This window comes from Hemibagrus wyckioides, linkage group LG09 (genome assembly GCF_019097595.1).
Source record: "Hemibagrus wyckioides isolate EC202008001 linkage group LG09, SWU_Hwy_1.0, whole genome shotgun sequence".
Lineage (NCBI taxonomy): Eukaryota > Metazoa > Chordata > Actinopteri > Siluriformes > Bagridae > Hemibagrus > Hemibagrus wyckioides.
This window is the reverse complement of record NC_080718.1, coordinates 17,181,780-17,447,828: the sequence shown is the minus strand read 5'-3', so window position 1 is coordinate 17,447,828 and position 266,049 is coordinate 17,181,780. Positions and strand designations below refer to the sequence as shown.

General features: G+C 38.9%; 14 protein-coding genes across 31 annotated transcripts; 6 read left to right on the top strand and 8 right to left on the bottom strand.

Moving 5' to 3' along the window:
* Positions 1 to 8,868: 8,868 nt before the first annotated feature.
* On the top strand, positions 8,869 to 15,431 carry dact1 (dishevelled-binding antagonist of beta-catenin 1). Its single transcript, XM_058399787.1, has 4 exons — positions 8,869 to 9,660; positions 11,313 to 11,442; positions 12,190 to 12,345; positions 12,912 to 15,431. The coding sequence occupies exons 1-4, from the start codon at positions 9,316 to 9,318 to the stop codon at positions 14,756 to 14,758; spliced, it is 2,478 nt and encodes an 825-aa protein (XP_058255770.1). The 5' UTR covers positions 8,869 to 9,315; the 3' UTR covers positions 14,759 to 15,431.
* Positions 15,432 to 47,702: 32,271 nt separating this feature from the next.
* Positions 47,703 to 50,441, top strand: lgals3b (lectin, galactoside binding soluble 3b). The gene is made up of 5 exons (XM_058400018.1): positions 47,703 to 48,054; positions 48,475 to 48,759; positions 48,905 to 48,993; positions 49,133 to 49,301; positions 49,467 to 50,441. The coding sequence occupies exons 1-5, from the start codon at positions 48,049 to 48,051 to the stop codon at positions 49,623 to 49,625; spliced, it is 708 nt and encodes a 235-aa protein (XP_058256001.1). The 5' UTR covers positions 47,703 to 48,048; the 3' UTR covers positions 49,626 to 50,441.
* A 1,873-nt stretch (positions 50,442 to 52,314) lies between these two features.
* On the top strand, positions 52,315 to 65,254 carry fbxo34 (F-box protein 34). Of its 3 annotated transcripts, none has more exons than XM_058400013.1 (3): positions 52,315 to 52,527; positions 58,908 to 59,059; positions 62,053 to 65,254. In XM_058400013.1, the coding sequence occupies exons 2-3, from the start codon at positions 58,968 to 58,970 to the stop codon at positions 64,151 to 64,153; spliced, it is 2,193 nt and encodes a 730-aa protein (XP_058255996.1). In that variant the 5' UTR covers positions 52,315 to 52,527; positions 58,908 to 58,967; the 3' UTR covers positions 64,154 to 65,254. The 3 variants fall into 3 exon arrangements, with proteins under 3 accessions (XP_058255996.1, XP_058255998.1, XP_058255997.1); XM_058400015.1 differs by having other exon boundaries at positions 52,316 to 52,478; XM_058400014.1 differs by lacking the exon at positions 52,315 to 52,527 and adding an exon at positions 52,602 to 52,862.
* Positions 65,255 to 66,020: 766 nt separating this feature from the next.
* atg14 (autophagy related 14) lies at positions 66,021 to 72,197 on the bottom strand. The gene is made up of 10 exons (XM_058400016.1): positions 71,636 to 72,197; positions 70,984 to 71,046; positions 70,830 to 70,872; positions 70,645 to 70,726; positions 70,293 to 70,530; positions 69,803 to 70,035; positions 69,242 to 69,359; positions 68,968 to 69,058; positions 68,790 to 68,875; positions 66,021 to 68,334 (listed from the first exon to the last, which is right to left on the bottom strand). Exons 1-10 carry the CDS (start codon positions 71,920 to 71,922, stop codon positions 68,034 to 68,036), a joined length of 1,542 nt encoding a protein of 513 aa, XP_058255999.1. The 5' UTR covers positions 71,923 to 72,197; the 3' UTR covers positions 66,021 to 68,033.
* Positions 72,198 to 73,954: 1,757 nt separating this feature from the next.
* Positions 73,955 to 78,373, bottom strand: tbpl2 (TATA box binding protein like 2). Its single transcript, XM_058400035.1, has 7 exons — positions 78,326 to 78,373; positions 77,850 to 78,217; positions 77,064 to 77,151; positions 76,779 to 76,870; positions 74,561 to 74,728; positions 74,384 to 74,478; positions 73,955 to 74,127 (listed from the first exon to the last, which is right to left on the bottom strand). Exons 1-7 carry the CDS (start codon positions 78,371 to 78,373, stop codon positions 74,051 to 74,053), a joined length of 936 nt encoding a protein of 311 aa, XP_058256018.1. The 3' UTR covers positions 73,955 to 74,050.
* Positions 78,374 to 79,951: 1,578 nt separating this feature from the next.
* Positions 79,952 to 84,793, top strand: jmjd7 (jumonji domain containing 7). 7 transcript variants are annotated; one of them, XM_058399030.1, is made up of 10 exons: positions 79,978 to 80,055; positions 80,169 to 80,236; positions 80,315 to 80,381; positions 80,486 to 80,639; positions 80,758 to 81,010; positions 81,261 to 81,317; positions 81,403 to 81,498; positions 81,761 to 81,837; positions 82,090 to 82,249; positions 82,508 to 84,793. In XM_058399030.1, exons 4-10 carry the CDS (start codon positions 80,619 to 80,621, stop codon positions 82,594 to 82,596), a joined length of 753 nt encoding a protein of 250 aa, XP_058255013.1. In that variant the 5' UTR covers positions 79,978 to 80,055; positions 80,169 to 80,236; positions 80,315 to 80,381; positions 80,486 to 80,618; the 3' UTR covers positions 82,597 to 84,793. The 7 variants fall into 7 exon arrangements, with proteins under 7 accessions (XP_058255012.1, XP_058255011.1, XP_058255008.1 ...); XM_058399029.1 differs by having other exon boundaries at positions 79,952 to 80,236; XM_058399026.1 differs by lacking the exon at positions 80,315 to 80,381 and having other exon boundaries at positions 79,959 to 80,055; positions 80,754 to 81,010.
* mapkbp1 (mitogen-activated protein kinase binding protein 1) lies at positions 84,654 to 116,345 on the bottom strand. Of its 6 annotated transcripts, XR_009205769.1 has the most exons (32): positions 115,199 to 116,344; positions 111,420 to 111,511; positions 102,703 to 102,765; positions 101,812 to 101,869; positions 100,248 to 100,418; positions 100,000 to 100,137; positions 99,321 to 99,503; positions 99,092 to 99,109; positions 98,005 to 98,165; positions 97,224 to 97,413; positions 96,736 to 96,873; positions 96,440 to 96,624; positions 96,005 to 96,096; positions 94,663 to 94,788; positions 94,466 to 94,536; positions 93,441 to 93,562; positions 92,149 to 92,224; positions 91,890 to 92,001; positions 91,707 to 91,770; positions 91,422 to 91,544; positions 90,603 to 90,751; positions 90,462 to 90,505; positions 89,026 to 89,241; positions 88,721 to 88,857; positions 88,177 to 88,316; positions 87,906 to 88,091; positions 87,711 to 87,786; positions 87,314 to 87,579; positions 86,248 to 87,093; positions 85,309 to 85,394; positions 84,879 to 85,221; positions 84,654 to 84,790 (listed from the first exon to the last, which is right to left on the bottom strand). XR_009205769.1 is itself a non-coding variant. In XM_058399021.1 (31 exons), the coding sequence occupies exons 1-31, from the start codon at positions 115,310 to 115,312 to the stop codon at positions 84,964 to 84,966; spliced, it is 4,701 nt and encodes a 1,566-aa protein (XP_058255004.1). In that variant the 5' UTR covers positions 115,313 to 116,344; the 3' UTR covers positions 84,801 to 84,963. The 6 variants fall into 6 exon arrangements, 4 of the variants coding, with proteins under 4 accessions (XP_058255004.1, XP_058255005.1, XP_058255007.1 ...); XM_058399021.1 differs by lacking the exon at positions 84,654 to 84,790 and having other exon boundaries at positions 84,801 to 85,221; XM_058399022.1 differs by lacking the exon at positions 84,654 to 84,790 and having other exon boundaries at positions 84,801 to 85,221; positions 87,314 to 87,576.
* Positions 116,346 to 118,134: 1,789 nt separating this feature from the next.
* Positions 118,135 to 140,165, bottom strand: mgaa (MAX dimerization protein MGA a). 3 transcript variants are annotated; one of them, XM_058399853.1, is made up of 25 exons: positions 139,569 to 140,165; positions 134,063 to 135,201; positions 131,126 to 132,713; positions 130,873 to 130,945; positions 130,675 to 130,782; positions 130,040 to 130,165; positions 129,868 to 129,963; positions 129,038 to 129,765; positions 128,646 to 128,919; positions 128,362 to 128,561; positions 127,825 to 127,935; positions 127,702 to 127,741; positions 127,181 to 127,611; positions 126,375 to 126,615; positions 125,258 to 125,488; positions 124,851 to 125,120; positions 123,783 to 124,654; positions 123,543 to 123,685; positions 123,248 to 123,293; positions 122,913 to 123,038; positions 122,671 to 122,782; positions 121,309 to 121,701; positions 120,830 to 120,934; positions 120,604 to 120,723; positions 118,135 to 119,898 (listed from the first exon to the last, which is right to left on the bottom strand). In XM_058399853.1, the coding sequence occupies exons 2-25, from the start codon at positions 135,130 to 135,132 to the stop codon at positions 119,111 to 119,113; spliced, it is 8,292 nt and encodes a 2,763-aa protein (XP_058255836.1). In that variant the 5' UTR covers positions 135,133 to 135,201; positions 139,569 to 140,165; the 3' UTR covers positions 118,135 to 119,110. The 3 variants fall into 3 exon arrangements, with proteins under 3 accessions (XP_058255836.1, XP_058255838.1, XP_058255837.1); XM_058399855.1 differs by having other exon boundaries at positions 131,126 to 132,710; XM_058399854.1 differs by lacking the exon at positions 139,569 to 140,165 and adding an exon at positions 138,744 to 139,539.
* Positions 140,166 to 141,447: 1,282 nt separating this feature from the next.
* Positions 141,448 to 160,826, bottom strand: tyro3 (TYRO3 protein tyrosine kinase). The gene is made up of 19 exons (XM_058399856.1): positions 160,464 to 160,826; positions 159,465 to 159,648; positions 156,660 to 156,760; positions 155,264 to 155,434; positions 151,933 to 152,019; positions 151,138 to 151,250; positions 150,583 to 150,763; positions 149,712 to 149,854; positions 149,450 to 149,588; positions 148,756 to 148,882; positions 148,521 to 148,615; positions 148,323 to 148,418; positions 147,954 to 148,034; positions 147,776 to 147,868; positions 147,289 to 147,410; positions 146,929 to 147,038; positions 146,618 to 146,777; positions 146,019 to 146,155; positions 141,448 to 143,325 (listed from the first exon to the last, which is right to left on the bottom strand). The coding sequence occupies exons 1-19, from the start codon at positions 160,519 to 160,521 to the stop codon at positions 142,908 to 142,910; spliced, it is 2,616 nt and encodes an 871-aa protein (XP_058255839.1). The 5' UTR covers positions 160,522 to 160,826; the 3' UTR covers positions 141,448 to 142,907.
* A 4,157-nt stretch (positions 160,827 to 164,983) lies between these two features.
* mipol1 (mirror-image polydactyly 1) lies at positions 164,984 to 210,378 on the top strand. Of its 3 annotated transcripts, none has more exons than XM_058399728.1 (14): positions 164,984 to 165,122; positions 168,472 to 168,563; positions 180,004 to 180,088; positions 181,037 to 181,113; positions 183,319 to 183,526; positions 184,156 to 184,291; positions 185,417 to 185,522; positions 186,943 to 187,072; positions 189,052 to 189,085; positions 189,587 to 189,757; positions 193,667 to 193,765; positions 197,662 to 197,762; positions 202,538 to 202,741; positions 207,231 to 210,374. In XM_058399728.1, exons 2-14 carry the CDS (start codon positions 168,509 to 168,511, stop codon positions 207,295 to 207,297), a joined length of 1,473 nt encoding a protein of 490 aa, XP_058255711.1. In that variant the 5' UTR covers positions 164,984 to 165,122; positions 168,472 to 168,508; the 3' UTR covers positions 207,298 to 210,374. The 3 variants fall into 3 exon arrangements, with proteins under 3 accessions (XP_058255711.1, XP_058255710.1, XP_058255709.1); XM_058399727.1 differs by lacking the exon at positions 164,984 to 165,122 and adding an exon at positions 165,501 to 165,681 and having other exon boundaries at positions 184,159 to 184,291; positions 207,231 to 210,378; XM_058399726.1 differs by lacking the exon at positions 164,984 to 165,122 and adding an exon at positions 165,507 to 165,681 and having other exon boundaries at positions 207,231 to 210,376.
* Positions 210,379 to 212,431: 2,053 nt separating this feature from the next.
* Positions 212,432 to 215,432, bottom strand: foxa1 (forkhead box A1). The gene is made up of 2 exons (XM_058400102.1): positions 215,221 to 215,432; positions 212,432 to 214,330 (listed from the first exon to the last, which is right to left on the bottom strand). Exons 1-2 carry the CDS (start codon positions 215,290 to 215,292, stop codon positions 213,086 to 213,088), a joined length of 1,317 nt encoding a protein of 438 aa, XP_058256085.1. The 5' UTR covers positions 215,293 to 215,432; the 3' UTR covers positions 212,432 to 213,085.
* Positions 215,433 to 225,860: 10,428 nt separating this feature from the next.
* LOC131359483 (C-type lectin domain family 14 member A-like) lies at positions 225,861 to 231,464 on the bottom strand. The gene is made up of 2 exons (XM_058399383.1): positions 230,189 to 231,464; positions 225,861 to 226,048 (listed from the first exon to the last, which is right to left on the bottom strand). Exon 1 carries the CDS (start codon positions 231,381 to 231,383, stop codon positions 230,193 to 230,195), a length of 1,191 nt encoding a protein of 396 aa, XP_058255366.1. The 5' UTR covers positions 231,384 to 231,464; the 3' UTR covers positions 225,861 to 226,048; positions 230,189 to 230,192.
* A 2,958-nt stretch (positions 231,465 to 234,422) lies between these two features.
* On the top strand, positions 234,423 to 236,967 carry sstr1a (somatostatin receptor 1a). The gene has a single exon (XM_058399385.1). It carries the CDS (start codon positions 234,679 to 234,681, stop codon positions 235,771 to 235,773), a length of 1,095 nt encoding a protein of 364 aa, XP_058255368.1. The 5' UTR covers positions 234,423 to 234,678; the 3' UTR covers positions 235,774 to 236,967.
* clec14a (C-type lectin domain containing 14A) lies at positions 235,828 to 238,391 on the bottom strand. Its single transcript, XM_058399384.1, has one exon. It carries the CDS (start codon positions 238,314 to 238,316, stop codon positions 237,126 to 237,128), a length of 1,191 nt encoding a protein of 396 aa, XP_058255367.1. The 5' UTR covers positions 238,317 to 238,391; the 3' UTR covers positions 235,828 to 237,125.
* Positions 238,392 to 266,049: the final 27,658 nt, after the last annotated feature.

Here is a 266,049-nt window from a genome sequence, read left to right as displayed (position 1 = left end):
GTCAAAAGGCAGGCATGCTGTGAGGAGAGGAAGTAAGACCGTTTTTATTCTCCACCCCATGCACACACCAACACAGACACACAGCTGTTTCAGCAGCTGGACACACAGAAAGAGAGAGAGAGAGAGAGAGAGAGAGTGCTGGATGTGGCCTCCGCTCACACAATGACCCTTTATATGATCTGAGTTGGACTTTTACTACAACCTCGAGCCTGGTGATGATGGAGGGGCTTAAACAGGAAAGAAAAGGTGTAATGCACACCACACACTTCACACTTCACACTGAAGCAGTTTTGGCCTCTGTATAATGACCCAATTATTGATATGCCGCATGAAATATAGTCATGTGAAAAGAAAAAAATAAATACACTTATAAAAGAGAAATAGCTAAAATATATTTATATTTAGGCAAATAAAACGGGTATATTTAGTGTACATTACTGACAGTTTGCATGAAGGTTGATAGTAGTGGAGATGTTCAGTATATGGAGGATTTATTACTCATTCAGACGAGCCTATATGTGCAGGTGGAGCAAGTTTACAGGGCAAAACAAAGTCATGAATAATGGGAGTGAATACACACCCACACAGAGAATGAAGAAAAACTGTTCATGTAATCCTTAAACACAAGGGAACAGAAAAGAGGAGTCGAATGGATGTTTTGCTTCCAGTGACCCGAATCAGACAATGTTGTTAAGCTTGCTGCAGGCTCTATACCTCGTCTGGACGGATCAACAAAAGCTTTAATCACCACCAAGCTCAGACTGGGAATGCTGGATGTTAATTATCTTGCATTGTTTTCTGTGCTTACAGTTTGCTAAAGCAAATTTGGTTACAATTAAGGGAAGGACAAACCATCTACAAAAAACAAAAATCTCTTTTGTGGTTTGTCACTGACGCAATAAGAAATGCTGGTCTGAACTGAAAATAGCGTTGATGTCGTCAAACAGATGCTTGTTTAATCCAAGGGACTGACAGCTTTTCAAATCTCCAGGCAAATTTTTGTTCCCAAGTCTCAGTTACTGAAATGCATTGTAAAATATATTGTGACATTTTGCTCAAAATATTCTGCAGGTGGACAATGATTGCATTAGATGCATAAATGAGCAGTAACGTGTAGTGCAGTGTGGATCCTGGACAGACTTTAAGTGCTCTTTAGGGAGTCAATACTCCTCTCTCACTCCTGCTTTCCTTTGGTTACTGTCCAACATAGAATAAATGTCTATTATTCTATATTCTCTAGGTAGAATTGAAATATTTTCTCTTTTCCTTCTTTCCTTGCCTCTTCTTGAGAACAATGCTAGAACTATTTTGGGTGATTTGATTAACGGTTGGAAAACCATTGCTGAGAGCAGTGTCTTAAAACTTCCATGGAACATGGAAGGGCTGTCATGCTCCCTAAACAACTGCAGTGTAAAACCTACAGATTTACAGACTAAAACTTGGACATTCTCGCTGCTGGTTGATAATAGCATGGTTTCAATCCCAAACTCTGTGAAATATGCATAGTGTATTGCGGTAAGCCTACTCGAAATCTCGTTAAACTTTAAATGTGTATTGACTGCTTTATATCCAGCAGAGTTATTTGTGGTGGTGGTGGTAGTGGTGGTGCTGGCTGTGTTATAAAACCTGGGGAGTTTTAACATTATTGTGCTAATACTTCTCAAGCATAATTGATGATAAAACCAAGGTACAGGGAAATTTTGTTTTTTATGAGATAAGGGGCCCCAAAACAATCTATGTGGAAATAAACAATACTTTAAAATTCACCTTCTAAATTTTGAGGTAAAGGTTGTTTGGCATTTTCTCCCCATGCCCATGTGTTTTGTGGCTTCCTCCCAAAAAATATAAAAGTTGGTGCTTTGTCTATTGTAAAGTGTGGGTGTTTGTGTGTACCCTGGGATGAAGTGGCATCTTATCCTGTAATTCCTACGTCTCACCTGGAATAAACTCATCTGAATTTGCTACAACGCAGTATTAAAGATGAATGAATGGTCCACATGTAAATTGGTGTAGTAATGAAAAGAGTAGACACCAGCATACTATCATCCAACACTGATTGCCCCTACATTACCAAGTCCATGTGTGTAATGTCAGGGCTTATATTATTTAAATATGGTAGTCTGGATGCAACAGTCAAAAGAGACTCCACAACTTTACCGAAGCCTTGTGTTAATATTACATTGGGCAAGGAGAGAAAGGCAGAGAAACCACACAGTTTTTCTAACTTACATCAAATCTTTAAACAGTTAAGCCCTAATGGAGCCCATCTTTTACTCTTGGTTGCTTTTAGAGCCTGACTTTGAGCTGACGCTGGTGCCCACCCATCAACACACACACTCTGGCTGTGCAGATGTTTGTTTGATCTGGCCCAGAGATTGGTGGAACGTTGGAATTATCTTTGGAACTGCGTTGCCATTTAATTAAAGTGATTAAGGGATTCTGGAAAAGTGAGGGAAAGTGGTCACTGGAATGATTTACGGTTTCGAGAGGGTGAGTGATGAAATGGTGAGAGAGAAACATTACACAGAATAAACCCAGCTGAGCATTACTGAGAGACTGCTGAAAGTGCAAAGCAGCCTCAGCTTAGAAAAGGGAAAGTTGTCTGCCTGTGCAAAGTAAATCACTCCAGAACCCTTTTATTATAAGGTTGTATGCATATCATTTAATTTTATTATTGTTTGATATTGTAGTGAGATGTAGTTTAATTTTTTTGTCATGATGTAAGTAGAGCTGAATGTTTTCTGTCTGCTTTCATAACTGTTATGGCGGATAACTCAGAGAGCAATGGCTTTCTCTAGCTGGATGATGCCTTGTATACAGTGTTATAAACACTCATTGTACACCTTTACACCTGCTCATTCCTGCAATTATCAGCCAATCACTTAGAATCAGGACATTGTATTAAATCATGCAGATACAGAAGTGAAAAACGTAAGAAAATTGGTGATCTCTGTGACTTTAAAAAGTGGCTAAAGGCTAAATACTTGCATGTGCACTGTATAGAGTAGGCTATAGAGGGCCTTTATTCCAAAGCCTATGTAATGAGTATGAATCCTTCGGGGTTGGGTTAATTGTTTACCATTTTCCAGGGCAGTGTTGTGACCCATCGTAGCCTTCTGTCCTGAGAGGAAGACTGAAACAGGGCTGAATCTGTGGAAGATAATGTCCTAAAGGGATTAGACTTCTGTCTCTGAGACTTAAGATGAATTAGCAGGAGATTACACTACCCTCCCTCATGTGCTCTAGTAATTGTCGTAAATACGAGTTTTTAAAATAGACGTTGCATGTAAACATCAATTCATGTTGGATTACAAATTAGCTTTCTGATAGGAGTTTACTCTAAATTCTGCCTTTCTAACTTCTAGGCCCTTGAGCAAAACCCATAACACTCAAAAGCTCAGCTTTTTTTGGTAAATGTAACTCACTCTGGATAAAGGAATCTGACAAATGCTATAAATGTAAATGTACTGAAACAGTTTTTTCCTAGTTGTAAAGGTCAACACCAGGAAAATTTGTGCATCGAATATTTTTCAGAAGAAAGTCAGGGTGGGGTTTTCTAACAGAACTGAAGCATGTAAATTGCTTACTCATCAGAATGTGTAAGGTGCCCAGAGAGATCTCCAGGCTTCCTCAGGTTGTGGAAATGTGTTTATACACAAAGGGCCTGTTTTTCTTCGAGGAACTATCAGTTGTTGTGGCAAAACAATCTTTCGGCTTACTATTTTCCAGGTATTTCTCCCATGGGAAAAAGGATGAGTAGAGACCCCACCCCCGAGGCTGCACCCTTACGCAGTGGTTGCTGGGCAACACCCTGAGTGAGAGACATGGGAATGGTCAGCGTGCAACGGGATTTGGTCTGCACTTCCTGGGTTTCACCCTATTACATGGGTGGTACAGTGAAACTGCTAATGACGTACAAAGTGAGAATGGGAGTACACGGTGAATTATACCTGAAACAGAAGATGGATACTGCCAGGCCCTTTAAAATGCTTTAAGTGATACATAATGAGTGTAAGGATTCACTATAAAGAGGCTTTATAATGAGTTCAATCTTGGCCTGACATTTGCAATTTTCTATGCTTCCTCCTGTTTACATGTACAGAAGCTGTATTGCTAGGCAGCCACTGTGTGTGTCTATGTATGTGTTTCATCTGTCTTCATGTGTCTGATGCCTACAATCTCAGTCTTGGATATCTTGCTCAAATTAGCAACACTAACAAACTGCAATGAAAGAATGTAATCTTGACCTGATAGACTTCTGATCTGATATCCCATTTGTTGTGTTGTACTTCGAGTGTAGTGCATGACACCAGTATTTGAATGGTCTAATGTTTCTTGTGTACAATCGAGGTACATATGTACATTCTGATCTCCTGGAATCAGGCCACAGGCTTTGGGAATGTATGAGAAGGCATGTGAGAGTAAGCACTGAGGCAGAAGCTAATTGGCACTGTGTGAGCCCACATCGCTCAGCCATTAAAACTCTTAATGACCGAGACTCTGACAGTAAGGAACTACTTATAAGAGCTGCCTGGCAAGCCGGACCAATGGTGTGTGTGTGTGTGTGTGTGTAAAGAAATGAAAGGACCTCAGCATTACCTCATTTCAGTTCTTTCTAAATGATGCATTGTTTATTCTTCTTCTGAAAAAAAATCTTTTTTTCTCATTTAAAGGTTTTAAAGAGACCTTTAAAGATAAACTCATGGACACAGCTTAATGCATTGCATAAAGTTTGTATTATGGATTTACATGTTTAGAGTCTGTATGTGTGCTCAAGTCTAAATCTGTTCCGCAGGGATGAAAAGATAATTGTGTGCAGTGCTGCTGTTTATGCAAGTGTATAAACTTGGGTTATGTGTTATAATGCATTGCCTTGCTTTATTACCACTGCCAATGGTTTCTTCTTGATGTAGACTTAACTTTATATTGTTGCGGGCTCGTTTATTTATTATGCTATGTAAAGACTTTTTTTTATTACAAAAACAATTAAAAGACAAGTGTGCACTTTTGCTTCTTAAGAATTAGGGTTCCATAAATGGCAAAATTCATCAGCAGCTGAACAGTAGAGCAGAAATGCAATCTCAGTGTAATCTTGCACATGCTGGATAGGAAACACCAGGCATGACCAACCAGGTAAACACCTAGTGAACAAATACGTCTAATTTTCCATTTTGTGCCATGTGAGAGCTGTTAATTAGCAACAGTGTCCAAATGTATGAGCTAGTTATCAGGCACACATTTTCTCTTGAGTGCTAACATAAAGAAAAAGAGTCGGACTCAGACTCAGACCCCTTTTAATGTTTCATACATGCATATTATATTCTTAGTAGGTTCTGTATATAATAGTGTTACATTGACAAGTGTGTTAAGTTACACTAAGGTTGTCTTTAACCCTTTTGACCAGTATACTCCAGTCAAACTTTTTAGAAACAAATGAATTATTTTGTGGCCATAAGCCTGATATAAAATTAATCAGGACACTGTTGGTTTTAATGTAAGACATTTTTGTTTTGTTTTTTACCTCTGTTGGGGGTAACCTTACACACAATTTTTCAAATAATAGATGCTTATGAACAAGCACTTGCGACATCTTACAAAGCAGAAATGGGTTTGATATCACCATTTACTTTGAAAATAGGACCCGTTTGGGGGAAGCTTTTCTATGAATATATTGCCCCTAGTAGGCTAGGTAAAAGCAGAAATACAAATTCTTAAAGTCTACTTTCATATAAGTTATTAATCACCACTGTGGAGTTTGACATGACTAAGAAATTCAATGCCGAACACTGGCACTCCAAAACATTCGCAAATTACATTTTTTGATCTTTTCATCATAACTATAACAAATCAAACAATGTTCACAGTCGAAAATTCAAGAGCATAACTGTGGCCTTGTCTACTTTTCTGTCTGCTGACTGTTGGTGAGAGCACACAGAGTTGCCTTTCTCACAGCGTAATGAAAAGAATCACCATGCCTTTCACATTATAATCACAAAGCTGAGATTGATTCAGCCTTCACACCCACTGTGCCGATCTCTGCATTGAACACACAATGTGGGGCTGAGTTCAGGTCTAGACTGTTCTCAAAGACATATACTCAATCTGTAATATAAAATTCCTCCAAGGAATAACAAAGGCAAGTTTTAAACATCAAAAATATTTCTGTTCCCCTGTAAAATAAATATAAATCAGCATTATACGCTAGAGAGATTTGGCTCATCAGTGAAGCATTTGTTCTGTTGTTACTACATGTGTAAGATTTGTAAGCTTTGAAATCGCTCTCACAGCGATGACAGAAAGGCAGAGAAGCTTTCTTAGAACGATTATAACAAATCCAGGGCTTGCATACTAGCATACCTCTTTAATGTATTAAGCTTTATTCTTTATTTTTTTGTTTTGTCAGCATTTAATAGGGCTGTTTTCTTGTTAAATGGTCCATGTAAAAATTGATCTGATAATTTCTGTAACTGGTAGGATTGGATTGTGAAACCAAACCTCCTTCTTCAGGATATTAGACATTATTTTTTTAGCAGCCATTTAGGTCAAACCTAAAAATAATATAATATAAAATAGGCTGGGATTGAAATGAGGATTTTTGTGCATTTGGCAAATGGATCACCATTTCATGACTGCTTGGTTGTAACATAGCATATCCTGCCCCATGCCAAGAAAATCATAGCTTTAATCATAATCTTTTGTTATACACTTCACAGTATCTGGTTCTGAAATTAGGCAGAAAGATTAGTATAAATGGAAAGCTAGAAATTATTTGTAAATAATAGAAAATACAAATAGTATTCATCTGAAGCTGGGAACGTGGTGATAGACGTTGTTACTTAGTCACAGTTATTTTAGATTCACTAACATGAAAACATGGCATATGTTCTTGTTGTAGGTTAGAAACTTGACACTCGCCCTCTGAAGTCAGTGAGGAAGTTCATAGTCTATAGATTGGATTTATCCTGTTTGTTTCAGAGATTTGATTAACATGCCACAAAGAGCATTTGCTTTGATCCAATTACAGAGCATGTTTACCTCGGGTCACTTCCTGTTCCGGGTGTCACAGACCCTGCCTTGGGGCACACAGCTATCATGACTGCCTCAAAATATTGCTGCTGTCAGGACGTGTGTGTGTATGTGTGTGTGTGTGTGTGTGTGAGAGAGAGAGAGACCGACCAATAGGTCCAGTCTAATGTTTCATTTAAGGATGTTTGTGAAGGGTCAGCAGCTGGTTTGCAAACATCTGTTCCTCATAGAACTGCCCATAGATCCAATTTCCTAAATCCCTGTAATGTTTAGAAAAAGAGATTAGCTTTGTGCTTGCCTCATATTGCTCTCCTCCTCTCTACAACGTCTTTCTGCTGCATGTCTCGCTGCAAATCAAACAGAGCTGCCAGTGCCACTAGCTGTAGTTGATGGACAGAGACTTGAGAGGTGCGTTTGGTTTTAATTAGCTGCTGAGCTGCAGTGCCCTGCTGCAGAATGAAGCCATCCATCAGTGATTAGAAGCACCTAAATTATTCCAATTCCAGGGACACAAAATCCTCAGAAGCCAGAGGCTGTTTCTGACATAATTTGCATTCATCTTTCTGAAAGCTCCCGTTCTCCAACCTAAATAATAACCATTATACAGTGTGAAATTACAAAATAACCATTAAATCTTTTGAGACAAATTAGATTACTGTGATTTATCAATACATTTTTTTTTTATTATTACAATGTTACAGAGGCTGACTTTTTTTGTTAAACAACATATCAAATTTAGATTTATTAAATAATATTCATAAAACAAGCATATCATGGGTAAATGAATACTTTTCAAATGGATTATTCCTTTCATCCACACAATTTATTCTTCTTCAGAAAGTGGAACTAAGCATAGTAGATTACGTAGTTTATAATACCATATACCTAGATTGCATTAAAATAGATGAATTATTATTATATATATGATTATGAGCAATATATGTGCACTTTTCTTTGGCAATGACAAAGCATCCAAAAACATTACTAGCAAATATTATTTACTTACTGAGCTGACTATAAACAAATGAAACACCCTGCAGTTAGAATCAAATGATTTGTAGATTATATTATTTAACATTTATTTCTTTTACTACTTTCTATCCAAATTAGGTTACTACATATATGCCAGAAGAATGTCATGTTCAAATACCAGGAAGTGGCACAAGCTTTTAATCCAAATGTTACATTAAATGACTTAATTGATTCCACAGATTGGCCTAAATTAGTTTCAATGACTCTGTTGTCTGTTTTGAGTTCTCGATTAGTCTAATTATCTGGTTGAGATACTATATGTGGGTGCAGGCTTTTATTGCTCCATGTGGTAGTAGTATTAGGGGCAGCTGTGTGATCACTGTACCAGAGCAGGCATGCATATGCTTTTTTTAGTACCTAGATATACAGAATTATCTGTGTGTGTGTGTGTGTGTGTGTGTGTACTGGTTCATACATATGTGTATATATATATACACACACTCTTGATCTGTCAAAGTTGCCACAGGCGTTTGGAAGCACAGCTTGGCCTTTTAAAGAACAGCAGAGGGCAGGCATTCTCCCTCTTAAATTTCACCCACCCTTTTTCTGTGTGTGTATAATACCAACATGTATTCTTTCTATATATTTTAATTTCGTAAACACTATTCATGTAACGAAGTTCTGTGTAATAAAACTCTACTATTTATTTACTATCATAGTCAACAGAAGACTATCTTTTTTAAATATCTTTAAAAATCATCAGTGGACTCATTGTTCTGATCACCATAATTTTGGAGGTATATGAACAGAACTTTAGGTCATCTTAGTGATCAGTAAATAGTGACCTGAATCTAACTTCATTTCAGGTGTTTTTATATATGCATTAAGGTAGGAGGAGGTAAGAAAACGGTGATAAGGTTGGTGTTGTAACTGGGCGGACACTAGGACCTCCCCGCGCCTGGGAGTCGGCAGGGCGCTGCACACAGAGTGAATGCGCGCAGCTTCAGAGCGCTATATTGACCCGCACACTCACATCCCGCACAGCGCGCGTGCTCTCTCTCCCCAGGACTGCACAGTTTGGATACTTTTTTGCTATTGCATTGGAAAACTATTGTTGCTTTGTTAAAGCAGCGATAAATGAAGTGAAGAGGAGCTATTTGTTCTGTGTACATTCTGTGGATACTTCAAAGTGTTTTGATGGTTTTTTGGTGGAAATTGTGTGGCCATGTAAGTACATATAATAAAAATTACAACAAGCGCGTGTAGTTTGAACCTCACCAGACTTTAGGTGCTTCATTGGTCTGACCCACGGCTGTGATGAGGCAGACCACAGCTGCGCTTGCAGAGCTGTTTATTACCCGGGACTGCGCGGGGATGCGGGACAGGAAGGATTATGAGAGCCGCTCCAGAGAGCGAGGGGACGCAGAGCTGGAGCGCCTCAGAGCTCGAGACAGAATGGAGGCCACATTGGCTGGCCTGGCAGAACTGGACTATCTGAGACAGAGACAGGAGCTGCTGGTCCATAACGCCCTGAACAATCAGGACAATATCAGTACAAGTGGAGAAGAAGATAATCAGCTGTGCTCCGCGGTAGAGGACAGCTTCCTAAACAACGAGGAGAAACTGTTGGAAGAGAACATTTTGCTATTGAGAAAGCAACTGGTATGTAGTACAAACTCAATTTATTTGCATGTATAATATTAATGTGTGTATGAGTGTGCGTCCTCTGCTTGAGCGTGTGCGCGCGCGCGTCATTGTGCTTGCGTGCGCGTGTGTCGCGCTAGAATAGGTGGTGTCCTTAGTGTTTGAATGGTCATTATTACAAAAATGATAGGGATTTGTGGTTGTCTTATGCATCTGAGCAGCAAAACCTAACGCGCTTTAACACCAACAAGGCATTCAGTCTTTGGTTGTAATAAAGCACCAAATTAGGGCAAATATTTGTTCGCTTGTGGTGAAGCTGAAATTAACTCCAGTCCAAGACCAAGACTTTCTCAGTCACTTTGCTGGCTGTGAATACCATATGATTTGCATAAATATGTTAAACTACAAGTATTAAAGTTGCTTAATGTCTTTGTCTTTATCCAGGCATGAAGGAAACTAAACTAATTTCCGCAAATGATCATTAAAATGACAGGAAAGCGATGTAAAGCTACGTAATGTTATTTAAATGGAACTTCCTGAATGCAGTGAGTGTACTGCTCAGTGCTTAGAGGGGGTTCCTCTGCTTCAATGAGGGACCCCGAGTTACAATAGACCAAGCGGCCCAAATGAAGTTTTGCAGCACAGCAGTCACTGACACCCTGCTGAGCTTAAAACAGGCCGAAGATCTGCTCCGGATTAAAGTTAACTCTCTGTTCACATACAAGCCGTTAGTATATCACTGAAAGAATCATAATTTTTGATTAACACTCCCAGTAAAAAAATAAAAAAAAAGTGCAGTGATGAACCGCAGTTAAGAATGTTGCACTTGTTTATAATGCAACAGGGGAAAAAACTCCAGAAAATAGGAAAGGTTGACACTGACATTTTCTCAAAACGATTAACATACTTTAAAAACCCTATAGACAGAACATTAACATTGTTTCTAATTCTTGTCAATAGGCTATGACCATTGCCCAAGGTTAATTTTGTACCATTTCAAAATAACTCTTGCCCTATTCTGCAAATGGCACTCTGTGTATAAATGGTCTCCACAGCCCAACATTCTGAGAGCTGCGAGCCCATAAATCACCACAAGCCTGCCTGTCAGGAGCACACGTTTTTACTGCCTCCAGTCCCTCGCAGAGCCCGTGTCATTCTGTTGCTTCATATAGCACTGGAATCTGCTGCTCCTGTCAGCAAACAGCAGTTCAAATGTGCAGTAGATAACACACCACTGATTATGAGCCATTTGAAGTATGTATGTGTGCTTTAATGGATCTTTCCCTTGGTCGGCTGTTTCACCACACTTTCAATCGGAATGCAGCACATGATCCGGGTGTTGTCAGATGCGGCCAATTCCACATAAGTGCGTGTTTAAGCCGAATGCTTCTCCCCCACCAGGCCTGACTCTAATTTAGTCCATTACACTTGTCTGATCCATACCTCCAGGCAGCCAGCACTCAGACAACTATGGGAAATAGACTCAAATTCCAAAAGGGAATGATTACCTGAAACAGCTGAGGCACAACTTACTTACTTCATCACTGGTCTGAATACCAGTGCACTAAAAACAATGTCTGACTATCTGTCTGTGTTGACTGACTCTACTGTTGATTTTCCCCCATGTAGCAGATGTAGTCTGACCTCACTAAATTGTTTTTCTCCCACAGAACTGCCTGCGGAGGCGAGATGCTGGTTTGATTACTCAGCTCCAGGAGTTGGACAGACAGATCAGTGACCTACGACTGGACACAGAGACCCTACATGAGCATCTGGAGAGTGATAGCCGGCCCAGTTCAGGTTGGTTTTAGCCTGGGAATGGTGGAGGACTTGAGGCTTTCGACAGCTTTAAAGCCTTTTAAAGGGAATTATTTGTCTAGATAATCGGATATAAGTATAAAGTACATAATGTTACACCAAACACAGTCTGATCCAATCACCGCACTGCTATTTCCTTGATTCTCAGTTCCCATTTCTTATTCCCTTGAAAGGCCATAAACAGAATTCATAATTAAGTTATATAATTTGGTATAAAACTGCTTTGTGAATACAATAATGCCAGTGGCAGCTTGTGTGCCTGCCAGGCCTAATCTCAGCTGGAGACTGCTCAGCCACACTGTTTAGGCACTAATTTGGTAATATGAACAATCTGCACCCTGTGCTTACTGCCTTCCCAGCTGAGTTGGTTTACATTCCAAATACGAGAGGTCATTTTAGTGCTGAAGCAGACTACACTTTTGTTTCGTGAAGTGTATATAAACCAGAAATTGATTGCACATGTGTAGGCTTCTTGCTGAATGTCACTATTGTTTAAAAGATTTTGTTCCTAATAGCTGGGGAGATTACTTGTGTCCTTAATTCGGTATTAGCTGATTTATATTACAAAATAATGCAACATTTATGCAAGCTAATTTTGAGAGTGAATCAACATTACAGAACAGACTGATGTGTTTGTAAGTAATACATATTGCATTCTGGTAATGGCTACTCTTTCAGTGCAATCAGTTTCTTAAAATTCTTTTGTCTTTATCTCTCCTTCTCTGCTAGGTTTTTACGAGTTAAGTGATGGTACTTCGGGCTCCCTCTCTAATTCCTCCAACTCAGTCTTCAGTGAGTGTTTGTCCAGCTGTCGTTCCACATCTTGCCTGTGTGCCCCCCTTGACACCTCGCTCTGTGCCTCTGAAGGAAGACCTAAGTCTTCAGGTGAGAGCCCACTTCAGATACAAAGTATTTATGCAGATCCTCACAGCCCATGTCATCTGGGTGTCTGTGTTTTGCTGAAACAATGTGTTCTCTGACGTTTTAAACATGCAGCACATTTTAATGAGTTTGTGCCTTAAACTGTTATCATGAAGAGGAACCCTGCATTCTAGAATCAGACACTTATCTCTATTGCTTGCCTTGTTTTGTTATCATTAGCTGAAAGTCCTCTAAAACAATTAAGTCTGGCAGAATGCAAATAGGAGAGGACAGGGTAAGAGGACAACCAAACATAAGAGATAGAAACAGTTTCACAGCTCTGCAAACGCCACACCTCTGATAAAGCAAAAAAGACAAAAGGCTCATTTGCATGTCAAAGCTAATCAACCATTGACCTAGCTTAACAATTCACCTAGGGTTGAGACTGCTCTCATAGAAACAGTTAAAGAAACAATATTTAGATGAATTTAGAAGCTAGGAATGGTTTTGGGGTGGAGTATTTGTGATCCTTTGTGTTCTTTTAGACTTTTCTTGTTCTCTATTGCTAATTGTCCTTGTTCCCTCTGCAGATGAGCTCAGTGTCTGTGCTGAGTGTGAGGAGCAGTGTGAAGAATCATGTTCTGGTACGGTCCGCAGGTCACTGTCTGCTCCATACTCTCCTTCTCCAGATGGGAACTGTGACAGTGTGTCCAAGTTCCACTGTGACCTGATAGCCAAAAATGGAAGTGATGTGTATCGCTACCCTAGCCCTCTCCATGCTGTGGCTGTTCAGAGCCCCATCTTTTTCCAGTCCATGGTCAGCCATCTGAAGGAGGACTCTGTTCTGTCCAAGTCTGGAGAAACACTTGACAATGGTCAAAAACCAGAGCAAGCCCTTTTATCTCAAGCTCAAGCTCCCCTCAACAAAAGACTGGACAGTTATATCTTTGGACTGCTTCAGAGGAGAGCACAGCCAATGAGGACCAATAAACCTCGAACAAGCATAAACACAGACCCTTCCAAGAGTGTCTTACGGCAGGGCAGCCTCTGTGTTAGGCCTTCTGCTGCTGGACAGACCCAACCAAAGACTCCTGAACTCTCATCTAACTGGCAACCCTGTTTGCAAGCAGCAACAGCTCCTTGCACTGACCCCAACACAGGGTCACCTCAAAGACAGTGGCCTATTGAGTCCAAGGGAGAACACGTAGAGAACGGAGCTGCCTGTTCTCAGAATCAATCTCCAAATGGATTCATAATCAAAAATGATGTTAACACTAATAGCCTATTAAAGAAGAAAGGCCCTGGGGCCAATAAAGGACAACAGTTAACTGCTGTTGCTAAGGAGTGCCAGGACTTGGGTAGCCCTAATGCAGTGTCTTCCCCCAAACTTAACAAGCATTCTTATAACCCTGCTGTGGATGACAGTAAATCAGCACAAATGCTGAAAGCAGGAATTCCTAAGAGAGGTCCTAATATTCAGGCTTCAATGGCCTGTGCTGCTAATTTGGAGCAGCCTCTGCCAGAGGTGCTCAGCCTCGGCTCTTCCTCTCAAAGTCAGGATGAGGGGGGTCAGTTGGTCAGTGCACAGTACATCCCTGCCCAAGAGCAGAGTGTCAAACTTCGCAAAGGTGGCAGTAAGAACGTGAAAATAGTCAAGGTGAAGAATGGCAGCAGCATGAAACATAGGACCCATTCCAACGAGCTTGTATCAGAAGCAGGCCGTGACAGGCATCGCACTGGATCCAGGCGTTCCAAAGCGTCTGAAGACGTGGCTGTTTCATATAAAGCCTCCAAGAGGGCGTCTTGTAAAGCCAAAAGGATCCCAGCCTCAATCCCTGAGGGGCGAATCCTAGAAAAACACACCACCTCCACAGGCAGGTCTACTTCCCAAAGACACCATGGCCACCAGAGGCATCATGAGGCTGTGCTGGCTAAACCCAAATACAAACGCAATGACTACCATCGTAGGCTGCGTGGCATCCCAGAGGTGCCTTATGAAGAGGCTTTCAGGAGGGTTCACCGCAGGCAAAAGAGGGAGATGCTGGGCCACATGTCAGGAATGTATCTCCCTTCCAACGCACACATCGCCAGCCCTTATGCTTATGTGGGCAGTGACTCAGAGTACTCTGCTGAATGTGCTTCTCTGTTTCATTCCACCATTGTGGATACAAGCGAAGACGAGCGCAGTAACTACACCACCAACTGTTTCGGGGACAGTGAGTCGAGTGCAAGTGAGGCAGACTTTGTAGCAGAAAGCACGACTAGCACTGACTCTGAAGGCAGCAGTGGAGTCAACTGGCCTCAGTATAGTCAAGCATCCCGGGAAATGACTTCAGCACAGGCCAAAGCTTACGTCAAAATCAAAGCCTCCCACAATTTAAAGAAGAGAATCCTACGCTTCCGATCAGGCTCTCTAAAACTCATGACCACAGTGTGAGAGACTTAAGGGACTGGGGAGTTTGAATTGAGATGTAGCCAATCAAATTAGCTGCTCTCAGTACTCACCCAATAAAGTGCCTAAGCAGAATTCAGTCACACTGCTCATAATCTGAACAAGTCATGTTGAAGAGATCTTTCACTACAAGTGGATTTATTGAGTGATTACCCCCCCCCATGCACTTTCAGCCTCCTTAAATCATCCACGTTAAAATCATTGAGAAGCATCTGACTAACCCCACTTTGTCCTTTTCTGTAGACATATTTATTATAAGCGGAGATTTTCCTGTGACGCATTTACAGGGCAAGTGCATTTGTAAATGTGATCAATAGACATTGTTGATTTTTGAAATAAAATATTTAAAACTTAATATATTTGGTTAGTCATACATAAAATAAAATAGGAAGTATGACTGACAAAAAAAATGCATTGTGTCTAAAAGAGAAGTAGTGAGATGGATGGATAGACCAAGTCTATCTGCACCAATATTTGCGTAAGTTCACCTGCTGACAAGAGGGCTTTGTTATATGCACAATAAATATGCATGAGTGTTGACATTTCTATTTACCTTGTGGTTTTTGCCTATTATCTGTAAATTGCAATTTGTGTACATATTTTTCATTTTTTGGTGTCATATCTTTTTATGCTTTATTAAATGTTGCCTTTGATAACATCTCTAAATCTCTTTGGAACTCTTACTCATATCATCATTGTATTGTCATTTCTGAATTTTTAGATTGCAGGAAAATTCCCTATCAAAATCAATTTACATATCAAAATTTGTAGTGATATGAAATTAATGACATTACAACATCTTAATTTGTGTTCAGTAGTTCTAAAATCATCATTGATGTTTACATGATCAGCTAAGCCAATAGTGAAAAACATGCTTATTTCTAGACGTTAGAAATAAAGGAAAAGATAAATAATTGTAGCTGCCTATAAAAAAAAAATCAAAATTATATAGGCTATAACTAATAACTTTCAAATTGAGTTTTGTAATTACACAGTCATTTTTTAAGGTGACTGAGGCATTAATTATAGAAGAACAAGGCATCTTTTTGTTTACTCTGGTTTGCAACAAGCCCTTTTTCTTCAGTATGTATGTACCATAAAGTACTACTGCACTAGTAGAGGAGCCCTGCATTGGGCTATATTGTTCTCCATGATCTTTTTCTACTGAGTATTTTAACGTAATCTGGTGTGGTGCAAAAGAAATAATATACTACTGTGTTGTAGACATCCTGCAGGAATAAAAGCCAAACTCTAAAACACTTTGAATACAGTTAACTATGGGCCATGCAGCAGACACTGACAAGTAGATGTGTTGTGTATGAGCATTGTCCTTACATGAGTCTCTGACCTTTTTTTCATTGGCCTGGTTCCCCAACAGAAACAGTGCAGGAAGAATTTTCCTACTTTGTTCTGACTGGAGCAGAGCTGCTCTGGAAAGCGTCTGGCTTTGTAAAGAGGAGTGGGTTTGTTTGGATTACTGCAGCTGGGTGAAGGAGCAGGCAGGACTTGTCTCCTCTCAGACACTTGGCATGTTTATGGCTTTTTTCCTGCTCAGTCACAAGCATTTCATTTAAACAGAGGCCTCATGCCCTGAACACAAAATCTCAGTTGTAGAACCTGATCGGTTATAGGGTTTATTTAAAACAATCAGTACCATGTATGTGAAAGGGCATGGGAAGGAGAACTGAAGTAAAGAAAGTGTTTCAGGTTAAAATTAGTTGGCTTAAATGGAGCATTAGTCACATACAATGACAGAAATTATATGATTATGTTTGTTGAATCTGTTTGTGAGATCAATTAGTCAATGTTCAGTGCATGAAGATGTTTAAATTAATCTGTGAGCTTTTTTTAATGAGTTCAGGAGGAGCTCAAACGTCAACAAAAATGCTGACCCAAAGTGGATTTTATTTTGTGGCTTTAACCATAATTGCTCTCTTATTACATGTTTCTAGCACAGAAATGCTGACTAGGAAAAGTTTATTCTATTATTCTGTGAGAGGTGATAGCCGATGGGACATTTACTCCAAACCTACAACCTACCATATTACTACATTAGAGATCATTTTATAATGAGTGGTGTGTAGATGGCATTTTGCCGCTTTGATATTTAAATGAGAATACAAAGTTGAAGCAATCACATTTAATTTGCGATTTTGTAGCCTGTAGCTTTAAACTTATTCTTGTTGTTTTTTTTTTATTGCAACAATTTTTTGCAGTGGAGAATTTGGATACTTAGTCACAGCACATTTTGCATGCATTATACTTTTAAAATGTATGCAAAGATGACCCAGATGAATGGTGACCTCTGAAGGGGCATGTGGTGGGAGCGGAGGCAGAAACCCCATGCCTCTGTGTACTTGTTGAGTTATGGCTTACACTTGTGTTGAGTGCAGGGTTGGTGAGCATTGTGTCCAAGGTCACTTGGGCACTCTCTGACAAGACAAGAGCGGGTAGGTGGGTTTTGGAAAGGGGGCTATGAGAGGTATGCAGTCTGGGTTGATTTAGCTATGTTTCTGAGCTATTCTCCTGGGCAAAATGTCTGTGAGGAATGAAAATAAGATATCCATATCCCCCTTTGAAGCAACTTGGACCACCATGTGACCTTGTTAAGTAAACTAATACCAGAACAACTGGTCATTAACACTCATAAACATTTTGTATATCCAGCACTATTCAGACTATACCAGTATACCATATCCCGACGCTCTCTCTCTCTCTCTCTCTCTCTCTCTCTCTATGGGAAGAGGTCTACAGAAGCGGCATAATCTGAGGTTGTGTGCAAGGGATGGGATGGGTGTCTAGGGGGCTTTTGACGTTCAATATTGTCCAGTGCATAAAAACACGCTTCAGCCATCTGGTGTAAATGTCACTTATTTTCCTCCCTCTATAGCTCTGCCTTAAACGTCTTTGCTTTTTATTGATTAGTGAAAGCAATGTGTCTTTGTGGGTGCTAGCTTAAAGACCTACCACTAGAATGGGTATCAGTAATGAAAGCAGTTTTGCTGCATTTAATTCCAGACTCTTCCCAAGACCTTTTCTATATAAAATATGAGTCATGTGCCATTTTCAAGCTATAAAAAATTCAATAAGGTTTTTAATCATTATAACTTTACCTTGTGTATCATTATTTCAGTTCTCTTCATTCTGGGAATACATAAGGCTTGGCTAAGAAAATCACATTATATACACTTTATTTATTTATACTGGGAATGTGTTTTACAGTAAACATCCTCTAACAGGAACATATAGTTTTTGTTCTTTTGAACATCTGGGAAAAGCCCATGTTAGTTATTTTTAGTGACTCATTAATGCTAATGAGTAATGGTAGTAATGCTAGTAATGGTAATAGTGAATACTAATGAGTAATGGACCATTAGAATGTTAAGTTTCCACACACCGCTGTCTTTCCTTTACCACATATATGTCAAATGATTTTCTTTTTTTTACACTTTATCATCAGTTGAGTATGTTTTAAGATAGCCTGGCCCCAGTGTGCCTCAATTTTGCTTCATCTCTGCTCTCTTCTTGTGGCTGACCTAAACATACATGCCCTTTAGAGCTCATCTGCCCTTTCTCTATAATTACAGCTCTCTGTTTGCTCAGTATCACTTAACATCCCTGTTCAGTACACCACTAGCCCTTCTTAGAGAAATGACATTTAAAAGTACATCCTGGTATATGGGTGTGTTTGTGTGCATGAGTCTGAGAGACAGAGACAGACGTCTTTGTGGGGTTTTGTCTCCCCTCTCCCTCCAGCAGTCTGTGCTCCATCATTGATCTTCAAAAAAGACACCAGGAGCCATAAACTTAATGAGAGGAAATGGAGGAAAGATATGGAGAAATGGGGTGTGTAAATCAAAAGGGGCAGGCCCAGACTGCTGTTTGTCTAGTGTCTCCACTTCCGCATTTCCAGAAACAGATCTAGATATTGATTAAAGGGGTTAAGTTGATAGTACAGGTCTCATCTGGGTTGAGGTTCACCCAGTTTATAAATACATACAAAACTCAACTTATATAATACACAAGGATGCTTACACTAACACAAAAACTGGAGCTGGCTCATGAGGCAGTACCATCATTATTCTGTGTCCTCAGGCTCATGGTTGCTCCCCTCCTCAGAGATCAATAAAATGACCTACCTATCTTGAATATTGAGAACCAGTAGAAAGCGTTGTCCAACAGCAGTACCTCAATCTGACAGGCCATAACTCTAACAAATGGATAAACACATCTATATTTAAATGAGCTCTCTGGCTGACCTCTGTTAGAGAGCAGCAGGATGGCAAGCCAAGTGTGGGGGAAGGGAAGCAGATCAGGTGATTATTGTGAAATGCATTGTCTCGTTAATAGACTTTTTTCCCCCTTAGCCTTTCCCCGGTGTGTCATCATAGCCGTTGTCCTGCTGCGGCCGGCCAGGAAGGGGTCGTCTGCACCCTGGGGTTGGGGGAGAGGGCCTCTGAGAGGTCACTGGAGCCTGTGGGTAGGGGAGGGCCGAGAAAGGCTGGTGGTCTCAACAGGACCCTTCATTTCATTTACATGTAATCAGAGCTATAGAAAACAAGCTTGAGCGAGTCAATGGATTCTCTTGTGCAGAGCTGTATTTGATGTAGGCTCTAAGTGGTGAGTGGGCAGCTGGGGGTGGTGGAGTGTTGCACTTAATTAGGCTATCATAATGAAGGCTGCAGAAGAAATCTTGTTACTTTAAGACACACAGAATAAAAAAAGGAACTAGGTTGTTAGTATTGCTGTGAGAAAACCTCTCTTAACAACAGCATAGAAATGAGTCAAAATCCATAAACAGGCAGGTAATTCTGTCTGCAGCATAACTATCTCTTTTTGTATGGCTTAACTTGCCCTAAGGAGTGCTCCTCAGAGCACCTCAGGATTTAAAGGCACTGATGACTTTTTTGATAACACTAAATAGAGTCATTAGGCTTCCAGCCTGATCTTTAAGCTGATCTCAGTGCAGGCTTTCTGAGACTCATTGATGTAAAGAAAAGTTGTAATTATGACTCACAACCACTTAGTGTATTAGGTCTGGAAATAACTAGAGTAGCTGCAATTAACATGCTAATTGTTCTTTTAAACGAGAAAACCTCATTTAAACTGTCTTCAGTGCTATGTTTTAGTCCAGTTTTATTCAATGGCCAGATTTTGTGATTTTGTTTATGAAGCATGAAATGAGCTGTGTGTATCAGGAGGAAAACAGAGCCAAAGCAACAGAATGATGCTGCAGGGGAGGAGTGAAGAGCTTTGTTGAGACCTCGCACCTCTCCTCCTGTGCACACAGAGAGCAGACTGGAGCCATGGCACCTCCACATAAATCTCCTTCTATGACAGGCTACAAGTCTGCGAGTGAACACTTATGACATAGCCAGTTAAATAATAAACTCCACTGTCAAGAGCATCTCTGATATGGCTGTCTAGCATTCGGTTTACCTAGCGGCTAACAGCAACAGCAGTTAACAGTTAACAGTTTGGCGTCTGAAAGTGTATGGGTATGTGAAGTATGTTTGCTTTAGGCGCAACACACACACATGCAAGTTCACTCTCATTCTCTTTAACTCTCTCACATACGCAGGCTGCAGGTAGGTCAGTCCTTATCTGCCCCTGTGCGGCTATGCCGCTCATTATGATAACGAGACAGTACGAGATGATGACAAATGATCCTACAGAGCAACTCATAAACAGATCCATCTTTCTCACAGTGTCCTTCTGTCATTATTCTGCATAACAAAGGCTAGAATTCAAAGGAGGTTGTTTCCAGTGCTGTATTGAGAATTAATAACGGCTGCTTTTCCCATTAGCCATGCATCTATGCACTAAGGGGATAATAATGCTGTTGAGATTGCTGTTACAAAGAAGTCACATGAATGTTACATGTGAACAGTCCCATCATTCACAGTGAACTTTACACTTGTGGTTTTTAGATGCATTAAATTATTATATTGTTTTACATTTAAAACATTTTCATATAGTGTACTTTGTAGTGCTTGTGTTATTTCTTACACAGTTTGTTTATTTTGCATATGCTGGGCATTTGGTTTGGTGATTATCACATTTCTCTGGTATTCAGTAAGCGAGTCTTAGAAAGCCAGGTACATTAATAAAAAACGCATTGCTGAAACCAGTAGTAACAGAGAAGTGCTCTTTTGAAATAGTACACTCCACTTTCGTATAGTATTAACAGGGGAATGCATCACAATGCATCAATAGTCAAGGTCTATCGCAACCTATTAGATATAATACCAAAATACAATTCCAAAAAGAGACAGACATTACTGGTGCATATGTCAAACTGGTGTTGATTAAGTACATGTGGATGCGGGAGGTGGGACTTGGCACAATCTGGGTTTTTCTGGTAGCATTCCAAACATTGCAACAAGGATCACATACACATGTTAAACATGCACATGTTAATATCATAACATATGGAATGTGTGAGAGATATTTAAATTCTTTAGGGAGATCAAATTTTCTCACTTTGAAAATAAGTAAATGAAACAAACCCCAAAGCATAACACAAGTTCTTTGTATGTTTATCTTGAGATACAATTGTTTTACAATTGAGAGGTGAGTAGTATTGTTACTCAGCATGCAGTGCCGGCTCCTCAGATCCTCCCAGGAGTCGGCTTGTCGACGCGGGCAGCACTTCAGCATGTGGCCACGCATGGAAAATTCCATCTGTCTGATTTATTTGTAGATTCTTCAATAATCTCAGTTTGAGTGTTTCAAAGAAGTATGATGGGTGTTTGCTGTGCCTGCACGTGTGTATCCTTCATTAACACCTGTACAAATTATAGCACTGTGCTTTATAGCATGCTGAAAGGGATAAATCCCTCAAGTGCTGCTGATTTATGAGCCTAATGTGAAGTTGGAGTCACATTCTATGTATTGCTCCCACCACTCTAACATGAGCAGGAAAGAACAGGGTATTTCCTAAATCGCTGCCTGCTAATTAGTATGATTATAATACCAAGCATTTCCAGAAGGTGCTCTTGCCATCAGTAGTCCTTTAAACATTTGTAGTCCCTGACATTTTAGAAAAAACAGACATATTTCTGGCTAATTCACTCACACAGTGCTAAAATTACCTGGAGGGTTGGGGAGTAAAATTGGCCAGACGGTTTAGTTCATTGTTCTGGAAGGTCCCCAAAATGCAGTCATGTGGAGGTTTTAGGGACTTGGATTTGTAGCTCATACTTCCTTCTCTCCCCAACTCTCAGGCATTCATGCAACTTAGTGTTCAACCAAGCCAGCAGTCTGCATGCTGTGAAAAAGACAAATAGCTGTGTCATCTTCAGTGTTCAGGCCTGCCCAGCTCTCTGAAAGTCTGTTTTTGTTCTCGTCCTCTGCTTTTTTTTTTTATAAAGTGACTGTCACATTAGGATCAAAAATTACAAGTGTTTTGAATCTTTTCAGATTATGTGTTGCTTATGGCTAATGCAGCCTGAAACTGAGGACAAGAAAATAATAGTCAGTGACAGTGCAAAAAACGTTTCCATTAAACAAACATCATGTGATGATATATTAGAGCTGGGAATTGTCTGGAGAATAAGCAAGCAGTTAGAATAGTATGGATTTGTCAGTAAAAGAGCCAGAGAAATTTGAAACAAGAAACATTCTTTTTATAAGGATTTGAGCTAAGAATCACGCTGAAGGCTCGTATATGAGAAAGGTGCTGTAGAAATATCTAAATATATATATATATATATATATATATATATATATATATATATATATATATATATATAAAAGCAGTGGCTAGCTGCTCTGAGAAGAAAAAGTAGAAAGATGGAAGCTAACTGAATCCCCAATTCCCACCGTGTTTTTACACACACACACACAAAGATTATTTCACCATATCCAACAAGTTATAACCTTCTCTTCTATTCACATTTCTGAAAGTTTTCTCTGAAAAACTGTTGTAATTACATTCACGCCCCAAGTCATTTATTCTGCTTCCAAACCACTTTGAAGGACCCAATCAAGCATCTATTATTGTGCCGAGTTGTGAAGGACTTGATTGCTGTCTGCGTACCTGAGCAGGAGCTCAAGGTTTTCCTCGCTCTCTAAAAAATGAAATGAATTACTTGACAAGCCCTTGTGACTGTGCAGAACACAAAGCACTAGTGTGCAGCTCAATTTATTCAACCAGTGCGACATTTCAGCAGCTTCAAGGGCAAGACCTCTGAAAGATGGCAAGCACTCAGCTTTCAGTCCTTTCAAAAATTAGTTTTTGTAACAAGGTGAAAGGAAAAATAATGTCCATGCAAAACGGAGGAACATTTAGTTTTTACAAGCTTTGATGGTGAGGATTTTTGCACAGAGACAGGAAATAACCTGTGTGACGAGTGTCTCCAGTGAGTCTACTCGCATCTATTCACTTGAAATTCATCCCTAATGTTCAATATGTTCAAAGGAACTACATATACAGACACTTGTCTAAAAAGAATGTTGTTTATCTTAACATGAAGACCAGACTTGAAAAAAGAGAAGGGAGTATACAGTTTAACTTTCAAAGCTGCTGAAGTAACATCAAATTTTGTACATGTAAACACACTGCAGTTCACATATGTTGCATCAAAATCATTCCAGTGATTCATTCTGTGTGTTTACTTGTTCCAGTAAGTTGGTTAGAGGGGGATTTCACTATGGGAGTCCTGAGTTATTGTGTGTGGAGAGGTGAGGATTAGAAAGAAGTACTGTGGGAAGGGGGATGGCAGGAAGACACTGCTGTGATGGAGGGAGGAAGCGCTCAGTTGGATTCTCCTTTGATTTGGACACCTCGCTCTGAGCAGAGAGACAAGTCCAATTCTGTAAAACTCTAAACACTACCTCATGACACTCATTTATATATTATCATCAAGTATTTCATTTAGATGAACCAAATTAGATTACTTTTGATGTTTAGATCTGCTCTGCTGGATAACATCAGTTGCTTATTAGAATCAGTGTATTGATTAAAAAATGGACTAATATTCTCGCCATTTGTGCAAAAACATTTATTTAACTGAACTGACCTCTGTTCTAATGAGGGGATGAGGGGGCGGTACTGTGGGCTGGTGTGAACATGAACAATTAGAAAGAGATATTACACTGATGTGGCCTGTAAAAGAAATAGCTGATGAAATTCAAGGGCTTCACACTTTACACTTTACAGTTTTACTACAACTGAAAACTCTAAGGAGATCTGAAGAACAGGGTCTGATGTACTATCCCACGCCTGGCTCTAGCCTCTTGTAGTATTAAAAAAGCTCCATTTTATTTTATTTTGGATGCAAATAAAGTAGTGAAACGGCAAAGTAAGGAAAAAATTAGAGTATCTGAACTCCAGAACCTTGACAATGTGTTGATGAAGTGTTTTGTCCTTGTGCTTTGTGGTTGATCTACTTGTTTGTTGATTTTGTTTTTGCTGCTTTTTGTGGTTGCATCCAGACAAAACCGTGCACTCGTCACTTTGAATGCTTGTACATATTCTTGCCAGTGCACATTTTTAAAGATCAACCACACCTCAACTTTCATTGTTATAAGTTTCAGTTAAATTGACATCGCTTTTAAGAATATTATAAAAGTTTGTATCCCTTTACATGGTGCTAGAGAGCAATTGTGGGATTAAGAGCATGATGGATGGATGGATGGATGGATTGGTAGCGCTTTCATTATAGAGTTTATTCTGTATGAAAGGCTATCCTTAAAAATTAAATGTTGCTGGAATTATAACTTCATATCCATTTTACTCGCAATCTCCTCAACCAAGTGGATTTAAAGCTTATGTCACCCTAGGGCATTGAGCTTAAGTTTGGGATTGTGATTGAGGAGAGATTTTCACATTGACAGAATTCCATTTTTCAATGCACCGTGAAACGGTCACAACAAATCCCTTTTTATGAGTGTGGGTCCTGGCTGGCTCAGTGCCTCTGGGCCTCACGGGATGAGGAGATAAAGGCTCATTAGTGTGGTCAGGAGATCTCACTGGTAGAGAACCTGCAGTTTCTCTATGCTAATCCCTGAGGTTATCAGTTCACCTGAGCCATGATCTGAACCATCTGAGACTGGCTCGCCCTATCTCTCTCGTCAGCAGGTGGTGACTCAGCTTTTCCTACTGGGTACTATCTGAGATTAAATAGCATACAATTTGTTATGTAGCATCTTGATTCTAAATAGCTGTTGACAGTGACTAGCTGATTGGCCTGCATAGATGTGTTCTACAATTGTAGGGTTACAGTAGTGGATTTACTGCATAATTTTTTGACAGATGTTGATGCATGAGATTTTCAATCAGGACAGACAAAGAGAGGAGCGCACACACACACACACACAAACACTTTTTTTCAGAGTGATCTCCTAGGGGCTGATTCAGGGGTCATCTAGAGGGCAGAAGTAACAGACACATTTGAGTGTTTCGTTCCCTTCACATATAGGAATAATCACATTGATTTAACTTTATGGTTTCACTGAGTTAGATTTATGTCGTTTTATGGATTTAGATCAGATCTACATTTTTAAAACATTTTAAATACTTATGATACATAACCAAGCGCTAGTATTTGATAACATATGGAATTTAAACTGTCAGAAGCTTGTGTTTGTGTTGGAGCTGTGCTAATATACCCAGAGGAGTATTGCTTATCTAGGTTGACTGAACAAGGATTTTAATTTGCATACAAACTAAGAAGGGTATGATTTGAAGGTATGATTATTAAGAGCAAACCTAGAGTTTCATAATAGCACACTATACAGGCACATTTAGATATATGTGCTATCTTAAATGCAGCATAGATCTTATCTTTTCTGTGTTTAATTTTTGGGGTGAATGTTAATTGCCTGTGTTATTCTCTGTGAGGGTATCAAATTGGAAGGTTGTGGTAGGTAAGGCTGAAAGACATGGTCCCTACAGACTTTTTTCACTACAGCAGACCAGATGGCAATGCAGACCTACCTGTCAGTACAAGCTCCCTCACAGGAGTAAGTGATAAAGCCAGACCCAGGCCAATTTACTCCCATCTCATTGGGACACCATGCTCTGCCCGCTCTGCCTGCTCTGCCAACACAAAGCACCCAGAAACTTTCATCTTTCCTTCCTTGTAAGTTAATTAGGGATGTGTGGTTTGCTTTGCTGCCTGGGGCAAGCTGTGGCAAGTCCCAATGCATGGTAGAGATATCAGATGCATTTGGCACCAAATAAAAATGGTAAAAGAAAATCAGTCACTGACATGGTCCTTACAAGATGTGTATAGTGTGTATAATGTAGGCTGATGAATTGATTCATTTGCTAGAAGGACTAATAATCAGTCAATAATGTGATGGTCTGCTTCCTCGGGTTGCAGAGGAAAATAATTTAAAAAATGAATAATAAAAGTTTTCAACAGGGACCCTGTTTGACAGCCTCAAGCTCAAGGTTATTTCATATTGAGCGACAGAGATTGATACACTCCATATTTCATCAGTGAGTCACTGGTGTGTATCAACGTCAATGAGCAATGGCTTCTGCCAGCTCCTTTTAAGCATGCACCAGCCATCACCAATAAGAGCAACACCCTATATGTTTTAAAGACAAAGTGACCTAGCATTTTATTACCTTGTGTAACAAGAAAAGAGAGACTACAGAAGTTATCCATGCTTTTGCTGATTTCTGGCTAGGAAACAAACCTGGAGCAGGATTACTGAAAATAAATGTTGAGACAGGATAAAAGGGTAAATAAGCGCAACCTCCTCTGGAGATATGGATACTGAAAGTTCACTTGAGTGGGTTTAGTGTTTTTGCTGCTGTGTTCTGTTGAAGTATTTTATTTTTCTTTTTGGTATTAGACGAGGGTGGAGGCCAGCTGGCAGATTTGGGGGTTGGTCGGCGGGTTGACTGGGTGGGGATCCGGCCTTTAATACTCAATTCCCAATGCAAAAAGCAAACTGCTTCCACTCTACCACGGCTCACTGCAAGTCAAGCCTGTCTTCTCCATAGCCTGAACAGACTAAACAGTCTTCAATTAAGGTTATTAGAGTAATTCAAGTGATTTACCATGCTCTCCCACACTTCTGGGATTTGGAAGGGGCTCAGGGAGTGCAGGCATGGTGTGTTATTAGCAGTTAATCCTTCAAACCTTGAACCCTGCTGTTCAACTCTAGTTTGGTGTGCCTCTTTCCCTTGGCCGATGGATTTCTGGTATTGAACAGGATCATGTATATTGTGAAGCCACAATGAAAATGAATCATAGACTCAGTGGCTACAATCAGGCTCAGTCAGCAAGTCTGTTCTCTGACTTCATCTTCTTGTCTGTGGTGGAGGGATTCAAACCAGTGGCTTATGCACATTGGAGTTCTAGTGGTAATATTAAATGTACTCAGTAGTTTTATAATATATGCCAAGATATGTGGCCTTTTAAATCATCCTAAAAGTAGCCCTTGTATTAGCCTGTCATAGAAGCCCAGACTGTGAGAACACTAGAGTGGTTTCCAGTAATGAAACAGGAAGGAGGCAGTAGATGAGAAAGGGCAGAGAGTGCAGATGTAGCGATGGTAACTGATAAAGATAGTGATTGCTGTGGGGAAGGTGAGGGAGATGGAGGAAATGCCATGTGTGTATGTTAATAGTCTCTAATGCTGACTTCTCTCTCTGCTTGATACAAATCCACTTCCTGTGCCTGACCAGAACTTCATGAGCTCAGACCTGCTATTTTGTTCCTCACTTGATTAGACAAGCTGGATGCTAATTAATGTTCTCTGGGTTTAAATTGACTGGCCGAATCTTGTAAAGCCTCCTGGGAGCCTGTAGGAAGAACATGGAAAGAATGCAGACCTGAGCTATTAATATACTGCTGGTCCAATTTTCTGACCGGTTTTGAGTAAAGATTAAATGGCCTAGATTGCTGGTAGAGGATTAAGCTACATGAGGCCATATGTCCAAATTAGTTGACATAATCTTAGCCCAGATGTGTTCATAAGCCTCTGTGAAAGTAAGCCTCTGAAAATGAAACTGTATATTTGCATAAATAACTGATAGACTTGCATTTAGTCTTAAACTAAAAATTTGAAACCATATGTATAATTTTTTTTATGGTTTTATGCTTTATATATCCATCCACATATGGTATATGGATATATGATTACTATTGTTTATATTTATAAAGCGAATTATTAATAAAGAATATAATTTCATGTATAATGAAGCTATCAATTGTATGTCCAAAGATTCATTGACGTAACTATTGGAATCATAAGTCTTCATTAAAATCTCAAAGACACTTGGGTTAATGAGACACCAAAAGAGGTGCTGTCTACTGGACAGATGGTGTCCTGTATGTTCATCACCTCAGTGCTCACTCCTCAGCTTCAGTTCAGCTTATAAAAAGGAGTCTCCTTGAGCAAATGAAGCTGCACTGCCATAATATTTATCTTGACACCCGTAGCTTCCTGAACTCTTTGTGAAAGAGGACGCTGGAGGTGCTGAAGTCAGAGAGGAGAAGGCGCATAAAAGGCCTCTGTGTGTATTTGTTGTCTGATGTCACTGTGGGGTGAGAAAAGCTGTGCCTGGCCTGCTGTTCAGCACCACACAGCCAAAGGGAAGTGGGATTTTATTGGTCATCCCCAACCCCACTTACCAGAAAGGGTGTCCACACATCAGGGATGCCCTTGTACTGATTAACAACAGAGGATGAGGACTAGATTTGAGCCAGAAGAGGTGTTAAATAGGGGTTAAAGGGGTGGAGGCATGATCATGTTACAGCTTGATTTGTGGTTTGGACCAAATGATCTTGTGTTTTGTGTAGTGAGCTGTGGATCTTTGCTGAGTGGTCATGGTATAGAGCAATAGTCAAAAGATTTTCAGTAGAGTACTTAAGCAAGAGGCATTTCATTCCAGACTGTAATGACATGTCAATCAGCACTGTTGTTTGGCAATAACCTGACTGCCTGATGTAGAGTTTAATAATAATAATAAAAAAAGTAATATTACTTATCTATGAGTAGCAGGTTCTGAAAGAAAAACGATTGAAACAAAACAAGTCTTTTTCAGAATATAGAGATTGGTTACAAGCATTGATTGTGACACAGTTTTCACTAGTCCCTATGGAGTAATTAAATTTGTAAATCAGGTGGAACTTCATATGATTTCATTAAATTCTGATTTATATCGAGGCAGCAGGCAGTCATTAACTGCTCCTACTATATTCTACTTGTAACCATGGTTTCTGAAGGTTTATAACTCTGCTGGTGCCATGGTGACAGAGGGTTTGTGGACTGAGAAAAACACAGGCTATGCACAGAGGAAGGTGTGAAGATCATCTATAGACAGCCTGTCACTCATAATGGCACAGTGCTACAGCCACTCCAACACTGCAGGCTTCTCACCTGTCATGTCTCTTTATTATTATTCATTATCACCAGCCATGAAGCACTGCCATGAGCCAGAGCCTGTCTGCCTGAGTGTTCATCATATTCACTCTGAAAGGAGATATTCTATCACCAGTAAAAATCCATAGGGAAGGAGGGGGAAGAAATTGGAAATTGTTGGTGTAAAAATTAAATGTTGTTTAATTTAAAAAGTTTATTTTTAAACTTTTTTAACTAAAGTTAATTTTAAAAAATTAAAAAGTGCTGGGGTTGGGATGATGGGTTTATGTGCATTCCTGTGTTTCTATGATTTCTACTACTGTGAAATAGTGTGTGTGTGTGTGTGTGTGTGTGTGTGTGTGTGTGTGTGCGTGTGCATGTTCTTATCCCTGATCTACTCCAAAAGTCCCCTCAAGCACCCTCACTATTAGTGACAAGACAGCTTACTGTGTTAGGCTTTGATCGTCCGGTGCACAGCTTCAGAAACAAATGCCTTAATTAGCACTTTATTGACTAATGCTTTTCTGCAAGCCTTGTCTCACTTTCTATAGTGGCCGCTGGTCTATTCTTTGTGGATTAACCTCTCTTTCTGTGCAGTTTAACCAGGCATTGTGCAATGGTAATGTGAACAGTTCTTGCAAGAGTTTCTGTCACAAAGGCCTCCTCAGTGCATGGGCAGCCCTCAAAGGACTGTTATCCCTCCAGCTCCAGCTCTTCAAAGCCTTCTTCATCATTTTGTGTCACCGCATGCACTCTCTCGCCCTAATTTAGAATCGAGACCTCGCCAAGCTTCGCCACTTCCCCCACTGGCCACACTCATCCCAGTGTCCCCTGGGATCGAGGACCCCATAAGTAAAACCTGGATAATGACTTTGCAGCTTTTGGATGAAGGAGAACAAAGTGTGTGTGTGTGTGTGTGTGTCTGACTGTATTTAATATGCTATGTTGGGTTGTTGGATGTTGGGATGGACCTCCTTCTATAGTCTAAAGCCAATTAAGATCAGCACCCTGTCTTAAAAAATGGACACCTCTTGATGTGGACTCTTGTAAACCTTTCATCTCAAAGGAGCTCTAATGATGCACTATAATGAGCAGACCTTTGCCATGCTAATGAGTGTTCAATTGTCCCTCACACATCAGTGCTTCATCAGACTTGGGGCTTCACATACTGCCCACTACATGTCCCTCATACAGCTCCATGATGGATAACTCATTCAGATCACTGATGAACACGGGTGATATCTTTGATATATATTCTTTTTTTAAAGACTGTGTGGTTTTGTGCAGATTATTTATTGATACAGTGTGTGTTAAATCAGATATACCTGACTTGCGATGGGGGCTGGTTAGCTCACTGCAAGATAGTGCAAGTCAATGTCTTATTGATTCATTTTGTAATGCTGGTGGTATAGACAACAGGCAACTCTAGATATTTATGAAGTGTAGCAACATTATTTTAATGACCTTGTTGCCTCTTCTAGTCTATTTTGGCAGCTCAGGAGCATATGTTTGTGCTGAATAGGGATTCAAAAGCACCCTTCTCCACTGTTCCATCCCCTAAAGCACATTCTTAAGTTGCTGGAATACCAGTGTATCTAAAAATGCGCTAAGTCAATAGTTCAATAGACCGTCTGTAGAGGACCTGAGGACGACAGTGAGAGATTTACACAGCTGGCCTGTGGGCGCAAACTCACCTTTTAAAAGGGTCTCATCCCTCCCTTCCTCTCTCTCTCTCTCTCTCTCTCTCTCTTTAGTGGAGCATGTGTTCTGCCTGTGATGATTTTGGATGCCCCATTCCCTACTTTCCCCAGCTCAGTGTGAATTTTATATATTGAGTGATTCATTATTTGAAAGTTATTTATTTTTCCACTTCCCCCTTTAAAATTCTGTTTATTTTGTATTGATGTGGGACAAGGATATTTTGAACAAGCCCTAATGTTACAAGTTAGATTGCATTTCTCATATCCATTTTTATTTATCATTTTTTTCATTTTAAAAGTACAGCCCTTTGATTAACTAATCTGTTGCTTTGTAGTGAAGTGGCCTGGTTTAAACAGTTGTGCATGAGGGAATCTGACTCAGTAGGAGCAGCTGTGTGTTCCCTGTTTGGCAGAGAAGGAAACACACCCAGCCCCCAGCAGCTCTGTAGTCAAACCAGGCCACAGACCAGCACCTGAGCTAATCATGTAGATTATCAAAACAGTGCTCTCTCCAGGGTCTGTTTGTTGCTCCTCGGGGTGGCCTGTCACTCCACCCTGGTCTGGCCTCTCTCTGGCACTTAGACGGGAAACCCACTGTTCCAGAGATGATGAGCAGATCAAGAGTCGAGGTTCCGTGGGTTACATGTGACTTCCAGGCAAGAAAAATCTGTTCTTGGATTACTTTATCTGAGGGTGGACCAACTTCAAAGGAATAGGTGCTTTTCAGTTAAAACAAATGAAGAGAAGAGTAGAAATTAAATTCTAATATGAGGCTACACTGCATAATGATGCAGCACCAAGAGCAAACCTTATATTTTCTACCTTCTGCTCATCACATGCATTATAGGAGCATTATAGTATAAATTATATTTGCTGTGTTATAGAACACATTAGTTTTATAAACATCTGACTCTGATTTTTATTAAGAAAGTTCAATCTGTCACATTTGAGGTGTTTTGCATTTATAAACAGTCTTGTTTCATTGCTACATTGCAATCTAAAATTAAGCGAGTCTGAATTCTAGTGAATTCTTTTAGAGCATTGCGGGAAGAATGTTTGTAAGGAAGGAATTCCCCGACATTATTAACTGGGAATATTGTGGCCTTGAAGGTCTACACATAACTGGCTTACACACAGTAGAATATTGACACATAAAATAAAATCTTTTAATAGTTCAGCTCATCATTCGTCAGAGAGACAAAACAATTAATTTTATAGTGATTTAGGGAGAAACTTTCTTCCAAGTTTTTTTTGTTTTTAAATGAACTGCTCAATTCAGTTTAGTTTTATTTGTATAGCTCTTTCACCAATGGTTATTATCACAAAACAGCGTTACAGAAATATATAAAAGATACATGAATGTTGCAATATTAGTAAAATATATGTTATTGTTATTCACATGCCACATGTCCCAGTGCACACTAAAGATTACATAAAGCAGCTGTAGATGTGTCTGGCTCCAGGCTGAAGTACAGACATCGTGGCCTACTTATCAAAGTCTGGATGCTCTTTGTCTTACGCTGCTGATTTCTAACAGAGCTTCTGGATTATCTGATAACAGGAGAAACAACCATCTTAAATGGTCTCACTCAGTATGTTTCTTTTCTTCTACATTTTGATACTGCATTTCTACCTTTCATAATGCATGCAAGCCACCACATGCATCATTGATATTTCCGCAGTGTTCGGAAATGCCTTAATGAGTCATACACAACATGAAAAACATGTTCAATTTTGTATTTTACATTTGTTTCACCCACTTCTACTGGGTGGTCTTGATTTTTAATTTCCCATAAGGACGCATAAGGAGGGTGTACGAAAAGTGATGCAATACACAGAGAGAAGTAGATGCTGTACTGCTGCAAGCTTTCCAGTTCTGTTCAGAGAAAGGAATGCTGATAGCTTCAGTGACCTGCTTGATTTGCAGGAGAGCCATCTCATAAATCAAGTCAAGGCCATTTTCATCTACCTACTGTTATAGATTTCTTCCGAAAGGCTATAAATAACGATTCTGTGTTTATCAGTTCTTTGATTAAATCTTTTAAATAACTTGTAAGAGTAGTATATCAGCTAAGGAGCTAGGTAATATATCCTTGGTGGTGTATAGCTAATGTAATTCATCTATACAGCACCAGGTGTGCATGATTATATAGGTTTTCTAGGCAGGATACTGAGAACAGGCTGTTAGTTTCTAGTTTTGGCCTTGATAGATAAAATAACACCAGTTTCTTAACTCATTCAATGTGTTACATCATATATTTTTCAGTTGTATCAATACATTTACAATAGAAATGAAGACTTCCAGTGAACTTGAAACTACAATGTAGCTTATGTTTAAGTAGAATAAATGTGTGTACTGGATCATTAATTCTTTACTAGTGTCCAGTCAGCTGCTGCTAGTCAGAGCATAAATCTAGACAGAGCTTTGGGATACGGTGCCTAGAAGACAAATAACTGCAGCCGACGGGGAGCAGACGGTATCTCACAGTGGAATATATACTACGCTCAATATCTCATCTAGAACACACACAGTCATGCGAACACAACCCACTGACCCTTTCCAGAGACTGCTGGTTCTTGTGCCTCTGTGTAAAAGCATATGCACATGTGTTCGTTTGCTTAATTCTGCAACTCTAAAGGAAGCATTTAACTTGTGTGTAGATAAATGCTTTCTAACTTATAGGCAAATTCACCTTTGACCTTGCCTAGAGTAGCAATGTGAATGATTGGTACAGTCAGCTCTAGGCATGAGACCGCTGTGGTAGTCTCGCTACTGTGGGAAAAGAGGCAAATTAATATTTAATATATATCACATGAGAGGTGCAGGTATCTCAGATTGTGCACCTTTTTGAAATTTAATAATGGTCCCAGCTTGTTTGTGAGTTCACATGGGGATTATGTTCTGCTATCTGTTTCAGACATGCTCTTGATTTAGACTCTTTATAAGAGACTCGACGCCAGGTCGAAGAGAATCGGGTGTGGCTGGAATCAAAAAGTGCCTGGTGAAGACTTGAAATACTGTATATGTCTGTAATGGAATTAACATTCTTTTTTTAGCACTGGATTTATTAGAGGTTAAATTTAGGAGGTCACTAAAACTTGCTGATGAGAGATTTTTTGTGGCTTAGAGGCTTTTGGCCGTCTTCTCATTTGGTTTTGGGGGGGGGGATCTTTCCCTCTTACATGTATTTTTTTAAAAAAATTTTATTTCCACTGTTCTTTTGCACGTGGACACACCTAAATCCAAACCTGATCTCTATCATAAAGATCATGTGCAGACTTGTGATGTACTCAAAAGTGCTTTTCCCACATTAAATTATTCATGTAGTCACACTATATTTCACACAAGGTCTCTGGCTTCTTCTTCACTCGCAACGATACTTGTAACAAGAAACAGAAACAAAAGATGAAGTGAGGAAAGAGAGGAGAACGAAGATCCACAGAATTCTGAGACATTAAAATCGTTAAAATAATTGATTATATCTGTGTAGTTTATGTCTACTTCTGCAGTGCAACTGTAGTGCATATAGACCTTTACTGTAGAAATCTAGAGCTGATTTGATTGTTTGTTATGACACTGATATGAATCAAAGAGAACACTGTTGACATAGTTTCATGCATCTGTTTTTGAGCATTTCAAAAATGCCCCTATGTCTGTCCTCTAGTTCTTGGATCACTTTCTGCACCCTGGGGGCTTCTTTTCTCTTTTTTTTCATTCCCACAATTACATTACAGCAAAATTCCTGCCATTCCTTTTCCTTAGAATTGAAAACACCTTTTACTTTGATCATGCATACCATATACTGTCACATAAATGTGATCAACAGAATATTAGCTTATCTGGCACAAGTTTAAGGCTTTGAGGATTGTTTTCGCTGTGTTGTTTGTTGTCATGGCAACTGTGCCATCTGTCGTATAAAGAAGAGCACTGGATGAAGATATTGAGTTTCTCACTAAAAGTGCACAAGCCATAATAGGGGAAAAAACCTTGGGGTTCTTTTGTTAAGAGCTTCTCTTTGCTATTAAATGGCTCTTTCAGGAACATCAACCAGCCAGTTATTAAGAACACTTTATTTTTGAATCTCACCTGTGCCTAAAGTTAGAATCATCCAGTTATATCTACAGCTTTAGAAGCAATGTGCATGCATAGATGTCCTGTTTCTCTGAATACGTTGTGAACTATGATCAATTTCTATTATGTTCACCTTGAGGAAGGTATATGTGTGGGTTCTTGTGTGTTTCTTTTTGGCTTTGACTTTTCCCTGAGAATCAGGTAATCATGGACAGCAGACTGTCTGGCACCAGACTGCTAGTTAACCTTGAAGACGTATGGAAGCAGACAAGTGCAATATGCAGCCAAATGAGGTGGAACTTTAGGTCTCTCCATTGTCCAGTGACTCCAGCCTCATTCCTCTGCTCCTTGCCATTTTTGTTCTCCAAGTTCATCATTTGTAAATATTTGACTTTGAGGTATTGTTTTCTGTGTGCAATTTACATGGCACAAAATTTTAATGAGGAGACCTGCATGTTTTGCAAAAGAAAAGCATTTAAAATCTTTTTAAACAAAGGTTGCAATTTTGCCTAATCCCTGTCCTCCATATTTTGGCTTCAGTCTGTGAAGTTTAAAGGTGACATAGCAGTGAAAGCTCACTCGTGCCAAGATTCCACTGTGCTTATGCTTTCCACCTGGACCAATAAAGCCAGATCTCAGTTCATCTGTGATGATGTTATCAGTAGAAGTGTTTATTTTAGCATCCATCGCAGCTGCAAGAATTTGCCCTAACTAGAATACGCATCAAAGCACACTGCTTTGTCAAAACAAGCTCTCAACGAGTTCTTTTGGGGGCCATAAATGACGGTACATGAAAATGATCTATTTGATTGGATCCTGTAGTACTTCATTTCACACATGGAAAAGATGCCTTTTATGCCATATCATTGTCTAAGAGTGAGGGTTGGAGGGTAATGCCAATAAGATCTGTTTCCCATAGTCAGTCTCTACTGAGACTTTGTTGTCTTTGCCTGAAATTGATTTTATTCCTCTTATACAGCATTATATTCCCGCTGTGACTTCCATAATGAGCACTGCTGCTTGTTTTGTGAGAACGGCATGGACACATTTGAAAGGAGTGACATCCACTTTGTCAGTGCAGCACTGAGTGCTTTTAGCAAAGAAAAGCAGACAGCTCCCCATTTCATCCACAAACAAGACAACAGCAGGAGGTTGCTGCTGGCATTGAACTTTAGACAAATGATTCTTTGTGTCCAGTTAAAAGCTATTGTTCATGTAGAAGGGTGGCAAATTCAATATGATTGTCAATCACTTGACTTTTCAACATCGGATCTCCTTCCCTGAGAATTTAAAGAAATGGCAGCCAGATAGTCAGCACTAAATTCAGTGAAAGACACTGGACTGAACCTGAGCCTTATTCTATGATATTTTAGAAATTTGTTATTTTATGGTTTTCATTTTATGATTCAGCAATTTGATAATGACCTTTAGGCCTTACTTAACGTTGGTTTAGAAAAGAAACGAGTACAAGGGATTTTTGAGGGTGTGTGTGTGTGTGTGTTGTGTCAGGGGTTAGTTGTGTATTCTGCAGCACTTCAAATGTGGCACAAGGAGACTGCTCCAAGAGGGTTATTTCAAGCCTGTCTGAGACTTTTATTGTACTGTTAACATTGGCTATAAAAGCTGTTGATATTTAAGGTTGACTCAAAAGGGACCTTGAAAGATACAAAGACTGGGATCATTGCTGACACAAGAATCAATGTGTAAACATACCAAAAAACAAAGAAAGACATGTCAGACTTAACATCTGACCAAACGAAAGTAACTTTAGTGGAAGTAATCTACAAACCCCATTTGGTTGAGTCATAGCTAAATGAATTAGGAGCTAAACCAATTTTCTGGGTGTGGGGCCAATTTAGCCTAATTTGCAGTAATTCACACATGCTTGATAATTACCTAAATGGCTTAGACAGGCTATCTGTTAGATCAATCTATTGATGGGACCTTGAATCAACTCTGCAATGCCCATGTTCTCTCAGATACAGACTTGTCAAAACGACACTTTTGTAGGTCATGCAACTTTTAGGGAGGGTCACTGCTGTTGTGGTTGTGTTGCTAGTAAATATGATGTGGACTGACATAGGTGTGTCATCAGCATCTGGTGCTTCATCTGAGCAGAACACTTAATATTGTACGCTCAAGATGTGAGGCAAGAGGTTACTTCAGTCACCTTCACAGCATGTAAGAACACATTAGAACACATGTGACTGGTCTTAGCCAGTGATCTTGCTGTTACTTAACTGTCAATTGGAAAAGCTTTCCATCTTCAATTAGAGGCACATGCTTCATGGGGTCTCCCATTCATTTCTCTCTCTCTCTTTTTTTTTAGCATATTAAAACATCACTATGAAGTGTTGATTTGATTGTAGTTGACAATTCTAAGAAGTATCATAAATATTGCAGGCAAAATCTGGTCTAATGAAAGTAGGAGAGGATTTTTATTGTCCAGTAACTGGCCAGTAAAAAAAACAAACCGCTTGACATCAGGGGATATGTTTTCCATATTCTTTCCTCCATGGTGAAGTGAGGATTGTTGTACCAATGTCAGTTGATTTGCTCATATGGAAAGTTATTTTCTGTGTAGATATAAACCACTGTAATGTGCTATTAAAATGAGTCTCCTTCAGTCCTAATATACTAAATTCATTTCTATCTATAAAATGCTACAGATTTCGGCTGACGTGGCCAAAAGCATCTCACCACTGTGCTCCCAGCCAGGAAAGGAATACAGCATGAAATAAAAGAGTCAGGAACAGAAATTTTCCCTTGACGTCCCTCTCTGGCTGCTTTTTGCTATGTTAAGTGTTTTTTCCCGATCAAGGGCATTTATTGGCCAGTCAGCCACTTTGGCTCTTCAGATGGTATAGTTCTCCTGCTAAACCGCAGAGGGATTCACAGTGTGTTATGGTGCTGAATTCAGAAGCTGGTGCCCTATATAAATTTACCATATGAAGTCAGACTTGTCATCATGTGCTAGAGTTAGTGGAAAGTGAACAAGACTTGTTGCGACATGAAATTGCTTTAATATTGAACATCCATTGCTTTTAACCAAAATGAATGCTTTGCTAATATTTAAAATAAAGAAACGAGAAAACACACGATTCCTAATATAGTCAGGCTTTTTACACTCTTTTTAACAGAGACTAAATAATGGAATTTGCGCATGTATTGGATTTGAAATATGAAAGTGAATCGATTTTTCTTTATTACACTCCTCAGTGGTGGTTAATGGGATATGAGAATAGACACTCAGGGCTTTAAAAATTTGAAGTTTTCCAAGTTTACTGTCTTTCAGTATTTCTGTCTTTACCTAGCCTACAAGGAGAGATATATTCTAAGCAAAGTTAAAAAAATAAAATAAAATAAAATAATATACAGATGTTTAAATGTCTCACAGTGAAAACCAACAGCATCCTGATTAACTTTATATCGGATTTGTGGCTATAATACATTTGATTGTATTGATTGTCCGGTAAGTTGATTTCCATTCCATCAGTGGAACAGGGATATACAAGAGCTATAGTAGTAATGTCACTGTGAAAAATAAATCTTTTTGTGGTTCTATTAAAATCAGAGAGCATAGGAAAAAAACTGATTATTTTTTGAGTCAAGGGACAATAAAACACGGTTTAACATAATACTTCGGAGCTGGTATGAGCCGCACTGACACTTCTAAATCTTGTAATAGTAATGCAAAATCAGCAATGTGTCAGGGGTACCAGGTCAGTAGTGGGAGGAAATTTATATGCATATGTCATGTGTCTGCTGAGATATGTCAAATATCACCACCCAGCAATCCACCCCCACTCCCCAAAGATAGACATGAAAGAAGTCCAGCTCCACAGTAACAGACAAGAGCTGGCAATCAGAGAGTAAGAGAGCAAACAAACAGGGGTGAAAAAGTGACAAATGAATCTATGAGAGAACAAGACATTCAGGTGTGATAGAGATTTAGCATTCTCATTGTAGAACATGTAAGGTATTTATTTATTTCAGTTAAGGCTAGAGAATTATTCCAAGAGGAGACAGAATATAATGTTTTATTTTCTGGACTACATGGACTTATGCAATTCAGTGTCCAGTTTTCATAGGAGTTCTTAAATCTTATAGTTCAAATATCATAGAAATATAAGATTGCATTATTAATATTAACAGTAATTATCAAGTGGACTAAAATACATAGTAACAAACTGTCAATTAATACATTTTTTCAATCACACATAAGTCACAGTTGGTTCAGTGATAATGATAATAATTATTTTTGAGCTCTTATCCCATGTCATCAGCCACATGTTGCCTTTTAATGATGTTATGAATTAGTATATATGCCCTGAAGCACAGGATTTAAAAGGAAATGTTTGTAAAATCTCAAGAGATTAATTAGATATTGTAGCTCAGCGCCCACCCAGTGCCTGTGACTTTGTTATTCAGCATTCAGAATTCCATGACGATGCGCTGGGAAGCAAATCTTTAGTGGTTAATTACACTTGAAACAAAGCCATTGAGAGAAAAACGTTCAAATACACGCTACCAATTCGGAGGTAAACATGTAAGATTTGCACATTCTCACAGAGATGCACAAAGATCACACCTTTGGATTGATACCACCTAAAGTTTCCCACTGCATTCACTTTACTGCAAACATTCAATCATAGGATGGTTGCTATGGCGATGCAGCAGCCCCTTTCTGGTGGCAGTGGATGAAGATCCATTTTATATCCTGTATATCTACTGAGAGATCTCTAAGGTCAATATGAATGGACAGATTGAGGTGGGGTGATGTCTGAGTGCTCTCTGAGTGAGCTGTGTGATGGATGAACATGCAGTGCATTCATGTGTCCAGAATGTAAAAGAACTATGACCTTGAATAGGACTTCCAATTCATGCAACATACGTAAGTGCCTAACCTGACAATGCTCACACAGACGCACACAAAATCAATTGCACAATCGTATCCCTCCTAGAAATGGCATAGGCCACACAGTCACTACATAAATCTAAATATTAAATATGCATGCATGCATGCACACATGCCCTTGGGATTTGGTCCTCAGAGATGGAAGATCAGGTGGAGGTGGGATTAATAACTATGGATGAATCATCAGTTCCAGGTTAAATGTTTTCCATGTGGCCCTTGCCTGAGGGAAAAAAGGGTTTACACTGAAGCAAAAACACACACACACACTCTCTCTCTCTCTCACACACACACACACACCTCAGAGCAGAACATTGGTTACAGCACACAGGGTCCCTGCTTCTGTCTTAATCAGAAGGATCAGGGCATTCAGGCGAACAGCATATTGGGGAGCCTTTTCAGGTTGGGCAGTAGGGTTCATTTCTAGGACAGCCTTTATTCAAACAAAATGTCATTTCCCAAGACAATAGAAAGGTGCCGCAGAGGCCATGTCCTACTCGCTGTTGCAAATAATATGAATCATGCACACTAATTCAATTGAATTGGCAAAAACAGTGAATGAAGTGTAAAGAATCAATACTAGTACTAATAAAATTAAATACAGTATGTTTACATATAACAAAAAGAAACACATCATGAACTACCAATACTTTATTTATTGTCTTTATTATTATAACTGATATCTATGTACCATAAATGCACAGTTTACCAAACACAATACTTCCAAAGCTGCATTTTAAATAGTGCTTAAACATGATTAAAAAAAACAACATTAGTAGAATGGCAAAGATTGTTTCTGTGCTAAAATGAGGTTTAGAAGGCTAGTCATAGAGACATTGTTTTGAGTGAAAACCAAATAATGACCTGTCTCAAGACTCAGCCTCGTGATTGACACTCCATTCAGCATCAGTGTCATGAGTCAGCCTGTCTGCTTTATCTATAAAGAAAATCAGCATGTTTGCCAGGCAGACGGACTGCTTTGTGTATGTGTGTGTACTTATGTGAGACTGTGAGACAGAAAAAGAGAGAGAGAGAGAGAGAGAGAGAGAGCAGCTCTTCATTGGTGAAACCTGGGCCTGATTCATTCAACTCAGCTAATGTTTCGGTTGGCTGAGAATTGCTCTGAGGCCCAGGCTACAAGAAAAGCCGGGATATGACATCTTAATTGTAGTCTTTTCGTTGTATTAAAATAGCGATAATTATAGTGTGCAGAAAGGAATGGGGGTAGACCTTTTTTTGTTGAATTCATGTCTATATTAATTTCCCTTCTCACCTACTGTGTATATAGGGCTTACTGTTTTATGCCCTTATTATGTGATATCTTGTTGGCTATGCATAGCCATTTACGTACAACAGCGGAGCTCTTATACTGGTGTTTTCCAGCCCGGTATAATTTTGTTTACAGTTCTAGCATTTTACATTTAATAGATGGAACCTATGAATTAGGAATTATACACCCACCTCAACATGCTGTGTAGACCCATGCTGTGTCACTTTCCAGACTAACTACAATGGTTGAACACCTTCTCAGACAATATTTTAGATTATACCGAAATTACAACAAAGCCACTTCAATCAGATAATCGTTCATATCATGCTGAATTATTGAAAGGTGCATACTTTCAGACACTAAGAAAAAATACATATTACACGTTTCTGCTTACGTTGCACTTAAGAGACCTAGAGCTTCAGCAGATAGATCAGCAGTTTGTCATAGAAACACCACTGCTGTCAAAACACCAGTGTCTCCCACACATACTAATGGCATACTACGTCATTCTAAAATATTCTCTCTCTCTCTCTCTCTCTCTCTCCACCCAACTAACAGATTCAACTGCATACAAAGAAGAAAGTCTAGTCCATTTTATTCTTCATTACTTTCTATTTCTTCTTCCCAATGCTAATGGTCTCACATATGAAACAATAGTTTGACTATTGTGTTTGTTCAGTTTCCTGGGAACTTATTTCAGTATCAAGTGTATAACTGGTCAATATATTCTGTTTCTTTTCATTCTTACTGCTCGGCATGGTTCTAAAACGATTGCTGACCATGCATTGGGATAAATATCAGTGTGTCAGAGTGGTTTAGGTGAATGCTCAGTAAATTAATAATATATAGTGAGTTCCAGCCCACAGAATGCCTAATTGCTGAAGATGATGAGTGTACCGTCCGACCTTGGTATTTGTTAGCCTTTGGTTTGGTTTCTCAGTTCCAGTGATCATTGGACTTTATCGTGCGGGTTTCTTGCCGCAGAAACAGAGGGTCTGCTTTTATCATTATATGTTGTTTTGCCAACAGGAACATGGACTAGCCAAGCATCAGAGTGCAGTCTGTGTTTAGTTAACCCCTTAACCAGAGCATGAAATGAGCCTTGTGAATAATGATATCACTCGATCTAAGAAAAGCAGGAGAGTTTCAGATGATTCTAAATCCCATCTGAATCCTGCTCATTTTTTGCAGATTAATGTTAGTGGAATGTCCAAAGCACAACAATGAAAAATCAAAATAATTCACAACCGAAAGTATTTCTTGTATGTTGTACAAAAAAGTCTTTTTGTAGTATTACAGACTACTTACCTAATCATACTAAACTTATAAAGAGAGAAAATAAGATTGTATATTCCATGCTATGGGCTACCCATGTCAGTGACTGCATTTTCTAATTAAAATTTAAGCTTCACAGTTGAGTGCAAGGCTCAGGATGCTCTTCCTGCTCAGGCAGTCTGCAGGGGCAAAATGGAAGAGCAGCAGAGATACACGAGTCTCTTGAATAACCTCCAAGTAAAACAGAGGAATTCCAGGCTCCAGCAGAGAGCAGAGAGAAAGCTGGAATAGTGGGGAAGTCAATGCCTGTAAGTGAATGTTGTCTTTGCAAGCGCCATCCATATGTACACAAGAAGAATGCAAGAAGCACAACTCCTCTCTGAGAGAATAGTGAAGGCAGAGCTCAGGATCTGACCCACTCTTAGCTGATCTCTGAGACAGATAATTCTGCTCCATTTTTACATTGCCTTTCATGGATTTGAGTTCAGACATGATAAAAAAAAAACCTTGCAGTTAATCAGAATTATTTCACAAATCCATTTTGGTAGAGCTGGCCATTTTGATTACTTGTTATCATCCACTATGCTAATGACGCCGCAGTATAGAACCAATGAAAGTGCTTGACTGACCCCTGCTGTCCACATTGCTTATCACAACCCCAATGTTCTCCTTAAATTCAACCTCTAAGTCATGTCTTCTTTTTGTTAGGATTTGTGTAAGAAGACTCAGGTCACATTAGGGTTGACCTTAGTGATCAGGCGGTCAGATTAAAACTCAGTGTCTCTGACCTCAGTGTCTTCTGTGTCCAGATGATAGCGTGAATTAGGTCAAAGCCTACCAGGACAAATCATCTGGGGTAATCAATCTATTGTTCTTGGTTATGGCTATTGTGAAATCAGTCTTGTCACAATAATCTATTGTTTGAGTCACTTTATTCCACAAGCAGACACTGAGGTCAAGCAATTATTGCATAAAAAGGCATAAAATCTTACATTTTATGCAAAATTAATTAACAATAAGATTTAATAAGAATTACGTTATGAAAACGACCTGATCTGACTAGGATCATGTCACATCAGGGCAGGGCAAAACCATTAGGAGCACAATTTATATAAAGGCTCAAGAAATTATATAGATAGAGCAGTAGTGCCACCTGGTGGTTGACTATAGCTGTTATTTTTGCTCTGAACACTGTTTTACTTGATCATATCTTCTTGTCAACTAGGTCAAATGAATAAATAAACAAATGAATAAATAAGAATTATTTATTTTATTTTATATTTTATTTAATGGGAACATTATGATCATGTATTTGTGGAAAATATGAGTTTAAAATCTTGCACACATGACAAGGGGGTGTCACTATGGACTAGGAAATTTTCACTGAATAGAAATGGAACACCTTTGTCCATGAGAAACAAATGGCATTTTGTTATGTACACATACACCTATCATTGTAATGGGTTGTAAAAGAATGGAGAATGGAAGTGACTCATCCACACAGTTAAATGTGCCTCAAGGTGCTTTCAGAGTAGGTGTTTTTGTAAATATGTGTGTAGCTGGTCACATACATATTTGTGACACAGTGTTTTATAATCATCTTATCTTATTTGATCAATAAGAGTAACATTAGCGTAGATCAAAATTGTAGTTTGCAGCGACATTCCCTGCTTTAAGCAAGGGTGTGGTTATTATGACATACACGTCTCTGTTGGCACGCTATGTTGCTATGATAGATAAAAACTGTCAGCATTAGTAAATGGGCTGTGTGGAAAAGGTAACTCATGACAGATTATGAACTGCTGCTTTTAGATGTATCAGAGTAGCTAGCAGAGCTGTAGTGAGCATTTTATAAAGTCCAGAACATGCTTAGTTTGTGTAATGAGTATTGATGATTAGTTTTACTAATTAATTTACTAATTAATTAATTGCTTGATTGTCTGAAATAAATTAAGTGATGTCAGTATTTGGCTCCAACCCAAAGTGTATCTTTTATGCCCTTTCCTGTGTTAAAATTTAATATTATTTTTCAAATATTCACAAAGCTAGAAAGGAAGCAGTAATGTTTATTTGGACTGATGTTTACTTGGTTCACATGCAGATGGAAATGCATTTCTATGCAAGAATGTCTCTTTTTTTTCTTTTTACAGAGGAACACAGGTTAGATTTAATAACTTGTTAATTATTTATTTCCATATTTAAAAAAAGGAAAACTGCTATAAAAGCACTATATGTTTACTGAAGGCTCTATATGACAATACATCTAAGATGCAGGCCAAGACCACAGGTTCATGCTTCTATTTTCTCCACTTAAATGGAAAATATCAATGCTATTTGTAATTTGTAAAATATTTAACACATTCATACAAAGTGATTCTCTCAATATTTTTATTTAAAAGTGTTTTTTATGTATTTTGCCTTCTGATGAGATGCACTAGAAAATGAATACCTGTTTTTACGTCTTCATAAGAGGCAAATATATGCAATGGAATATCATTTAGAAAGTTTAGGTTTTCTCAGCCAGTTCAGCATCCTAGAAAAAAAAAAAAAAAAAAATATCTATATATACCACACACTATCCAAAAAAAAAAGTGTCATTTATGGGGTAATTATTTTTAAATTAAAATGAACAAATTATTCAATATCTGAATATCATACACATTGAGCTCAGTAGTACAGAAACATGCTTTTTAACTGAATATCTTTTAAACAATTTTTTCATCTGAAGCTGAAAGAAAATGCCAAAAAGCAGGTTTGATAACCTGATTTATTTTTTTTTGAAGATACATATTAACCCCATTTAAAACCCTTTGTGCTGAAAAAGAGAAGAAGAAGAAAAGAAAAGCTGTGATGAAAGTTTATTAATATGTGCTTGTGTTTATTCAGTTTATAATTACATTGTTAGATCTTTAAACGTCTTTGTATGTTAGTAAGATAATAGCTGACTTTTGTTGTGCATGTCTGGAACAGCATGTGTTTGTATGCAGCCTGGAAGGCAGGAACAGCCATATAAAAATTTCTTGTCATGTAACAACATGTATCCAACCAAAAAACCTCCTCTAGGTCATATAAGGCATTGTATTGTTACCTGGTTTTCTATTCTAAACAACATATTTATTGTGTTGATATACAGGAGGTAACAGAAGAAAATACATAATCAGACAAACATTATATCATTATGTCCTAGCAACACAAAAGCAAACAAGTAAACACACAACCTGTGGGCTGGGGCAGGGGAATGTACAGGTAGACCTCAGATGTGTCATCAAAACCGACTTAAGCTGTAATTTCTGTGAAAAACATTAATATATTCTCTACATAAGTAATACAAAGGTGTATAAATTTACATACTTCATAACACACATTAAATACAGCTTTGGCCTTTTTTATTTCATACAAAATCTTTCATTGCTCTGCTGCCCACTATTACCCTTCTGAATTTGCTAGCTGGAGACCAATCTAATTATTAAGTCAGGTATGACAGTGACAAGTAGACACAGGAAGTTGATATAACATTAGGTCATACAGTCATTGAAATATTTTTATGTGGGATATTACAGAAAAGGGTAGGGTTTTCTATCTTTCAAAAGATCTGGCAACAAGACCAAGGAAAGGTCGATCATTGACAAGTGATTATACCAATGTTGTCAAGTATAATTCATTCATTTATCTTCAGCAATCATTGCATATTGTTCAGGGTCATCTTGTGAAATCCACCCCAGTCTATCTTTCATTAACCTTCATCATGATGTTCATCCTAATCTTATTAATTTTACTTTCTATATACGGTGATAGAGTCTCTAACTGTATAGTTTTGCCTTTCTTTACTATTGAGCAATGACATGGATGAGATTTTTAACTGTGGAATTTAGCAAATTCAGATCTGATTTTACTACTTGTGTTAAAAAGTATAAAATGATTTAGCCACTTATTGTGTGGTGTTGCTCTTAAACTATGCTATATTTCTAATTCTATAAGAATGAGTAAATTCCTGAATAAAGCTGATGGTTTTCCACTGGCAAGAATACTGTAGATCTTTAAGCGGTATTTAATCCTCTTCATACTTGGCCTCTTAGTGATCATAATTTATGATATATTAATTCCATACTAAGTAGTGATCCATTTAAATAGTTTTAAATGGATCATAATTCAACCCAATGACATTGTGACTGGGAAGGTTGGACAGAGTTAAAAAGATTGTTGTAAAACTTGTCATTGTGGCCATATCAGTTAAGAAGTTTCAGCGTCTTAGTAGTGTAACTTACATAGTGATATATCTCCCTGAAGGATCCTTGATTGTGTTAGATATTTAGAACTGCACAGATTTACATTTCTGGGTAAAAAATCTCTCCTGCATAAGATTTAGAAGCTGAAAACACTTGCCTGGGTCCTGGTGCATTTTGGATATCTCACTGGGAAAAAAATCTGAAATGTTTATTCATCATAATCAATAAGGAAAACCCAAAGGCACTGACAAAAATCACAGAGAGGTGTACTATTGAAAGTCAGTGAATGCCTTTTGTTGGTGCTTTCTGTACAGTGTTAGAGTTGGGTTGGACGAGTGCTCTCGTGGCTCTGTGACAGAACAGGGAGGGACTATAAAGACCTGTGAAAGTCTGTAAAGAACCCCACCCAACATTCCTCTTGCTTGCCACCTGTGAATCTGATCTGCAACTAGATCACACCAACAGGTAAATGTTTATATTTCATGCTCTGTTACATTTTACTCTGTCTTTCTACTGTTAATAGATTATTTGTTGAAATGAATGAAGATGCAGCTTTTCAAATATCTGTGGATATTTTAGAAACACGCCATCATGGCAGTATGAGTTTCCTGTGCGACTCATTTCCATTGCAAATAGGTGACCTCGTCACTAGCCATGTGAAGTTGGCCAACTAAATACATAGGCGCAAATCTTGATTAAACATTATTATTATTAATAATATTATTGTTATTAATCTCTTTGAGGACAACTTGTGTGTGAAGTGTTGGAAGTTTGACAGGTTTTGACTTGCAGTGCTGTACAACACTGTTGCATGGATTTATATGATTTGTTCATGTTTCAGGGAATAGCTAAAGACTGCAGCAAGGGAACGTTTAATCCTATGTGTGATAGCTTAGACAAACACATGCTAGTGTAAGTGGGTTTAAAAAATGATAACAATTTATTAGATATATTTAAAATATCTCAGTTGTAACTCTCAGGCAGTAAAAGTTATTTTTAAATACTTTAAAGAGATTATACACTAATACACTATAAAACGTTATAATATTGATTTCACTATACATTTTGTCCTCCATATTTTTAAGAGATTAAATAATATTCCTGCATTTCTTTTACTTTGTCTCCCCTGATACTGGGTGTGGTTAGGGTATATTTTCATGTGAGTCATCATGGGCTTCTACATTGTGGTTGCTAATCCCTTTTGCATTATATAGCTTAGGGAACCTGTAATGCTAGCTTGCCTATTTCATGTAGCATTTTTCATTGAAATGATTAATTAACTTGCCCTAAATTCTAGGCCTATGGTGAGAAAAAGTAAAATGCAGAGTATGGTGTATTTCTTGAAATGCATATCAACCCAACACACCTCTGAAATGCTCTTTGCATAAGCCTGATATTCAAATATCAAACTAAATGCTAAAGCCATCATTTATGTCTATAGGGATTCCAAAACTAACCTTTCTGTTTTATTATTTTCTGTTTAGATATCATGGACGTAAGTGCACCTTATTCATTATTTATTATGGACCACAAAATAACAAAAGACTGGGACAAAGACCACGCCTGAGACTCATGTGTATACTATAAGCGTAACTGACTCTACCAGTTCACCTCACTGTTCATCTGCTTTTCTGTAATACAGAGAGTGTGGAATGATCTATCACACTGGAATTTTGCTTAACAATTCTACCAAGTACCTGTAGTTCACTACCATCCACCGCACAATTTCTCTTACATAGCTGAGTTTAATGTCATTATATAATTTAATATAATAAGTAATTGAATAAAGAGGTTAAGTTTTAAATTGATAAGCTGAGGGCATTTGAAAACCAAAGACCTCCAAACATTTCTGAAATGTTTATTCATCTTTTTTTTGTTAGATAGATCATTTTGTTTAATTATTTTTCTTTCTCAGCTAGCAGATGCTCTTGATAGTGGAGCTGCACCAAGCAATCAAAGCAATCTGCAGGCTGGAGGGCCAACATGGCCTGGCCAACCCACCAACCCTTCTTGGCCTGGACAACCTCAAAATCCTACTTGGCCTGGACAACCAAACCAACCTTGGCCTGGGCAACAGCCGGGCATGCCATCCTGGCCTAATCAGCCAAACCAGCCAGCATGGCCTGGACAACCCAGCCAACCCTTTGCACCAGGGTGGCCAGGACAAGTTCCACCAACTGCCCCACAAAATATGACACTGGTAAGATTTTAGTAAACATTTATTGTAGTACGTGTTTGTGTTACTATTTAGCGTTTTTTTCCCAAAGTATCTGAAATATCCTCAGAAGACGTATGTAACAGCATCAAATAGTAAATCACATAATTTTTAAATGTATCTTTACTAGACTGTCCCATACAGCATGCCTCTGACTCAAGGAGTGTATGACAAGATGCTAATCACCATCAATGGGGAGCCCAAGCCCAATGCCCAAAAGTAAGAACAAATTTAATCCAGTGAACAGGTCTCTCGTCTATTCATATGTAATTTTGGAGCTCAGAAAAGAAAAACTAGACTTATAGAAGACTCTTATTTCATATGGTAACCTTCTATTCTTTTATTTTTCTATTCTCAGGTTTTCAATCAATCTGCTCAGAAATAAAGACTTTGCATTTCACTTCAACCCTCGCTTTGATGAAAATGGAATTAAAGTGCTAGTTAGAAACTCCATGGTAAACGATGTGTGGGGTCAAGAGGAAAGAACAACTCCCTCATTCCCTTTCGTTCAAGGAAAGCCTTTTGAGGTTAGTATAATATTTGAATATGCTGATTTATTTTGGTTTAGTCCAGCACACATAGATGCCTTTTGGGTATCTTATTGCTTTCTTTGGCATAGTTTTTTCCCCTGACATTTTATGTAACCTTTTCAGTAATTTGGACGAACTGTCTGTCTTGTTCATTTTTTCTAGGTGAAGATCTTGTGTACTCCGAATGAATATAAAGTGGCTGTGAACAAGGCACACTTGCTTGAGTACAAACATAGAGTTCGTGAGCTCAACCAGATTAACTGTCTCACTATCTTTGATGATGTCAAACTTACATCTGTAAATGTAGAGACCCTCCAATAAGAGGGAATTTTGAATATTATGATGGCCATGTAGGAATTGTAGGGTTCTTTTTTTCTTAACTGTAAATCCTAAGTGTCTTTGAACATGTTTTATATGACTGCCAGTTTGTATTTGATTTAAAAAAAAAAAAAAAAAAACACTCTTGCATGACTGTAATTCTATGATTACATAAAGAACCATGTACTTTCCCACTGGCACTGGCAGCACAGCAGTGTTGCATCTGAATATTTACCATTTCTTGCAACATCTCTGGAAATGTTTCACTTTTTATGGTCTAGCTAGCACCAAAGAGTCTGGCAGACATTGTGTAATTGATTTCTGAACTGATAATAGATATAGATCTGTAAAATTGTAGAATGACTATACTATAGTAGAACTAGTAGATTTAGAAGACCATCTTTTCAATTTGTGGCCATCGTATGATGTATGCTATCTAGCAAAGACTTTTGTTGCTGTCTACTGATATTAGGTGCCATAGGTGCGTAGTAGTTATGGGGATTTACAGAAGATGTATAGTTTTAATAATAACCTGAAACAAAATGCAGTTGTCATTCCTTTGACCAACACTACTATACGAGGTTGTGTCTAATCTAGCAGCTAGTAATGGGAAATCATCTTATCTGGATTTAAACTGTACAAACATTAACACTACTGAAAACAAACTATGTATTTGAAGGGACAGGTGAGACAAAAATGGCCCACAAGCTATCTTTATCCACCATAGCCTTGAGGCTTATTAATGACACATGTGGTGTTATCCTTGATATGTTTGAACAGCAACTACAAATTAAACAATCAGTGAGATTTTTTTTTCTATTTTTGTTGTTGTTGTTGTCAGTGTTGTTCTGGGTAAATACTTATATGCTACTTATTTTGGCATTCATAGACATTCAAGTGACCTAAACTGGAGGGATTAGATTTAGTTGAGTTGTAATAAACTGACATTCAGGAGAATTTCAGCAGTTCATGAAATTACCTTTCTATAAATTCACATCTATTCATTTTGTTCCTTGTGACAGTTTTCTTTTCTTTCCTTTTTATTTTTATTTTTATCCATGCACCACCTCTCTGTTTTCATAACTCCTATGTGTAGCAGGGGGTCTGGAAGGTCATCAACTAACACACATTAAGGACATTCCTCAAGGATCAAAATGCAGGAGATGTTCCAAAAAACATATTAGGTTTTCTAAAAATATATTTAGCTAATTTAGGAAAACACCATACACTTCTAGGTAAAAGGTTAAATCTATCACCTGAAACAGCTGTACTTCTGTAGAAACCATGAATTTTTCTATAACAGAGGGTTTTCCTTTCCCAAGGCTCCAGGGAGAAATCATTATAAAGCCAGACCAATCAAGTATTCAGAGAACACTTGAGGATATCTTTACTACAAAAGTAGTGTCTTTTCTCTTTGCTCTATTAAACCCCAGGCTGCTACCTAGTTCTTCAGTCAGGTCAGTGCTGCATTTTTAATGATGGAAACATTTGTAGCAAAAGCCAAAGTGTAATATAACACAACCTGAATTATTCACAAGTCCTTGTTTTGAGGTCTTCAAATACCTCAGAGTTGTGCATGGGAATTTATTTGTGTGCTTAGTTCATTTCAAGAGCATTTAGTTTACCTTGCTTGTGTCTCTAAAAACTTCTAATAATAATAATATCTAAACTTTCAGAAGGATTTCTGAAAGGGTTGTGTGAAAGTGTGCTTAGAACATGGTTTTAGTCTCTTGTGTGGATAATAAGATTTTACAGAAACATCACAAACATACTTTGTTTCACTTACTACTATTTTACTAGCCACTACTATCTTATAGCCAATCTTAAAGTCAGGTTAACTACAAAATGTACACTACCAGTCAAAAGTTTGGACACACCTTTTAATTCAATGTTTTTTGTTTAGGGATTTATTTTCTACATTCTAGAACAATACTGGAGAAACTATGAAATAACACACATGGACTTAAGTAATCCATATGTAATGACAAAAAACAACAGTCAGTTGTTATTTTAAGACACAGAGGTCAGGTGTTCTGGAATAGTTCTTGCAAGAACAGTATTGTCAAGTGCATTTGCAAAACCCATCAAGCACCATGATGAAACTGGCTCACATGAAGACCATCCCAGGAAAGCAAGACCAAAACTTACCTCTGCTGCAGAGGGGAAGTTCATTTAGAGTTACCAGCCTCAGAAATCACCAATTAACAGCACCTCAGATTAGAGCCGTTATGAAGGCCTTACAGAGCATCAGTAGCAGACATATCTCAGTATCAACTGTTCAAAGGACATTATTGTGTATTTCGGCCGCCTTCAGCATTGTTTTACAATGTAGAAAGAAATAAACCTCAGGAAAGACCATGGAATTAGAAGGTGTGTCCAAACTTTTGACTGGTAGTGTATATATATTAAAATATACTGAGATCTGGTACAGACTGACTGGAGTAGTACTAATGCTTAGAGGTTAGTTTAGAAAAAAATACTATATTTGTTTTAATCATGTTTTTACTGTTTTTTTAAGCGTTGAACATGGCTAGGTGTTTGCTTTGTGTTGTTTTTAAAGGGAAATAATATTTTGCTTGAGCTCTAGACTGTGCTGTGGTATCGGACGGTGACTTGGCCCCTGTGCTTGCTCTCTTCCGCGGGTTTCTACGTGCGCGTGCACGTGAGTGTGTACGTCACGTCGGCGCGCACCTATATGTGGCTCAGGCTGCTCTCTGTCTCTATGCTGTTCTGATGTCGGGACGCGGAGGCGCAGGACCTCACACAAAATTTAAAGGCTTGAAATTTACTTACAGCGATTTTTCCTGAACCCTCCTGAAGGGTGAAGACGAAGTAGCGCCGTGCGGAATCTTTCCAGCAAGTGAATTATATAAAAGTCGTCTTATTTCCGACTTTTTCTGTCCAGGTCAGCTTGACTTGCTCCTAACTCTTCCTACTAAATGATCAAACATTTCTGCACTTTTTTAAACACGGTATTTAAGACCCTTTAAAAAGTAGCATCTTCACCCGGGATTATTTTAGTCTAACCTCCTGCATGGTCCTGACTGTGGCTGAGTGTTCGTGGCTGATTTAGCTGTCGAGTAAAAGCAGCTAGCTGGCCAAGTTGTGGTTCGTCAGATAGCTAAGCTAAGCTAGGCTAACTATCCACTGCTGCCTCTGTGTATAATTAGCGTGCTAGTTTGGCTAGCCACCTAGCGGACTGTTTGTGGGATCCAGATAGTCGGGGTGGAGGATCACAAGGTATTTAAACAGCTTTTATATATGTATGTATATATATATATATATATATATATATATGTATGTGTATGTGTATGTATGTGTGTATATATATATATATATATATATATATATATATATATATGTATGTATGTGTATGTATGTATGTATGTATGTGTATATATATATATATGTATATATACATGCTTATGAACGTCTCACGATTGTTTTCTCTAGAAGTTTATATTCTAGCTAATGACGTATCTTTTGAGTTAAAGAAACTACCCTGATTGTAGCATCATAAGTGTCTGCCTTGAACCTTCTGTCAAAGCTTTATTTAATAAACGACGGATTTCACCCCCACTAATGTTGTTAATAATAATATTATTATTATTATTATTGTTTTGAAGCAACTTGCTAACTATATTATTTAGCTATCTGTATAGCTGGCTAACATATAGATACGCTAAGGAAACTTTGTGGTGTTTACTTAGTTGAGCTATTTCCGTTATAATGATTGCTTTATATTAGCTAGCTCACAGTAACAATGCCTTTTCTTGTTTTTGTCTTCTCTTGTGTAAATTAGGGTCGGTTATTTACCTTGTGAGGTTTTGTTTTGTTTGTGTGTCCTCCTTCACCCCTTTATGTTTGGACTCCTCCTAAGTGTTTATTTCACGTTAATACTCACAGCAATGTCACGTTAATATACTGGAGAGTCTCATACCTACTCACTGTACATCCCAGTTATCTGCCATATGACACTCAGGTCATTTGCTTTAACTCAAGTTTCCTCCCAAAACATAGCTCACTGTTAGTCACAGTCTTCAATTCAGGCTTCCAGCCAAACTTTGAACTCAAGCCTGGTTTGTGATTAACAGGTCTGCAGTTAACAGCAGACTCTACCAAATGACCATTTTTTGGGTAATCAGTGAAGTGGGATGAGCATTTTGGAGCCTTTTGGTTGCTTTAATTGTAGACCAGGAGAGAGAAGAGTGGGTTTTTTGTCTCTGTCTAGTCAATTTCAAAAACCCAAAACTTGGTGTCTGGAAAATTATATGCTTTTTTTTTCGCGGTCAGCTGTATGTTTTCCTGTCACTGGCATGTATTAAGCAAGTGTCCCTGTATGCAGGCCATCATGTCACACTTGCAATAGGAGCTGAAATTTCTCATAATACTTAAATTACCTATTCAATTTCTTTGTTTTTGTATAAAAGGTCATGTATTGACCCATATGCAGGTCAGTGGTGGTTCATGTTTGACTCAGATCTTTAACTTAGCTAGTGACTGATTATGACAACACTGTAATAATAAAAGATAAGATTTTGAGGCATGAGGATGTTACTAAATTATGCAGTATATTATATTTCATTTATGTATTTCACCTGTGTTCTGCAGGGGTTTTTTTCCTTTCCCAAGAAGGAGTTGTCATATTTGATTATGTGGGACTGTGTTTTTGTTTTATTGAGTGTCCTTGTGTTTAAAAAAATGTTAACAAAAAGTCTGGAGCAGTATTAGGCCTTTTCGATTGTCCTAGTCCCTTCAGCTCTTATAAGGGGTTATCCGATGACTGATGTGGTTGTTTAACTGGAGAAAACCTGTCTGCCTGCTTTGCCTGGAGTCATGTAGCAGAGGTCTGTGTACAAGTAGGTGGGTCTAAAACTGCTTGACAAGTCTCTGAGCGCTGCTTAAAAAACTGTAGTCTGGGTGAGGCAAGTTTCATACAGCAGGTTGTGACAAGCTTTTGTCTTGTAGATTAGAGACGTTCTGTGTTGGCTGTTTTGTATGCTTGTATTTTCTTTCAGTGAGACTGCTGTCTCCTTTTTTTATATATATAAAAAGGTGTCAGTAGATTGTGGGAAGCAGGATTATACTTATCAGAATGTGCCTGTGTATGACAATTCACATAATGCGAGGCCTGTAATTGAGCAGGTTGTGAAATTTGGAGCCTGCGCATTCCCAGAGCTTGTGCATTTTCCATTCATGCCCGTTTCTGTTGTGTCCAGTAGTAGCTTGCACCCAAGTGTGTGTGTTTGTGAGCAGAGAGCACACATCCTCCTGCTCTTTGTCCCTGGGTGTGTTCAGAGCTGTTACAGTGCAGAGCATTCCAGTAAGACTGATCTTTCCATTTACAGACACACCAGAAACACTAGACTCTATTGAAACTGCTCTACCAGTGCAGCCTTGATGAATTTCCTCAAAATATTCTGCTTTGGTTTAGGCACAATTTTAACAGGGCTGTATAATTGTTTAGTATAGTGCATTAGTGTTTAAATGTACACAAAGAACAGCCATTTTACAGAGAGAAATCTGGCTTTGAACAACACATGCGGAAACCATGCAGGGCAATGATCAAACCTTTACAGCTCAAGACTACAAATTACTGCTTCATGTTACTGCTTTCTTGTTTCATGCTAACTTTCTGCACTAGTCTTAAGTTGGGATATAGGCATGTTTGTGGTTTTGACATTTAGGATCTGCCAGTATGTAATACATTTGATCATGTACTATTGCTGTTCTGTATAAAAAAGAGCTTTCTTCTGTTCATTAAGTAATTAGTGTGGACATCTAACGAAAAGTACAGTTGAACTCGGGTTTTCATAGATGTTTTAAAATGTGTTTTGCTGGCAATTTGTTAGCGAACCAGTATGGGATAATGCATATTGTGTGTTGTGGAAATGCCTATCATAGGATATTTTTGTCCGGTCACCCACCCCTATTGGCTCTCTTGTGTTCTTTTAGATACAGTTATAAAGCCAGTGTGATGTTCTCTAAGGAGATGTGAAATTCAGAGCCTGGACTGCTGTACAACAAACTGTCGTTTGAGAGTTTTGTGATTTCATTGGGAACATGTTCCCCTTGGCTCATCGAACAACAGTGTTGCTAACTTTATCAGGACTATAATTGATTTATTGATCTAATACTGGGAAGGTAGGCAACGAGTAAACCAGATTTCAGGTTGTTTACTTGAAATAGCACATGGCCAAGCAGTGGTGACAGAAGAAAAGCAGAAGTATTTCTCTTTGTCATTAATCATGTTTTCATAAACTGTCTCCCCTGAACAGATTTAACATGAGATGTGAGATCGAGTTGGCATTGAATGGTTTAAAACTTTGACACTTAACTTCTTTTTCTGTATGTGAAGACGCTGAACTTTTGACCTAACCTTTTCTAACCAATATGAATGCTGCAGCATTAGAATGCCATGCCACAAAGTATTTTGCATTTGCAAATGCAAAACAACCCCGTGAGTGTGTATGCAAGACGGGAGCACAACATGGGCATCTTGTTTTACGAGGGGACAATTTGTTGCCCAATAGCTCCAAAAGTGTACAACATTTTAAAAAGTGCTTGTATGCCTTAAAAGAGAACAGGGATGAATGTGGAAAACAGGTCCACAGTGTTTGCCAAGTGTGTTGAAATAGCAAGACCACAGCATGGTGAACAAGAATTTTCAGTTTTAGTTGCAGGTCTCTTGACAACAGAACTAGTTAAAAATATCTGGAGGCCTAGAATTTTTGTAGATACTGGGAAACTGGAACGGTTGCTCACTGTGTCTCTACATCACTGCTTCACTGTGTTTTATTTATTATTTTTCTAAACAAGAGAATCAGTCATTGTTTTTGACATAGTGTAGAAGACCTTTTGTTGTCGATCCGACAGTGTTAAAGAAGACTAGCGCTGAGTCATGTTGATTTTGTGATGAGATGCAGTGATTTAAACTATTAAAAAAAAAATAAAATAAAACAGGTCCTATGTTGTACACATGCCAGGATCAGTTTCTAGCAACTGGACTGTTTTTAGAAATTGCTTTGTGTAATCTGGCTTGCTCCACCTTTTGAATGGGTGCCATTATTATTCAGAAAGTTCAGGTAGTAAAGTGTACTTTGAAAAGCTTATAAAGGAATGTGCAGTCTATAGGAATTTTCCTAGCACATAATTTTACATGTTTCTCACCAGTCTGTGTGGTATGCATTCTCATTAGTGGTAGATTTTGTGCACGAGTGTTGATCTGGGATCTGTGTCACTTGCTGTGTCTTCTAAATATATAGATTATTATTGACTTGTATAGACTTGTGCTACATGGGGAAGAGCAACAAATGCATATAAAGGCAGTCTCATATTTTACAATTGTGCACAAAATTGTGCATTTATCTCTTAGTGCATGCAAGGAGTTATAGGTGCATATATTGTGCAGAGGTGGAGAGTGCTGTAATCTGGTTTGCATGATTGAGGCAGGGAGGTGTATATTGAGTATGTGACAAGATATTGTTACCCCCATTCTGAGGCTTTGTGAGGATTATTCAATCATCTGTCTAGATGGTATTCAGTGTGCCTTTATTATATATGGTGATCTTTTAATATCTAATAGTTTTGTTTGTGATTTAAGGCACAGAGGTAGCACTGATCCTCTGCTTCTCCATTCTATCTGCAGTGAAACGTGAGATTTTCATTTAGTTCCGTTTCCTCCCCTAGTTTTCATGTTTTGTGTATGTATAAACGTATATACTTCTGCAACTGATCACACAGGAAATACAGAAACCCAGCCCAAATTAGGCCTTGCAGAGTTCACACACATACAGACAGACTGTAGTTATTTGATTCATTAAAACAAAAAGTAGATTTTGAAGTTCAATTAATAGAAGGTTATATTATTAAATACGTACAAAATGGTTAGTACATATTCTTAAGTAGTAGTAGATATTTTAGTGACTTGGAGCACCGAAAGTGGCTCTCTCTTTACAGTGTTCCCTCGACTAACCTGACAGACTAAAGTTGTACACCAGGCCAGTGACATCACATGGGTGGGGAAGGTGTGGAGACCGTTGAGCTGTGCAGACGTAACGTCAGTGAGCAGGAGTGCAAAACAGCATCCAGTTGAAATGATGTGGTTGGCTGTAGAGAACCAATTGGACATTCACTGTAGATGACACTTAAGGCAGCTCAGCCTATGCTTTGTGTATGTGTGTGCGTGCATGAATAGCACAAGAATTTATACAAATAATATAGCAGTGCTGGCTTATCTAAATGCAATATGACAATTTATAGACTCAAAATGCATGGTGTCCTGGGTCACTAGGGTTAGGGTTATGGATGCTGAACATCTCCTGTCCCTGGCTGTAACCTCTTATTCCAGAGGAAGCTTTTGTTCAGGATAAACTAGTCTTCATGGCTGACTTATCTCTATGAAATAAACTTGTCTGTTTAGATGCTCCACTGTGGGAGTGCAGAAGTACAGAAGCTTATTTGTACTGTTTTGTCCTATAGCTTGTGTCCAACATCTTCAGTGTTGGAATAAATGCATCATAGCACTAACATTTGCAGTATTGATTTGATTGTCCTTACACCGTCAGTACTATTCTCAGATAGAACGACTAGCTACTTTTCAACTAACTAAGGCCTAGTGGTTGGAACTAAATGCTGTATAAAATATGAACACAATATACAAGTATAATTTGTATGTATTTGTGTTTGTTTGATTACGTTATAATGACGAGTGGTGTTTTTATGCTGGGTGTGTATTGGAAGTTTTTTGTTTTTTAAATATTAAATAGATGGAAAGGAACGGTTTAAACACTCTTTAGACGTAGTTTACACCAAGATTGGCAAATTTGCTTTTTTTGCTTGTCAAAACAAACGGAAATTGCAGAAATGCTATAAATGGTCAGCTTACAACTATATGATGACTTTGGATACTGATTCAGTCATCCCATCTTAATTGTTGACCCAAGTTTGACCTAAGGTTTTTGCATCACAAGATTATATTACATTATATCACATATTATGTTACACTGACTCAAAAAACCTGGATTTCTGCAAGGCTAGCTATCCAGAGAACTTTCAGTGTGTCATGTGAGGACTCTCATGGGGTCACTTTCCTATTGGCCGCCTTCATGGGTTATGGATGCTAATAGAATGTTGAAGCACTTGCCCCTTCAAGCGGTGGTGATGTTCATCTGTGCAGAAAAGTTTTTTGGTCTCCTCCTCTTTTATGTAAATCAAATCTTTTGCATGTTCACTCTTGTCCAGACTTCTAATCTTGCCCATACTTTGTGTGTTGGAATGTTGCAGTGTGGCTGAAGGGCTGAGACTGGGAGAGGAAAGCTACTCTGCACTGGAGGGCAGAGCCTAATGCCTCAGAAATGTGAAACTATCAGTTACTGTTGTCCCACCCCTTACAGGGAACCAAGGAAACAAACCTGCCATCCACAGAAAGTCTGGAGGTAAGGTCTTTTTTTGTGTCATGGTATAGTTTATCAAAAGTAAAATCTGATGCACTAGAACCTTAACCTAAATAACTTGTATCAAATACTGAATTTATTGTGTCCTGAGTTACAGAAGAGCAAGCCAATTGTTTTACTGTAGCTCAGCAGCCTGAAATTAATTCTGCCACACTGTACACTTCAGAGAATTATACAATGCTTTAGCTTTAAACCAAATAAACATTTGTACTGATTCTTAAAATCCCAGATGTGCTGTTTGCCTGGGTTAAAATACTGTTACATTTTAATTGCAATAAAACAGGCTCCTCAATTGTGACTTCATCCTTGTTTTTTCCTGAGTTGGACAGTTTCCTTGGCAGGCCCCCTGAAGGGGAAGTCATGGACCTTTACAAGATGCATTGCTGAATTCAACATGAGCTCACCTAATCATTTAACATGACTCATTCCTTGGTTTTGCTCTTTTTTTTGTTGAGCTGAAGTCTGTTTTCTTATCCTATAATGCGCTTCTACTTTTTTTTCCGTTTGAAAATTATCATTAGCTAACACGTGTTTTGGCAAAGGGTGTTAAGGAAAGTTTGAGTTCTGTGGGCGGGTAAAAGGCTTGGGCTAGGGCTATGTTTTTGCCAGATTGTGTAATGGATAAAAATCAGTCTTGGAGGGCTAGATATGAACAGACTACTATACCACTGTGATATAACTCCAAACCAGCAGGCGCTCATTTGCAGGCTGGGAGGTAGTTATAAATGAAGCAATACCATGAAGTCGATTAAAGATAATGGTCACTGACTCTTCCCAATCTCTTTTGATCTACTGTTGGGGTTTCGTGTGCACAAATATATAAGATGAGAAGGTGTTGCAGTAGAATTAGCAGTATTTTGCTGTATCCACAGGGGCGGGGTGATGAAGTCTGCACATACTCTTTTTGTTTTTTGAGAAATGGCAGGTTTTTGTGGTGTAAAAAAAATGAAACCAAGTTAAACTGTCAGAACATTTTCACCCACAATGCAAAAATTTAAAACTTATACAATTTAAGTAGACATTTTAACTTTAGGGAAAAAAAAGGGGGTGGGGGTTGCAATAACATGGTTTCATAAGTTTGCGCACCTTTTATATTTCAGGCTGTCCTCAGAATGAACCAATCACATTCAATCTCATGTTCAAAACTAATTATCATACTGCTGTTAAAAATGATATTATTCTAATTAATCCCGAATAATGGTTAGCTGTTTCTGTAGGACTTTCTTCAAATCTTCTTGGTTTCATCCATCTGCTCACGCCATGATCTGCAAAGAGCTTACAATGCGTGGTATCTCACTTGTTGAAACGTATTGATCAGGTTAGGGGAATAAAAGAATTTCCAAAAGATTACCCTAGAACACCATAAAGGCCATCTGCAACAAATGGAGAACATGTTGCACTACTGTGACCTCACCAAGAACAGGACGTTCCTCCAAAGTGTATAAAAGGACGAGATAAATACTTACCAGGGAGGCTACCAAGAGACCTATGGCAAAATTAAAGGAACTCTGTGAAATATCTGTCAAATACTGACACATTCTTGACTATGGGGTCAAAGTTACCACAAACTATGTGGCAAAATGTATTTTGGTCTGATGAAACCAATCCCAAAAATAAGAAGTCCCGACTTCCAAAAGGTATGGTTAGATTAAAAAAAACAAAAAGCACATCACCAAAAGTTCACCATACCGCATCATGCTTTAGGGCTGTTTTTACTCAGCCAGAACTGGAGCTTTTATCAGGGAGGATGGAATCATGAATAGCTGCAAATACCAGTGATTTTAGTTCAAAACCTTCTGCTAGTAAGCTGAAGGAATTTTACTTTTCAGCACAATCTTTCAGTCTAGACCAGAATCCAACAGAAAATCTGTGGGGTGACCTGAAGCAGGCTGGGCACAGCAGATTCCCGTACAGTGTGATGGATCTAGAATGTTTTATGTTTTTGCAAGAAAAAGTTGGAAATCTCTCTAAGTCAGGATGTGCTTCACTGATGGGCCCTTACCCAAAAAGACTGAGTGGAGTAATAAAATCAACAAGGCTTCAACAGAGAATTAGTTTAGGGGTGTGTGAACCTCTGCAATTAGGGAATTGAGTATATTTTTCCTTGTTTCCCTAAAATGTTTCTGATCATTTTAACTTAATTGTATACATTACACAATGAGGGTGGAAAAACATAATTTATCTTGGTTATTATTATTATTATTATTATTATTATTTATTTATTTATTTTTTATCTCCATTGTAGCTCTACAACTGAAAGTGAGTGTTGTGGTAGTAAATGTCTGTATCCACGGAGAGATATGCCACTACTGACTTGCCATATGAGAGAAGATTTCTTGTGTACCCCACATAACTATCAGAGAAAAGCATTATATTTGCTTTATATATTAACTAACCCATTGTGATTCCACTATGCTCAGTAACAGCTGTCAACACCCTACAAATGTCATCCCATATAAGAATGAGAACCTGCTCCATACTTTTCATTCCCGTTAGTGTGTCCACACTGAAATGGAACGCCTTATAAGCACTTGTCTGTGATGCATTCCACTCAGCTGTTCATGGTTGCTCTCACAGGCTTTTTGGAGCAGCTGGGTGTTGGTCAGCTGACCGCTTGTGTAATACCCCAGCTGTATCTGTCTCTGAGTGGTTCTAGTCCTAGTATTAGTCCAAGTGCCAAAGAGGACAGCTAGTGTTTGTTAGGTTGACCGTGAAGCCACCAGAATCCACCGGTAGCATACTTGAGCTCTGCCTACCTGATCAGTAGAATTAACATCAAACACTTGGTGTATCATTAAAGTTTCCATTAATATCCAGTGACTGATCGGGTTTTGAACAAAGGTTTTAAAATGGGTGTCACTGTTTTAATAATTACATATTTGCTGAATCCCAAAGAGGTTCAACTGTGTAATGTCCTGCTTGACTAAATTATTGGCAGGGGCCATAAATTTTTTTTTTTCTTCTTCTGTTTTCAGGTTTTCAGCCATGCACCTCAAGCCATACCCTAAACTACAGGATAAAGAACTTCACCAGGACAGGGGACAGGATGGCACAGGAAATCTTGTGGGTCAACGGGGAGTACTCAGAACTGAGTGGGGTGATCGCCAAGCATGCAGTCTTGTAGGTTCGCCTGGCAACGGCACAGTCAACCGGTGCCCCCTCAGTGTCCTTTCCACCAATACTCTCCGTTGTACCACCAACAATAACAGTACCACACCCACAAAAGCAAGTGAGAGTTTCTACCCATCATGGGGCCACAAGAGCAAGACATCTTCCTCTGTCACTACATTCACTAGTTCTTTAGTGCTACTCTCCTCCTCCACTGGCATGGAGAATGAAGGCTCACTAGGAATATACCAAGGGGAGGATGGGGAGGGATCGTTAGACATATGGGCAGTCATTAAGCCTGGAAACACCAAAGAAAAGATTGCAATATTTACTGCCCAGAAATGTAGTCACATTGCAACAGGTGGCAGTGACAAAGCTTCCGATAAACTGGGAATTACAACAGATTTGCGAACAGTATCGATGAAAAGCAAGGGTTGTTGGGATGGTGACTGGTCTGTGGCCAAGCGACGAAAGCGGTCTGGAAATGTAGACAAGTCCACATGCATTACTCCTCCTGCACAAAAGTCTGAATTCTGTACAGCACTCTTGAACACCAACAAAAACAGTGCTTCCTCTGGTATAGCTGGGGAGATTGAGAAGACCGATGGAGAAGATGGTGGGAAAACAGTTTCTGTGGTTGAAATGGTGGCATACTTGGAGCAGAGGGCTAGCGACCAACATGTAGACCTGAAACGTCCATCATTGCGAAGCTCCAGCACGTTTACTCTGTCCAAAAGTCTGTCCCTTCTTACTCAAGCTGAACCGGTATCAAAAGGCCCACAGCAGTCCGACGTCAATGAGGAAGAAGAATCTGTGCGAGTGCTGGACATGGTTGCTAAGTTGGAATCTCAGTGCCTCAGCAGACAAGGTATGAGAGAGGGAGGAGACCTCTCGCGCAACAACAGTTTGCGAAGAAGAGTGGGGCGTGTTTTGCTAGCAGGATCTGAATCATACTCTGCAGTCTTGCCTAGCCAGGTGGCATTGCCTAGCCTTCCTCAGGATAAGAGAGCTGATGGTCACTCGGAGCAAGTTGCTAATGATGTAGATAAGCTTAAAGCCCTGCCAGAAGCCCATGTACCTGTGCTCTCGGAGCGTTTTGCTCTTAGAGGTAGGAATGTGGCCAAACGGGAGACATTTGATAAAGTAGACACCATAAACAGCCTGTGTACTCTGGCCAATCAGGCCAGCTCAGAGACCCATGAGTGCAGAGAGGAGCCTCTTCCAGGCATGCTGTTCTTTGCGCAGGCTCCTCAGGAGCAGAGATGTTGCTCTATTTCTAAGAATATCTCCATATCCCAAAATACAGAGGACCCTTCTAATGACCAAAAAAATGAACAGAGAGGGGCACCACTACACAAACAGGCACTTGAGCCGCCTTCTGCTAATGTGGCTTTCAGAGAGGAAAACTTGGATAAACTGGAGGACGAGCATGATTTGGTGGAAATGGAAGAAGAGTTTGGTGGAAATAATCGCAGTCCTGTGCCTTTGCGTCGCCTAGTGTCTCATGAATTCTTGGAGACCCGCTTTAAGATTCAGCTCCTCCTGGAGCCCCAACAGTATATGGCATTTATGCCCCACCACATCATTGTCAAAATCTTCAGTTTGCTGCCTACTGAAAGCCTGGCTGCCCTCAAGTGCACCTGTCATTATTTCAAGTTCATAATCGAGAGTTATGGTGTGCGCCCAGCTGACTCCCGTTGGGTCAGTGATCCACGCTACAAAGACGATCCCTGCAAGCAGTGCAAGAAGCGCTATGACCGTGGTGACGTGTCACTTTGTCGTTGGCACCATAAGCCCTATTGCCAGGCGTTGCCCTATGGCCCTGGCTACTGGATGTGCTGCAGGGAGGCCCATAAGGACACACCCGGTTGCAATGTGGGACTCCATGACAACCAGTGGGTTCCTGCCTTTCATAGTATCAATATGCCAATTTATAAAAAAAGCTGTGACGGTGAAGATGATGTGTAGTGTGCTGGATTGGGATGGTGTATGCATATTTTTTTTGTTTTTTTTGCAAGTCCATGTAACTGTAACTGGTATGGGTGAATACTGGTTCTTGTGCCTCTGCCATTAATAGGAGCATGTGCTTTTTTTTCTTTCTTTCTTCTTTCTTCTTTTTTTTTATTTTTTATTTTTTAAATTGTTGAATCAGCTTGCATCCACACTGCTGAAACTAACCAGATGTATGGCTGTATTTTTGCCTCTAATTCTCCCCTCTGCCCACCAACCACCACCATGTCTACAGAGCCTACTCAGGTCCTTAAAGTTGATCTGCACTTTAACCTTCAATTGCTGAATTCTTGCAAATTGTCCAGGGTACTTTCCGTTGTTTTTATGCTCAACAAGCATTAATTAGTGTCGCACTAACTTATTTGTGTCGCAGTAACTGAGAACACTTCAGAAACATTTCCCATTTCTTGTAATTTAATGTTAGACACAAAAAGCCTAACTATGTTTTAGCATATATTTCAAAACAATTAGTCCATTTTTCTTTTCCTAACAGACAAGTTGGCTTAAAGAGCTTAAGGTAGATAAAAATCTGCTCCTTCGCCCATCTTATAATTGCAATGGCTATAAATGTTCTGGGATCATGTACTTTTTAGCATTGTTTCTCGCTGGTCTGAAAGGCGATCCCAGTTGTTTACACTGTACATAGCAGAGACTTATATAATAATAGGATAAAGAGTTTCTATTACTTGCAATGGGTCCTTGGGTGGAACACCTTTTCATGGCTGTGTTGTAGTCCACATTGCTTCCTCTAGTTTTACAGTGTTTCCTTAAACTGTAAAGTGGCAGTGTGCATGCCTTTAACTTCAATATCAGCACCTCCCTAGTATGATGCAGTGTTTCTCATCGGGAAACCTTTGAATGTAGGGAAGGGATTCAGCTGCATTATCTTTTTCCACAGCCATCTGGATGGCATCTGATTTAAAAAAAACTGTCCATCGCAATGTAAAGAGAATTGTCTCCAAAGTGCATTTCAGAGTTTTAAAGAGCATTATAATACATGTGCTGTTTCTGCCTTATGAGGCATTTTACTTCAATAAAGTGTATTCAAGGAAGATTTAAGCTGCATTTGTTTTGCTGTCATATCTTTAAACCACATATAGATTGCAAACATGTAATGTGACTATTATGTAAGCTTAGAATAAAATTGGGAGAAACGAATAACATGGTTTCTACTATTTTGAGATTTATGAAGGAAGAAGAGAGATTATTTTGTGTTCAAGACTGATATCAGGCTGATTTTGGTGGTCACAGCTATATTGAGAGTGGTTTATGTTCTATAGGAAAGGACTGATCTGGAGAGTTTGGAGAGGAGTTGCAGTTAAGCAATGTGAAAATGTTTTCCATTCATCTCTGCCCTCTCAAGATAGGGTTTGATAAATCCTGCTTTGGAAGTACTATGTACATATTTCATGTAAAATATGTTTTGGCAGAAAAATATATTGAGTATTGAATTTTTGGCGTTTCCCTCTCACATCCCCTCCCTTATAATGTATATACATGGGTTTCTTTTCCCTCATAAATGATGGCCTTAAAATGCACAAGTAAAATGAGTGGATGAATTCACTGGGCAATAAAATGCATGAAAATAACTTGTTTCCCATGTTTGAGTCCAAAGAACAATTTTTTTTAGACTAAGGGATGTTTGGTTTAACCAAGGCATCAATATAATGTTGGGATTATTAATACCTCTCAGCAAGCACTCTGGTTTAAAATGATTTCTAATCATATAAGAATCCTCACAGCATTCTGGGTCCTGATGAGCACCAAGTAGTGGTTGAACAAACTCAATAATCCCAAAGTTTAACTTGACCCTGATGACCATCAATATAATCAAAAATCTTCTTTATTCATAAACTAAAACACCTTACACATTTGGAGGATACAAACAGGAGTTTTAAATGGCTGGTGAAAAGGTGCACTTTCATTTTTAAGCAAACCAAAGCCTGAACTCACTCGTCTAGAAAGCCAGTGATGAATCTGACATTATATATGCCTGTAGTGTACTGTTAAATAGGTAAACCAACTGTGGCAGTTGCTTTAAGAGCATTCCATATTAGATAACACAGCAGAAATAACTTATTTTAAAATCAATATTAGAGATAGGTGAAATCGTCACCTAATCCAGCAAGATGCTTATGCTGCTATTTTCAATAAACAGAATGTTTCTATCAAGGCAGTCAAGCCCATTAAAGTGAAACATAGTGCTGCATGCTCTTAATTCATACACTATATTGCCAAAAGTATTCGCTCACCCATCCAAATAATCAGAATCAGGTGTTCCAATCACTTCCATGGCCACAGGTGTATAAAATCAAGCACCTAGGCATGCAGACTGTTTTTCCAAACATTTGTGAAAGAATGGGTCGCTCTCAGGAGCTCAGTGAATTCCAGCGTGGAACTGTGATAGGATGCCACCTGTGCAACAAATCCAGTCGTGAAATTTCCTCGCTCCTAAATATTCCACAGTCAACTGTCAGCTGTATTATAAGAACGTGGAAGTGTTTGGGAACGACAGCAACTCAGCCACGAAGTGGTAGGCCACGTAAACTGACGGAGCGGGGTCAGCGGATGCCGAGGCGCATAGTGCGAAGAGGTCGCCAACTTTCTGCAGAGTCAATCGCTACAGACCTCCAAACTTCATGTGGCCTTCAGATTAGCTCAAGAACAGTGCGCAGAGAGCTTCATGGAATGGGTTTCCATGGCCGAGCAGCTGCATCCAAGCCATACATCACCAAGTGCAATGCAAAGCGTCGGATGCAGTGGTGTAAAGCACGCCGCCACTGGACTCTAGAGCAGTGCAGACGCGTTCTCTGGAGTGACAAATCGCGCTTCTCCATCTGGCAATCTGATGGACGAGTCTGGGTTTGACGGTTGCCAGGAGAACGGTACTTGTCTGACTGCATTGTACCAAGTGTAAAGTTTGGTGGAGGGGGGATTATGGTGTGGGGTTGTTTTTCAGGAGCTGGGCTTGGCCCCTTAGTTCCAGTGAAAGGAACTCTGAATGCTTCAGCATACCAAGACATTTTGGACAATTCCATGCTCCCAACTTTGTGGGAACAGTTTGGAGCTGGCCCCTTCCTCTTCCAACATGACTGTGCACCAGTGCACAAAGCAAGGTCCATAAAGACATGGATGACAGAGTCTGGTGTGGATGAACTTGACTGGCCTGCACAGAGTCCTGACCTCAACCCGATAGAACACCCTTGGGATGAATTAGAGCGGAGACTGAGAGCCAGGCCTTCTCGTCCAACATCAGTGTGTGACCTCACAAATGCGCTTCTGGAAGAATGGTCAAAAATTCCCATGAACACACTCCTAAACTTTGTGGACAGCCTTCCCAGAAGAGTTGAAGGTGTTATAGCTGCAAAGGGTGGACCGACGTCATATTGAACCCTATGGATTAGGAATGGGATGTCACTTAAGTTCATATGCGAGTCAAGGCAGGTGAGCGAATACTTTTGGCAATATAGTGTATATGACATTCATCATAAAGGATCATTTTTATCCCTCCTCACTATATCCAATCTGTAAAGGAAGGAAAAGGGACACGTTACTGACAGGATAATAATGGGGATCCTATAATTTGCAAGACCTACAAAAGGTCAGGTGTTTTCTTTTAAACAAAACAATTCACCAGATCCTATTTCTACTTTTAAAAGGTTAGAAATGGCATTCTTCTTTCCCTCCCTCTCTCCTTTCAATCACACACATTCATTCTTGACATGCAATCAAGTGACAAAGTCACAAAAATCACTTCTTCTAATAAGATTTGACAAAAGAGAGCGAGACAAATAGTTTGTTTGCATAGCTACAGCAGTCTAAACATTCCAGCCTGGCCTCAGCGCTGGCCAGTGTAGGCACGGAACCAGGAGGTGACCGAAGCAGCAGCAGAAGAAATCATGCCTCCTGCATTTCCCGCTGGCTGTGAGACCTGCATGGCTGTGCTCTGAGACAGATCCATGGGCTGAGAGGGGATGTCACAGAATCGGGGGCTAGGAACAGTTTCCCAATCTGTGCCCAAGTCTGTTTCTTCATCTGTTACAGCTTCATCTCCACTCTCCTCTGTAACACCTGATGCCTCGGGCTCCAAAAATTCCATAGAGTCCTCCAAGTCTGCACTTACTTCAAACGGTCCAGTCCTGTGCAAAGAGCAGGAAACACCACACTATAAAGTCTTCCTGCACTTGTCTGCTGCATTCAAAGAATATGCAACTGCATAGTGGTCATTTTCTCAGTTATTACATATAGATGTATTTTATTCTCCGCACCTTAACATAAACAGCCCCTCATAAGTATAATGCATATCAAAAGGGTACACACATTTATTGGAAAATCAATCAATTCATCACATTGACAATTTTCTTTTTCAATTTAAATAAAATATACATTCTGCATACAGAAGACAAAAATTATTAGTATATATTTTCAGAAAATATTTTCAATTATTTTAATATGAGTATAAAATGTATTTGTGGATAGGAAAGGAACACAGAAAACTTAGACCTAAGGAATCAGACACCTCCAACTGGATAATGGAGCCAAAGTTTTTAACTTTTTTACAGTGTATAAATGGAAAACTGAGGTTCATTCTTACCTTCCAAGGTTTTTGTTCTCAGGAGAGACCAGAAACATGATGTTTCTCAGTGTATGGTGGGGATGGAGTAGCTCACTGTCTACATGCTGTGAAAACATTGATTGATATAGAAAACATATATCATAAATATTTGTCTTACTAAAGGTGTGTTTCTGGAGTATAACTGCGAGTGTGTCACCTGGGAGAAGCAGAGATGTAGGATGTTGGTGTTGAGTTTGTTAACAGCACGAGTAAATCTGTAGCGGCTCAAATTATCACCACAGAACTCGCTGCAAAGAAGACAACACAGAGGCAAGTGATCAAGTCATCATTAAATGCACCAGGTACTTTCTGAAAGGAAATGACCTCAAGCAAGAAGAAACTGACTTCTCTTAAAAAAGACAAAATAATCTGTATTACAAACATTCAACACTTTCAGGTGGTGATATTGCAGAACTCTGGACATATGTTACCTGTTGCACAGCTTTTTGGGTAGATTGACATCCAAAATATGAGAAAGAATGTTGACAAGCTGAGTAGCATAGCAGAGGGCTGCGCTAATGGTGTGTGCTGGAGTGATGTGATCCAGCTCTACAGAAAAAGTAATAAAACATTTTTTAGGCACGACCATCACCGATGTACATTAATACATACAGACCACTGCATTGTGTACATTTAGTAGACCTTTATTATCTAGTTAAACTAATCTCAAGCAGAGATGGCTCAGTAGGTAAACCTCAAAAGCTTTTAGCTCAAATTTAAGGACCCCAGAGAACCACTGTTGGTCCTTTACCCCCCGACTTTACTGTACTGTGTCCTCTTTTAACTGAAATTTAAGGACCCCAGAGAACCACTCCTTTACTCCAACTTTACTGCACTGTGTCCTCTTTTAACTGCAAGTCACTTTGAATAAAAGCAGTTACCAATGGAGTAAAATATTTCGTCTTGACATCAAAAAATATTTTGTAGTCTGACACAGTAACAGTTGAGTGTCCATCAAACAGTGTGATGAGGGCAATGAGAGGAAACTGTACCTGGGCCAGGATTAGTGCTTTTCTCCTCTACCCAGTTATAGTAAGCTGAGCAGTCTCCATTACTGGGCAGTGTGACATGAGGCCCAGTGATGCTGATGCTCGTCTCTCCATTCTGATCGTCCCAGATCCAACGACCAGACATGTACGTTGTTCGCCGAGCCTCAGCTAACTCACTCACAGTGCTGGACGTGAGGGCAAAGTCATACTCTGCTACAGCAGTTTCAGCTGGATCTCTGGAAAGCAGAAACCCCAGTTACAGTCTCTTAAGCACATATTTTACAAGTTGAAGTCTGCTTATGCCATGACACTGAAAATATATGGACCCAATTTAAGCAGGACTATCAAATTTCTCTAGTTCTAGACAAACAGCTTAAGGTGGTGCTTTGTTATCTGTTTTTATACCAGTGATTTAGCTTTTATAATCTGCCAGTAGAGAAAAATGTTACAAACAGAAAACCCTTGGTCATTGACTTAATTTCATTACTCAAACCTGCTGCCCTGCTTCTCCTCCTGTGTGGGGAAGATGTAGGAGGTGAGTTCCAGGATGTGACCCCGCCGCACCTCAGCCAGAGTCTCCAGTCTGCTCTGTAGCTCTTTATTCCTCTTCTCCAAAAGCTCGCTCAGGCGACGGTTATGACGCTCTATCTTATCCCGCTTTTCCTGGTGACGACTCGCACGGCGCTGCAGTCTCTGACCATCTTCCTGAGATCGAAGTAACAGATCTTTGCCTTAAGGAAGAGAGACATGGGAAAATGAATTGATCATGACCTTTTTTTTTTAACCATAAAACACAAAATAAAAGATGGTTGGAACGAATGGTTTTGATCATTTTCTACACCCACCACTCTTCACTTCTTCATTCCCACTGCAGATTGCCTCTTTCAGTTGCTCGATCTTCATCTTACATGACATGATCTTCCACTTCTGCCATGAAATAAATAATAACAATAGAATAAATCACAACTGGCAGTCAGTGAGGGTAAAAAAAATATTATTTGTGTTCAAATCATCTTATGAAGAAACTTACAAGCTGGTCTGCCTGAACCTTCTTGTCCATGGTTTTGATTACTCTGAATGAATAAGAAGAAATGACAATGAAGTGTCTATCATGTATCAGAGACCACAACTACATGTAATGTTTAATATGTAACCGGTTAGCTCATAATGACTACTCAAATGACCTTTGCTGAAGAATCTCCTTTTCCTTCTTCATTTTCTGAAGCCTTTCTAGTTTTTCTGCGTATCTGCAAGCAAGCAGTTTAACACCATTCAGGTTTAACACCATTTCTATTAATCAACTCTATCCTTAGAGTTTGACGACACATCTATTTTACTGCAAGAACCTTTTACGTCATCTTAATTCAGGCATGATTAAAAAAAAACCCCAAACAAATCAGATTTACTATTACACTTCCTATGCATTCAGTTAAAGTAATACACGAAGGACATCAGATGTGTTCAAACATCTGGGACAACTGGATGTTCCACATAAACTACATAGCCAAGTTTATGACTCAGCTAACCTAGTTAGTTAGCGGGTCATGGTAACTTAGCTAGCTAATGCAGTCTGACAGTACTGTAAAAGTTTGTTATTACTCTTCATACACGCATTATAAATGTGTTATCGCTCTCAGAAGAAAACAGCGACGAGTGCAGCTATAAACGCCTTTGTTGTTTAGCCCAGTCGTTAGCATGAGCTAGCAAAGACCACTGTTTACATAAAGAACTCGCTAACGTTAACGCTACATTGCTAAGTAATCTGCGTACATACAGAGATGCGCTGTTTTCGCCTTCTAATATGTGAAGAAACACAGCGTTATTAACAGAACATACCTTTCGGGATTTTTACCGTCAAAGTACACGAAGTCTCCAGCTCTTATACACCGGGCACAGGTTAGCCTGCGCCTCGCAGTGTTACACAGAGGGCATCTCTCCACGGCCACATACAGCCCCTCCGCATCATCCACCGACTCCACCATTACAGACGCCGGGGACACTCTCACGGCCCCTGGACAAGGCTGATCCTGTCGGCTGGTTGCTCGGGCCTGTGCTCTCGCCCCCTCAGTACCCGACTCACAAGGCCCGACCACCCGCACGTCGCTTTCCGGGGGACACGCCATAACGCTGGCGCTTTCCCTCTGTAATGCCGTACTACCGGGATATGACAGCAGAGTTCACGTCGTGTCCGATAACATTTTCAGCTTCAAACGCTGAATCTATAAGTTACCGCTGCCTACACACAACAACAAAACATCACACCGTCACTGGAGAGGCGCTGCTGCTACTGCGCTTCTCGTGGAGCCCGACCACGTGACTCACTTTGTTTATGTACAAGCCAGCTAGCCTGCGCGTGAGTTCAGCGATGACCACCTCTCTCCAGTGCTCACCGGGGGGTCTAAGGCTCCGCCCACAAGATGTTCCTGATTGTTGTCAGGGGCACGCGCATGAAAAAGAAATGTGTTGTGGTCACGGACAGAGAGGAGAGACGATCATGTTCAGACTGGAGAGGCCCTGACGGGGGAAACGGGGAACAGAAAATCTCTACTGTCTTTCAAGATGCATGAAAAATACAAAACTGATGCTTGCTGGATGTTTGCATATCAAATGTTAGCAAATAAAATAAGATCAAATGGGCGTGTCAAATATATGTCTTGTAGATTTGATCAATATACAGACCCTACGACAGTTTTGTCTTTACTATATGCTGAAGACATTTGGATTTGAAATTGATGAATATGAGACAACAGATCAGAATGTCAGCTTTCGTTTCCTAATATCTACCTTTTCTTTGAACTCATTTTTATTTATTTTTTAGATTAGATTCAACTTTATTTATCGTTGCCTTGTACGCATGCGCAATGACAAAGTCGAATCTAATCTAATCTAAAGAAAAATGGATGAGTTCAAACAAAACGTAAATATGAGGAATGCAGTTAGCATTAGTGAAGTGTTTTGTAAGAGAACAAAAATACTATAATATGTGAATGCACATGTATCTGTATCTGCTTTTCCTGGCAAAACAGGAGTGTGCAGTTATGCCAGACATCACAACCTGGCTATACTAATCAAGTCTTATAATAATATACTATGTGGCCAAAGGTTCATGCACATCTGCCCATCCTGGCCATATGTGCATTTTAAATATCCTATTCCAGATTCAGTCGCCATGTTGCTGTATTATAACCTCCATTCTTCTGGGAAGCCTTCTACTATCATACTATTGGAGTATGACTGTGGGGATTTACTTATTCAACCACAAGGGCATAGGTGAGGTCAGGCTCTGATCCTGGGCTAGGAGGCCTGGGGAGTGGTTGGCATTCCAGTTCCTTCCAATTTACTCAAAATGTGTTAAGTTGTTCTCTGTGCTGGCTACTTGAGTTCTTCCACACCATTTCTTCATGAAGCTGGCTTTGTGCACAAAGACATTATCATGCTGGAACAGGTTTGGACCTTTTAGTTTCAGTTGAAATTTCACTTGTAATGCTAGAACATACAAAGACCTCCAATTTGGGCAAGACCCACATATGGATGTTATGGTCAGGTGTCCAGAAACCTTGGGCTATATAGTGTAGAACTCTCATTTGGTTCTCAAGTGTTTTTGAGGAACTGAATTAGATTACTTTGAATGATCATGATTAGTAAATCTGGCATAAACCATTTTATCTTGGGTTTGTTAAGGGATAAGAACGCAGGTTACTAAACGAAATAGAAAGAACAGTTTTCATTCTCCTAAATCGGAAGAAATGGTTAGAGGAATATTTTGTCAGAAGAACTGGGTGTTGGCGAGCCTGGAGAACAAGCTGTGGAAAACAAAGCAACATGAGAAATGCAAACATGACATGCGCAGAGGCTCTGAAACAGCATGGTGGATTGTGTCATTTTTCTAGTATGAAAATCAGAACCAGTTGTCAGAAAATCAGACTTTTATAGTTCAGTGTACTATGTAGCAAAATGTGTTAACAAAACATTTACCTCTCACCACTTAAATGGTAAACACAGTAAGTGAAACACATACAAACAACATGCACAACGTTTGCAAACGTTGTAATATAATATTTTATAAAATGTAACATAATTTATTTTGTTAATTTATTTATTATTTTGTAACATAATATTTTGTAAAATACAAAATGTCCTTTAACAAAAGCTTGACTCATTTGAAAGCATAAAGAATCACTTTCAATAAACAGAGACAATCACCTCATATGCTGAAATATCAGAACTCAATAAAAAGGAGAAGTGCACTTTTCACTGTTTCCTGAATCCTTTCAGAATTGGGTAGATATTCTCAAACGCTTCATATATTTCAGAGCGATCTTTAGCACCTAGATTTACAAATGGGGGAAAAAAACAATGTGAAAAATTAAAACATAACATTTAGGACATGGTTAGTTTTTGTAAGTTCTCGAAAAATATTATAAATGTTAATAGATATTTCCAGTATTCTCGTGCATTGTGTAAAATAAAAGATATACTTATTGAAAATATTTATAATTTATATTTTTATATAAGTTTAAACCAGAGGTTTCAAACGATAAATATTATGATAAAATTGATTATCAACAGATAACCCCAGCATACCTGTAAGAACAACTTTTCCAGACACAAAAATCAGGAGGACAATCCGTGGCTTCACCATACGGTAGATCAAACCAGGAAACAGCTCAGGTTCATAGCTTGAGGTATAAAATATCAAAGTTACTATACAGAAGCGAGATTTCATATTGCTTTAAAACAGAAGAAGTTATTTTGGTGGACCTGCTGAACTGCTGGTGAGTCAGTACCAGGCCCTCCAACCGTATAGGGAAACACACATCACAACTTCCAACCATGTTCTGGATTTTGAAGTCGAGAAATTTGGCTGGGAAGCCGAGCTTCTGTACGACGCGAGCATACTTTCTTGCAGCAAGGCGAGACTGCTCCTCACTGGCAGGAGATAAGATAAACTTTATTAAAATGAGATGTTAGTAAAACACCCAGGAAATCAAGAGAATGTGATATTATCAATGACAAGAAATTACTCTGAAGTACATTCAATACCAGACTGCCTTTAGACAACCAACCACACACTGCATTTGATATACCTGATTTTTTTCCCTACTACTTTTTGAATGATATTGAGCACTTAATGAACAAAGATGTTCAACACATGGAATAGAGAAAACTAAGGATCAGCAAAGCAATAATAATACTAAAAATAATAATAATTAGCACCGAGGTGCAATAAGAAAAAGTAGAATACAGTGCCGTAACAAGGAGGGAAAGACGGGGTTTCTATTATAATTATGGTCATATACACTATATTGCCAAAAGTATTCGCTCACCCATCCAAATAATCAGAATCAGGTGTTCCAATCACTTCCATGGCCACAGGTGTATAAAATCAAGCACCTAGGCATGCAGACTGTTTGTACAAACATTTGTGAAAGACTGGGTCGCTCTCAGGAGCTCAGTGAATTCCAGCGTGGAACTGTGATAGGATGCCACCTGTGCAACAAATCCAGTCGTGAAATTTCCTCGCTCCTAAATATTCCACAGTCAACTATCAGCTGTATTATAAGAACGTGGAAGTGTTTGGGAACGACAGCAACTCAGCCACGAAGTGGTAGGCCACGTAAACTGACGGAGCGGGGTCAGCGGATGCTGAGGCGCATAGTGCGAAGAGGTCGCCAACTTTCTGCATAGTCAATCACTACAGACCTCCAAACTTCATGTGGTCTTCAGATTAGCTTAAGAATAGCAGAATAGCTTAAGAACAGTGCGCAGAGAGCTTCATGGAACGGGTTTCCATGGCCGAGCAGCTGCATCCAAGCCATACATCACCAAGTGCAATGCAAAGCGTCGGATGCAGTGGTGTAAAGCACGCTGCCACTGGACTCTAGAGCGGTGGAGACGCGTTCTCTGGAGTGACGAATCGCGCTTCTCCATCTGGCAATCTGATGGACAAGTCTGGGTTTGGTGGTTGCCAGGAGAACGGTACTTGTCTGACTGCACTGTGCCAAGTGTAAAGTTTGGTGGAGGGGGGATTATGGTGTAGGGTTATTTTTCAGGAGCTGGGCTTGGCCCCTTAGTTCCAGTGAAAGGAACTCTGAATGCTTCAGCATACCAAGACATTTTGGACAATTCCATGCTCCCAACTTTGTGGGAACAGTTTGGAGCTGGCCCCTTCCTCTTCCAACATGACTGTGCACCAGTGCACAAAGCAAGGTCCATAAAGACATGGATGACAGAGTCTGGTGTGGATGAACTTGACTGGCCTGCACAGAGTCCTGACCTCAACCCGATAGAACACCTTTGGGATGAATTAGAGCGGAGACTGAGAGCCAGGCCTTCTCGTCCAACATCAGTGTGTGACCTCACAAATGCGCTTCTGGAAGAATGGTCAAAAATTCCCATAAACACACTCCTAAACCTTGTGGACAGCCTTCCCAGAAGAGTTGAAGCTGTTATAGCTGCAAAGGGTGGACCGACGTCATATTGAACCCTATGGATTAGGAATGGGATGTCACTTAAGTTCATATGCGAGTCAAGGCAGGTGAGCGAATACTTTTGGCAATATAGTGTATCCATCTGGGCTGGACAGATGATCAGAGGTTCATTAGGGGCTTTCATATTCTCAGAAAAATTCTCCACCTTGCTGTTCTAGTCACAATATTTCATACAAATGTGTTTAAACAGATCAAATGTCTGAGGTCTTTTTCCAATGAATAATATTAAATGTTTAATATTATGTAAATCCTCTTTGCAAATATAAAGCCATGCATCCTGTCCAATCCTGTATCTAAAAGCAACCATATTGTTGGTGTAATGCCCAACAGTTTTTAAACCTTGTCTGTCAAATGGTGTATTGCCCTCCAGAAATGCTTACATTTTCTTCATTCACGAAAGATGTAAATAATTGACCTTGTAGGGGGTGAGGTACATCTTGTGCATACATTTGTAATTGATATACCTGATTTGTGAGATTAAAGCTCACCTCTTTGCGCCTGTGCAGACCATTTTTCCTGAGCTGAAGATGAGGGCAGTGGTCCTGGGTTCACGGATCCGCATAATTACAGCAGCAAACCGCTGTGGAAGATCATGATCTGAGCTTGCAATACTGAAAACAGTATTTTCAATGTGATTTAATGTTGCTATTATAAATATCCATGCATACTAAATACATTTATTTTCCTCTCCTTGATCTCAGTTTCTCAGATCTCAGATCTCTGAAAGCCGAAGGCACTATGAAAGAAATCTTTATCATTCAAATTATACCCACCTTTGGATTGTACTCAGCATTTCGAGCTTGAAGGGCGATGGCTTTCAGGTCTAGTGGACATGCCAGGTTTACTGTGGACACTATATTCCTTTACACACACAAACACAGGTTCATATGTGTACATGAAAATGAAGTCAGATTGCACACAACATCCTACTGTTATCATATGTTCAAATTCCACAAAGCTAGAAGGGCATGGCAGAAACATCTCAGCAATGCAAAAATACAGGGTATATAATTGCAGAAAGCCAGGAGTTCAAAAATGCAGAAAATACATTTCTCTCCACTACTAGAACTGAGCACACCCTGTATTCTCCTATTGACTCTCACTGACCACAAGTAAACCTCTGAGCTCCTGTGATCATCCCTGTGCTTCTTTACATGCCAAATATAGAGTGTTCTTCCATATTTAAAGACTATGTGGATCTAAACAGCCTGCCATCACTCTCAAAACAACAAATACTGAACTGTACCAGTGTGGTACTCTCAAGGGTAAGTCTTCTGTACTTTTACATACGAAGGGGATTGTAGTGAAACAGTGCAGTTTAACATTTATTTACCATTAAGCTACCATCTTGCTATGTATATTAAGTAAGTTTTAAACCACACTACATTTACTTTCCCAACTAAAAGATACATAAAAGTCCATAAAGACCCACCCAAGTGACAAGCACTAGAGCATGCAATATGTTTCTGACTGTACTTTAATGCAGTGAAATAGAAACATCACACATTTTAGAAAAGTATGAGAGATCTTGATTGCTTAATAAAAGTCAATTATCTTACTGTAATTGTGGGATGATCCCTGAACTTTCTGCCACAGGGGCGACAGGGGTCATGGGTGTCATGGGGGTCATAGGGAGGTTGCAGAATGGAGAGGCTGCAGGCTGTCTCCTATTAGCATCAGTGTCTGCTTCAGTTGACAATCCAGTTGTACAGTCCAAGTAAACACCGCTGTCCTCTGTAGAACCCACTCCTCCATTCTCTCCCCCTTCATCCTGAGCACTGAGCTCATCAGGCAGAAAGCTCAGGTCCAGATCCTCAGGGAGATCTTTCTGTTGGTTAGGGATGGAGGAGGAGAGGAAAGAGGGATCCTGAAGCTGAGGTGGGCCCTGCAAACCCAAATCACCTTCAAATATGTACTCAGAGGAACCCTGGTGGAAGGGGGCATAAAGTTAAGAGCATGTATGACATGAAGAAGATAAAAATAATCTCCTTATTTTAAGCACCAGATTACATCTGAGTCCAAGATCTCAACATACAGCAATTGATTGGTCAAAGTAACTCTCAAGCGAGGCCTCTTCATCCATCTCTCTCAAGATCCATTAAGGATTGTGAATGAACCAAAAAGTAAAGCGAATATTCGCGTTGTGGAAATGAAAACTATCTAACACAAAGCTGGATTTTTCTCTCGTTCTCATTTAACATCAATTGCGCAGAATCACTTTGTCTTTTGCGCAAGACCGGAAGTGATTAACTAATATCGAAGTTATTTCTTTTCCCCACTCATATTCAGGTAAGCCCCACCTTCCGGAAAACGTTTGGCTAAAAAACTTTAAGTTATTGTTTAATAATAACAGGATTTATTCGGCAGACTGTCTGATTCCTAATGAAGGAGGCGAACCGATGTTTTTTCCACGGTGGATGGGATGAAAATAAATATAAATCCGTTCACTGTGATATAACGGCGTGGTTGAATGCTGGAATCTGATTGGTCAGAAGCTGTGTATTATTTTCGCACAGCGGCACAGGCAGTTCCTCTGAACGCGTTTACAGCCACAATAATGTTAAAGCAGCTCTAGCTAGAAAACATTGATATATTCATTCCCATTAAATGTGTTTCCAATATACTTCCTCTAGGCACTCAAATTAGTGGACCGAATCTAACTGTTCTATAAAAATATCCAAATTTACATTTATGCTCCTTATTCAATATTGACACTCATGCCATCATCTACATCCAGTCACGCTGATTAAACATACACTATATTGCCAAAAGTTTTGGGACCCCCCCCCCAAATAATTGAATTCAGGGGTTGGGCTTGGGCCCCTCAGTTCTAGTGAAAGGAACTCTTAATGCTTCAGCATACCAAGACATTTAGGACAACTTTGTGGTAACAGTTTGGGGATGGTTCCTTCCTGTTCCAACATGACTGCACACCAGTGCACAAAGCAAGGTCCATAAAGACATGGATAAGCGAGTTTGGTGTGGAAGAACATGACTGGCCTGCACAAAGTCCTGACCTCAACCCTATAGAACACCTTTGGGATGAATTAGAGCGGCGACTGTGAGCCAGGTCAAAACTGGGACGTCTGCCTTTACCCATGAATGTAATATGGAGTTGGCTCACTCTTTGCAGCTATAACAGCTTCAACTCTAATGGGAAGAAGGCTTTCCACAAGGTTTAGGAGTGTGTTTATGGGAATTTTTGACCATTCCTCTAGAAGTGCATTTGTGAGGTCGGGCACTGATGTTGGAAGGTCTGGCTCACAGTCTCCGCTCTAATTCATCCCCAAAGGTGTTCTGTCAGGTCAGGACTCTGTGCAGGTCAGTCAAGTTCCTCCACACCAAACTTGCTCATCCATGTCCATGGACCTTGCTTTGTGCCCAACTCCTGAAAAACAACATCTGAATTCAATGATTTGGAGGGGTGTCCTAAAACTTTTGGCAATATAGTGTATTTAAACAACTTGTCTTAACTTATTTGTTTCAAAATTAATTATTACATTGTCATTATAGAAATTGCTATCTGCCGGTCCTTTTTATTACAAATATCGGATGTTGACTCTGTTTAGTATGACTTGGTATTGTACAGGAAAAAATAATCACACATCCTTAAAACACAGTTGTTTCCACTAGGTGGGGATAATGACACCGACAGACTAAGTTGCAGTTCCAGACCGAAGAGGAAGAAGATCATGCTTTGGGCAGTGAAGTCGAAGAAATCGCATGTATTGTGCATGATACAGGAGCTATACATTCATAAACACAGTACAGTATCATGTGATTATTATACTGTGTATTTATTGTATTAGCCTGTGCATTAGTCTGTATAGAAGTTTTCTTGTTTATGATGATTTGTCTGATTTTTTTGCTCTGGTCAGCATGATCTGAGAAAAGGCTATGGAAGAAGTGAGAAATTGTTTAAGAGACTTCCCAAAAGAAGCTCGAGGTGAGTGAGTATGGTATAAAATTGAATGAACATAGATTTATGGGTATTCAGAATGTTTTCTGTAAGCTTTTGTCTCAGTTATCAGCTCTACAAATGACAAGATACTACAAATGACTGTACATCTGACAGCAGTCAACATTTAACTGTGAGGATGATTGGTTTAAATGGAAGAAATGAATATGCATTTATTAATGGAAGTGCTTTCTGCAATGATGGTTTAAGATAATACAGGTGTCTTATACTCCTTAGAGCTGTACCTGAATGATTCGGTACCATATCTGGATGGGCCACCTTCCCCTCTGCAGTTCTTTCGGGACTGGATCAACTCCAATAAGCCCTGTATTATCCGCAATGCCTTCAATGACTGGCCTGCTTTGACTAAATGGAACCCCACCTATCTCAGGTGAGGTAACCTTAAAAGATTACACAGATGTAACGCTACTAATCATTACAACCAGGTGTTTTTTCCTGCAGCAGATCATTTCTGAATGGCTGTTGTATGCATGTGTGTGTTCAGGCAGGTTGTTGGCTCCAAGCTCATCAGCGTTGCTGTTACACCAAACGGCTATGCAGATGCTGTTAACGGAGATCGCTTTGTGATGCCTGAAGAGCGCCAGATGACTTTCTCAGCACTGCTGGACATCATAGAGGGCAGGAACAAGAGCAGTGGTGTGTTCTATGTGCAGAAACAGTGCTCAAATCTGACTGAGGAACTTCCAGAGCTCACAGCAGACGTACAGCAGGCTCACATCCCCTGGATGAGCGAGGCGCTGGGTGTGTCATATAACTTGTGACATATACTTGTGAGCCGTAGCAGATCATACACACACCCTAAAGCAATAAGACATGACCAAATCAACCAAATTGTGATTGTAGATTATGTTTAGCATTCCTGGATTTTAGGTATTGCATTACTGCTTCATTAAATCGATGATTATTAAACATGGTTAAGATATGACACACTGTACTTATAGGTTAAATGTTGTGAATTTTTTTAACAATTGTTTTATTCTTTTGTTTTTAGGAAAGATGCCTGATGCTGTGAATTTCTGGTTGGGAGAAGAGCAGGCAGTAACATCTAGTAGGTCTTATATTTGCAATTTCCATGATAAAGCTTAAGCCTAAAATTCTGCAGCCTTGAATGAATATAACCTGTTATCTTGCAGTGCACAAAGACCACTATGAGAACCTTTACTGTGTTATCTCTGGAGAGAAGACTTTTATTCTGCTCCCTCCCACTGATCGACCCTTTATACCATATGGCAAGGCAAATTTCTTCTGAACATTTTTGCTCGTTATTATACTTTAGATTAAAGTCTCTCCAACTGTTATGGCTGTCCAGATAGTCCTTCACAGTCACCGAGTATGTAGTGTAGTGCACAGAAACCTGTTTAAATCCCTGCATGTGGTTTTTGTGTGCTCAATCCATAGTTTTGATTCTGTTTGTCACTGAAGTATTTTTTTATTGAAATGAAAATGTTTCTTAAAAGAAAACAATGAATTTGTTTGTGTGCCTTTGTGTAGAACTATACCAGCCTGCTACATACAAACAGAAGCAAGATGGCAGCTTTGAAATAGTGGATGAAGAGGATTCAAAAAAAGTATAGCATTCATTTTACACTTCCTTTCCTCAAACATGCAGGGATGTGTGTTTTTAGTGGATTAAGGAAAAACTTTAACGTTTCGCTGGTCAAAATACATTGTATTTTTGAGCAACTGGATGGCTTTTTTGCTGATGGTTAAATCTTGGCAGATGAGCTTATGAAGGAGAAACACCAGACTGGTGCTGGATTACACATGACCAGACCAGGGCTTAACCAGATCTGTCTGAGGAACTTATGGTCTCACTTTAGGTGCCTTGGATTCCACTGGATCCTCTAAATCCAGACCTGGAGCGCTTTCCCTCCTACAGACAAGCCCGGCCACTGTGCTGTACAGTGAAAGCAGGAGAGATGCTTTACCTCCCCTCACTCTGGTTCCATCATGTCCGCCAGTCTCATGGATGCATAGCAGGTACTGTATCATGGATTCTCCTGTGTTGCTCCTAGACTCTGATTCATAAACACAGTTTCACAGGGGAATATATTTCCTCCTCAATTACTAGAACTGACAACCTTCTTTAATAATGATATTCTGATATGATAGTGCAGTGCAAAGGCACAAATTTCCATAAGTGTACACTTTAAATGCAGTTAAGTTTACTGGAAATATGTTGTTCCTTGATGTTACAGATGAGAACATGTATTTAATGTGTTTTGTGTGTCTCTTCAGTGAATTTCTGGTATGATATGGATTATGATATCAAGTACAATTACTTTCAACTGGTGGAATCTCTAACTGGAGTTGTGGGGTCACTATGAAGCTTTGACCTCTTTGAACGTCAACATGTGAACAATGTGGTACAAGGCAGGAATACACTTTCAATAGGACAAGACTGCATCCCACAAACACCTAGGGCTAATTTAATGTCAACAATTCAACTGATGTTTTTGGGAGCTGTGAGGAAACTGGAGATCCACACAGATATGAGGAGAACGTGCAAACCGACCCATACACACATGACCCCACCTACAGGATCCTGGAGCTATGAGATGGCAACAATAATCACTGTACATGAACTTCACTTCAGCTCCTATTCCACTACACAAAGTGTTGAATGTCTTGAATGTTTATTATTATTATTATTATTATTATTATTATTATTATTATTATTATTAAACACACCAAGAAGAAATAGCGGCTTGATGCACGACAAAAAAACAAACAGTTTCTGTGTAATAAATAGTTTTATTAACTAGCACCTGACGTTGCTTTTCAGATGACACTTAAGATATATAAAAACAAGTAATTTAGGACTAGTGCAGAGCGAACAAACAACTTTCAAATGGTAAACATGGTCTGAAAACATTTTCATTTATGTTTAATGCTAGCTTCTGTGATTTCCTGCCTTACAGGAAAAGTGAACAGCGCAGGCAGCTATATATAGTGCTGAATAGCAAAGCATTGGATGATTGTTCTTCAAGAAAGTCAGATATACAACCATGCACTCTAGTTCAGGATCCAGTGAGCTCTGAAGTCCACTTCTCTTCATGCATACAGTTTTGTCATGCTAGCAGTAAAGTTACTTTTCTACCATGTTTAGATGCACTCAGTTCAGCTAGATGATGAATATGGTCACATTTTTAACAAATCGCTTCATAAAATATAACTGCATTCGTTTGTTCTAATTTGTCTCATGCACGCCGAAATGTTCATAGTGTTAACAGCATTCGTAGTTAAAAGTCCTGATATTTCTGGGATAGTTTTGTGGCTGGTTTAGGATAAAAGTGATCATGTATATGATTTGCTTTGGACATCCTGTAACGTGTCTATTGTACAAAATTGGTTTAGGAAATTTTTGTTAGCTGTACTGAGCACATGCACCATATTCTGTAACAGTATAAGAAAAGTCTGAACCATATACAGCAGACAGACAACAAGCACAAATACAGTATTCCTGTGGTATCACAAGTATTACTTGAGAAAACAAAGTGCTTTACTGTACATCAGTGTTAGCTTTAAGAAAAGGGATAGAAACCTGAATATGAACTAGTTAAATTACACATTTATGAAAAGCATCATTAGGTTTAATCCAAACGAAAGGAACTAGGGCAAGTCAAATGTAAATTCCTTGGTGTTCATTTTCAATTTTGCTCAGCTGATGAGTTTGTGTGCAACATTCCCTTTGCAATTCTGTCCGGTTTCTATGGCAGTAAGGGAGTCTGATCTATCGGAATGTGTTTTACACTGCATCCCATCAGCAATGACAGCAAATGTTTTGAATTATAAATATCAGATTTTTGCTGGTTAGAAAATAAGGCACCTAATCTCCTTAGACATCGAAAGTGTTTCAGTAATACAAAAATGTACAAAATTGACAAGGTTCATGCATGAGATTAGGATGCTGATGTTCCAGATCCTCTCCTCTGGAACTGTACTGATGTTAAGCGTATCCTGTATAAACACACATTCACTGTACAACACACTATCTGGAGTGTAACCCCTGTTAACCTATTAACCTATGGCGTTAGAATAAATACAGTCACACATCTGCAACGACACATACATAATAAAAAAGCACTCCTTGGTAAAAGATTTAAATGAGCAAACATCTGGATTATCTTTGAAAGATGTAGAAAGAGAGAAAGTTCTGAAAAAAAGTTCACATTTTCTTGAGGGTCAACAAAACAAGTTCATCTCCATCTCGGTGATAGCCAAACTGGAGCTGTGCGAGTCCGTTTCTCATTTATACACTGTTACAAGCCATTCAATGCTCAGATTTCATCGCCAATAAAGTCCATTTACTCAGTTATTTAGTCAGTCATTGCACTGATGCACAAATATTCAGATACAGTATACCAATTACAGGTAAAAGGGCACCTTATTTGGCAATGAGGTGAAGTGTAGACTATACAATTGCTGTAATAACACGCTAAAAAAGGGAGGTAGGCCGATGAGATTACAGTCTATAGTGCAATTTGGCCATGCCTGTCACACTGAGTCTGTTCATCTGTGCTGGTAGTGTTTAAGCAAAAGAAAGGGAAGTCAACACCAATCATTTCTGGGTTTTTTTTAAAAAAAATCTGCTTATTAAAAACCTCACCTGAAAGAATCTGCTTCTGCGCAGAGTCATGGCTTGGGATCCGGCCTCAGCCTGAATGTTGTAATTATTATGAAACTGAAGCATGTCAGACTTTGTTGTCCATTCTCTTCTCCACAGCTTTGAGAAGAAGCTGTGAATACTGCTCCAGCAATGCCAATGTTCGTTCCTCACCCACACCTCCTGCCCCACTCCCCAGCACACACACGGAGCTGCTGATGGAGCCAGAGCGGCTTTCTAGATAATGTGGCAATGAGTTCATCTCAGCCTGTACTGCATCGAACGCCTCAGTCAACACTTGAGACATCTCCTGATGCTCCTGCCTCTGGTCTGTGGAGCTGCTTAGCTGTAAGCACACAGAGTAAATGCACACTCAGAACGTACAGCTACATCCATCTTCTCATAGCAACAACTTCCTGCACTGATAACTTACCATCCTGAAGAAGTGGCATGCCTTTTTAAAACTATTTTGAAGTTCACTTGCTGCAAGCTTGCATGACTCCATACTGAGAGATGCATCTGGGGGGGAAAAGACAACATTCTGTCACACTGCTGATCTACTGGCAAGATGGTGGTGCTGGTGATGCGGTCAGCATTGTGTCAGGAAAACCAGTATAAAAATATTTTAAAACCATTCTGCATTTCTACTGGTTTAAAAACCAAAACATTCCATAATCAGATGTGGGAGTTTCCTGACACACAGGGATGGTATGGTATAACTCTTGGTTTAACAAATTATAATACATCCAAAGTCGAGGAATATGAAGGATTCATGGTTTTTGTTGCTTTTAACTCGGATTTTGAGTAGCAAGAGACACTATACTATTAGCATTTTCAACAAATATTCAATGGAAGCTGTTGATAAAGATAAGACACCACCCCCACACCTCCGACATGACTATTTCCCGCTTCCAGACCAGCAGCACTGTAAGTGCTATGGGTTGAACCAATTTTGCTGCCAAGTACTGGCTCATAATGGTTCCAGACTCCAGACTGATGATATAAAAAGGCATCACATTCACAAACATAACGGTTACATAACTTACATTAAAACACAAGATTTTATTTGCACTACATGTAATATGAATTGAGTAAAAAGAAGAAGAGTAAAGTCAGAGAAAAGGAAAGAATATTTAGGAGCAGGCTGCATGGTTAATGGAAGAGTATCAAGAGTATGAAGAGAGGAAGCATGCCTCACCCTTCAGTTGGTAATGGTTAATGGAGGGATAGGGTGAAGAGGAGAACATGGCAGATGTGATGGAAGAGACGGAAGGAGAGAGATACCAGAGCCTGCTGGTAAAGAAGTGCTTGGGCAGACCCAGGCGCAGAGGTACAGATGAGAGAACAAGAGAGGAGCGAAATCCCAGCAAACCTGAATCCTGGGCTTGATTGGCTGCCTGCAGACAAACTGTGCTGCTCTGATTCTGACTTGATTGCTTGGTCTGAGACTCCTCCAGCTCTGTATCTTTTCCCTGGACTTTCTCTGGCACTTCAGACTGATCAGTATTTAGCTCCTGTTGCTCCAGTGGCATGGTGTCAGTAGGGACAGAGCATATGACTGGCTGCAGGTTGCTGGAATCACGCTCTGGTCCTGGAAGGGGTGCTGCACTTACTGGAGTCTGGTTGCCTTCCTTAAGATCTTCCTTATGGCCAAGCTTGGTATTCTTGCTGTTAGGAGAGAAGGAGGCCATGGAAGGCTTATCTGGGAGAGGCTTGGTGATGTCCAGGTGTAGCTGTGGACGAGCACTGCTGGGTAATTTGGCTTGGATGCCTTTAGAAGAAGAGTTAGAATTGGCTGCACCACTTATGGTGGGTACAACAGCACCACGGGAGGGAGACCCAATACATGAAGAGGGCAGTGGGACTACTGGAGATGAGGGTTTACTGCGAGAAGAATTGCGAAGGTTGGAAGTGTCTGACCCTGAGATTCGGCTGGTGTCTGAGCCTGCTGGTACTTCACTGAGTTCACTCACATTCAGGCTGTCACTCATGGACACGGAGCGTGACATCTTGGCCATGGAACTAGTGGTAGGGCTCATGTACGATCGTGGCTTGGACTTAGTTGGTGTAGGGCAGTCCCTGGGCAAGGTAGACGTTGGGCTCGAGAGAGGTACACTAGGAAGTGTGCGGCGCAGTGTGGATGGTGGAGCACGCTCGCAAGGCTGGGGCTGAGGGGGAACCTCCTTTGAAAGATGTGTAGATGTCTGAGGCAAATCAGCTGAACAAGACAGGGAGGAAGGTTGAATAAGAAACACAAAAACAGAAACAGAAAAAAATGCCAAGTCATTCATAGCAAGTACAGAAACTAATCACTCCAGTGAAAAAAACGAACAATTTGCCATTTTCAATAAATAAATCTCAATTCAAACTGATAGTCTCATAAGGCCATACTTGTTTTTTAAAAAATAGCTCTGTTTATTAGGGGCTGGACATCTTACCCTCTGAAGAGATGCTGTGGATTGACTGGGCTTTTCTCATGCCGGCTGAGGCACCCAGTGAATCAGCAGAAATATCTACAGGGATGCGTTTCTTCTCAGAAGTTAAGTGCAGAACTGAAGGCCTCTCAGGGCTCTGGAGTTCTTTCAGGCTGCTCTGTTTTCTGTCCCCCATAAGAGGGCGCACTTCAGAAACCGCGAGATGCACCAATTCACTAGCAACCTTACTCTCAGTAGTTTTGCTTGAAGGGGAAACAAATGCCTGCCTGCTAAGGAAGGACAAAATACATTTTTTGAAAAAACATCTAAAACATATGATATATAAAACTGATATTTTACTTGGTTTAACCCATTATTTTATGCTGCTGAATAAAAGTTTGCTTATGCATGAATGTCTTACCAGCCAGTGGAACCAGTAAGGAACTTTGATGAGATGCTGTCAGTGATTGCTGGCTGAAGAGGAGGATTTGGATTTCCTGCATCATTGCAAAAAATAAAGAGAGAGAGAGCATGGCAAACAATTAGAAGTTTATTACTGTATCAATTAAAAGACATTACAACTCACACACACACTCTCTCTCTCACACACACACACCTGATGTGCTGACATCTGACAAGTTTGCAAAGTTTTTTTTCAGGAAGGCTTCTTGGTCTGGAGTCTGAGACACGAAGCTACAGATCTCAGTCTTCCTTAAGCTCTCCTCCTCTTCCTCTTCTAGGTCTTCCATGTCCAGCTCAGATGAGTTTCCATCCACGCTCAGTGGCTCAGTGGGTTCAGAGTCTAACACACACCACAATCAAGGTAAAACACTGTTAGCATCTACATGGTGTGTGTGTGTGTGTGTTAGTTTTCAAGTGAGTTTCACCTTCTCCAGGCTGATCTGGGCTGGACAGACAGCTGTTGGAATAATCCATTGAGCATGCACTGTCAGGGCTCTGCTTCTCAGGACAGGGGTTTCCTTTAGGTAACCTCATATCATGGGCTAACTCCTTGACCTGGTACTCACTAAAGAGCAAAGAACAACTTCTTTCATAACGGGAGCAAGACTGCTATAAAAATCATTCTACACTATAAATCCACATTTTTAAATGACAGATATTGCAGGTGTGAAAATACTAAGCATTCTCATTACTTTTACATGAAAGGAATTCGTCAGTAAAATTGCACATATTTAGGTTAGCAACTGAGGTAAACTTTAAATAAAAACAAATGCTTTATATCATTAGAAAAATAAGAAGTCAAGTAGATAATAAAGCCAGGATAAGCATTTAGAAAATACCTGAACATTATAAAGTGTAACAGCAGAAGGCATACCTATTCTTTCAACACAATGGCCAAAAATACTTAATTATCCACTCTGCCTCTACATGTAAGTGCTGTGTGTGATTGAGAAGGACATGTGGACTGACCTGCCTGCCAGGCTCACTCTGTCCTCACAGCCCTCAGGGTAAAGCACCACAGCTTCTGTGTCTGGCGTCTGAGGTGAAAGTGGGATGTACTGAGGACGCGTGTGTCCTCTTGGGACCTGCACTTCTGGGTCCTCCACCTGCATCAGAAACCAGTGTGAGGCACTGCTTCTTTAAACATGACAATCCTGGTAAAGCAAATTAATTCTTCACCATTGCACCCCTGAGTACTTCGAAGTAATTGAAGTGCTTAACACATAACTGGAATCCACCTAACAGATGTTCAGCTTGTGCACATGTCTAATTACCCATGCAGTGATGGTCTGTAGGCTGATTGTACTGCCAAGATCCAGATCTGGATGCAGCACAGACTCTCGGTTCACAACTGGAGACTTAGCGAAAGACTCCAGCTGCCTCAGGTCCAGCATGGACTTCACCATCAAATCTGCACTGCCTGTTCGCCTGGACCAGCGTCGCCTTTGCCTTGGCTCAGAGCTCTCTCCTGCTGGACTGCTGTTAGAAATCTGAAGGAGAGAAAAAAAAAAGAATTTGTACGAATATTGAAAGTTAAAAATAATGCACATAGTGTAAATGTAGTAAATACACTCATTGGGCACTTTATTAGGAACACTTTTATACCTAATTTTTCATGCAATTATCAGCCAATTGTGTGGCAGCAATGGATTCCATAAAATCATGCAGATGCAGGCCAGAAGCTTTGTGTAGTATTCACCTCAACATTTAGAATGGAGAGAATTGTGATTTTTATTGTGACATGATTGTTGGTGCCAGATGGACTGCTTTGAGTATTTCTATAACTGCTGACCTCCTGAGATTTTCAAACACTTTTTATAAACACAAGAGTTTACCCAGAATGGTGCAAAACACCCAGTGAGATGGAGTTCTGCAGTCATAAATGCCTTGTTGTAGAGAGAGATCAACAGAGAATGTCCATACAGGTTCTAGCTGACAGAAGGCCTACAGAAACTCAGATTACCACTCTGTTCAACTGTGATGAGCAGAAAACCATCACAAAAACGCACATGAGCTTAAACAGCAACATATTGGGTTCCACTTCTGTCAGCCAGGAACAGAAATGCCCTGCAGTGTGCACAGGATGAACAAAACTGGAACATAGGCTGGTCTGATGAATCTCAATATCTGCTTATGCACACAGGAGATAAGGTCAGAATTCTGCACCAACCGCATAAATTCATGAACCCAACCTGCCTTGGGTCTGGTGGAGGTGGTGTAATGGTGTAATGGGAAATGTTTTCTTGGCACATTCTGGACTCGTAAATACCAATGAACCATTGCTTAATACCAACAGCCTGTTTGAGGTTGTTGCTGGTCATGTGTGCATCCCATGGCTACAATTTTCTATCCTCTAATGGCTGCTTTCAACATGATAATGCACCATGTCACAAAACAGAAATCACCTTAAAGCGATTATATGAACATGACAATGAGTTCAGCATTCTTCAGTGGTCTTTAGCCACTGGATCTGAATCCAATAGATCATCTTTGGGATGTGGTCTAGGCAGGAATTGACGAGCAATAATATCACCATAGACCAGAATCTCAAAAGAATGTTTCCATCATCTTGTGGAATCCATGTCATGAAGAAGTGAGGGTGTTTGGAAAACATAAATAGAGGCCTTACCCAGTATTAGTAGAGTGTTCCTAATAATGTGGTCAGTGAGTGTATTATATAATTATTATTTAAAATAATAATTATTCTTACACTTCTCATCTCTCGTATTGAGTCATGCTTCTCCTCTGATGATCCTTATAAACATGAAAAGACAATATATTTTGTAAAGTTCTGAAAAACTTACAGTCAAAGGCAAAGAATTCCAACAACAGATAAAGTCAAATAAGTTACCAGTCTCTTCTCCTGTGCTGCTGCCGGAAGATAGATGAGGAAAATTGTATTCATCCTCCTCTTCGATAACCTCTTCTTCCTCTGGCTCTTTATCACTGTCTGAGGACATGGTGCCTATAGCTGGAGCACTGTGCACATCTCTCCTAGTGCTGAGCACAGACAGTGATGTAGATTTATTTGTGTGTTATAATGTGTGAAGATATAAAGACTGGAATCTGGATTTGGTTAAAAACTATTTTTGTTAGTCTGGCTCTGTTGGATTATAGTTAACATTCAGGCTGTGTGTTGTGTCAATCCACATGAGAGAAACTGCAGAAAATTCAGACGCAAGTCCTACATTATTTTGAATATTTAACGTCTTTTTTTTTGGCCAATGGTATCAGGATCTGATGACTAAAGACGTCTCATTTCTATACAGAATTTAAGTGGGGAATCCTGGTGAACTTTAAATATTGACTATTAGGTGTGGTGCACGTAAATATTTGGTCTAACTCTGATAAAGCTAATATTAGAGTTGAGATGTGAATGAGCTCAGAAGATGCATCACAACATGCAAATTGAAAAGGAACCATCAGGAACAGAAAGATCAGATTATTTTGTTAATATGTAATTGAATTATTCAAACATATTTTCTGTTGCTTTTTTGGTGTTTAATTAATTTGAAGCAGTAAGGTACCTACTGAGATTTCAAATGCTTTTTCATTAACTTTAATGCATTGCCATTCATTTATAGTTCACGCAATACAGACAGAAACACCCTTGAATAATAAATAATATCCTCATGGGCTGCATGTGGTAACTCATGTCTGCGTGTGGTACCTGACTGGATGTTGTTTAGTGGGAGGGCTTTTCTGTACAGGTTTGCTCTTCTGTTTAAGATCAGAAAGTCTTTGTTTCATACTGATGGTCAGCTCTGGGTTTAGTCTCCACACAAAGATGCAGCTGAACACAAACACATACCTTTAATTTTTAATAATTTAATCTAATAAAATAGTACAATACATTAACAGCATTATATGAATAGTATATTATAAATATTAAATTGATTTAAAATAATGATTATTATTATTATTATTATTATTGACTGCAACAGACAGGTCCTACCTGTCCCCGGACACTGATATCAGATGCTTGCAATCATTGGTAAACTTCATCCCAGTGACGATTTCTGTAAATAAAAGAACATGGTCAGTAATCCTTCAGAAGACATACACTGGGTAATGATTTGCAATACAGTGAAAATACACATGACTTTGGTTGAGACATGCAAAAGCAGAGAGTTCATACCAGAGTGCCCGAACATGGTGGCTACACACTCCCCAGTGTAGAAGTCAAAAATGTTGATGTTTTTGTCGGAGCAGCTGGTAGCCACGTACATCCCAGATGGATCCATTTGCACCTAAACACATATGCAAAGAACAGGGGAAATAAATCATTTTTTTAAACAAATGTGGACCTTAACCATGATATTTCTGTAGTAAATTAAGTGTGCAGTCTAACTACTTAGTACGTGAACCTACTCTATTTTCTGTCAGGGTGTGCTTACCTTAATGAGGGTGCCATCCTCCCCCTGAGAGCCCTTGTATATTTTCTTCTGTTTGCCATTGCTTATGTTAAAGATCCTGTATTAGACAGAAGATTGAATGAGGGAGAAATAAATAGTGTGTGGATAAACTATAACTACAGTTCTAAGTTCAAAAAACACATCAGGATTTTGGTCATTATGTTTCACTGACCACTAGAGGGCCAATCATGTACACACACACACACACACACACACACACACACACACACACACACACACACACACACACACACACACACACACACACACACACACACACACACACACACACACACACACACACACACACACACACACACACAAATCAGATGAACAATGCAATGCTTGTGCATATTTATATATTTTCTTGCACTTTACAGTCTATTAATTTTCTGTGCTTGTCTCAAAACTCAGCTGCATTTCCTGCTGTGCTAAAGGAGGCATTAAAAAGACAGAGTTTAGAACATCCTCACTTTTATAACAGTCTTTGCAGAGTTGTTTTAGAGGATGAACAGAATGACAGTTCACAGTCATGTGCTTCCCTGGTCCCCGCCTAGCGCGCTCTGCTTCCCAAAATAGCTTCCAGCCAGAACTGGGAACTTATTTAAATGCAGTAGAGAAGCAGCATGTTCTTGTAATTTCCTATTTGACTTGATTACATATAAGTAGTTTCTATTTTTTCCTTTCAAAATTAGGAGGTACAGAGCAAAACTGACTGCAGTGTTCTAACCGAAGAAATGTACTGTTGAATTTTGCCCAAGTTCTAAGCACACCTTACATTTACACAACTGTTAACACAGCTAAGTAATGCTAATCTAAACGTAAAAAAAAAGAAATACACGATAAATGAATAAACATACAAACAAACAAATACATAAATAACACCGAAAAAACACTAACATTATACACAAGCATTTGTGGGGAAGAGACTAAACCGAGTCTCATGAACTGCATTTCGTCACACGTTAATCAGACTGGTATTACTGGTCTGCCTCTAAACTCGACTTCGGCAGATGTTATTGCAGAAGGCAGACTTCTAATCTCACACACACACACAGCTTAGAACCTGTCTAATGAATTGCATTCCCTCTTAGATATTAGTCAGAATGCCATTACAGGTGTGTGTTTGTGTGATCAAGTGACTCATGAAACATACCTGCTGTTCTGGTGTTAATGTAATGCAAACACTTCAAATCCCATTTTGCTACAATAGCACCTAAATGATGATTTGGTTATTATTCAAGGGTACAATAGGGCACATATTCCTCTCTTACCTGATGCTACGATCCTGGCAGCCAACAGCAGCGTATTTGCGCAGTGGGTCAATATCCATATCGTACAGAGTAGTCTTCCTCACAATATGGTGGGTGCGTGTAAACATGATGCCTTCATCTGTCTGTAAGATTGTATACAATGTTTTGATGTAAATGAAAGACAAGGCCAACTTCACTGAGTGATATGAAAACAAAAGATAAGCGTGTGTATTATCCTTATACCACCTGGCGAGAAATAATAAGGTTTTTATCATTTAAATGATATTTTTAATTAGATTCCAACTAGGAGTCTCAGCATTATCATTAACCGCCTAGATCTGAAAAATAACCTGAAGATTTAAGACGCTCTACCTAGGAGGGCACAAGCAATCAGTTACACAATTAGCTCACTTTAACAGCACACAGATTTACTCAAGCTCAATCAAATAGAGTTTCCAAGAGCTTATAAAATGCTTAGAAGGAAAGATTATACTAGGATTGAGAGCTATTAGGAAATCTGATTTGAGATGCTACACAGTAACAGCATTTAAATGGAAAAATGACAGCACATTAAAAAACAAATGCCTCCCTGAGTATGTAAATATTTCAGATTTTTTGCACCCAACCCAAGAGACCAATCTGTTATCGGTTATCTCCACCGACACTGCGATATAATTGCAGAGGTGACGTGGGACTGTGAACATGAATTGAAACAGCAAAATTTGTCTCCTGGGATCCTTTGTTTATTCATCTGCTGGCCAATTATGATTTTCCTCACAATATCAGGAATTTCAGTTTTTGCAAGGCCGACTCAAAACGTTATTTTTTTTTAAATCTCTCCTTCAGAATACGTGGTGTATATGATAAGACATGAGTTATAGGATTATTACCAAGCTAGCTAAGGTGTTAAGATTTAATACAAGAGATCGGAATATGAAACTGCTGACTCAAACAAACAAATGCTGAAACAAATTATTTGAGGTTCCTCTTTATTCAAAACATGTACCTCATTACAAAAATACATCCCCTCAGGCCACCCATCTTACCTTATGTGCTGTGCGGAAATAGATACTTTTGTCAGCACCACAACTGATCATTCTGATTTTGCCTTCATTTGCTAAGGGCAGAGGATTTGCATAGATAGAGTTACAGTCAAATAACATATGTCCAGTTGTTCTTTATTAAATAATAAGGAAAGCAGTGAGTCCCTATATGGAGAAAGGAGAAATGCGTCAGGTCTTACCAGCAAACCGCACTGCAGTGATGGAGGAGGAATGTTCATCAAGTGTCTGCACCAGACCATACTCAGACTGAGCATCAAGAACATGGATTAGCCTGTCTCTGCTTGCTGTGGCCAACAGCCTCAAGCCTGCAGCACACACACACACACACACACAGAGACAGAGATCAAAAGGATCATTAGTGGATGTTGAAATTGATCGGCTTCATATCCGGGACACCATGTAGAGCGGAATGCTCGTAAACTCATGTGCTACCCACATCTTTTGCAACTGAATCCACATGCTGATTCAACAACACTTGAAAGTGTGAATCAACACTTCAGGGTAAAAATGCAGAGTGAGCAAGCTCACAAATTTCACTGGAACTAAGTTCCAATGAACTCAAATGATTTGGAGGGGTGTTCCAAAACTTTTGGCAATATCTTGTATGTTAAACGTACTGATACTTTGTGTCACCTAAACCAGAAATATGATAAAAACTGAGATTAAAAAAATTCTCATGAACTGATAATGGATTTGAAATGCAAAATAGGCTTTTGTGTTTTTATTGTACCGAAATAGTAACCAGTTCAATTTGTACAATAGGCCTAGTATCCAATCTATTTGCATTATTTAGGGTTAATATACAGGCTAAGAGGGACTGTGATCAGATAAAATGGTTCTTTTGATATAGTGGCTAGTTTCGATGAGACAAAAGCTTTAACAATAGAAAATATAATAATAACTTTAAAGCCTGTGACAAGTATGTGTTGGAGATAAAAAGTGAGTCTAGGGAGTAAGGAAGGGCGTGAAGACGATAATGTGTGTGTGCACGTGTGTGTGTGTGTGTGCACAGATATGCTGTCTCTAATGGCCCGTTCAAGTAGACAACACTAAATAAAGGTGTAAAAGGGGTCACATGTGTCTTGTAATCCTATCACTCAGGCCACTGGGGAGATGGTGTTCATACATGATAGTATGAGTGACAACGTGTCACCAGTGTTGGTATGGTTGCCATTTTCTTGCAAAACAAGACAAAACATGACAACTGTCAAGCCATGCTACTGATGCACATAAGGTATTATTTTTGTCTGCATTTAAAATCAAAGCTAGCTTAAAGGCAACAGTCTGCATTGACTATACATATAATACCAGTTCAATAAGGTCAATTACTCATTTTCGAAGCCTAACTATTTAGACAACTTCAGCAATTGATAAATTCCTCCCTAGTACCATAAGCAACTTCAGATCTTCCGGACATTTCAACAGTATCAGCTTTTTTTCAGTGTTTAACAAGATGCACTATACTGCAGCCTGAAGAGCATGAGCTGAGCTGTTGGTCCATTTTTGGCAGTCTTTACTCACCTGTCTCAGGCTTTGAATACTCCAAACATAGGATCTCTGAGTCGTGGGCCTGCACATTAAGAATCTCCTCCATGCTCTGTAGCTCATGGATCCTAGGATGTAAACAATGAAGCACACTTGCAAGTTATCATATACCTTAACATATACATTCCACGAAACCTTGCTAAAGCTTGGTAACAATACATACAGCGCATTTCATAAAACACATTCAACTAATTTAGCAAAAAAGCCAGCTATAAACAGTGCCATTATACAGAGACCAACACACTCAGGAGAGCCTGCAAGCTCACATGATCAGTGCCCAGTGAGAACCCAATGAAACATAAACAGACTTAGCTTTTTCCATTAAAGTCACAGTAGACCAATTATCTTAAATCTATTAGCACAAGTGTGCTAAGTGGTGAAGTAGAAAATAAAATTCCCTCAGGGCCAAACCTTAGTATTCCATTGCGGTCCCCTGATGCCAGGTGCTGACCGTCTGGGCTGACACACATGGTCCTAATGCCAGTCCTGTTCTCGGAGGTCTGTGGATCAGCTTTCTCTGAATTGTTGGAGATGGTGCAGTCCGGGTCCAGCAAAGCGGCGACATTATTGTCTATATAAATTATTTTCTGGAGGTCCTACAGTAAAGACAGAGGGAAAACTTGCATATCATGCCATGGCTATAGTGGGAGATAATGAAAACCATTTGAAAGATAATGTAAGCTCCTGTGAGTTATTGTGGGACCGACATTGCTGATGACGTTGCGCTTGACTGTGGCATTGTATCCGTCTGTGTTCCAAAGGCGGATGGTGTTGTCAGAAGAGCAGCTAAGGAAGGATCCCAGAGGAAGACAAGACCTCTCTCTCTCACTGTTCTGTGGGTACATCTGTCACACAAAAACAAAAAAGTTAACCCTACTTAAAAACATTAAAATAACTACAAGACAAATACAAAATGCCATGTTAGTAACATCACATTCTCTGGCTGGTGCAGGCAAAGGTTATTTAAGGAATGTAATAAGGGAATAAATCATGGGAATAAATCTTCCCTAAAAATATATATCTAAAATTAACTACACTGAAATAAACTGTGGGAAGTTTTTCTTGTGCCAAAAAAAGAAAAAATGAATTTATTCTAGTATTTATTCTAGTGCAAATGTTAAAAGTTAATAAACATTTCTGTAAACATTGTTTTGAAGTCTGTATAATAATTCAGTTCAGAAAAGGCACTACTTACCTCTACACTCCACACACAAGAGGCATGATACAGGGCAGAGTAAACCTTTCCCACTTTGTGAAAGTCACGAACATCCCAGACATACAGACTATGATCGTTGTAAACACAGGACAGCCAGCGGTTGGTGGGGTCATACGACACAGCCACTGTGTCAGGGTACCGAGCATCCAATTTGTATGCAAATAGGTGGCTGATGGAAAACAGTGATTGATTTGTAATGAGAGGAAACAAGGAAGAGGTAGCACAAGTTAAGCATCCTAATAAACTTTCAAAACTGAGCTTTCCTGTGCTTTTGGAATGCAAGCAGAAAGTAGTTTAAATGAGAATGCGTTTTGCTAATTGTACACTAAATCTTTCTTTTAAATGCACAAAAAAGTAGTAGCCTAATGCTGAGCACATGTGACGGGTCAGTCTGTACAAACAGCCCCCACACATATAACGGATACATTTTAGAAGGGGAGGAAATGCTTCCTACATAGTTTAGAATAATTTGCATAAGTATGACAGAGGATAAGAATCAAATGCCAGAAAACCCACAATGACTGAATTTATGGTTCACAAAGCTGAATGCTGTACAACAAGACTGAACTGAACTGACCTTTGAAAACAAGAGTCAGCTCTGATTATGGCATGCTGTCTGCCTACTAAGCAAAAAATATACTTTGATACAGTAACTCCAAATGAATATGCTAGTATTCACATGTTTTTTTGTTTTTCAGATTCTGTAACTCCCAGGGTTCTAAAGGTGTAAAGCTGAATTGGTTTTAATGTTGAAGCTCACCTTGCGTCAGTGACCGTGGCGATGTCAGTGCCCAGGCTGTGTGGGCGGGGCAGAGTGCAGAGGAAGTGCAGGTTGACTGGGTTGAAAGCTCGCACAGTTCCATCAGCACAGCCACAGAATATCAGATCTTCAGTGACAGACAGAGCGGTGGCTAAGCCAGTCTGGAAATGCCACAGAAAAGAAAATAAGGCCAGTGTTTATGGCTGGACTGAACTGGACAAAGAAATACAAGAGTCTGTAGGCAAAAATGTGAACACACACTGTTGTACACTTTCGATCTTTTAACCTGTTAAACAACTTATGGATAACAAAACTGGACTTCATCGTGAAACAAATAAATGGTGGATGGGATGAAGTTTTTGGAGGGCAAATAATAAGAATCTGTAATAAAACTGATGAAATGAAGGCTTATGTATACTGAGTATATGCCCTTAGAGTTACACCTAATTCACTAGAAAAGTTTAACTATGTAAGTAGGCCACCACCTTCAGCCTTTCTGCAACAACCACAAAGTTCTTTATGATCCCATAATGGGAGTCAGATGTTTAGGTAATCTAACCAAGTCCAATTTAGCTAAAAAACAAGATCCATTCATGCACTGGGGGAACAGGGGTGTTATTTATTGATTTACTCAGATACTTTAGTAATTTGGATACTCTAATCACAGCATGGCATGTAATGTTGCACCATCACAGCTGATGAGCTTTCAGTGGGGCTTTTGGCACTCTTGTTCTCTCTCACACATGTGCTTTTGTCTGTACAATTAGCAGGGGATGCCACAGAAATAAACTCTGTGTTTGACCATCAACAGAGTTTATTGTGAGAAGCTCAAAATATCAGTGAATATACAAGACGACTATGTACCAGTGTACAAGAAAAAGGCTCAGAACTCGATGGTGAAAGTAAGATCTGGACACCAAATGAGCACCAGACGCTGTGCCAGCGACACAGTGAAATGTGAATGCAACAGACCGATGTATCTGTGAGTTGCTTTGATGGTAAAATGAAAACCATTATGAAGGAGTGGCCATAACTAACAGCAAATGTGGGGTAAAAGTGATTAACGTGGCCCAGATAAACAACTTACTGTGATATTGTCGTTTTTCTGCACAGTATAAGAAGAGAAGAAGCAGAACACTAGCATAGTTAGTAAAAGCTAGAAACAGCGACTAAAAGTAGAGTCTTCAGTATAGTGTGGTTAGACAGAAGATACACAAGCTACACTGTAGATGTTTAAATGAACCAAAATTATTAACATCAAGCAGTACAACCTTGATTTTAGGCAAATAATCAATAGGTCAGTTAGACCCACTCACCCTAAGCTCCACCCACTTATCCAGCAGCCTCTTGTCATTGAACTCACACAGCAGGCCTGAGGAAGTGATACAGAATGTGCTGCTGGCTTTCCGGCCCTTACCACAAGCCACATCACTGAAGAAGTTGTTCCTGAGTTCACCCAGCAACCCAGAACGACCCAGTAAGGGCACTGTGGCATTGACCTGAAAGTACAGTACAACATGTCTGGTATTACGCTGCTTTATAAACAGTTTATAGAATAGTCGAGTAGACAGAACGGACTGGTGTTAACACAAACAAAATATGAGCAAATATAACAATAACAGAAATACATGGATGGTGGATTATATTTACCAAACGAATAAAATGTAAAGCAACAAACACTTAGCTGTACAAATACATTATTTTTCAACAAAACAACAATTTCCAACTGAATATTTTTTTTTAATATTAAATCTTTTGCTATCTTCAATAAAAGGTTATTGTTGTGGTGAGCTAGCCTACATCAGGTAGCACTGAGCATAATCCAGCACCACTGATGACATCACATGCAGTATTGATGTCATTCCCACTATTGTGCAAACCAATAATTACATTTATTTAAGTAATATTTACATTTAACAAACCTTTCATGTAAGAACAGATTTTGGTTTAATGAGAAATGGCCCGTTAAAGATTTGCCATAAGTAGCCTCCATACCTTGGAGGCCTTGGTGTGGTCCAGGTACCAAAACTTGACATGTCTATTCCCTGCTGTGACAAAGTAGGAGCTGTCATCCGAAAATGACACGGCCATCACTTTACTGGAGACTTTATTGGCAGCCACCAGCACATTTTTCTGAAAGGACGAAGAATAAACATGGCATTTCAAATAATGGGCCTCATTTGGGCAAATCTACTGATCTGTGGTGCTTAAACTTTTAAGAGCGCTAACAAGGCTGTGCACACCTTCCAGGCCCAGACGTTGACAATCATGTCATGCTGGTAGCCTACACTGACGATGTACTTGCTGTTGGGAGAGAAAGCTACACAGGCCACGCCATACTTATGCTCCTGTAGCTCTGCAACCTGAGTTCTTGCCACCACATCCCACACACGCACTGCTGGCATATGACCACTCTGAGAGAGAGAGAGAGAGAGAGAGAGAGAGAGAGAGAACCTGTGATTAAATTAAGGTTTGGACATCAATTTTTATATATAATACACAGAAAAAAATGACAGAAAAAGAAACAGATATGGCTATTTTATATAAGGCCTTATTTTTTGTGTATTATATGTTTAACTGTTTAAACTCAGAGGAAAAGATTGAGCTGAACTGGGATTATCCAAATTATGCAACCCACTTAGAAATAGATCATGAAAAGTACACTCCTGAGGTCCTGACAAGATTTATTGCACGAGTTTACTGATCTAGAAAATTCATTTAATGCAGTCAGTACAGTCCAAATGAATTTACTAGTTAAGACTAGCAGAACCACACACAGAGGCTACACTTAGAGAAAGTTTGTTTATGCAAGAGCCAACCACAGCAGCCAAACACATGCTGAGACTGCAGCTTTTTGCACTTCTCTCACCCCTAGCAAAGCTTTTCATTCCTCCTTCCTTTCTATCAGGCTCAATTCTGCTCTCATTGCCTTGCTCCCTCTTTCTCTCCTCTTGCTCCATATTTCACCATCTATCTATCTTCTCTGTTTCTCTCTCTCCCCCTCTCTCTCTCTCTCCTGTATTCATCTCCAGACAGCAAATACAGTCTATACTCAGGCTGGCACTATGCCGTCTGTTACCACAGCAACCACTAAGCACACACACGCTCGAGGCACAGGCTCCTACTGAACGGAAAGGATTAGTCTTGCGCACTAGTAGAGTCTCATGCTGAGTATGTATAGATTTGTGGATTAGGGCAACACAACTTGTTTTCAGCCATGCTAGGCAACGTCACCAAGCCTGAAGTGCTCAGAACATGTGCCAGATTCGCAGTGAAGCCTTTGTATTAGAATTATGACAACTAAATCAGTAATTGTATATATTTGCCTGAAATATTATCTTTCTTGGCTTGAACATGCACTTGGAGAAAATAATATTCCTGGGTGTGTTCTGTTTGTCTGAGGTGGAGATGGCACAACGAATTGGAGGTGGTGCAAATATTTTGCACTATGGTAGTGCTCCAAATAATAATAATAATAATAATGATAAAAAAAAGCTGAAGCAGGGTAGAGCATGATGCCCTGATACCCAGTCTAAAGATTTAAAGAAAGCCTCAACATTCAATGCCTTTTATCTGGTATCACATACTGTAGAACCTGAATGGTGCAAAGAGACCTCTGCATTGTTTTGTATGCAATTCATTTATTATTTATTTAATGCAGGCAGCCTTATACAACAGATCAAGCGTGCATGTCTGCTTTATAGCGTCTTATTTTCAATGGGCTTTGATGTGGCAGAAAGAAGAGGAAAGAAATGGAGAGGTGGGGGAAAGAAAAAAAAAATACCATCAACAACAAGAACACCTTACCTCTCCTGTGACGACATATTTGCCATCTGGCGAGAAAGCTAGAGTGGTGATTGTTTTCCTGAGATGAAAGAAAGGAAAGAGAAGTGTGTTGGTTATCAAGCTGAAGTGAATGCTTCCTGTCTATTTAAAAGACTTCCTATCTGGTTGGTTTGGTTAGTTACGCAGTCTAACAATGGACATGACTCATAGTGAACAACCTCAATGGATTTTGCTTCAGGCAAAAGCTCCGATTCAGTCAGTTAGAGCCCCTTTATTATATAAAGACTCAAATAAGAAGAAATGTGGTTGTAATGATGAATATACAATTCTTTTTGGGTTGAATATTGTTTTACAAAGCTTGAAGAGATTGCCCTTGGGGAACACTTAAAGTGTATAAAGTATGTGATAATGATGCGGAATGAGAGGTCACATTCCTGAAACGTTGTCCATCACTAAACCACAGTCTGAATCACGAAGACTCATTCTTGATTATGTGACTTCCTATCTCAGAGACGTGGAATAAAAAAAAACACCAGAAATGAACAGTGCATGCTTGTAAATATGTTGTCATTTCTTCTGTAGCTAGCCAGTGAAAAATGATACTCAATGTGGTATCTGTATGGTTTCACGTCTAATTAGAAACAGACAAGTTATTAGTTGGTGTCTTTGGATTGTAGCCTAAGGCATCTGTAATATGAAACCCATTTGTACTGCATTAATCAGAGAGTATGGATGGCCATGTACAATAACAACTGATGCAACACATTTCTGAAACCACAAGACCACTAGCCACTCTTTCCTTTTGTTCAGGTCAATATAAACCCAATTTTATCACTTAAATGACAGTTAGAAAGAGCTTATTTCGAGTCAGGTTTGTGTGCTGAAACAGTGATATGCAGCTGCAGACCCTACCTGGAGTTGTTGAGAATATGATACTGTTTATTCTTCTTGGGATTCAGGAGCACCACCACGCACCTAATACAGAAAGAAAAGAAACGAAATACTCGTTAATACAAGTCCGTCAATACAGTGCACAACTAGTACAATATAAAATAACTTATTTTTGGTACTTGTTTTACTTTTTTGTTTGTATTTTTTTTTAGTGTTTTTCTTTGGGCATCTGCTTCCTTTTTTCATATCCTTGACCTTTTAGTTATGCTGTCATAGCTAGTCTTGCCAGAGTCCCTGCCTGCACTTTACACATAATCTATATTGTCTTAAACATCACATGATCAGAATCATACTTAATGTCTTTCTCCTTCTCTCTCTGTCTTTCTCTGTCGAGCTATACACCCCACTCCTGAGCTCCCAGTGTTTGCCAGTTTCCATTGTGACCACTGCCCTACCCCTGGTCGGAGTCTTGTCGCTTGATGGTGCTCACTGATGCTGTGGATGGATCTGTGTAGACCAGGAGACAGCCATGGACAGAGCCACTTGGAGACTTTCACACCATCATAGATCTGCCATTACATCGGTCAGCTTCTGACAGCAAAGAACTAGTGTCTATAATAACCTCAGAAACTACACTGACCTAATAGTTCCTCATGGGCCATTGCTTGCTGTTGTAGAAAGGACATTAATCAGTTACAGTTACATTATTTACTGTTTAGTGTCACCCAAATGAGGATGGGTTCCCTTCTGAGCCTGGTTCCTCTCAAGGTTTCTTCCTCATATCATCCCAGGGAGTTTTTCCTTGCCACCATCGCCACAGGCTTGATCATTAGGGATAAAATAAAATAGTTTAATTTAATAATTTATTCTTATTTCTAGGTATTTAGTTATTTTTTAAAAATATTTTTTATTTTCATTTTTTCCCCCTCCCCTTTCTCCGTTTCTCTTCTTTTGTAAAGCTGCTTTGAGACAATGTTCATTGTAAAAGGCGCTATACAAAATAAATTGAATTGAATTGAATCTTGTTAATTGGAAAAAAAATAATAAAGGATATCCTTTTCAAAAGGGCTGCAAATAAACACTGACTATTATTCTTTTAAATGCCATCATGTCCGAAAAGTTCTGTAAAACTGTTGGTAACAAAACAGCAGAAATATAACTGCCCTGTGGGAAAAGCCAATTGCTTCTTTATGCAACTGTAAAAATTCACAGACAGTCATATGAGAGAATAAAAGTAAAGAGCCAAGTGGGAGAATTATAATCCAAGCTGTTATTAATCTTCATCAGCCTACTCTACAGAAGTATGTAACCAGAAACACAGCCCAACAGTGATGATTAAACCAGGAAGAATCAGGAGTGGGAGGAAGTCAGAAAGATGTGTGCCACAGGTTAGGTTTCTCTCTCCTGATTTCGTTATACTCACCAGCTCCAATCTGACTTATGTGGAAGACGACTAATTTTTTTTGTTTTAAACAAAGTCTTTTCTACAGTCTGAAGCAGAATACAAGGATCCCTACTGACTAAAATAATACACCTAAGGATAAAATCAAATTAAATCAGTCATAAGCCATGTCCTCTCACACAGACACATGGACAAGCTCTTATCAGCAGTGTAGCTGCGGTCACTCAAACCTCAGGTTTTCTCTGCCAACTTAATACACACAATTGTGCAAAATACAGACAGAATCAGTGGCTGAATTTTAGACGGCGGTACCACTTAGAAAAATGTGTTTTTGCTAAAGGCACTACAGCGTCATCACAGGAAAAGGGCGTTAAAGAGCCATCATCATGCTTTCCTGTCATACAGCTTTGGCGTATACAGCTGTGTGTCAGCTGTGGAGGAACTGTGGGTCAGTAAAGTTGCCGCTAAACACTTGACTCATCAAAAACACATGACAGAACCATGCACACAGGCAGACAGGCAGTTCTCGACATGCTACAAGAATTATTTTAGAGGACGAACAGGCAAAGGAAGAGAGACGCCACTGAAAACTAATGCACTTAATGGATTTTAAGGTCTATTTATACAGAGCTTGTGATAGGATTTACAGGGCTCACACAGATGCGCTTACACACAAACACACACTAACACACACACAGGACGAGTTTGAGTACAAAGAGTTCATCTTACATCAGATACACTCATATGTGAACCAGACATCAGTCAGCACAACAACACTGACACAAGACAGGGTAAGCTTAAGGGAGTGGCCTAGCCTGCATTTCATGTACATGTTAAGACTCCAAAATAAATCCACTGTTTAGCTATTTCTCCTCATTGTTGCTTGGGTTATGATAAATATGAAAAGACACTGTCCTCATTTCTAGTTCCCTGAGCTCCAGAGCAGCTGGATTTTGTTGCTTGGACTGAACCAATTTTGGAAACATATAAGCACATGTGTAACATCCATCGTCTATACCGGCTTATTTCTAATTAGGGTCACGGGGGTCTGCTGGAGCCTATACATGTGTAACACACATGTGCAAAGACATAAGCAACTGGAAAGGATATTTTTCCATAGGTTTTTTTTTTTTTTTTTTTTTTTAACACACAACCTACCTCAGAGGAACAACAGAGAATAATGCAGGATCACAATAAAGTAAGAAAGAAAACAGCTTTGGGGCATGTTTTCGTTCATACACCAAGGCTGTTAAACTCATGGCCGGCTATTTTAATTATTTGGCACTTATCAGCCATCAAGCTGGTCACTGTTTAAAGACTGGCATTATTCTTTAACAACACTTGGCAGTTGATCACTAATTCTGACTAATTACATTTGAGTTGACACATGGGGATATTTTAACCTCGGTCCAACACCAGTACTAATCACCCAGTAATAACTATAATACTGTGATTAACATACAAGAATAATGTGTACATAACAATGGCGGATACATCTAAAACAATTCTACCATGCCAAAACAAACCAGCAGACACACACGGCCTAACCCTAAATGAGAAAACTTATAGAGACCTCTCTATTTCACCTTTACAGAGTCAAAAATGTGTCCTCCATTTCCTCAAAGAGTTCTAGCCTCAGACAAAAACACCTGGATGATATTCACTATAAAAGGTTTATTTTTCTTTACATACTATTAAACATCTCAGAGAATAAACACATTAGCTCTGAAATACAAATTTAACACTGTACAGGAAAAAAAAAACATTTTAAACTTTGTACATTTTCAAAGACTGCAAGTGCTTAGGTTCTGAAATTGACATTAACCTTACACACACTTTCAGATACATAAAACACTTTGTATTGTTGTGCCTTCAGCTGCTTGCATCAGCCAACTGATTAAATGTAAATGATAGGATAGAAACAGAGTAGCCTCATTGTATTTGATATCCTTGGGAACATAAACTTGGTGTTAAGTATCCAGTCTTCTGAATACATAAAAATGACGTGAACATGTCAAACTGAAGTGGGAAGACTGGTTTGTTTGTTTGTTTTAAAGATGTGATACTGTACAGCTATGACCTGAGAGACACACACAGATATACATGAACAACAGCATGACAATGAAGAAAAATAAAAATTCCTAAATATTTAGTGAGTTACATGCCAATGCAAAAGAAGCAACTTTTATACTGGGAGGGGTATTTAAAAATAAATAAATATATCACATGAATATGTGCTGAACTCCATAGGGCATCGTATGTATCATGTCTTTGCCTACTGTCAGACAAGCTGGTCCAGCTCATTATCCCACCCAGGATCAGCTCAATCAAGTGTTGCCATGCTTGGATCAAGAGATACCTGCAGATAGTACAGCTGTCACAGACCATAAACAATTTAGAATTATGGGCTGCTCAACAAATTACAATGATATGTTCAACAGAACTGAAATCAGCTTCGTCAGGTCTGCAGCATTACAGGTTAAAAGTGAATTGTGATTGTGCAACTAGGCATGTTAATCATTGAATGGAAAAGACTCACGGCTGTAGGCTAATTAACAGCTTAGGAGAATTTCTGCACGTGATAGCCATGAGTATGATGACATGCTGTACTGTGTCCCACGAGAAACCAATAAACCTCTGACATAATTTGGAGAGCAAAGCACACAGTCGGAGTCTCCAGAGGACATTACATAAGAGAGAGATTTAATCTACAAATTATTCAGTAATGGCATTGCTAATTCATCTCTTCTCAAGAACACTGATGCAACAATTTAGTCCTTTAATCTGTCAAGCTCTCTCACCTACTCTTCTGCATAATTTACCTTAAAATCAGTACCTTCAACTTTCATGCTGATACCACTGCCCTTGATCAAGGTCAAGCATCAAACATGATCAATGATCAAGCTTGATCAAATCATCTGTAACTAGCTGAGACAAATCTAGATGCAATAAATCTCATTGCAGCTGCATTGTTTAGCTGCATTTAAATCTGGAACGTTTGAGATTTCCACCAATTCTTGAATTTCTTATTAAAATGAAAGCCAAAAATTTACCTCCTTTTAAATGGCACTGTATCTACTCACAGGCATAATGAAAATACAGCACTAAAATAGCAATAAATTAGCACCAAGAACTGGCAAGTGCATGACAAAAAAAAATTCACTATAAACATATTTAGTGTTTCAGGGTGGAATTTTCCTTCCCCAGGCAGCCCTGAGACCCCAGGGCCTGTAGAGTTTGGAAGCTTGATCAACGCCTCAAGGAGATGGCTCAGGGAGGAGAGACAAACACGAACAACATTTACATTTCAAGCATGTTCAGAGTACCCTCGGTACCGTAGAACCAATGCAGAGTCAATGTTAACAAAATGTGTTTTGGTTTATTAGTCATTCCATTTCTGTCCACAATACAGAGAGGGGCAAATACTTTGATCCATGAGCAATAAGTACCTTTTCTTTCTGGGTGAGCAAGGGAGAGTTAAAAGGGTCAAGTAAAAGTGCTTTACATGGTGTGATAGCCACTGCCTTGCTCCATCTGGTAAGTGGGATAAACCACAGAGACAGGTGGTCAAGCCTCACACACATACACACTGATCCAGGTTCGCTGTCAGAGTATCCGTTTCCAACTCAAGAGCCCAACCCCCTGATGCTCTGGTGTTAGCAAGGATCTGCTCCTGATCCTGGACTCCCACAGGCTGAGCAGACTGAGCCCGGTTCTCCAATCCTCCAGCTTCAGATCACAGCTGCCAGGATAGAACACTTTAGCACATGGATTGTGAGTCTTGGCACTATGTTCTGCCTTTAATACTCGCAATGGGGGCAGTTTATATCGCAGGAGTTTCAGTGGAAAGAGAGGAAATGAAATAATCTCTTTTAAAGTGCCAGCATTTTCCACATAATGTCTAATTCAGTTTGTGCTGCTATGCTTAGAGAGATTACGAATATAGGATTAATAGTCCCAAGCGCAGTAGAGATACAGGCTGCACAGTGGAAAACAGCACACCACCCACCTAAACACAGACGCACACAAACAAACCAAAAAACAAATGGGCAATTATGCTCTTCCGATTTCATCATACTATCCATTCCAGCTTCTCTTCCTCTCCGTTTTCCAATCCTCCTCTCTTCCTTTCCAAGTCACTTATCTGATCAGCCCTAATGACCCATTTTGATGCAATGCTGAGAGACACAGAGCATCTGACCCACATGTTCATACATGGCTGACTGTACTGCTCATGTTCTAGAAACCTATGCAGCAACGTGCTGCTTTTAAGCATGCTCAATATTTTTGATTAAAGACACGGTAAGGTTATTCCTTTCAAACGTTTAGCAAATAGCTTTTAAGACTAAAAATAAAACAAAAATCAACAACAGTATATATATTCACAATCTCTCAAATGTTTCTGATGTTAATGGAACTAGTGCAGGATTCTGAACAGGCTGATAAGTATATAGAAACACAAAGCTGTCAAAACATTAACTGAAGACACAGTAAACAAAGGAGCCCTGCTAAAAGCTGGCGACTCCCATTGTATCCGTACACAGGCAAATAAAGAGAAGAGAAAAGTGTCATGTGTCACAGAGTAGGGTCTAAATCCTGTCTGTTTCATTTCTCTTGGCCATGCAGTTTGACTGAACTCCAGTACACTTCGACCACAGTGCAAGCCACTCTGAATTTAACATGTTGGAAATGTGGAAAATGATTGTCGTATTCCTCCTGGATTCATGCTGCAGATTGAGATTTTCTTCATTTACTGGGCAACAGTACACTGACTATGGAACATGAATAGTGAAAGAAAAGTCTAGCTACAATCCAGCTTAAAAATAAGTCCTTAAATCTGCAACAGCAGCATATTATACATATGATGTAACAACCACAGTGCCTATGACCGAAAAGGCCAGTCAGACTAATTGAGGGCATTCTTGACCAAATAAGTACTCCCCATCTTTTTTATTTAGGTGCACTTCAGTAAGAAAAGGGCACCTCCCTAAAGAGTGCTTCAAGTTTAACCAACAAAGAGGGCTTCAAATTGAATTAAGTGCTCTTTCTGAACTAAATGAACACTCAGTTTCCTCTAGTGAGTACAAGTGAATTATCAGTCAATTCACCCTGGACCATTTGTCTGCACTTTGAACTTGGAGAGAATGTAAAATATGTATCAGTTATCTGAAACCAACGTGCAACACCCTCATTTGGGAAGCTATAAACTGTCAATAATACAAATGTGCAAGCTTAAAAAAAAATCATGGGTTTGAGTGGAATGGAATTTGACTTGTCTTCATGCAGAGTAAATCCCACCTGCTATAATAACAGATGATCTTCTTGTCAAAAGTATAAATAACCTCCTAAAAGTTATCTGGTCACTGAAGGAAATCCTGTTCTCTAACCCAAATTCAGTGTTTGTCTGTTTTCTTACTGTGTACAACAGGGCCTGGGGCTCAGCAAGCTTTTAATAACCAGTCATAAGAAGAAGACAGTCGGACTGCATTCATAACAACTACGAGAGATAAATATCACTTGAACTACAAATTGCAACTTGTTGAATCATAGCTGTGTTATGGTTGAGCTCAGAGACAGAGGACACTGAACAACAAACCTTTTTACAAACCTGGAAATCTATTGCATTGATAGAAACCTTTCACTGTAACTTTCACACCAGGAGAACAGACTCGGCAGAACAGCTGCAGGGTCTCATCTGATTGCCCTATGTGCACTCTTCATAGTGCTCCACACTATATTCAGAGCAGTCCATAGTCAGTTGTCTGCACCAACTGGTAACTTGGCTTAATCAGCAAGCTGCAGACTAAAGGCATCCCTTGAGAAAGCTGTCGAATACCTTGATAAGAAGGGTTCCACTTATTACACAGTGTACCAACTATATTCCGAATGGTGGGAATGGATGAAAGATAAAGGTACTGGACATTTTTTTATAGAGCATTTGCTTAACTAAATCAGTTCAACAGACCATTTCAGCACTAGTAATATGTATTTATAGTAGAGCTGCTGTTAAGGAAAGACAAAAAAAACGTATGACAAAAGAACGGTTTCAATAGAGAGTGAGCACTAAAACCATTCATTGTGGCGGCTGAGAGAAGGCTCTTAACCCCCAAATTTATGACCAGGTTTCCAAGGTTATCAGACTACATCCTAATCCATTTCATGTTAAATCACCAAGAAGTATACATTACTAGCATCCAGTTTAAATTCAGGGTCTGCCATCTTTCCCAAAGTTTTCAAACAATTATTGGCCATTACCAAACTGAAGGACAGAGCAATCCAACGCAGCCATGCAGAAATGCATCTGTTTCAGTGCAAGAAGAAAACATGAACATACACAATTTAAGACCTGTGGAGTGTTTTTCTTTGGGGTTCACATATACTGTCAGAAATACGGGAACATACTGTGGATGCCTTTTGGACAAACCACAGCATGATAAGCCAATAGGCATATAGCTCTGGGAAAAAAAAGAACAGACCACTGCAAAATAGTCAGTTTTTTCTTACAGGTCATGTTTTGGTGATATGAACAGTTTTGTTTCATTTTTTGTGAACTACTGACAATATTTCTCCTAAATTAAAAATATAACTATTGTTATTTAGAGTGTATATTTAAAGGAAATGACAACACATCAAAATAACCCAAGATCATGCAGTATCTGCAGAGCTTAAATAACTCAAATAAAACAAAATGCAAATAATTTGTAAACACATTGTGTTAATGCTTTGGATAAATAACAAATCAGTTAAGAAATCAGTATTTGGTGGAATAACCCAGATTTGCAGGCGTTTTGGCTTCATGCTCTCCACCAGTTTTTCACATTGCTGTTGGGTAACTTTATACCACAAACAGCTCAGCTTTGCTCGATGGTTTGTGACCATCCATCTTCCCCTTGATGACATTCCACAGGTTTTCAATAGGGTTCACATCTGGAGATTGGGCAGTGGTCTCTTATTTTTTTCCAGAGCTGTATTTTATATTATTTTTATATATATATATATATGGAAAGGTCTGTGTGCACCTAATTTCTGTGCATGCTTACACAGCTGTTATCAGATTGCTGGCAAATGAACTATCTCTGTTTCTGCACTCGGACTCTCTTTTCTAAGAATTCCAAACAGCACAGATAGCACTTTTTGTACTGTCGAGTGTGCTCAATGATATAGTTAATAATTCAATACTGCAAGCATTCAATAATTCAATTCAATAAAAGAGGTCAATGGCTATTTGTCTCTATTTCTGAAAATTGATACAAGCATGACAGCCAGTCCTATAGAATTGAGCTTGCTCTTGCGTAGCAAAAAATGTATGCTATGTAGGTTTTCTCGTGTTACTTACCCTGCAGGGTATGCTACCAAACCAGAGTGAGGGTCACAAGCCAAGGCACGGTTTCCTGCAGCAGTAATTCCCAAAACCTTTTCAAGAGTCACCTGCAAAATAACAAGAAAAATATTTACCTTAACGGCAGTTGGAACACACCCTTATTCAGAGAGCCATACAAAAGTGCTTTGAAGTCTCCATTAATGAATACATCAAAACTGGTCACAAACCAAGTATACCATCAGTCAAAACTCTGCTGGGAGGTAATATTGCAAGAAGAGCACACAAACAACCTTTTACATTTAAAAAAGAAAAAGAAAACTGAAAATCTAATCTAAAAAATGTGTCACATTACACATACATTGCATTTCTAGCTTACGAAAGCTTAAGAAGAGCTGTCTGGGTAGGAAAGGGTGGAATCTGTCTGTGTGCCAGATGCATGATAAAAGGCAATGTGCCTCAAATTTACAGGACTTCAGACAAGCTCCTGCACAATAACGCTTCTGTAGAACAAACAGTTTAAAAGCCTAGCTGGACCAGGACAGGTCCACTGATAACTAACCCTCCAAAACAGAGCTGTCATTTGAAATGGAAATTATGAGTTAAGAATTTCCACTGCAGTGCAAATTCAAGGTTAGAAGCAATTACAACTGTTAGACTTTGAACATTTGTAACAAGCAAATATTATTATGCTTTAAAACAAAGTAATATACATATAAAATTTCAGCCATTATGCAACTGACAATAGGAAACTATTTACATGAACTACTATGTGTATAAAATGCAGTAAGAAGCATGAAAGCACTTACATCAAGTCCTTTAGCTCTAACCAGTCTCTTTACCGGAAACATTTCAGTACAACCTCATTAAACACAAGGTTCATTTAAGCAATACACTTGCTCCAAAAGCCAACGAGGTGCAAATCATACCCATGTCTTCTTTTCAACAAAACTCCAAGATCCATTAAACCCATGCATATGAATTCTTAAAAGACGGAGAAAGTAATGTGTGCGCGTTTGGTTAGTATAACCCTGCCCTCATACACACATCAGTCGGTTCCTTTTCTGCTGTATCTGTCCATCAGGGCTCATCACATGACCAACTGAGCCAGTACTTTTTCTTCACCCTTACAATACTCTCACATAATAGCACACATGAATAAAGGGTTTAGTGATGTCAGGCTTACTCAAACCTGAAGCACTTATCTTCACAATCCAAAATAAACAGCACAGAGGTATGATCTCCTGCATAATTAAACAGCTAGAGCCATGTTGTGAAAATGTGAAAAAGTTATTCTGCTTTTAATCCCACAGTTGTGCACAAATAGAAATGACCAGTGATGCTGAAACAGACAGAAACTGACATGTTTATATTCAAACATCTATGGCAATATGAACAAATGAATGAATTCCAGCATAGTAAGAAGAATACATAATCTGTCGATTGTAGAAGTGCTTAAAAAAGGGCCAATGTCACTCTTACGTGGAGACCAAAATAAGAGCATAAACAACATATCCAAAAATATTCAGGAAAAATGAGCCCTTGAGTCCTTTTTGTTCTTTAGACCTTTCAACAGTGATTAAAAAACATACTGTATATGACCCACACACAGACATTGTTTACTCACACGTATGACATGAAAAGAGCATAAAATAAGTATAGATTTAAACACAATTTATTGGAGACCTATCTAGAGTCTATCTCTGTTGGTGGCTATAAGCAACACAGAGCTAAGGAATGACATCCACCCCACCCTGTGCAGGTCAGAGGTGATGTGTGGATGGTGGGATGGTTTGTTAAAACTTGTTTAAATTGTATGCCTAAATTGTTACGGACATTTGTACAGAATCGGCAAGTCTGAAAACAAGGTTGAATATAAAGTCACAGGTTCCAAGGCCTGGTCTTGGAGCACACCCTGTCCTGCATATTTTAGTGTTTTCATTGCTATAACACACCCATTTAACCCGGGAAATCATGTTAACTAGCTTAGTAGTTGAACCAAGTATGTTTTGAGCAGGAAAACAATAAAATGTACAGGATAGGGAGGTATCCAATTACCAAGGTTGGATATATGTCATGCATTTTAGAGCTAAGGGTTTGGAATTAAGTAGGAAATTTGTGGACAACTTTCACAGCTAATATGTGGTAGAACAAAGGAACCATCTCTATTCTAAGGGTCAACAAAAACTTTACAGCTGGGAGGAGCAAACTTTCATTTGAAGCTACACAACAGAGGAGCCTCAGGACACAAAAAAGAGTGTTCTTTTGCAAACCACTACAGTACATGTATGTGCAAATGTTCCCTTTGTCTAGTCTTGTATATTCAGTCTCTTTTAGCGGGAAACTGAACATTTTCTTTTAAAGAAAACTCTAGTGTAAAGCAAAAGTTTTTGGGATACTGGAGAAATTGTAAGCTAAACATTTTTTTAAACAGAATGCAGGAGTCTAACTACACAGGCTTAGATAATGGACCAGCCATTAGTGGCTTACAATTATGTTTAATTTAGATTGAACAGAATTCGAAACACACAATACAGTCAAGCATGCCTTCTTAATACACCGATCAGGCACAACATTATGAGCACTGACAGGTGAAGTGAATAACACTGATTATCTCCTCATCATGGTACCTGTTAGTGGGTGGGATATATTAGAGGCAGCAAGTGAACATTTTGTCCTCAAAGTTGCTGTGTTAGAAGTAAGAACAATGGGCAAGCGTAAGGATTTGAGCGAGTTTGACAAAGGGCCAGATTGTGATGGCTAGACTGCAGCTCTTGTGGGATGCTCCCGGTCTGCAGTGGTCAGTATCTATTAAAAGTGGTCCAAGGAAGGAACAGCGGTGAACCGGCAAATGGGTCATGGGTGGCCGAGGCTCAACGATGCACGTGGGGAGCGAAGGCTGGCCCATGTGATCTGATCCAACAGACGAGCTACTGTTGCTCAAACTGCTGAAGAAGTTAATGCTGGTTCTGATAAAAAGGTGTCAGAATACACAGTGCATGACGGGTCAGGGCTGTTTGGGCAGCAAAAGGGGGGCCAACACAATATTAGGCAGATGGTCATAATGTTATGCCTGATCACTGTCTAAGCTAGTCACATACACTGGTGTGTAATCAGGTTATTATGAGTTTGCAAAGAGTATCATAATAGTAGGCTGCAGAGGTCAAAACCTGAATGAATGTTTCTGCATGGCTTAACATTATGAACAGTCCTCAAGTCCCAGGAACTCCCTGGCTTGGAGCGGAAAGTACAGTGAGCATTTGTCTGCAGCAGTAAACAGTCAATCAGTATGGAATGCAGCAGTCAGTTAGCTAATGAAGCACACAGCACACTCCACTTACAGAGCTATAGCAGAAAATCAATCACAGGGGATGAAATCAATTCAACCATAAATATCATATAAATAAAGTAATTAAACCATAAGCTATAATTTGGATTAGAGAAGTCACTGATATAATCAGATTTACTGTGTAGAAGAGTATGTAGGTGAGATTTCTGCAGTGCTGATGCCCTTCACTGAGGTTTTATCATTACAATAGCTAACACAGCTGTTACAATTATCCCATGGCCTTAATAAACCTAACAAAGCATACACACTAAGCAATCATCCTCATGGAGATTGATTAACCAATCGTGCAGCTTGTGTAAATCCCAAATAAAACACATTTATAGTGGGTTAAATATTAGCACACACAGGGTTTCCATCACGCACATGCTCCATCACAAATAACAGCCTACTGTAGACATTTAAATGGCACCATGTGCTCTACTTTCTGTGCCGAGAACAGAGGACATACCTTATTTCCCAGGTTTTCCTTGTTGTTTCTTGGTTTATTTCTCCTCAGCTTGATCGAAGGAGATCGGAGCAGGTTTTTAATCCGATTCTTAATGGTCGAGTTTTCCATCGTCATCTTGATCTCTTCTCATGGAAATCTAACTGCTACTTTTAAGCTCAAAACCTTGAAAAATCGCTCTTTTCCCAGACTATTTTCTAAACGTTACATGGTGTCTTAAATAATCTAGGATGTAAGGTTCAGGCATTACTGTACTGATGATAGGAAACCAGGTCGCCGGTGCTGTGCTGGTCCTGTGAGCTGCTGCAGTCCTGTTCTTCTGCAGTAAAGCTGCTCGGAGCTGTTAAAAGTCTTTCTCCTGACTGCAGTGGATGATGTGGTGAAACGGACCATGGCTCATTCTCATGCAGTCAGCAGTTCCTCCCTGAGCTCCGAGTCCTCTCTTTGGGGAAAAGCCTCTTCTCGTTGCCGCTGCATACAAACCTAGCTTTAATATAAAACGCGGACTAGCTCCGGCTGTCAGTGTAGGAGGAGCGACCGGTGTGGACTAATCACCACTTTATCTGCCCACTAATGAACCGAGCCACGGCGCTTTTGTTGCTTTTAATAAGAGGTGAAACGATAAAAAAAAAACGCATTATACACAAGAAGCCAAATTGTACTTTCTCACACGTTGCGTTTTGTTCTACTGAAATATGGCCTAGTGTTCGTGAAATAACACCGACAGCTGATTCCCAATGAGAATGCTGAGGGATTTTAACTCACCGCTTGTTTGTTAGAGTCTCAAGTGGCTTCTTAAATAAAATACAGACTCATAAGCACGCCTTCAACCATGTCCGCCAAAAATTACAGATTGTCATAGCATCCTGTCTTGAACTGGTGTAACCTATATTAATCTTAGCGTCCTATATAGCTAGCTAGCTTCCTAGCAACCACTAGCTTGGTCAATGCTGGATCTTACTTCTATAAAGGGTCAGCTACACGCTAGCGCTGCTCCGGTTTGTTTAGATATTTTACTAGCAATCCTGATCATGGTTTATTTTAGACCGCTGTTAAACCCTAAACTGTCAGCTATCCAGGTTAGTGTAAAAGCTAAGCTAGCTGGCTGAAATCTGTTGGTTTCCCACACAGCAGAGGATCAGAGCCGCAGCTCCATCTGCTTTAACTAGAGGTCACTTCTGCCATCCAGCGACAGACCGCTTCATCTCAGCAGATCCACTGCGCCATGCATTCCCAGGATAAAAAGTGTATCGTGTTTGCTCCTGTGAATGCTTGTAAAAGCCTTATTTAATGAAAAATGTTGCGCGGGAAAGGTTTTCTCACGCGTGGCCAGGCATATTTATTTGAGTATGACGTCACCAGCGAGCTCTTTAGATTTGCCCTTATGCATGATGAATGATGCTTTATGTCAATCATTGTAAATGTCATATGACTAGTATTTTTTAGTAACTAGGAAGTATTTGGGGGAATTTCGGCGCTATTTTGTGACATGTTTGATCTCTGGATCATCAAATCCGTACAGCTATCTTTCCTCTAGGAATATTAAGCATTTATACATCACAATGCGTCCATTTGAAGGGTGAAAATAGCTCAAATAAGTAAAGTTTCTACTAACAACCAAAATCAAATAAGCTAAAATACATCTGTGGAAGTGGTATAATCAATTAGCCAACTGATTACTGTTTTTTAATACATATGCATTTAAAAACTAAAAACAAAACAAAAAGAGCGCCCTCTACAGGCGCTATATTATACCTACAAACATTTACATTTCTTCACTTAGCGGATCCTTTTATCCAAAGCGACTTACAAATGAGGAAATACACGAAAGTTTGGGATGGTGAATTCAACAAAGAAGCAAGCTTCACCTTAAAATCATCAGCCTAAATCATAAATAGCCGATTTGGATATATTATATATACACACCGATCAGGCATAACATTATGAGCACTGAGAGGTGAAGTGAATAACACCGATTATCTCCTCATCATGGCACCTGCTTGTGGGTGGGATATATTAGGCATCAAGTGAACATTTTGTCCTCAAAGTTGATGTGTTAGAAGCAGGAAAAATGGGCAAGCGTAACGATTTGAGCAAGTTTGACAAGGGCTAAAAAAGTGGTCCGAGGAAGGAACAGTGGTGAACCGGCGACAGGGTCATGGGCAGCCCTGGTGCCTCACTGATGCACGTGGGGAGTGAAGGCTGGCCTGTGTGATCCGATCCAACAGACGAGCTAGAAATTAATGCTGGTTCTGATAGAAAGATGTCAGAATACACAGTGCATCACAGTTTGTTGCATATGGGGCTGCATAGCCGCAGGCGAGTCAGGGTACTCATGCTGACTTCTGTGCACCACTGAAAGTGCCAACAATGGGCACGTGAGCATCAGAACTGGACCCCCACAACTTAAAGGAATTAAAGGATCTGCTGCTAACATCTTGGTGCGAGATACCACAGCACACCTTCAGGGATCTAGTGGAGTCCGTGCTTTGACGGGTCAGGGCTGTTTTGGCAGCAAAAAGGGGACCAACAAAATATTAGGCAGGTGGACATAATGTTATGGCTGACCAGTGTATACACTCAACATTTATATATTAAAAAAAACAACAACAAAAAAACAGGTGGCCTAGAAAGAGGAACCGGTCCACCTCAACTTCCTTCTGGCCTGTATACCCTGGTGCATTTAAAACTCTGATTTCAGAGGGACAAGGTTGGGTGTATGATAGGACATTTGCAAGGTAAGTAGTTAAAATGATCTGTGGATTGTTTTTCAGCTTTTCAATGAACAACACTTTAGTCTAAGTCCAGTTTTCAGTCAGAACAGCTGTGCTACACCACCTTTGGGATCCAAACTAAAATAGAAATGCTTCAGTATATCCCCAGGTGATGGCTACAAATCGAAACTGAATGCTAGTCAAAATACAACTCACGAGAACACGTTGAGTTCAAGTTGCCAGTTTATAAAAGTGTTGTAGCGTCCCTGACTGCTTTGATAATATGCAATAACTGCCTTTAAGCCAAATATAAGAAAGGGATACAAAAATGAAGACAATACAATTCGAATGTTTCAAAGTATACATGCCATGTGAACGATTAACAAGCATGATTAAACTCTTTCCATTTTTAACATTCACTTGCAGAAAACTTTGGAAAGCACCATTAAGGATAGTATGTATGCTGCTGTATTATTACAGCCACTTCAACAAGACTATAGTAAGCTCTCAGAAGTCCTGTTTGCTTATTAAAGACTAACGTTTCTGCTTCTTCTTCTTAAACTATTATTACGTAATACATAATAAACATCACCACACTGTTAAAAGTGTAGAACAATGTTGCATTATTAACCCATTTTCAATACTGGTGGTCTGCCTTCTTCATGCAACGTTTATTGCAGTTATGCATGGCAAACAGTCATCAAGACTGTGTTGATTCTGGCAGCCTGCTTCTTTTCATGTTACGGTTTGATACGACACTGGTGAATTGAGCAACATCCACTGTATCTTTGTTTTGTTTTAATCACATCCAATGGGTAAAATGCCATGGCCTATTCTAAGGCTTAAACATCTGGTACTGTACAATCCAATATGTAACTTTTGTACAGAACCACGAGTGTTAGATTTTTACAACATTTACAATATTATACACAAAGTTATGTTCATTCTAAAACATTCCTTTTATCTCCTAAAATACAAGAAACAATGACAATTTCTCCAACATTTAAATCAAAAAACCAAAACATCTTTGGATCTATTAGAGGCACAACAGGTAGTTTTGATGAAACAGGATATAATGAAACGTACGCACAAACAAATAAATAACAGTCATGAAAAAACATGAATTACGGTGGAACTATGGATATCCCTGATGATTTGTTTATTATACATATGTGTTATAAAGACTAGGCAGCTTGGAGTCTTATTTGGGGGCATGAGGACTGATCAGTTTAGGGTGCCCGGTCTCCTGAGTCTTTAGTCCGAGAGGAGCGAGCTTTGGCATAGGCCGCCATGACAAGTTAGCCTGCTCTTTCGGAGAGTCTGCTGTAGTACACCCTCCAGTTTTCATCTGCAGCAAAGGAGGTGGGGTCGGAGCATCATGTTTAACATGGCTTACTGAAACACGGGTACTGTCATCACTGGTCATTGCAACAGTCTCTGATTCTGAACAATTGGACGGAGACTCTGACCCAAATATAACTTTAACCAGGTCATCTACTTTAGGAGGAATATCATCTATCTCCTCATCCTTTGAGGCGGGTGATGTTATAAGATCCTCATCTAGTTTGAGAAACAGTGGACTGAGAGAGCGTTCGTCATCTCTGTCCATATCTACCTCTTTATTAGTGAGCAGTTCTGACAGTACATCTCCTGTCTCTGTAAGACTTTGAGCTTCTTCTTGTGGTTCAGAGGTCTGATTGAGAAAAACAAGCTCATCAAGTAATGACATCAGGCGGTCATCATCTTGGTCTGGTTTAAGTACGCTTTCTTCATTTTCCTTTTGCTTGTTAGGATCTTCTTCTATATTGACCTTTGAGTCATGTTCAGGTATTTTGGGCACAAACTCTGGAAGTTGTTGGTCCAGTTGTTTTTCCTTTTCCACAAGATTCTGCTGAACCATCCCATCTGAAGGGTTACACGTCTCCTGTGTCTTTTCTGATTGTACCAAAGAAGCAAAACTGGAGACCTTGGGGAGGCTTACATTACCAACTGCAAACAAGAATAAAAATGCAAATTAAGGTGGGTGTGATCTTAAAGGAAAAAAAATCTTGTGAAAGCACCTAATGTGCAAAACTATTAGTGGTACTTTGGTCCTCGACCACCCGTGTTTGAATTTTCGAGTCAATGTGACCTCGATGTGCGAAAATATTTTCGGTGCACGACTCTGTTCTTGTTTCATACGAATATTAAATAACCAATGAGGGTATAATAGTAAAAAATAAAAAATTAATATACAGTATAAATAAAATAAAGGTTTGACTAACAAGGTAGGATGGTAAACTTATCGTAGCATTCCACTGTATTGCACAGATGTGTGACATTTGAGTACTGGACAAGCCAAATATGAGTCTTCCTGATCTCTCTCACACACACACACACACACACACACACAATAACCCCACGATCTTTTGTGGTATAATTTCAGTAGCCATGTCTCCGAAAAAGGGTAAATCAGGCATCAGTGTTGCTGAAAGGAAAGTTGTGAGATCAACCACTGAGTTGAAATAGATTAATTCGTTTTACATTACTTCCTATGGAGAAAAATAATTCGGGTTTCGACCAAATCGGTATTCGACCAGACTTTTGGAACGAATTAAGGTCGAACACCGAGGTACCACTGTACTTACACACAATATTTCCAGTTTTCATGTGATCAAGTTCTAAACAGTTACTTAAGCTCAAGTATGAAGCTACCTGGTGTGCTAACAGGGCTGCTGGTCAGTTTAAGGACTTGTGGCTGCAACATGGGAAGTTGGTTCTCTACACAAAGTGGATGGGAGATGGTAGGAATAGATATGGACACAGCTGCAACACCTTTTGGTTTCAGGAAAATAAAAGAAAAACAATTTTATTAATGTACAAAACAAAACATTTACATATGAATATAGAAGGTTACGTAGGAGCATGTTTAAAGGCTCACCTGGTGTGGTTGTGATCTCAGTGGGCTCTAGAGGGTTATTTATAGTAATGATCTGATTGCATGGCACTACTGTTTCCATCACAGGAATCACTTGATGAACAAGCACTGGAAAAGCCACAGAAGAAATAAAATGTGAAAAACAATCTAGCTAGCTTTTATTATTGAGGCATCATTCACATCACATTGGAACGGTAGATGTTAACCTGAGCTTCCTGGAATTAGTGTACTGGATGATGCCCCCACATGCCAACACTGGTAAGAACAGTCCTCTTATGAGCTTTTCCGTATGATGTGAATGTGGCTTGCACATATGCGCATACAATCACTTTCACTTATTGTAAGATAGATGTCATTTTAGCAGTTGTATTTTGAGGCATAATATGAATAATAACAAGTGTCTCAATCTAAGAAAATCCTGAACAAACCTGTAAAGACTTGATAAAGTTTGATGCTGAGCGAATACTCCTAATTGTACTAACCTTGATCTTTAGCCAGGCTTTGAGGCTTGCTGCGCAACAGGATGTTGGGCCTTGTTTTTTCACGAGGTTCTGGAACAGGTGAAGGACAGTTTTTTAGTTGTGGTGTGGGGTGAGAGATAGGTGGTTTGGCTGCAGTCAGTTTCTGATTAGTGCTGACATTTTCTGTTCTTCGGTCCTGAGATCCCAGCAGTTTCTGTTTGCTATTGCTAAGGTGTTCAGCTTTGTCACTGGTACCCATTTTTTTCTGTTTTGTTCTGACGGTCCTCTGCGAGTGTACGGGAACTCTTTTTTTAAGGTTAAGACTGGTACTGCTTGTTTTGTCTTTGCTCTCTAGAGATTTCTGCTTAGCAATGATTTCATCCAACTTCTGAGAAATGGATGATTTGTTTTTTCCTAAGAAAAGAAAAATACAAATTATTTAACAGGCAATTTGAACCACCTATATTAGCATTAAAGTATACAATGATGTACAAAGGGACAAAATATGAAATAATGCTACAACTCAATTTGTGGATATATATGGACATGAGGTTTAAATGGGTTTTTTGGGTCTGTCTAAACATGTCTAGAGGTCATTTTACTCCTTCCTACAGAAGGCTAATTTTAATCTTTACAAGTCTGTTTTAAAAAAAGAAGTCAGGTTCTCTAAATAAAATAACATTCTATCAAAACTAATAATTTTTGTTCACTTTTTATGATGGGTGCTAATAATTCCAGATGGCCATGTACAAAGCCAGGATTTACTGTATATTGATGGAAAATCCAAATAATCGTTATTGTGGATTCTAACAGTAAGAGACTATTGTCTGTTTGTTTATAACGTTTTACTGAAGTGCCGTAGTCTCAAAAACGGATAAGCCCAAAATATGACGTCCCTATGCCCCTAATTTCTTAAAGTAAATGCAACCAAACTGTTTTGCTCAGTAATAAGATATCTCAGCTTAATACCTGGGTGGCTCTGTCAGGAGGTTTAGACTAAATCTACACATAAATAGTTAAAAGAAACACAAAACTAGTGTTGGTCAACAACCATCTCAGTTTCTGTATTTTAACCCTGCATGGAAATATTAATTGTAAAATTTTTGTACCAATAAAAAGTTTTGTACTTTAATGAACTAAATAATAATTAACTTTTTGTAAAATTACAAAACGGTATATAATTCATTTCCCCAAAATATAATTATGAAATGTGATTTCATTATATATACATATATAATTTTGTTTATGTTCATGAAGGGCTCTATAAAATATTTTCAAGCTTCCTGCAACACTTAAAATGCTTCAGCAGTTCAATACACAGACCAAAACTGAACTCTACAATGTGGAGGGAAAATGCGAATATGACATGGAACCCTGTAGTACCAGATAAATCGGAAGTCATGTCAATGTAGAAAGCTCTCTTTGTTCTCAGCTTGTCCAACATTTTCACCAGGCGGTCTCTTTGTTTAGTAAGAGAGTGAATTTCTTCTAGGGCCTGATGATAAAAATGAGATTTAGAAGAATTATATTATTAGAATAATCGTAAGCAGAATGTTGAACGATGGAACACTTTAAAGAAGTGAAACACGGTAAAACCACTGAAGCCTTGTTTATGTCCAAAACACCTCTGAGAGTAAAACTATTTTGGCAACTTTAGGATCTTCAATATTGAGAGTCTGCTGCAGATTGTTAAAACAATTCCTTAGAGTAATGCGTCTCTTCTTCTCGTCCTTCCTCTTCCTAACTTTAATCTACAAAAGAAGGGGGTATTATTTAATATTAAAATCATTTAAAATATGTACATTTTAAAGCCACATTAAAAACTCGTGCAATGCATGCATCATGCAGAGAAGGTGGTAGAATTAAATATCTAAAATCTGACTTCACCACACAAAATATAGGAAGCAAAAAACACTATATCTATTGATCAATATATATATATACACAGTAAAACACGTACCAAATTTTCATTTTCATTCTCCTCGTCTGATGACTGATTTTGAAAGCTGTTAAAATTAAGACAAAGAAAAGAACTGTTTTGTCACAAAGTCCCAAGTTACAACTGCTGAATTGTATGCATTCTCAATATTGCACATTCAAGGTCCATTCTTTTACATTCAGGGAAATTAAAGCCTCAGTCGTTGGCACAATCACAAACAGCTGCCAAGAATTTCATTTTTCATTCTCTACAGCCAGGCAGAATTTATATTATTATTACTATTATTCAGGGACATGCCATCAGCTTTTAGTCTCACCTGTCATGCTGCGTCTGAGGACAGATTTTCTCAACTCCCTCCTCAAAAGTTTCAATATCAACCAGCTCATCATCCTCCTTCTCAGTCAAATCTTTAACCTCTGCATTTTGCTTCTCCTTATTCTTTTCTTTTCGATCAAAACCCTGAAAAAAAGAAGAGAAAAATGTGATCTAGGACTTGATTCACTTTGAATCACAATGAAAGCAAGTATTATTGGTATTAGCAGCTTAAATCGCTTACAGTGTCTGCAAATAGATCCTCCTTGTCACTGAACTGGCTGGAGTCAGTGTCATTATACATATCTGAATCTTCAGTTAGTTCTGTGTAGTCGGAATCCATCTCCTCTTTTACCAGATGTGATCCTGCCTTAGATTCTTCACCACTCTCATTGCCAAGGACAGCACCGCTGGTACCACAACCCTCAGCTTGTTCAAAGCCCAAGTCCAGCACATCCTTGAGGAGCATGTGATACTCAGAGTTGTTTGCAGGATCAGAGCTATCTTTAGACACATCAATATGCTTTTCAGATGGTGTGATCTTCTTCATTTCGAAGGTATAAGAGTGGTCTGTAAAAATCACATTTTCATGTGACATTATGGAGTACTGCGAGTCGTCTTCAGAAGATTCCTTGGCTGGTGTAGAGCTGGGGTCGAGAGGGTTGTCTAATTTTTGAAGAGCCTGGTTGTTAGAGATTAAGCAGCTTTGAGAAGAGAGCTGTAAGACTTGATTTGTAGGGTGACCCTCTAAAGAGCTTTGAGCTGATGATGCTGAAGATGAGATTCTTGATGAAGATGAGATGAGATCTTCAGAAACTTTCTGAGGCATAACTCTTAAAGTGCCTGAGGACTTATCCTTAAGACATATTGGTATAATTTTTACCGTATTAGATTTGTTACAAACCAGTAAGGTCTTTGAACCACAGAGAGTGTTAACTGGTTTTGTATCAATCGTGGAAGTGCTGCTTGTCCTGACAGTGTCTATAGTACTGTATACTGGGGCCGTATTCTGATATTGCGTAGCAAAAGAAGGAGCTGTGGATGAAGTGACAGTTGTAGAAGTCTGAGGCTTAGTCAGAGGGACTGGTTTGGGAGTTGGAAAACGGATAAGAGAGGCTGCAAAATAAAAAGCAAAACTAAAATCAGCTGATCATAAACAATGAGAATTTGTCTTATAGACAGATTCAATCTATTTTTGTAAACCAGCACAATTTTGATAACAGTCCCAATAGGACAAAATTAAACAAAATGGGTCAAAATTAAAGCTTCAGGATGTTTATATTAAACAGACAAAAATATCATGCACACTCACATTGCTGAGGACGTAGGCGGAGGTTTGGATTTATGGCCCTGAACTGACCAAGAGGCACAAGATGGATTACTCGACCAGCAGAATTAGCTGACTTTAATATCACCATCTTTTGTCCTGGAACAACTGGACGAGTAGAAGTTACAGGCTGCATCAACCTGACTGCACTACCGGAGAGCGCAACATTTGATCCAGTAGTACTGAACACATAAGTCTTCTCTGCTGCAGCTGATCCAGATCCAGATACTGCTCTAACCACATGTATGGAGCCATCTAATCAAAAAGAAGGCAGTGAATTCATGTTTCTAATGTAATACATAAGTTCTAATTTATTAGTAGTTGAAAATTAGTAGCACAAACATAGGCTAAGTGTCTAAAATAGTGGTGCAATATTAAACAGTTAGAAGTACCTCTGGTGCCAGATGCAGGAGATGCATGTGAAGGTATGTTTGCCTTTGGAGGCATGTTACGTGACACTGAAATCCCAGAGGTTCCAGTCAACATAGAGGAAGAAGAAATGATGAGATTTTTAACTGTGCCCTGCGTTGGTAAAGTATCAGTACTGGCTGGTTTTTGCTGTTGGGAATTTATACAGCTGAGCTCAACCTGGACAACCTCTGTTCCCATAGGTTGCTTAGCCACTGTTGAAAGAGAAATATACAAGCTTGGATTAATGCGATTTGCCCTATAACTCTCAGGTAATTTTAGAATTTTTATGAATATTGCATGTACTCTTATGTGTTATTGTCCAATTGTAGAACTGGCTATCCTTAGATTCCAGGAAAAAAAAAAACAAATTCTATAATTCGGTTTGTGCCAACCAAGAAAAAAAATAATAGATAACGTTATCATTTTAACTATTCTAGCCAGATTTACTATGGTGCAATTTAAGTACAGTGGAACCTCTGCATATGAATGCCCTCCCTTACCAATTTAGCCTTAAGAACTGAAATTTTGCAAGAAATTTATATTGGCATACGAACGAACCGAAACAAACGCTGGCTAAGTTGCGGGTACATCCGGGAGCCGTTTAAAACTTGTTTGCCTCAGTGGAGTTTATGAATTTTAAGACCTTTTTTTCAGTCAGCGAAAGATGTTTCGAAAGAGTAAACCCACAATACCAACGTTGCCTTCGGCATGCGTTCAAAAGCTACGTGATTTTTCGTGACTTTTTTTTTGTTGACAGATTGATGGCATGGGTGGTCTGTTCTATTTTTAGCCCAAGGTTGGTGGCATGACTTCCTGTGAGGACCCTTGAAATGGACTGGCTTGGCTTGGGTCAGTTCTTCATAAGCAGCCATACAGCTTACATACGCTTCGTATTGGTAATATTTGTGGGTGGCTGGAACGGATTACAATACTTCTTATGGGAAAATTCATTTTGCAATACAAATCTTCACCTTAAGGCCTCCAGAAAGAATTAAATTCATATGCCGAGGTTCCACTGTATAATATCAGTGATACAAATGCAAATTGACTAACAAAAGAAAATCTGTAAACTCCTAAGTTTAAACAGTCGTGACCTACCTGTAGGCTTAGCCACTGTGACAGCTGAAGAAAGTGTGTTGGTAACTGCTGTCATGGCTACACTAGTTGGGGTGGTAGGAGCTGTATGCGATGTCTTGGCACCTGTGGTACCAGATGTAACGTCATGTTTGTTAGCTACACATACTCTTCCAGTGATGTAAGCAGCCAGTCTGTTGGCAGGATGCAAAGCCCCCATCTGGCCCAGTTCTAGTTTGGCTTGTGGATATAGCTTTCCATTGACCTATACAGAAAGATCATGACAGAACAGAACAAATTAAGCTAGGCTTTACCAGACTGCTGCTGTATTAATAAATCATATACAGTGGCATTATGAGATAGAAAGTCATGTTATAAGATACGTCTGTTCACATCTATTAATCCTTTTGTCAAATCTGTGAAATTGTTTGATTTCTCTGCATTTGACTTCACAACCGAAAACCTATTTCTCAAAGAAAAATCTTAAAACTTTCATCTCATGTTCTAAAATAAAGTCACAAAAATTTAGACAACCCTTTGGCAAGCTCCATGGTAAGTTAAAGAAAACAACAGAGCACAGAGAACACAGCTGTTATGCTAAATAAATCTTTAATCCTGCTGTAAGCAACTTGCTCATAGCATTTTGACCATCATATCCCGGACATAATTTCTGCTGCACTTCTACTCTGTACTTAAGCACAAAGAATGCTTTGGATAATTCTGTGTTTTCACTTCCCGAAACAATCCACAAGAAGAAAGTAAATGGTCTGATTTAAAAGTACTAAATGCTGCATATGTGAAAGCGCTGGTAAAGTATAAAGCATGCTTACCATTATCTGCCCCAGAGCACCAGAAGGTTTTTTCTCAGCCTTTAGCAAACCTGCAGGTGTGACCTGAGAAAGAAGAGGGAGGCCCTTGACCTCACTTTTTCCTATGGTCTCAATCAACTGAGCTTCCAACTGCTTTATTCTGTCCTCCTTCTTCTTCTCTTCACTTTCCTCTAGGTGTGGCTGAGAGATGACCACTTTATATGTAATGATGGATCCTTCATCTGTCTCCATTTTAGTCTTGGATGTGGGCTGGATTTGGTACTTGCCGACCCAGAAAGGGTCCTTCAGATTGTCCTGTGCCATGCGCTCACACACTGTCCGCAAGACAACGTACCTGCTGCCTTCTGTTGCCCACTTGCACTTTGACACAATTTCCAGCCGTTTGGTAGGACCAGACTGAGTAGGTGGCCGAAGTTCCCCTTCCTCGATCTCTGTAAAAGGAACGTCAAGAAAATGCTTTAGAAATGGATTTTATTAACACACACAACACAAATGTTAGAATTGTTAGCTTGTACATCAACCTTGCAGTAAGTCCTGCGAACTAAGATCTGGATGAACTTCCTGCAAACAGAGAACATCTAATCAGGTCCAATCCATGATTAAGAATTCTGAGTAGTACTTCCCTACTGCATTCAAGGTCTCACCCTCATTCGTCTTTGTCCACAAGGAGACAGTTTTCTCCCACAGAATGGCCTCACACGAGCACAATCCAGACTTTCCTGATTTTTGACCCTGCTCAAACTTTCCCCATCAACCTTAACACAATAGATTATAAAGAGGAGTGCTTCATATCACATACTTGGATCACCAAAATAAAATCTAAATAAGCACAGTACATTATACACAACCTGTAAAACTGCAGAAACTTCAATGTCACTGCGATATTATCCCCTAAATATTTTCTAAATATGCTTTTAAATATTTATATCAAGCATTTAGTACTACTAAGCATTATTTCATAATGAATCATTTACGAGGTTTTCAAACCATTTTAATTCATTTTGCTCCAAAATCCAAAAAGATTTTATTATAATAACAAATCACACAAATCCAGTTACAACCACCACATAACTTTTTACATCTGTATGCCTCTTTAATTGTGCCGTCAGTCAATTTTGCCAAGCAGTTTCAATATGGAGTGATACCAACACAAATCAGTTAAACAGATTTAAAATGCTCACAGCTCTCACAGCTCCTCTTTTAGGTGAAGGATGTAGAAAGTTCTCCAAGTCTTTTTGGAGATCTAGTGATACTGGTGGAGGGTGAAGAGGCCTGGCAGGATCAGGAATATAAAGTGGCTCTGAATCGGCATCATTTTGCTTAACCCATAATGTTTTTACATGAAGAACTGGCTCCGGTGCTGCTTCAGGTCCTGAAAGAACTAAAAGAACAAGAACACAGCAAAAATTAGGATTTGCAAATAATTCATTTTCACTCACCTCCAGCCTGATGAAAGCATACTCACTGTAAGAAATACGTCTTTTCTTCTTTTTCACTTTGGACACATCTTCTTCTTCATCATTTACAGGGGCAGACTCCTCGTTTGTGTCCTCGTTTTTCAAAAGCACTACTTTGCGTCGAAGGCAGTCACAACCCAGCATACACTGAGGTTTGCCACAATGATTCTGGCGCCTCTCCTGAATGAGACTAGCGCACATACACCCTAACCGGCAAAAGTCATTGAGGCAAGGTGGTGCACGTCGTTTTATGACAGTAGAAGGACTTCCTCCTATCGTACCCTGAATCCAGAAGAACAAAAAAAAAAGACATAGTGAGGGGGTTAGACAAAGGGTTAGTCAGGATAATCACATTTTTTATTATTAACAATGACATCACCATTGTTAGCTTAACACGTACCTCTGCTGTGACAAGACAGGATAAAGCAATAGCTGCTCGTTCCATGGTGATATACGTACGACTTTTTCCCTCCCAGACTGCACCATCCTCCACATCCCTTAGTTTAACTAGGGTTTTGGGTAAGCCAGAACTGTGCCCCATGGGTAGATTTGAACCAGGGGTACTAGAACCACTCTGTCCTGCAGGAGCCACTGATGCACCATCCTTAACCGATTTTTCAGCTGTGTGTAAAGAATGTTGTGAAGTCTTGGATCCCTTCCTGTTCATTTTGGGGGATTTTTTACTTTGGGACAAGCCAGGGTCAGTGGACAGCACACTAGATACTGATTTTGGTGTATTAGACTTTGTGGATTTCTTTGAAGAGCTTCCCTCTGGTTCCTTGCCTGTGCTGGGAACTGGGTTCTCTCTTTTTTTGACGGATTTCTTCGTTTTCACCCCAGACACAGCTTCCTTGCTCTTTGAGCGCAGTGCAGTTTTTCTGGATTTTGCTGAAGGCTTGGAGAGAGTGGATGGTAATGAAGGTGCCTGCTTTTTTAAGACGCTGTCGAGTGTAAGAACATAGCTTGTGCTCTTGGTGGGTAGCTGGTAGGCCACAGGAGTGACAACAGCCTGTGAGAAACTGGCAGCTCGCTCATCAATAAGCTTGCCTTCACTTTCCAGGTACTCATCAAGCATGTCGCTACAGAAAGCTGAGAGGTTCTTTTGTCCTGTATCCAAGGATGTGGTGACTAAACAAAACATAACACTATTGGATTACTTTCACCCGAGAAACCTACACGACTTACAAGGGCAGCAAATTAATTTAATCGCAACACAGTATGGTGATGTACCTCCAGAAACAGATGAAGAACTTGTGGAAAACTTCTCTCTCCAACCTTTGATTTTAGTGATGTCTGTTGTTTTCCCTGTTCTAGAAACGAAGTGAACTGGGAAGAAAAATAATGACTAAGCACAACTGTAGAACTGTAGAAAATCAATCAGTTTGCTTTTTATTTCACTCACCCTGTGATGAGCAAGTGTCTAAGGTTCCCTCAGGTGACAGTACAGGTGGAGGAATAGGTAAGCATACTCCCAGATACTGTAGATCAATAGACAGTGTAACGTCCAAAAGGTTCAGCTTTAGACCAACTGTAAGATAAAACGTTCTCTTTAGATGCTTCTTTTGATTAGATAAACTAAATCAAACCTTAAGCATCTTAGCTTGTAACACATTCATACTAAATACTTATGATTATTATGTGCGTTTACATATTTGTACTGGCCAAATCATGGCTTATACTCCCACTTCAGGCTATACATTCACTGTAGAGGCACAATCACGCACGTGAAATGCTACAGAGCAGAAAAGCAAGGTCGCATTTCACCGTGTTCCAAAGTTTGGTGAACTCTAACCTGCAAATCTGTATTATGTAAAGACTTGTGACCAATATTAGATTGACTTTTCTGCACCACATTCTGTGATATTCTCCAAGCACAAATCAAACCTGCACACGTCTGTCTGGACAATGAAACATGATACACAGCTCCAGAGACTGATGGCAGAACCCTTTAACCCACTCTGACAAATGTTTTTTTAAGTTGTAAAGTACGGTACAAATAGTTATTTTGCTCCTAAGCAAGTTGGACATATACTGTACCTGCTTGGAGAACTGGGTGAATGACCTGTCTGTATTTCATGTTTTTTAAATCACGCAGAAGGACCTTTTCAAGAGCGTCAATTCTTTCCTTTTCATCATGGACTTCACCTGTGAGAAAGTATTAAAAACGTAATACATCAAGGACAAATTATGAGTGTGAGATCTTATACAGTAATGTACTTTATTTTTTATTCTTACCGTCTATATTTTGTGTTGTTTTTTGTAAAACTTCTTCTTTAGCTTCATCGCCAAGATGAATTTCAAGTGCTTTCTGTTTGCAGACAGAATTTCATAAAAAAGGGGCATTGAGGCCATAGGAATGTGCTAATATTTTTCAGATAATTTTTTTTTTTACCTTGTTCAGAACATTACAAATTTCATAATAGAATTACAAAAGAAAAGCAAATAAATTACAAAATAATTTAAGCACACACAGAATGCTTTGAGTTACCTTTGACATGAAGGAAACAAACAATTGACCCTCCACTTCTTCAAGATTGGGCTGCATTGGGACAGGAATGGGGCCTTCCATCACCTCTGTATCTTCACTCAGCTTTGACTTCCAACCTTTCTTTTGTTTCACCTTGGATTTTGTGCCTTTACTGGTCTTCGGGGGCTGTTTTACTTCCTTTGGAATATCAGGGTCATGGGAAATTACAGGACAGTTCACCTCATTTCTAACATCGCATACAGTTGGACCTGGGTCTCCAAGTGATGTGAAAAATCTCTGTGATACTGGCTCAGCTATCTCTAGCAATGGTCGTGGTCTATCAATTGATAAGCAAGGTGGAAATGGGTCTAGTGTCTTTCTAGGAGGTATGGGTCTATCAGAGAACATGCTCGGTGGAAACGGGTCAGGAGAGGAAGGAGCGGACATGTATGGAGAGGATGGTGCACAAAATGGTGAGGACGGGGTTTTAACCCCTGGAGCAGGGGACTGTGAAGCGGTCTCTGGTACAGGTTCAGGACTTGGGACCGTACAGGATTTATGAGCAGGGTCTGTGGTGGATGTGTCAGTAGTGGCAGCACTTTGCACAAATTCATTACTGGGAGTTGTAGAGGGAAAAGCTTTAGGATCACAATCAGAGGAAATGTCATCTAAGATACTGGAGACAATTTTAGTGTCAAGTCTGGTGTCTGCAAGACTAGTGTTGGGTTTAACTTCATGTGCAAATGCAGAGGTAGCAGCAGATACTTTCTCAGATGTGGGCAGTTCCAGTGTATCACAGACAACACCGGCTGTCAAGGCAGTAGCAGCATCAATGGCAGAATCCGGTGTTAAGACAGTTTTATGTTCAGTGTTTGCTACAGTACCTGTTAAACTGGATGATGTGATGGTTTGAGATGTTGGGGAAGCTGCTGGCTGTACATTTACCTGGGTGTTAGGTGGTAGAGTAAAGGATGCTGTGGAGGATGATTCTTTTTCAGAAACTGAAATATCATCACAGGATTCGTCAGACTGTATTGGCAAGCTACAAGCTTCAGATTTTGGCTTTGGTCTGGTGCGTCTTGTTTTTGACTTCAATTGCTGTAGAAATAGAGCGAGAAGCGGTAGTGGAACAGGCTCAGCCCGCTTCTTCTTCACTTCTCCTCCGCCGTCAAGAGGTTTGACTCCGTCACTCTGTGCAGCTGTCTCACTGCTCAACGTTTCATCAGTCACTGCTGCCGTTTCGCTCAATACTGCGGCCACCTTTTCATTTAAGGGTGTGTTTGAAGTAGTTTTTTTCAGCATGCACTGTATATTAGTTGCAGAAAGTGACTCAGATGTATTTTTTAAAGTGGGCGAGTCTATAGTTTTTGAAAATGATACCGTTTCCTTCACTTCCTTGGTAACATCAAGGATTGAAATGTTGTCCGATGTACAGTCCTCAGACTCAGATGCAATATCCATATTGTTCTCTTTTGAAGCCAGACTATCAGCATTCATTTGCTGGCTACTGCCGTTATGGATTTTCTCAAGGGATATTCTTTTTACCTTAACATGAGCACCTTTAATTAGATCAGACAGCCCCCCTGGCCATGGACGCTTCATACTGCTGCTGAAATCAGAGAGAGAACGTTCTTATATTTTGCAAAATATAGACCAAATAATCATAATATATATTTATACACATCTCTAGCTAGCTTTTTTTTTTCTTGTTTTAAAGCAGCAACATATCTAATCCTATAACACGTTCATGCTTGGTAAGATTCCCCAATGAGAGTAATCCCACCAGCAGGATCTCGGAGATGTTTGCAGTCTACAAACAGTTTAGTTGAACTACTCCAAAATGGAAAGTAATCCTAATCAAAGTATTATGCAACAGTAGTGCTGTGTTCCTTATTAGCATTCCAAATTGTATTTGGAAGTAAAATAAGTTATTTAGCATACGTTTACATTTAAAGCATTTGGCAGACACCAAAATCCAGTGTGACAAATTCACTAATGGTACTTTTAGGAAACAGGTCAATTTTATTTTGTGTATTAATATAATTAATGTTTATCTAAAGGTGTGTCTCAAATAACAGACTATGCACATTGTACTTGAGTGTTTAGTGTTAGAAGGGTAGTATCTCCTCAAAAACAACACAGAAGTATTTTTGCTATCTGAAGTAAATGGCAAATTGCTATAGCGGAATAAAGTCAATTTTTTTTATTTTACATGTGCAAAATAGTGTCACACAATGCATTTAAAAGACATCTGTAAGACACCTTGTCCACTGGAGTGTCGTCTGCCATCTTAAAATGTTTTCTCATCCAGCATGACCACCTAAGTAGCCTCTTCCTCTATGTAAGCAAAGCTGTGACTGTTGAGTGCATGAAGCATCCTACATTTCACAACTTTTTTCCCCACTTGAATAAGTGCATCATCTGGGCAACTGAAGTAGACTTTTTCTTGTTGGAATTTTATGCATGAGCACACTACTCATTTATGCTACGCAAAGCTGCAGAATAGTGCATAAGTATGCAATATGGGACGCACCTTAAATTTCAGCACGTCTTCAGGCATAAATAAGGCATATTTCCACAAATAAAGACAACCTTTTTGTTTTCAGTTAAATGGTCAATAATAACCTACTGTATTGCAAACAACAATAAGAGGAAAATGGCCAGTACCTTAATTAAAATTTTAAAGTACTTCTTTATGCAGGACAATACTGAAGTTCAATAACATATTTTTTACAAATATAATATTTCGAGTTTTTACTGTTAATGACCTTTGTGCAATTCATCAACAATAACAATTTATGAACAATAATGATGTAAATAGTTATTCAGCAGAAAACACAAGGTTTTACACTGAATAATGTTCTTCAAGAAAGTATTTCAAGAAAATCAGCTCTATAACATTATAAAAAACACACAAATAATACAAGGTTTAAACCTGAAGAAGAGTAAAAGACTTACCCAGAACACTCAGGCTCAACTCTCCTGGGACCATCACAATTAACAGTTTTAAGGTCCCCAATAGTAGTGACTTTTTCAGAAGCATTCATCTTTGCAAACAAAGACTTGAGATTATTCAAGGCTGAAGGCTCTTTGCTGGATTTGACTTCACTCTCGAGTTTTTCAGGGGAAGAAGAACTCTTGGGCTTGCAACATCGGGAGTTGTGAGCATCATCTCTAAAACCTTTTGCAAAAGGGTTGTAATCGATTTTGAGCTGAGTGATAGACAAATTCTGGTACGCTGTGACAGCAAAGAACTCGGTCTGTGAAAAACTAAAAGTTACAACATCAGGCCCATCTAGCTGAAGGACATCCACAGCTTTATCCGCAGGAATAATGTGAAGTCGGGGAATGTAGCGGTGCATAGAGTTTATGATAATATGGCCTTCACGGTCCAAGGAGTTATTGGTAAGCTTTAGCTTGTAAAAGGAAACAGGATTTTGCATCCAGTCTAAACCAGTAGCAGGCGAGTCTGGATGTACAAAGGAGCTCAAAATATGTGGGTCAGCTTTCCCATTGGTCTCCCATCGTCTGTCACTCCATTTGTAGCGGTAATTATCCACTGGTTGCATATCCATTACTAAAGTATACCTCTGGAAAGGTTCCAATCCTGAGATACGGAAACGACAACAAGGGAACATCCTACGACCCTGCTTGGTTAGAATCATCTCAGTCTGACATCTGAAAAACTCATTCCACATGTTATTGTTGTCCAAAGTGACTGTGATGCCTTTGCATGTAGACTCTGCTGGCAAGTTACATAGCTGGTTACTGGTGTTAGTAGCTGCCATGGCTGACAAAGACATTGATGACACTTTATTAAAACTTGCTACACATGAACCGATTGTGGGTTTGGTCAAAGGGCTGGCTTCCTTACTAGCAAACAGAGTTTGTTTGTCCTGCCTCCCACCAGCAGGATGTAGCTGGTTGACGACAACAAAAAGTGAACAAGCAGATGTTTGAGGTACCGTAGTTGTAGTCGTGCCCTCCTGACGAAGCACCATTATGGCCTGATTATGTGGAATGGCCATGTGACTGAAGAAGTCATCTGAGGAGCTGTTGTCGCTTTTACTTCAGGTTACGTCAGATCCTTCAGCATCCTTTAACAAAAATTACATACATAACTAATCAAAGTCAGCGGCTATATCAACTTATGTTAATAACTGAGGTTTAAGTGCCACTATCACTCAAGAATCTTCATAAGCTTGAAATACATTTTCACTGAAAGACAACAAAATGAAGCTTGACAAACAAATGTTTAGCTGTGAAGCTGAATCTGTTTTCATACTGTCTGCAACATGGATAATATTTACTGCACATTTACATGTACAGCATTCAGCAGATGCCCTTATCCAGAGTGACTTATATTTATTACATTTATACAACTGAGGGTTAGGGTCAATTTCTTACAAGAGACATGGTGTTCTTAAACAAAAAGAACTTATGAGGAGTCAATTATAATATTTAACTAATAAGTACTGTAATGAAAGATCATAAACATTAATGGTGATATCACTTTTTTTTTTTTTTTAAACATTTACACAAATACAGACAAATTGAGTAATTTTGTTTCTTGGCTGAGAGTGAAAAGTGAGACCGTTTATAAACTTTATTTTAGTTTATTCGTAATGACACAATGGGAACTGTGACAATCACTACCAGATCATCTAGTGTCACTGTCTTTAAATTTGCAATTGTGGTAATAATAGAGTTAACACCTTCTTCCTGCAAGAAGTGAAAACACCAGCACCTCACCACTTGCTGCTCATGGTGTGTCAAAGAGCAACATAACACATTTGGAACAAATCGCTGTCTACCCTCTTCCACATACAATTGCTTGCAGATACCAACAATGGCTAGCATTGCTGTGACTGACAAAGTATGAATATGAAGAGTATGCCATCCCTCCCACACAAATAGCTTAGACAATTTTGGCTTCCATCCATAAGACTTTGATATATAACTCAATTTCTTGATGAAAGAGTAACTAATATTGTGTAGGTCCCGCTTGGGCTACCAAGCATCGAGGCATGGACTCCACAAGGTGCTCAGAAAGGGGCTTAGAAAGTGTGGTATCTGGCAGCAAAATGTTAGCAGTAGATCCTTTCAGTCCTGTAAGTTGTGAAGTGGGGCCTCCATGGATCAGACTTCTTTGTCCAGCACATTCCACAGATCGGACTGAGATCTGCGGAATTTGGAGTCCAATGAACTCTTTGTCATGTTCCTCAAACCAGTCCTGAATAATTTCTGCAGTGTGGCAGGGAGCATTATCCTGATATCCACTGCCATTAGGGCAGTAATGGATCTACAATGTTTAGTTTAGGTAGGTGGTACAAATCAAAGCAGCATCCACATGAATTCTAGGACCAAATGTTTCCTAGGAGAAAACTGCCCAGAGTATCACACTGCTTCCTCCACCTTGCCTTCTTCCCATAGTGTATACTGGTGCCATCTCTTCCCAAAGTAAGAGCTGTACATGCACCCTGCTCCATGGTCCAGGTCTGGTGCTCACGTGCCCATTGAAGACGCGTCCGGCAGTGGACAGGGGTCAGCATGGGAACTCGGCAAAACGAGTGGGAACTACTCGCTACGAGCCCCATAAACAAGTGTTCAGATACCTTTCTATTATAGCGAGAATTAACTTAATCAGCTAATTTTGGCCACAGTAGCTCTTCTGCTAGCCTTCACTTCATACATGCATCAGTGTGTGCTGGGACTCCATGACCCAGGTCCTTACGCTTGCCAATTTTTCCTACTTCCAACAAATCAACTTCAAGAACTGCTTAATATATCCCCCTCCTTGACAAGTGGCATAGTAAAAAAATAATCAATGTTACTCTCTTCAGCTGCCAGTGGTTTTAATGTTATTGCTGATTGGGGTACTTCCAGTGCATATGTTCACTTTCTATTTACATAGACAATTTGTGAGACAATTTTTGAGAGCTATTTTATATTATAAATATGAACAACAAGCATTCATGGGCAGTAGCACTCTGACACAGTCCCATATCTTCAGGTTCCTACCTCTGTACTTTAACTGTAGGTAATATGGTCTTGGGATTATATAACACAAATCTTGTTTGACTTTTACATTGAGTGTAAAAATGGAGATGTGTGCAGTGCAGTTCATCACTTATTATACTGTCAAACTGCTGATTACATCCTGCAACTCTTTCTGAGTGACTGCTGGCTTTTCTCTCACCTTCCTCATCATTAGTCTGAGAATATGTTGTGACAGTGGTCCAGTAGTGTCCCTGAAAATGACTTACACCTTCCCCATGATTGCTACTGGTGTTAAATCTTCCCAAACAGTGATAATAGTGTTATGATGACAGGTGCAAGTTCCTTGAGAACATTTCTGCAGCATTCATACACTATATTGCCAAAACGTTTTGGAACACCCCTCCAAATCATTAAATTCAGGTGTTGTTTTTTCTGGGGTTGTGCTTGGCCCCTTAGTTCCAGTGAAAGGATCTCTTAATGCTTCAACATACCAAGTTATTTTGGACAATTTCATGCTCCCATTTAACTTGACTGGCCTGCACAGAGTCCTGACCTCAACCTGAAAGAATACCTTTGGGATGAATGAGACCGCAAGCCAGGCCAAAACTGGGACGTCTGCCTTTACATGCACATGAATTTAATATGAAGTTGGTCCACCCTTTGCAGCTATAACAGCTTAAACTCTTCTGCAAAGGCTTTCCCCAAGGTTTAGGAGTGTATTTATGGAAATTTTTGACCATTCATACCGAAGGTGTTCTATCAGGTTGAGGTCAGGACTCAGTCAAGTGCAGGCCAGTCAAGTTCCTCTACACCAAACTCGCTCATCCATGTCTTTATGGACCTTGCTTTGTGCACTGGTGCGTGGTCATGTTGGAACAGGAAGGAACCATGCCCAAACTGTTCCCACAAAGCTGGAAGCATGAAATTGTCCAAAATGTCTTGGTATGCTGAAGCATTAAGAGTTCCTTTCACTGGAACTAAGAGGCTAAGCCCAACCCCAAAACATTTGGCAACATAGTGTATCTACCTTGGTTTATTTAACCATTAAATATATTTATTTTCTCATGTAGTGTCTAATAGTTGAGTTGAATATATATCCATTTATGCTTGACAGTACATACTTATTGTTCTTATTTATAAGTACAAAGCCAAAAGGCATCCTAAGTTTCAATCTGAAGTGGATATATGCACAGTAAGTATATTTAATTACAAGGACAAGTGGCTGAATACTTTTTTTGCCATTACTAGAAGTTCTTCAACTTCTACATATAAACAAATGCAACCACCAAGTATAAACAGGGTCCTAATCAGGTTTGTGTTTTCCAAAAGAAATGGGAAAAAAACGTAGGGGACGTTCAGACTGAATTTGCCAATTCCCTTGAAGAGTAAAGGAGATGCTCACTAACACAAATCAGCTAACTAATCCCGCTGGTAATATTAACCCAAGCTACAGGAAGCAACATTGTCTGTTCACATACGGAACATACATGAACCATAACATATCCCTCCACCTATAATCATAAGCCATAAAAGAGACGGTTAAGACTTTAAACACTTTATTTAAAAGCAAACAGAGCCTAGCCACAGACCTAAACTTTCTTATAATACACTAAATAAGACTTCCTATCTAACATCATACCTGTTGGCTTTATGAGTTGAGAGAGCTGGTTCGGTTGATACACCACCGGTATGTAAAGCCTTGCTTGCAACAACCAATCACTGATCACCATTTCACTGAACCAATGCCCTTCATTGTAAACTCTTCTTCATTTCATCCATAACATTTTTGCTTGCATTTTAATATTATATTCCATTTCTAGTACCCTGGTGAGGTTTTCCTTCATGCACCATGTTTTGATATGCAAATGAACATGTCCACTACGTGAAAATGCACACTGCGCCATCTAGCGGCTGAGAGGATGCACTAGCTACTTTCCTTCTGTAAACAGCCGGCTACAGATTGTAAGATTTTGTTCTTCGTGCTCACGATAGACATATTGATGGAAATGGGTAGGGATGTTTCAAATGTCGGTGGTTTTGATTTTTTTGTAATGTCTGATTCTGACATGGTTTATTACCCACGTATCGAGTTAATTTACAGTGATTTTCAACTCCAGCCCAATTCTCTCGCAGTTACAATGCGCGCAAACTACTGACTCCACATCGCCGAGGACTTTACCTCAAGCAAATATTTGTTTTATTCATGCTGAAAGCTCGTTTGAATGACTTCACACTTGTTAAATCGGAGTTTTTTGGGCCTGTGAAACTTGGGTTCCCGAGAATACCCGAGGTTGGCTAGCTAAACTTCGACTGAGGGAGGCCTACCAACATTTCAGCCAGGCCCATAGACATGATCTTCTCTGAACCGTTAATATTTCAGCTTCATTACACTTCGCGGATGATAAACAGCGATGTATCTACCATACCTGCTTGTCCATGTAAACAAGAATTAAGTTTCAATCACCTTTGAATCATGGACGTCGAGTGTTTTCGCCGACGTCAGTTATATCTCGACAAGGCCGGAGAGAGTACGTGCGGCGCGTGCACGTCGAACAGTGAGTGTCGAATGGCGGGTGAATCAGAAGCGAGTCTGAACAACAAACCACGCGGTCGAGTCAGTCTGCTCGGTCCCTCAACAAGAACATGCACGTGCCCAAATCGAGGTTGGCCTCTTCTAAATAAATAAAATAAAAAAATATATGCGCAACCCTTGCCTCCGTTAATGTCGTCCGTTTTGCGCTCTAATCTCAAAATATTATGCTGTACGTCTCACCCTCGGACGCTGCGTGCATGTTACGACGCGCTACGTCACGACACCAACAGAACAGGCGCGTTCACGTAGGCATCTCGCGCGCAGCTTCGGCGTAACGGCACATGGCTGGAAAGCCAAAGCGCGCATGCGTTTACTTAACACTTCTTCAGCCGTTTGTTGTCGGGATCGTATTCTCTCGTTTCGGATTTATTATACCGGACGGATTGTGTCGTCGGAAACCCGTAACTAAAGCTGATGAACAACGTGTAGCAGACAGGGTTAACGTTCACTCAGGAGCACAGTGAGGAGGACACCTATCGAGGAGAACGGAAGTGCTGAGAGAAGGTGCTGCAGGAAAACTGGCCCTCGGTTCTACCCTTACTTTATTTTTTCCAACCACCTTACTTTAATGAATGTATCACCAACATGAACTAGAATGATAAATGGTGCTGCGAATATATGTGTATATTATTCACATATATATATGTGAATATATGGATCTGATTTTAGAAGAAAGATTATGATAAGACGAGATTTAATGCTACTGCGAATAAACTACGGTTAAGGAGTCACTTTCCAATGTGTTAAGTATTGCGCCACATCGGGTGTTTTAGTGGTTTCTGTCCTATCCTGCTGTTTTTGGCATAGCCCAAGATCACATTTGGGAAAAGGGTGTAAATGGAAAATAACTAATCAGTTGGTAATAGCTGTGGTAATTTCCGATTCACCCCAGTGACTCGAATCATTTGATTCAGTTCACCAAAACGATTCACTGAGATTCGTTCACTGACCTTTTTTGTTGTTGTTATAAAAATGTGCATGTCTACAAATGTACTTGAAAATGTTGTTTAATAACAACAGCAGAACTATTTTCCTGTATTTTGCCAACTGCTGAGCTAATATTAAAGAAGCATGACACTGCAGTAATCAACTTTCAGTGAAGGTTATTTTTTTATTATTTAATATCACCATCAGTTATTACATGTTCATAAATTGGGGTTATGCTTCATGCACAGATAGAAAACGTTTCAAGTGCTACATTCTCTTTATAGCATGGCCCTGCCAATTTCTCCTCCTGTTAAACCAGTAAGAATCACATAGAGCTGATTGTATGTCATGTTTGTTCATTTTGTTCACGATTAACAAGTCTCTCTTCGATCAGATTATTGACAAACTAGTTCATTCAGTTTGTCCTGGACCACATGTTCCAGTTTGTACAGACTCAGTACCACTCTCGTTCAGACTCGATACCAAGTCTTGTCAGTAAGATGCGTATTCATTCAGTATTTCGAACCAATGACATGCTCCCCTACAGCCTACAGTCTAATACAGGAAAATGCAAATCAGTCACATTTAAGTGTTGTTCATGGAATGAAAAATATGAGTCAGTGTATGGAATTGAACAAGTATGATTTGTTCACTTTATAGATTCATTCAGAAACACAGATTTGTTCACAAATGAAAAAACACTAGTTGGCAAAGGTGGTCTAGCAGCTTGATCAGCTTGAAGTCCATTGGGAAACATTAAATTGGAAATACTTTGCCTTAATATTCACACAAATGTGAGAAATATTCACAATTCTGACACTACTTCAAAATTCATGTTTATTTTTTATTCAAAATCAGAACGGTGTTGAAAATGAACATGTTCCACTTCAGTTTGAAGATAACACAATATCAGCTCCATCGTAACACTGTTTTAAGAACTTTCCCATAAACACTATTAAAGAAAAAGAACCTGAAAGTTTGAGATATTTCAAGTGTCAGCTAAAGGCTGTGTGTAGCCCACGTAATGAAGCATTCATACTGTATTTACTTCCACCCATAGTTTGGGGATATTTTGGTGCCCGTACATCACTTCCATTGTTACATGTTCAATGCTTGATTTGTGTACAACCATAATAGCCATATAGTCAAGTCTTTTTCTGCTCTAATATATACACTACCGCTCAATAGTTTGGGTTCACTCAAAAATTTTATTGTTTTCCAAAGAAACACACACGGAATTAGTCTGAATAGAAAATATAGCAAAAGAACAGGTCATGCTGACATGTCAGAGTTAGAAATAATGATTTTGATGGAAATGATGAATGTTTTTCTCAAACTTTGCCTTCCTCAAAAAAAAGAAAAAACACCTTTTGCAGCAATTACAGCCTGGGCATTCTACCTGTCAATTATTCAAGATAATCTGATGAGATTTCACCCCATGCTTCCTGGAGAATCTCCCACAAGATGGATTGGCTGATGGAGTCTTCCTCCGTAGCTGAAATCAAGCCAGTGATCCCAAACTTTTGAGCGGTAGTGTATACACACACACACATTATACATACATACATACATACATACATACATATATAAACATGGTCATATCCACTTCTGACAAGGAATGTTAAATCATTTTAAAAAGATACCCTTTTAAAAGGCATAACAAATTTTAGTTCTCATTCACTAATGAACTAAAGGAAAATGTAAATTGTACAAAGTTATTCAACCATAATAAATGACACTTAAATTCTTCACCATTTGTTAAAGGTGATCCATTTGACATTAAAATAACCTAAACCACCAACAGACATCTCATCACTTCACATCCAGATATAATACAGAATACTGTAATGTGGACACTTACAACATACACCATTTGTACAATACCCCAAATCACCAATTCTGTGTAGATCCTGTACAAACTCTGCAATACTGGCATTGTAAAAGGACAAACAATTATTTTACATGACAAAGTAAAAGCAAGAGATCTCTGACAGAGGAAATACATCAATGAGAAACATTATATGTACAGTAAATCAGTGCTCGTGGTACAAAGTTAATAAACTAACTTTTCTAAGTATTGAAAACCTTTTAGCTTTTTTTTTGCTTGTAAACATTTATTTATATATACTACCTTTGAAAACTATGCCTACTTCATGGTATTAGCTGATTGTATATGTCTATTTTGCCTCATAAAAGTGTTCTTTATGTCATACACATTTCACAAGCTCCTTCAGTTTATCAGAACTTGCTAATACATCATACATTTCATATATTAAAAAACTGTCACACATTTATGATAACATCCTCATCGTCTCTGATATCTTCCGAGCGGCCGTCCTCAGACTGTCTGCTCTCCCTGTCTGTAGACCCACATGGGCCAATAATATAGCGATAGTCACCGCCGATAGCCAGTGCAGCTCCCGAGGACACTACAAGCCAGTCTTTTTCAATATCCTCCATATCTGTACATTGCCAAGGTACACCCCACTGTGGCTCGTAAGTGCCCGGTGTGTTGGCAGTCGCTCCGAGCCCTGAATCCAGCTCCCTATCATCATCATCTTCCAGGTTCACATAAAGCAGTTGCTCCTTTGTGGCCGCTGGAGAAAGTTCAGTACAGAGACCCTCTAACTGAGCCACCAGTTGTTGGAAACTGGGACGACACTTAGGAACAGGAGACCAGCAGCTGTGCATGATCTCATAGCTGAATGGGGAAGAAAAAAAAAGAAACAAACCTCTCATGATTTTTATTTTTAGCAATTTAGAAAACCAAGCCATTAATTTTAAATGCTGTAGCATTCTAAGCAGCATTTCAATTATATATATATATATATATATATATATATATATATATATATATATATATAGATATATATATATATATATATATATATATACATACATACATACATATATACATATATATATAGATATAGATATATACACTATATTGCCAAAAGTATTCGCTCACCTGCCTTGACTCGCATATGAACTTAAGTGACATCCCATTCCTAATCCATAGGGTTCAATATGACGTCGGTCCACCCTTTGCAGCTATAACAGCTTCAACTCTTCTGGGAAGGCTGTCCACAAGGTTTAGGAGTGTGTTTATGGGAATTTTTGACCATTCTTCCAGAAGCGCATTTGTGAGGTCACACACTGATGTTGGACGAGAAGGCCTGGCTCTCAGTCTCCACTCTAATTCATCCCAAAGGTGTTCTATCGGGTTGAGGTCAGGACTCTGTGCAGGCCAGTCAAGTTCATCCACACCAGACTCTGTCATCCATGTCTTTATGGACCTTGCTTTGTGCACTGGTGCACAGTCATGTTGGAAGAGGAAGGGGCCAGCTCCAAACTGTTCCCACAAAGTTGGGAGCATGGAATTGTCCAAAATGTCTTGGTATGCTGAAGCATTCAGAGTTCCTTTCATTGGAACTAAGGGGCCAAGCCCAGCTCCTGAAAAACAACCCCACACCATAATCCCCCCTCCACCAAACTTTACACTTGGCACAATGCAGTCAGACAAGTACCGTTCTCCTGGCAACCACCAAACCCAGACTCGTCCATCAGATTGCCAGATGGAGAAGCGCGATTCGTCACTCCAGAGAACGCGTCTCCACCGACTCTAGAGTCCAGTGGCGGCGTGCTTTACACCACTGCATCCGACGCTTTGCATTGCACTTGGTGATGTATGGCTTGGATGCAGCTGCTCGGCCATGGAAACCCATTCCATGAAGCTCTCTGTGCACTGTTCTTGAGCTAATCTGAAGGCCACATGAAGTTTGGAGGTCTGTAGCGATTGACTCTGCAGAAAGTCGGCGACCTCTTCGCACTATGCGCCTCAGCATCCGCTGACCCCGCTCCGTCAGTTTACGTGGCCTACCACTTCGTGGCTGAGTTTCTGTCGTTCCCAAACACTTCCACGTTCTTATAATACAGCTGACAGTTGACTGTGGAATATTTAGGAGCGAGGAAATTTCACGACTGGATTTGTTGCACAGGTGGCATCCTATCACAGTTCCACGCTGGAATTCACTGAGCTCCTGAGAGCGACCCATTCTTTCACAAATGTTTGTAAAAACAGTCTGCATGCTTGATTTTATACACCTGTGGCCATGGAAGTGATTGGAACACCTGATTCTGATTATTTGGATGGGTGAGCGAATACTTTTGGCAATATAGTGTATATAGCCAAAAGTTTTGGGACATCTGCCTTTGCATGCACATGAATGTAATATGCCTTTATGCCAACTATAACAGCTTCAACTCTTCTGGGAAGGCTTTCCACAACATTTAGGAGTGTTTATGAGAATTTTTGACAATTCCTCTAGAAGCGCATTTGTGAGGTCAGGCACTGATGTTGGACAAGAAGGCCTGGCTGTCAGTCTCCGCTCTAATTCATCCCAAAGGTGTTCTATCAGGTTGAGGTCAGGACTCTCTGAAGTTCTTCCACACCAAACTCACTTATCCATGTCTTTATGGACCGTGCTTTATGCACTGGTGTGCAGTCATGTTGGAATAGGAAGGGGTCGTCCCCAAACTGTTCCCACAAAGTTGGGAGCATGAAATTGTCCAAAATGTCTTGGTATGCTGAAGCATTAAGAGTTCCTTTCACTGGAACTAAGGGGCCGAGCCCAACCCCTGAATTCAATGATTTGGAGGGGTGTCCCAAAACTTTTGGCAATATAGCATATCACTTAATTAATTGAATGTGGTGTAAAACATGCCACATATATTCTGCACCGTGTAAATAACATTCTTAACACTAACTCATTTTGCAAAATGAATACAGATAGAGCCTTTTAACCTCAGCTTTTGTGTGTCGTACTTTTTATCTGAACATTTTTCTCCATAAAAGCAGCTGCAGTTCTTCGAGATAAAGGATGGTAGTTCCAAGTATATGTGAAATTTACATGTATTGTGTTTGTATAATATATGCATATCCTACACTATATTGTGTTCAAATATATCTAACAATAGACTCTGAATATTTTAATGACACATTGTGCATTTTTGTCTGTATAAAATCTATCTATCTGTTGTATATTTTAACTCTATGAGGTACACAGATTACAAACAGTGTACTTGCATCATGTGCATGATTGCTGATTTCTGCAATGTGAATCACAATTTTTTTTTACTATGTACATCATCAGATATTTGGATCATGATGCTTCACGTCACAATCCATTGCTACACCCTTTTTTATTTCCCCTGTTAATTCCTAATATTTTAAGCTGCATCCAACATTGCAGTCTGCTGAGTAAAGGTAAGCTGAATAAACACTGAATCATCTGCTTGGACCATAAGAACCATAAGAAGATCAGCTGCACATTTGATCATGTAATACCTGGCATAGAAAATGAATTATTTACAATAGTATGGATTCAAACTCACATGTCATCAGGACAGTCAGGTGGCTGTTTGAGCCTTTCACCTTTGATGAGGTATTCATAGACTTCTGAGTTTTCCACCCCAGGATAAGGAGTCTGTCCTCGAGCCATAATCTCCCACATGGTCACTCCAAAAGCCCACTGAGTAAAACAAACAATGTAGCTGTAAACAATATTCTCTAATACACTCTAAATTGCTCCTAGATGTGAAGGAGTTTGTGACTGGTCCTTTGTTCCTGGTACAGGCTCTGGATACATCACAACTCTGATCAGAATAAAAAACTAACAATCGAATAATCGAATACTGCTACAAGCCTATTAGTTTATGATCTGATGATACATGATCTGTACTGTCAATATTCAACCTAGCTATATTATTGTTAACACACAGATCTAAAAAGTTGCGACGTAATTTTACATTAACAGCAGTAAAAACCCTACTGAAGACTGGCAGGATTTATCTAGGCTTATGATGACTTTACAATTAAGTGGACAGACTAATCAAGGTAGCAACCAATACACCATTCACTGTCTTGGTATATCAGTGGTGATCATGAATGTATGCCTATTAAAAAGCACATCATAAATAGACACATATATTACCACATCACTTTGTGTTGTATAAACGTTGTCAGCCAAACTTTCCAGTGCAATCCACTTCACTGGCAACTTTGAGACCGACCCTTGCCTGTAATAATCACCAGTGTAGATCTTCTTGGAAAGACCAAAGTCTGCTACGCATACTGTCATGTTCTCATTCAACCTAAAACATATCAGTGAAATAAATATGGGATTTACTTTGGCAGGCCATCATTTGAAACATGAGCTTTAATATGAAGTTGTTTACTGGATACTTAAGCTACACTTGCAAGCTTCAACTAACTGGTTCTAAGTGAATTAATGAACAGACTCACATGCAGTTGCGAGCAGCTAAATCCCTGTGGATGATGTTTTTGCTGCCAAGATATTCCATTCCCCGAGCAACATCCAACATGAACTGAACAAGTGTTTGTAGGGAAAGGGTCTGTAGGAAAGACAGAAAGAGAAAGGGGTTAAAGCATTTTTAAATGTTTCTCGTCAAAATGAAAAAATTATGCAAATCTATGTTTAAGAAATTCAGAAAGCAAATACTAAAAGAGAAGGCAAAGGATTTTATTAAAAGACATCAGCTGAATAAATGACTTCACATGTCTATCAGTTCATATGTTATATAACATGTACATAAATGTACAGTCTTATTGCTGTTATTAAAATGGCCATTAAGAGACACTCACAAAGGGTTCGTCCCCCAGACGGGACATAAGGAGGAAAGTATGCAGGTCACCATGTTTCATAAAGGGAAGGATCACCATAGGAATAGGTAACCGTTGCTGGGGTCGTCTGTGCAGACTCACACCTGGCAGAGAGAGACACATATCCTGTGATTTCCTTCTAGTCAATAGAACAGACAAGTGTAGTTAACTAGACAAGTCATAGTTACACATTTTACTGGGTGCATTTCATTTTAAATGACTGTGACCTGCACAATTCTATACTATACAACCATAGGTTTTTAGACACCTGATCTTTTTGAACATCCCATTTCAGCCCCCCCTTTGCTGTTATAATAATCTCCACGCTTCTGGGCTTTCCACTAGATTTTGTCGAGTAATTGTATGTATTCACTTTAACTAATATAGACCACCTATCTATAAAATGGGTTACATTGTACATTCCACTACAATGCAAATTGTCAGTAATCAAGAAGTTTTTTTTACAAACCTATGAGCTGGATGACGTTGGGATGATGAAAATCCTTCATATAGGCAGCCTCTTTGAGGCATTGCTCTATATCACTTGAAGAGTTGATATCAGCTTTTAACCAAAAAAAACAAAAAAAGTTGAATAAGCACAATAAAAAGTAGCCGTTTCCTGTTGTGATTATCCAAGAAATGCTCACTTTTCAGTACTTTCACTGCCACCTTCTGCACAGAGCTGTCCTCCATCTTAAGAAAGGCCTCTCGCACTGAGCCGAACTCCCCTGCACGTGAAAACAGATTTACTACCAATTTAATCTCAATGATTATATCTTAAATAGTCCACAGACTTTGTATCGCTGTTATGTTTATTATTTTTAATTGGGCTCCACATTGCTCTACCAGTTTATATTTTGGGTGGCATATGAAGGGTACAGAAAATGTTTAATACACAAAATTTTCCAGCCAAACCTCTATATGTTTTGGTGCCCAACCTGTTAAGCTAACAAGGCTCTTCTGTACAAAAAAACTCTCCTGTATATTGAAATGGATGTGCAGTTGAAAATGCTTACCTTTTCCTAGCATGTGCCCTAAGGTGAGAAGCCTTTCAGGGATGAGGACATCCTGCAGCTTGGTCTTCAAGTCATCGTTAATGCCCAGACTGTCCACTAGAGGGAACACAACATTTCTAATGAACACACACTTAAACATACAGTTCATCAATAAGCGATTGTGCTTATAATGGCAACTTTAATGTCAATGACACATACGTGTGTGTTCTGGGAACTCCAAGCCCTGCCTGTTGAAGGATCTTGCTGCAGTGAAGGACACTACAGATTCCATCCCTGATGACTTGAATGCAGACCTGCTCGAGAAAATATAAATCTTGCTAACGCACAGGAATATTTTCTGAATATTAAAAGCACTTTGTGCCCACTGTCGACCAGTCATAGCCCATGGCTGCATTTGCTTACAATTAGTCTGTTTAAAGCTGGGCCAGCTTACCCAAATTGAGATTCTTTGCTTCTGCGGTGTACCAGGACTATAAGCAGAAGTCCCAGAATGGTGGCCACCAGCAGTCCAAAAAGCAGACCCACCCACATGTGTCCTCTTGCAGATTGAGCCTGAACAGCTGAAATAACGATCCAGAGCAAAACATCTTCCACCATTAGATGGTAAACAATTTGTTTACAAATGCAAAGTTACATGTCTTTCCAAAAAAATCTGAACATTCTCATCATAGGAAAATGATTAGGAACAAGTTCAACATGAGCTCAGGCAGTGGTCTGCAATAAGTTTGGACACTACTAGTTTGTTAATTAGTAGTTAGCTAGTCTACTGCCTGTAAGAGACGGCAGTAAGACAGTGTGTACATATCTAATGAAAGATAAAGAAAGTATAATGTTTTTTGTCTATTTAGTTGTTTATAATGCAATAAATCTATAATAACCAATTTACTATTCTGTTCAATATTCAATTTACTATCACTACTATAAATATTTTTAAATAAATCTATGGGTAGTTTCAGCTTGTACAGCTTATAAATCATTTAACACTTCCAAAATAATGAACACACACAAACACAGTTTTGACAAAACAGTGTCTACATTTGCAAGATTTTCAAGGTTTGACTTTCTGCAAATTGAGCTCAATCCATAATACCACCACAGAAGATTTCCCAATTCTTTATGAAACTTACCTGAAATTGGCATAATGAGCACTGGCATGCTCAAGGGTCCACATCCTACCACTGTACAAGCAGATACTTGAAAAGTGGCATTGAAGAAGCGAGCACCTCCAGAGAGATGAGCAAAGTTTTCCTTAAACAGCAATGGCTCCTTAAAATGAAGAAGGTGAGGTATAGTTATCAAACGTTTCAAACACATGAAGATATAGTACATACTAGTCAAGGTTTTCCATAGCTTTAAGGTGTTACCTTAACTGATATTTAATAAAAGTACCTGACTCTCTCCTCCTATATTCCATTGCACCTTATAGGCCAACAGTCGTCCATTCAGCTCTTCATCGTTGAGTGCTGCCCAGTTCAGGGACAGCTGCTGCTCTGTCAACTGAAAGGTTAGGTTTTTGGGTGCTGCTGAGGGCACTGCAAAAGGGAGAAATAGACAATATCGATCAAAGATAATTCTCTAAACACTACAAGATTAAAATATCCTCAACATGAACATTTTCAAAAAATGTAATATCAGTCATGAGCAGTGGGTGGCAGCAGCACAAGCCCTGCATAAGCCCAACATTGAGATGGATTTGGGACACACACACAATAGTGCATTGTACCAGCAAGGCTGGAATCCACTGGAATGAGGCCAGTCTTGCCAGTTTACAAACATAAACAAGATCAACAGAATCCCCTACTGCTCCTCAAACCAGACAGGCCAGCTCTGTCCACCCCCGACCCCCAGCAGCTGCCGGGGGCCGGGAGCCGGGAGCCCAACGGTGGGAAGAAAAACAGAGCTGCTTTGCTTCATCTGAAGGCCGTTTATTTACTCTCTAACAGCTCACTACATAGTGCTAGTCAATGCAAAGTGAATCAAAGCATCTCTGACTTGCTAAAATGCAGCACCTCATAGTTGGCTTGGTTTGCCCTATCTGTGATTAAAATAAGCTAAAATACACAACTATATTATGTCAGTAATGGAAGTGATTTAAGGTCCATACTCCTAGGAACTGAGGCTACAACCTTCCTCTCTGCTTTTCCTATCTGTGCTACAGTAAAGTATTTGATGGCAACCACATGATCAGAAACAATTCAGTGTGCACCGATGATTCATCATTTCTTATCAAGGCTTATATATATTTGCTATACGTGTATACCTGCTTCTGGAGTCTGAAAGTCCACCCAAGGAGAAAAAGGGGAGGAGCCAACCTCATTACCACAGCGGATTCGAAAGCTGTAATTGGAGTGACTGCTGAGTCCTCCAAATGTGTGCTGGAACGGTGGCACTGTAACTTGTAGCTCAGGAAGTTTCATCTTTGTCCCAGAGTTCTTAGACATCTGCAGACAGATTGGGGACATTCAATCATGACAAAAATTCAGGAAAGACTTACACACAAAAAAAACCACCCAATCCACATTTCATTACTTTCAGGCCCTAAGTCTAGGATATACTCCTAAGTAACAGATCAGCAACTCGGCAACATAAAGCAAATCAGCAACTTTATGCCAAAAGCCTGTTCTAACATCTCTGATACCTGCTAAGACAGGCTGCTAGGAGAACTTGAATGTCATTTATGTACCTTACAGAAATCACTATAAATAAAGCAATTGCAACAGCACAGAGAGAGAGCAGTTTTTAGCTGTTTACTGCCCAACTGTCCTAAGAACGGTTTTGATTGATAAGATAAGAACAGTGATAAGAAGTTTAATACCTGAATGGTACAGGTGGACAAGTCAGAATAGCCAGTGAACCCTGGGCTCCACATGAGGGTCACATTATCAGACATCTGGTCAAGGTGTATATTCGTAGGAGAATCAGGAGGTACTGAAGGGCAGACTTACATTTTAATATACAGTACAAAATGAAAATTCCAGTTTACACACTGCATACTGGGCTTTTTACTGTTACTACACGTAATACATGCATATTTTATACATCAATAATTTATTTCTTTTATAGTATTTCTTATCTACCCATTTCTTCTTTTTAACATAGTATTTTTAATGTAGTATATTTATATGCACAGTCTAAAGAAAAAAAGCAGGCTGGGTTTTTACGTCACTGCAAATTATATTCTCTTAAATCCCGATTCACATCAGTATGAACCAAATAAAAAAAACAGGGATCTGAAGCATTCAAGCAGTTATTTTATCTGGAGCTGGAATTGTTCTTTAGTCAGCGAAAGCTAAGGAGACATGGCAGTCTTCCTGATTAAACCTGTTACAGCTTTATAACTTTAGCATGGATCATTTTTCTTTAGACCACCACTTTGTAGCTATCTGCATTATACATGTGGTGATTCCTGGTGATTCCAACTGCCAACATTTTACAAAAAAATGCCTTATATGGATGATCTACTTCAAATCCTTCTGTCACATCTGCTTGTGTTTACTTTTTACCAAGTGATTCATGTTGAAATCTTGATAAGCGAATTCTTTTTACCCATTAATCAGCCCTCAGTTATGTTTTCTCAGTTTGAGTTAGATAAGAATAAAACACAGCTCACCTTTAATATACACGGTGCCAGTCCGAGACACAGAAATACCTCTGGCATTTTTGGCTTCACAGTAAAATTTTATGCTGTCATTCACACCTAGAGAAAACAGAGAATGAATACTTTAAGTGTGTGTGTTATTTATCTCGGCTTTTCACTTTAACCTCAAAACAGGGCAGCAACATTGAAAGATAAGATTAAAGCATCTGCTGAACTAAACATACTCTTCAAGTTGCACTGGCAAAGTCCAGTTATGATGGAACAGACACTGACTTACTGCACACATATAAGTGCATATGGTAATGCACTTTACTTTACTTTACTTTACTTTCCCATCACCATCTAAAAAAGGAAAGCTTGTCTGGGCACTATTGATTTCTGTAATGCATTTCACAGCAATAAAGGAAGTAGGAGCTGTTACATAACAGAAAAGATAGGATGCTGGAATCTTTTAACAATCACTGACAGGCTAAGAGCTACAGAAGGATGAAAGGAAGGAAAGAATGCAATGGCGGATGCACTGAATGCCACGATTAGGATATTTTACTGGCAACTTTTTAGTTTCCTTAGAGTTTAAACCTACAATGGTGATAACAGTATCACATCAGATTCTGGAGTTCTGCCATGCAGCTCTTAAATACTTTATTTATGTTTCCATTAAATCATACATGACATTTGCTCTGTGGAATGCATGCATTGTTCATTCTGATTGAATTTTGTTAGACCAGGTGCAAATGCAGCATGCGTGATCCAAAACAGGTGTTCTGAGATGCAAGAGGTCACTTTATATTGCCTCTAACCTGTAGTGGCCTATGCCTGACTGAATGAAGTAAGCTAATACATGAATAATGCACGAAGAGCCAAATAATACAATAAAAAGGAAACTGGACGAGCAGCCAATAAAGCATGAATGAATCTCATCAAGCATTATAGGAGTAGACTGAAACCTGTTTCTTTTTCAAAGGGAGGTAATGGGTTAGCACATTTGCCTCACACCACTAGGGTTGAGGGTTCGAGTCGCACCTCCACCCTGTGTGTGGAATTTGTATATCTTCTCTGTGCTCCAAGGGGTTTCCTCCAGCTACTCTGAGTCCCCCCGCTAAGTCTAAAGACATGTACTGTAGGCTGAATGAGATTACTTAATTGTCTATGGTGTATCAGTGGGAGCGTGTGTGCGCGTGCAGCAACAGCTGGACGGAGGCTGCATAAGGAACTAAATGCAGCCATAACAACAATTGTGAGACATTTATAAAGGACAAATTTACATGAACTAAAGGTTAGAATTCTTGTATATTTTAGTGGGATATTACCACATCTTTATCAAGGATGCCAATGCTGTTGGCGCTTTCTGTTTAAATGGGTCAAGTTTTAATACAATGGCAGCTGCCTTGACAGCTTGTTGCATAAATTAGTTCATGATAAAAGTAAACAAACTGTCTAAGACCAGAACATTGGGAAGTATCATAACACTATGTTGCCAAAATTCTGTTCAGTAACCCTAAAAGGTATGTTAGGCTAGATAGCATAAAGGGCTGTCTATATAACCATTACAAATACCATTCATGTGTACACATGTTACTTCCTCTGCCCAATGTGCTTTTCTTTTATTTAAATGGTTTAGGCTGCTGATGCTGGAGCATGTGCACAGGAGCATAGGGTATACAGGGCAAGAATAGGACAGATGTATGCTTATAGGTGCCAAATATGTGCGACAAAACCATTCCAATTATGCATTATGATGTGAAGTTCTCAGGATTAATATAGTGTTATTGCTAAAAGAAATGGTAATAGATGTTTCTATTTTAAAAGCACAACTTAACCGCAGTTAGGTAGCCAGGCCTTTGGCAACACAATAGTTATAAATACTTAATATTTTGGCTGTGGGGTTTGGCTAGAAGTTTTGAAATCATTTTTAATATACTGGTGTTAAATTCTGACTTTATCCTAGTGCTGGCTTGAAATATGTTTGTAGCTTCCCACTTCATTGGCCTTCCACCATCCACTGACACTAGTCAACATCTAACACTGAATCTCTCACCAAAAATGCTTTATCAATAACCAATAACCTACAGCCATCAGACCAGACATCAGATAAAACAGGTGTAGCTTAACAACCTGTTCTCTGCCTTTTGGACAAACCATGTTATATTGCAAATCTATACTGCACTCTTTGCTGATATTCCTTCCTGGGTGAGAAATTTGCAATCTAACTTTACCAACACTGCTACACAACCACCTCTAAACATGTGTTCTGGTTTGATGGAAAGATATCCCAGTGTGTCCAGAGCATGGTGTACAAGTTTCAGCAAAAGATGGGATTCAATTTAACTGTCATCTCATAATGTCATATATTCAAAGGTGATATAGCTTTTCTATTTTTGGTCACAATTACTGTCCCCACAAATCTAACTGTTAGATAAAGAAAGCAGCATTTAATGCAAATACTTGATTGGGGCATGAGAAGATGCCTTTCTACCTCCATATGTTATCTGAGTAGGCCATACTGTGAAGTTTCAAACACACCTCTTGTGACATTTAGCTTAAACAAACAAACAGAAGCCATACAGAGAACTGGGAGCAGCTGGGAGTGTACTGCAATATACAATATCTTCACAATAATAAAAGAAGACAGCCTTGTTCTCTTCACAAGAACAGTAAAGGGTAGTGCCAAAGTTCCCCAAATAGGAAGACAGACGTCAAAAAGGCTAACCTTTGACTTCGCAATACAAACAGACCTATTAAAACTTCACATGCTATGAGTTAGTCATCATGTTGTGTCAGCAAACAATCTTTTACCTATCTTTAAGAATGCAGATATACACTGACCAGGCATAACATTATGAGCACTGACAGGTGAAGTGAATAACACTGATTATCTTCTCATCATAGCACCTGTTAGTGGGTGGGATATATTAGGCAGCAAGTGAACATTTTGTCCTCAAAGTTGATGTGTTTTGAGCGAGTTTGACAAAGGGCCAGATTGTGATGGCTAGACGACTGGATCAGAGCATCTCCAAAACTGCAGCTCTTGTGGGGTCTGCAGTGGTCAGTATCTATCAAAAGTGCTCCAAGGAAAAAACAGTGGTGAACTGGCGACAGGGCCATGGGCGATCAGGGCTCATTGATACACGTGGGGAGTGAAGGCTGGCTTGTGTGATCTGATCCAACAGATGAGCTACTGTTGCTCAGACTGCTGAAGAAGTTAATGCTGGTTCTGATAGAAAGGTGTCAGAATACACAGTGCATCACAGCAAAAGGGGGACCAAGACAATATTAGGCAGATGGTCATAATGTTATGCCTGGTCAGTGTACAATTACTTGACACTGTTTAAAAGTGAGTTACCTTCTACCATAAGAACAGATGGGGAGGGCCTGAAATCTCCTTCTTGTACTCCACCAAGCCACCAGAGCACCTGCACTGGGTCAGGAGGTCCAATAGCTTCACAAGTCAGGTTAAAGGGAGCCCCAGGAAATGTAGCAATATCCTGGGGTTCTAATGTAAAGTGGGGTACACCTGAAGAGCAATTAGACATAAGAATTATAAAGCCTCTCGACAAAATGCTTAACAATAAAACACAGAAACGAAGAGTGTGAGTGAGTAAATAAGTCAGTCATACAGGCTATTAGAAATAGTAAGCAGTGAAAAAAATACATGATAACCTTTTACAATCACTTGTTTATATCCTTTCTAGAAACAGTAAAATGCTTGACTTCGTGCTGCTCAAAGTGTTCGAGCATGTACGTGCTGACTGGCACAACTAAACCGAGGAAACAGTGTAATTAAACACCACCTATTCATTGTAAGTAAATAAAACAATGAGGACATCGAAGCTCTTAATGAAAAAGTAGTTTATTGCAGTGTAGCAGTGATGTACTTGGAGTCAAAAAAGAACGCAGGACAAATCCTGCTCAAACATTTCATACTGTTTTTCCTCTTTGTAATTTAAATGGGGTTTCGCTTTAAATGTAAATCGAGTAAACTGAGTATCACCCAAATGGCCGGGTGATACTGTCGTCTAGCCGGATGTCTTCAAATGGTAATCATGGCCACCTTTACCCTTTGTTCAGTGATGGTCCTTGCTGTCCTGCTGCCGCTCCCATACTAATAACTGATTCAATTAAGTGTTCTAAATGTTTGACAAGGCTGCTGTGAGACAATGTCCTTGTTAAAAGCGCTTATCCAAATAAAACTGAACTGAATTAAACATATTCCTCTATTTAAGACTTTTTCTGAAGTGTACCGTGGCGTGGAATCTGGGTTAAGGCAGTCTATAATTTCTTACGTTAGATTTGACATTTTGTTTTTCCGGAAAAAGAATAAAGTAACGTTTTTGACCAATTTGGAGCTGAAAGTTTTAGTGGCTAAAATTTCTGGCCATCCCAAATAAATATACAGATAATAAACTGATGTCTATTGTTAAAGTCAAACTCAAAACAGTCTCCATTTACCTTCATGGAAAGCAATCATACAAGATGGAAAAAATCAAGTTGGGACAAAACCCCAAAGCTATCATCATTCAAACTAATCCATATCCGGATTGACTCATCTGCCCTCTGGTATCAGGAGGGAAAAAAAGACAACTGTTTTCTTGGCATATTTCTGAACGATAATGTAATGGCAAGGTACTCTAATGTCCAGTCTGTTTATAGAATACAGCTCTTTCTACTATAGCTTCTTAGTATCATGTAACAGCAGTAATTGTGTGAGCGTGTGTAACAGCCCCAAGGTATTGATTTACCTTCCACAGTGATCCAGGCTGGCTCAGAGGAGATGACGGTGCCATGATGTTCAACCTCACACCAGTATTTCCCAGCATCCTGCTGCTGGACTGATTTCACGCTGAAAATATATTGTAAGAGCTCATGCTTATGTGACTGATCAGGGGTAAAAACAATACAATGAAACTGTCCATCCTGACTGGACAGAATGACAGATACAGTATGTTTACAATGCTATTCATCAAGTGAGGTGTAAATACTGTACATGTCATCATTTACTCATTAAGAGATCCCGAAAACCTGTTTGTCTTAAACCTGTATAGATCCTTATAATGGATTGAACATGGATGCTTTTTTTCCTCAGTGTTTTATTCATAACGTGGCCTGGGCTGGATCTGAAAGACCTGCCACGAGCTGAGAAACATCAGCCCCCATGCCAAAGATCAGCAGAAATGACAGCATCTGCTACACATCCCCACATTCCCGACAGCCTGTGTATTACTCACAGCCAGCTCAACACATGGCCTTCAACTCTGCCAAGAGGATGACCCCATCAGCTTACTAATCAAAAGTGATGCCCTTTTCCACCTGATAGCCCAGGATAAGTGCGGTGTGTGTTGTTTTGTTTTATACTTGAAAGGAAATGTTCCCGACAAAAATCTCGCGCTCTGAGATTTCTTCTTTGCAGACTCAACAGGGCAAAAGCTATGTAAAGCTGATTAAGCAGCAGCACCTCCTCCCCACTCCCACATTTTTTTCTCGGAATTTCTCTGGCCTGGTGTTTATATTGCACCTTGTCGCTGTTTGATTAAAGCAAAAAGGGCTTATAATTGGAACACCAGACCAAAAATCACAACAGAAAATCAGAGCCAATTGAAAAAACCTGTCAGAATAATGGACACTGCCCTGCGTGCTGGACCAGTCAGGAAAGCGCAAGTGCACTGATGTTATATGAAATTTAATGAGAAATATACTGATGTTGGCAGAAGACTAGGGATGGGCTAGGGAAAGGGTCAACATACTCTCTCTCCACAGTCAGTGGTACTAGCCAATCACAGACATTTTCAAGCTCTTATATGTGAAAGGTTTTTTTTTTTCTTTCAAAATTTGCATTCCACAATTTCCACAAGGCTTTTTTTATATGAAAAAAACTGATGAAATTGCAAGCACAGGATTCTTCTACCAGTGATGAAGTCATACGACATGCCTTTCCTGAACACAATTTCTCTGATCGTAAAATACTGGAAGCACTGAATAGTGGAGAACTGGCTGGTAGGTGGAAACTGGAGGTGAACAAACTGAAGACAATGTGGGAATGTGAGGAATCTTAATTTTTTTACTGTATGGGTAATAAAATTGACCACACCCCCTTGGGACAAAACAATACCCTATTCACAAAACCCCACACTATGATCATGAATGTTTGATTGATGCTGTTGGTGTTGGTTTTGCTGGTTAGACAGAACAGCATTGCTTACTGATTAGCAAACCCTTTTTCATAAACTTTATCTTGCTAGAGGATCAAATGTGAGCTCGCTGCTTGTGTGAATGCAACCAGTACAAACTATTCCGGTCTCTTTTTCTGCAGGGTATACACAATCTAGATAGAAAGGTCAGCAGGTTTCAAAGAGGCCATCTATATCAAACTGGAACAACTTGCTCTGAACAAAAGGATGGTCTGCAACAACTACTATTTGTTTACAACATCAACATTTCAGTTTACCCATGTCACTCCCTGAGTCCTGTCTCACGTGGTTGAGAAGGATTAGTTTATAACATTACTTCCACACCAAGGTCAGAATACAGAAACGTCCTACTTGAGCAATTGCGCACACTAACAATATTCCCTCAGATTGATATCTTAAGTATCTTAAATCTTAAAGTATCTAAAGGATCAGTATCTTAAATCTTAAATGATAATCCAAGTAATCACTACACTCATAGCACAATCGTACCAAAGTATTCATCAAAGATTTTTGCATATTTAATAGTCCTAGTTTCAGGGTTCGGAAAAGTTCTTCAATGGTTCCTTCTTCATAAAAAGAAGCCTTTATTATCTCCACACATACATTACAGCACAGTGGAATTCTTTTCTGCGCATATCCCAGCTAAGGAAGTTGGGGTCAGGACACAGGGGCAGCTATGATACAGCGCCCCTGATCAGAGAGGGTTAAGGGCCTTGCTCAATTGCCAAGCAGTGGCAGCTTGGTGGTGCTGGGCTTGAACACCAATCTTCTGATCAACAACTCAGAACTTTTACCGCTTGAGCTACCACTGCTCATGTGGTTAGGAGTTCACCTTCACTGTGCTAGATGCCACCTTCTTTTTAGACTTTATGTCAATACCCTAATCCTGAAACATGCCCAAAACAGATACTATAAACCAAAGCAAACACATGCATATGCACCTTAAAGGCCATTTTAATTCTATATTTCCTGTAGAAAATAGTTTGTGGTTTCTTCAGAAGTCTGGCAATGTTAACAGTGAAGCTTTGTTGAAATAATCCTGCTGTTGTGACATGAATTAAAAAAAAAAAAAGCTCTGTTCCTCATCAAATGCAAGTTTAGACATCACACCTCTAAAAATCAACCTGGTACCTTTTGGGAAACAGGGTGCTAGATTTTGATTATATCAGAAACACTATATCTCACTTTAAAGCTGTACTATAAAAGACAAGGACAATTTATTTTATTTTATTGTATAGTATAGAATAGTTATTTTATTAGTGCCTTTGTAGACATCATGTAGAGGTTTGTGACCTGCTTCCTCGGGTTTGTGAACCATGCAGAAATACAACAAAACACGAATCCCCACAGCGCTCATACCTGTGATATGTCTCCCAGTGATGGGTGTCTATAGTGATGTACATCTGGTCCATGCTGTACAGTTTTTCTCCGTCCTTCATCCACATGATCTCCGGCTCAATTAAGCCCTCGACAGCACATCCGAGACGGGCCATGTTACCTTGGGTTACCGTGAGGTTGGCTGGGTTCTTGGTAAACTTTAACCCTGAGCATGAGCACACAGGACAGATATGAACTTAACAGCATTTCTTTCTCGTGAAGTTTGTACTGACCAGATAACACAACCTCAGACAGTCAAACTTGTTCACTTTTTTGATTTTTAATAAACTTTTGCTGCATTAAATGACATTTAACTTGCTGATTTTCCGAATCATCTTGGAACGTCATTTCCTGTAACTTTGGTAGCATCTTTTGTATCCGATTTCTGTGCTGTCCATTGTGCCACAGCACAGTCCTTTACAGATGCCGAGGTCTGACTCAGACTAGCAGATGTAATGCACGTTGCAGTGGGATGAAAGCTCTGTACTGTGGCAGGACAGCTGGCTTCAACAGGCAAAACACACACCAACAGTATTCCAGGCCATCTATTAAATTACACACACACTGTGTGTGTGCTTGATGGGGAAACAAAAATGTGACTATTCGGGTAAAGAATTCAGATTTCTTTTTACTACATGAAAGCATATAACATATGCATGGTGTGTGGTTTTAGTAATCAATACATCAAGTCACAAATATAGGTTAAAACCTCCTATGGTCATTCTGTACTGTTAATTATCCCTTAATAATTAAGTTTCCAATTAATTTTATCTCGTCTGTGGATTAAAGACGACTTAAATAATGAAGTAGCTGGCAGTTGTTTACATCTAAAACGCTTTATGTTTGTAAAGTTTGTAGAATCTTTCTAGAAAAACAAGTGCACTGAACTGATTTCTATGAAATGGACCCTTTTCTAGTGGAAGGCATTGTGGCGTTAGTTAAACTCGACACCACTAACTTCAAGCGAGTTTATTCACTTACCTTCAACTCTGTTAGCGTTGTGTAGAAGAAAAAGTATCATCCACAAATAAATCCCCATTGTACCACAACTTAAAACAATCTATTTAATCAGTTTATGGTTACTTCGACCAGGCGAGCTCAGTGACTTTCCTGGCTGTAGGTGCACGACATCAGCAGCAGCTCCACAGCGAGACGAGCTCCAGAAAGAGAAACTTCTCATTAAAACACTGTACGATTTCATTGGTGTCAATAACGCTTTCCATTTTCAGTTTAGAAGTAAACATATAGCTCTGCAAGTGCTAACAAAACTTATACACGAAGCAGCACAGCAGCTCTGGAGACTCCCAATTGTTTTGCTCCTCGAGGGAAAATGCCATTAGTGTGAAATGCCCACTAACGCCCCCTAGTGATTAACTAAGAGCATTAACAACTAAAGTTTCTGCAAAACAAGACCCAAAGCCCAGACTGGACAGAGCAGCGACGCCCCCGAAAGGACGAGTACATTAAAGACTAGACCCACACAGACTAAACAGAACAAGGCTAATAGTCTGTAATTTGCCTTCAGTGATATTTAATCTTATTTGTCAAGGACACTATACCAAAATACATTAATCTTAAATGAGAAAAGGGTGTTTTGCTGCTAGCAGAGTTTGCTAGATCAAGTCAAGTCAAGAAGCTTTATTTGTCATTTCATCCACATACAGCTGACAGTACATACAGGACCCTGGTGCTACATAGGCAACATGCAACATATAGCTACAGAACAGGAACAACACAGAGCTAGGGACAGAAGGTTTGTCCTAGCTACATAAAGTGCAACGTGAGAAAGACAAAAGACAATACAAAAAGCAACAGAAAACAGTACAGGAAAAGTAGCACCGAAAAAAATGTGCAACACAAAATGTTTCATAACATATATGTTTGGAAATGTGTGTGTGTGTGTGAGAGAGAGAGAGAGTTTTGGATGTTGAGGAGACTGATGGCTTGAGGAAAGAATGCTTCGGTACCTCTTTCCAGACAGCAGGGTGAAGAGGGTGTGTGATGGGTGTGTGGGGTCCTTTACAGAGAGGAGAGAGACCCCAGTGATCTTCTCAGCTGTCTTCATTATCCGCTGCAGGGTCTTTCCCAAATTAGGCAATGAAGCAGCTGCTCAGGATGGTCTCTGTGGTTCCTCTCTAGAACATGGTCAGAATGGTGGGGAGGAAGAGGGGCTTTCCTCAGCCTCCGCAGGAAGCAGAGACTCTGCTGCTATTTCCTTCTGCACTCTCCAGTCAATAGGCTGATAGAGACAAACAATAATAAATCTACATGCCAAATGAGTTATGATTACAATCTGACCAAGTCCAAAACCCCACATCCCTACCTTCCTGAAGCCACCATCAATAGACTGACACACCTACCCACAAAAAGCAAGCCACCCATTATACCATTTATACCTATCATTACAATCACTATATGCATCTACAGAATAAATATTCATAGGATACATATAGTAACGAGAGGATATACAGTACATTATATCATGTCCAGGAGGTTTATGAATACATGATTAAATGCTGTCTTTTTCTGTTTAAATATTTTTATTAGTAATTTAGCTGGACTTCACTTGCAATTACCCTTTTAAAAAAAAAATGTAGACAAATAAAACACCTGTGAACAAGTGGAACTAAAGTTCTAACAGATATCCATGGAAAAACAACAGAAATAACTAAACTTAAAACACACCCAAAAACCCACCAAGTGCTCTCCAGCAATAAAAGCAGGTAATGTAGTGTGCCCATCAGTTCTGTCAGCCATATTTTAAATGTTGGAGCTTCCTTTTTTCCAATAAAAGATTAATTTTCTTGGCAGAGATTAGCCCATATGGAATGAACTGTTGCTGGGCCTGTGTAAGTCTCAAAAATTCCTCTGAAACTCCCACCATGGGAAAATATTATCATCTGCTCAGTACCATACTGTCATTAGTGCAGTCAGCTGAACAATGCTCAGGTGTAAGGAAATGTGTGTGAGACGTGAGCTAAATATCTTTAAACACCAAGTGAACATCTGAATACATAATTATTCATTCATTTATTCATTCAACACTTTCACATTCTTCTGGTAGGTTTTCGGTAGGAAACCAGAGAACTTGGAGGAAACTTGGACATGGAGTGAATATGCAGAGAAACTCCACACAGAAAGCAACCAGAACTCAGAATTGAGCCCCAGAGCTTGAGCAGAAACACTAACCACCACACCACTGTGCCGCCCCAGTACATATTCCTCCTAGTAATTTAAAAGCCACAGGGAGGAATGGAAACTGTGGATGAAACCTTGCATTAATTACCGAAATAATATTCCCTGCCTATTATTTTTTGTCTTTCCCCAAATGTACAACCCAAACTGATTCACTGCAATAGCATGAAGCCCACTAGAAACAAAGGCTAATGCAGGTACAGATAGCTTTGTTATTTCTCTGAAAAAATATTGCTAGATTGTGTTTTAGGGAAAGTAAAAGAGATTTGATTTACAAAAAAAAGTGCAAGTAAGTGCAAATGTGTTGGATATTGCCCATAAATCTAGATCAATTTGCCTTTCAACCAGTATGTCTCAAGTTTATCTCCAATACGGTACAATGCCATTCCCTAAAAATTTTAAAGTCATTTTTCTTTTACAAATTAGCCTGTCAGTGGCATGTCCAGGTTTTCAGGCACGGACAGGTAAAAGATTAATTTGCAGAATTTGTTCTTTAATGCCTTTAATACATAAATGCTTTACATATCATTAGAACAAGGGAATTGGTCAGAATACCTCAACAAAATCATGTAATGAACATGATATACAAATGTTCATTAAGTCTCTAAATTCTATAATAACATTTGCTTAGAGATGGGGTGTGCCATGCTCATGGTCTGTAGTTATTGCTGTGTCTGTACTAAAATAAGTGTAGACTGTACTATCAGGTAAAGGTTTAAACCTGATCAGAAATGTAATAAACTGATTCTGGTTGCAAGGCAAATTACATGATAATGTTGGCTCTGGATTTAAAATGTTGAATGGTGTTTAGTTTAGACTTGTACTCTAAAATCTATATAATTTTTTTGTTCTTAAAAAAATAATAAATAAAAATCTGAATTGTGTTTCTTTCTTTCTTTCTTTCTTTCTTTCTTTCTTTCTTTCTTTCTTTCTTTCTTTCTTTCTTTCTTTCTTTCTTTCTTTCTTTCTTTCTTTCTTTCTTTCTTTCTTTCTTTCTTTCTTTCTGTCTTTCTTTCTTTCAAATTGCAAAGGGTAATTTAGCATAACCAGTCTACCTGCAGACATGTTCTTCGACAATTAAAAGAAAACCAGAGACCTGGAGTAAACCCACACAGACACCAGGAGATCATGTGAAACTCTTAAGTGTTCTGGCTTCATAAAATGTATGAAGTGTCATAACAGGTTCAATGTACAAATGTGGCCAAGCTAAAAAGGTGTGCATTTGGGGTTTGGTGTGATATTATTCTTAATTATATCAGAAGATTATGTGTTCAAATACCAAGATCGACAGTGTTAGATAACAAAGTTTGAGAAAATATATTGTGTCCTCGTTTACTTGTAAATTGCTTAGATTAAAAACATCTTGTGATATAAAGAGACAGTTCCAATTTACGCTATATTGCCAAAGGTTTTGGGACACCCTACCAAGTCATTGAATTCAGGTGTTGTTTTTCAGGTGGCCCCTTAGTTCCAGTGAAAGGAACTCTTAATGTTTCACCATACCAAGACATTTTGGACAATTTCATGCTCCCAACTTCGTGGGAACAGTTTGGGGATGGTTCCTTCCTATTCCAACATGACTGTACACCAGTGCACAAAGCAAGGTCCATAAAGACATGGATGAGCGAGTCTGGTGTGGAGGAACTTCACAGAGTCCTGACCTCAACCTGATAGAACACCTTTGGGATAAATTAGAGCCTTTACATGCACATGGATGTAATATGGAGTTGGTCCGCCCTTCGCAATTATAACAGCTTCAACTCTTCTGGGAAGGCTTTCCACAAGGTTTAGGAGTGTGTTTATGGGAATTTTTGACCATTCCTCTAGAAGCGCCTTTATGAGGTCAGGCACTGATGGACGAGAAGGCCTGGCTCGCAGTTTCTGCTCTAATTCATCCCAAAGCTACTCTATCAGATAGAGGTCAGGACTCTGTTAAGTTCCTCCACACCAAACTCACTTATTCATGTCTTTATGGACCTTGCATTGTGCACTCATGTTGGAACAGGAAGGGGTCATCCCCAAACGGTTCCCACAAAGTTGGGAGCATGAAATTGCCTAAAATGTCTTGGTCTTTGGGAATGTCTAAGAGTTCCTGGTTCTGGAACTAAGGGGCCATGCCAAACCCCTGAAAAACAACACCTGAATTCAATGATTTGATGGGGGGTCCCAAAACAATATTGGCAATATTGTATATATATTGAATGAAAAAAGGAGAAGTATGGCCGTCTGAGCTTGTTTTGCAGGATTACTCAAGCTTGTCTGCGTCTGGCCTCTGGTGGACGAAATGTGTAATACTTTTCTTTTCGCACTTCCTTCAGTGTTTCTCCTGGGCTGTAAAATGGAGTGAGTCTGTGCCGACTGCAGCTGTAGAAAATACAACTTCAGTAACTTTTTGTGAAGTATTTTAGAGAAAGAAGGTCAGCATCTTTCTTGGGGGTTTCTGTGGTAAGTCATGGCCATGTTCACTTATAACAAACCTGACAGCTAGTGTTGTGTCCACTTTTCCATTCATCTAATGATCTGGAATAACTTGTTTTCAAGTGGGCTAGTCTGGTTAGCTTTAACTAATTAACTTGGAAGAACTAGTAAAATAAATCAAAAGGTCAGGAAGAAAGCACCATTTCGAGTTAGTACGCTACTAAGCTAACTTGCTAAAACGGAGTTTGCATACAAGAAAATGTTTTTCTTGCATTTCTTGCCTAACTGCTCCGACAAACTTTTGCATTTTTAAGGTCAGATCGTGTTCTTCTCCTCTGTGTGTGTGTGTGTGTGTGTGTGTGTGTGCTCCTGATGAGAGGAGTTTGTTGCCTTGTATCAAGTTGCATTGCGTTTCAAGTGTAAGCGGACACGGCGTACAGAACAACTCTGATGGTCAAGTAACATTAGCGGCTACTTCGCAGATATAACCTATGACTTGTCACAGCATGGCACACGATGTTAAAACCGCAATCCAGAGAGCGAAACATAAAATTTCGAGCTTGGAGAATGAGCTGTGTGCCAAAAGGTGAGTGTGTGTGTGTGTGTGTGTGTGAGTGTGAGAGAGAGGTTGTTTAGGTCCTGTGTGGTCACTCTGAGGTCAGGCTGTAATGTCCTCCTCTCTTCCTTTTAGTCAAACACACACATCGATACATCAGTGTTTTAAGCTTATTCACTACATCTAGTTTTATTAGTGTATCTTTACAAATGAAGTTGTTAATCGAAGAACCTGAAAGGTCAGAACGCTGACCTTCTATAGTTAGTCTTTAATGGAGTATTGGTAGTAGGGTTCAGTGCTGGACAGTGTATGGTTGTACAGAATATAGCGTTTGGGCTTAAATCAGCTGCAATTGTGTGCAAATGTTTGTGCACCCCTGGCCAAATTAGATATTTTGTTGATTTTCACTGTTAAATAAACATCCCCAAAGTCTCCATACATGGGTCAAATTAACACTTTCTTTTTTTAGCATGATGTCATTTAAAAATTTTTTTATACTTAATTTCTGTAATTTATTTAGCCTTTAAGAATGCCTTTGCCAGAAAGAAATCATTCTTAAAGCTGGTATACTAAACTGTCTTAAGGTTGTGATTTACATTTACATGTGTAACACCAGATATTTTAATGAGTGGGAGAGACAGCTCTTTTCTCTTTTAGAAATAAAGTTACATTTTGCTCATATATATATATATATATATATATATATATATATATATATATATATATATATATATATATATATATATATATATATATATATATATATATATAATTATTTTTCTTTTTTTGGCTAGAGAGTTTTCAAATTGCATTTATGGCATTTTGGCAGACGCCCTAATCCAGAGTGACTTTGAGACTGAGTTACCACATCCCCTACTATATGGAGGCTTTTGGGACAGCAAGCGAACATTTCGTCCTCAAAGTTGATGTGTTAGAAGCAGAACAATGGGCAAGCGTAAGGATCTGAGCAAGGGCCAGATTGTGATGGCTAGACGACTGGATCAGAGCATCTCCAAAACTGCAGCTCTTGTGGGGTGTTCCCGGTCTGCAGTGGTCAAAGTATCCTTTAAGTCCTGTAAGTTGTGAGATGAGACCCATGGATACCACAGTACACCTTCAGGGATCTATCCATGCCTCGACGGGTCAGGGCTGTTTAGGCAGCAAAAAAGGGACCAACTCAAGATTAGGAAGGTGGTCATAATGCTATGCCTGATCGATGTAAGGCTATTTTATATGCTCACATTCAGCCAAATGCTTCAAAGCCTACAGGATAGTGCTGATCAGTGCAGATGAACAATGACTTGAAGCATACTATGAAACAATAGTCATTCACCTGAATCCAATTCATCTGCATCCGCCACAAAGCAGAAGGCAAATCCCCAAGAACAAGTAAGAACTGAAGACCGCTGCAGGCAGGAAAGAAGCTCAGTTTCTAGCGATGTGTGCAGTTTCCAGACTTCAGACAGTAATTATCCGCAAAGGATTTTTATCCAAGTATTAAAAATTTATAATTTATTTCATGATTCTTAGTTTGTCCAACTTACAATTCTGATGGGTATAATGGGTGGCTTATTAGTTTTTATTTGGAGGGACCCACATAAAATAAGTGACACAATTCCTGTCCCCTGTGCTGTCCCCAGTGATGGGTAAATAAGTAAATTATGAACATACAATATGTACATGATTTTAACTAACTTCCTTTATTTACAGTTGTACATCTATGATGAAAATAAGACTAGCCAAAACATGTCACCTTTCATACCTAAAAGTTTTTGTAGTCAGTTTCCTGTTTGATTCTAGCCCTGCCAGGCAAGAAAACAAATGCTGCCAAGTTACATTGTCCCATTTTACATGATGTCTCAACTTGAATTAATTAATGAATTATTAATGCCAACTAGTAGTAGAGTAATTCTAGTTGAAAAGGAAAACACATGTCCATTATCACTTTGTCACTAATGTTAAGCTCATTAATTCATTTCATTTATAACACACAAAATGCTTAATTTAGGGCTTAGTGGTTAGTACTGTTGCTTCACAGCAAGAAGGTCCTGGGTTCGAACAGGCATGGGCCTTTCTGTGTGGAGTTTGCATGTTCTCCCCGTGCTTGTGTGGGTTTACTCCGGGTACTCCACAGTCCAAAAACATGTACATTAGGTTGATTGGTGATTCTAAATTGACCATTGGAGTGAGTGTGTGTGTGTGTGTGTGGTTGTCTGTCTATATGTGGCCCTGTAATGGATTGGCAACCTGTCCAGGGTGTACCCCTGCCTTTCGCCCCAATGTGTGCTGGGATAGGCTCCAGCAGATCCCCGTGACCCTAATTAGGAATAAAGCGGGTATAGAAAATGGGTATTCTTAGATCCTTTGTGTCCGATACTGAAACTACAATGATGGATAGGTATCAGATCAGATATCACCCTAAAGCATCCTTCAAGAGGAACCATTAAAGTTAAACCCTACAACACAGTTTACTTTTCACAAAAGGTTCATGGCTAGAATGTGTAACTATCCAAAGAATATATGAGCATCCATTTTTTCAGTAGTATATACTTGATTTTTGTACAGATATCCATTGTTTCTATATAGTATTGAAATAGAAACAAAAATGAACAATTTACTGTCTGTTTTCTTGGAAGTAGAGGACAGGGAATGAATAGTAGGTCGTAACAGCTGAAGTGTATGGAGAAACTGCAGAAGCATGTGTGCTGCAGCTTGATACTGGACAATGCAATACAAGAGAAGATTACATTTGCAGACACATTTAAACTGTGATGCATTTTGAAAACCGTATAAGTGAAAGTCTTCTTTTCCTCGATTCAGGGAGAGCTGCTCAGAAGGCGAGGAAGAAAACCAGCAGATGCCATGGAAGCTCAAACAAGAGCTGAAGGATTCACTTGTTGATATGTACAAAGGTATTTTCTAATTCTCTGAGCTGTGCATTGTCTGTCAAAAAAAATGCTTAGTATAGTTCAGGCTCTTGAATTAAAATATGCTGCTACATGCTACGTGCTGAAGAGCTCTTTTTAAATGTGGGTTGTGCTGCGGCATTCTCCACCACTTAGACTAACCTCATGGTTATGGGTGCCAGGTCAATGCTCACAAAGACAAAATTCAACTTCCAAACCACATTATCCACAACTAATTTAGTTGGAAGGACACCAGTGACATACTGTCATACAGTTTGAATTCAGGTTTTCAGATTCGGGACTGTTGTTTCATGATCTCGGGTGGAGTGGAATAGATAATGACTGGTAGTCACTAACAGGCTAAAAATAGTCTTCAAATGCTGTGTGAGATCCATAAATCCAGCATTGCGCAAACATCTATATCCATATCTGCGCTGTCTTGTCGTTGCTCTGTTTGCATCTAGTTTGCACACTTTGCACTTTATGTGGCTAAGACAAACGTCTGTCCTAACTCTGTGTTGTTCTTGTGTTTGAACTCTATGTTGTATGTTTATGTAGCACCAGGTCCTGGAGAAACGTTGTTTCATTTCACCATGTACTGCGTCAGCTATATGTGGTTTGAAATGACAAATAAAGCTTCTGGAATCCTTGAATTGAATACTTCAGAATGAGTGTGCAGACTTTGATGTAGCCACAAGAGGGCAGTCTTACCATTACGAACAGTTCTGACCAGTCTGACTTACAGCTGACTAGATGCAGCTCCCAGTTTTTCTGACCTAGAATTCTTTACATTAATACACCCTTAAGTCACAACATAGTCTACATTATGTTTTGATAATATCAAATAGTTATGACAGTATTAGCTTATTGACAAAGATGTGTGTGTTGGGGGTAGATCAGAAAAATAATAATAATGTACTGTAATGTATTGATATGTCCCATCATGGGTGCATTCCTGCCCTGTTCCCATTGTTCCCTGGATAGTTTCTGGAGCCTCCGTGACCCTGACCAGCATAAAGCTCTTTATTAAAAATGAATGAGCAACATAAATAATGTGTAAATAATAAAAGAGTGTACTATTGAAGAATGATTCTATTGAGGTGCATTACATCTCTGATCGTTCTCAGCAGGATGAATGATAAAACTATCAGCCGTATCATCTTGGCTAAACAGTAATAATCGGCAAGAATATCTTGGCTAAAAAGTCACTCCTTAAAAAAAGCAGACCGGTTGTGTCTCACCAAATACCACGTGGCGGGTGTTGGGATGTTCGAGCGCTTTGAAACAATCATTTTCCTGCTCCGCTGCAACTGGCACTAAAACAACATCTAGATAAAGAGATAGTGCTCATGTGAGTGTCATGTATACATTGGCAGTCTTGAGTGTGTATTGTTGAAGCTGATGTTTGGAGTGTGACCTTCATGGCTTCGTGTCCTCTGGTGTTGTTTGTGTTTGCTTTTGATCTAATGCTTTGCTTGCTGTTTCACTGACAGCCTGGGACATCCTGGTGCAATGCGACCTAAAGCACTGCATCCTAGAAATGGGTGGAGGCCACTACCTGAAACAGGATCTTTCTTAGAACATATCCTGACACCTGAGGCTTCAGATGAGCAGTTGTGCGTGCAAGTGTGAACACCTGCAGGCAGGGCCGCCTGCCCATTTTACCAAGTGTGCTCACGGAGGGTGTGGGAGTAATCAAAACATGTACGGTTCGAATGTGACGACGTAATTACAGCATGCAAATGTGTCCGTATACATTGTGAACAATTTATGTTGTTCTGCGTAAACCGACATTTTATAATGAGCTGCATTTTAGAGCCGGTGAGTGCTCTCCAGTGTCTCTTAGCTATGGAATCATGAAAGCATTCCAGCTGAGCCTAATCTCATCTGTTGTAAATTCACTTTCATATAAACAACAGGTATCAGTATAATAAATATATTGGTATTACTCTCTTCAATTAGGACTACGTAGGCATCATCTGATCAACCTATAGATAATCATTTTTATTACGTCCCTAATTCTTTCTAAATTAAGAAACATCAAATTCTTGAGAATGAAATAGTTCACGGAAAAAAAAAAAGTGTTTACATCTAAAGGTGAATGGTATGTCAAAAAAAATAAATTATATTCGGTTATATTGCAGTTTTTTAACAAGCCATTTTCACAATAGACAATGTTTATCACCATATTTAGTTTGGCTGAGCTTTTGATAACAGAGTGCAAACAAAACACTTATTACAAAAAAAAAACATGTCTTACCAAGCGAAAAGATCTTTATAATAGTCAGATGTATTTTTTTTTTATTTTCTATTATAAAAATACAATTAGCCAAATATAAGATTACTAAGCTTATTTGTAGACATTTTCATCTCAATTTTCTTGTTCTCTTGGCAGACAATTTAGCTTCTTTCTAGAAATTTGTGCTTAAAATGATCAGAATTATCCGCCTGTTTTAAGTCTCGCTTGCCGTTAGTAAGAATGTCTAGAAAAGAAAGAGAGAGATTATTATAGATAATGCCGTGTCAGTTATTTGTTACAGTGACCATAAACATGATACTCCTAAAAGTGTATAATGAAGTTAATGTGTAGTGCGCCCGAAAAACCTGTTGGATCTGTTGGAACTCTGACAAACAGCCAAAAAAAAAAAAACCGTGAACACCTCAATTTTATTTCCTTGAAATTCAGTAAGCTTGCTGAAGTTGTTGGTCAAAGAGCCAGTTTAACAAATGCTGAGGTAAAAACTCTGTCTGAACGAAACTGTCTAAAACTCGGCTAGCTGAGTCCGGTTTCTTCACACGGTGAACGTCAGGCATTGATCAGTTCGGACTCTTATGCAGCTTCGTGAAATGAAGATAATCCTCGAATCAGTTCGGTTTGTAAACTGATTCCTGCTGTCTACATGTCTGATGCTCATATACAGTTTTCTTCCTTTTTCATTCTACCAGGGTTTAGAACGTATAATAACTGTACTTCTGGGTGAGATGCATGCAAAGAGGAAAGACGCTTCAGTTCACGTTTCAGAGCATAAACCGTCAAGACATCAGTGAGAGAAAGGGTTTCTATATTGTGTAGTCATATCACATAGCATAGATTAAAATCACACCAGAAACTAGCATGCACTTTGTCTGATTTTATTTAATTTGAATAATTACACATTAATATCATGTCATTCTCAACCAAATTAGAAGTAAAAAATTAGAAGTCATTACATTTTGACAAACCACAAAGATGTGAGTCGGGTGTCTTTCTCCTATCTGCCGAAACATTTCTGCCTTTTGTTTTTTTCTCTGCTAGGCGCTCCAGCTATACAAAAAGGAAAATGCGTTGTATAATGAGGCTTATGCACAGGACAACACTGTGAAGAATATGGTCAATGAATATGATAAATTATTAAATTCCCATTTATTCACTAAATTAGTTGTTGCATTGTGTTGCCTAATATGGCAAGTGAACAGCCAGATCAGTTTTGCATAGATGTGTTTGCAGGAATCTTGTATAGCTCTGAGATAATTATTTTATATTTGCACCTTTAATCCAGAATTAAGTTTCATGTCTGAGGAATGGTGTTTGAACGTGTTATTTTACATTCTGCATCCCTGCTGTGTTTATTTGTCCACTGTTGTTTGGGATAAGCTTACTGCCATGGGCAGGGGTGTGTTATTACAACTGATCTGTGGTCTGGCATGCGAGTTGTTTTCTTGCACGGTTAACTTGTTCTTTGCCGTGCAAATTCGGTGCGCACACGCACACAAAAGTCCATAATAATAAACAAACAGGGCATGTTTCCTATGGAGCTGAATTGCTGCTCCTTACAAGGAGGGTGAAAAAAAGCTACAGTCTCAACATGCTTTGTTCTTAGCAGGTGGATCGACCTTTGACATAACCTTTGGTCTCCTTCCCTGTGCACCAGCCTCCCAGGCAGGAAACGTACTGTTTAGTTCCATCACTTCTGTTCTGACAACTGCAGCTACGTCACAGCCGTGGTGCGGCATTCTCTCTTTTATTCCCCCGTCAGCCGCCCACCCTGATTGCGCATCGTGCTTCGCCTCCTAGGAGGGCAGGAGGCGCGTTCCCGGCCAGTTTCGCGGCTTCCATGTGGGTCCCATTGAAGTTCAAAATCCCTGGAATTGAGTGCCGTGTGGCCTAATAGGCTCGCCCTCTGCCTAAGTGGGTGGTCCAGAGAGGCAGAATTGCAAGCACACAGATCGAGGGATTCCATAGGCTCTGTCCCCTTTTGTCTCTGTGTGTTAGTTTAAGGAATAGACCCAGGGTGGGCATTGCTTAACTGAGACTGCTTACTATGATCTGCCACCAAAGGCCCATCACACAAACTAGTCTTTCAAACTGTGTTTTTTTTTTTTTTTTAAATTATACCAGTTGGCAAAAATATAGTTCACATTAGGAACATTTTATGAAATAAGAACAAATTTTCATGTTGATGAATTGTGTTCCTGTTCTCAAAGTTAATATTTAAAGGGATTTGTTTCCCCTTTGTTGCAGTTATTTTACTGCCACACTTAACAGATACGTTTCTGTCCCAACTTGCATTTCTATTTTACATTTAGTTGAACCGACGCCCACATGATGCAAACTAGGCAGCCACCCAGTTGCGGGATTCCGGGAGACCTAGTGATGGTCCATGAAGCAGAGAGGAAAACAAACAGGCCCAGCTTTGGTGTGAACCACAGATGCTTGGGAACTGTTTGAACAGGGAGCAATTCAAACGGTCTCTCCTGTGGCCTGTGTTCAAACATCAAGTGGTAATGAGGACTGAGTGCCTGGTCCTGTTGCCCTGGCCTCCCTTCAATCCTTCAACACATTCCCTCTCTGAAACACACTCTCATGTCATGGTGTCTTTTTCAGGTTAGGGAGGGTTAGCGTTTTTTAGTTGTGACTTGTTGAACTGCAAAAGGGAAAATGTATTGAAAACGCTGAATTATGAGTGATCAAGTATTGACAGATACAGATTTAGATATGAATCTATCATGACTCAAAATTTTTGTTTTTTAGTTCTGTAATTGAAAAGGCAGTGTTTTGAGGGCATCCTGTTTTCATTCTTTTCTTTTAGTGAAATTGTGGGTAGTCATGATTCTAACTAAGCTGCTTAGATCCCTCAATCAACATCACATGCATTCACTGCATAAATAGAAAGTGCAACATGGGATCAGAATGGAAAATATGTCAAAACTAACCTGCTACCATTCTGACAATTTAGGCAAAATACTAATAATCACATCAGATCATCACATCCCTACTTTTCCCTCTGCTTATTTGTAAAATGTTAAAAAAAGGTTTTTAACCAATTAAAGGTTAAGGTTTTTAGGAAAACTGATTCTTAAACATCTTATTTAGTCTTACTTATGAAGAAATAAACCCGGCTCTCTCCATGAATATAGCGTTAGAAGCCGAAATGACGTTGAAAAAAGAAGAAAAGAAAACCTCGAGATCTTTGTGGAAGTCAGTTTTCAGCTTTGCTTGTTCTTTAGAGGAAAACATACCAACATGGGAGCCTGCAGAAATTTATATGAGCCTGAATCTGGAAAGAGTACACACTACTTCTTCCATTCAACTGTATCAGCTCATCACTAAATATTTGCAAAGATGTACATCTTGGTGTGAACACACGTACCACCTAAATGCCTTAGCCTCCCACAATAACACCAGCTGGAGCGAGATGGTGGCAGAATACTAATATTTTTTTTGATGAAGCTCATTATTCCGTAGTATTTTTCTGTTGGGAGAGAATGTTGGAATTTTCTAGAGACTTGGCCCTTCAGTGCCCTGTTCTTTAAGGTTTAGGTTGCCTGAAGGACAGGTCGAAGCACAAGCATCATTCATCCTTTTGAGATAAAAAAAAAAAAAAAAAAAAAGAGAGCGAGAGAGAGAGAAAAGCTCTGTTTGGATTCGGCACTTCGGCACGTCACGAAAGTTCAACTTTGCAGTGCGTGTTGGAGAAAGGATTTTCAGAACAAAGGTAGATATGTTTGCCGAGGATTCTCACACCACTAGCTATGTGTGTGTTTTAGTGTTGGGCTCAAGGCAAGGTGGCATGCACGGCAATAAAGCTGGATTTGTAACCGTTTGACTGTTTTCTTTCTTTCTTTCTTTCTTTCTTTTTTTCTTTCTTTCTTTCTAAATAAAAGAGTGAGCTTACGTTTCATATTTACATTGACTTTATGTGTAGGGTTTGATTTGACCAAAGGGCACGTTAACTCTTGTTTTCCTCATGATCCACTGTTGGTAGTGAAGGAGTGTTATTTGAAAGCCATTTTACGCCTGTGTAACAGACTCCGTGAAGCCGTTGCATAAGGTGAATAAAAACGGCAAGAAGGTGAGAGGGTGAAACTCCCGATCCAAGTGTCTCTCGTAAGACAGCTGACCTCGAGTTGACTCCTGTCCCTGAGCCCCACCTCTCCTGCTCGGCGTCTCTCAGATGACTAATAGCAGCTTCATGGCTTGTGTCGCCACTTTGCGCCAGTTTCACAACCTTACCTACCACAATACGTCTTTGTTTTCTGTACTTTTTATACACTCCGGTTAAAATGCTTTTAACCTCCTGCTTTGAACCTGGAATTTCTTTTTACACCGAAAGGCATTTCTTTTTCTTTTTCTTTTTTGGGTTGGGTGATGAAGTAAACAACATTTAATCAAAACCTTGAGGAAAAAGCTTCTAATGTCACAGAGTGATCATGACTGAACAGAGCTCTTAGTGAGTCAGATTCCTTATCAAGATACCGTTTAGTAATTAATCACATGAAGAAAAAGCTGCTCTTAAAAATGGCTTGAAGTTAAAATCTGATAAATTGCTCGTGTTTTTGGAAATCTTATTCCCCCCTGAATTTACTGTACTATCTTCATTAAACCATGTAAAAGAGATTTTAAATAACAGTTAAAAAAAAAAAAAAGTATTGTTCAAACTATTAAAATCCGAGTTTTAATAAAACACATTCCATATTTAAATCTCTATGGTGAGAGGAACATTTATGAATATGACACCTAATCAGTATAAATGTCTTCATTGCCTTGCTTCTGCTTCAATAACGTTACAGTATATTCCCTTGAAATATGAACGAAATCTTTCTCCCTCCTGTTTTCTCCTTTTACTCACTGCATTAAGCTCATCTTCAAATAACTTCTCTCTCTCCCTCCCAAATGTTAGCCAATGCAAATCTCAGCTTAGCCAGTATTTACCGAGCCAATTTTGAGGTTACCTTCAGCAAAGTACAGAGTCTCTAAAAATATTCACTATTGACATAATAGAAATATATAGTAACAGTATTTGTCAAAGTGCTCTGCCTGAAACAACTTTGTGTTTCAAGCTACAAATATTAGCTAAATTACATGTAGATTATTCAGCACTAATAAACACATCAATTAATACTATGTTGCATAAATCATGAATAATAATTTCCCTTCTGTATTATACTTCAGTTTTCAACATCCGGTTATCCAGAACACTCCAAATTTTTTTTACTTAATATAATCTGTATTTATTCTTTTAAACTGTTTTTATAATAATAATAATAATAATAATAATAATAATAATTATTATTATTATTATTATTATTATTATTATTATTTAAGTTCAATTTGGTTTCTGCTCAGTTTTCCTTTTTTTTTTTGCTGTTTGTTATTTCCAGAGTTGTTGTTTTGAGTGAGGTGTGTTTCTAATGCAGCGCTGCAATTTGTTTTAAAATATAGAACTATTGAACTCATTTGTTTAATATGAGTTTTTGCCTTTATACAATCGTTTGGCTTCACAAAACACACTCTGAGGCAGTCATGCTGTCGAGTGAAGACAGCAGTTGGAAGTTCTTGCCCTCTCCTTACAGCTCATGGCTTTCCCACACCCAAATTAGCTGGAACTCTGGAAAATGAGGCACTCATCCTGCTAGATTTGGCAGGTCATTGTGCCTCCCCTCTTAATGCCTGAGGATCAGCGAATCTCGGCTTGTTAGACGCGACTGAGGCCGGATCCATCAGGGGGATCTGAGACAGCACTGCTTCCTCATTTTCCCCAATCTCAATTCAATTACTACCACGCCTGCTCTCAGAATGAGTTTAGGCCTATAAGACCGTTTCTGCAAGCCACAGAACGCAATCTGCCTATTAGATATTTCAATCATCCAGGAAACAAAGGGCTATACACTCAATCACACATTGGACATGAAGTTAGAGCTCGTCATTATGAACTTCTGAAGGTCTTGCTTATTTCACACATTATTAAACCCATAGAAATTCTTTTCCGTGTACATTTAGGGCTACAAAAATATGAGGTTGAGAGTAACGTAGAGAAGTATGTTCAGGTGAACAATATCTGCTGCTACCTGAATAAGAGTAAAATTATTGATTATTACTGACTGCTTTAAAATGGGTTTTCTTTTTGTTCCGTTTATTACCTGGCATTCTTTTTTTTTTATTGATTTCTTCCTCTCACATTTCAGGCTTTCATATTTCAGAATTGGTTAATCATTAAGACAATATTTATCATTTAGATTAGAAGTTGGTGAATGTTCCTCATTTTCTTTTCAGACAGTTGAATGAAATGAGAAGTATCTAAAAGGCAACTAACACGTGGATGCTTAAGAGATCCGTATAATGACACCTAACGGTTGATGAAATGGCTAATTTTTTCTGCTTCACATAAATGCTGTGCATTGAAATGATGTTATGTTTTTCTAATTCTATTACTTGACTGTCAGTCTTAATTCATATATCCGGTTCACTAGTAGACTTTAAACCGACATGTTATAGATAGTTATATGTAGATGTCTTTTAATGAGTTAGATGTACAGTGCTGTTAGTGTAGCGGATTGATTGAAGCTGTTTGGGGCATAAGAGCCATGGTGGGTTTTTGATCCAAGACGAGACAGGTTCATGCAGTGCCTCATACACACCCTGCGAAGCGCCTGTTTGTCCTTACCGAATCATGTCTCTATTATGGTTGGAAAAGTACAGACACGGTGTACAATTAAACCTGCTTTAAGTTTCTCTCCAGATTAATGTCCGTATCAAAATTCATAAAGAATTGGTAAGATGAGAAAGCCTGAGCTTGTGGATTCATGGGGATTTTGTGTGAAGCCCATTTAATCAGGATAACATGGTTATTAATATTCATAAAGTCAGCTGGAATACAAATGACAGCCTGAGGAATCTGGAAACTTTTTCTGCCGTAGAAATGTATTAAAAAGAGCTTAAAAAATTAATGAAATTTAGTTTATATTAGACAAAAAGCAAAATCCTGTATTGGTTGATTGTAATTGGGCTTAGACGTTTCTTTTTGAAGAATTTCATCTTTGACAGACATCAAAGGCAATTTCAATGAATGCAATTCATGAATGGTCATTTAAAAGGATTTAAAGACATTACGCTGCAATAATTGTACATGAATAATAAGCAGCCCACAGAGGCAATTAGCTTAAAGTCTACAAGAGAGGAAAACGAACGCTCACAGGGAGACAGTAGAGGACAAATGTGAAAAGTTGAAATAGTTTTTTGATAAACTCCTGTAGCCCACAATTATTTTCTACATATCAAATAGTGTTCTATGTGTGTAGATAATTATTAAAGTGTTATAGCAAGATTTTAGGGCATGCAAAGCTTCTTAATTGCTATTAAGTTTAATAGACCAACATATCAATAGTTACATATGCAGCGGGTGGAACTGAAAATCTGGCCCACAAACCCCGGTGCAGTAACAGCACAGTGGAAAAGCATTCTTGTGAAAGCGCTTTTCAGTCGTGCTCTGTGTGTGCTAATGCTAATAGCTCATTAATGTGTCATGAGGAAGCTACAGATTATGTAGAAATGTAGATGTGATGCTAATTCACCATCTGGAAAGCCATCAGAAACTCTTCAAAGGGAACAGGCCTCTGTTGCAATCGACTGAGTTTAAACTTTCATTAAATGAGAGGGAGCTCTTTTTTACTTCTCAGTATTGGTTTATTGCAGAATAGCAGTTTCATTAAGTTCCGCCCAGGTAATTCTCTGAGGAAACAGCGTCAATCAGTGAATCAATCCAAATTTATTTGGTAAAGCGCCCTTTTCCAAGGTCTTTGCAGTGTGCCTCGCCGAAAATTGCGAGACTATCGAAAGGTCGTGTTTGTGTGCTCGGTTTTATTTTTCCTTTCTTTTTTCAAAAGCTACTTTCTCATGTTTGTGATAAAGGATTACGAGACTGCTCAGCCATACCTACTAGCTGAAAACTCTCCTCCTCCCCTGTGTCTGAAACTCCTGTGCACAGGGCCAGCTCCTGCCCAGAGTCTATCACTGAGATTAATGGAGCCCCGTGGTGTCTCGCACAAAAAGCCAGTTGTCCGTTCACGCCTGACTGTGTCTGAGCTGAATAGTGTGTGAGCAGTGTGTGCTGGCTTACAACGCAGGGATAACGTTCCACTGGCATCTGCCCTGGGGGTCACCCCCCTGTCTAGCATCCAACCTCCCAAGAGTGCCCCTCCTTCCCCCCTTATTCTGTCTGTGTCTCTCTCCTTGTCTTTTGCAGTCTGTCTCATTTTTACTTTGTTTTATTCAACTTTAAACAGGAGACCAACTTATACTTGTTTTTTTTTCATCAATGTCAGAATGGTATCCGGTCCAAGTGACATGCTGCCGTTGGTATACACAGTGCTTTTAGGGTCAGAGATAAGAGAGAAGCTCGATGTAGGGCATCGCGTCTTCGATTCAGCGGTTTGTGGCAGCTGATTGCATAAAGATCTTCTCATTCGGGTTTGTTTGCTTTACGGTAGTACTGGATATCGGTGGATTGCGCATCCAGAACAAAGCCCAGTAGTGAACTCTTGCATTAGGTCTAATTAGCCTTTTGTCTTTGGCTTCACCACTAGAGGGTAGCCCAGTCCCACTGCTGCATGTGGCATCACATCGCAACAGACTCTATCTCTGAATGTCAGCCGTGATCCTAATTGCCTCCTGCCTATTTGTTGCTTGCTTATGAATTAACTTGCATTTATGGAACTAAATTATCCCCCCGTCATTTAATTATACCTTAGAAGCTGAAGTTTAATTGGCGCTTCCTAACAAGGATCTGATATGGCTTGAGCTGTATTAAACGTCTGTTTACTTTCCAGATAGCTAAAAGCATTAAAACGATTGCATGACGGGATTACGATTTGTTAATTGCCCTCGTTCATTAGTCCTTCATAAACTGTTAGGTAGAGCTCTGGTACACAGTGGAGGGGATAAAGCAAAGTCTTGGAGCACAATTTTACTCTGCAAATTAAAGCTGCCTGTCTTGTTGTGCTGTCTATGCTCCAGGAGTTATTAAAGATCGCTTTCCACCTAGCACCCCTGAGATCATATTGACAGGCTATAATTAATACTAACCTTTCTAAGTCTAATGGAAAGAGCCTGACTGAGTGCCTGTGATGAAAAGCATTTTTTTTTCTCTCCCTCTCTCAGAAATTAATCATACCTTCTATATATTTCCAGCTAATCCCAAAGTCAATGAGGAACTGAAACAAAGGCTGCCGTCCCCTATAAAGCGCCATTGTTCAGAGACCACACCACAACCTGGGTAAAGATGCTTCTCTGCTCATTTTACATTGTTTGTCAATGGCTTTCTCCCACAGGCGACAATTAAGGATGAGTTTTTAATATGTGGGAATGTTTATCAGTGTACATTGCTGCCAGTGATCATCTGTCGTAATAACATCTTCGCGGAGACGTTTTCTAAATCCAAAATGATGTTACAGTGTTTAAAAAAAAAATAAAACAGCTGCTGGTTTAGTTTGTTCATTTTTGAAATTGAATACAAATCATTTCTGTTGTGAAGATGTATGTGTGCCTCACATAGGGGAAAATTACCGTGCATCATATAGTGTGATATTGAGTTATTGCAATTATCAGACCGTGTACATTTGCTTTTCTATCAGATTTAGTTAGGTACAATACAGTTTTATTTGTACAGTGTCTCTCATATTACCTGTTGACTTGATGATGTTTGTTAAGCAGTTTTTCTTTTCAAGCAATACCTGTTGGCTGTGTGCTGGATATATATTTCATAGCACCTCTAGTCAACAAGGTAATTGTAAACAAATAAACTAGTAAAGAAATTACAAACACAGGGTGTACTGATACAGTTTCTCCACTGTGTACTGATATCCCTATGTGAAACATTGTAGTTTAATCAAAAACTACTGTGTATGAATGTAAATTGTACACTATATATTGGAGATTTAGTGGTGTATTTGGAATTTAGGGAAGCATGTTGTATTCTGCCGGCTGAGCATCTCCTAGCCTTGTTGAGTCAGAACTCTCTCACTCCTAAGATCTGATATTTACCTCATGTACTACCTGTGCTCAGGGCTTTGAAAAGCAAGGGCAAGTCCATCAAAGCATTCACAACAACGTCCACTTCATCAATATCCTCCATGCTCCGTCCTTGTACAACATATACCGAAAAGAGGTACTTTGTATTGCTAAAGATGTCTTACTTGCCCTCTTTGCTGATGTGTTGTTTCAGGTTCTGTGGCCTGGGCTCCAGCCCAGATATCTCTCAAGCTACGTTGGAAACAGCGGCTCCGGAGAAAAAGCTGAAAGGTATTTTGTTTTCAAAAGATCATTTCCGACACTTATTATTGTGTGCTGTTTTTCTTTCACTGTTTTGTCAGATAAACTATATGGAATATTTGCATGCCATAGTAAATAAGTAAATTGTACAAAACTAGTGTTTGTCCGTTTACATAGCATTCTGTATTTTTCAAGTGGTCGCTTTGTGTGTTTGGATAAATGTAGTACTCCATAATTCTATTGTCTCATTTCTCTCTCTCTCTCTCTCTCTCTCTCTCTCTCTCTGTCTCCCACTAAAGCATTTGTCTGTTTTGAACAAATGGCTCAAGATTTCAAAAAGAGCCTCCTTGTTTGCCCGCGTGTTGTTCCATGCAATGCATAAACATTTATTTACAAGCGTAAATCACCTTCAACCACTGTGTCAGTCTGTCGTCTAATAACTTTGCTTAGGCCATAATACTATGGCAGAGCCACTATTTAGATAAACTGGTTGGAATGACAACACATGTATTTACCCACCCTTCACCAAACGCTCCCGATGCGCAAATTTATTCTGACACTCTGCTCAAATATACATTTGGACTCTTGCTAAACCACTTCTAGCTCCTACTCACCAGACAGATTTTAATAACCACTAGAACAGGGACCAGAGACCGGAATAATAGTTGCAATTTTGTAATTATTATTTGTTTATTATTAATTGTTGTTCTTAATTACTTGTTGTATTGTTTTAGTATATTATTATGTCCGTTATGAAGAACTGCAATGTAATGACAATTTGTACTAACTCATGACACATAATGTGATTATTTCTCAGCACTCATTTTATTTTGAATTTCTTCTTGGCAAGTTCCCACAGGAAATAACTTCGGTCTTCTCCACAGTTAGATTAAATGCCTGTTCTCCCATTTGTGAGGAAATGCTACTCTAAACACACTCGTACTTGGTTGCAGCTCAGCTACGTTTTGAGAGCGGGGGAATAAAATTAAAGAAGTAACCCAGGTTAAGGAACAATGTATCGAGAAGTCGCATATTTGCCATGTGACAAAAGGCTTATATAAGTGTGTTTGGCATTATTATTCATGGTTGAATTTGGTGTTTGCACTGGTGAGTCTTACAGAGAATACTAATAACTGTCTCCAGCAATCCTGAGACCAGAGCCCTAGCAACAAAGCTATGAGGCAGACCTCCCTGATCTCGACTTCAAAACCTGACCTTTCGCTAAATAATTGTGGCTGCTAAGCTGGAGCTTTTTGGACATCGTGGTTGCAAGGCTGTGACTCCTGCATCACATTGCATTTATTAATGCAGATGACACCCGCTTTTTTTTTTCTTTTTTTTTTAAACCCCTTTCTCTTTTTCTAGAGACTGCTTTTGAAGGAGTGACGCGCTTTAAGTAGTCAATGTTTGAGTACGACTCAATTTGAATTGCATTGATGTTGAAATGATTTATGTATATTTTATAATCACAGGAGAGGCGTTTTCCCCGGTGTGGCACTTGACCCTGGGCATTTGCTTTTGAAATTGGCTTACAGAAAATAAATAAATAAGCAAATAAATAAATAAACTCAAATGTTTGATTGTTTGCAAGTATCACCTTTCCCCTATTTTGTCATCAGCCTTAATCATATTCAACAATGATTGAATGATTATACAGAGTGCAAATGACTTAGATGTGTTAATGGCTGATCTTGTGATTTTGATGGAGTGTGAATAGGGAGCGTTTTTGGTGCAGAGGCGGTGAGAGAGTAAGCGAGAGGGCCAGCCCCTCAGCAGGCGAACAAAGCGAATGCTCAGAAAGGCTGCCAGCGAGACAGGCCTCTGTGTTTGTCTCCTAGCCTGCGACTCTGGCCCTGAGCGCTACAGAAACATTGACAGAGGAGCATGCTTCCCCTTGCTGCCAGTCATTCAGCCTAGCCCGCCACATTCCCTCGTGAAAGATGACCAGACCCAGTTTCCTTTTTGGAGAGCTGACGCAAAGCAGCCAAAAACCAACAGAGCTGCTTTTCAGCTGTCAGACCTTCTTCTCAAAACAGGAGAATGAGAGGCTTGCGTCTTACATTGTGGCATGACGTTTCTCTCCTCATAGTTTTGCTATTTCATGGGTGACACTTTTCACAAATCAGTGTGATCAATTCAGTTGCTCCTTTACACACAGAACAAGAGGAAATGAGTCGTTTTGTCTGAATAAAGCTTTCAGTCTTCTTATAATACTCTCGTATTCTTCTTAACCAGGTCCCGACTCTCCCAGGGCTAGAGAAGACCCAGTGAGTGGACCGTCTCTGCCACCACCACCACCCCTACCAGCCCCAGCTAGAAATATCGAGGAGGTGATGCTGTCCCCCCAAAGTGCCCCCACACAGCACAGTCTGGACGGAGAGGAGACGGACAACAGGGCTGTCAGCAAATCACCCCGCCTGACATCTGAGCCAACAGGACCCAGGTCGGCACACCGTGCAGGAGGAACAAGAATATTGTCCTTTTATTAAATCCAAACACACTCAGGCAGATAGACGAAACTAAACAACTACAGTGCTTGGAGAAACTTTGTAGAATTCGTTAAGAAAAAGGATGCTTTGTGAATGGTTCTTCAAAATTGTGGACTACAGAAGCAACATGATGAATGAGGATATTTTACTTTCTGAATATATGCATTTTGTCACAGCACTATTGATATTTAGCTTCACCTATTTGACCTTTCACAACTAACACAACATTAGAGATTGTCCCTAAGATATGTTTCCAGCAGTCCACGTCCATTGTGAGGTGGCTATAATTAGACGTTGCATTTTCAGTATTTCTTTAATAAGAACTGAATCAAATTTGTGGTTTAAAAGAGGGAAGTAATTTACCTGCCAATACACCACAGTGATACTTTAATATTAGCTTAAAGGTCAACTGTATGATTTCCGTAATATCTCAAAAGTAAATAAGACGGTAATATTCTTGAAAGTTTGAAATTGCATCCCTTGTGTATTTGATAATTGCATGTCAAAATGTGACTGATTCGTTTTTTGTTGCCCAGATGGGAGTTTAATTAGACCGTTTCTAATGAACTGTTGTCTTTTTCAGAAGAATCACAGATGAGGGCAATGGGACTTCCAAAGTTAGTCATGACACAAAAAAGCAAGTCCCATTTCTGGATAAAGAGAAGAACATTGTGTTCCTGTTGAAAGAACTGGACTCGCTCCGAGACCTCAATAAGAAGGTAAAACTATACATCTCCCCCAATATATCCTCCATATACATATACAGAGAATAGAAAAATAAAGCATCTTTGTAAGGTTCAGTATGTCCTGATACAGGTCTCTGGAGTGGTGGAGATGATGCTGCTTTAACATATCAGTCAGGGTCTGCTGATCATTTCCATCCTCTTCACACCATTCATTTAGTGAACTCTTGTGTGTGTGTGTTGATGGGGCAGTTGCCATCCTGAAAGACACCACTTTCATCAGCAATAAAGCGATCAGTCAGAATGCAGGACTACAGTAAAGTTCTAAGCTTTAATCATATTATTCTTCTATTTTGTGCATGGTAGAAAGAAATGAAACAGCTTATTAATTTTTGCAACACACACATTTTGCTATATCAGAGTACTCTAATATCATCACTACTTATAGAGACCCTACTGGAAAATACATAATTATCACATAGGCTAGGAATTTTCAAGTTTTTAGGTCAGGGCACTTAAACACATAGATCAGTTTATTGCCAGAATTGCCAGGTGTCATGCAGGTCTTTGTGTCCTGCTGCTGTCACTGTGTCGATCTTTGCTCCTCTGGAAACTCTCCCATAATGGGCCGGACTGGAGAGGCCCACTGACACAACTGTAATTGATGTCTCGGGTTTGCAAGTAGCTGTGACTCCTGACAGAGAGGCAGGAACATGTCCTGAGAGTGTTTTCACTGGCAGAGATGTGAGAGCGCTCTTTGAGGGTTCCAGCCCTGTCCACCCGTGTTTAAAATGTGGAGTTGGGACAAAAACAAACTGGGAGAAAAATATTTAAGACAGGAGTTTAAATCTATCATTTAGAAACCTGTAAAGTATCACACTCCAATTCAGATTTACTGCCACGACACAGCAGTTCCTCTTTTTTATTAGTGGCCGAAAAATAACGTGCCAGAGAGGATAGTGCAGCAATTACCAAAGAGCAAACAGGAACAGTCTGAATGATTGTATGGGCTTCACTTTGTTAAGAGACCCAGGCAGAAATGCTGCCGGTTGCCAGAACACTTTCATACTATATCCGATCCAGAAGGGGGGTGACACTGCTCTCTCTCTCTCTTTCTCTGTTTCTGTCTGTGTGTGTGTGTGTGTGTGTGTGTGTGTGTAGCTCCAGGAAAAGCTGGCCCTGAAGGAGAAGGAGCTCGAGACTATGCGATTGGACAGCCAGCTTCAGGAAGACAAACTTGGGGCCCATGCCTGTGAGAGAGCTGCAGGTATGGAAGAAAACAGTTATAAAGAATAAGACCACTAAACACGCAACTCTTTTATGAAGTGATTTTGCCAGGCGTGTATTAATGTATATGATTTACGACAAAAGAGGAATTCATTCGGTGTTGGGTTTTGTATTGTGTTTCCTGAAGAACAAAAACTTTCACGGTCATAACCAGTATCTGTTCATTATGCATACACACAGCTATCAGAGCTAGTAAGGCTACATTTTTCACATATTATTTCACTTTGACCCACTTTGGAATTTACTTGCTGATCATCTTTGCTAAACAAATATTTAAATCAGTTCATGGTTCTTTTTTTTCCCCATCAAGAAAGTTGCCTATCATACTTTGATAGTTAAAAGACACAAGACGAATTGATCACAATTAGGCAACCAAATGTTCTTGGATGTATTTGCCATCCTCATTTTAATATCATTTGTATGGTTCAGGAAGGCAGTGTTTAAAGAGCAAATTCTACAAAAATACAATATTGATTTCCTTACTGAACTTTGGTATGACTTAACTGTAGGCTGTCTGTTTATCATTAAGCCGGCACATTCAGGGGAATTAGATGTTAATGGATATCGCTGCTACTTTCATTGGGCTTCAGAAGGTGGCTAGGGATAGTGATTCTGAAAGCTTTTGGATTTGATCAGACTGTCTCAGTGTGTGATTATTTTAGGAACAGGATGGAGTTGGCCAGTGTATATCATGTGAGGAATGTAACCCGGGCACTAAAGCACCGTTTACTCTGCTTCTCTGTAGACCTCAAATTCTGCAATGAACACTCATCCGAAAAGGGTGTTTTTTTTGTCCCATGTCAAAGCTTTAAGGCATTAGGTAAAATTTATTAATTCATGATATACTTAGATATATTAAGGGCCCTGGATTTAAAAAAAAATATATATGTAAGTATTTTATTTGGCATATATATTGATTTCCATCTATTTCTCAGTGTACCAGCCTGGTACTGAGGCCTTCTGGTCACAAACAGTATGCCTCTTCTGTGTATGAGTAGTATGAGATGCTTCCTGACATGAGCCATGTGTAATTGCTTGCTCTCTCTTTAAAGTAGTGGTAAACCAGGGTGTTTTGAAATGCTGAAATTTTCCATATAGAATGCCACTCCTGGACATGACTCTGACTGCAGAGTATATCACAGCTGCTGTTTTTATTACTCTGGGCACACGTGTGTCAAACCTGAGCAGAGGCAGCCATCTCAAAATGAGGCTCACTTATAGTTATTAATACCTTTGCCACAGTGTTTCAGTAGCAATAACCTTTTTCCCGAGGAGCTTAGCCTTGTTATTGTGCAGCTGGAACGCTGGTTTTGGCAATACAAGAGTAATAACCACCCATCTTTCTTATACTTTCTTCCACTCTGTCTGTCTTTTTTTTTTTCTGTCTCCATCTCTCTTAGCATTAGTGGAGGAGATTTATAAAGCTCAGAGGGAAAGGGACCAGGCTGTCATGGCCAGACTGCGGCTAGCTAATGAGGAACGGGATGAGGCTCTTCTCCGAGCCAAGAAGCTTCAAGAGGCAGCACTTGAGTATGTTCTTATATTATACTGATTCATGCAACCCATTAGGGCACTTTGCTTTGCATTCCTAGAAGATACCAGGTCTGGATATGTAACTGTAATCAATAAATAAATCAAAGAGTTCTTAACCATCCTGTTAAAATTTGATCTTATTTAAAACTTATATTGAAGTGAATGTGGAAACAGCAAAGACCCAGACACAGCAGTAAAATGTACAAGAGGCTTTCCATTATACCTTTCACTTCAACCCTGTGCTACAAACCAATCTAAAATTTTCAGGCCTTTTGTACTGGTGCTTTAGGGCTTTGTGAACTGCACCCAGGGTGTGGGTTTACTTGTTAGCCCTATGGGAGGCTGCTTTGTTCCTGCTGTTGCAGGACATGCTGGATGAATGGACTCGGGGGTGAGAAGGGTGAGGAGAGAAAAATCCAATATCGACTGGTTTGGAAATATATCAGACGGGTGTGACATTTCATAAGAGTCCCTTCACCCTGGTGCTGTCTTGTCAGTCAAAAGTTGCACTGCATAGGAAATCAATCAAGTCCTTCAGCTCAGCGGATATTTACCGTTAACACCCTGCCTCGACTGCCCTAATTAATGTGATGATCTTTTTCTGTTTGCCTAGTTTGCAGGTGCAGGTAGTTATAAGGTGAGAATGCTCTTCTTAAACAGTGGGACCGTTTAAAGCTTAAAGCCGATTTGTGCACCTGTAAGATATAGCAAAAGATATAATAGCTTAGAAGTCATTATAATTTTACTTCAGGGTATGAAATTCAGTACTTAGAATTCTGTGGTTAAGATGCTTAGCAGCTCTTATCACCTGAATACTTTTATTTTAAACTTCTGTGCTGCTTTTACATATTAATTGTATTGTATATTCTACTTAATACATCACACACATTCATGATTTAATGATAATTCCTCATGTCACTCAACTAGGCTGCAGTAATTGAGTAGCATGAAATGCTTTTCCTGTGATTCCTTTGAACGCCAGATCACGCTTCAAAATCTAATTATGCAAACATCTTTGTCAAGGCAGAAATGCAGCGCCCATATCGGCCTCCCACTAGAAATGGTAATTGATAGCCAAGTATGTAGAATCCCATTATCACTGGGAATCTTTGGGAATGGGAATGGCAGGGCATGTATTAAAATCTTATTTTCACAGGTCACTGCTGGGCCTGTGTGTGAATGAGTGTGTACCTTTATAATGGGAGGTGATCCATGTAATGCCTTTGTAAATGATATGAGCGGTTGTTGTTTTTCTGCCAGAGAAGGTCTGGAGCGGTCCGATTTACCCTCTAAGGAGAGAGCTACGTAACCAGGAGGATTACTGCCGTTTCTCAGGAAATTTATCAGGTTCTGAAAGTAGACGCACAATCAGGATGCTTACTTTGCGTATGAGCGTCTATTTGTTATTTGATGCATGTTAGAGAAATGTTTGTTAAATCGAAACATGTGGAATAGATGACTGATGTTTTAGTATTCTTGTGTAGAGCTGTAGCTTGCACACCAGGCTTCTCATACACATGGGAGATAAAACACACAGTGAAATATTTTAAAGTTGAACTTATCTGTGATTCAGTAGGCACTTGGCTCCGTAATTAAAGTTGTCTTTACCTTATAAAACGCTCTGTACCAGAAGGGTATAAACAGTCCTAATACGTTTTGCTTCTTTTCTGCACATATGAACATTTGATCCCCGTGGTCATATAGTGTAGTAAACATTAATATCTTAACAGTGCACTGTCAGAGCTGAGCAGAATGGGCATTATTGTGGAATAATAGCAGGGGCTGGTGGCACTTTTCATATGCTGGAGTGTCTTCTGCACCACACAGAAAAACCAACAGAATGCAATTACTGGCTTTAGGAAGTGATCTCATTTTGCCAAGTGCAGGAAAGGAAACTGATGGAAGCTCACTACATTTCATTTCTGTCTTTCTCTCACTCTGTTTTCCCCTCCCTGCCTTGCACCCTTCTTCTTAAGGCTGGAGAATATTAACCCAGAGGAAACTGACATGGTAAGCCCTTTGGAGAATTTTTTATGTGGTCTTAGTTTTTCCACCAGCACCATTACAGTGAGATTGTGCTGTATGATAAAACGACCTTAAGAAACAAAGGATTTTGAATGCCGCTTAAAATATTATAATGAAATTTAAGTGTAATTCTTCGTTTGAAGTTTGACGGATCTTAGCATAAATTAAACAGATACATGATCTCTGCCGTCCTTCTCTGTCCAACTATTAAAATCCTAGAGTATATTTTTCCCTATCCTGAAATTAGTCTCCTATTTGTAAATTAATAAAGTCTGTATATGTGGGCAATCTTGTGGGAACAATTAGCGTGGCAAACATTTCAAACTGCACCTTTTTATTTAAAAACTAAAACAGCCAAAACTTTTCCTTCTGGTTACTGCGGTTAAGGTTAGAGGTATCATAGTATAATTAGCTGCATTTATATAATTATTTTAATGGAAGATCTTCACAACGATAATAAGACAGGTGTGTGTGTGTGTGTGTTAGGACCTGGAGGAGTTGCTCAACAGGGTGAGCAGTGCGGATTCTGCCTTGAGCATTGAGCAGAGTGGTATGGCCATCATGGAGCGCATTCAGAGGGCTAGGGAGCGCCGCTCTAAGATCACCTCTGAGGAGATGAAAGCTGTCATAGAGGAGCGAGACAATGCCTTAACCAGGGTAGGAACTGGTATCACAGTCAACACACACATCACGCTCCAGTCAGGGTCAGCCTTCGATGCTCAAGACTTCACACACACTTGTCGTTTACCAAGCCTGAAACCTTTACACCACAGAAGATCAAACACCTTTATTTAAATATTGACTGTTCACCATTCAGTATTTTAACACCTCTGTAAGATGCCTTTGATAAACAGTCTATAATAGCTTATATTATAGTGCATATAGTGTTTATTCACTGATCCAGCCTTAATTTGAGAACCAACACAGCAACTATCTAATTCACATGTAGTGACAAATATTGCTGCATAACCTCAAATATTTGATATATCATTCCTACACACATATTTCAATCAAATGAAAACAAACAAGCAGGTAGCCAAATATTGACATCCAGATATTTTACTTCATTGCAAAGTTCAAGCGTGGGCCAGTGTATTTGTCCGCACTTCTTGGTTGATGGTTACTGGCCATATTACATAATGACATATAAAATTCAGTTTAATTGTTCTGGGTCATTTTTGTTTGATGCTTAAGTTTGATTGTTACAATATTTTAGGCTTAGATTATTTTAAAGGCACTGTAAATATTGACGCTTATAAGCGGCTATTAAACAGCACTGATTATCACTATTTTCTTACAGTCTCGGTAGAACGGCTACTAAACTGTTCCTTGTTTTCGGGGCGTCACCATCAAGCGTACACCTTTTGTACCTGTAGTGTGAATCTTTTCCTAGCATGGTGCATGTGGTGTCTTGTAGTATAGCATAAATCTGTTTTTTTCTTTTTTCTGTTTGATTTGATTTTTTTTTAACCCTTGTGATATCACTCACATAATGAATAGATCTTCCAGTAAATTATCTAGCTTAAGTATTCTCCATACAAGACCAAATACAAGTATGAGCTTCTAAACTGTAATTTGCCCTTTGTAGTAACAGTTAAGAGTCCCAAGCATCAGTGCTCATCCTTGCTTCAGTGTTTTATCTTATGTGGATTTGTACCTGTTAGGAATTGCCCTCTAGTCATCACAGGATTCTTATATTTTTTCTAAAAACATTTACATACTGAACATCATGTCAGAACATGTACTGTTTGGGTCTACAACTGTATACTGCAATGCTTTATAATTATACTGCCTGGTGACAGCCAAAAGAGTATGGCTTCCCTTTAAAGTCTGGTCATCAAGTTGCCCCTGGCTTGCTTATTAGGGATCTAAATCTACAGGCAGATTTCTACGAAGCTGCCTAAATGTCAGTTGTTAAAAGACATAAAAATAATAATTAAAGAACATGCCTTCTAACTGATAAATCAACATGATGATTAAATGGAAAAAATACTGGTTAGGAATTCATTCTTGTAGGTGACTGAGGTTCTAAATCATTTTTCTCTGCTCTGGCCAGAATATTTTTGAGGAATATTTATTATTGGGGTCCTTTCTACAGCATTCCCAGTGGAAGACCTGCCTGGATACAAGACAGAAAAGCAGGCATAAGACATGTGGAGAAGAAAGGCAACATAGCAGACTGTGCCTATGCTGTGCTGCTTCGGCAACTCCACTGAAGGAAAGCTGTCTTTCTTTCCGCACACATCCTCTTGCTGTTTATAGAAACTCGCATATGGATGATTACAGAGTCTGGCACACGAGAAATCTCAGAGTTTCTTACATAGACTGAACTCTGTTCTAAACTTTACTGCTATTCTGCTGTTTCTCCATGTTCCCTCTGTTAGGATGAAGTCACTAGTTTTCTGCAGACGATGTGGGTTTATACCTTTTTAGAACTTATTGGTCAGTTTGATGCATATATATAGTGTACTTATTTCTACACACTTCTAATTGTGTTCTCCATTTTCGAGATGAATAAACCTTAGATTGTGAGGCCATGTACATGGAATGATGTAAAATGTGGATAAAATGGTGGATTGAGTAAGCAGAGTTAACCTCTCCAGTGCAAAAACAAGGCCAGGTGTAATCTGTCTAACTCCACCCAAACCCTAACTTTCTATTGCTGCAATCCCCCAAACTATCTGAGATTTCTATGAAATAGTGCCCTGATTTTTCAGCAAGGCCAAAAACCCATCTACAGGGCAATTTCAGAAGTATGTTGCAAACGCTGGCCTAATCCCTCTGAGGCAGAGATGGGTCCCCTCTCTATCCTTAAGGATTTCTCTCTCCCCTGCCGCTTCGCCCATCCCTCTCTTCATCTCGCAGGGATTAGCCGCCGGCAGCAGGCAGAGGGCCGCCACATCCCTCCGGCCTGCTGGAATATGAAAAGCTGGATAAGTGTTGGGAGAAATAAATCTTATTCTCACTTCCCTCCTATCCTTAAAGTGAATGCTCAGAATAAGATGTGCTTCGTTATGTCCCTGCGCCTGATACGCTTATTGAATTTCTCCTGATATTGATAGAGTGCTGATGTTAAAGTAAGAGAGGAAATGAAATCACCTCTCTAGATGATTTAGGCCATTCTGAATGTTCTTGAAATTATATTCTGTGGATTTGCCCCCTCACTCAGTATGCTATTATGTGGCTTTAATGTCCTTATACTGACTGCAATTGACTATCAAAATTCGGTGATTCAGAATCGACTGACTGACTGATTCATGATGGCAAATTCGAGAGCCTAACTTGCTTAATGTGTCTGCTCTTATGCCTCATTTCCCTCAGACTGCGGCTATTTTTGGGGGGCTAGCAGCAGGATAGGTCTTTGCGTCAGAACAGAGGTGCATTCTGATTTAAATACGTTTCCCCCAAAAAACATCTGTTGCCTGAGAGCCATAACTCAGGCTGACACTAAAGAGGAGCTGTGTGTTTTGTCTGGCCGACAGCGGTATTATTTTAGTCTGCAGAGGAAAGGGCCGGGAGTGGGCTCGGTGGCTGAAAGCCTTGTTTGCGTGGACAGTGGGCTTTGTGGTAGCTGGATGTTGAAACACTAGGACTTGTCAGGGAGCGAGGATGGTTTACATTCCTAGTAAGTGTCCTTCGGTCTTGGTATGTGCACATGGAGAAGAGCACATATGGACTAGTCTAAAACAACCCGGCTTACAATAATACTCAGCAAGGGGCTGTCGCATCACAGTGTTTATACTGTCTGTTGCTCAGTCTGTCTGTCAGTGCTGCCTTCAGTCCTATTGCTGTGTAAGAAGAGAGAGAATGGAGCAGAATGAATTAGGCATAGAATTTCACGAGGGCTCTGAATTGTTGATCGTTATGTAGCTTCAACCCTTTAAACCTATTATAGGGATACTATAGCTAAATAATTTACCACACAGATCCACTTAAATTGTGTGTATTTTCTCATAACAAAGTTTTCTTATATAGTATTTTGAACTACACCACAAATGAATGTGTTTCTCTAAGGATTACATACACAGAGAGTAATATCAGTGGTGTGTGCTTTACAGTAAATGTAATAACAACTAAGTCTGAGGGCTAGTAACCTGCTGAGATTTCACCTCTCATTGAACAGCTTTAGTTACACACTGTTTCACTGCAACATGCTCTTACTGAGTCTGCAAGGCACACTGTAAATATTAGTTCAGCTCTGTATGTTAAATAATAATAGCGTATAAATTGTGTACAGGGTGCAAAGTTTATTTATTTTAGTCAAAATACAAACAGTGGGTAAATAAAAAGGCCAAATCTGGTATAAACATGAACAATGCATTGAGTTTGACCTTTTCTTTGTCCATGCATGCCTGTATGGGTTGGTGATCAGTCCAGAAAGAAGCTCCAGATTGAAAGTGAAAAATAGACAGAGATACTGGGCTGAAGAACAATGATCAGAAAAGGAGAATTACAGAATGGCTGCTTGTATTAGTTCGCTTTAAAGTTGTTCTCGTTGCCAGGTTCAAATATGCTGTGATGTCTTTCAGTGCTTCCTTTCATAGTGTTTTTAATCTGCCTCTGCAGTGCAAGCGCCTGGAGCAAGAACTTCTTCACACCAGAGAGCTGAGCCAGGCCAACACCCGTCACTTGAACATGGCAAACTATCAGGAAAGAGTGCGAAAGGTAAAAACTGTATTTATGCATGATTATTGATGCCTTCTGCACTATAAAATCTTAAAAATAGACCCTCAACCTAGATTAACCCTGATGCACTGACCTCAATCATCAGCCCATTAACTAATTAAGCCTATCATTTATTAACTTCTATTGATTTAGAGCTGGACTTTCAGTGATTAGCAGGACCATAGCAGTAGTGTTGCCCATGGTTTTAAGGTGACGGGGTGCTCAGCGAGCTGCGCTGCCTCGCTACATGTCTGTCGGGGAGGAGCAGGGCAAACACAGCCCTGTTTGATTTGCTGTATTTATCTGATGCAGCCGGAGCCCTTGAGTTAAATGCAGAGTGCTGTAAAAGGGCCGTCATTAGGTAGAGCTGGGTAAACACACTCTGAGAGAGTGAGAGAGGGCATTTCACCAGGGGAGCAGTGTCAGGGCCATGACCTGGGCCACTGCCCCATGCACACCAATTTCACTTTAACTCCAAAGAACACACTGGTAGTGATGTGCATGAGCCTCATTCTTCTGTTGTGTATAATGTGTTGAAAATATTTATTTAAAATATATTGTTGTAAAATATGAAGTTTTCATCTTTTACGGAAGCTTTGATCAAAATACCTCCTCGATGTATCGATATTTAATGTAATTTGTTCATTGATACACATATGTATAGAGTCAACAGTGTAGTTGTATTGGTTTCATAATGCATCATACACATGATTTACTGTGTAATCTTTACATGTATGCAAATCATCTAGTGTTTGCAGATAAATATTTGTAGTTGGATTTGTAGATTATGTTGTTTGGTAAAGAGGCAGTCATCGTGAATTTATTGCATTCTGGATAGAATCAGTGTAATCCATCAGCCTGACAATGTAACTATCAGTCAATTAAAAATACTCTATTTATTTTGAATTGTAGGAAAACTTGTTGCACATGGTGGTGACATGTTCTTAGATACTATTGCTAAACATGTGTGTTGTTATATGTAATGAAAGTCCAGTTTGAGTCTTTGGTCAAAGCCAAAGGACTTCTGACATCATCTGATTTACAATTAAGGTGCTTCGAAGAATGGCTTATTAGGAAATATATTAAATTTTGTTATTAATGTAGCACTTGGTTTTTCTTTAAATCCCCTTAATTACAGATTGACTCTTGGGATTACAGAGCGGGGTTTTTAATTTAAAATGAAATGGGAACAGCTGTCGAAAAATTACTCAACAGTGCTAGGAACATATCCACAAAACAATTTAAAAATGAGCAGGACTTCTACTTATCGACTGACATTTTATTTAAAAAAAAAAAAAAGAGCAAGTGAGAGAATAGCATAGAAAATGTTGTACAAAACCCCTATTCAAAAATCGTTATATCAAATTTGGAGCACATAAGCTTTTAGAGATTTATTCAGGATGAATATTAAGAGGTAGGTTTTAAACTGTCACTCATATCGTTAACACTGTTAACTGTAATTTTTTTTGTAATTATGGAACAAGGAATAAGAAAATTGACAGATGGCAGGATGTTATTATACTATATTTCGCAAAGTAAGCAGGTTACTCGCCAAGAAATTGTCACTTTGAGTTTCAGTTGGAGAAAACCTGAGGCTATTCGCTTGGTTATCTCTTATTACATCTCTCCTTTACCTTAGCATCTGTACAGAACCTGTTCAGCAGCCATTTCGGAGGTCTGTACCAAGTGTGTGTGTGTGTGCGCATGTGTGTGTGTGAGAGAGGCTTCAGGGAGCTCTAAATGCTTAGGGTGGAGTGGGTGTGGGGGTTGAGAATGGGCTTGAAGTGGCTGCAGAGGTCAGTAGAAGCAGGCTGTTGTTGAGGGCTTTGCCCTTGCCCTGAACCACCTGTGTTTGCTCTGCAGCTTTTCTCTCAGAGCACTGACGGCCACACAGTGATCACACAAGACTCCCTCAGACCCTGTCTTGTGAACTCTCTGGTGATTCTGCATTTTAGAATCTGTGTAGAGTAAATGTTATCAAATTGCAATGACCATAGGTAAACCTCATCTCTACATTAGAGAGGATGATTGATTAGTAAATAAGCAATGAACCAGGTTAGCTCTCAGAGTGCAGCACCGCTGATGGTGTGTGACACTGCTGACTCTCCCCACTGGGGCCGAAAGGCCATGCTCTGCCCAGCACTGCCCTACCCAGCAGCCTCCCCTAAAGGTCAAGGCAGCCACTCTCCTTTACACGGAGTAATCTCTCCCGGTTAAAACGCCACTCTGTGGACCTCATTTGGATAATATTATAATGAATGCCGATAAAATACATATGATTAAAAGAATCCGGCTTTGAAGTTGAGCTCCGCTCCCTGTTGGAGAAAAGTACATATTGACTTTAGAGGTTAGCGTCTTTTTGATGTTCGCTTTGACTTGTGAGACCTGCACTCCAGTAATTAGAACGATTGGGCTTCAATGGCAGAAGCTGCAGGCACTTAGGGCAAAGGTGTTTATAGCGTTCACTATACAGCAGTCATTCTGCAACTCCACAACACATGCCAGCTTTTTCCTTTTTGAACCTTTTTGAAAATAAAACTAACAGCTAAATAGTTGTTGGGTTCTTTTTTAAAGAAAGAATGTAGATACGAATGTATACTTAAATTGCATGTGATGTGATAGCTTATATGACATGCGGTGCATATTTGTGACACGTCATTGACAGTGAACACTGATACTGGGCGTTGTTTTTTTTTTCTAAAATGAAATGCTGTAGTGAAATGCAACATAAGCTACAGCTTTTATAATTATGTGAATGCTGAAATCCTACTGGGGAAGTCTGTACACGACAGGATTGCAGGTTAAGCCCAGTGTGTTATCACTCTAAGTGTATGGAGTAATACAGTATTCCTTTAGTCTGAAGATAAGGCTCAGAGAATCCCATTCACCAATCCCATATTGTACAACACAGGGGAAATTTAGATCATCTGTACACTCCAACTCTCACTGTAACAATAAAACACATTTCTAATGCCTTTTGTAACAACCTTTTTATATATATATATATATATATATATATATATATATATATATATATATATATATATATATATATATATATATATATATAAATATATAATAAATTTATTATATATAATAAATTTTTGACCCTTTCACCTTTGTCTGTCTCATGCTCTGTTCTTCCTCTCCTCCCGCCCGCCCCCCCTTCCTCTCATCATAGAGATAGTTAGTCAATCGCAGGCATTTACAGTAGGGCAGGTTGTTGTGTTTGTTTAGACAACCTCCATTGTCTATCCCTGCGCTCCCAGCTGTTGGGAGGGTGAGACCAACAATGGATCCGTTTTCAACGGCTGGTCATTAGCAGGAGCTTTAGTACTGGTCAGGTTTAAGCAGGGGACAGTGTTTACCCAGCCTCCCCTGCAGCCTGTGTCACCCAACATGCTGTCTCTGAGTAGGTGCTGAATGGGAAGACAATAGAGTGAATTAGATCCCCCTTGGAGTGAGTTCCTCACCGTGTGTGAGTGAGAGGAAGGGAATGAATGAAAGGATGTGTGTGTGTGTGCGCGTGTGTGTGTGTGAGATAGAGAGAGTTACATGGGGAAAGATTTTTGGCAGCAGAGGTAGCGCAGCTGAGTTCCACCGTCCGTTCTCAATGAGCAATTAAAATTGGCAGTTGAGATAAGAGAGGTACATGTGTGTAATCAAATTACAGTCCATAAAGTGGTATTATCAACACTGTCATGGTTCTTAAGTGAAACTGATTCAGTGCAGTGTGTAATTATCAGCAATATTCAATTATACTTCAGACTGATCTTAATAAGAGGAATTGTCTCTTTATTATTTTATAACCAGCTAACTAATAAATAGCTAATTTAGTTATTGACTTGATATTGCATTAATGAGCATTGTTTTAAAACCCATACTACTGTGTGTAGATTCAGTCAGAACTGGAGGCTGTACAGAGAGAGAGGGATATTGCTGTAGAACTTGGGCACAAACTGGAAGAGGAGCTCCAGGTCATGCGCAGGTGCCACAGGTGGGTCATCCATTCGTAAAACACATACACACACACTTCACAGTTCTCATACAGCAAACACTCAGCTCCAAGCATGCTTACTTCACTTCATGCCCGTTTGCATTAGAGATTTAGCAGACTTCAGCTAATTCTACAAAGCAAATCATATGATAAGAGTCTGGCATAACCAAACTTTGCAATGACACAATTTTTTTTTTTCTCTAAATGGAATCACATGCAGCATAGATTATAAAGTCATATCAACAGTGCTTAATCCTTTTTTCCCCATAAACAATACACAGATCTCAAGTACTCCTCCCAGTGGAAATAGCATTACATATACCTATGACTTCTCTTTGTCTGTTACACTTTACTCGTGCTCTCTCTCTTTTTTTGGGTTTTTGTTTGTTCGCTTTTTCTTGTGCAGACTCACTCTCTTTATCTGCTACAATCTCATTCTTTTGCTCTCCCTCAGTTGTTCACACTCTCCTGAAAGAGTTAGCCCATACAGTGCTTTCCATCTTAACTTCTTAATAAAGAAGTCTATATTCCAACTCCCATCATTGCCGTTCTTCTTATTAAAGCAGGCAGGGAAACATTTATTGAGCCAGCTCAGCAACACAGTCTAAAAACAGATAATAAATACTAAAACTAGCTTTCATATTCACTGTGTGCCTTCGAGTGGAAGGGAAAAAATCCGAAAATAGGTGAGATGAAGCATTGCCATGGAAATTCAACATTTGAATGAGTGAAGTGCATTTGAAGATGTCATGTTGATCTGTTCTTCTTCCAGTGCAGTCCTTTCCCATGCATTTTCTTGTGGACATTCTCTTGGACTGTCTGTAGATATGAAGGGCAGGGATTATTATTATTGCTTTCTTCTGACGTTTGGAACCTTGACCACAGACATTTCACTAGCAACTTGACAGATTGTTTTGGCCCCTGGTACAATGCATTCAATTTTATATTTGAGACTTTTGCACAGGAGTTAATCTCTGAGACAAAATCTGAAATTGGTGCACTAAGAGAGACTCCCACATGTCTAGCCTTTTCACCAACAAGTATACGAGTCATATGCTTGCGCTTTATCTGTCAGTCAGTTGAAGATTGAAAGAAGATAAATACTTTTGGCTCCTTAACTGGTCCTTCTGGTTTGGGAAGCTTGTATCCTGTTCTAATGAGAGACACATCCTTCTCCTTCAAGGATCCTTTTTTGTTTTGCTCTGTTTTTTTTTTTTTTTAAATTTAGCATGTACTTGTATTTTCAAAGATGTGACTGTTCATGGCACACAGGGCAAACCCTCTAGCAATTCCGTCTGTGCTAGAAGAGGAGAAGCCAGACATTGTATTCAGCCACACAATCACAATTGTGTGAAACAGGGAGTTCAGTCCTGCTCCTGCTCCCTATCAATGTGGCTTTGGGGTTGGACCATAAATGGAGAATTCCAGGCCCAACAAAGGCCAGAAGATATGTTTGCTCTCAGGATTGGTCAGCCAGCTCCATTGTGCCTTTTAGGATAACAGACAGTCCAAGTCAGATGAAAGGCCAGAGAATAGATGAGTACACGCAAGATGGAATGTCATTGCTTTGAACCTTCGGCTTTGGCAACTCCATCCGCTTTACCCATAACTATACTGTTAAGAACAACATTGAGGTGATTTTGTGCAGCCAGATTGGTTTAATGCGTTGTCATTGGCTGTGCTATGCTGAGGAGGTCAAGCTTTGTGTAAGTATAAGGTGCTTTGTTTGAGTGTAAGCCAGGAGCAGAGGGAGTCAGAGCCGGGCTGGACATGGATTAACACCCTGGTCCCCATACGGTCCGTCTCCCCAGACAGCAGTCATCATCACTGAGAGCAACACCCCTGCCTGTCAACACCTCAGCTCAGTAGACATGGCTATATATGCTGTATGAACAATGCTGTGGCATTAGACTGAAAGCAGAAATTATTATTTGACCTCATTGCAATCTGTATTAAAGTCTTAACCAAAAGTGAAATAGATGGTTATTTCCTTAAAGCTCTGGATTTGAAAGGAATGCTAAAATGAAAGACTTTAATAATGAAATAATTAATAATTTACTCATTTAAAAATCGGCTTTACTAATTCTTATCCTCATTGCATAGTGCACACATCATTACACACCCTCTATGCTAGACTGGTTAGTTATGCTAAGGGAAGAATTTTCATCTGTGTATGCCGGAGACATGGAACGGCAATAGGATTTGGTCTCAGTATATGTCTATGTTTGTTTTCTTTGCCATTCTGTGCTACAAAATATATTTTGTGGATTTTCTAGTATGCCTCTCAGCAAGTGAGCTCCACTGAGGAGAAAAATATCAGAACACTAATTCAAAACTCACAGCAGTGCCCCTGCTTTTTTTCCCTGTCCAAAACGCTAGGCTGCTATATCATATTGGAAGGTGAGCACTGCTAGAGGTGGTGTGTGTTGAAATTGTGTGTATGAGAAACCATGATAGCTTTTATTCCAAGAGCTGTTGGAGTGATATATGGCTGATGAGGATGAGGTGTGGCTACATGTTGGTTTCTGTCCAGTGAAGGTTGCTGTGGATACCTGCACTTAAAAAAAGGTGGTTCCTTTTCTCTCTCTTTCTCTCTGCTTGCACTTGCTTGTGTTAAAAAAAAAAAGAAAAGAAAAAAAGTTTGCTTCAGGTACGTCTCTGTTGAAAGGCTATTTTACATATCCTCTTTGATACCGTGTTGTGCTGATGTTAATATTTAACCCGTTTCCACAGTCGTAGAGGCAGGTTCATTGGGATCCGGCCCCTTTGATTAGTTATCTTATGATTCTGGTTAATGTTTTACGTAGTGCTAGACCTGATGTCTGCCGGCCCATATAGAAACTAGAGCAACGCACACACAAGCCATTAAACCTTAGGCAGGTGTAGACAGGCACACAATGACATATCACAGATAAGAACAAAACAGGAGCTGTATAAACTGGCTTGCTGATTACTTCGTTACTTCTGAGGAACTAAAATGTGGTGTACTATTTCAAGCAATTTTAATTTGAACTTGTCATAGATGTTTGCATGTAGAACGTCATACTGAGAGCTTTGTGCAACTCTTTTGTTACCTGAAAATTTCCTTTCATTCCTTTAGCAACCCATGATAGAGTGTGTAGTCAGTCTGCTGTGGTCCTCATTGAACTGTCTGTTTGCCCTGCTCACTTGTACGGTCAGCAGGTTTCACCCATACTAAACCAAACAGGCTTGGGACCATTTACGGATTATTTATTTAATTACATTTAATGACTTCTCATAAAATACTTGCAAAGGGGGCTGGGGTCGAGGGGAAACTGAGTCGAGTGTACATGTTTGTGGGCGAGAGTTGGGGGAGGATAAGATAAGATAATCCATCGTAGGCATTGCTTCTCTGCCCTTGTTTGTCACTGTCATTGGACCTTCGTACCCAATATGTTTGCATTTAATTAAACAAAGCACACAACTTTACATCACTTCCTTGGCTATCAATATCACATCAGAATTGATTGCCTCTTGCTTTCAAAAAAAGGAAAGGCGAAGCATGACATGGAAACCTCTCTGAAACTAATTAGAAGGACAAGAGGACAGAATGAGTAATATGACATTAAGGCAAAAACACACACAATGTCGAGGCTAAATGACACAGACCAGTGGCAATCAATCTAGCTTCATTCTGTCAGGAAAACCACAGCAGCCCTCCTCTGTAGTTGAAGCAGAAAAGAGAGGTTTAGGTTGCATTGTTTTCTAACTGTGTCCCATTGTTAGGTGTATTATGTGATGAGGTTTTTCTGTTTGTTTTGGGTCTTCCACCTGCCCAGGTTATTAATGACATATATCACATAATAAAAGAGCTTTAAGACCTGTAACTGACAGTAGTACCATGTGCTCTTTACGTGCCTGACTTGAAAGCAGTGAGCTATCCCTGTTATTTTATGCATGATGTCTTTCCTAACATTTTTGTTATTTATTGTGACCATGGATCTAAGGGATGATTGATGTGTTTTAATGCAGGGAGTTGGTCCAAATGTTTTTAGTTGTTTTATGGATTATTATTAGTTTCTGTTTTAAGCACAAATACATGCTATGTTTTTGCTGATTTGAAATTAATTGCCATGTCTGCCATGTCTGATTCTCTCTTTCTCTCTATCTCTCTCTCCCCCTCCCTCTCTACCTCCCTCTTTTTCTCCCTTCTAACCCTGTCATTTTTCTGTTCCTCATATCTCATTGAAAAACGCCTATTGCCTATGTGAAACTCAGTGTGTGAGTGCTGCAGCACAGGGATGCCGGCTAAACTATAATGTATTCCACCGCCGTTCTGCTGCATTATTACCCCCAGATATTGTCTCATGTACCGACCTTCTGTTTCAATATTAGATATGTCAGTTGGCTCACGGTGTTGATACAGAGTTCCCATTTTTCACCTGCAGATAAACTGGGAGCATGCTCTCACTGTATGGGTCAAGTTGTGTGTTTGTGTAAGGAACTTTGGTATGGTATTGGCCATTGGCATATGTGGTGCTGTGAAGGAAGCAATAGGCAACCCCTTAGGTGCATGGTAGAATAAATATAGCAGTGCTTATGCTTTCATTTTTTTTTGACAATATTAGTATAACTTACATTACTTCTAGAGTTAGATGGATGAAATATGTGGCCTTTAACAATTTCTGTATATATATAACATATGGCAGTGTTTTAATAATAGCACAGTGTTTGGTAATGAACTTTTGAGTTTGAATAAAGTGCTGGCGCAATCCTTATCACTCTTATACATTAAAGCTTGATTTTTGTCTCAGTGCACAGCAAGGCCAAACAGATGAGTCCAGTAAGAAGGACACTCCATGCTTGTCCTCTTCCACCTGTGTTAAGGAAAGCAGCACAGCCCAAGGACAGAATCTGCAGAGCCGTGTGCAGAATCTCACCTCAGAGCTACAGAGCACTCAGACTCAACTCCGAGTGGCACAGGAGTCAGAAAGAGAGGCCACTGAAAAAGTGCACAAGTAAGTACAACCAGAAGAACCAACAACAACAATTTTTTTTTTAACAAGTTCAAGCTATAATCTTACCATACAGTAACTGTTTATATTAATGTTGGGAAACATTTGCAAGGTAAGTACATTCCTGTTGTCACTTACGTTACATGAGCTGGTGATTCAGCAATTTCCCTCTGGTTTTAATAAAGTGCTTCGAATCTTGAATCTTGATCCTCTTACCAGCCTCTTGTCTTTCTGCCCACACAACTTGTCATGTTGAAAAAAATCTGGAAATTGCAATGTGTTCGCTCCTGAAAATATTCCCGAGGCAGAAAACATACTAACAGATACAAAGCATCGACACCTGAAAGTGCTTCTGTAAATGTTAAATAAAGATCTTTTTACATATAGCTTTACCATATCACCTTTGATAGTTTTATTAAATTCTTTTGTTGTTAGCCTTAGATTATTATAAAGCAACCATTATACAAGCCCCTTACTACTGAAAGGATAATGTATTAGAAGTAGTGTATTAATATAAACATGGGATTTGAATTACTGTCAGAGGTGCTTTTATAAAAAAGGGTCATCAACACATTCTGACCAATCAGAATAGAGGGGTGTATTTGAAGGCTTCTTGTCAAATCAGTTTATTGTTACTGAAGTATTTCTATTCTTTTTCACTGAATCAGCTGTATTTGTTAAATAGTATCAAACATGAAAGATTGGGAAATTCATGCATTCATATTTTAAAGCTCATTTTACAGTCACTTGCACTACTGCTCTTGTTTCTACATTGACTATTGCTAGATTCTGTGAGTTTGTCCCTCCCTCTCTCTCCCTCTCTCTCTATTTTCCCCCCTCTCTCTCACTCACTCCTCTCTCTCACACCGGGGCTCCCCGCGAAAAGCAAACATGGCTTGGCCTGCTGATCTATTTACACGATGAATTAACGAACTGGGGGGTGGGGATGCAAAGCTGAGGGGGTGCTCAAAAACCTGAGAGAACCCCCATCACCCAGCATCAGCATGAGAAGCCTGAAAAAGAGGGAACTTTAGCGTTGTGTTTAAACAGGGGGCTCTAAAATGGCCCTTTTTCTCTGTGGCAACATCTTTCTCTCTCTCTCTCTCTCTCTCTCTCTCTCTCTCGCACATGCACACAGCTCACTAATGTGGGACTTTAGACCCCTGACGTACTTAGCCATGCCCACCCCAGTGCTGTTTTTTTAACTCTTCAAAGCTTTTGCTAAATTTTCAATACTTCAAAATGATGAGTTTTCTATCACACATTGGTGGCTCATATATTAATGCTTTATTAGGATGTGCCCTATCAAAATGCCTAAATTATAAAATATAGGAAATAGCTGGTCTTTAGTGACTATGTTGTGCTTTTACCTGCTATTTTACTTGCACAGTGCTGAGTCCAGTATGGCTGCCTGAGCTACTTGTGTGTTTGCATTTACACACTGATTTAGAGGCATGACCCAGCCATGTCCACAGTGCAAGGTTCAGCTATGTGTGAATCACAGTTACTGCTGTAAAGGGAACATCTGTCTCACCACAGTGTTGTGCCATATTACTGGAAGTAGAAACAAGCGAGTTCCTCACATTCTGAGAACCGTCATGTTATTTATTTCCCCGAGTTCTGAATCGGTGCCAGCGTCCCGGCTTAAGCCTTCTCATTGCCAGACGCTGTGTAGTGGCCACACTCTGGATCAGACTCCCTCTTCTTTTTTCCAACTATAGTTTTGCTGGCCAAAGAAGAGGCCTGAGGGTGGGAGGGGGTCCGGCTGTGAGAAAGGGGAAAGTTACATATTTTACAGGCTGGATGTTAGGAAGGACCGAGACAGACAGAATCAGCAGCATGAGTGTGCAGGGCAGACAGTGGCTCAGGGTGGGGAATATGAACTGCTCACACCTGAATGCTAGCTGACATGCTGATGGATATGCCACAGCCAGTGGAGTCCAGGCGGCTGAAGGAAGCAGCTCTGACGTGGGCCTCGTCACACGACAGTGAGAAAAATGCATGGCTGAGACAGCACATTATACTGGGGGAAGGAAGCCCTGATCAGGCCCAGAATGTGGCACCTGAGTGCCGGCCTTACAGCCTCCATTGATGGAGGGGATGAGGTGAAAGTCTGATGGCCTGCCGAATCAAACTTGACCATGAGAATCTCACAAAGGCCCTTTTCATCGACTGCCTGCTCCACAAATGGGCTGTGGCTGCCATGTCTCATCAGGCCTTGTGCTTGAAGGCTGCTGTGTGAACATCAGCAGTATGATATGATCATTTTGTTAGAATTAATCTACAATGCTGAGAATTCTCCAAATATCAAAGATATTGTCAAAATGCAGTGGCTTATGGTGGAGGATAATTTTACAACACTAATTAGCCACATTTTTTTTTACAGAAACAAGAACCTTAAAATCTATTTTTGTAACTTTTCGTTGATTTATTGAAATACATCCTAGATAAAAAAAAATTATATATTTAAAAACAAAAATATGGTACTTTTGGTGCTGCATAAATAGATTATGGTGCACATTATATAATGTAACAATTCAGTTATGAACTGATTTTATTTATTTATTTAATTAATTTATTTTTGTTACGAGTTAACACGCACACTGTTATTGTACTCTTTCATCAGTTCTAATGAATCATTATGCAGAACTGTTTAATTTCTTATATGGTGTTCTCAATAATAATAATACAAAAATCATTTATACACATACTTTTATCATTGTAAATAGAACAGCTTAAGTCGAACTTTATAGATTAAGGTTGGTGGCCTTGCTCAAGGGCCCAAAAGTTGCAGTCGGGAAGTGCTAGGATTTCCTTCTTATCCATAGCACAAAACTACTGAACCATCATAGCCAGATCTTATGGATTTGCTTTGCTTTTGTTAGTTTTGGCATCAAAATTGCATCATTATTATTAGCCATATCATTCCACTATATTTATACTTCCATCAGATTACAGTCCGTTCCACTTGCTTTTTACATGCACCAACTGTTGGAGAGCTCTGCTCTCTTTGAGCCATCCTTCTGTTTAACCCTCATTGCTAAGAGTAATTCAGATTTTTGAAATGAACTATTCAGTTACAGCTATTAGAACTGGCTGAACAGATAGTATAATTTTTTTCCAGTACATTTTTCCACGTTATAGTAAATACAGTGCTGTTTTGTATTTATGCAAGGTTGCTGTTTACTCAGTCTTATTGGAGCTGTAATTGTTGGTTTTTGCTTCTCTGAATTCTTAATCAGGATTTACATTTTTTTTATGGCTTGTTCCCTGCATGTAGGTTTGGCTTTATTGGCCACTGGGTGCAAACAGTGTTTCCAAATCTCAGACAGCACACCAGCATACCTTGGACATTCTGCTGCTGACCATGCTAATTCAGCAAACATGACAGTGAGGCTAACAAGTATATTTAAAGTAGAAAACATTGCATCATGTAAGGTTGTATGCTGTATGTGTTTAAAAGTAGTCTTGAGAAGGAAGAAAGCTAGTTTCTGTATTGCTTTGCAAATATTGTGTGTCAGGTTAAGGATCTGATGTATGCACGTCTTGCCTTTAGCAAGAGTGACCTTTCATGAATATTAGTCATTGTATTAGTGCTGTTTTCCTGTTCTTAGTCGATGCACTATTGCCTAGGTTTTATTTTTTTATTTTTTTATTTTATCTGTCTATGAAACACGCACATGTAGTTTATACTCACAGATTGTTTCAGTGCCTGTAACCATGCTCAAATCTCCTGGGTAGAGAAAACAGGTGGAGGCTGCTGAAGAAACGAGGCTTGGGTCAGACCACTCCCATATGCTCTGAGATAAGCAAGTGCAAACTGAGTAGCCCTGCCTAAACACAGCTACTTGTATTAGTTTGCTACTCTAATACTTTGCTTGTTTTTGGAAGCTGATCTACCTGACTGAAATCTATATGGAAACTGAAATCAGCTTCTTGATGAGTACAAACCAGATGGCTTTGATGACTTCAGACCTCTGAGGGAAAGTTTTGGATTATTATCTACCAGAAAATATATTTATTCATCTTGCTGTGATGATGACTTGTTTGAAAAGATGCATTTGTTTCCCACACATTTTTTCTATAGTACTTTGGATATTATTGTTTTAATTGTAGTATTTGATAAATTGTTCTTGTGCCCAAAATCTAATTTTTACCTTTGAGAAAATACTGTTATTTGGAAATCTAAGAGAAGAGGAGTAGCAGTGGTGTCACTAAACCAAACACTAAATTAAACTTTACTCTTCCATTTTTGAGTGTTCTCTCTATATAGCACTAAGCCACTGAAACTTCTAAATACTGAGGTCAGAACTGTAGAGAATTTTTAAGATATAAGATATTGAAAAAGATCATTATATGACGTCATCGTTGAGAACTTCATGTGGCCCCATTTCTTTTTTCCCCCTTCAAGTAAACTCTTGTGTCAATAAGAACACCAATTCAGTTAAGACTTTCACCATCTCTCTCTCTCTCTGTCTCTCTCTCTGTGCAGGTTGGAACGGTTGGTAGACGTCTTGAGGAAGAAGGTGGGCACAGGCAGTGTCCGTACTGTGATCTGACTGGCCAATGGGTGACTGGAACAGACGGCCACATCTGGTGACCAGGCTGCTGTGTTTAACTCTGAGCAAACAACTGAAGCCCTTCCTGGGCAAACACGGGCTGGAAGTGCTGCTTGCTCTCACCCTCAGCCCTTCACTCTCTTCTTATAACCTCCATACTCACTTTCTCACTGTAACTGTCTCTGATTGATGCTACTCCAACCAGACATTTTATCCCAACCATGTCTGTGAACTGTCTTTTTTTTTTTTTTTTTTTAAATATATTGATTTGAGCAATGTGTTAGTTTCAAGAATCAGGGTGAATTTAATGGACACATATAGTCAGATATTTAACGGGGATAAACATCCCTAATGAGACAAAATGTAAAATGTTTAGCTGTTTTGTATATTAGATGGTTTAAAGACAAATATCAGATTTATCAGGCAAATGTTGGATATTTTCAGCAGCATAAATAAAGGGACCTTGATTTTCAAGATTATCCTTAATTAAACAAGAAAAAAAAACAGCTGACAAATAAGAAAATATTATATAAGACTCTAGACTCTATTATATAAGATTTTTTTTTTTTTTTTGCCTGTCATTTCCCCCCAGCCAGAAATATTAATATATTTTGAATGCATCAGTTTTAAGTATATGATGCAGCTTTGTGCTGTTAAATTTTAGCCAGAGGAGAAGATTATCGGCATTATCTCTGAATATGATAACAGATTTACTGCCGCTATCACCACAGGTTTTCTTTAGCAACTAAACTCTGTCTGCCTCTGATAGTGAACATCCGCAATTTTTTTTTCATTAGCTGACATAATCTATTTTAAATTAAAATGGATGCCAAATATTTTTTTTATTTAATCCGTGTGATATAAGATGAATTTTAAGTTTCTTTAAATAGACATAACTAATGCGATTAATGGCGATTATGATTTTCTTGCTGTCTTTTTTAAAGTTTTTTCTCCCGTTCATTTATATCCCAGACAACAATAATGCTCCTCCACTAATAATAATAATAATAATAATTCCTATTATTATTATTATTATTATTATTATTATTATTATTATTATTATTATACTGACACCACGTGATGTGAAAAGTAAGGAAATTATTTTTATTTAACAAATTTCTATTCTCACGAATACAAATAAACTCACGCTTACTTAAAAGCCATCAAATGACTGAGTTCTCTTATAGACAGACATGGCACCGGTGATGCGCATCTGAAGCCGTGTCACTGATTCGTCTTCATTAGACCAGGTCATTATAATAACCTACTGAAGATGATTTAAAAAAAAAAAAAAAGAAGCTAAAAGTTCATTCATTTCATCCAAAAAAAACCCCCCAAAAATCTGGCAAACAGATTTTCTCTTTTTTTTTGCATGTAAAAATGTAAGCAGAGCAAAGAGATCCCTTGACTCCTGCCTAAAACTGATTACTAAACAATAATACCAAGATGGTTTACATTGCTGATATTGACGGGATGCCCCTCGTGAGCTCTCGCCAGTCCTCCCCATTCTTCACCTGAGGTGTCCAGTGTCGCAGGGGCCCGTGTGTATTTTTGAGCATGATCGATTATGTCCTCAGAAACATGTTGCATGGTCTGTGTGACAGAATAAAGAGAGGAGGAAGTGTGGAGCTCCTGTTCATCTGGCGCTGGGACGCGCTTGGAGATTCTCGCGGTCTCGCGGTTACCTTGGAGATGCCACAACCCGGATCTCACACATCCTTCACACACAGCTCTCCCTCTTTCTCTCTCTCTCATTAAACTGTCTTAAACTTTTCGTGAGCAGAAAGTTAGAACAATGTCATCTTTCTTTTGCGTGCACATTGCAGTGATGTTAGATATGAGCACAGTCTTTTACACGCCGGTGTTGTGTCTCAGTGCGGAGGCTCGCGCCCGTGTTTATTGAGGTGGAACTAAAGGCAATCCCGATTATCCTCCCTAAAATCGGTAGTATGATGACCGGACTACAAAACAAGTTTTTATACGCTTTAATTAAAACCGTGTTTCGACAGCCCATGCTGAATGACCCTCAGAGAAAAGAGTGACTGATCCCGTTGCTATAACGACACGAAATATTTCAAGCCTTTCTCTTTTTTAATCCCACCTCTTCTTTTCAGTCACACATTGCAGGTCACTTATAGTCTGCTATCCATTACCTGAAATTAAAAACACTGGCTTACCTGCACTGAGACAAGCAAATCAGCAAATATGATTTTATTTAATTTTTTTAATTTATTTTCTAAGTCATTAGTTGGTGGTGCGCAAAGAAGTGATGACTGTCAGTGATGCTCTGTCAGCTTTTCTGCTAAAGCCCGTATAGGCCTGATGAACCTCGGGGGTCATTTATCTCAATGCATTTTCTAATTTGTCTTACACACGCTGTTGGTCATTTTTCCATATAAGCTTACAGAAATAAAACAATCTACGACTTAAATGTCGCTTTTTAAAAAAATAAATTATGCCATTTCAGTGTTGTTTGTGAATTTCAGTTGGGTTAATGAGCACAGAATAGACAGATCTTATGAACGCCAGCGAGAAGACCACCAACCTGACATGGCTGATGCATATTAGGGGGCCACAAAGCCCTAATAAACTTCTCCCGTATAAAATGTAATGGAAAACCAGCTGCTTCTAAAGCTGATTTCGGATAGGATCTCTCCCTCTTCTCCCTCGCCCTTTGAAAGCTTCTTTCATTTGTGTGTGATTCTGGAGGGGTAATGCTTTGCTCTTTTCGTTGGCCAAGCACAATTGTGTTATTGGAGATAATTAATTCAATCCCCATCAAAAGGTATTAGAAGCGCCTTGGCCCTGTAGTGGCTTTCTAAACTAAGAATGAAAAGACGGAGAAGAAAGGTCTACGGGTAGACCCGCTGATGGCCGCTTCTGAAGTAAAGGGCCCTGCGCATTGTCGCCCAAATTTTTGTCCATAAGGCTCAAGAAAGCTCCACAGCTTTTGATGGGGGAACGAAAAATGCCACATGAGTTGGAAAACAAGACTCTACTGAACTCTCCGTCATGAACACTGCCCGCTGATAACATATGTTACGCATTAATAAAGCCTGGTCGCCTTCACTGTCTGCGCTCCTGTATGGAGGAAGTAAAAGGAGGAGAAATAATTGTATAATATGACAAACAAAATTCAAAATATGGTCATTTTTAACAAAGAACATAAAATGCTAAAACTACTACTAGTACCAGTAATAATAATAATAATAATAATAATAATAATAATAATAATAATAATAATAATACTTGTTTATTATTATTATTATTATTATTATTATTATTATTATTTATAATAATAATAATAATAATAATAATAACTGATGTCTTATTATTGTAGTGTAACTTCGTCCATGCTTAAATTAAATTTACGGAATAGCTGTAAGTATTAGTATATATTTATATAAATTATATATATTTTTTCCTATAATATCGTACATCAATCACTAACGATGATGTAGGCAGGAGTTTGCTCAGTTGAAAACATTACAAACATAAGCTGTAGTAAAAATAACACATCTTTTGGTTCTTGCCTATTGAGGAACTGTTTAGAAAAGTGTCATTTACGCACTCACCCGAACAATTTAGGCAAATAAAAATATATGGAAATAAAATATTTCTTTATTTTCTCCCAACATTCATGTTTTCTAATTATAATTAAATGTAGCAAAAACATATTTATGGCAACCATAATTATTATTAGAGACATGTGAATAGCTACAATCCACCCAAGCTGTAGATATATCTAGATTGTGTGTGAATATTAATACGTGGAATATATGAGTTTGATGAAGCAAGCTACAAAAGTGTCTGTGTAATGCATGTGCTCTGTTAATTATATCATTTATATATGAAATAAATAATAAGTTTGCCGCATGTTGGCAACCAACAACAGATAAAACAATCACTTAAATCACCTAAAACGAAGAATGCGCAAAAATGTCTAATGTATATAAGAACATTTCAGTCCTGTCATTACTGTAGTAATGTAATATTCTAAAACAAGTGGTGGGTGATATTTATTTTGGGTTGTTCTTTAAATAATATAATAAAATTACACGCTTAAAAATCTGTAAATGCAAAGGTTTAATTTGTTAGCAGTGCAAAATCACTTATAGCATGGTAATGCATGCCAGTGCAATTGGGAATTTTTTAAAACCCACTTGAAATACTATTATCCCGCCTTATCGGTCCATTACAGCGCATCAGTTTAATTTATTTATTCTCCATTGTTCTGGTTTTATCTTATCCCTTTTAAAAGTATTTTATATAGTTCAGGTCTTTGTGGCTTTACGGAGCTTATCAGCAATCGCATAATATCTTTATAACCTTTAATTTAAGATTGTTTATCAACAACGAGGCGGGTCTATTCTGAATGTAAGTGCTCTTGAGATAATTTAATGTTTGGAAGTAAAAAGTGCATAATTAGTAAATGCTTAACTGACGGCATGTTTAAAAAATTATTTTTTATTTTTTATTTAAAAAAAGCACATTGATGCTCAGAGAGTAAACCGTTTCTCCTTGTGCGACGGTGCCGCTTTTTCCGCTTCACGAGCGCTTCATGTGGCCTTTTGGCTCGAGACGCGTAAATAAAATTTTCCACGTTATTTACGCGTCAGGGTCTATTGCATGCCGATGAAACGAATTTCATGGTTTGTCAGCCAAAATGCGTGTCTACAAAATACCACGATCAAAGTAAAATCTGTTCAGGTTCACGCGCCCGTCATGTAGGTTACGCTTGACAAAAAGATGATTTGGCCTCCCTATGATATTGTTAAAAATCCCATTTAAAGAGCGAGCAGAGCTTTTATGGAGAGAAGCTTTGAGGCTGCGCTTGTGTTAGACTTGGATTTTCTCTTGGTCTTTTACCAACACGAACTCGGCCAGTGTGCACATCAGTGTGCAGAAACACAATCATAGGAATTATTTTACAGCTACAATGTTCATATTATTATTTTTTTAATTTTGGTTTATGATTTTTCATTAATCAATTTATATTTATTGTCTCATTTTATTTTCCTTGTGTAAAAGAGGCTTCGCTATTATTTGCCGCATGTTCATGGGACCAGTCTGAACCTGGGTAACCTTAAAAATGGATATTAATGAAACACAACCATAAAAAAACAGACTATAATCAAAAACAAATTCAATTAATAAAACAGCACATATAGGTGAATATTGCGCAATAACATTACCTAAAACTCCCCATAAGACCCTGGGAAATTGAACCCAGCGTCAGCAACTCCTCCAAAATATAATTTGGGCAAATGATCATCCATGACCTTCTAAACATAAACATGCAACCAAACACTAACTGGCGTAATTAGGAAATAACGTGTTTTATTCGCAATTCATTTCCACGTTTGATTAACTTATTTCAGTACAAGTTTGGGATTAAAATGTTTGCATCAAACGAGGTAAATAAAAACCCAAAAAAGAACAAGTAAAATGACAACATCCAAGTACATCTGCAACACACAGTTACTTTGCTTTTTTACCTGCAGCACACATTCCACAAGACCATAACTGACCTTCATTTATACACATTGTAACACATGGGACATATTTGTTTGGGAGGAGTACATTATTTTACAAGCTCAAAATCGTTTTAAATACACTAGCAATTATGTATAGGTGGGTAATACAATCATTCAAGGAAACACTTTACAATATTTTATTATACACATACACATTATTATACTTTAAAGCAACAGTCCTTAATGCACAGGGTGCATGCAAAAATAAAATAAAGTTTATCTGTCAGCAATTGTTGAGTGCAGTGAATTAACTAAGAAGTGTTAAGAACTGGCCTTGAATACACACCTTGGTAGTAAGACGCCTCTAAAGCCGAGGGGTCCATGCTCGCTCTCCCGGCCATAGAAGCACTGCCGAGAGGCAGGCTGGAAGACATACCTGAGCCATAAGATGAATATTGCAACGCTTGTTCATATGCTTTCAAGTCCAGTTTGTGTTGTTGCTCCGAGGAGGACATTAAATTATTGATGGAAAACGGGTGGTTGAAAGAGTAATGGGGGTCTCCCTTTAGGTGCAGCTGAGACTCGTGGGCCATCGAGTGTGGGGGCAAAGGGAGAGAGGAGAGAGACGTGGCTGAGTTGGCCACGGGGTGTATCCGTGGGCCACTGCTCTTTAGTTCAGAGCTGCTGCTACCATTTCTGTGGTCCAGGCTCGGAGGACTTGATGACTGGTTTGCGTTGGTTATCGAGTTGGAGTCCACGGACCCGGTCTTTGTGTTTGTGCTGTCACTCGAGGGCGAGCCTGACCCGTTCTGCTCTTTCCTTCCATCTGACCCTTTACTTCCGACAAGCCTTTTATCACATTTGAAACGTTTCTGTCTGCGGAGGTAACAGCCATTCTCAAACATATTTCCAGAGTCAGGATGCAGGGTCCAGTAGGAGCCTTTCCCCGGCTTATCTGGTGACCTAGACACTTTGACAAAGCAGTCATTGAAGGACAGCGAATGTCTGATGGAGTTTTGCCACCTTTGTTGGTTTTGACGGTAGTATGGAAAAAGATCCATTATCCATTGATAGATCTCACTAAGCGTGAGCATCTTGCTGGGCGACTGCTGGATAGCCATAGTGATAAGTGATATGTAAGAGTACGGAGGCTTGGCGTGTGGATAACTTCTCCTGAAAGTCTTGTTGTCCCGTGCCCGGTTAAGGTTAGGTTGGGCGTATGTCATGGGGCTCATAGTGGGGCTGATGCTTGAGTAAGGGTTCAGTGCGTTCATAGAAGTATGTTGAGCTGAAATTGCATTCATATTTGTGGGACTGAGCGCGGTGCCCATGGAGGACACACCGCCGCCCATTCCGTTCATTGCGCTGCTTGCGCTCGACTGCATCCCTGCCATAGTTCCTGGGCTTAGTCCAGCGCCGAGAGCAGGGTTAGCATAGGACATGTTAAAAGAACTAGAGGTCATATTTCCACTGGTGGACATACTCATATAACTGTTCATACTGTTCATTGAAGTCAGTCCAGCGTTCATGCTACTGTTCGTCATGGGCGAATACACCTGAAATAAAACGAAACATACACTTTATTATTTAACCTGTAATATTGATATTTAAAATGTTGAGATTTGAAATAAAAAAAATATATAAATATTTTACATGAACTTAAATCCTAATCAACATTCACTTGGATACTATATATTGTTTAACCACTCAGACAAAAAAAAGAAATAAAATATAAAAATATATACTAACATAATGACAAATAAAACAAAACAGGAATTTAGGAACAGGAGTTTACTGACAATGCGTTATTATGTGATGAAAGAATTTATGCTTTTCAGTGTAAGTACAAATAGTATACACCATATAAACTATAATAAGAAACTGAGTAAGTAAGCAAGTCAATTAACAAACAAATAAATAAACATAAAGCGCGTTAAAACTATAAATATAATTGTAAATATTTTAATAAATATTTTTGAAACACAAAATTCAGTCGCTATCATTCAGTCATTTTCGTTCAAAAGTGTTTAAAAACTCTAAAGAAAGTTTATTTAAAGTTCTCCGGAATTTCACAAACGAATATATATATTTTTTTTATTCACTTAAACTCATATTTAAGCACATTTCAAACCAGCACATTTCTAGTATGATTTCATGAAGCACTAGGGCACAGTGGACCTGCTGCCTCGCACCGGGAACACTACCGCCACCAAGCGGGACAGCCTGCATCAGGTAGCTTCACATCAAAATCTATCAACAACCTTTACATTTTTGGACCTACCAAATGATCTTAATAAAGTGAACAAGAAAGAAACCTATATTCGGATGTATTTTCCACTGTACCCTAGGCCTATGTCATTTTTTGTATGCCTGAGTTAAATCTAGATTGTTTTAAAAACTATGTCCCATCTCCCATGCTTAAACACTCAATAATAATCAGACATACCTCCTGTGCATCGGTGTAATAGCTACTCCAGTCAGGAGTTTCGTGTCCTTCCATTTTCACTGCGCCCAGCATTACGGTGGAAATGTGCAGGTCATCAACATGCAGGACCCAGACTTCGGGTTTTCACAGATTGTTCCAGCAGACCGTGTGCAGTCAGTAGTGAGGGATTTTGCGCGACGTTGTTGAATAAAGTGAGGAAGAGTCGCGAGCGCCGTGACTTGAGCGCGCTGTGGATCTTCCCCTCTCTGTTACGTAGAAAGCGGTACAGCCCACTCACACGGCCTCATTTGCCTATTCCTTGCCTTGCCCAACTAACACCTAAACAGTTCCTGCCGATTTCATAGAACGCGCAAGTTTATAATCGAGCAGTATTACATCTACATTTATCACAGGTGAAAAAATAAAAAAGTCTATTCATAAGCAAATCCATAAGCACTATAAGATCTAGGCCACATTTAAAATGTGACTAACCTTTGCTCAAGTATATAGACTATTTTCTTTCTTTTTTTTAAATAAGCAATGATGGGCGATCTGAAATGAACATATTTATATATGTAAAGTATTCTGCGTAGTGCTGTGGGTAATTTAGCGTGACCTATACAGTGGAAAGTTGAAAGAGCCCATGCAGTAGACACTACACTCCCTCCCCTCCTGCTCCCGGATAAATACAGCCTTGCACTTCCAACTGTACACCTGTTAATGAGCGAATAACAACACACTGATCAGCCACTTACACCGGATTATCTCCCAGTGATCTCTAACATAATTGCAGCACTAATCGATTTTTCACGGGGGGAAATGAAAGGACTCTTGAGCAGTTAAACGTGTTTTAAGATGGAGAGAGAGAGAGAGAGAGAATTCAGTATATATATATATATATGTGTATATATATATATATATATATATATATATATATATATATATATATATATATATATATATATATATACCATGAATGAAGAAATTTTCGTCTAAAATGACTGACATCATTTGGCCCATCGTATTTGTATTATATGTTAAATGTTTCATGGATTACTCTCTACATCTCATTTAGAAGCCATTTTTTGTTCAATAATTTTAGAGCGTGTTATGCGTTTTTGCATTTTTTTAATGGAGTAGGTTATTCATCACATATGCACAAGTCATATTTGACAGGCTACAAATAACAAAAGTGATTACTAATGAATAGTTATTCAGATTCCGTATTAAATGAACACACATGCCTTTGCAGAAAGTGTTTTTTTTTTTTTTGGAGACAATCATTTGTACAGTTCAGTTACAGATATTATTCCTGCATACCATACATATAATGAGTGTAAAACTATTCAAAGGTTAGTTTACACAAGGCTATGACCTAAGAGTAGTTGTATTCTGAGCATGCAGCCTACCTAATCTATACAAATAGTTAAAAGTAAGTTTGAGACCTGAGGGAGACCTTTGTAATGGCGAAGTTCAAATCTCAACCACAAGAAAGCTATTTAGTGACCTCAGCTGTAACTTTAACAATGTAAATTAATAATAGATTAACAGAAGTCTAACAACAGAATATCTTTAACTGACCATTTTAATACTCCCAGTATACTGTTAATGATATTTATAATTTATAATATACTGTTAATGATATGTAAAATGAAAATAATATTTTCAGGAAGAGTGTACCCACATTTCCCATAGCCTTGCTCTGTACCCAAACTCTTCGGGGCCCCAGATATGCAGATTCTTAATGTGACTTTAAAATCTGAATTTATATATTTCATATATATATTATATATTTTATTTATATTATATATATATTATATATAATAATAATAATAATAATAATAATAATAATAATAATTATTATTATTATTATTATTATTATTATTAGTATTAGTATTATTAGTATTATTATTATTATTACTACTACTACTACTAGAAAGAATAATGAATTTATACCCCATACTACATTACTATGGAACTGGCATCTTTTTTAAAGACAAGTCTCACATTACCTAGATCTGCTGACATATTCCAAGTTGCAAATGTAAAACAGTATTTGAACAGTATTTGCAACATTTTTTTTATTTTATTTTGCTTGTGTACACAAGCAGTAGACAAACATTCAGTTAGGAAGTCCTGTTTAAAACCTGGTTGCAAGTAACAGATATTTAAAAGGACATCCTGAAGGCTGACACTTATCTTTGAGTTATCTGGAGCAAGTTTCTGAGAGAACTTTCTAAGTAACTTTCTGTTTATTTTGTGGGCTGTTAGCCTCAAACACATAATGTATGCTGAATTTAGATCAGGTGAATCTTCCTGTGCGTGGCATGATGGATTGCACTGCTGTCTCAGTGTTCATGTGAATTTCCCTCATTGTGGAGCCCTTTAATTCCCCCACACTGAACAAAAACATGCAAGTAGTTGGACTGATTACACTAAAATTGCACCTAGGTGTGAATGTGTGTGTGTGTGCATGTTGCTGGGATGCATTCCCTTGCTTTGCACCCAGTGTTCCCAGGGAAAAGACTCTATACTCAACATAGACCAGAATAATTTACTGAAGATGAAGGAATTGTTGGTCCTCTTCATTTCATTTTCAACCTCATAAATACTACAAATACTACTTTCACTTTTTGGCTTATTTAAGTCAACAGCTAAAAATTCTTGTGATCAAGTGTGACCTGTATTCTTAGATATTTACCATGCAGTACTACCAGTGCTTGAAACCAGATCACCGCTCATGTCTGCTGTGCCAATTCTGGATAACTCCAAGCTGATCAGCCATCATCCACCCATCCACAGATTGTCTGAAAAACCTGTTTGAAAATTATGAAACCAAATTTGCACAGAGTTTCACTGATTGATTCAAAGATCTCCCAAAGCCTGTAACAGACCTATACAAATACAAACAAAAGGCCAGAATTTGTTGCACAAACAGATCATGTGCAAAATTGTCAATCAATTTAATTCTGATTCAGAGGCAGAACAAAATTTATTAAGACCTATCAGCATAACTTTCCAAAACAGTCTCAGAGTCTCAGCATCCCATTCCACCATTTAAAAGGACGAGACACTAATCTGACCAGCAGAGGGAGCCCGAGAAACGCTAAGGAAAGATTTTTTTTCATAACCTCAGGAAAAATGAGGAGCTCTTTAACTGAAAAAAGAAAAGCTGTCTAAGAGAGGATTGCAGTGATATAATTCTGTGTTCCATGTGCTAAATTATGTCTTTTGAAAATTAAGTGTGAATGAATAGCATACATTTTTTGCCGTGTCCTGTCTTTTGCCATGTGGCAAAGTTATACCTCTTCTTACAGTATGTCATGTTGCTTGTCTTTCCACTGACAGTGCGTAGAGGGTGGCCTCTGGCTCATACTAAGTCTCATTTTCAGGCACCTGAGGTAGTGACAAGGTTGTCATCATCTCCCTTAGGGCCATTTAAGAGGCCCTGACACAGCAAGCAATTAGCCTTCACCTCCCCCTTTCAGCTGAGTGCTGGGTCAGCCTGGAGCCTGCAACCTTGCTTACTCCTCCTCTAAGTAGCTTGTTCATTCAGGATTTACTACCTGCAAGTGCAGAATTGGACTCGCTCCACTCCCCTTTCTTGAAAAACATCTCCAAAACGAGTGCCTTTTAATGACCAGCTTCTTTCAGTTTGTGAAGTGTCATTGAAAAATTCACTGTTGGATGCAGCTGAGAGGTTTTAAATGAGGGCAAACTGCCTATAGGGTAGATGGATTGTGAGCGGGTTGGAAGTTGCCATTCACAGCTTAGGAATGTTTCCTTTCAGAGAAGGCAGGGTCGATGACTTTGGCATGACCTTCCAGGTCTGTCACTGAGGCTTATCCATGCCATATAGACATGATAAATCTGTGACATGCCAAAGTGAATAGATAAATTTGTTGCTGTCATTGGAGCAGGAAAAGGCGACGGGTCCTCTCCTGCCTGACCAGCACAATGAGCCCACACACAGAGGCAGGCACAATTTCACCCTTCTCCGTCTCCAGTTCAAACAGTGGTGAGAAGTTATGGAGCAGTCAATCTGTGTAAACAGACAGATAAATCATCAGCTTAGCTATAGTCCTGAGACTAGTCCCTTTTTAAAGCAACAACAGGAGTTGTCGGAACAAACCCTCTGAAGTTTCATAGTATTAATGAATATAAATGACCAGTATCAACTACCTTTGCCTCTTACAACTTCTGAAGCACTTTGCTTGCACAGATGATGAAAAATTTCATTAATTTCATTCTGAAACATTTGGTTTCTCCCTGTACAGGGGACCTCTGTATGTCTTCACCACTCAGGTCTATCAGATCTATCATAACAACTCCTCAGTTTCACCAGCAGAGGTCAGCACTTAGGTGCCTGGCTGTCAAGACTCACAAGTCCCAGGTGAAAAAGAAGTTGTATTCATTCATCCAGGTTACTGAAAGTAGTAGTATAGCAAGACAACTGATTTTTCTGCCTTAATCAAGAAGCTTTACAACTCATCTGTAGAGCTTTCCAGATTATTCACAAGTCCACAAAACTATGTGAAATGTTCATACTATGAAAATGGTTTTAGATTTTTATTTATTTTATAGTTGAAGTAAACCCAAATCAGATGGATTTATTGCATCAGATCATTTTAGAGCAAGCATAATTTACTATAATATACTGTCTGACACTCCTAAAGTTGTGGACATTTCTAAAATATGTATGAGACCAATGCTGGGAGATGGTCAGTGATGTACTGGATATTGCCAGATGGTACATGACAGTATCCTGCACCAACTACTGCATATAAGTTGACCCATGGGTATAGTGATTCAAGCAGTTTGTGCTGTGCAGGTTCATCATCATTTTTAGGTCATTCCATGTCCCTACATGCTTCTCTGGTGCATGTAGGAGATTTATAGAGAGCACAGGTGTGTAATGAACCTTTGTGTGGTGCTATCAATTTCTATCAATATCTAAGACTGCAGTGTGGAACTTATGGATGAGTACCCCTGCTCTTAATATGCTGGAATAACCACAGATTCATATCATTTGTTTCTATATAATTTGAAATAGCATGTTGAGGTATGGTTAGCTAATTTGCTGAAACATGCTTTTCTCTTTCTCTTTCTTTTTTTTTTACCATGTCAGTTTGTTTTATTGCAAGCATCAGTTCCAGTAGCTAACATGGCTAGATAGGAAGTCAAATTCTTGCTAATGGTAAACATTGCAAACTTATAATGACTTAATGATGTTTTCAGGCACAGTGGTGTAGTTACAGTGCATTGCAGCTTGTTGTTCATGGGGCTGTGTTGCTCCATATCCATACTGAACCTGTCCACCTAGAAAGTATCTGCAATAGACACATGAGAATCAAAACTGGAGCACTAGAAGAAGGTGGACTGGTCTGATCACATTTCCTTTAACCCCAGATGGCTGGGTGCATGTGCACTGACATAGCACCAGGATGTACTATGGGAAGAAAGCAAGATGGTGGAAGCAGTGTGGTGGACAATGTTCTGCTGTAAAACCTTGAATCCTGGTATTCATGTGGATATTGATTTGACACATACCACCTACCAAAACATTCTTTTAAAACCCTTTATTGAATTAGACTCCTTCATAGCAATGGTATTCCCTAATGGCAGTGGCTTCTTTCAATAGGAAAATGCTCCCTGGAACACTGCAAAAATTGTTCAGGAATGGTTTGGGGAAAACGACAAAAAGGTCAAGATGACTTGGCCTCCAAATTTCCTTAGGTCTCAATTGCATCAAACATATATGTGATGTGCTGAACAAACTAGTTTGATCTATCGAGTCCACATCTCTCAACTTACAGGACTTAAAAGATCTACTGCTAACATTTTGGTACCATATACCACAGACCACCTTCAGAAGTCTTATGGTGTCCATGCCTTGATGTGTCAAAGCTGTTTTGATGGCACAAGGGGGACCTACACAATATTAGGTAGGTGGATTTTATGATATGGCTGATCAGGAGTATATTTACTTAGGTATGAATTCTCAGTACTTTGTCTACCCCTGGTGGACATACTGTACGTAAAGCCTCAGTAATCAGTAATCAGTGTATTGTATGGTGAAAACCATAGATTGAAACAAATTAAAACAGTTTATACCAGTTTATACTGGTTTATACCAGTTTATACCAGTTTATACCAGTTTATACCGGTTTATACCAGTTTATACCAGTTTATTTCGAAGAGCTAGCTTTTTGAATAGATTTATACCGGTTTATACCAGTTTATACCGGTTTATACCGGTATATACTGGTTTATACCAGTTTGTACTGGTTTATACCAGTTTATACCAGTTTATTTTGAAGAGCTAGCTTTTTGAAGAGATTTATACCAGTTTATACTGGTTGTCTTTTTCAGCAGTGTTGTAAAAGTTTTACAGTTATATCTTCATTTACTTCTCATTTGTCAAGAATGCACAAAGGATGTGCAGTATTTTCTCTTGAAACACATGTAATGGCAGTGTTAATAACAGTGACAGGGACAGAATTAAATAAACAACAGTGTAGAAAACCTCTGAAAGCATGGTGAGTGCATGGTATTAGTCTGAATTTTATTACCAATTGCTTGTAAATGTATTCAGATTTTTTGAAGTTTTACTGAAATTACGTTTTAGGCCTTATACAGGCTGTAATTGACTATATTCTTTTTTTTTTGCCAATGACAGAAATTTGCTCTGCACCTCTGTCCTCAGTATGCAGTTCACCTCTCCCAAGGTCAAGTTCCAATAGTTCCTTGTCTTCTCCCTTATGTTCACCAAGTCCAACAGTAAAGAAAGGGTAAACAAAGGGTAAACAAAGGGTAGTCAGGCAATTTCCACAATCCTTTGCTAATATGATGGAAGATGGTAGAATAATCAGGGGAGGACATTCCTCACTTCTGACTCAAATCAACATTCGAATAGAACATCTAAACAGAAACAACGCACTAGCACAACTGAGATCTATTAAATGTAGTACTGGGGCAAAGCAAAAGACAGGTCCTGCAGACAGCTATGGCTATGGTGGCAGCCAGACATTCCATCTGAAGAGACAGAAACTACATTGGAAGAAAAAGCAGAGAGTCATGGAGTTCTACTCACGTGAAGGCTTGTCTGGGATTGAAAGAGCAGAAGTACAACATCTCATGGCAGAAACTTACTACCTACAACGTAAGATGATAAATGCAATGCCAGCACACTCCCTTGAGTATATAAACTCTCAATGGCCTTACTTGTTTGTGCCAAGGAGTATGTTCATCCACTATGAAACTTTAACAGACATTAATGTTCTCAGGTGACTAGAAGCATCTTATGAAGAGTATAGTAAAATCTTGGAATTCTTCAAGCAAAAACCTACCAATGAATCAGTTAAATCGGTTCTGATAAGAAGTAAAACATGTGTTACAGCTCCCTATGTTCTGCAAACACTGATGGCTCACTTCAGAGAGCAGAATGAAGCTTTTCTGCTCCAAGCAGATGTGTGCAGCATGTAAATATATATTTTTCTCTCTTCCTAATAGATTTTATTGTAGCACTAATAACATTTATATGTTCAAATACATGTATTTACATTTTAAATGTAATAAGAGATTTATTTTTGTTTAGGTAGCTGCCTCTGCAGCTGATGTTGAAAGGTATCTGACATTGCCAAATGGGAGTGCTAAGTTTTGCTAAGAAAAGGTTACCAAAAAGCAGTACCAAACTTGAATCTTCATCACTCCTCTGCTTGCATAAAGGATTTTGGATCTTTTACTCCATGGAAGGTTTGAACACACAGAGACTATCTCATGTTTTTTGGTTCTTATGTTGTGGGAGAAAGAACATGAAAACAACACATTGGACCACGGTCACACTTCTTTCATGTTTTGAAAAATAAGTTGTTTGTAAACAGTTCAACTGTCACACATAAATTTTGTGAATGTCTGTTATGTCTGAATATGATATACTGAGAAACCTTAGAATTTGAGTGTGCATTTACAGTAAATCATTGAAATGTGTAAGTTCAGCAATTGTGCCATTGTTTACAGTAGTAACCTGTTAACAATAAAAATGCTGTTAAAATACAAGTTGTCTGAATAATTATTTACCACTAAATTACAGTAAACAGTACAAAATCACAGTAATAAACTGTATATCAAATTACAGCAAAGTACTGTAGTCTATCTGTACAGTGCCAATACTGTAATAAAACAGCATTTTACTGGCAAAACTGCTGCCAGTAATTTACTGTAATTTTACACGAAAAATTCTTTACAGTGTAGTTTATACCAGTTTATACCGGTTTATACCAGTTTATAACGGATTATACTGGTTTATACCGGTTTATACTAGTTTATACCGGATTATACTGGTTTATACCAGTTTATACTGGTTTATACTGGTTTATACCAGTTTATACCGGATTATACTGGTTTATACCAGTTTATACTGGTTTATTGTAACAGTTACTATTTCTGTAGGTGGGTTGTATCTGGTCACTAGGTGGCATCAGATACACATGAAACGTCACATAACTGCGTGGAAGCCGATGGACTAGGACAAAGACATCTGTTATACAGGACAGGGTAAATCTCTTCAAAAAGCTAGCTCTTCAAAATACCAAGGATTCTAGGGCTCAAATCACTTCTAATCTAATCTAAGAATGACTTAATAAATAGAGTATTAGTTGGTCAGCTGTGCTAAAACTGTGCAGTAAAGGAACACAATCATGATACACATGGCACGTGAGCAAGACATTGCATTGTTTTCTCATCAGTACTCAGTCAGTATTATTTAACATGCATTTAACCTGCTTTTTTCATTTGGTTATTGCTAAAAAATCTAAATTTATTAAGTAAAATCTTTTTGTATGTCATTATGAAAGTCTCACTGGGATACACTGCATACAGATGGTTCTTAAAAGTATTGAGAACAGTGGATTTGATTGGATATTGCTACATAGTGCTGATCTTATGCCTTGTTGTTACAATACAATTATTTTTTAAATTGTACATGGGTTGTATTGACAAATGAGTGATGTTACCAGTTCTTTACAGTAAAAGCATTATGGTCTGTTCAGTCAACAGAAAGAAGCAAACCCAATACTTTCAGAAACAGGAATTCAGCATAGGCTGGGTTATGGATGGCCTGATAATCCACAGATTTACTTTCAGGAGCTGAAAGAGGATAAAGTGGATAATTGTTATGTGGAGGGTTGGTGCCAGGCAGAAACTCTATACCGCAACACTCTAGTCTATGAGCGGGGAGACAAGTGGCTTTCTATTTTGCTACATATCTCTCTGAAATCCTCATAACCCCAAAGATTTATTGTCTCACTATGAGTGAGACGTCTTTCTACAGATGTGGATGTACATGGTAAATCTTCACAACATAACTTGGGATGACCAGATTACTCTCATTTGGACCTAAAACCGGATTGTGTGTTGGTTGCTAAATGGTGATTTAAGATGATAGAGAATTAATGATTAGACTCACATTGTCTCATCATGACCACTACCCAAAATATGCACAGATTCTGTAATGTGAGTGCTGGACCCGACTCCTTCTGGTCTGGTATCTGATGCATGAACAGAACCTGTTATTTTAGTGGTTGAATGATGCTTGAGTTGGACTGCCATGTCCTTTACCATGATGTTTGTAGTTGGTCCAGAGTCTCTGAGGACTAGAATTGATTGTGGCAGTGAATAGAATAGAAATTTATTGTGGCAAAGAACATCGAATCACTGAGAATTTAATTTTGTTTAATAGCTAGTCTGAATTACCACAGATGATGGTGCATGTCATCACAGGGGTATGGTCTTAGTGAATTATATGCGACAATAGGGTAATTTTATCTGTTTATAACATCCATCTGACAAGATATCTATGAAACCCATTTGCATAGGGAACACATCAGTTTGGTTTGAACTCTTATGCTGTGTTAGGACTATCTGTCTTAATAGTAGATTATTTGTTTCTAGCATTTTGCACTTTTTTTACATTCAGATTTCTGGACTTTTTTGTGGCCAATATTTTGAGGCTGCTCTACATGCTACAGATGGACCAGAATTATGATGCTATAGAAAAATTTTGTAAAAATATTGCTAAAGGCTAACAGGATCTGCACGAATATAAATGCAGAGCTTATCAGAAAGTGAGGGAATAAGCTTTTATTGCATGTTATTGCTTCTTTTTAAAACTGAATTTTGGCCATGAAAAATGTATTAATCTTAGGCAGGCAAAAATATCTTATATTTATAGTCTACAATATCACTTAAATATCACTTAATGCTGTTCTGCTGAATCTTCTTCATGAAAGTAGAAATAAAGGATATCACCTTTTAATTTCATTATAGGATAGTGTCTGTGCAATATGGAATAGTTTGTCATAGCAAATACAAGAATACAACAGTGAGGAACGAACAAATTGATTCACTACTTTGATATGTCACCTGAATCCATCCTCCAGAGATCTTTTTTAGATGTTACGAGAGAAAAGTGTCTAGTCCTAATTGCAATTTCATTATGGAAGGAAAATAAAGCAAATCACACAAGAGAAATATTAACCTGATGTAGTTGTAATTTTATTACAACTTTAATTACATAGGTATGTATGAATGTCTGGGATTTTTTATATGGTTCTTTTCTTACTTTGCATAAACCTTAATGATGTGGTTGATGAACGAGTTGCTACTATACATTGCTGGAGGACCTTGCCAATATTTATTCCATTCTGGATGCTGTTCTGTCCAGAATGCAGTTCTGGGCTTGTCTCTGTTCCAGCAGGCAGCCATCCAGTATTTCCTGCAGAACGTTGCCAAAGCCATTGGCTTCCTGATGGCAGCCTCCAATACTCGGCCCTCCACTCCCATCCTTATCCTGTCAGGAAAAACGCAGATGATGGTACAAAACGTTTAGGGAATATCTGTGATCTGTGCAAAGTGAATGATATCCATGCAATGTGATACGAATAGAAAAACAGACTATATAAAACAATATAAAAACAGAACATAAGTGTAATGTTGTATATATTGGAAGATTGTTTTCTACACTAAAAGGTCAAAAGTTTGTGGAAACCTGACCATCACACCCATATGTGCATGTTGAACATCCTATCTCCATGTTATAATAACCCCCACTCTTCTGGGAAGGCTTTATGCTAGATTTTGGATTGTGGCTGTGGAAATTTATGCCCATTCAGTCACAAGAGCATTAGAGAGATCATGTACTGATGTCTAGTGAGAAGGTCTGGGGCTCTGATTTGAGTTCTTCCATACCCACCTTGGCAAGCCATGACTTCAAATGAACCTCATTTTGTACACAGTGACACTGTTATGTAGGAGCAGGTGTGGGCCCTTTAATTCCAATGAAGGGAAATCTTAATGCTAGAGAATACAAAGACATATTAGACAATCATGTGCTTCAGACTTTGTGGCAACAGTTTGATTCACATATATGTGTGTGATGGTCAAGAATACTCATTCTTTTGGCCATATAGTGTATCATAAAATGTTATGTTTAATTGAAGCATACAATAAAATATAATATATAATATATAAGATATAAGATATATTATTAATTATTATTATTATTATTATTATTATTATTATTATTATTATTATTATTATTATTATTATAATAATAATTATTATTATATTATTATTATTATTATTATTATTATTATTAAAGATTATTATTATATTATAATTATTAAGATTATATATATAATATATAAGAGTCACAAATCATCACAGAGATGATTTCATCATGACTGTTTAGATCGGATTTTCAGATATCAGAAAGTTACATAAACATTAGTTGCATTTTAATACTTTGCTGCAAATATGATGGCTTCTTTTTTGATTAGGGGTAATTAGGGATTGGTGGAGGATTTGTCCATAACAAATCAATGGCATATACTTTTTGCACCTTCTTATGTTGTGTTTCCAAGAATTATAATAATAAGAAATAGTCACAGACTCACTTCAGTGGCAGATTTTTTTCTTTAATTTTTTCCCTGTAAGCATACCACAACCTGCAAATTTTCATTGTTGTTGAACTTACAAGCCTTGTCTTCCTCACTCACAATTCATTTCCTTTCCATTTTTTGTGGTTCCCAATGATTTATAGTACATCATCCCTGTCAGAAAGAGATGTGATAATAAATCATGCTTTTGTGCAAGTGCAACTTAATGACCATTAGCTGTAATTTACAACAATTTTGAGGCAGGGTTGTGATTTGAGCCTATTTTAGAAACACTGACTGCAAAGCAGGAATACACAATACAATCTTATACATAGACAAGATTGCACTCCATTGCAGTAAACCATTCACACACATATTCCCACAATATATGCACACCTGAGGAGGTGTACTGTAGACAGTCCATCTACAGACATGTATTTAAGAAGATGGAGTAAACCAGCAAACCCAGAGAAAAAGAATATACAAAACATAAGCTTAGGGTCTAAACCAGGACCCTGGAACTGTGAGACGGAAACACACAATGATGTTTAGACATGCATTAAACTGGCCTTGATAAACACTTAAGAGATTCAGATGTTCCCATGAGAAGCGACAGTTTCAGGATGTAAGATGTGACTGTGACAGTTAGGAATCATTTCAAGCAACTTAAATGTGATTTCTATTCTCTTTTTGAAAAAGTATGTTCATTTACATTGCTTCCTGTAGCCTTAAAACCCATTCCCAGGAGTGCAGTAACATGGCTTACAGAGCCTAAGGGCTAGAATGCTGCATGCAAATTGTTTGAATGACACTTGATTAATAGTGATGTTCTTTGTAAACTCTGCATTTTGTTATTCTAATCAGAACATAAACTATTCTCAGTGTACGGCCGTCAGAGCATTCACTATCCATTCAGCATCAGCAACTGATCACCATTTGAAAGGCACAAGCATTCCACCATGGATATAGAGAAGCTTTAATCAGCCTGCTATCAGAATGACAAACAGCACAATTCAATATGAACCACATGCATGATGCCTATTAGGATGCATTTCTCAATAGTCTGGCAAGTAGGAATTGTTTGGTCTGCCTGATTTCATTGCTCAGTATTGAAAGAGCATTTTCATTGCTCAGTATTGAAAGAGCAGAGAGAATACAAACATATTATTCTGTCTGACAGCATCCCTGCATGTTCAGATCAATAGAACTGGGAGTGAAAGCAACATAGTGCAAAATAGGTTTTAAAAATCTTTTTTTCAAAGCCAGTGTTTAGCACATAAGGCCATGACTTGGCACAGAGTACACAGAAATAATATTATTCAGCATTTTGAAGGTTAAGGATAGGGACGCCTAACACTGCCTCTTCCTGCTGTATGTCTGTGTGGGACAAGTAATTTTTCATATACTGTATGAATGCTGAGGACAACAAAAGGCCAAGAGACATTTTCTCCCTAGTCTTTCAACCTTAACTACTCTAGAGCTTGCAATTTTCAGGTCTGATTTCACAAATAAATCACTTTAATAAAAGTATGTGAATTGTCAGCTTTATAACAAAAGCTACATTCTGTAATTCACATTTAATGACCTTGGCACATTGATATGAGCTTGAAAATTTCAAATTAAAATCCTGCCCTGTTATTGCAAAACTTACATGTCAATATCCTTATCTCATTTAATGGGCCTCAATATATGCCTTCAGCAGCAATTCTGCAAATGAAAAATGTGTCAGTTATGAGGAGATAACAGCAACTAGAGCAGCCTGAGAGTCATTCAGGATGATTTGGCTGCGCACATTGGAGTATTGCACTGACTATTCATTTACAGTTCTAATTAAACTGATCACATCACTTTCAATTGCTTTTATTCATTTTCAGTTGTAATTGCAGTTTAGCATGTCACTGTTCACACTGCTTGAGAATTGTGTAACATGACACAGGTCTTTGTTAAAATATATAATATGCAGATAAGGTGTACAAGCAGTCTGAGCTAGGGGTCTGGTTATCTGTACGTAAAGCCTGAGAAGAAAAGTAAACCTTTTGAAAAATACACACAAGCAAGGTGGCAGAGAGCACATAGTTTAAAGCATATTACAGTATTTCATATATTTGTGGTTTTCATTATCCATCACTGTCTATTATCCATTAGTGCACACAGACTGTTATCCACAGCAGCTCAGAGAAACAGTCATTGCTGCCTCACAAGCCCAGGGTCTTTAGCTGTGGTTACTGTCTGTCTGGAGGTTCTCTCTGTGCTAGCATGGATTTCCTCAGAGTTTTCTGGTTTCTTTAACACTGTCCAAATACATGCAAATAGGATGACCTTATAAGCTAGACTGGCCTTAAGTATTAATGAGTGTAGGAATGTGCATGTGAATGGTGCCTTGCCAAGGAGTGGCATACCAACTGGAGTGAATTTTCCAGCCTTCCACCCAGTGCTATCAAGGTTGGTATCCTCTGTATCCTCCATGACCTTGACCAGGATAAAGCACTTACTGAATATTATCCATTCACTAAGCTGTAGTTTGATGTGTAATATATGATGTTATAATTTTCATTTCTTCTTCTCCTTTTCCTTCAGGGGTCGCCACAGCGAATCATCTCTCTCCACCTATCCCTATCTTCTGCCTCCTCAACACTTGGACCCACTAGCTTCATATCCCCATTTATTACATCCATATACCTCCTCTTTGGCCTTCCTCTTTGTCTCCTTCCTGGCAGCTCCATGTCCAACATTCTCCTACCAATATACTCACTCTCCTGCCTCTGAACATGTCCAAACCATCTTAATCTGGCCTCCCTAACTTTGTCCCCCAAACGTCCAACATAAGCTGTCCCTCTGATGTACTCCTTCCTAATTCTGTCCAACCGTGTCACTCCTACCTCAACATCTTCAGCTCTGCTACCTCCAGCTCTGACTCCTGTCTCATTAAAAAAGGGCTATTAAAACTAGTCAATTCATTTACTATTTTTTGGGATGTAGATAGAAATTCCCTGTGGATACAAAAGACATGTCTGTACTTAAATTAGCCTGCAGTCAATACATTAGCTGATTACCTGCTTATTCGTTCACGTTTTCCATAGAGTCAGTTCCACTCAGAGCAACTGATTCTTTCATGGCTGCTGCCCTTTCCTTTGCCCGTTTCCTGGCACTTCTCATGAGGCAGTATTTCACAATGGCCACAATAATCACGACCAGCACCACAAAAATCAGCAAAGCTATAATTAAAGGGATGATAAAGTTTCCAGAGCTGTCCTCAATATGAAGATGACTTCCAATGGTACTGTGAACATCTGATGGAGATGAAGTAGGAGATGTCTTGTCCATGGAAGAAGGGGTTGGTTCATCCTGGACTTTCTTAGTGGCATTAGTGGGTGACATGGAAATAGATGTTTTCGCTTGCTTTTGTTTTTTGCATATTTCTGAGTCTTCATTGTGAAAATTGTCCATTTCATCAGTGCACATGCAACTATATGAGCCTTCTGTATTAAAACAATTGAATGAACAATTTTTCAATTGCTTACATTCATCTATATCCACACAATTTCCATCTTTATCTTTTTTGTAACCAGTTTTGCATCCAAGACAAAGTCCTTGTATGTCTGTCTTAGTTCCACCTACCAGCTTCCATTCACGAGTATTCTTTGAACAGGTCAGTGTGAATTCGTCTGTGCAAGAAACCCAAAGTGTATATGGATCGTTGTTTTTTTCTGAGGTTTCATGAGTCCCCATTATATTTGGTTTAGAAGAACATGCTATGTTCTCACTCAATCCTTCATGTTTGCAAATAAAGGGAAATTTCTTGGTGCAGCCCGTTGATTTTAATCCCCACTTCACAATTTTAGAGTCGCTGTACTCCACAGAGAGTAGTCCACAAAGTGCAGTTGTACAAGTACCAGTTGGATCTTCTATCCATTTATTCATCATAAGATCAGATTTAGCGCTGTTATCTACAGTCCAGTAGAAACCCCGAAGTGGAAGATTTTTCTGAACACACTGTGCCCTATCTTTTTGCAGTCCAATCCAGAATGAAGTAAAGTTTGTGTATCTTTTGTTCTCAATAACCTTCAGAATGTTTTCAGTTTCTTCTTCGGTGAGCATGTTAGTCAGAGAGCCATCACGCGCACATAATTCCTGAGCATCATCAAATGAATGGCTGTCCAAGTCAACAGAGTAGAACCGAGTAGAAACAGGTATGCTGAAGGCAGCAATCAGAACGTTGACAAAACACAATCCAATCTGGTAGTCCATGTTTCGCTCGTCTGCCTTGTGTCGATCAGCAGTGACTCTAACAGTGCCCCAGCTCTCACTGACTTATTAAACCACCACCTATTTTCTTAGCCACCCTATGAGGTCCTCCCAAGACAACATTATCAGGAAATTTGCCAAGTGTTGATACAGCTCTCCACTACACTTTTGGATGGTGGTGGTGTTAAGCAAAATAATAGTAATGGTCACTTGCTCCCATAGATTCCAGTATGTGTATATGGTTGTTCTTAAAGCAGTAACACACGTTCATTAGTTGTAGGTGGACTTGTGTAAGTATTTGAATGTGTAAGTGAAAGTATTTGATAGTATTTGACTTGCATTCTCAAACTTCTCAGTAAACTTGTAATTTCTAATTTTAATAAAGCAAGCATGCATTTTTTAAATTTGTTCATTCATTTATTCATTTCATTCATTTAATTAATGACTTTCAAAAACGACTTAATCCTAGTCAGATCTGTGCTCAATTTAGAGTCTGGTTGTGAGGCAGTAATACACGCTGGATGGGATGCCAGTCCATCACAAGCACTTAGCGCAATCTAATTTCTGCGGATGGGTGTGTTTGTATACTTGGCATCTGTTTATCTCTATAGCTTTATTTTGCAATACAGTCTTCATTCAGACCGACTTCACACAAACCAGCTAATGGCAGACTATTAGTGAGCCATTTCTCTTGGCCTTTTATCCCCTATCACAGTCAGTTGCCTATCAAGGCAAAATCTGTGTGAACCTGCAATTTTTATGTTGATTTGACTTCAAAAAATATAAAGTAACAAAAAATAACTGCTATCAGGCTTGCTAGTACAGGCTATTGAACTGGACCCCAGTGATTAGTATGAAATTTCTGACTCAACCCACAATCAGCTCTTGTCTCCTTCAACAGCGCTGACCTGTACCACTCCCTCAAGTAGTACAAATCAGCAAGAAAGGATTTTACACAAGGTAAGTGACAGAAGCTGTGCCATATTACAGACCACTGAACAAAGAACACAAATGTTTTGCCCTGTTTGCTCATCCTCTACCACTTTTTAAATATATTGTTGGAGAGATGGACTTGTGGGTGTTTTTATTTTTGGACACAGAAAAATTCTAAGGTTGTTCCTTGTTTAGAGGACACAATACTATAAAGAAAATAAAAACACTTCTTAGCTCATATAGCCAAGACATCCCTTATTCTTTTGTTGCGAAACAAGAGGCAGATGGTTGCTATGGTTACAGTGTAAACATAATGCTAGATTTCTACAGCATTTTTTAAACATAATATCTGCTTTAAACTAATTGATTTTAAAGAATTTTCTTTATAAGCTTATGCAGTTTGCCTGATTAGAGATCAAACCTGGGAATGTCAGTGAACAGGTGGTTCTATAGTGAGCAGTTCTGCTCTCCATATACTCATTCCACAGCCCACCATTTTAAAATTCACAATATATTGCTTTGATCATAAAAGACAATTCATTGGAGGGACATTAACATAAAGATTTTCCTTGATACCTCACTTCCCTATATATACTGTACTCAACCATTCCTGAATTAAAGACTCTCAGCAAGTCGCGTTTGTATGTGTACTGACAGAGTGATGGTAATTTATGGAAATGTGGAAGGCAAATGGGCTTTAAATTATCCTTCTTGTCCTTCTCCTTGAATTGATAAGCATGGTATTTTGCACTAGAGCTCTCTCTCTCTCTCCATTTAAAGAAAGAGGACATTTAACAGCAGTGATGTATTTTAAATCATTAACATCTCAAGAGAGAATAACAAAACAAGGATATTAAGTAAAATGTTCCAGTTTGAACAACAGTAGTAATACAGTACACCATATCTAGATTATACCCACTCTCTGAGGATGAGAAGGTTTGTATTTCATCCAAATATCACTCTTTTTAGTTCTTGATCTTTAACCTGATGATTCTTTTGTGTGTGGTCCTCAAGGAATTCAGGATGATTCAGAAGACAACGTAACATCCTCAACCACGCTTGTACAGATTCAATGTGACTCTCTGCAATTTCAGTTTATTCTTAATTGTATACTCAAATGTTTGTGGACACTTCACCATCACACCCATATGCACCTATATGTGTTGTTCAACATCTCATTCTGGATTCAGCCTATCTTAGCCACTTTATTGAAAGGTTTTCTATTAAATTTTGCAGTCTTTTAAAATAGCTGTGGGGACCTGTCCACTCAGCCACAAGAGTATTGTTAAGTTCAAGCACTGATGTTTGTTAAGGAGGACTGGTGCGCAGTTAGCATCATAGTTCATCCCAAAAATGTTCAGTGGAGTTGAGGTCAGAGCTCTGTGCAGGACACTTGAGTTTTTCTAATACAACCTTAAAGACATGGTGTACCAGCACAAACATTTCCAATCAGAATAAGTTTAACATACTGTATATTAGGGCAGCATGTGTATACTGCTGTTAAAAACAACCCAGATAAAATTGCACTTTCAAAGCCTACTTAACATTCATCCATCTGTTTCCCGAGCATCTGAGAGCCACAAAACACCTTTGCCCTCCACTGATATGTACACCAACACTAGATGGTGCCAGAAATGAGCATGTATTTCCAATATAACTTGAGTTTCAAATAAAACTCTGGCTATCACACAAGGAAATACCTTACAATTTATTTTTAAATTGAAATAAAGGAAACGTTTCTGAATGCTGTTTGTTAGATGTTGTTGTTTTTTTTTTTTTTTGCAGAGGCACAATTCCCTCATATAACAGGAGACTTATTTACAGAAAGAATATGATTCTTTGGGTTATATAAATGCAGAAGTGTATATAGACAGTGTATATTACAATGCCAAAAGACAGCTGAATACAGTATAAGAGTGTAACAGAGCTTAAGGATGATTAACGCATTACTTTTAAATCCACTAGTTATTTGCTCTGGATGCGCCGCGGTGTATGATGCGCTGCTATTTACGATTACATTAATTATAGAAAGCAGGTGGAAAAGTTGCCATTGTGTGACGTCTGAAGTTACGTGTCGTTTTAAAAGAGTCGTTTTCCAAAGCAAACGTCATTTTGCAGCGTGTGACGTCGGGAGCCTGAGACTGGGCGCGAGGGGAGCGGAACCCTGCACGGCGACGGTGCTGGCGCGCGCGCTGCGGCGAGAACGGACAGCAGAGAAGATGCGCCTCCTGCACTTAAAAACAACACGACCGGAGATCCGCTAAGGTCTCTCTCTCTCTCTCTCTCACACACACACACACACATACACACACACACACACACACTGCTCTCTCATCCGGATCTGGAGACTATATTCAATATCAGTATGCTGGCCAACAGCACATTCCCGGACCTGGAAGATGACTTGTTCTTCAATTCATCCGGCAACGAAACGCACGGTGAAGCTCACGGCAGCGCGATCCTCATCTCCTTCATCTACTCTGTCGTGTGCCTGGTCGGACTCTGTGGCAACTCCATGGTCATTTATGTCATATTCAGGTATGCCAAGATGAAAACTGCTACAAACATTTACATCTTGAACTTGGCGATTGCGGACGAGCTGCTGATGCTCAGCGTGCCCTTCTTGGTCACATCTTCGCTGCTTCGCCACTGGCCGTTCGGCTCGTTCTTGTGCCGTTTGGTTTTAAGTGTGGACGCTGTCAATATGTTTACCAGTATCTACTGCTTAACTGTCCTAAGTATCGACCGATATATCGCCGTAGTGCACCCCATCAAAGCGGCCCGTTATAGGAGACCTACAATCGCCAAGATGGTCAACTTGGGCGTGTGGATGTTCTCGATCTTGGTCATTTTGCCCATCATCATCTTTTCCACTTCCACACCAAACTCGGACGGCTCGGTCGCGTGTAACATGCAGATGCCCGAGCCGCAGCGTCGGTGGATGGCAGTGTTCGTGATTTACGCCTTTCTCATGGGCTTCCTCTTCCCGGTGCTTGCCATCTGCATGTGTTACGTCCTGATCATAGCGAAGCTTAGAGTAGTGGCACTGAAAGCGGGCTGGCAACAGCGCAAGAAGTCCGAGAGGAAGATCACGCTCATGGTGATGATGGTGGTCACGGTGTTCGTGATTTGCTGGATGCCATTTCACGTCGTGCAGCTCGTGAACGTGTTCGAGGAGCGCCACAACGCCACATTCAGTCAGCTGGCCGTGATTTTGGGCTATGCCAACAGTTGCGCTAATCCCATCCTCTACGGTTTTCTGTCGGACAATTTTAAACGCTCCTTCCAAAGGATTTTATGCCTCCGGTGGGTGGACAGCGCCGCTGAGGAGCCCATCGACTACTATGCCACGGCACTGAAAAGTCGCGGGTACAGTGTGGACGAGTTTCAGCCGGACAATATGGAGTCGGACAGTGCGTACAGGAACGGCACGTGCACGTCCAGAACTACAACACTGTAGTGAGCTTGAACAGACTTGAACAGATAACACACAAAATATGTCGTTGCCATGATCATTTATTTATTTATTTATTTATTTATTTATTTATTTATTTATTTATTTATTTATTTATGTGTTTGTCTGTTTATATTGTGTTTGTGTGTGCAGGAATCAGCCATTAACATTTTTGGCTCTGTCTGTTTTATCAAATGGGATAAATGAGGCTTATGTAGCTATATCAATGATGACACTGAAGCCTTGTAATTGCATTAGACTATTATCTGATGTCGATTTCAGTCTGATGTTTCAAACAAGCGACTCTCAAAAAAACCCTGAAACTAAAATAATCATATAATCTGGATAATCATAAGTTGCAGTTGTTTAGGAGAAGCAGACCAACATTTTCTCAAAACCACTAATTTGGAGGCTATTCAAAGTTTCAGAGGCTCTGTTGTCACTATCAATAAAAGCCACCAAAACAATCTAAATAAAGATGAATATTTAATATGACATTCGGGGTAGTTTCTGACAACTACATCTTTAATGCAGAAAACTGGAGTGATCCTAGCCCCTGAATCCCCATGTTCTGTTTAGTTTTGTCTTTATTTCCTACTGTGCATTAAAGAAAACGAATGCAGCAAAATTAATTTGTCCTTTAATAACTTGCGGTTCTTTGTCACTCGGCTTATTTATAGCATACACCTATTGTGTTTAAATACCAGTGCATTCATTTCTTAACTTAAATGTTTCTTAAATGTTAAAAGGCAACATTTTTTGGTGACGGTCATGATAGGTACAAAACTTCAGCCATAAAAAATTAAATCTCTTTATAGTTCATCCAAACACGTTCATTTCAAAACTTATCTCAACTCAAATTCCTCTCTCACAAACTACACATCTCATTAAACATTTCTAGATTGTATATCTGTCTGAAACAATACTAAAAAGCATGATTTCCAGTAAAAAAGAAAAATAAAAGCAAGAATTAAACAGAATTGAATATATACAACTTCAGTGCCTATCAAATATTGCCAGTCAGAGCAATGAGTTCTTTCATGATATTTCAGGTTTGTTCATTCCTTCCTTCTCTTATGTAGCCTTTTTATCCTGGTCAGGGTGGTAGTAGATTCTGAGCCAATCCTGGGAATATTGGTTGCAAGGCAGGGACACACACACACACACACACACACACATACTCATACACTCATTCAAACATACTTATGCACTCATTAAAAAAGGGCTATTAAAACTAGTCAATTAATCTACTATTTTTTTGGGGATGTAGATAGAAATTCAGAGAAAATCTGTGTGGATACAAAAGACATGTCTGTACTTAAATTAGCCTGCAGTCAATACATTAGCTGATTAGCTGCTTATTCATTCACTTTTTCCATAGAGTCAGATCCATTCAGCGCAACTGATTCTTTCATGGCTGCTGCCCTTTCCTTTGCCCGTTTCCTGGCACTTCTCATGAGGCAGTATTTCACAATGGCCACAATAATCACGACCAGCACCACAAAAATCAGCAAAGCTATAATTAAAGGGATGATAAAGTTTCCAGAGCTGTCCTCAATATGAAGATGACTTCCAATGGTACTGTGAACATCTGATGGAGATGAAGTAGGAGATGTCTTGTCCATGGAAGAAGGGGTTGGTTCATCCTGGACTTTCTTAGTGGCATTAGTGGGTGACATGGAAATAGATGTTTTCGCTTGCTTTTGTTTTTTGCATATTTCTGAGTCTTCATTGTGAAAATTGTCCATTTCATCAGTGCACATGCAACTATATGAGCCTTCTGTATTAAAACAACTGAATGAACAATTTTTCAATTGCTTACATTCATCTATATCCACACAATTTCCATCTTTATCTTTTTTGTAACCAGTTTTGCATTCAAGACAAAGTCCTTGTATGTCTGTCTTAGTTCCACCTACCAGCTTCCATTCACGAGTATTCTTTGAACAGGTCAGTGTGAATTCGCCTGTGCAAGAAACCCAAAGTGTATATGGATCATTGTTTTTTTCTGAGGTTTCATGAGTCCCCATTATATTTGGTTTAGAAGAACATGCTATGTTCTCACTCAATCCTTCATGTTTGCAAATAAAGGGAAATTTCTTGGTGCAGCCTGTTGATTTTAATCCCCACTTCACAATTTTAGAGTCGCTGTACTCCACAGAGAGTAGTCCACAAAGTGCAGTTGTACAAGTACCAGTTGGATCTTCTATCCATTTATTCATCATAAGATCAGATTTAGCGCTGTTATCTACAGTCCAGTAGAAACCCCGAAGTGGAAGATTTTTCTGAACACACTGTGCCCTATCTTTTTGCAGTCCAATCCAGAATGAAGTAAAGTTTGTGTATCTTTTGTTCTCAATAACCTTCAGAATGTTTTCAGTTTCTTCTTCGGTGAGCATGTTAGTCAGAGAGCCATCACGTGCACATAATTCCTGAGCATCATTAAATGAATGGCTGTCCAAGTCAACAGAGTAGAACCGAGTAGAAACAGGTATGCTGAAGGCAGCAATCAGAACGTTGACAAAACACAATCCAATCTGGTAGTCCATGTTTCGCTCGTCTGCCTTGTGTCGATCAGCAGTGACTCTAACAGTGCCCCAGCTCTCACTGACTTATTAAACCACCACCTATTTTCTTAGCCACCCTATGAGGTCCTCCCAAGACAACATTATCAGGAAATCTGCTAAGTCTTGATACAGCTCTCCACTTCCCTTTTGGGCGGTGGTGGTAAGCAAAACAATAGCAACGGTAGCTTGCTCCCATAGATACACTCCTAAATGAGAATGATGAATAATGAAATCTAAATAGTGAGAGAACAGCAAGGAAAAGCTAGTGAGCACTGCCAAGAGTCAGATAAGCCACGAGTTCAACACTGAACACAACACTCAAAACACCTGACTTTACAGCAGATTTTCTTTAAGAAGGGTTGAAGAAATCTAAATGAGCAAGTATGGTCAGACTGTTAGACATGAGCCTGTAGCAAGCTCTGTCCTCAATCATATCTGTAACAGGATGCACTGAAAACAAAACATTCATTACACCGGGGAATTTTGTCCACAGTAGCAGTAAGGTTCACATTACATTACAAACATAACCTCAACAGCTTCAAATGAGTGTTGATTGACTTCAGAAGGTTTGTAAAATGCATCTCTTGAGACAAAAAGCTGTGTTATATTTCTAACAGCAGCTGCACTATTCTATATTACTGATGATCTTCTTTGTTGAGCCAGTTCCAGATGCTTCCTGGAGGAAATGGCCATGAAAGGCAGGAAGTGAAGTCACATTTGAAATGCTGGATGCTGTGCATTTCATTTGGGAGTGTAGGGTGGGGGTGGGAGGACTAGTGTAGAAAGGAAATAAAGTTACAAGGCACAGGAAAAAGAGACACAATAACAAAATTCCTAATTCCTAATTCCTAAAAGCTAATTCCTTGCTTATGGATTGTCATAGGTTGCCTTGACTGAGGCTTTACGATCATTATAAACACACTCAGGTCATAGTACCTGTAATATCTAAATAATGATCTTTTATCATTTTTTATAATGAAATTCATCCTCTCTGTCTGGATTCTCTGTCTGGGAGGATGTGTTCAAGGAACATCTATGCATTTGTAGAAAAATGCACAAATTCACATGACAGTTCCCCTGTACATTTACAGCATTTGGCAGACACCCTTATCCAGGGCAACGTACAATTTATCTCACTTCATACACCTGAGCAATTGAGGGTTCAGGGCCTTGCTCAGGGGACCAGCAGGGGCAGCTTGACAGACCTGGGATTCAAACTCATAGCCTTCTGATCAGTAGTCCAACACCTTAATCGCTAAGCTAGCGCATTCCCTGTAAAAGAGAGCTTTAGTCCACAAATTTCAGATATACTGTAGCTTGGAAAATAACTAAACAAAATATTTAACTTTACTAAATATACTTTACTAAATGTAAGGTTAGAATTAGATAATGATATTGAACTGCAGTAACATATCTGTAATATATAATCCATCTCTATAATGTATTCTCTGTAAATGCTCTCCCACAGCATATTTATTCAACTGAATAAATGAATCATCATTTTATCCTGATTTTTCAGTGGCTGTTGTAGTACATCATGCATACATCAAGCATATCAAGATGCTTTACTGATGCTTTTGGGGCAGCCTATATTTATATCACTGGTTTATTATATAAGGTTCTAAAACCTTACCTCACTAAGTAACAATAAACAATGTAAATATACAAGAAAATAAAGGTATTGTTAAATAATATTAAATAGGATTTGCTTATAGGATGTTCAGGCAAATAACAAATGATTTTCTTTGGTGTATAACCACAGTAGGTGTCAGTTATACATTTTTCCTGTGATATGGCAGTATTCTCATTGCTGGTTAGTAATGGAACTCATTCCACTATACGAGCAGAAGGTGCACAGAAGCTGAGATTCTGCCGTGACTGTATAATGAATGTTGTCAGTATAGTCAGTATGATCAGATGTGTAGGTGGAAGTGCCTGGGTGGCTTAGTCATCGCACATACATGGACACAGAGTGTCTGTTGTGAGCTGTGTGTATACAATCAATCTAAGAAGGCTACTCCATTAAGCACAGATTATTTTCATGGATCCTTTTGGTGTATTAATATATCGACATATGATTAGACACTTACATTTTGAGCAGATATTTTAATTCATTGGTGTTTCATTTTCAGCACAACCTCTCATACCTGTGCCAACACATCACACATTACCATGTCACGGTCATTTCAGTGTCATTGCCATGCTGAAAGTGCTCCACCATTTAAATATCTGCTCAGTAGCACCTCTATGTTTAAAAAGCATGATGTTAGGCATCGTATAAGGTAGAACACTGTATAGGGTAGAACTTAATGCATCTGGCATTAAAAACTGCGCCTGGAACTACGCCTGCTAAATGCACTCTGCATGAAGCACAAATTGCAGTCTAAAAGCCACTGTGAAATGTTAAAACTGGTCTACCACAGAGCTGTGTGAAATGTCTGGACTAAAGAAAAATGCAAGTTCACTGACAGAGAGTGTTAATGTGTTACTAAATGGAAATCCATTTGAAGAAACGCATTCATGTGAATGATTTGCTGTTTGATTACTAACTTGTTTCAAGTCTTGCTAATGAACATGAACTCTCGTTACAGTGTTTGTATATATGGTTCAGTGCAATAGTACTTTTAAGTATAATTAAACTCAAAGCTCTTATCTAAAATAATAGAATATACATTTATTTTATATCATTGTTTTGAAGCAAAAAAAAAAAAAAATACAGTAAGGCAATTAAAAGACAATATGTGCAACTCTTTAAATAATTTCATTTACAACCAAAAATAAAACATCCTCCTACTGAAGGTCTACGCTTTAGGCACCAAATTCTTAGTCAACAGCCATGTCTGGGACAGTGGAGACAGCTGAGCATTCCTGGCAAAAATTTAACAATTATTGTCGGTTTTAAATGCTTCAAAGGAAAAAATATTCTAACAGTCCACAATATTGGCTTCATAGCTCAACATGCTACCTGTAGAAACATGTACAGGTAATCCATATGCTAGCTGAGTCACAAGCTAGCTACACGTTTTGATCTTTTATAGTATAAAACTGTATTAAACTTAATGTCACTTTTCACATGATTGTACATGCTGCTACAACCTACAGGTAACACCTAGGATAATGTGTAATAGGCGGTATTACTAGACAGTTAACTATGTAGCTAGAAACACGGATGGATAATGAATAGGTAGCTAGCAAGCTACTGTAACCACAGCAGTATTTATCTAAGTTAGCTAGCCAGTTAACTGACCCATGTCTTTATGCCCTGTTGATATTCGAGGTGGTGTTTACTTCAGCATAGCTATTCAGAAATGCATTCCTCAGAGTATTTTAATATTTGTCAACTGTAGGCTGTAAAACTGTAATTTTTAAAGCAATTACTCAATTAAACCTCTGATTACTGTTATAATAGGCAGTACTATTCTTTTATTTACTACAGTAAGACTAATTCTTATTAAGTTGTTCATTCCACCTTTTTTTAAGAATGGCCTTCTGTGTACATCTACTATAAAAATCCAGACCATAGTAGTAGCACCAAAGAATTAATGAATAAATGAATGACTGAGGGAACTTGAGAAAGAAACAAGGAAGTGAAATCCAGGATGGAATGGTCACAAGTGCAAAGAGAAAGCTAAACAAACTGAGGCAGCACCCAAGGTGGGAGCATGTACAGTAAGTGATAACTACTAGCAGATTTCCTTGAACAGATTAAAAAAAGTGTGACCCCCTTTTCAGTGCATGGAGAGTCAGTGTCTGCCATTCTAAGGAGAAAGTATGCCTGTGTGTGTGGTTTTGGGGAACAGTAAATGATGTCTCACAAATCAGATAACACTGCATGTCATAATCAGGTATATACTTCCTATTTTCAATCCCCTTTTGTGCTGACATTGTACTCACTTTCTGCCTGATCCTGCGTCAGATGTATGAATCACTCATGTGTACGTGCGTAAACTGCACGTTTTGTACATAAATGAGAAGGTTTTCCAGACAGGCTGCAGAAGTCTAAGGGTCAAGTTAAGCCATTTAGTAACTTAAATCTTTTAGTGTGTTTGACAGTGTTAAGTAACAAATTGCAAATATTCTCTTAAAGTGGAAAGGAGACTGTTACAATAACAGTCTCTACTCTAGACTACTTTTAAGCAGGCTATTTGTTTATTTAAGTAGTTTTATCACAGGTTCTTTTACTCTATTCTCTACTTCAGTCATACTGATGGGTCCTCTGTTTGGGGTAGTAAATATAATAAATAGCAAATACACCCATTGTAACTGACACAGCTGTGTCTCTACTAGTTTGAATGTGTTGACTAACTGACCAGGTCCTAATACTTAATGTCTTACTGTGTTATAGATAACTGTTTTTATTGTATTTTTTGCTTCAGCAGTTGGAAGGATAAGGGTTGCTGAGACCAGAGCTGTCCAAGCTCATTACAACAGTAACAGAGCTAATTAGAGTACACGGTGCACTGTCACTTCAAATTCCTTCAACACATGAATAAAATATGGTGACATTTAATGAACTGAACACGCACAAGGATACCGTCAAGAAGTCCTAAAAGAAAACAACAATCTCAACAGTGTAGACTCTTTGAAATAAACTAAGCTAACAAACCTGGAAAGCAAAATGAGTATGGAGCTTTATTGTTTGGATTTATCACAGTTATAGTTGACTGTTATTTTTCCTCCGTTATTGAAGAATAGTATTACGTGTAGTATTTTTATCAACAGTTGTTGGAAACCTATTTTCAAAGTATAAAACATTTAAGGATAATAACTAGCTTACATGGGCCAGTAGATTTATGTAGCTGTGTATGTTTCTATTAACAAGAGAATTTTAATAAAAACACATAATTTCAGGCAGCAGTGTCTCTCCAAGTAGCCTGGAAAATTGGGACTTTTACAAATGTTTTCTCATTAATTCACTGTGCCATGTGTTTATTTTATGGAAGTGCCTCTCTTCCGCAGGCTTCTCATTGCCATCGCACCCACAGTACTATACAGTATCTATACAGTGTGTAGGTGGGTGTTTTCTGCAGTTTCATTTTTAAATGCATGTTTATGTGGCATCAATTTTTTCCAATTTGATCCCAAAGCATGCTATGAAATGAATTCTGCAGAAGCAATACAAGGCCACAGGAAGAGAAGAAAAGATAAGAATTAACAGTCATTTAGAGAAAGTTCTTGTTGAAGGATTTGTGGGGTTTTTTTTAGATATAAGTTTTAGTTTTAGTTCTTAGGTTTTTTTTATTTAGATATAGTTTAATGCAGCCTGTATAAAATGATAAAATCAGATGTTCTTAAAGAGTCTTGACCACGATTGAGGTTTGAGGTTTTTACAACTTCCGATCACCAACTGGGTTGTTGATCAGAAGATTGGGGTTCAAGCACCATAAACGCCAAGCTGCCACCCCCCAACCCCTCCTGCTCCAGGGGAGCTGCATCATGACTGACCCTGCACTCTGACCCCAAACTTCCAAGAGAAAACTAAAAGCATGTGAGGTTTTTTTTTTTTAAGGAGTTAACACGTGAATTAAGGCAGGTTGGCAAGGTGATATTGATTTGTTCAGCTCAGTCATAACATTAAAACCATTAACAGGTGATGTGAGTAACAGTGATTATCTTGTTGCAATGGCACCTGTCAGGGGTGTCCAATCTTATCCAGAAAGGGCCGGTGTGGGTGCAGGCTTTCATTCCAACCAAGCAGAAGCTACACCTGATTCCAACTGGCTAATCAACTGTGGACTCAGGTGTGGCTTCTGCTCAGTTGGAATGAAAACCTGCAGGATAAGACTGGACACCCCTGTATTAGGGAATCCACAGGTATACACAGGTATCTTGTATGGCTAGATGATGGGGTCAGCACATCTCCAAAATGGCAGGTCTTATGGGGTGTTTGTTGTATGCTGTGGTTAGTACTGTGGGTAAAATAAGTATTGAACACATCACCATTTTTCTCAGTAAATATATTTCTAAAGGTGCTGTTGACATGAAATTTCACTAGATGTTGGTAACAACCCAATGTGAAATGACACAGGGAAAAAGTACTGAACACATGAAGAAAGGGAGATGCAAAAAGGCATGGAAAGCCAAGACACCATTTGAAATCATTCAGTAATTAGAAAGCCATCCGGCCCCTTGAAAGTGCAAATTAATATCAGCTGGTTCAGTCCCAACTGATGGCCTATTAAAAGGGTTTCTCATTACCAAGGTGTCACACAAGAAACATATGATGGGTATTCTCAAGACTTTCATAACCTTATTGTTGCAAAACATACTGACGGCATTGGTTTTTTGAGCACTGTTGGGGTCATAATCTGGAAGTGGAAAAAACATAATTTCACCATAAACCAGCCAAAACCAGGTACTCCTCACAAGATTTCTGACAGATTAATGATTAAGACAGAAGTAATGAACTCAACCGCCATGGCCTGTATGCATACTCACCATGTAAGACTCCATTGCTGATGAAAAAGCTTGTTTAATGTTTGCTGAACAAGATTTGGACAAGCCTGTAAAAATACTGAGAGAATATAGTCTGGTCAGATGAAACCAAACTTGAATATTTGGATGCCATAATACATACCAGGTTTGGAGGACAAATGGCACTGCACACCACCCCAAAAACACCATACCAGCTGTGAGGTGGGAACATCATGGTGTGGGGCTGTTTTTCAAGATTCAAGATTCAAGATTCAAAGAACTTTATTAATCCCAGGGGGAAATTCCTTTGCCATGTTACAGTTGCTCTAATGAAAATAAAAATATAAGAGAAAAAGAAAGAAATATATACACACACTGTTTTATAAACTGTATAAAAGGATAAATAAATACAAATACTGTACAAATACTACACAAATACTGTACAAATACTAGTGTAGAGCTGTAATATTGCACACAAGGATTTTCAGCATACAGTACTGGCAAACTTTATATACCTGAAGAAAGGATAAATGGAAAAATGTACTGAGACATTCTTGACAAAATCTGTTGCAATCTACCAGGATTATGAAGATGAAATGAGGGTGAACATTTCAGCAAAACAATGATCCCAAACACACAGCTCTCAATTGGTTTCAGAGAAAGAAAATAAAGCTGCTAGAATGGCCCAGCCAATCAGCTGAATTGAATCCAACAGAAAATCTATGGAAAGAACTAAAGATCAGAGTTCATAGAAGAGTCCCATGAAACCTTCAAGATTTGAATAGTGTTTTTGTGGAAGTCCTGAAGATCACACCTGAGCAATGCATGCAACTAGTTTTTCCATACAGGAGGCATCTTGAAACTGTCATTATCATCAATGGCTTTTGTACAAGGTATTAAATAAAATTCAGTAAGTGTGTTCAGTTCTTTTTAGCCTGTGTCATTTCACATTATTACACACAATTTATGGATATCTATGGTTTGATTTCTTTCTGTGGATTGCATGGGTTGTTACCAAAATCTGGTGAAAATGGCATGTCAATAGCACCTTTTGAAATATATTTACTGAGAGAAATGATGATGTTCAATGTTCAATACATATTTTACCCGCTGTATCTATCTAATGTGGTCCAAGGAAGGCCAACTGGTGAACTGGCAACAGGGTTATGGGTGCTCAAGTCTCCTTGATATACTTGGGGCACAAAGGTTAGCCAGTCTGGTTTGATCCCACACAAAATCTACTGTAACCAAAATGCTGAAAAGGTTACCTTTTATGAAAATGTTGCCTATTATAGAAAAATGTCAGAAATGTGTGATACTTTCAGCATTGTTCTTTTGGGAAACCTTGGGTCCTGGCATTCACTGCTACACAATGTTAATTTGACACATACCACCTGCTTAAACATTGTTGCAGACCAAGTACACCCCTTCATGGCAACAGTATTACCTAATGTCAGTGGTCTTTTTCAATGCTCCCTGACACACTGTAAACATTGTTCAGGAATAGTTTGAGAAACATGACAGAGGTTAAGGTGTTGACTTGGCCTCCAAAGTCCCCAAATCCGATCAAGCATCAGTGGGATGTGCTGGACAAACAAGTCTGATCCATGGATTCCACTTACAGGACTTAAAAGATCTGCTGCCAAAGTACCTCCCAGCACCAGACACCATAGAGCACCTTCAGAAGTCTTGTGGAGTTCATGCCTCGATGCATCACAGCTGATTTGGTGGCACAAGGTGGACCAACACAATATTAGGAAGGTTTTTTTATGTTATAGCTGATTGGTGTATATTGACCCCAGTTAACTTCTAGGGAGCACAAAATAAAACACTACTCAGGACAGTGTAATTGTGGGAAAGAGATAACCCAGTGTCTCGGTGAGGTCAAGTTCTGCCATTCTGTGTAAAGGAAGATATGGTTTCTAGAGATTGTATAAATTTACCCTTGTGCAGTAATGATACTGCCACCATGATAATTCTTTCATCGGCAATACGAGAGAACAAGACAGCAAAAAGTGCTCCACAGTTACCACCCCGAGCTATTCATAGTGCCTATCAATCCTGTGAAGATTAGAACTGAATGTTTAATTACAACTCAGAGCCTCCTTGTTTCCCTCTGACTCAGTGTTTGCTGTGTGAATGCTGGGCTGAGGGAGGCGATAAGGTAGTACAATAAACCATTATTAGCACATAGAATTTACATATTTACATTGATTAATATTCCTTGTCAAAATCCTGGCAAAAAGCAATTCATGAAGCATAAAATATCTTGACTTTCATCTGAATATGTCACTTATATAGGAAATAAATGTCACAAACAGGTATATTAAGAATATATTAAATGTTTTTGTTTTCTTCACTTTGATTTATATTTGTTTGTATTCCTCTTATGAGACTTTCAAGGCTTTGAATGTGTTTAGTGCATATCTACTGCAGTAATGCTTGAAGAGATTGATTATCCTTTCCACGTTTACTGAATATATAGTCGTAATTATAGATCAGGTTTTGTGTTCAATTTTACATGATTCAGCCCTATGTTAGTATGAATAGGAGGAAAAGCAAATTCTGGTTATGCATAGAATATTGAAAGCTTTGTTGAAAAATGGATCCTGGGTTTGATACTCGAAAGCTGTAATTAGGTTATATTCGTTCATTTATATTTAGTAACTGCTGTATGCTGACCAGGGCTGTATTCACACACTCATTTACAGCTAGGCCTGTCTAGTGTAGCCAAAACTACCTACATGTGTTTGGACAGTGTGTCTTCAAACCCAGATGAAACCCACACAAACAATGGGAGAACATACAAAACACCACAGAGGCTTCTTAAATTATGATAATAACACATAAAAAGTGAAAAGCTGTGCCCCTTATTTTCAAAGCAAAAAAAATCAAGGCCAAGGTACAACAGTAATTACATGAAGTAAGAGAAATTAATATTCTATCTTAATGTATGTTCTTAAATATTAATTTCTGTCATTCTATGAACAAAGTGCGATGCCTGACAAAGGATATAGTTCAGAATCCTGATGGCCGGTGTTATCTAAACAACCACAACAAAGCAAATGCGTGTTTACACAGGGAAGGGCTAGACAAAAGCATGCATGGCTGGAGACTGAAATTGCACAACCAGGGGTTACATTCTATACTGCCGCACCACCTGCTGAGGGGAGCCCATTGACCCCATGGTGTCTCCTTGCTCAAAAATCAATGCCATTATGAGATTGACTACACTTATCACCTGAAAGGACAAAAACAGGGTGAAAAATACAGTGTCTACTTCTAAGAGAGGTTCCATTAGTCATTGTCAGCATGTTTCTCTACAGCAGTTCCTGTAGAGGACACGTTTAAATGAGAAAATCACCAGTAGCACATGCATGACTAGTACAATAACAGGGTTTGGACCTGCTTCTGACCGAGCACATCTTGTCCAGCACTGCAGTGAAAATACCACCAGGTGTAGTAGTGTAGCAGTGGCCCTCTAGGACAAGGAGATGGGGAACAACTGTGAACCTAAAACATAAAAGAGTCCACCAGCTCATGGTCTAACCATATACTGTATGTAGTTCTTGCTGGATTATACACTTCAACTTTCAGAAACTACACCAACCCTATGCCCAGTGTGGAGAAGCATTTTGGGTAGCCATGGTTGGTTTCCACCTAAGACCTAACAAAGGTCTCATGGCTGGAAGCTCTTAATGCACTTGAGGGCCCCCAACTAGCAGTGTAGCACAGAAGAAATAAAATTGCTGCATGCTATGCCCAAGAGGAAAGAGGAAATTGGATGAGTAATGAAATACATTGCCAAAATAATCTCTTTCTTTCACTCAACAAACAGCATCCAACTAACCTGAAGAACCTGCAGCAAATCTGCCAGGATGGGGTTGCAGCTTGTTCCAGTTTTTATTTTTTATTTTACTGACAAATAATACATTTTGATTTTTGTTTTTCAATAAAAAAAAACACTGATTGGAACAAACTGTGTGAGTGTCGTTCGTAATCCAGATAAATCTGATAACTTTTAAGGGAGTCGAAGACTTTTGTAAGGCACTGTATATGTATTGTCTTGTGTAGAATGTTCAGATTTACTGAACCAAAATGTCCTTAATCCATACTAATCCATATAGAAGTAATCATAAAAGAACCATGAACAAAGCCCTTGTACTCAACACAATTTTACATTACTGTCAAGTATTGAATTCTTTTATTCCTGCATTTGCATATGATGTTAATACTTGTTAAGCCTGGCTTATAGCAATCTTATTTGTGGCTCTTAATTATAAAAGCTCTTTCTTTACTGCCTATCTTTTGCTGTATGTTTTGCTGGGTAGAAATGATCAAGTACATCTTTCACTGAGAATGGAAAGTGGTTCTGGTGAAGACTCTTCATCTTGTCTGAAATAAATTGACAGGATGTGTCTAAGAATTCATACTATTTACCCAACACAATAATTACACTAGTTGCCATCTCTCTCTAACATTTTAAATTGACATAATAGAAAATAGGACTGGCGACCTGTCCAGGGTGTACCCCTGCCTTAATGTGTGCTGGGATAGGCTCCAGCTCCATCCCTGTGACCCTAATTAGGAATGAAGCGGGTATAGAAGATGGATGGATGGATAATACAAAATACAAATGAGTAAAGTCAATGCATTAGGTATTACATTTATAAACATTTGGCCTAACTTGGTTACACTAAATTAGATCAAGGCTTTGTCATCTCATCTATGTACATGGAAAAAAATAGTTTAGAGTGAACCAAATGAACCATAAAAATGTATTATGTTTATTATTAAAAGGGATAACCTCAGCTAAATATTTCTCTCTCTCTCTCTCTCTCTCTCTCTCTCTCACAAACACACACACACACACACACACACAAACACATATATAAATAAATTGTGGCCAATATCAATTGGAAAGGTGACCTCCTGGCTCTGGAGAATCTAGTGTCATCGAATGGCCCATAGCACAGTAATTAAATCCATAATTCCAAATTAGCTCTGAAGGTCATCTGTCAGGTAGCTCACAAGTTCCGCTTCAAATGTGGTGCGCTAGTGCCCAGCAAAATTTCTATCCAAACTGTCTCGCTACGTATTTTATACAGTCATATTTAATAATGTCTCAGTGTTCCTAAAACAAGCCAGGCGTTATTAACTTTCTTTCCTCAGCTATGAAACTAAGCATCTAATTCCAGTAAGTACTGCTTTAAGCATTTGTGGTTAGCGCATTACATCAACAAAGGCAACGCATGAATATTAATGCATGGGTAAGGATCTACTGTCTTTGCTCAGCAAAATAGAGAGTGAACTGAATGAGAGAAATAAAATGATAAAATATGGGATGGTGTATTGCAAGGTAGAGAACAGCTTATTCAGAATCAGAGCTAAGGAGGTAAGTCAGTCTCCCGGCACTATTTATCACCTCCTGTTAAAATCCCCAGGCATGCTCTGCGCTTCATCAATTACTAAATGTCAGCTATGTTTATTGTACCAGGAGCTGAATACAAATGGGGCCATTTTTGAAACACTGATTTAAGCAGTACGTTTTTGTCATTAGGTAATGCAATGTATGCACTATGTGCTTTCATAAGCTTCAAGGATTTTCTGCTATTGAAATTTTATCCATGGATTAGCCTTACTATATCTTGTGTCTGTTCAGTCAATCAGTGAATGTCTGTATTTATTCGAGACACTACACTGATTTCTACTGCACTGATACGTGCAAACTTGCATATAATTCAGTTTCTGTTCTGCATTTCATAAGGATACAATAAAAACAAAACTGTATGTCTTTGTGCTGTTCTGGTTAAACCATACATATACATACGCTCACCAAGTAAGACATGTATTGTGCTTGTTAGAAAAAAAAATAGAGTGTCAAACTTATAAAAATTTGTGCTTTGTCACTCTCTTGTAACATACAACATTCAACCCATGAACATGTTGGTAATTAGCTGATGAGTTGAATACTGGGTGTTAATGAGGTAGGATGCTAAACTCTGCACTCCCCTTTAATTGTCTAAACAGAACATATTGCTCTGTGGTACAGGTGTTGAGATTTGATGGCTATGTTTTTCTCCATTAGCAGAAGTTATTAGGGACAGACTGCATTTGGTATTTGTGCACTCATTAATCCATTAACCTTCTACTATATTTGAAGTAGGGTTCACCTGTGATTGATGGTTATGCGCGGCTTCGCACTGTTAGTCTTGCCGCATTTTTAATATTTTTGTTCTATCATTTTATTAGCATGCTGTGCCTATACCATACAGGTTTACCTGAGTAGAGACTATGTCTATGAAATGTACCTTAGTTAGTAGGTGCAGCAGTTTCTGTGGGGATATGATCGATTAATGCAGATGGCCATATGTATTGAAAATGGCCATGAGGGAAAGAATGAGGCTATAAAAATGGTATCAATGCTTGTGGCAAACACATGGCAAGATTTCCTTTTTGTATTCTAAAGATAGTGAAGTCAATGTCAGAGTGCAGGGGTCCATATAGAAAAACCTTGCCTATGATTGAGTTTCCCATGACCTTTTTCATTGTTTGCTTGTACACACAGACTAATGTCACACACACTAGAACGGTAACAGTTTCAATTTTTGTTGCTTGAACAATCTCTCTCTCTCTCTCTCTCTCTCTCTCTCTCACACACACACACACTCTCTCTCTCTCACACTCTCTCTCTCTCTCTCACACTCTCTCTCTCCATCTTCCTCTCTTCCTCTTCCTCTTTCTCTCTCTGTCTCTCTCTGTCTCTCTCTCTCTCTCTCTCTCTCTCTCTCTCTCCCTCTCTCTGCCCCCCCATGCTCCCCCCCCCCGGAATTTTCAGAACAATCTGAGCACATGTGGAAACTAATTATGAAACAACGAAGTGATATCTTAAAGTCCAATGTGAAGATAGAAGGCAGTTTTATTCATTTCCATTTCAGAAATAATTTTCAGTTAGTGATAATAGACAGGAGCCTTTCATAACAGAGGCAATAAAGTGACAGGTATATTTCTAAATTACTCTGTTCATGGACACTAGTGATTATAATGCATAATGCAGAGCCTGACCATTTCCAAATCCCTATTTCATCCAATCAAGGTTCTCTCTCTCTCTCTCACTCGCTTTCACTCTCTCTCTCTCTATCTCACGCTCCCTCTCTATCTCACTCACACACACAGACCAAGTGTCTATTTATGACCCACTGATGCTTTTATAACTGCCTCTTAGGGATCACTAGCTCCTTACCATGGTCATGAGCACAAACCCATTTGTAGATAAAAATGCAGAATTAGAGCAATGCTGCCTGTGCAATGTTGCCTTGGCACAGAAAATACTTTTGTCGGATGCTTTATGCTTTATTTATAGTTCAATAAATAATACTTTATTTATAGTAGAATAATGGTGAAAAGTAGGCTATATCATGTAATACCATATAATGTCCTTTATTTAATGGTGTTAGACTGAGGGTCTGCGACCAAGCTCCAACTAGAAAAATATCTTGATTAGAAAGACAAATGGGGAAAAAATGTTTTCTAAAGCTTGTAAAGTTGTCACATGACTGGAGAGTAATCTGGCCTCATTCTCATTCTGCTTCAGTTGCTCTTCCCTTTTCCCCACTATTGTTAGAGTAGCAAGAGGTATATTTATATGAATCCATTTATTTTAGTATTTGAAATGCACAAAGGCAGCATAACCCTCAAGATGCTCTGCTCTTGAAATTTGCATTTACTAGAGAAGTTGGCAGCTCCACACACAGATATTTAACTAGACACCATGGAGACAGAATGACAGAAATAGGTTTCAGCAAGTCTTTCAGCTTCAGTGCAAGGTCACTAAGACAATGTTTCCTTTTTCACTATGTTAAATTAAGAATTAATGCACCAGTGTTTGAATAGCCATTGTGTTGACAGAAGATACAGGACTGCTTTTTGTGTGTTTTGTGTTGCAGGTTCACTGATTTCCACATCAAATAACAGCATTCTAACTGAAAGGTCCCCTTTAATGGCTATCACCACAGAGACAGCTAGAGCACCTAAATCCCCTGCAGGTTGCTTATCACCCCCTTCTACAAATAAAGTCTTTTGCAATTCCCTTCAACTGGCCTGGACTCAGCCAGACAGGAAGAGCAATTATGCGATGTTTTTCATTATTTTCAGGTCAGGATTCAACACAATCTTCCCAGAGGAAGTAGTAGAGAAATCAAGCATACGGGGGCCTGGTCTTTCAAAACAAACAATTTCCCTCCAGACCACCAGAGGGCATTCTCACTCACAATTTTTGTATTTTTTCCCTTGTTGTATGTCTCACATCCTGTATTTGTTACCCTAATTAGCTAACTTATTTAAGTTAAGTTTTCCCTGCTGGTGTGTTTTCCCTACTTAGTTGCCAAGTATTATGTTTTGTAGTGTAGTGCATGTTATGGCACTGCATCAGCACTAAGTGCACCCTTTGTGTTTATGTTGGGCTTTCCTTGCCTTGTCTTGCTTTAGCCTTGTCCTTTGTTTTAGTATTTGGCTTTTTCCTGTCTTTTGTTATTAGTTGTTTTTTCACTAAAGACTTCTGCACTTGCATCTGACTCCTAGGATCCTACAACACTCGCCTCATGAGCTTGTGTCACCTCCATGCTGATATTCAGTATAACCGCACTCTTGCTCATGCGATATTGCCTAATTATACACAGCAGGTGTAATGATATGATGGCCAGAATTGTGTTGATATAATTTACTGTTATCCCAATATACCTGTAACGTAGTATTTTGATGTGGTTATTTTGCAGTTGGTGTGATGTGTCTTGCACTATTCTGTGTATTTATTACTGCTGTGTATTTTTCATTTTAAATTCTTCCTATGTGTACTGTGCTCCAGTAGGGTATGTGTTTCTCCACCATGGTCCCGGATACACAATAATTATAAATATAATAAACTTTGTATGTGTAATATAATATAGCATAATTACTATATTCTTTATCCTGGTCAGGGTCTGGATCTGAAGCAAGATTATACCCTGGATTGGTCTTTTGCAGAGCACCATACACGCATATATTCACACATTCATTCACACCTAAGGACAATTTTTAGCCGGTCAAGTTATCAGAATGTTTTTAAGAGATGGGATGAAACCAGATAACCTGGAAAAAACTCACACATACAGCCCGTGTTCCCTGATTATGCACAGGATGAAACAATGGATCATTGAGGAGATATGATTGGCATCCTTACCTGTTGTGCATCTATGCCAACTGATAAGAGAGTATGTACCCACCTGACCATCACACCCATGTGTGGACCTTCTGTAAACTGTTTCAACAAATTTAAAAGCACATAATCGTCTAGAATGTCTGCTGTAACATTACAGTTTCCCATATATTCAAATATGTTCCATGATGGCTATGTCCCTTTGCACAAATTGAGGTCATAATGATAAGGTTTGCCAAGGTTGCAGTGGAAGAATTGTGGTGATCTGCACAGAGACCTGTTCTCAAACTCACTGACTGTTTTTAGGATAAGCTGGTATACTGCACCCCAGGCCTCTTCATTTGATCAGTGCCTGAACTCACTAATGCTCTTGTGGCTTAATGGGCAAATCCCCAAAACGGTGCTCCAAAATCTAGTGGAAAACCTTACCATAAATGTGGAGGTTATTATACTAGTAATAGAGGGACAAAATCTGGAATAGGAAGCTCAAAAAGCCCATATGGGTGTTCTGCTCAGATGTCCACAAACCTGTGTCCATGTAATGCATACAACATATTTCTTCACTTAATCTTACATAATGAATTATGTTGAAAGTTTTCAATCCCCTGTGTCATGTGATTAATAATAGATAAAACTGCCATGGAAATAAATAACTATTGTTCCTGAAATCCTTACTGCCAATGCCATGTGTGCTTAATATAAAGGTTAAAGATCTGATTGTATTTAATCAGACACTATGTTTTGCCAGTGTTGTGGTCAGCAGGAATAATAATTCACAATCATTTTAGGACTAATTAAACACAGCATGTCTTGCTCAATTAATGTTTTAGAGTCTAATGCACAGTGTGAAACCCTATTCAAATTCTAGTAATTCGAATGAACACAGATATTTACCTAATTGTGTGAGGGAATGTGGACACTGATTAGTGGACTGGGATTAGAAATCCATTTCAATTCACTATGCAACTCTATCCTGTGTCCTGTCCTCTAGCCAATGACTGATGTTTCTGTCTGCTAGAAGGAGTGAGGAGATTAAGCAGAATGACACTATAGGGATCTGTGAACATCCCCATCTGTGAAACCAAGCAGCCTGCTTCACATGACATTTCCTTGAGAGTCAGGACTCTCTAATGCATTAGAAGAACACAAAATGCTATCTAGCAATTCATGCAAAACTTTTCATCATTTGCCCTGATGAAGAATCTTCCATTCAGGTGCATGGAACATTTTAGTCAGTTAATTTACATTTCACTACATAGAAACAATTACTTCCCTTTTCAGGGCATTCAGGTGACCTCTATTGTTTGAGGTTGTAAAAAAAAATGACAAGCTAGTGCTCACTGTGTCATATGTGAACATAAAATGCTTTTAAAGAGCATTAAGCACAAAAGTCTAGGAAAAAGAATCTTGCACAGCTTGATATACCTTTTCAATTATGTTTTCAATCAAATTCAAAACTCTTAAAAAGCCATAAACAAAGCTTTTTGGACCAGGTTCCATTAATTGGAATTGCAGGTTGCAAACTGACCTAAAAAAGCCCCAATATATTCAGAATGGTGCTCTCCTAGTTCAGATCTGACATAACTGAACACTATGAGTTTGATAAGGTTTCTATGTGCATACAAATGTAAGGTGTGCCCCAAGGCTCTGTTGTGGGGCCACTGGATACAATTACTCAAAGTTAAAAATGAAAATTATTGATGGTATTTAAACAAGCCTAAGGTGTGTATAAAAGTTCAACAATTGAGTGTTGGATAATTATTTCATACTTAAGGCCAAATGCTTTTACTGAATACAAATGCTGCTAGTAGTAAGTTATATGATAAATCACAATTTTCTTTTAGTTGCTATTCAGGTGTGCCTGTGAAATATTAGTGTGACAATTGACTTTATCTCTCAACAGGATTTCAGTTAGATAATAGTAAGATGACAATTTTCTGTCAGAAAAACATAGCTAAGCTAGAATAAATATCATTACATGGTACAGAAAAAAATGTAATGCCTTTATTACCTCTAGTATTGGACAGCCAAAATGCCTTACTGTATGGATGTCTCAACACATGCTTAAATAATCTCCAGTCCAGAATATAATAGCTTGACTCAAGGCTTTAATAAAACCACTAAGTACATATTAGCTCTATTTTCCTATCACTACATTTGATGGCATTTGAATTTCACATTAATTACAAAATATATCAAAAGTATATATAAAAGTAGATCTTTATTCATAATATAAAAGTAGATCTTTATTCATCATGTGCTATCATCAAAAGGCCTTTATCTTTATCAGAACTTAAAATGATGAAGCTTACAGCAGAGGCAAAGCTTTTTGTCAGTGTTTGGGATCCTCAGGTCTATGATGACCTTGTTTAATTAGCCATTTTGTTAAGATGAATAGACATCTGTGCAACCTTCTGGCTCTCCCACTTTAGTTCTGTTGCTGTAGGTGGACCTTCAAGACAGCCTGCATACAGTGAAGACTGAATTTCTAGTATCTGAATCTTTTATTAAGTACTGCATTCATGTCAAAGAATATGTTACTTTCCTCTGTCGAGCTGCAAGCAACTTTTTGCTGCCTGATGTGATGCCAGTGCAAGATTCTGATGTATTATTCCTGCTCTTTTTCCTTCTGCCCTCCCTGTTAAAACATATTTGTCTGGTCTTGATACTCTGATTATTTTCATTTAGCCCACACTCAATAAACTTTGTCTTCATCTAAACCCTTGTTGAAATCCTTATTCACACACCTAACATCCTGTTTATGTTATGTTTCTGTCAAATATTGGGCATCTTGGTCTTGGAAGAAATGAGTCAGCCCTAAATTCATTATAAACACAATATTTCAGTCTAGCTCTTTAAACGTTTCTTCCTTATGCAGTCTCAAGACTTTTCTTTTTATACCACTGTCTTTGGCTTATACAGTACAGGTCTAGATTCCAATTTCTGAGCTGCTATTTTGAGAAATGTCTGTAAAAATTACTATGTGATTTAAAAACAAGTTTTTTTATTTGACCTTTTCTGAATGCATCATTGTAGTGTTTGCCAAATAGTTTGCCAAAGCTTCAGGAGAGATAACTCATTTTACAGTATGGCAGTCAGCCTAGATGTAAGAAAACTCTCCACTCTCCACACTATCAAGTATCTTCCACACCACTGACACAGCCACAGTGAAATGGATTATTATTTTTGTGATAATTAGTGCCTCAAGGAAAATCCATTCCATTGACATGCTTTTGTGGTTGTTTCCAGTTCCCTGATCTGCTGCCATGTAAATGACTGAGAACAAATGCTCAGTATTACAATTCAGGATGTTGGTTTATTAATACATTTTTCATTTGACCCAATCTGTCATATTTGTGCCTTTTATAACTGACAACAGGAACCAGATGATATCCTGTGTGATTAACAAACAAAAAACCTTTTGGTTGTAGTCACATCCACCCACAAAGATCTGGAATGGTCATTTCAATGCTGTTTCTTGTTAATCTTATTGCATTTGCTTATACCTAAAGCTAAATATTTGGATTCATTATACAATTGTTAAGCTTTCACTCCTAAGTACATTTCTGATGGTTCTATCAACATATGTTTTGCTGTTATATTTCTGAATACAAACATTCTTTGGGTATAAGATTCTCTGGTGTTCCAAGGGATAGGCTCCGGATCCACCCTGACCCCGAGCAGAATAGAGCAGATGAATGAATGACCAATCAATCAATCAATCAATCAATTTCTGTAAATGTCATATCCCAGTCTTCCCTTTGTTTTTCCAACATTACCTCACCATCTTACGATCCACTTTCTATTATTTTTTACCTGTTTCTCAGTGTTCATACAATGAGACATACACTCACTCTGCACTTTAATAGGAACACTGGTACACCTGCTCATTTATGCAGTTTTTCAGTCAGCCAATCATGTGGCAGTGGCACAATGCATAAGCTGTAGATACAGATCAGTTAACGTTCACATCAAACGTCAGAATAAAGAAGAGGTTTGATCTCTGTGACTCTGGCATGGTTGTTGCTGCTAGACTATTTCAGAAACTGCAGATCTCCTGGGAATTTCACACTTTCCAGTCTCTGGAGTTTACACAGAATGGTGCCAGAAACAGGAATGTGAGGAATCTGCCACATGACTGGCTGATTGGATCGGACTGAATAAATGAGCAGATGTCCAGGTGTTCCTAATAAAGTGTGCACTGAGTGTATATAGTATGTTCTGTTGTACTGTACCTTTCTTACAAAGCTTTCCCATTGTTCAAGTGTGCAATTCTTTGCATTATTTCTAGTATACTGACTATCAATCATTTGTCTGCTTCTATGTTTCTGCCAGTTGGATATCCATAATTGCCAGTGGTGTTTTGATTGTGTTTTGATTTGTTAATTTGTTTATTCTATTTTTGATTGCGCCTCCGGATCGTACCTGCAGCATTAATCAGCACGATTCAGCTAGAATTCCCACATATATCACATGTTGTTTTTCTAAATAAGCATGTTATAAAAATGTGTGTTCATTTTCAGAATATTCTACATTGTTTTTAAGGGCCAAGGTTGTTAAAAAGTCAAGAGTTTATTTCTTTAGCTACATAAAAGACACTCTGGACACCGGCTGCAATAATGATGGGGTGATGCAGTTTGAGAAGCAGGTGCGGTAATTAAGAGGACCCAGCATTAGAACAATATTGAACAATATCACATGGTCAGGAACACAAGCAGTAGTGTTTTATACATCATTAACTCCTTATCTGAGCATAGTGTATATAGAAGAGGCTTCATAATTTGTGGTACAGTTAATATGTCAGATCCTCTATGTACACTAAAGACAGATATATGGTGTATATTGCGAGGCGTATAGAGCGAGATGTATAGAACAAGATGTCGCATTCTCTCATTTGAAACGCTTTATAAATTGAAATATTGGAGCTAATCTTAGAATCGTTTTGTAAATAATCTTGTGTTTTTCAATACATATTTCGCATATAAATGAGGAGGAATGCATCTAGCTGTAAATATTTGTCTAGAGTAAGCTTTGTACAGTTAATTATAATATAATTATGATAAAGTGTACATAATTATAATTAACAACACATTAATAATTAAAATACTGCATTCTTATCTGAGTCTGACTTTTTGTGTGGATATTACTTTCTGTTCCTTTAAATGCTTAAGGGAATGAAACCAATTCCTGATTAAACTCTTTTCTTTGCCTAGAGACAGCTCTGTGCCTGATTTGCAGGATACACTGTGACAGGCAGTCCCAGTGCAATTTTGTACCACACAAACATAAACTCTCTGTGTGTGTGTGTGTGTGTTGATGATGTTTTATCTTTTTGGATGCTGATATAAAGTCAGTGGCCCCTTTGCTCAAATTAATTCCCTCTCCAGGAGCACTGATGTTTGTCCAAAAGATTTACTCTTACGCCCCGTCTAAGCAATCAGAGACAGAGATTGAAACATGGATAAACAGGTCTGGCAGCACAAGTCAGTTCATAATTAACACTCACTCTAATGCATTTACACACTCACAGTAGAACGCATGATATATGATGGTATTAACCATCAACAACCCTCAGTGCAAACAAATATAGAGGAACTGATCACTTCTCCTACAAAAAGGAGGAATATTTGCCAGTTTTATATACTTAAGCATTACTGGAGGACATTAAAATTAATAATAAAGTTTGCTATTTAGCTAATATTCACTCAGCTCCCAACACACCCCTGCTAGACACATAGAAAAAAACTTTATTTCTATCATTACATAATACCACAGCTGTCCTCCTCTCTTAGATTATGCCTTTTTAAATGAATTTTTTTCCCCTTAACACAAACAGCAACATCTTGCAAGCTATATTATAGTAATAAACTGCAGAGAAAATACTTTACCTATAACTATATATTATTATTATGTTGAAAAATACAACAAATTTGTAACACCATGGCTAGTTAGCTAACTAAAGAAAGAACTAATCTATGAACAAAATACAAAAAGAAATTTGTTCTTGAATAAATAAATATACAGATGCAATAGTAGTTTTTGTCAAAAACTCCAGTACCATGAAGAGAATGGCATTTTCTACTTGCCGAAGGTTTCTGCTGTAAGATCAAATCTATGTACGCTGCTACAAGAAGAGATTTTATTATTAGCAGGTGGCCACATTTTGTGCCTACACAAGGCTTCCAAAGGGGAATAATAAAACCCAATGTTAAAAAAAAAATCTATTCTCAAATAAACAGAGCCAGAGCCTGGAGGGTCGCAGTTTATGCATAAATCTGTGCAAAGCCCACAGTCTGCCTGACTTTATAGAAAGGTTTTGTGTTTTGTTTGTTGTAACTAAAAGGTGGAGGCAACAGGTGTTAGAGCAACAACTGGTAGGGCTGCCAATGTGATGAGTGACGCATCAGGGCTCTCAGGGCCTGTCTGGAAATATGGCTCATTCTTTCCAATTTGGAAAGTTCAGTTAGAGGTGTAAAACAGAAAATGTCCAAAGAGTCCCAGCATGTGCAGATCAGGAGGAAGTTCTAAGTGATGATGATTTTAACTGAGCCAGTGAGAGAAGAGGACAGATGATACACCATTCTCTGCTGGACCTCCTCTATCTCTGCAATTGTATATTCTACAAAATGATGATACCATCCATGATGTTGTAGTCTGCTGCGATAGCTGTCAGAACACCTACAGAATAAATGGAGACCTTTGCTATCTAGCAGTCCCTGAAAAAAATCTAGTATTTTGGGAATCCAGCCGACGAAGTCACGCTAAGACACATTCCTCATTTGATGATTCATTCTAAGGACAGAAACAATCAAACAGCTCTATTTACATATTCACTGACATGTGTGATGTGAGATGAGAAGAAGAAACAGAAGATGGCTGTATGACAGCATTATTTATTGCAGATATCGCACCATCCATCACTTCATGACCTATCTGTTAGACATTACTCAAGTGAAATAGAACAGCTTTTCTCCAGCTGTGTCTGTTTTCTGAAGAGACAGTGGAATAGTGAATACTAGAAAGATAATCGCTGCAAAAGTGGAAGAGGCTCTGTATTCCACTAATTTCAGTTTTCATCAGAAAAACAAACTGCCACTGTCCTCAAATAAGTATAGGAAATGCTTGTACACTCCAGGCTAAGGTGTCAAAAGATGCCCAAGCACCCTAGAAGTCCTGACATTCCCATCTGAAAAAGACTGTTTATGGGTATGGAGGAACATAACATCAGACACATTCACATCATGAGTACAAGATAGCTGACAGTTATAGAAAGATGATTACAATAAATACAGCATACTGCTTATGTGTATATTGTATATTTCCACTGCTTAATACAATCTACAAGCTATTTCCTCCACCTACCTAGGTAACCTGTATGCATGCAAGCCTTCTAATTAGCTCTATGGAATCTGTTCAAAATAATCCAGATGCTCCTAAGATACAAATGTAGACATCAACAATTATGTCATCAGATGGTTTAACCTGACACCAGACTGTGTTTGGAGAGAGCTTTTACTGTCACTGAGCTCTGGTTTTTCTGTTCAGCTCATGACATTTGCAGTTAACGACTGCAGCAGTGAGGAATATAAGAAGCATCTGAAATCTTATTTGTATTATAAACATTTGTTTTTAGAGTGTGTGGTTATATTTGTTTTTTACAGTGCTGTGGTAGTCATAATTTTGCTTGATAAATCTTAATTTGTCGACAGTTGGTTTTTACGGACTTGTGTATGAACTACTTTTAAGGCATTTTTTATGTAACATTTGGGCCAGATAACATTTGGACCTGCACCAGGGACAGATGTAACAATATTTTTTGTTAATCTAGGCCAGATGACTTCTGTTTTGGTGATCAGTTTTATGGATCAGTTCTGGTATTATGCACAAAAACACTGTGTCTGCTCTGATATATGGATCTGAAGTGGATGTAGCACTACATGTGGCCCAATTCTGGTGCAATGAACATCTGTTGTGTGGGTAAAAGCCCAGATTCCTTGCACCTGTAATTATACAATACACGTCAATCTCAGACACCTAAGACATCTTTGTGCACCAAAAGATATTCATTACTACCCGAAGAGGAGAAATCAAGCAGGATGAAATTAAACGACCCACTCCTGCACATCCTGAACAGCACATTCTCATTTTTACACTTCTATCCTTTGAAGTTGTTATATTAAGGCAACAAGGCCATTTTTAGAAACAAGAAAAAAAAGGCTTTTATCACATTTACACCTGCATTCTGTGTAGAGAAATTATTTTCTTAGCACACCCCAGCTTGTTAAGAAGCTGAAGTGAGAGTGTAGTGTCAGCAGAGGTGTGGTATGCCTCTGAAACTGGGATGCTTAAGAGCCCAGCTCGAGAGCCCAACAGTGTCCAAATGGCAGTTTTGGGATTTGAACTCAAAACCTTACCTAATCAGAAAGCCAAAACTTTAACCACTGTGCCACTATTAGCCTCTTTATTGTCATTATACATGCACACAAAAATTTTGTGACTCTCTCATAAGCAGTAGCATATCAAAATAAAAGAACTGACATTATGTATATAGGGGTGAGCATTAGTAACTGACAATAAATATGTGTAAGAAGATATGTAGGAATGTGCATAGTGATAGTCTGTTGAGTAGGGGGATTTGGCCAGTTCTACATGTGTACCAGAAGGGGATTAATGGAGGCCACACCCTGTGTATCACTTGCCAGATGGTAGAGAATCAAACAGGCAGTGTCTAGGGTGTATTATGTGTCTGGAGATGCTCATACCCTTGTTCTTCTTCACTTGGCTAGGCATAGACACTGTCCAGGTTTGTTAAGTCAGTTCTGATGATCTACTGAGTTGCTCACTGCATACAGTCATGTGGTGAGAGAAGATACTCTCAATGGCTCCTTGGTAAAAGTTCACTAGAAGTTCAGGAATCAGGTAAAATGTGTTAGTGGTCCTTGACATCTCTTTTGTTATGTATACCTGTAGGAACTTGGAGTACATTGAAGGATCTTCACACAATCCACCTTCTCCAAATATGTGGATGTAACTAGTATGTGTTCTTTGTTTTGGTGGTGTTAAGGACCAGGTCATGTCTTTGCACCCATTGGCTAGGTTTTCCAGTTTATTCCTGTAGTTTCATCACTATCTGAAAAAAGTCCTATTATAATGGTGTTGTCAGCAAACATAAATATGGTATTACAGGGGTGGATGGAGGTGAAGTCAGTGAATGAAAAGAGTGGAGAGCATTGGGCTCAACACACAACCCTGAGGTGCTTCTGTCTCCAGGATAAGAGTGGAGGCAGTTTGATTTCCAGTCTTGACGCACTGTGGTCTCTTGGTGAGGAAGTCCATGATCTACATGCAGAGGGATGACTAGATTGCCCAGGCACTCCATCTTTCAACTGTGGAACCAGTGTCTGCTAAATAGTGGTGGACATTGAGCATTAAATCGGACAAAAAAAGTGGTTAATTACTGGGCTGCAGCATGTAGGACTTGTAATTTGTCAGTTCCTTGAAATCAATTCTACATGTAGAGTATATTTTAGAGGACAAAAGGCATATGTTAATCATAATAATAAAAAATAACCAACACATGATGTGCACCAGTTACTCCACTGTTGTCTATGTACTTAGGTTAAGACTGACAAGTATGGGAATCTGTAAACAAGATTTTTAAAAACAACTCCAGATAAGGGTCAGGGACCATTAAAGGGGCGTGGATGCAAAGGGAAGTATGCTGGGGTCGATTTATGCGAAACATGGTCTGACGGTCCCATGTATGCAGATGTTTTGGCTTTAAATGCCTTTGACATATTTGTTAGACTTTGTCCAGAGAGTTACTCTCTCTCTCTCTCTCTCTCATTGGTAAGGTCTCATTTCAATGAAATTTAAGGTCATACATGATTTAAGGTCTGTTGAAGTCCCCTGCTACAATAACAAATCTGTCATCTGCTTTCAGATGGTTGTTAATGATGTCACATAGGTTGTCTAGCATCAACCTAGCAGTAGCTTGCTGAGGAACATTATTACTGTTGTGAATTCCCTCAGAAAAAAAGAACAGTCTGAAGCTTAGCACTAAAAACTGTGGAATCCAGGCAGCAATGTTTGTCTATAATGTCAAGGCTGTTCAGCATTTTCTGTGAAGACATACAACCCTCCTCTTTTGCTCTCCGAAGAATCCTATGCACTATCCACTTTGTAGACAGGATAGCTAACTCAATAGCAATATTAAAGCTACATAAGCTGTACCTTACCTGAATCAAGATAAAGTTTCACATTTGACAATAAAAGTTAGCAATCTAAGACAGCAAAAAAAGGTCTCTGTTCTTTGCATGTATCATTGCCATGGAGATCATATTTAGCAGCATATATTAATAGGTGATTAATAGCATATGGTGACATGATATTGTAGGTATGAGGTGTTTGCAATAAAGTCTAAATAATGCCACGTACAGTATAAAAAGCATATGCTAGCATTGTACTAAAATTGTAAGTGAGGCATACTGTAGCAAAGACACAATCTCGTCTGTGGCTCGTCTGAGCACATTGTTTGAACAGATTTAATTCATTAGAAATCTGGTGCTACCACACCTCAGCATGGTATCATTTCAAATAATAATGTCCAACATTTCTGTGTGTCACTGTTAAGGCATGCTGCAAAAAAACAAGTTGTTGAATGCGACAGGAAAGATTCATAGCTAATTTAAGTGACTTTCTGGTGGTTTATTATTGCTGCGGTCCAGCAGAGAAGATAAAGGGTTGCTGCAGAATGTGAAAAAAGAACCGCAGCTCTGACACTGTCAATGCATTGTCCATCATGGCTTCATTATTAATGCCCTTTGATCCAGAAGCAATAGGCTTTGCTTTTTATGACAACATTTGTTACACAACATGGAACAGAAGGGAACAGAAGTTGTATTTTCATGCTGGATTCTAGCCCTGAACTATGCTCTGCATAGTGATGGGGGAAATTTGTGATCTAACCCTTCTTATTACTTTTGGCCTCCTTTTTTAGTGCAGTAGGAATTCTTTTGAATTAACTATCTTGTTGGTGTTTGTGCACATTACTAAACACAACACACTGTTTTTAAAGGCTTTCTCAGATGTTCGTTCATTTATACACTAGCTTGTTAGTTCTTTATCCTGATTTTATACCCAAAACAGTGTACCTTATGAAGAGACTCATTAGGTCGATATGATGGAGTAGGCATTATATCAAACAGTCTGAAGTATTCTCAGTTAGCTGTAACTGAGGATCAAAACCTCTCAAGGCATGATAGAAGAAAAGAACCAGAAATGTGTGGTTGCCATAGGAACCATAACTGCACCTAATCACCACAGCAGCTTACTGAATAGGAATCTGTATAAAAACTCATAACCCAGTACAGCACACCATTTTAAAGAATACTGAAGTCAAATAAATGTTAAATATGACTGAAAATCAAAAAGGGCTATAATGACAGTTATTTGACCCTCTGAACATGACACTGAGCTAACAGATAAGTGGTCTATCTCAGAAAGTGGTGACTATAAGTGATGGAATATATGACTAATGCATTAATAATAAACATTAAAAATCCTGCATTGTGATGCTGCTTATTATATAACACACACACACACACACACACACATATATATATATATATATATATATATATATATATATATATATATTTGTGATGTTTTGAGCCGGATCCATTACTCCTCGCTGTCTGTGAAGCCTGACCCTCTTTGATCACCTAAATTTAACTGCAGATGATCAAAGAGTGTCGTTTATCGGCATTCGTTGATGTTTTCCCCATGCATAATTTACACTTATTGGTCCAGGTAGGCCTAATATAAACAGTGAGGGGGAATATCTATGCAGACACTTGTTTTTGTTATTTAATATTTGTTATTTATGATTTTTCTTATTTAATATACTTACAATGAATATATCCACTTATCCAAATATATACACTATATTGCCAAAAGTATTCGCTCACCCATCCAAATAATCAGAATCAGGTGTTCCAATCACTTCCATGGCCACAGGTGTATAAAATCAAGCACCTAGGCATGCAGACTGTTTTTACAAACATTTGTGAAAGAATGGGTCGCTCTCAGGAGCTCAGTGAATTCCAG

Bases quoted from the DNA above. Each gene is read 5' to 3' on its own strand.
- jmjd7 (XM_058399025.1), top strand. From the start codon at position 80,188: ATGGAAGAAGTGAGAAATTGTTTAAGAGACTTCCCAAAAGAAGCTCGA. The intron at 81,318-81,402 runs GTAGGTCTTATA...GTTATCTTGCAG, and splicing joins AGAGCAGGCAGTAACATCTA to TGCACAAAGACCACTATGAG. The intron at 82,250-82,507 runs GTACTGTATCAT...GTGTCTCTTCAG, and splicing joins GTCTCATGGATGCATAGCAG to TGAATTTCTGGTATGATATG.
- lgals3b (XM_058400018.1), top strand. The intron at 48,760-48,904 runs GTAAGATTTTAG...TATCTTTACTAG, and splicing joins CCCCACAAAATATGACACTG to ACTGTCCCATACAGCATGCC. The intron at 48,994-49,132 runs GTAAGAACAAAT...TTCTATTCTCAG, and splicing joins CCCAAGCCCAATGCCCAAAA to GTTTTCAATCAATCTGCTCA.
- fbxo34 (XM_058400013.1), top strand. From the start codon at position 58,968: ATGCCTCAGAAATGTGAAACTATCAGTTACTGTTGTCCCACCCCTTAC. The intron at 59,060-62,052 runs GTAAGGTCTTTT...TTCTGTTTTCAG, and splicing joins CATCCACAGAAAGTCTGGAG to GTTTTCAGCCATGCACCTCA.
- tbpl2 (XM_058400035.1), bottom strand. From the start codon at position 78,373: ATGGATGAAGAGGCCTCGCTTGAGAGTTACTTTGACCAATCAATTGCT. The intron at 78,218-78,325 runs GTATGTTGAGAT...CCCTTCCACCAG, and splicing joins ACTTTGACCAATCAATTGCT to GGTTCCTCTGAGTACATATT. The intron at 76,871-77,063 runs GTGGGTATAATT...GATCTTCCACAG, and splicing joins ATGCTGAGTACAATCCAAAG to CGGTTTGCTGCTGTAATTAT.
- mgaa (XM_058399853.1), bottom strand. From the start codon at position 135,132: ATGGCCATTCCACATAATCAGGCCATAATGGTGCTTCGTCAGGAGGGC. The intron at 128,920-129,037 runs GTACGTGTTAAG...TTCTGGATTCAG, and splicing joins CCTGTCTTGTCACAGCAGAG to GGTACGATAGGAGGAAGTCC. The intron at 128,562-128,645 runs GTGAGTATGCTT...TTGTTCTTTTAG, and splicing joins GAAAAGACGTATTTCTTACA to TTCTTTCAGGACCTGAAGCA.
- clec14a (XM_058399384.1), bottom strand. From the start codon at position 238,316: ATGGACTACCAGATTGGATTGTGTTTTGTCAACGTTCTGATTGCTGCC.
- LOC131359483 (XM_058399383.1), bottom strand. From the start codon at position 231,383: ATGGACTACCAGATTGGATTGTGTTTTGTCAACGTTCTGATTGCTGCC.
- sstr1a (XM_058399385.1), top strand. From the start codon at position 234,679: ATGCTGGCCAACAGCACATTCCCGGACCTGGAAGATGACTTGTTCTTC.
- dact1 (XM_058399787.1), top strand. From the start codon at position 9,316: ATGAGGCAGACCACAGCTGCGCTTGCAGAGCTGTTTATTACCCGGGAC. The intron at 11,443-12,189 runs GTTGGTTTTAGC...CTTCTCTGCTAG, and splicing joins TGATAGCCGGCCCAGTTCAG to GTTTTTACGAGTTAAGTGAT. The intron at 12,346-12,911 runs GTGAGAGCCCAC...TTCCCTCTGCAG, and splicing joins AGGAAGACCTAAGTCTTCAG to ATGAGCTCAGTGTCTGTGCT.
- atg14 (XM_058400016.1), bottom strand. From the start codon at position 71,922: ATGGCGTGTCCCCCGGAAAGCGACGTGCGGGTGGTCGGGCCTTGTGAG. The intron at 70,727-70,829 runs GTAAGTTTCTTC...ATTTCATGGCAG, and splicing joins AGGTTCAGGCAGACCAGCTT to AAGTGGAAGATCATGTCATG. The intron at 69,059-69,241 runs GTAACATATGTC...TCTTCTTTGCAG, and splicing joins CCCAAAAAGCTGTGCAACAG to CGAGTTCTGTGGTGATAATT.
- foxa1 (XM_058400102.1), bottom strand. From the start codon at position 215,292: ATGCTGGGCGCAGTGAAAATGGAAGGACACGAAACTCCTGACTGGAGT. The intron at 214,331-215,220 runs GTATGTCTGATT...GTTTTATTTCAG, and splicing joins ATTACACCGATGCACAGGAG to GTGTATTCGCCCATGACGAA.
- mapkbp1 (XM_058399021.1), bottom strand. From the start codon at position 115,312: ATGACGATGGAAAACTCGACCATTAAGAATCGGATTAAAAACCTGCTC. The intron at 91,545-91,706 runs GTAGGACCTGTC...GTTTGTGTTCAG, and splicing joins ATATCAGTGTCCGGGGACAG to CTGCATCTTTGTGTGGAGAC. The intron at 87,580-87,710 runs GTAAGACATTCA...GTCCTTCCTTAG, and splicing joins CTTACTGGTTCCACTGGCTG to CAGGCAGGCATTTGTTTCCC.
- mipol1 (XM_058399726.1), top strand. From the start codon at position 165,587: ATGACTTGTCACAGCATGGCACACGATGTTAAAACCGCAATCCAGAGA. The intron at 185,523-186,942 runs GTATGGAAGAAA...CATCTCTCTTAG, and splicing joins TGCCTGTGAGAGAGCTGCAG to CATTAGTGGAGGAGATTTAT. The intron at 189,086-189,586 runs GTAAGCCCTTTG...TGTGTGTGTTAG, and splicing joins ACCCAGAGGAAACTGACATG to GACCTGGAGGAGTTGCTCAA.
- tyro3 (XM_058399856.1), bottom strand. From the start codon at position 160,521: ATGGGGATTTATTTGTGGATGATACTTTTTCTTCTACACAACGCTAAC. The intron at 149,855-150,582 runs GTATACACGTAT...TCCCTTTTGCAG, and splicing joins CTTTCAGACTCCAGAAGCAG to TGCCCTCAGCAGCACCCAAA. The intron at 147,869-147,953 runs GTGAGCATTTCT...TTTGGTTAAAAG, and splicing joins GGCAGTGAAAGTACTGAAAA to CTGATATCAACTCTTCAAGT.